At 32.5% G+C, this 250,266-nt stretch overlaps 9 protein-coding genes, 2 long non-coding RNA genes and 1 pseudogene across 14 annotated transcripts; 6 read left to right on the plus strand and 6 right to left on the minus strand.

Annotated features, from left to right (window-relative positions):
* The first annotated feature begins 4,073 nt into the window (after positions 1–4,073).
* LOC136987048 (beta-1,3-galactosyltransferase 1-like) lies at positions 4,074–16,710 on the plus strand. The gene is made up of 4 exons (XM_067284685.1): positions 4,074–4,127; positions 9,859–9,963; positions 15,409–15,452; positions 15,693–16,710. Exons 1-4 carry the CDS (start codon positions 4,074–4,076, stop codon positions 16,651–16,653), a joined length of 1,164 nt encoding a protein of 387 aa, XP_067140786.1. The 3' UTR covers positions 16,654–16,710.
* A 535-nt stretch (positions 16,711–17,245) lies between these two features.
* On the minus strand, positions 17,246–80,017 carry kra (basic leucine zipper and W2 domain-containing protein kra). Of its 3 annotated transcripts, none has more exons than XM_067284754.1 (12): positions 79,866–80,017; positions 62,733–62,803; positions 55,252–55,428; positions 53,022–53,131; positions 43,250–43,315; positions 35,670–35,805; positions 35,484–35,593; positions 30,870–30,956; positions 30,653–30,802; positions 30,321–30,540; positions 22,515–22,637; positions 17,246–17,947 (listed from the first exon to the last, which is right to left on the minus strand). In XM_067284754.1, the coding sequence occupies exons 2-12, from the start codon at positions 62,791–62,793 to the stop codon at positions 17,928–17,930; spliced, it is 1,260 nt and encodes a 419-aa protein (XP_067140855.1). In that variant the 5' UTR covers positions 62,794–62,803; positions 79,866–80,017; the 3' UTR covers positions 17,246–17,927. The 3 variants fall into 3 exon arrangements, with proteins under 3 accessions (XP_067140855.1, XP_067140857.1, XP_067140856.1); XM_067284756.1 differs by lacking the exon at positions 79,866–80,017 and adding an exon at positions 79,047–79,185; XM_067284755.1 differs by lacking the exon at positions 79,866–80,017 and adding an exon at positions 69,455–69,580.
* A 127-nt stretch (positions 80,018–80,144) lies between these two features.
* On the plus strand, positions 80,145–97,436 carry mRpL45 (mitochondrial ribosomal protein L45). The gene is made up of 8 exons (XM_067284796.1): positions 80,145–80,284; positions 83,099–83,203; positions 83,278–83,422; positions 89,313–89,377; positions 94,703–94,854; positions 96,782–96,830; positions 96,907–97,056; positions 97,135–97,436. The coding sequence occupies exons 1-8, from the start codon at positions 80,207–80,209 to the stop codon at positions 97,402–97,404; spliced, it is 1,014 nt and encodes a 337-aa protein (XP_067140897.1). The 5' UTR covers positions 80,145–80,206; the 3' UTR covers positions 97,405–97,436.
* LOC136987126 (uncharacterized) lies at positions 84,352–85,473 on the minus strand (annotated as a pseudogene).
* A 6,512-nt stretch (positions 97,437–103,948) lies between the features above and the next one.
* LOC136987020 (uncharacterized) lies at positions 103,949–104,662 on the minus strand. Its single transcript, XR_010882570.1, has 2 exons — positions 104,344–104,662; positions 103,949–104,282 (listed from the first exon to the last, which is right to left on the minus strand). It is a non-coding gene; the product is annotated as an uncharacterized lncRNA (long non-coding RNA).
* Positions 104,663–110,780: 6,118 nt separating this feature from the next.
* LOC136987031 (amine sulfotransferase-like) lies at positions 110,781–111,717 on the plus strand. The gene has a single exon (XM_067284667.1). The coding sequence runs from the start codon at positions 110,810–110,812 to the stop codon at positions 111,698–111,700; it is 891 nt and encodes a 296-aa protein (XP_067140768.1). The 5' UTR covers positions 110,781–110,809; the 3' UTR covers positions 111,701–111,717.
* A 2,679-nt stretch (positions 111,718–114,396) lies between these two features.
* LOC136987035 (uncharacterized) lies at positions 114,397–121,244 on the plus strand. Its single transcript, XR_010882573.1, has 2 exons — positions 114,397–114,433; positions 121,014–121,244. It is a non-coding gene; the product is annotated as an uncharacterized lncRNA (long non-coding RNA).
* Positions 121,245–122,374: 1,130 nt separating this feature from the next.
* On the minus strand, positions 122,375–122,890 carry LOC136987049 (E3 ubiquitin-protein ligase RNF114-like). Its single transcript, XM_067284686.1, has one exon. It carries the CDS (start codon positions 122,888–122,890, stop codon positions 122,375–122,377), a length of 516 nt encoding a protein of 171 aa, XP_067140787.1.
* A 2,089-nt stretch (positions 122,891–124,979) lies between these two features.
* Positions 124,980–167,648, minus strand: LOC136987082 (calcium-binding mitochondrial carrier protein Aralar1-like). 2 transcript variants are annotated; one of them, XM_067284741.1, is made up of 18 exons: positions 167,471–167,648; positions 167,306–167,362; positions 154,745–154,801; positions 151,029–151,171; positions 148,702–148,817; positions 148,486–148,625; positions 148,268–148,414; positions 148,000–148,138; positions 140,319–140,415; positions 134,437–134,527; positions 134,284–134,359; positions 130,322–130,530; positions 127,388–127,468; positions 127,106–127,246; positions 126,893–127,031; positions 126,660–126,818; positions 126,263–126,353; positions 124,980–126,185 (listed from the first exon to the last, which is right to left on the minus strand). In XM_067284741.1, exons 1-18 carry the CDS (start codon positions 167,492–167,494, stop codon positions 126,020–126,022), a joined length of 2,073 nt encoding a protein of 690 aa, XP_067140842.1. In that variant the 5' UTR covers positions 167,495–167,648; the 3' UTR covers positions 124,980–126,019. The 2 variants fall into 2 exon arrangements, with proteins under 2 accessions (XP_067140842.1, XP_067140843.1); XM_067284742.1 differs by lacking the exon at positions 167,306–167,362.
* Positions 167,649–170,357: 2,709 nt separating this feature from the next.
* On the plus strand, positions 170,358–171,106 carry LOC136987050 (scm-like with four MBT domains protein 2). Its single transcript, XM_067284687.1, has 2 exons — positions 170,358–170,550; positions 170,640–171,106. Exons 1-2 carry the CDS (start codon positions 170,358–170,360, stop codon positions 171,104–171,106), a joined length of 660 nt encoding a protein of 219 aa, XP_067140788.1.
* A 16-nt stretch (positions 171,107–171,122) lies between these two features.
* On the plus strand, positions 171,123–171,848 carry LOC136987051 (scm-like with four MBT domains protein 1). The gene is made up of 3 exons (XM_067284688.1): positions 171,123–171,318; positions 171,378–171,485; positions 171,598–171,848. The coding sequence occupies exons 1-3, from the start codon at positions 171,123–171,125 to the stop codon at positions 171,846–171,848; spliced, it is 555 nt and encodes a 184-aa protein (XP_067140789.1).
* Positions 171,849–182,805: 10,957 nt separating this feature from the next.
* On the minus strand, positions 182,806–237,969 carry LOC136987078 (KAT8 regulatory NSL complex subunit 1-like). Its single transcript, XM_067284735.1, is given in 10 exon segments — positions 182,806–184,080; positions 184,083–184,248; positions 189,840–189,906; positions 194,310–194,466; positions 199,313–199,429; positions 201,664–201,777; positions 202,890–202,990; positions 203,961–204,048; positions 216,432–217,159; positions 236,221–237,969. Coding segments are annotated over 10 exon segments (3,204 nt in total). The 5' UTR covers positions 237,393–237,969; the 3' UTR covers positions 182,806–183,586.
* Positions 237,970–250,266: the final 12,297 nt, after the last annotated feature.

Genomic DNA, 250,266 nt, shown 5'->3' on the forward strand with positions numbered 1-250,266 from the left:
GATCCGTGCCGTAAACGTACGAGGTATTTCTTGGAATTAAGTATTATTCTACTGCAGAAGAAATTTTTTATAGTGGGTGTGTTCCGACATTCTGCTTGGCTACATCCGAACACAATCGAAATATCTACGGGAACAGGTAACCAGTTTTATTGCTACTCTATCACTTTTCTCATCTCTTCGTGGTAAAAGATTATACAATTATACGAGAGTTTAAAGCCGCGTGTGTATACATAAAGCTTTTATAAATCCCTTATGAATCTTTAAAAATATAATTAAATAATACACACGAAGTGTTTCCAAGATAAATAATACTTAAATCATTGCGAATCAAAATTTAAGTATTTTTAGACGTTCGTTCCATTTAAGTTTATAACCTCGGCATGTCTACAAACTTAAACAGAAAGTGATTATGTTAAAACTTTCATGTGTCTCATAAATTCTGGCGGATTAAAGCTACGTCAGCGACATCACCGGGGACCGAACCCCGCACTTCTCCTCCCTTCCGAACTATCCAACGTCTTGTTCAATAAGCAGAAAGAGTTTTATCTAAGATAAACAAAACGAAGAGAAATTTATTTACCTCTTAAATTATTCAATTATAATTCGAATTCGCTACTCAACAAGTCAAACATAAAATAAAAAAAATATATATAAGGCAACTTCAGGCTTTTTCTGGTGATCCTAAGTCTTAAAGGATTGTCTGAAGCGAAAGAAAAATAAGATAAAAGATATAATAGGATAGAAGAAAATACTTTTATCTCATATTTGAAGAGAAGATTTTTATAAATGCAGTCTCTTTAGTCACAAGAATGCAGCAGCAAAGTTCCATCTTCTCCTCCTCCACTCCCACTAAAAAAAAAAAAAATAATAATAAAAAAAAGGGAAGAAAAAAGTTTCGACCAAGAGAAGAATGAAATTATTTCCTGGCGAAAATATCATTTTTAATTTAATTTTTCCAGGTCGTTTCGTCAAGATGGAAGAGTGTTCTTCTTGGATTCTATCGATTTATTAAAACGTATCCGACCCGAACATCATAAATCCGAGTGATTCCAAACGATTGGAAACTCATAAAAGACAGAAATGGATTTTGCAATTTGATAAAAGTGACTCACCCCATTCGCAAATTCTTCAGTTTTTATCCCCCGAAAAATTCCATTATTAAATAGGGATTAGTTTTGAAATTCTCCACATCATTTGATTAGGGAAATTTTCAATGGTAAAATTTTTTCCTTGTACAAAAAAAATATATATATATATATATATATATTTTTCCCGGAATTGTGTTTACTTTTGTTTTAAAACAATTCGAAAACAATGGCTGGCTTTCCTAAGAGATTTCACCCTATGGCGCATCTGGGAATGACATCGATGGCACAAATCCCTCGGGAGCGACAAAGCCTTATAAAATCCGTATATAACTTCGACCCCCCCGAATACAAGTTTTAAACAAACTTTTTTATCAAAACACAAACGACTAAACAAAGAAACAATGTCCGAACTATCAGAAACGGCAACGAATCCCAATACAAGCAAAACTAGCCCAAAACTCTTTTAAATTAACTGTATTTTTGGGGTGTAGGGATAAAAACTATACACACTTTACCATTGTTCTTTATTTTATTTTAATTTCTACAAATCTCTATCCGTTAGACGTGTTTGGCATAACGAATCGTCTTTCGTACACTAGATGGCGCCACTTAAAACTCACCCCTCTCCACCGCATAAACGGGATTTCGAAAATATCTTTGTTCTCGGTGTTATAAAAATTTCTTTTATTCTCTTCTCAATATTGAGGGCGAAGTAAAGATTAAAAAAAAAAACAAAGTTCGGAAAATTGCACTTGCCGAAATTTCTCATAAATAATAAATAGGGAATGCGCGAAAAAATCCTGGCACGAAAAATGATTCAATCATAATTTGAAAATTGGACTAATCCGAAAAAATATATATAAGAAAAATGTTGGCCTATCGTATTGTCCTTACTCTGAATACCTACAAATAAATACTTGGCGCGTTATAGATTCGTGGGGACTCGGGCAAATTTGAATTAGGTGGCCCTACGTACAGTGTTGATTTAAAACATTTTTATTAGGAAAATTTTGGGGAAATTCCCTGATATCCGACTAACCGGAGCGGATTTCCAACGAAAAATCCTCGATGTTCCCGGCTCGGACGCAAACAATGGTCCTCTTTAGCGGCAGGAAGGCGCTACTATTCAACAAGAAAGTGGAAAATCGCAAGCTCGTGGGAATAATTCACACCGAAATTGGTATATAGATCTAGATACTTGCAAAGTATCTTCGATCTTCGCTTCTATCTCGATCTGATTACAGTAGACTCTTGTAATCTATCCATTCCTTTCACTGTACTCGTATTACTGTACTGCGCGGTTCGTTGAGCAGAACAGTAGTACAGTCTACTGGACTACTATACTGCACTATATACTGTGTACAAGATATGTACACAATGTATAATGGCTAAACTGATATTTTCACGAAATCCCTGCTATTTAAAAGACGTTATTAACAAATTTTCATCGAATTTCAAGTGAAAATCAACGAAATTATAAACAATGCTATTTTCAGTTGGTTTACCACATTGATATTAATTTAAACGCTTCGATAGTATCAGTCGATAAGTTTTACGTGTGGTTTTCTTTATGGACGTTACTCTAGATCCTCCATGCCAGGAAAAAAATCTTACATTTAACCTGAATTTTAATTATCGATGGCAACAACTTCAATATCTTTAATTATATGACGTCAAATAAAGTAAAGATTTTATACACCGCATTACAATTCGCTATTCTCTTTGCATTATCATTTTTCAATATCTCTTTTCTTTTACCTTTTGATTCTTTTTATATTCTGGCCTGAAAGAAAACATTTTCTTTTCAAACCATTCGCTTTTTCAAGATGCAAAATACTCCTTTCTTTTCTAAAAGATTTTTCTTTTTACCCAGGAAAAGCGAATCCGAAAAATTCGGCATAATCTGTCAAAAACTTGTGGAATTTTCTCACATTTCTACTTCATAAATTCGGGTTTTATGCATTCCACAACTGTTCTTTTGTTCTTCTATTCAATACCCTTTCGGATCGTATTTTGTTTGAATCGCGCGCTGCATCACGCTCATCTTTCGTATTCCATATAATTTATAATCGTAAAGTTTATAACGTCTCGAATTCTTTAGTTTTAAAGAGGATCCACGAACACCGATTTATAAATGAACACCATTTATATTTATTTTATAGGACGGACACACGGACCTTATTTTAAGGTCTTCAGGGATCTCGCACAACATTCGTTACAAGGACTTCAAAAAACCCGTTACGAGATATTCCTTCCTGGTGGCATTTCTTATTAATTTTTAATATATTGAGGCCTCAAAAAGGTGTGTGGACAGACCATTTAGGGCCTGTAAGAAGCCGCGACTACGCAATATATTTATTTAAAAAAAAAAAAAAGAAATGCAGCAACTAGTTGCTTAACTTATCCGGCAACATTTAAAACTGAGTGTGTGGCGCCATCTGTTAAGATCTCCCTAATACATAAACATCCCTGCAAAATTTCAGAAAATTTCGACAAAAAGCACAGGAATTATTAAGCTACAAAGGGGGTGGACAAAATCGTGCTCCCCACACACTAACACCAATACATACAGAAAAACACCTCGATTTTTTTTGCATTTCTCGACGTTTCGAGATGTCTGGAGTCCAAACGTGTAAAAATCTTAGGGGAAGGTCATTTTTTGACCTATGGCCATACTTTCCCTCTGTTATATGTAACAGAGTGGGAAATGTAAAAAGTACAGTACGTACACAGTGAAACCTCTCTAAATGGAGCGGCTAGCCCTCTGTGAACGATCATTTTCGTATCCAGTATGTAACTTCTCTTAAGCGGACACTCTTCATTACGGACGCCAACTTTGGTTGACGTCTGAACTTCTCTTCGCGGACAGAAATGATTGTTTGGAGTCTCTGCGGTTGCAGTCGGATCGATTCTAAAAACTCAATAATGTGTCGAGTTCTGAATCGATTCGGATTTGACTGCACAATTTTATTATGTCGTAGCAAAATGTCTATGTTGTATGCCTTTATAGAAATTCGTTTAGTGTCTCTGTTCGCATCGGTGAGTGGGAAGCACGCCCACCTTTCGACCATAATTGGCAGAAGCATTGTTTTTCAAAGCGTACCGTAGAGATCGGTTCCAAGAATACGGACATGACAAAATTTGAAAATGAATGGAAATCAAACAGAAAGGTCTCTTTTTCTTTTAACTCTTTCCACCAGTGGTCACTAAGAGGGCCTCTTTTAGCCAGCCCATTATGGGTTCGGCCAGGCCACGATAGAGTGGCCCGGTGACCAGCGACGAGGCCCGACGTATCCGGACGCCACCCGAAAAATTCCTGGGGCTTTTTCTCGGAGACCGGATTCGATCCCGATGATTGGATTGTATCGATGGAATTAGGCAAACGAACACATGGGTGATCTGCCTAAGGGGAATGGCTGCCGGGAGGACTTTCTATGAGAAACTGGTCCCTATTTAGAAGTAGAATTTCCGAAAAATTCCACGCGGCCAGTCGGTTGACAAAGCGCAAACCCGCGTAGCTTAGAGATATTTTATTGTATACGAATTGTCTTCATATATAATGTATATAATCTGTTCAAATCTCAACAGACAAACAGATAATGGTAGCAGGTCCTCTCATAGGTCGAGAGCGACCTTTATGAGTCCCCAATAAATTAAAAATTTACCAAATAATGAAGGTTTTTTCTTAATGTACAAGAAAGGCAACGGAACGACTGACTCGTAACAGATGTTTTCGGGGTCCCCTAAAAGTAAGGCCCGGGCCAAACGATTCTGCCGGCTCCCACTTTTATAGGATGTGAATAACAGTAACGAGCGACCATAAAAAATATTATTCTTCTAAAAATACAGTAAAATTTGTACTCTGCAACTTAATTAAATGCTTCCACTTTGACACATTTGTTCGTTCATTAACTAACTAAATAAATTTTTAAAGAATCTCCTCGACGCAAACAGTTTTTCACGCCATTAAATATTTTAAAAACTTAATATTAACTTTTTTACGGGCGCTCGCTATTAAATAACCAAAAAATAAATAAAGAATAAACCGTATGAAACAGTTAATTAAATGTGCCTGGCTCGAAACAGAAAACGTCTGTTCGACTAATAATAATCATGCGACAGTTAAGGCAGAGACTGCAGCTTCATTAAATGGCCTAACAGCAAGATGATAAATATTTTAACTTCTTATAAAACGCCATTCATTAATTAATATAAAAATAACGACATTTCCAGTAATCTAATTAATTAAATTCTTCTATTCGAAACTAAATTAACTTTTGAATGTGAAATTTTTGTCTTTCCTCCAATAAAATGCGTAAAGACACGACAGTATACGGCACTCCAAAAACAAATTGGTTTTTAAATATAATACAACTTTTAACACTTAATATACAGGGGGCGCTTCCGAAAGATAACCCGTCTCTATACCCGAAAGGCCCGCTCGATATCGAAAAATTCTTTAAACTTCTTAGTGTTTCGGCAGAAACAATGATTAAATTTTCATAATCCGATTTTCAAAGAGGTATTTCTTTTGTGTTTGAATTCAATTGAACGTCTTTACAGTCGGCACGTTTCTCGTATTTATTGACTCGAACACTTATTCCGGTCGTTGTCTGGCATTCGCATCTAGAATACATCGCCGTGCCATTTAAACTTTCATCAAACTATATCCCGGTTGTACTTTACAAATTGTACACTACACTTCCTTTCGATCACGTATTACAACCGGCAGGAAAGGGGGTACTTTCGGATCTCAATCTTGTCCATTTAACGCGGTTTCTTCGGGTACGTCAAGAGGTCCGAGCAGTTTTCCAATGGCCCTGCCTTCAATCTTCGTTCTATTTATGCATAATTATCAAGGCCCGACTTATCCTACACACGAATTTTGAAAGACCAAACACATTCTAGCAGTCTGGAATCTCGGATTTTATAATTGGAGAATTTAAATTATACAGTAAAGCTGCGTCACAAGCCACAATTACTCTGTAACGTAAACAAGGAAAACATGGATGATTTAATAGAAACGTTAAATGGAACATGGTAGTTAATAATTAAGTAATAACGAAAGCATGTTAATTCCAGTTTGTTAATAATGATTAACCAGTATTAATGTAACCAGGCGCTGCTCTTGTTTTCCAAACATTGTCACGAACCGTTGTATATTATTAATTTCCAATATTACAATTATCAATTTACAATTCCGCAATTCATTAGAATAACACTAAAATTTCATTACAACTACCATTAAAGCTAAAACTTATCGATTCGTTTCGATTAATGTACGAGGCCGCCATCTTGAAAGTGACTCGTCGTAATAACAAACGTTAAAACAATTAAAATATAAAAATGTAGATTTTATTCATTTATTTTTTGCTCGATCGAAGGCGGTACGTTTACACATAACAGGATTAAGCTGTAAATTTTCCGGAGTCATCAGGCGTGGGGACAAAACTGTCAAAAATATCAAAAAATAAAGCAAATCTCGCGATATTCTACGAGCGCGGAGTGACATTTCTGACATCTTAGATCAATGTTTTCTTTTTTTCCCCCGAAATCCCTCTTCGCATCCCCCCCGCTTTTATCACTTGTCTACTTTTTTAAACTCATCCTCCTTCCAGGAGCTTTGGATAATAAAATAAAGCAGGAAAGGCGAATTTATAGCATATTTTTCTTTGTTTACCGACTAAGAATTCGAGCTCCGGAGGATCCGGTTTAAACCTGACTTTTCTCGTTAGGATATGAAAGAGTTGATAATTAAGACATTGTTCACCTATCGAGTTTCCTTAAAAAAAAGATTAGGCTACTCTTCTAAAGACTCCACTTACAAATTTTTCTGTTCCTTTCACCGGGATTAAAACTAAAATTGTCTGTCCGACAATGATAATATTCTGGTAACATAACGAAAAGAATTTAAAATAAAAAAAAAAAAGGTTAACAATAGAGTCGTACCCTAATCTTTCCATATGTGGTTTCGGCTTTCGTCTATCTGACACCGTTCTCGAGATTAAGGAAGGACAGACAGACGGTGGGAATTTATAGCCCTATAATTTTTCAAATTGCAGCCCAATAACAGTTATAATTACCATAGTAAAGCCAGAATTACTTAACAAGCGAAAATAAATGAAAGAAGAGCATTAAGTCTTCCGGTTAATAACTTTATTCTGTTGTCGTGGTATAAAAAAGCACTTAATATTATAGAGCAGAAGAGCTATTCCGATAAGCAAACATCAATTGAGAGAGCGGATAGAATTCAAGAGAGAAATGTTGTCGTTCGGTCGCACTAATCGATTGGTAAACGAGAAAGGATGATCAATGAAGCTTTGATGAATTGAAATCTTTACGTTAACGAGAATGCGAGATCGAAAAATAGATAAATTTACCGGCAAATTCCTTCGAGTAAAGCAAATTATCACAGACTCGGATACACTACGGTTGCATTCTATTTATTTCTTTTTTAATCAATGGACGACCGACATTTACATTAGTGTTTAACAAGGGTTTTTCTCGCCACCGTTCGTTTTAATCGAGTGAAGATAATACAATTCCGAATTTAAAAGTAGAAGAATCGAATTTCTGATACTTTCGATACGATTTAAATATATTTAGTTGCGTAATTTTTACAGTTGACTTTAACAATAAGTCTTTCTTTATTTAGAATGAAGAAACAATACTTAAAAACAAAACATTAATTGAAGGTTGAATCCATTGTTTTAATTTCACCAATACTTCAATCTCCAGTATTAATGAATTAATAAAAATGGCTTTAAAGAAAGGTCGGATGGTCGGATGGTCGAGAGTTAAAAGCACCGTCTTCCACTCTGGTGAATCCGGGTTCGAGTCCGAGTCGACGTAGAAATTCTTTATAGTCTTTTCTCCGAGTCGACATGGTCTTTTCTCCTTTTTGAATACGAGTGGAGTTCTAGACGTAGCACAAATCTTACGTAATCGTATAATATAAACGTAAACATCTAAGAACGAGCGTAAAATGGAATACTTATAAAACAAAAGTCACTTGTCTTCTAATTGGCGAAAAGACCGCGCTTGCGCAAAACAAGAGAATGGAGAGTGAAACGACCAATCGGAAGCACCGACGTTGACGGTCGCCGCGTGCAGATTAAAATTATGCCAGAAGCGCGGCGCCACTCGTCTGATGAGGTGAAGTGTTGCCAGGCTTTCGGGTGGGCTGGCCCGCACCAAAAGACGGGTCTGGCATATTTGACAGCTTTGGGGACAAGAATCTCGTCTGCAGCAATTTTATCGAGAGAAAAACATTTCGTTTTCTTTACTTTAAAATTTTTTCTAATATTCCGAAATTTGTGCCATCATACAGCGAGCATCGTCCTACCCGGTGGGGAATTAACCATTAGGAGAAGTAGGCTCGAGCTTAGGGGTCCGGAAGGGAGGGTTCGAGAAGAAAAATCAAAACTAATGGTTCAATTGATAGACTATTTAACGTAACTTCGTGTCGTTTTATTCTATTAAAACAAAAAAAAAAAAAAATGGGACAAGATCCTTTCTAAAGCTCTCTGCTACTGTCTCTACCCGAGAATTTTTATTACACGAATTAAAAACGGTTTCCCGGGAGATTTGCTCCCGGATCCCCCATTGTTTACTAATTAAGATCGCAGCAAATAAACGAGTGTGAACTGCAGGCCTTCGATACAACGACGTAAGGAACCACGCGTGACAGATAAAAACAGAAAATGCGTTCTGCCACAAACAACGGTTTATTGTAAAGACCCGCGAATAACGACAGCTATTCAATTTTACGCAAATTTATTTACAGCTTAAGATTCGCAACTACACAGAATCTTAAAGTATTGATTACCACTAACCTCGTTCGAGCTGAGGATGGAGGGAGCACTCCTTTCTCGTGCAAATTTGTACCATCGTCCGTTATCGCGTCAGATCTCAATTTGGGTATTCTTATCTTCACCGAGGCATGCCCCAGAGCACCTTAAAATGGCTCGCTCTCGAATAATCTCGGGAATTACCCTTCCGTTTGCAGTAAATACAACTAACTATTCGGGGAAAAGTGTAGTGATTAAACAAATTATAAATAAAAACAATGAAATAAAATATAATGAAAAACGTGTAAAATAAATACATCGACTGACACGTTTTGTTTTCTTGGTATACGAAGCAACACATGGGCGATCTGCCAAGAAAACGGTGCCTCCCGGGAGGACTTGTGGGAAACTGGCTTCTGTTTATGTGTTCGACACGTGAAGAAAATCCAGAAAACTCCACGTGCTGGGCCCATGGGTGAGGCGATTTTACCCACTCGTCCGGCCATTGGTGAGTTAGTCAATATGTTAGCAACACCCGAGACACGAGTTTTTGGTTTACTCTTTCCTACCCCCTTCCCGCCAGCGCTAAGAGGGTCTTTATTCCAGACCCATCTTGAATTCGGCCAGGTCCACAATGGGGGACGGGTTCTACTTATTCGGGACTGACCGCCCCTCAAAAATTCCTAAAGAATTGCTCGCCCGGATCTGTTCCGTGTTCACCAGACCAATAGGCTGGAGCCTCCACGGCTTACATTTGATGACGTGTTGATAAGTAATCACGTAACACGCGAAAAACAGATTTTTTTAATGACTTTTATTGTCACACGCCTGCTAAAGTGACTTCCTTGGCCACGTGACAGTTTTTTTTGCCGGATTTTGAGACGAACGACAGTAACCTTTTTTGTTATATAACTAGCGTCACAACCGGGAAGAAAAAAAAAAGGCTCTGGAAAAAACACGAGCGAGAAAATTGTTTCCAGAACGATAAAAATGTAGTGTTAGTTGTAGTGTACGTGATCTGTTATCAATTTCTATCATTCCGGAGACTCGGTCGACATTTTTTATTTATTTTAATCGTTTCTTTCGTTTGTATAGCTAAATTTTTGGAACATTTTTTCTTTTATTAGTTATAAATGTCTTCCACGCGTTACAATTTGATTGTTCGACTTACTAAATTAAAATAAAAATAAATAATAATAATAATCTACGTGACAAACAATTGTATTGCGAGAAATAAAATATTTAAAACCCCGTCTGTTGTATATTTGTTCGTAATCTAATGTTAGTTTTATTATCAGCCTGTAATACTAGACTTATTAACAACTAGACACGAAGCAAATACAAGAAACAGTAAATAAATGTTCATAATTTTATACTTCCTTGTAAGGTATTATATATTGACAATTCGACCTAATTATTCCTGTACGAGATCTAATTATTTTAATATTTAATGACAGCCATTGTTTTAGCTGTCATCGATTGTTATGACACTTCAAATTAAATATTTCGTACGTGTGTGTGATATTGCTACCAAAGACGTTTAATACTCGGTTGTTTAGAATGTCGCGATGTTGACGATGGGGAATCCTAATAAAACTCCCAAACAATACGAAACAATAACGACTCATTTCGTTCCTTCGATAAACACTTTCAGAATTTTCTACACGTTAATATCGGCCGAACACTAAACATTTACGTTAATCCACGTTGTGGTATGTGTTTAAAGTTTAAACAATACTTAACGCTCCAAAACAGGAGGTGCGCGTTGTAATAAGCAATTAGATTAATTTTTACTTTGTATTTTGCATATTTTGTCTTCCTCTTCGTCAAATTTCTGGCAAATTTTCGTTATTTTTTAAAATTGTTTAAATTTATAAATAAAAGACAAAACTTGGTCGATATATTTGTTTTTCTAATGAAAAAAAAAATAATAATAATGAATTAATCGAATTGTGAAGGCGCCAAAGACGTCATCGGAAAAAAATCTTATTACGGTGAATTAGGAACGAACGCCATCTGTGAACAAACGCAATAATAAATGTAGTGTAATTTTAGTCAGGAGTCAATTATCGACACTCGAAAGTTTGATGCTCCAAATTCTCTACGCTATAATTTTGTTAATCACAACATACGAGTAATACGATCGGCACCGAATGTGATCCTCCATCGTATCGCACCGATCTAATGCACTTTCGTCCATCTTTGTTTTGGATGTTTTTTGGATGCACTTTCGCATTAGATCGTTCGTTGTCCCGGTCCCTGTGAGATTTTGCAACGTCTGCTGATGGCTATCTGGTTCGGAATACTGAAGAGATTAACAATAAAAAACTGATTGAAGATGTGATGACATGGTTTCGCTTTAACCTTCCATCCTGTGAGCACTATTTTAACTCTATATCCATGGTATGCAGGGCCGGATCATCGCATATACAAATGAGACAAATGTCTAGGGCCCGGTTTTTTGAAGGGCCCTATCAAACTGTCTATTTCGAGAAGACTTGTAAATAAGATAGTTTACTTTTCTGTTGGACAACTGTATATAATAAACAAATAAACAAAAATATATTGCTTTTTATGTGGTTATTGTGAATTCTAAACTCTAAAGATAATGTGTTCTTATATTTCTTCTTGTGGGAGAGGGAGGGGCCCGGTAAGAAGAAAATGTCTTGGGTCCCAAAGTGGGTTAATCCGGCCCTGATCGTATGGCTAGGTCCACAATAAGCACTACCAGGTAGGAAGGGACCGGTCTAATGTAACAGGACGAACCTACCACGAGAAATTCCTGGGCTTCTTTTCGGGTACACAGAGCGGCAAAATGAGGCATTTACTGTTTTGGTCCTTATTCTTGAATAACTCCTAACCGAAATTACTAGAAATGTGTTCTCGTTTGATCCAGACGCTAAAATGTGACGATCAGAATCGGCTCCGTACTTTGTCCCTCTGCCATATATGAATGCAGCACGTCCGTGAAGCCATTTTTGGCTCATTCTGCTCTGTGGACACTAAAAGAGCCTTTTTTCGATATCCGTCGTGAGTTCGGCTAAGCAACCATATTGGGGCAGACGGCCGGATGGCCGAGCGGTCAAGGTGGCAGCCTACCGCTCTGGGGGACCCGGGATCGAATCCGAACGGGTCGAATAATCCCCAGGAATTTTTCGGGGAATGGTCCGTTCGGATATGTCGGGCCCCGTCCCTCTCCGCCCGGTCGCCCCATTGTGGGCCTGGCCGAACCCATAATGGGCCATCTATAAGAGGCCCTCTCAGTGCCACAGGGCGGAGTTTAAAAAAATCATATTGGGGCCATAAAAAATTCTATCCTGAGTCCCTCAGAACGGTAGGCTGACGCCTTAGGGCTGTTTCACACTATGACCGACTGGGCCGACTGGTCGTTCCAGTCGGGCAGATTTAAAAAGTTAAATATTTGTAGTCGGGTCGGAGCAGTCCGCAAGCTACGAAAGCTCGCCGACTGCTCCGACCCGACTACAAATGAGAGCTTCGAAGCTATAACCAATCAGAGTTTAGATTTATCCGAAGTTAGAAAATGGCGGAAGGTACAGTTTTCTCGGAAGCTTTAATAAACGAAGTCAGAAAATATCCGTGGCTTTATGATATTCGCGAGCCGATTATAAAGACAACATTAAAAACAATAATTCTTCTACGGAGATTTCCAAGAAACTAAACGTTGAAGGTACGTGATTGACTATAAAACATTCCAATAGATATTGTTGCCAAAGATATGGCCCGACGATAAATTGTAACATATTCAGAACTACAGTTTCTGGATAGGAATGAAATATGTTTTAAAACAATTCGAAATGCACGATCGCTTTCCATGACGGCCATGTTTTCTGTGTAAATTGAAAAACTTACCATGATTGACTAGTCTGTCCTATCTGTAACACGCGTTCCGATTGGTCCTTACGAATCGGCCACCGACATAAAATCGTACTCAGTGTGAATGCTTTTACTACTAGTCGGTCCGATTATAGGATCGGTCGAGTCGGTTATAGTGTGAAACAGCCCTAAGAGATTTACCAACTTGCCATCCCGGGTCCCCCAGGGCGGTAGGCTGCTAACCTTGACCGCTCGGCCATCCGGCCGCTTCCCCAATATGCTAGCGCCCACCAAGATCTGGACGACACTGAACATTAACCTATCACACGCCAGTACTTTGCTTTCTATTTATGAGCCTTCGACCATCATTACTTCCCGCCATCACGTGATGGGGCTTGAAACGTATACGTCACTTCCGGTCGATTCGGAGAAAGAGCCTACACGGCTAATATCTCCATATAAACAGTGAGGAAGAGAAGAAGAAGAGTACTACATCTTGCCTTTTCTTTCCCTCTAATTCGAACTTCTCTTTATACTTACAAAGACTTCAGTATTTCCCAGAATAAGAATGGAACGGATGCGCTGAATCTTGAATGTGTATCACTCCGCCGCTATAGTTAAGCCACGAAACTACGACGGTAGTAAACAATAAAACAGAATAGAATGTGATATGGCATCGGATTAAATACTCTCAAATTTCATGCAAAAATAGCGGAAATTTCAAATATATTATAACAGTTTAACCATATCTTATATGCTCTATTTAACATTAGGTTTCATTAGGTTCCATTGATGAGAAACAAGGAACTATTTTTCTTCGCATAAACATCTGTTCTATTCTTATTCTGGGAAAGACTACAGAGAACTTGCATGAACGTCATCTCTCCACTTCCTGCGCCATATTTGTGCCGTGCCATTCGTAGAAGTGTATGTATTTTGTAACTACGAACTTTCGAATTCGTATTGGTAAACAACGAAAAGGACGAAAGTTTTACTCAGACCTTTCAAACAGGGTCCTTTCTCCACATTCATCGTGCTTTCCCTGGGGATTGTTCGCCCGGATTCGATCCCCGGCTCCCACAGCGGTAGGCCTCACCGCTTCCGCCACCATTCCCGGCCTTTATATATAACAGAGAGAAAGTATGACCATCGGTCAAAAAAGACCACCAAGATTTTTACATTTTTGGACTCGGGATCTTAAAACGTCGAAAAATGCAAATATATATATATATATATATATACAAGGTATAGCAGGGGTAATTTCTATATGTATGGATGTTCGTGGGGGGTACAATTTTGTTCTCTTCGAAGCTTAATAAATCCCGTGCTTTTAGTTGAAAATGTTGAAATTTTTCGGGGAGGTATGTGTATTAGGGGGACCGATGCTATTAAATTTTGGTGGTTAAAGGACGAGGGGGTGGGAAGATAACAGGGTCGTGTGTATCTTCAGTAGGGTCGGCCCTAATGACGATTTCACTCCTTTTTAGCACTTACAAATTTTTATAAACTTATCCATTTCCTCGAAACTAAGCTTTTTGCCATTTTATGATAATTAAAAATATAGTTTTTAACAATATGATAACAGATGGCGCTAGCGAATGTTGCCGGGAAGTTTAGCAACTCGTTGCTGGAATTTTCAAAGTACGAATGCACAAGATTTTTGATCGACCTTCTTATTTACGAATCAATGGATTTTCCAGCTTTTATTTAAACTTCACCTTCTCGAAATAAAACAATTTAATAATAAAAACACCAAAATTTTTCAAGGGAAAAAACTTTTTAATTATGATTTACGAATAATTGTTACCAACTTTGTAAGTTTTATTGGATACAAAATCATTATTACGTACGAACTATTAATAGAAACACTGCTCACACCGACAAACACGTACACACAATATTCTATTCCGTCGACGTAACACCAAAGTGGACATTTCTTGTCTTCGCAATTACGAATTATTCCTGTCATTTGTCGGCAAAATTTCCTGTGGAAGTCGGAAAAAACAATTTCTCCATAAAATTTCTTAATGAAGCATTTTATTTCTTTCAACTTGGTTTCTATTTATAAATTCTTCTTCTTCTTCTACCGGAAATAATTAGTTTTTGAAATTCTGGTTTTCTCCGCTCGTTTCCTGTTTCCACGGACAGTTTAATCATTTTCCACTTTGCGCTCCTTCGAATTGTCCTTTTCTCGCCGGTCAAATCTGATCTATTCGAGTAACAATTCATATTACGGGCATTCTTTTAACACTACGTAACTCCAATACTCGAGTATTGTTCGTTTTCTCTGTTAATGCCCGAAATGTTTACGTTCCTGTATCGCTCCTTTTTAATCTTGAACGCATTTAACCCACAAAAACGTGCCAATTTTTCGTTTCGCATCAATGAATGTCTGGGTTTTAAAGTGTGAGGTCGAGATCTAACGATTTACGAACATTTTCGAGCAATTAAAATGCAAAATTGCTTCGAACGGACGAAAATTACAGATAACGGGAACACGGGCTGGGTGATCGTCACTTATATATTTAACCCGCATTATTTAGAATTTATGAATTGAATGGTTTCCTTTTTAGCCAATCGAGACGATCCACAAACCTGATTATCGAGTGAAAAGACGATTTTAAACTTAAGAGAGTTGAAAGGTCGTTCACCGAAAGGAGTAGATGACTAGATGACCCGATTTCGGTTAGAAATAAGGTCAATCAAACTCCATCTTCTATTATCGTCTCGCATTGTTCAGGTGAGTCTGCAAGCATTCTGCTTCACTCTTCGAGATTAACTCCGATGGGTGATTGGAGTGTGTACTCGGATTTTTCTGACTTAATTCAGATAATTATTATTCTATTACTAATTTCGTAGACTTTACGTATCAAGCTGTCCTACTAACCGTGAATTTTCGTGCTCCTGACAGTTATTGACACGAGAATCGTGTCGAGATTCCTAAAAATTATGCAAATTAACTCTCGCTTATATCTTTCAGCATGAATCGTACGAGGAGATTAACCTTCGTTTTAGATTCCTGCACTTGGCAAAACAGGTTGTACGCGTTGACAATCTTCGCTCTGTTCGTTTTACTCCACCTCGAGCTGAGCCAAGTTCTGAGATGTAGTCCTAAAACGAAAGTGGCCGTGGTGAATCCGCACGATTTTCCATACGTCATTAATCAACCCGGTTTGTGTTCGGATTCGAGAAGATTCCTCGTCATCTTCGTGACGTCCAGAGCCGTGGACGAGGACAAAAGACGAGCCATTAGAGAAACTTGGGGTAGCAAGGAAGAGCTGAAGAAAGTGGACACGGTTTTGGCCTTCGTCGTGGGAAACCCCGGACAAGAACGGCAGCAGAAACTACTGGAAGAGGAGAGCGAAATCCATAAAGATATTCTCCAAGAAGATTTCGTCGACGTCTACTCCAACTTGACGCTGAAGACGGTCATGGCTCTGAAATGGACCATGCTGCACTGCAAGGAAGTGGAATTTGTCATGAAAACGGACAACGACATTTTCGTCAACGTCCCTTATCTGGTGGACTTCCTTAAGAACGTGAACAAAAGCAGATGGATCGTGGGTTGCGTTAAAGATCACGCTAAACAGCCTCTTCGTATGAAACACGGAAAAATGGAGCAAATTCCGTCGTTAATCAGAGTGCATCCCATTTTCGTAGCGGGTGCGGGTTACGTCATTTCGCGAGATCTGGTAGAACCCTTATATCGGACATCTCTGCGGACGAGATACTATCCCATAGAGGACGTTTACGTCACGGGAAAATGTGCCAGGGCTATTGGAGTGTATCCGGAACACGACCAACGCTTCAGTTGCGGAGAACTCGTGACGCACAACTGCGCCATGTTTACTAGATTCACGGGACACAGAGTGACGCCCGAAAGACAACACTGGATATGGCAAGATCTGAAGCACTCGTGTAACCACGAACGTGTGTCGTGACGCCGTTTCTTCGTCAGAATTATTTTTTTAAATCTCGGTACATCATTTTTCAATTATAACTTTATTCGTGTAACTTCTTTTCATCTGTAAATAACCAAACCACTATACGGAGATGGAAAGGAAACAAAATCAAGTGAAATTCCTCCTCTTGCAGAAAGATTTAATAAAGATCAACTGAAAAAACAGCGACAACAGTAAGGTCATTTGCCTATTTCTCCTCATTATATCTTTTTGTAATTCACTAGAAATGACTTCGTTTGTAAGAATTCACACTTAATTTTCTCTCTTTCGCCATCTCCCGGTGTTCAAGATGCGGTTCAAATTAAATACTAAAAAAAAAAAAATCTCGAATGTGTGTATTATGAGTTATTTTCGAAGGACGACATACTGCTTACAAAATAATAAAACTCTGAATACAAACAACTGTTCAAAACAGTAAATTTTTATTTTGTAAATAAGTAAAAAAAAAAAACTTGCCGATAAACCTAGAAAAAACATTTTTTTTTGTTCTCTAACATTAAAGACATTCTCGTATCCAATCTCAAATAATCTTAAGGAAACCGCAGAGGGAAGAAACAACACTTAAACGCAGTCGCTTTTTTCAGTTTTCTCAAATTTAATCACTTCTTTTTGTTTTCTGTACATCATATTTAATCTATGTTTGCCATACGTATAACACAATTCGAAAAGAGATTCCCTTACATTTACGAAAAATGTTGTGTATAAAATACCGGCAGTACCAGTACAGAGTATCATAAACATGCCCACAAAATGTTATTAAAATCAGTATAAGAATGTTAGAATACGTTTCGGCCTTTTCGTAATAAATGTCAAAAAATAAAAAACTGACAATTTATTTTCACCCTTTAATGACAATGATACTATTACAGGAGACCAATAAACTATTGCATCGTTTGCTGTAATCTGTCACCTCAATTTTTTATCTGGTTAATTTGCAAATATCTCCCCTTACAATTCTGAGAATAGCCTAAAACAAGCAATTTTTTTTTATGTATCTCTCTCAGAACCACCATACAAAAATAATTTGATATCATCTGTTTTAATTTGGGTTTAAAAGGATGAAGTGGATCCACGAGTCTCAGTTGAAATTCAAATAGAAACGCTTAACAGAATGCACATGGACTGCTTGGTATGATTTTTTTTGTCTCCCTGGTCCTGAGGTGTCGACTTTTTATGGTTAAAATTGTTGGGAAGTGATCTGAAATGTCCATGGACAAAAGAGGCCAGAAAATCTCGCCTCGGATATTGTGATTTTAGTCCTCTCCTTCCGATTCTGTGGAGAAACCAGAACACCATAATTAGTCTATTATTATTATTATTAAATCACTGAAAGGATAATTTACAATTTAACAAGAGAAAACACTGGTCTTAGTACATTTACAATGCAACTACATGATAAAAAGTACACATAATTCTTACTAAACACATCACAATACGGTAATTAAAACTTATCTGTTAAACTAAACCAATTTACAATACTAAAGTTAAAAAAATCATTAAATTTTCAATTATTTTAATTATTAACTTATTGTGGTTTCCTAAGTTAACCACTCTGTTTAAAGCACGTCGGATATTGACGCTACACACAATTTTTCGATCTATAATCAATCAAATCACACTTATTATTTCATCTGTACATCTAAATCTTCTGAGAAATTTTTCGATTTTTGTCAATAAACAAAACAATTACACCCCACCACACAAAAAATTAAATAACTTAATTATATAAATTAATCATTCAAAAGTATAACAAACTTAACACTGCACAAAAGTTTCTTTAATGAAAAGTGATGCAGTTTAAAGAATAAAAAAAAAAAAAAAAAAAACACTTTTTCAGTTGTTAATAAACGTTAAGGATTTTTAGAGTGAACGTAATTACATTACGTTATTAAAGTCTGGCGATTAAAACAAAGTTTAATTCTGATATAAAAATTTAAACAAAGATGTAAAAGCAAAAAGTTCTGGCACAGTTCAATGTTTCATAACAATAATCTAATTAAAATCTGGATAAAAGATTAAATTAAATCAATTATCTTGTTTACAAGCATAACAACTATAATTAGTATTGAATTATCTAGAGAATAATGACATTTTTTCAAACAAAAAATTTGTTTTCCCCCCAGCTTGTTGACTGACATTTCTTTTCTCAAATGGAAAAAAGACTATTAAATTTCAATTATTATGTAATGTAAATCAATTTATAGAATATAATAACTGAACTGAAATCAAAATATGTCTGTATTTCTCTCGAACGTATCATCATCTATAATCCAAATATACTATAAATAAAATTTAATAAATGTAATTTCAATTTCTTTCAAATCATGCCCAATTAAATTGACTTCTTACTAAACTTGATTGTGTTTAAATATGTACTGTAGATGTATATTAAATTTTCTCCAATAAAAAAGTTATTAAAAATACTCTCAAAACATAGTTATCTGTAACTTGTAGATTCCATATTTCCGAAACTTTCTAACATCTGATTATAAAATTGAATGGAATCTGAAAGGTAACTATTCAATAGCAATTTTCAGTTAAAATAAATAGTAGTCCATTATTACAAGTACTAATATAGGGCCTCTAACAGCAGACTTTTTTATTTATTTTTCAACTGCAAATCAAAGTTCTCTCATTTGTCCGAAAGTACTAGTCAGTCTAAAATCAAACACACAAAGTTTCATTTTCATTCAAAGTCAATTAAAAATGCGCTTAAAAATCCGGAACCGTAAAACTCTTGTCCATTTTATTTATTAGCCGCACGTTTGATTTTTAATCGATCGGTGCCTCGCTAACAGTTGATGCCCAAATATTTTTATTTGGCTAAGCAAATCGATAGGAGCTTGGCGACTGTTTTCCTGTACTTGTTTTAAAACTAATAATTGGCTAAATAAACCCAAAGATCAGAGATTTTTTGTCGTATGCAATTTACAACTATAATGTAAGTTTTCACTATAAATTTCATTTCGTCTTATTTAAGTATATTTTTTAAATTGAAATTTTTTTTTTAATTACGTAAAACAACTGAAAATTCTTATATCAGTGAATTCACAAAATTGTATCCTTTAAATTTTAATGTTTCTATAATTAAATGACCAACTAGAAAAAATATTTGTAAAATTTACTTAAATTAATTTTCCAAACATTTCAGATTTCGGAATTCATATGGGATAAATATTTTTCTTATCGAATATAGTTCATAATATGTAATTACCATCAGCCGATTCTTAAGTTTCCAAATTGTGCAACAACAATTTGGAAACATTCACTTGCCATAATTACTCGGTAATTGAATTTTTAAAAATAAGTTCAGTACAAATAATGTCCAACAAAACAAAAAAGAACTTCCCCAATAACAAATCGACGACAAACACAATATTGGACAACAATAATCGAGACCAAATAAAAACATCAGAATACATTAAAGTTTCACGTGCTTTTTCAAAATTAGTCTAAGAAAAGCTAGTCCTAGACATTGCAACACAAATAAAACAAGTGCATTAAGTTAATTCACTTTTGAATAAAAAGACAATCGTTCCGGGGTTGTCGACGTGATGCTCGAAGGCCCACTTTGTCACACGATAGATAGCCAGTAAAAAATTTATAACACAAAATTTGATCAAAGTAAGCTATTCTTTTAAAAATATCAAAAAGCCCCGGCCCTTTTGGGGGCACATTAGCAGAAGTGACAATAGATAGATTACAGGCCATCCACGAATTGTGCGTACAATTTAATGGACGAGTGGGGAACCACTAAAAATACATCATCATAGCAGGAAGGAGGTTGAGACATTGTCTATGTAGACTTTTTTAGAAGTATTAGTGGTATATGGATTTGTTCTTATGAGCCTACTTGCAAGTTAGTAGAATAAACTATCAGTTAAAAAGTTCTGCAAATATCTTCTAAAGTCATTTTGTCAATGTCAAGGGGTCCACAAATTATTGTACACACAATTAAAGAGGAGAGAGTTTGCAAAAAAAAAAAAAAAAAGTACATCACTGTACACAAAAAGATGGTGGTATCAAACATGGTTCAAAAACTGTACATGTAATTAATTAACCTTTAGCAAGTTTGCTAAAAAAGATAAAAGCACTGTTAACTTCATTCTCCATCTGGTTTAAGAGATCAGAGACAGTAATTGATTAATAATAGAAAATTAGTTAGAAGGTATTGGTTTACAAAACTGTTAAAAGCATACCTTGAATTTCTAGCCCTTTAACAATTTTTTTGATGATTTGAACAAGGTTTTGAAATTGGAGAAGTACTTTAAAAAATTTTAAATACAGTAGAGACTCGTAAATCGGCACCCCGGTAATCAGAATCGCCGGTAATCGGCACGATTTTCAGTCGGACTGTGTCGTGCTGAATCGAACATTTTTGATAATAAATTTACTTCTAAAGTATAATTTTCATGTTTTTATATTCTTCAATATATTTATTTTGTTTGTACAAAATGCAGAAATAATTTTTAACGATATAGTAGCCTCGATTATTATTATAAAAATTTTCGTTAGGCTTAAAATCGACGAAAATTCAACACGAAGCGACACGCAACGGAGAAAAATTTGAATATCGGACAGGTTAATATATTTTTTTTGTACATAAACCGTAATCGGAACAAATCCCTAATCTGAACAACCCCAGTCCCCAATTGATTCCGATTTTCGGTTCAATACTGTATTAGTGTACAAAGTAAAGCTAGCAATTACCATATTCTCTGCCTTACAAGAAGCATTTTCTTCTCAAAAATCTGTCTAAAAACAAATCACCCTGGACCTAATAAGATGACCAACTTGGGCATCAGCAGCATTATTTTTATTAATAAACTGTGCATATATATTCAAATAGACTTGTCATATGTATAGTGAAGTTTGTAATTCATGCATTACTGTTATTATAGCTTTATTTGCAATTTTAAAATAATATATTCTTATACTATGAATAAGATGGCAAACAAATTTTAATATATGCATATAGCATATTTTAACTATTGTATTTGCTTGAGCTATAAAAACACTTATAAAATTGGCTTTTAATTCAAGAAATATAAAGATTACAACGAATGACATATGTAAGTTGCTTGTACTTTATTACTGTTTACAGTCAGGTTTCAGTTGCACTTTTAATCAGAAAATAATTATTTTCACACAAAATATGTAAATTTTATTTTATATTATTAATGTGAATCACAAAAAACAACTTCATTTATTAAAACAAATAGAGAAAAGTGAAGTGTGGCCCTAATTCAAGTATTTCATACATGAGAATTTGGTATGACAAGCTGCTATATCTTAGCCCTCTTCATAACACATTTATAAGTACATGAACTCAAGTGTCAAATTTTACTTAAAGAAAATAACCAGTTGATTTTGAAAATAGTCTGCATATATGATTTAACTGAATGAAAAAGGTATACTGTTAGAAAATTAAACAACATAAACAGATAGAAGAAAATAATTTATTAGCAAATGGGAGATTGAATCGCAAGATGAATAACTATAATTATTCGGGTTTATCTTATTTGGTTCTGGAAATTTAATCTATATTATAAAAGTAAGTATTATGATTAAGTTTAATCTAAATGTTAATTCCAACAAATTAGCATTTAGATTGAATAGTTTTTGCAACTTTTCCAAAACTGGCAGCAGTTTAAAATTATTAATCCACTGATCAATGCATTGATGCCAATCATAACAATAAAAAACAAAAATTCCTAGAACAATAGTTTCAAGTTTCATTTAATTATGTTCTAATTACTGAAAGAATTTTTTTAAATTTTATCCAGCCAAAATAAAATCAAATTAAATTATAATTTGTTATATACTTTAAAATGACTGACCTTCTTCAGCGTTTTGAAGCCATTCTACAAATCGCTTCATTTGATCCAAAAACACACTTTTTCCTTTAGAAGAATGTGCAGCTTTATACCACTTCAAAATCACGTCTTCACTTAATACGTCAGCTGAAAAATTGCGCAAATAGTTTAGATGATAATTAATTGACAAAATTTTAGTTTTACAACATGTATCACTATAATCGAGGAATTTGGAGGAAAAACAGCACATCCCACATTAGGAAGATTTTGAGATAAAGGACAGTGTATTTCAATTCACCAATGCTCTAATATTCAACATTTTATCAATGCAGATGTGCAACTGAACCATAAGTTTCTTAGAAGATGAATCAATCTTGGACAAATCTAAACTTGTCAATAAATCATTTTTTGTAATTATGCAGGATATGCCATTTCTCCACTAAGCCCCTCAATTATAAAAACTTATTAATAAAAGTATTTCATTTTGAATTAGAATATATATAAAAATATTTCAATATTTAATTTAAATCATAGTTTTGAAGATTATTTTTGTGACGTAAATAGGTTATTTTATTATTTTCTTTGTCGTTATATCAATACACACTTTTCCCCCATGTTTTATCACATTTTTAAAGTTGAACTTATCATCTATTATGTGTAATAAACATCGGGGAAAAACCTGTACAAAATATCTCAACAATAATTCTTAATTAAGTTGCAAGTGCTATAATTTGAAAGTGCAAAAATACTGTATAACATTCTACAATCTTTCTCTGCATTTGATTTTCTGCTTCTTTCAAAATGGCATAGAAAAAAAAAAAGCTTTTTGCCCAAGTGTGTAAAACTTTTACACATTAAATAACACATTTCAAAAAACTTTTACTGTAAACCATTTTGCAAATGAAGGAATTTTGAAGTGGACTATATATTGCATTCTCTGATGTTTCGAGCGTGGATTACCACTGCAGAAAATAAAGTGGTTTTGGTAGAAAAGTAAAAAAATTTTAACAAAAGCCATGTTTAAAGAAATGAAGAGGGCTTTTTGAAGGGAGCAACAAGGTTTCAATTTGATCTATAGTCCCGAAACTGAAAATTTCAACAGCTGGTTTCACGAGGCTTTGAAAACAAAAACACACATTAAAAGCAGCAGGCAATTCTGGACAGAATGGACATGCAAAGATCACTGGAAAATACAAAAGGTTATTGCAAAAGTTTACTTCATTTTGGATGTCAAATCTTACTTTGTTCTCTCACACTTGACAATCAATGATAATAGTGGATTTTATACCAGTGATACTCTTCTACCTCTACATCTGTCAATTTGAAGTTTTCAAAGAAAAAGATGTTTGAGGGCAAAGTTTTGGTTTGAACTACAATGGGACCAAAAGGATTGAGTCAAATCCTAATCAGAAAAAGCAAGTTTGCCCAGTAATACTTAAACAAATATATACAATGTTGCCCAATTCGCTACGTTCAAAGGAACTATTGAGTAGAGTGTATTCTGGTTAGATCAGGCAATTCCCCACTATGCCAAAACTGTACTGGATTACCTGCCACAAGAAAACTTCGCCTTTATCATAAAAGAAAGATTATCCTGCATACGTGCCAGGAATTAAGCCAAGCAGAAATTTTCAGGCAATTTTCAAGACAGCTGTTTACGAAAAGGGGCTAAATGCAAAAAAAACATCAAATTGGCTGATCGATCACATAAAGTACAACTTGAAAAATTTGAACCAAAGTCTTGTATAGAAATTTGCATTGCACTCCCAAATTGAATTGACTACATGTGACAATGGAAACTTGTAGAATTACAAAAATAAAATACAATATACAGCCTTTCAACACCTACCAAATGACTATTTAGTTCATAGAGTTTTCTTTTTCCCAAAGTAAAAACTAAATTACACAAACTTGTTCAGATTTTTTCCTAACACCCATTATTATTATTACATAATACAATAATAGTTTCATAATATTATATAATACAATATTTGTTTTCGTAAGATTCTTTATTTAATAAATATATTAATAATTCCCTCTCAAACTTCTGATAAAGAGTGTCTTAAAACACTACTGCAACATTACAAATAAATATTTCAATCAAAAGCATTACAATCTGTTTGTTATTCTTTGAACTATTTTCAATTCCGATCTTATATTAATCAACATTAGAAAACATCACTACATCATCTTCCACAACAATCAGTAGAGATGCAGGCTAGTAATGACAAAAGTCACAAAGTTCTGAAGGTATGGCAGAAGGACCTCTTAAGGTAAGTTTATCTGAATTTGTAAAAACAAATGAAACATTAAATTTATAATCAAAACCTAATGTTTAAAACCACTCATACAACACAGTTGTCTGCTTAGCTAAATTAAGATAAGAATTCTTATTCACTTACACATACTATTACACTTAATGCCCACAGTTTCTTAATATCAGTCAGTAGCATCAATTTTGATTTAAAAAAAAAAGTATTTGGACTACATTGTCTAAAAATTAATTAATTCAAAAACTTAAATTGTTAAATGTAACTATCCACAAGTTTTAGGAAGCTTGATTAATTATTCTGAAAAGAAATAAGTTCTAACATTTTCACATAAAAAAAGATTCTGATCAGTAGCAATAATTGAAAAAATAAATGAGAGCACATTTAATAATTCAAGTATTCAAATTAGATTTGTGTTATTTTACTATTAATTATCATGCCAAATATAAGCCAAGCCATCTGTAGTTATATTCAGAAAACAGAAAAACAAAAACATTGCAAAGGAAACGGCATCATAAGCAAGATAAATTCAAGATGGAAATGAAATTATAGTCAGTGACAATATATTACTAGAATAGTTCAGGGGTGGCAAACCTATGACACACAAGTCCAAAGTGGCATTTCAGAGAAATCATTTGGCATGTAATGTATCATATGATTTCGGTTTATCACCCAATCATTGCTTTTTCAATCAGTTTCTTTACATTTGTTCTAATTAAAGCATATTCATTTTATTTACTTAAACATACTTATTCAGAGTCTAGAACTTTGACACTCAAACATTTTTAAAAATAAGTACACTTACTATATGGCAATGCAGACTCAAAAAGTTTACCATCCATAGTCTAGGTCAATTCAAATGCAAAGTTTCTGTGTCTGAGATGGCAGACTTTTACAGAAGTGATGCCACATATCCTAAAAATCTTTGAAGGACTATATTTCTTCATGTGAAAACAACAGCATTAAAATACAATAGTTCTGCACATCAATCTATAATAAATAGTACATTATTCACAATACAAAATTTCTGCTACACTTGTATCAAAGATGAGACAAAGTCTTTTGAAATAGATGCAAACTGTTGTTGATTTTTACTTGGCCGATGACAAATGATGATGACTACACTAAAACACTAATTATGGAAACAAAACATTAGTTGCAGATTGTAGAATATTCTAACAGCAAGTAACATTAATACAGAATTTTATTTACTTAACATCACATCATCAAGTGTGAACAGATTCTAGCCACATTATTTTACATTATAAATAATCACAACCTTGAAAAATACAAGACAGAAAATTAAGATATATATATATATATATATATGTTACTGGCAAAACCCAATTTTACACCAAACTAGTTTAGAATTATTATTATTATATAAATATATTAATAGTTAAAATAAAATTAAAAGGCAATCAATTAGATGAACAATATTTATTCATAGTCTACTTAATAATAAAAAACAGAGTTGATGTTACCCTAGATATTGAAGGTGGTGGCTCATCTCCGATTTCAGCAATCAGAAGACAGGGAACAGTGGGGATGTACGTTCTAACCTAACCTAACCTATTCTAATAAATTACCATAATTATTAGAATAGGTTAGGTTAAGTTAGAACATGCGTCCCCACTGTTCCCTGTCTTCTGATCGCTGGAATTGGAAACGAGCCGCCATCTTCGATACCTAGGGTAAAATTAACCAAAAACAGTGTTGATTAGAAGTGACACAACACTTGTACAAAACTATAAAATATAAATAAGCTAATCAGTACTTATCAATTTGTATTCTTTATTAAGCCACAAACTTTTAAAAGTAATTAACTTTTGAAAATATTTTCAAAAATTCAAACGAAATAATAAAAATAACTTTTAAAATCAAACTAAAATTAAAAATGAACTTAAATTAACCCTTAATATACTTGAATAATAATTCTAAACTAGTTTGGCCTGACACGCTTGGCGTAAAATCGGGTTTTGCTGGTAACATATATATATATATATATACATACCAATGATTGTTTTAAAAAATGTGAAAAGTGGAAAAGCCAAATTATTGCAGAAGTTGGATGAACCACAATTTAATTTCGTTTTTTTACTACTAGAAAATTATTATTTTTAAATTAATTTCTCACATATTAATATGTTGCAACTGTTTCAGTGTGCAAAGAACACAATGTCAATCTATGAAACAAATAGTTGCACTAGTTTGTGTACAACTGCATTATCTTATATGATTGCACTGTTTCACATAATAGCCACAATCAAATTTATTAACTTAAATTATTCTATGTATGCCTGACACCTTTCTATAACATTTCATTCTCTTATCTTCAATATCTTACAGCTAGCTATAAATGTATCTTGGTTTCCCTTATCAGTAAGGGTATCCAATGATGGTTTTTTTTTCTGTGCATTTATACTCTATAAAGAAGTATAAAAGCACACTGTAAAATCTCAAATACTTATTCTACCTCAAAATATAGCCAAATTCACATTGGATAATTTTTGTTTCTTATTAAGAATTAGACAATATTTTCCAGATATAATTTTTTTAAGATACTTATTTGTTCCCATTTAAATGTTTGATACCATACCTAGTTCTCATTTTACAGCTGTTAGAAAAAGCCTTTTCATAAGTTTCTCTATGATATAGTTGAGAAACACTCGATAATATACTGTAGTAAAGTGTTTTTGTAGTTAGATTGGTTTGAAGTAACTGCAGAAAGCTTGCAGTCAACTAAAAAGGAGGCAGGATTAGCTTACTAGACAACTTTATGCAATGATGTCATTTCTGCAAAAAGAAACTTGCAGTTCAGTCTTTGATGTCAAAGTTTTTTTCTTTTCTTTTTTAGTCCAAACTTGTTTGCATTTGAAAGATGCAACAGGATCTAGTGAAAATTGCAGTATAAAATGGTCACAAGGTTTGTTTTTAATCCTCACCACTATCAAACTGTGATCTCTCTGAGCACTTTCACAATAAACACAAATACACTATATTCACACACTACCAAAAGAAAGATGACTAGCTCCTTTTATATATATATTTTTATTGTATTATGTATGTATTTCCTCCAATTGTTACTAGCCAATTATCTAAAGTCTAGCAGTTTGTGTGCTCTTTCCAGGAATGATTTGCAAAAGGCACAAACTCTAATGAATACCAGAAACTAATTCTAAAATGTTTTAGTCCTTCCTTTACAAGTCTATAAGAAAAATATCAACAATGATGAAAACATAAAATGACATGAATTTTTAACCTTACACCGAATGTTACAATATATTTAACTAAGATCACATTTGTCTAAGTACTTTAATTATTGCCTATGGTAGCATTATGACACAAGTGAATGCAAAAACAAATGATACAAGTACAAAATGATGCAAGTTAGGATATTATTGTAATTATCAAGGAATTAATTAACATTAATTTTCCTATTAACCGAAGTTGATAAGTTTAAGATTTAGTTATTTAAAAACAAATTGATACTAATTTAAATTATTTTTCATAACGGATTAAAAAAAATATATTACAAATAAAATATATAATACTGTTGGATCATGAAGGTGTGAAGGAGAACAAAAGGCAAAGATACTTTTTTTTTTTTACTTTAGTATTTCTTCTACATGCATGTAGTATGTCATATTTGTAATATATATTTTTAACTGTATTATTTCCAGATAAATTTTTAATATTTTTTCCACATTGAAGCAGATGAGAGTCTCAATAAAAGTCAACTCTGCCAAAGCCCTTGTCAGACTATTCTTGGATCCTGAAGGTGTGAAGAACAAAAGATACTTATTTTTTAACTTAGTGTTTCTTCTACATGTGTCATAATCAAAAAATATATATTAAAAATACTTGTCAAAAACTGAAGTAAGACTTATTAGTATAAACCAGTTTTGTTAAGCGTTTTTAATATGAAGTATATATTTTTTTAAATTCTCATATCCATCAGTAAACAAATAATGATTATTTTAGCATTTATAAAATGTAAGTTTATGTATTTATTAATTATCTTTACACAGTCTTACACGCTTATTTTTCTAATTTGTTTTTCCAAGTTTTGTACAATAAATAATTTTAGTTGTTAAACAGTTATTAGAGCAACATCTTTTCCACTAAATTACTTCATGTAATTTCTATTATTTTTGAGAAAACGACAATTTTTCCTTTCCTTTTTCTATTTACTTGTTTATATCTTTTACTATTTTACAAATTTAATATTGCTTTTTACCTTCTAAAAATTAAATACTTTCTCTTAGAATATAAAACATTTCAACAAATCTGCATTTTCAAATCCAGTCCTAAATATTTTAAATATTTAGCTGTTCAGTTAACAATTAAATATTTAGAATATTTAATATATTAAATCAAAGAATTAATCGACAATATCAATAATTTTCCATTATCTTCAATTAAGTTGCTTAATTAGTAACTAATTAATCAGCAGACACTTATTTTAACTAATAATGACAAATTAACTCTTAGTAAACTGATAAATGAGTTAAAATAATAGCAAAAGAAAACAAAGAAAGAAAAAAAAAAACACTATTTTGTAATTTAAACATGAAAATCATAATAAAGGAATTCAAAAATTAACAGTAATTCCTATTTTACTAAATTATTAAACAAAGATCATTCACAACAAATGATTATAAAGATGTTAATCAATAGCACGTACAAATAAAATGCCAATAATATTAACATATGCAGTCTAATGAAAATAATAATAAATATAAATCCATATGAGCAGAACTTTAACAGAGTCAAAATATGTGACAGAAGAGAATAATATATTTCAATTACAAATCATAATTTTATATTGATTATATTTATCTAAATAATCACTTGTTTGTATATTTTGACTAAATAAATCATTCATGATTTGTCTACTGTTTGACATAAAAGTTATTACTAATTTATCAAAGCCATGCATAAGTATAATAAATAAAATATTTACATACTCTACATAGACTCAATTTTCTTACTAATATAATGACGAATATTTAAGATGTAATTTTTAAATCGTAATTATTTTTTAAATAATTACATCATTATTATTCTAATGCAAGAGTGAACTAAATTTTGTTTCTATAAGGTTTATCCATTAAAAGCATATTTAGTCTTAAAACTTAATTGCCAAATCTTTTAATTAGAAGACTAAAGATGTAGTAAAATATTAATATTTTGTTGAATTAGTATTAATACATAAGTAGTTTAACCAATTCATTAATTTAAATTAACAGAAATTTCAATACTACATTTTATAATTTTATTTATTCCATTATGTTAATTAATTGCAGGAATCACTTTTAAACACTGCTGTATGATTCTTTTTTCAGATAATTGCAATTTCCTCTAATACTAAAAACAGTTTGATTTATAAATTTAAATATGCACCAATTTATGAACAAAGTTTTAATATTGAAATTTTCAACACAAAATAATACATGTATCATAACATCATTCATTATAAAAACAGATTTTAGCTTCATTCATTATTTTTAAAATAATTACAAATTTAAGTTTTCATCAAATATAAAATTACTCTTACTTTTATAGAGGAGGACAACTATTTTCTGGAATACTTTCATAAAGTTCATGTTATCATAGCAAAATTCTTGAACCTTCACAAGAAGGGCTAATTCTGCTTTGGCATTTTGTGTAAATGCAGAAAGCAGAGAAGTATATTGACGAAGATGCTTCAGTGCCTGTTCGGCAACCAATTCTTCCTTTTTATTCCATTCAACAATAGCCATCAATGAAGTCCATAACTAAGAATGAAAATGTTTGATTCAAATTTGAAATCTGATTTCAGAGAAATAAAAGTTTAATTTCTTCTAGACATAACTGAATCTAATTAAAAAAAAACAAAAAAAGTCCTACCAAGACAGCAACGTCAGGTTCGGGAAGAGAATATTTAATCATATATTCCTTCACAATAGGAATGATTTCCTTCACACTAGCTTTCTCTTTCAGTCGTGTGAAAACTTGTTGCTGCAATTCTTTTTTTACAAAGGAATTTTCTTGTGCTTTCTATATTAAAAAAAAATCTTGGTAATTAATCGTTTTCAATATAATCTTCGGTTATTCAAAACCATACCTGATATTCTAAGAGCTGGGTTAAACCATGCAATTTAAAAGTCGCAATTAAATTCTCTTGACTGCGTTTGCTTACCGGAAAGAATTCCTGTAATATAATCATCACATTATTATTCAAAAACATAAATATAACATTGATACTTATTACATTGTGTACTGTTTGATAAGATAGTAACAAGAATCCCACTCTTTTGCAAAATGAAATTTCAGGACTTTTCGAGAGTAGCAATTAAAACTGCTGGGTTATGTGAGAAAATACACAGCCATATCCCAATATCCAAATTCCCATTATAATAAATGACATTCTTTAGTACCTATCAAAGGAATTAGCTAAAAATTTCTGTGTGTGGGTCATCCATATGACTGATGGTTTGAGCAGACCTAGCATACGTTGGCAGGCTAACATAAAAATAAAATAGCCCACGGCAACTAGCAACACATTGTTATGCTAGGAGAAAACCTATCAGTAATGTAGCTCTTCACATGTCATATTTAAACTAGTGGTAATTTATACACGGCAATGATCAATAAAAATAAAAATAATAATAATAATAAACGGCTGAACAAGAACAAATATTGAATTTTATTCTTTACTTCCTGGCTGTTCATACAGCTTAGTATTTGAGTCTGTTTTCTGTTTCATCCAGTGGTCTATTTTACTGCTTGTGACATTCTTTTTTTTTTTTTACACTGTTTACATTTAAACTTAAATTGAGTAGCAGAGGTGGCTAGCAAATAGTGAGGGGCAAAAGAACATTAATGTGGAAAATGCCACCTCTTGTGCCTGATGTCAAAGAATCCAAATCAAATAACTTAAGTATTATGAATTTCTTTAAAGTGCATTTGTAAAAAATTTGAAATTTGCACTTGTAAAAATGAGAAGTGATTCCATTTCCCATCATCTATTTTTATTTGTTTTGGTGGCATGTTTGTGTTATCCTGCAGTTGTACAGTTAATAGTTTTTATCACAAAATTTCAGTGCAATCTCATGGGTTTATTCTTAACAGTTCATTATTGTAGGTTCATTTATTTATTTACATAGTACTGCTTTTATACAGTGATATTTTAATATAAATATACTATAAATATATTAAAGAAAATACAATTCATATACAATTCCTAATAGGGATATTAAACTTATTTGTTGAGTTTTTGCTTAAAAACATATCATTTTACTGACTCAAACTGCATTGCCAGGTTAAGGTCGATTTACACACAACAGTGACCGTTTGGTGCATAAAGATCGATAAATATCATACATAGACTAACAGAGTTTCATCTACGACACGTGATCTGTATTCTTTCAATCATACAAGTGTTGTACATGAAACTCTGATTGGCTATGTGTGATATTTATCGATGCTTACTGCACTGTGCCGGCACGTCACTGTTGTGTGTAAATCGACCCTTATTGAGGATTTCAGACTTGACTCTCGGCCAAATTCTTGATATGGTAGAAATGGAGAAGCTCCACTTTTAAATAACACAAAACAAAAGTAAATTGGTCAATCAAAGCAAATACATATTGTGAGTGCAGTATTATTATTATTTTGCAAATGGAAGATTCCTTTTTTAGGAAACTGAAAGCAATTATTTGACAATTGCTAACTTTTTACAATCAAACATAGAATCAATTATGCCCAGTGAAAAATTAACTAAAAATAAAAATCATATCTTGTTAAAATGGATATTGGGCAAGTTTAGACTATTTCGATGAATTCTGCAACCCATTCTTCAATGCAAATGTTTTAAGTTTTGTTGCTCTGATTGATTCTTCATAAAAACATACCATTGCTAATAAAAGCTTTGTAAACTTTTCTAGGATACAAAATTTCTGAGAGTGAAGTGACAGTAGTCAAAATACTTTGAGTCAAGCACTTACTGTACATAAATAATTTTTTTGCGTCTACTTTGTTGCAATGTTCACTCCATAACCACTTGAACAAGCATTCCATTCAACTTATTTTACTGACCATACAACTAATTCATCTGCTAGATGATATAGCAAAATAATAAATAAGCTAGAAATAGAAATAAATTTTAAAACTGTCTTCTTAATTACAGAAAAGTACAGAGAAAACAGAAAAATTTCCATTTCTAAAGCATAGTGTGTCTAGAAAATAGAATTAAAAATATTTAACTTCTCTGCTGTTATATGCAAAAATGGAAAATGGAAATGGAACATGGCAGACACAATAAGAACACATAAAACAAAGATTGCTTACAAAAAAAAATAAACACAATACTACACTAGAAATTTTTAATATATATATTGATATTTCACTTAATTTGAATTTCCGCTTTTTGCAAAAGGTCATTCTAGATTGTTGGAAAAAGAAATTAACACACAGAACAGTATTTTTCTTGGTTTTCTGTTTCTGTTTTTAAAGGAGCCTATGATAATTCACTAATTTCCTGGAGAAGTCAATGAAATGTAATCTAAATTGTCACACACTAAATATACTTCTTAATCAAGGGACAAAAATGTGTTTTTTGAAATTCCCAAATTTTTCTGGGATTCCAGGATTCATGGAAACCCTGTGGTAAACTAACAAAAAGTTACCTCTAAAGTAAAAAGCTTTTAATAAATTAAAATCATTCATTATTTTTGAAAATTAAACAAAAAAAAAAAAAAAGAAAATTGTAAATATTTAATTTAAACTTTAAAAATTTTACTTTAAATTCTCTAATTAAGAGAAATAATAAACATTCTTTCATTCCTAAACTAAATATATTGTATGCAATATTAACTTTCAATATTAATTCTTTAAATAGAGGTAATATTTGATTTTTCTGATTAATTAAATAAAAAAAATTTTTTAATTCATTGAACTATAACCGATCTAGTTAATTTAAATCTGATTAATTTAAAACTACTTTAAAATTATTCCCTTTGAAATGTCTAAAAATTCAGATAATTCAAACTCTATTATAATTGGCTATATTTTTATCATGTCTATAAGACATGCAAAAGTTTATATTCAGCTTAAAAAGTTGAAGTTAATTAAGAGAGTGAAAAAGAAAGTAAAAATGTGGTATGATCAAATAATGCATAATATGGCCACAAACACTAGAAACATGCAAAAAAATTGTTTAACTTTCAAAAATGAATATTCAAATTTTTGCATAATTTGAACTTTTCTTGAGTCCACATTAATTTTAACTTAAAGAATTTTATTAATAAACCAGGGATGCACAACCTTTTCTGAAGAAGAGCCAAATTAGGATTAAGTTTACTGACAAAGGAGCTGGACCATTTTACAACCCTCTTTGTTGACACAAGGAGTCTAATTACTTTAGCAGCAGGCAGCATTGATAATCAGGGAAAGTTTATGACTTGAGCAGTTTGAAATAATTATTAAATCCAAAACTTTCTAGTTCAATAGGCTTCCTTTTAGTGATATGACTATTGCAGCTATTAATTTTCTTGGGCCAATGTAATAATTAAAAACTTTTTTATTGTTAAGTCTATGGAGGCACTTTGTTGTAAATAATTGGTTGTTATAGCTTTTGTACATTCCTTTTTGAACTCTCATTGGTATTTTCTAGTTTGAATGACATTAGGTTGACGAATAAGCATCTTTTCAGAAAAGATTGATTCAAATTCAACCATACCAATCAGAATCTAGAATGTAAACAAATGCTAAAAAATAGTTATTTTCCTGGTTTTTCAGTGCTATTTTCACTTATTTTTATGTTATTTGACGCTATTTAGACAAATAAGCAAGTTTTCCAAGCATAAAATTGAAATTTCCCACCAAAATAGAACTTCCTGTACACCTCAGGGAAAGTCATAGAACAGTCCAGTGCTAATGACTGTGAAAAGGAAAAGTTCTATACTTAGAAACTTGGAAAGAAGGAATTTGACCCCAGCTGCAGGTTGTGCATCCCTGAATAAACTAACACATAAATTGTAAGTGTCTATTTTGTCTATAATGTCAGTGAAAAACAGCACACAGTCAACAAGAGTGGTTCCCTATTAATTAAAAACTATTGACATATTGCAGATGATATGTTTCAAGACTTACATACAGTGTCAATTACATTTTCCTCACATAAATAAAATCTACTGAATATCATCATAGAATGTGCCAATGTACTATTTATTTTAAATATTATATATATAAACTAAACACATTGGCCAGGAACAACATTAATAATTTCTTCTATTTTTGTAAATATTAATGTCGTCGTGACCAATGTGTTAGTTAATATGTTTTTATTTCACTGTGCGATCACCCTGGAATGTTTTTAAATGTTTTTTTGCATATTAAGGTAGCTGAGTAGCCTCCAAATAAAAAGTCGACTTCATTGGGGGAAAAAAAAAAACAGTTTTGTTCCTGAGGTGTGTAAAAGGACACAATAAAGACATTTATAATTTATTCTATTTGAAGTGCATTAAATCATATTTCAGAATTTTACACATATTTTCCTAGCTAATTATGAAAATGACGTTACTTCAGTATAAATCAAGAATTATAGTACGTTTTACCTTGCAGAATTCTAAAATCTTAAAAAAAAAAGTAGTACTTTATAAACAAAGAATGGTATAATTTTATTCCAATTATAACTATAAAAAGCATTTTAAATTGATTATCAATAACAAAAACTTACCAACAAACGAGTATCTAGCCCTGCTTTACGTAAAGCTCCCCATAATGAAGTGCTATCTTTATCTACAAGCCATGCTTGAAAGACATCCATAATAAATTCTAAGGCAATTCCTAAAAATATTGTATCAACTCATGTAAATATAGATCCAACAGTTACTTTCATAAGTAAATAGAAAGTTTATCTTACCATCTCTTACTAAATGATCCTGCAATGTATTTGCAAGAACAGAAGCAGGTATTTGACCACCAGCTACTAGAATTGAGGTTACCTTTGCAAGTTTTCTTCTTTCTTCTGGGGTAAATCCTTTAAGGAAGACCATTACCTTAAGGGAACAAAATATTTTCAGTTCAACATTTATTTAACCACATAAAAAATTAAATTTGTAATATAATTTTACTATCTCAAATTTCAGTATAAATAAAGTATAATGGACCTTAGATAATAATTCTAATAAATTTTTACATAATTAACAGAAACTAGAATTTTCAAATTTAAAACTTTAACTATCCTTTTTGAAAACAGCATTTATGAAAGATATTTATGACTAACAGTAAAATGTTTATTTTAAAGCCAATTATCTATAATGCTTTAATAAGACTATACATTAAAAATACAGGGTGTCTCAAAAATCTCCATATATTGACATATATCAAGCCCACCAGTGTTAAATAAACAAAACCATTGGACACTGATAATTGGTCATTGGTTTGTGCTTGGCCACCATGCAGTATTCTGGGTTTTCTTCACATGTCTAACACCTAAACATAACAGAATCCAGTTTTCACATAGGAAGTCCTGCTAGAAGTTACCCCATTGGCAGATCATCTATGTGTTCCATTGTCTTACTCCATCAATCCATTGACACAAATCTTCATGCTGTCTTTTTAATAAAGTTTTTGTGAATAAAGTTACATTTTACCTTTGTATGTATGAAAACTTTTGGGACACCCTGTAGTATATGTTAGTACTGTCAAATTTGTATCATATGCAATGAACGTAACATTCCAGTTGTAATAATTCCTAATTAAGCATACTGGTTGGATGACACACAAGATAGCATGCTTATTGCTTTATTCAATTAAAATGTTTGTTTACCATCAGCACTCTAGTGAAAGATTATTGCAGTTTTTTCAGTATTAAGTTAATAAATTATTTTGTGTTTTGTTTGTATTTATAAATTTTCATAAATTTATAGTGCAGCTAACATTGAAATTGGTTTGTGTGATAATGCAATAATACTACAATTGTAAAACTTTTACAGGTAAAGGATTTGAATAGTGTTCTATCTCTCATTCTGATGACAATCTTACTTCTATCATCATCTGTATTTTATTTAAATTTGTTTTAACTCGACTGTAAATAATACTGAAAGGATATTTAATTTCATTCTGTATTAATTATATATTATATATATATAAAATTAGTTTATATCATGAATAAAAATTTTTTAATATACAGGAGGGGGGTGCAAAAGTAGGTATACAGTTGAGAATCTGAGAAATACAAATGTTTGGTATTCACTATTATTTTTACTATCTTTTATTAGTACATATTCCTTATTTGTGATTTAATTTGTACATAAAAATAAATATTTCCCCCCTATTTTCTCCCTGGATGCTTTTTTTATAACAACTATATACTTATTTTTGCATCCCGTATATGTATACATATACATACAGAGGGATGCAAAAGTAGGGAGTATGTATGTATGTATACATACATACATACACACCCCCTACTAATTTTTAATGTATATACATTAAAAATTTTTATTCATATAATTTATAATTTTTCAAATTATATACAGGGTGCAGCACCAAAATCCAGACAAATTACATTGATTCAATACATCCCCCTCCTGCCTGAATGACCGCCTCTATTCTCTGTCTGAATTGTGTGCATGCGCGCTTTAATGTCTCACGGTTGATATTGGTGAATGCCTCATCAATAGCGGCTCTAAATGATGCAATGCTTGCATGTCTGGTCTTGTTTGTGACCCTTTCAACTACGCTCCATACGTAGAAGTCCAAAGGATTTGGACTTCTGGGCTGTTGGAAGGCCAAAATTCTTTTGACCAAAACATGTCAATGTTGTCCGACAACCAATTTTGCACCAAATGACTTGTGTGGGCGGGCGCACCATCTTGCTGGAAAACATATGGCTTTCCAGATGACACAGTTTCCATTCATGGCTTCACTACATTTGACAGAGCATGCAAATAAACTTCTTTTGTGACATTTTCCCCTTTGTTAAAGAAATACAGTGGCATGACATCACCCTCACTGGACACAACACCTAGCACATGAACATTCGCTGGAAATTTCGTTTTTGCAATAACGGGGACATCTTCTGGGTCGTGGGCAAGCTGGTGGTCACTCCTTCAATTGATTTTCGCATCAACAGTAAAAATTTTCTCGTCAGAAAAAACTCTAAGTCGTTCGGCAGCATTGTTTTTTAAGGAACACAAAAGCAGGTTACAGCGTTCAACTCACTTTGTCTTTGCAGCTTCAGAAAGCATTCTACAAGTCTCACTTTAATTGTGTAAGACTTGTAGCGGAGACTTCCTCCTCAACAATTCTATGCATAGTTTTTTTGCTCACACCAACAACCGACGACAATTTTCGGATCGACTGACCTGGATCCTCAAAAATCAGCTCCTGAGCCCATTGAATGATTTCAGGGATTCTAACAATGCGCTCTTTCGAGTGAATTTTCCTTGCCGGTGTTGGAAAACCTTCATTGGAGTTCTCCGACTGATTGTATTTTGCAGCGACATCATACACAGTCGATCTCGGGTACCCAAAGGACTGAATGATTTCTGTCACAGAGCGCTCAGCGTGAACACTTTCGATAATCGCAGCTCTTCCGTTATACTCAGCACTTGGTTTCAACATGGCGACTGTTTTGCGGCTAAAATGGTTTAGTACACATGTCAAGCTATTTGAACTCCAAACATGACATCTACCAGTGGTACAGAATGGCGGGAATTTGAAATTGAATTTTGTCCGGATTTTGGTGCCGCACCGTGTATATATTTTTTTATTATAATAATGCATGCATGTATAAATATCGGCTGTATTGAACACAATAACTCAGATTAGATTCACAAACACTACATATCGTAAGTTACCACAAAATTCCTCGTAAGTTGCCAGTTACAAAATGTCTTGTAAATACAGCAGAGCGTCGTTTATCCAAATCAATTGGGGACTGGGGTTGTTCGGATAACTGATTTTTCAGATAACCGATTATGTACGAAAAAATATATTAACCTATCCCATGTTGAAATTTTTCTTCGTTGCGTGTCACTTTGTGTTGAATTTTCGTCGATTTTAAGCCTAACGAAAATTTTTATAATAATAATCGAGGCTATTGTATCATTAAAAATTATTTCTGCATTTTGTACAAACAAAATAAATATATTTAAAAATATAAAAACAAAAAGAATTATACTTTAGAAGTTAATTTAGTATCAAAAACGTTTGATTCAGCACGACACAGTCCGACTGGAAAGCTTTCGGATAAATGACACTCTACTGTAACATATTATCTAAAACTCTCATAAGTCAATACACTGGCAATGATGATGATGTTATATGATACTCAAAAGAACCTTAATTTTTTTTATTTTCTCATCTCACATTCTTTCTGCTGTCATATACCATGGTGGTCATGTTGATTTGTCATCACAATACGTCTCAAATGGACTTTCGGCTGTTTTGTTTTTATCATCATTAAGAAAAGTATTCGTTACTATTTAACAAGATAAAATATTCTCAAAGTACAAAAAAGTTTAAAAAAAAAAATGAGGCTGTCTGCTAGATAACTTTGGAAGTACATTCGGTAGTCCAAATAAAATTTATGGTTGTCTGGTTGTTCCAGACAACCGCTAATTTTGAACCTGCATAATGTCATACATTACAATGAATGAAATATTTTCATAACATTTTCTTTTCATTTACTGAAGCTTTTACAATTTGTCCATTCTTTCAATATTTCTATTAGTATAACCAAAATATCAGTTTTAAACAATTTTCATTCCATGCTTGTATCTTATAGTTTATTTTCTACCATCTTTTTTTCTTTTTTTTTATGCCATCTACAAAGTGTTTTAATTTCAACTATATAAAGTTATGTATTATCTTAGACATTGCAAATATGTGAAAAATAAATACAAAAGAACACTTTCTAACTGACAATGTTAAAAGGGAAATAAATAGTCACTAGTGATGTGTTATCAAACATTCCATCATTCATGTGTTATCAACTTCTGCTTTGTCATAGATACTATGATGTATTTTGTGAATATGAGATATAAGATACTGTGAATTTCTGATAACTTTTACAATATAAGTGACATACTATGCTCCATTTTATGAGATGTTCATTAATCCAGCCTGAAATTCATATGTAGATGATGAGAAAGGACATTTTGTCTTAAAAACATATTTGTTGTTCTCTTAAGAAATATAGGTGTATAATAATTATTTTAAAAACAACTTTAGTTAGAATTAAATGCATAATTACTCAAAATATGAAATTATGTTTTCAAAGAATTAACTATTAAGTAACACACACGTGTGTGCAAACAAGCTGACAAAAAGGTACACAAGCACAAGTTTTACAGAAACCTCATTTCCCACAAAATTCCAGTAAGAATGGTCAGAACATTAGTATACACAATACAGAAATGCAAATGGGGTGAAAAATTCCTGAGAACAAAAATGGGATGGTAATAAAATTGCAGAAATACAAATGTTTGATTGCACTGACATTATAGTTCTTTCAATATAACTTGGCTCTGATTTAAACAGAGAAATCACTTTTTGACCAGCTGTAGTATGATATCTCATTAAAGTAGGAGGCATTTTATGATTTACTTGAATTTATTGGATGGACAATGTTAGTATATTTTATAGAGTACACTGACAACTGACGGACAGTCTGTCACAAGATGTAACTGCTCTTGCATTGTATATATTATAAGTCAACCAATACTCCAATATAAAACCCTAATATACTTGAGTGATACTACAAAAGCTGCCATTTGGAGGCACAAAAGATTTCCTTCAATATCACATGGTAGTAACAAGTTTGCACAAAGCAACATATATATCTTATAGGCACAACCCTAACTTCATTTTCAACAGTTACTGTTTGTGACAAATTGAATAGTAAAAAATATTTTTTAAATTATGGCAGAATGTTATATTATAGCAAAGTATTGACAATTTTACATTCACCATTAACCATCTCAGCTATCTGGCCTTCAGGGAAGAATAGTAATAAATGAAGTTAAAGGAAATTAACCTTTTTAACTTTAAATGAAACCATATTAATATGACTTTTCCTTATCAATTCCAAAAAAGCACTAATATTTCCATATGATGATATTTCTGAAATGGTCTTTCTACATTAGCACTCCTAGCAGCAGCTTGGAATAATTTTGTGATAAACAGATTTCAAAGCTAAAGATAACAATAGAACTAAGGTGTGTCTTTAAATATAGGTTGGCTTGCTTTGCAACTTTCAATTAAGTTGTCTACGGAGTTCTATCTCATTGTATAAACATCCAGCTTCAGTGTCTATATTAAGGATGAATGGCTTCACTCTAATTGTCTTGTTCTGTTGTAGGCTTCTGCTGGTTTCTCACTTATGATTTGTGCCTGTTGGTACAAATCACAAGCAAGAAAGTAGCAGAAGCCTAAAACATAAATGGCTTCAGTTGGGTGAGGTTAAAAGAACTGCTGCTTTGAAGAAATGTTGAAGCAAGCATCTTTTATTTGGATCAAAATTTTCACATCTGGAAATTAATGATGATAAACTATTAAACGATAAAAGCAATGTGTGCAGGTTTGCTTCAGTTGGCATGATATCAGGCTGAAACTCCAAACAAGCAGGAATTGACACCCAGTGGGCTGAAGTATTTTGCCATTTCCAGACAAAGTGTGTTCCCTGTCATCAAGTGCAGAAGAAAGTTTATAGTTTAGTGCAATTTATTCTCTGTCTACCACTGAAAGGATCTTCTCTCTCATAAATTCTGTAAGCATCCATGAACAAGCAAAAAACTCAATTTACTGTCACAATGTTGAAGGCAATGTTTCTGGTAAAGTGTAACCTTGATGCATCTTGTAATGGAAATTCATTTGAGAAACTGTATGAGGCACACTTTTACAGTGCCCACATCTTATAAGAAAAATTCACTTGTCAGTGAAATATTGAACATATATGTTTCCACAGTTCAGAGCACAGCTGCTATCATGCAGTAGTAGAATTAAGTCATAAGACAATCTGAATTTACAATTGTCACAATTCAGTTTTTATAGTATCCTCATATTCTGTTACCCTGAAAAGTATTCTGCTCTGGCATCCACTGTAAGTGTCAATTGTTAGTATATAAACTCACAAGTAACTGGATTATAGGGTCAAAGGAAATTTTAAAAATAAACCTCCATTGACTCTGTCTTAATAATGATCTCTGTTAGTGGGATGTTTGCCTACTATGTACAGTACAGTATGTGTGTCCTTACATAGCCACAACCACCATTTTCTCTTAGTCAAGTCAGAACAGCCTAGATGACAGATAATTTGGCAAAAACAACTATCCTGCTTTCATTGGACCAATGATGAAACCTTTCTCAAACTCTGTCAACTGTGTGTAATATCCACAACTGCATCAAACAGATATATATGCCTGACATTCAAAGACCTCCAAATAATAGATATCCTGTTTTCTACATTTTGTTCCATCATCTTGAGAAAGATTGTTGGGACACTTAAATATCCCAAATTTTTTTACTTTTTATATTTACGTCACTATCAGTATATTTCAAATTTTTGCATTTCATGGTTTGAACGACTTCATGTGTCTACATAAAATCAGCTAAGACAACTGTACCTCTATAATCTCACTAAATATAACCTCAAACTGTTTTACAAAAATTACTACTGACAACAGCGTTTCAAGTTATAGTTTATGCTACAACACCAAGTACATATTACAATTTTTATTGTTGTAACCACAATAAATGGCACTTATTGTGGTTACTTTACTATTATACTCTTGAAAATATAAAAGTAAAGTAACCACAATAAGTGCCATTTCTTGTGATCAACAATACAAAACAGTAAAATCCAACACATTTTAGTCATTTATTAGAATTGTATTTTCAGATATTACATTTAGATGAATTTCAGATATTTCAAAGAAGATAGTGATGATACATACTTGTAACATGAATTCAAGACAAGCAAAGTTAAATGAATATTTTAAATAATTATCTAACACATTTTACAAAATCTAAATTTAGCAGATTTCCTAGTATTAGTTAATTTCGTTCATTGAATTTTATACAATTATAAACAAAACAAAGTAATTATATGACAAGTAAAACATGGTTGTGGTTTGCATATTTATAATTTATGATCACCCTAGGTATACTGAAAATTCTGAACACAGTGAACCTCTGCAAGATTTTATAGGATACAGAGGTAGCAATTTTAAGGCACTCTGATGGCATTACATAGTATGAAACTGAATCACAACTGTAATAATTGACATTTGTATGCAGAGTTTTGTAATAATTAAACAATTGTATCTAAATGCCTAACTTATTTTGTCAATAAGCAACTGTGTGCAAAAGCATGCAAGCATGCATAAAAATGACTTAATAACAAAATTATAACAATAATACTTATTAAAAATAAAATTAGGCAAAAACAAATAAGAATCTGTAAATTCTTAAAGCAATATTTTAATAACAAACCTTTTTAAACTCATCTTCAAGTGTTTTCTCCAAATATTTATAACGACGTATCAACTTTGTAAAAACCTAAATAAAGTAGTTAAAATTATCCATCAATATTTATGAATAATAAATAATTTTAAATCATTTCTTTTTATGTTGAGCTAACTTATAACTTGCAAATATTCCATAAATAGATAACCAAAATTTATCAATTACTTCTCCGTAGTATAAAAACACATTATTATTATATAAATTACAAAATACTAAATACAGAAAGTTAAATTTATTATTAGCATCAATGTATTATTATTTAAGAGACAAAAAACAAATATATATTATGACATTGTCACAATGCTGGGCTCAATTTTTAATCACCTTTTAATTTAACAAATCATGTCCAGACCAAAAGTTCATATATAGTTAATCGAAGCCTCTGGCTCCTAAGCTTTCCGCATCTGGCCTTGATTTTCATCTATCCAACTCTGTTCTTGAGGAAAATTTGAAGTGAAATAACATGACTTCTGGTCTGGACCAAAAGTTTGCATATTAGTTATTATGTGAGTGGTGCAAGGATAGTTATCCTATAGACAGTGTTCAAATCGAGCTCCTCAATTAATCGAGTTGTAAAGCGGAAAATTTTGGTTTTGTGTCACGATCTTGGTGTCATCCTACTCAGCTAAGTGTTCTGCCCATGTCGATGTCAAATTTGGCCCGATGCGGCCAAATTTCTCCTTGATTCATGGCATTTTTCTTTCGGAAAAATCAAAGCCGGTTATCCGGAACAGGACAGCCACTTTTTTGGATCTGAATTCCATGCTCAACACAGGACTCCAACGTGAGTGACCTGTCAAAATATCTACAAAATAGGACCAGTAGTAATTGTGACTTAGTGTTTGGTATGTGTTTCTACGGCGAGTGTTAGCGGGCTCCCAATGATAGCTGTCAACGAATCCTTTGGTTGTTTGTAAGCGGGCCTCATCAACAACCTTCTGGCTAATTTTAATGTGAGTACTTACATTATTTACTGTGATATCGCAATTTATATTTCACACAAAGTACAAGCACAGACAGAGGTCAACGACCTCAACGGTAATATCAACGGCCGTTCCAACAGTTTCTCCTAACGGACGTTTTTATGGTTACCAACGGATTCTTTGCTGAACACCTGTGTTTACTACGTCTCCTCTACTTTCATTCAGACATTTACTATGATTTACTACAAATTAAACCAATTGTTATGCGAGTAGAATATGTTAATTTTAAGTCCTAGTTTAATTCTACCCTTTTCACTCTGCTTGGTCAGGTGATAACTTGGAAGAGCAGAGTTTCTGGAACAGTGGTTTTCACTATACAATACACATCTTCAGCTTTGGGAATAGGTACTCCCACATACACGGGATAGTTACTTGGACTCTAATTATTTAGTATTTGTTGTTGTTGTTATTTATTTATTTTTTTAATGGCCTCAGAGATAATCGAGGATTTCCTGGATAAGTCCACCCAGGTTATGGATGAGATAAAGAAGTATGTAATCGAATTCCCGAAATCACACCTTGGAACCAGTCGTCATATTGATTTTATAACTGAGCGATTCATCAAAGTTGTTAAACTCGCAGAGGATGCCACGAGAAACTATTACATGCAAATCACTATGGTGGAAAAATTGAGTAGCACGCAGTAAGCGATCGCAGAGAAACTGGACGTTATCGGAAATAGAGTAACGCAAAGGGCACCACCGGCTCCCCTGTATAGTACAGTAGTCAGTATGGGCAGACAAGCTAAAGAAAATAGGAAAGTTCCAAAAAACGACAGTCCGAAAGAGGTTTTGCTGGTTTACAGCAGAGACAAGGATAATAAAAACAGTGATTCAGTACGAAGGATCATGCAATCTAAAATTAAACTGTCTGAGCTGAAGATCAAGGGAGAGAGGGTCCGCCGGATTGGAAAGGGAGGTATTGCGATAGAATTGAGCGGTAGTGGCGACGCTGCTACCCTTGAGCGAAGCATCGAGGAGAACGTACCTGAGATAACGGCCCACAGACCCAAAAAGAGATGGCCACACGTGGTGCTGTTTTCGGCACATACAGACATTACAAAAGAGGAATTGCCAAATCTCTTACACTCCCAAAGCCAACTTTTACAAGACAACTTCATCGAGGAAAAATTCGAAACACAGTTTCAACTGAAATTCCAGCTGGGAAAAAAGGAAGCCATATACAAGAACTGCGTGGTGGAGGCATCTCCTGCTGTTAGAAGGATACTAATAGATCTTGGAAAAGTTAACCTAGATTGGTTGCGCTGCAGGGTCGCGGATTTCTTCCCGGTCCTGCAGTGCTTCAAGTGCTGCCAATTTAATCACGCGGCAAAAGACTGCCCACAAACTAAACACACCTGCAGCCAGTGCACAGGGGACCACCCTTTTTGTGACTGCCCTAACCGCAGGGAAGCACCAACCTGCTGTAATTGCATATTAGACAAGACCAAGAACCACAAACACAACACGAGGGATGTCAAGTGTCCAACATATCAACGGGTTAAATCAATTATTACTACAAGAACCGACTATGGGATATAATCAATTCAACAACATTCGTATACTGCAAAGCAATACTCAAAGAAGCATCTCAGCCACTTCCCTCATCTATGAAACACTAGATAATTACGACTTGGTCTTTCTACAAGAACCGTATTGCCATAATGGCATCCCCTCGTGTTTACCTACGTCCTGCCCGATCCTCAGTAGTACAGGACAGTACCCGTGGGCTATCACACTGGTACCCAATGTTAACTTAACAACATTGCACCACACTAAGTACAGTAACGAGCACATCGTGACTACAGAGATTCTGTTTAACAGTGAAAGACTTATTATTATTAATATCTACTTCCCAGACTGGATGGAGAGCAAAGGCTTCCTCGAGGACCTACAAAGAATCTTAGATACCTTTCAGGGAATCCACATCATAATGGTGGGTGATATGAACGCCCACTCCCCAACTTGGAGAGGGGAAAAACTAGACAGACACGGGAGTCTCTTTGAGGAACTTATACATCGCAAAGACTTCCTCTTACTCAATAATCCAATGTCTCCTCCCACATTTTGCTCTCTACGGGGAAATTCTTGGATAGGCGTGTCGACGTGTAGTTCTGGCCTTTACACCAAAATTGTGAATTGGAGAGTTCTCCCTGACGAAACTTTGAGCGACCACGCTCACATTGCATTTGAAATCACATGCTCAAAGAATGAGCACTCTATGGAAAGCACCCCTAGAAGCAAATTCGACCCCAACAGAGCTGACTGGAACCGGATTAAGGCATATTTGGAGGGTCATCTCAATAAAATCTACTCTGAAAATCAAGGCGATGCCAGAGTCCAAATTGAAACAAATATAGACATTATTCGCAAGGCGTGTGAAACATACATACCCAAAAAGATGGCCAGGAGAAGGAAAGTTCCCCGGTGGACTCCGGAACTTGAAGAATTGTGCAAAGAAACCAACAAATTAAGACATATCTACCAAAAGTGTAGAAATGAAAGCAAACGTAACTGGCATAAAGAAGTCTACCTAAATAGCCAACGTGCTTATAAACAGACTATCAGAGGCGAAAAACTATGTACGTGGCTTGAGTTCTGTACCATTACATCGAGGGCCCCGTGGGGTTTTGTTACAAAAATGTGTACGAACAGATTGCGTAAAGTTAAAATACTGACTGATGAAAACACCAGAAGCAACCCTGCAACTATTACCCAGATTATGACTCAACAGCTTAATAAGTTCTGTCCGGACGACGATCCCGAGGAAGATACTGAATGACAGAGGGAAATTTGTGCTAATAAAGATAAACTTGAACAGAGTGAAAATACCCCTTATTTTACTGAAGAGGAGATAGGTATAGCCTTCTCAACTCTAGGGAAATGCAAGGCACCGGGTCTAGATGAAATTAGCATAGAAATAGCGATCAAATTATGGGAAATTATACCATCTTACTTTACTGACCTTTATAACAACTGTCTGCAACACACAGTCTTTCCGAGATCCTGGAAGAGGGCTAGAGTCGTTCCCATGCCTAAACCAGGATAGTCCAACGATGTCAGACCTATTTCCCTGCTTCCAATCTTAGGGAAAGTCCTGGAGAAACTCGTTAAAAATAAATTTGAATGGCATGTGGAACATCACCAAAAGCTCAGCGACAGACAATATGGTTTTCGGCACCAGAGGTCCGTCCGCGGAGGATGCCATAGAACAATCTGTGAACAATATCAAATGCCTCCTGCAAGATAACAAATATGTCCTAGGGGGTCAGCCTTGATATCTCTTAAGGCTGTTGACAGCGCTTGGTGACCCCTAGTGACACTACAGCTGCGCAACATCAGCTGCCCACGCAACCTACATAGACTTCTGCTAGACTACTTCAGAGACAGGGAGGCTATTCTCCAATATGGCCAACAAGAAGTTAGTAAAAACATAACAAGGGGATGTCCACAGGGGTCTGTCTGTGGGCCCCTGCTCTGGAACTTAACATTTGATACTTTCTTAAGAAGCAACTTTGGGCAAAACTCTTCCACCACATATGCGGACAACGTGCTCATGCTGATTGGTGGCAGGTCGAGAGCCGAGCTGGAAACCAAGGGAAATTGCCTTTTACAACTCATCAGTACTTGGGGTGACAAGCACAAGCTGACTTTTAATTCCCAAAAAACAAAGGCCATAATTTTCAATAAACCAAGGGAGAGGAATCTATATCTAAGACCCCAACACTTAAAATGAACAGTGTTGCCATCCACATAAAAAACTCTTAAGTATTTAGGCATAACACTAGACCACAAACTTTCCTGGGACTCTCATATTGAGAACACCACAAAACGCACCAGGCTCATATTTCAAATGTTGGCGCAGGTGGCCAGGAGAGATTGGGGTCTCTCTCGAAGCCCTTTCTGCCATATACAACGGCATCTTCATCCCGATCGTCAGTTATGGTTGCGGCACATGGGGATGGGCTGTTTCGAAGGTTCATCCCAGGAGGAAACTGGTGTCCGCTCAGAGGCGGGCACTTCTTTTAATTACAAAGGCCTACCGCACAATCAGTAATAACAGCCTTCAGGTAATCGCAAGACCCAGCAATCTAGATGGGGAAAAGATATTCCAATTGGTGATGATATTATTGAATCACAGAGAATGGAAAAACCGTACCCGTACTTTAACACATTTCCTGGTGTAAATGATAACTTCACTACTAGCAACTACACACGTATTAATGCCAACATCGAAATTTATACCAATGGATCCAGCATTGATGGGAATGGGGGATGCAGCTACGTGGCATACGTTGATCGTACGGAAACGCATCACCAAAAATTCAAGCTACATCCTATTTGTACCTTGTTCCAAGCTGAACTCCTGGCCATCAACAATGCAATAGACTGGACCAATACCACCTACACCAACATGCAAATTTCAATCTTCACAGACCCTCTCTCAGCCCTCAATATAATTCACAGTTGCAAACTCCATCCCCTGGCCGTGGACATTAGGAATAAAATTAACACTTCTACAAACAATTTCCAAATCAACTGGGTCAGATCCCACCAAGGGACTGAGGGAAATGAGAGGGCAGATGCCCTTGCGAAGGAGGCAGCACTGGACCCTAACAACCAATATATCTATGACAACATCAATCAGGCCACCCTAAAACACCTACTTTGGGAAGAGGCCATTGGCAAATGGCAAACACGCTGGAATGAGATGAATCAACACATCACTTATCGTTTATTCCTGACCTTGAACAATTCCTCAAGATCAGCTGGTTTACACCTGATCACTACACGACACAGTTCCTGAGTGATCACGGCAGCTTCGCCAGTTATCTGGCCAGATTCACCGACCATGCTTCCGAGCACTGCCCCACCTGCACCATCAGAGACGGCATCACTCACTATTTATACGACTGCACCATCACCGCCAGCGAGCAAACAGAACTATGCGTCCTCTTAAATGAAATTCATACAGACTGGCCCTGCGACATGAAGGATATATGAAAAACTACTGAAATTTTTCGTACTTTCAAAAAGCTAGCCAAAAAAGCTATCATAACCATCAATCCGCTCTTTCAAAGAAGGCCTCATCGGACAACATAATGGAATTTAATGTAAGGGCCATCTCAGCCTAACTCGTGCACATGGTATTTGTTATTTGACTTGGATAGCCATTCAGTAGCACACTCCTTGTGCTACTTCTATTTCTACTTACTCTATTCATATTTTATCATTGTAACTTGGTTATCTTAATGTTTCTCTGCTAAATGCCTATGTTCTGCATCCAGTTTGTAATCGCATGTCATAAGCTATGACAGCATTCTCTCTTATGTTAATTTCTTCACTGTGCCTGCATGTCTAGCTGTATCGCGCAATTTTATGTTATGTATATATTGTTTCACCACTCTTATTGCTGCATGTAATCTACAATATCACAATTGTTTTACATTTAAATTGTACACTATCTCCCTGGTAGTGGCCTCTGGCAGAACAGGGAATGTATGAATATACGTTAAATAAATAAATAAATAAAAATTAGTTATTATATATATTATCTAAGCTTTCTATACCTGGTCTCGATTTTTATCTATCTAATTCTCAAGATTAACAAAGGACAGATGACAGTGGGAATGTACAGGTCTGCAATCTGAAAACTGTAGCCCAATTACAATCATCATCTGTTATTACACAAACCCATTTTTTTCATCTCAAATTTTTTTTTGGTATTTTGCCTTTAATATTGTACATATCTATTTCATCCTGGACTTTTAACCTTTATTTTACAAAGAAAATTTGTGGGTATAGAACCATAAGCAACTCTAAATTTTGGAATTTTCTCAATAATAGAGTATTCCTATTATATTCAACAAGTTCTATTTGGGACCATAAGCAGTTATGTAAATTTTCAAATGATTACATAAAATAGTAAATTTGCTACATTTAGTTGGTCCAATTTTCAAATCCTGCATGTTTTATGAGTATAAACTTGACACTAAAGCAATAGAAGTATGTGAAAAAATTTGCACAGCATTTGAAACAGATTGTGTTAACAAACATATAGTGCAAAGATAGTCTGCAAAATTCAAATCAGAAAATTTTTCTCTTGAAGATGCAGTTCAGGAAGAATATCCTTCTGTTGTTAATGAAGAGGATTTGAAAACAATCATTGAAGAAGATCCAAAACAAACATGCCAAATGCTTGCAGGTAAGTTCAGAGTAAATGATGAAACTATTTAATTGCATCTCAAAGCCATAAGAAAGATGTAAAAGGTCAGACAATGAGTTCACCATGAGCTGAATGAAAGTCAAATAACTTTCTGCTTGCATGTCTTTACTTACCTACCACTCATCACAGAAATGAACCATTTTTGCATTAAATAATGACTCACAATAAAAATGGATTATGTACAAAAATGTTAAACATCCTCATTACTGGTTAGGTCAAACAGAACAACACATCACAAGCTGAAATTCATCAAAAGAAAGTTCTTTTGTGTGTCTGGTGTACGTCAGCCAGCAGGTTGAAGTACCCCAGACACACAAATCTAACAAACATAGTATTATGCACTATAAATTATTTCCACACAGACAAACAATAACAGCAGAGGTTGGACAAAGTACAGGAAGCTGTTACAAAAACAACCAGCTCTGATGAGTCAAAGAGATGTCTTGTTTTTACAAGATAATGCCAGACCACACATGGCATGAACAATGGTTGTAAAAATTTCCAATCTAAGGTGGAAAAATTCTTATTCACCACTTTAGTTTCCAGATCTTTCTCCTGCTAATTACTACCTGTTTCTTTGCAAACCATTATTACAGAGAAATTTACCAATTATGACAATATTCAAAAAAAGAAATTCATAAGCTTGTGAAACATTAACAATGCATAGAATACAATGGTGATTACTTTCCTCAGTAAATATCATTTTTATCATATTTATACAATAAATATTATGTTATAAAAAACAAAAAAGCTTTAATCACCAGACATACACTAAATGGCCACTTTATTAGATACATCACTTGTTGAAAAATGAATTTTTATAGAAATGATACAAATGACAAAATTACATGACTGCACTCCAATATTACAACATTGACTAACTGCTTTAATTTGTGTAAATTTGAGTACCAGAGTGGGAAGAGGAAGAGATTCAAATTAGTTTGTATGTGCATAATTGTCAGTGCATCATGCAGCATTCCAGTGTCACAGAAACTTCAAACCTTTTGGCTTGAACATTTTCTGGAGTATACAGTAGACCCCCCTATAACATGGTAGATACATTCTGTGTTATATGAATTCCATGTTGTATGAGTCACTTAGATTTTACAAATACATGAGCAGTTCACAGCCCGGCACTTGTGCAGTTTAGGGGGTACGGCTGTTTGAAAGGTTTTCTTCCATTAAATTAATCGATTCTAGACTAACTTGACTCGAACATTTCCAAAACATGTATAATTTTTTGGGAATAATTCATATAAACTATGCTATAAACAAGAAATTGTAGGAATACGTACTGAGTGCGCACCATTTGAAAATGCCATTGCTTAAGCTTGTTTTCATTGCAGAGCGACTCATCGAACGACAGACGCATGTTTCCTGTGAAAAATTCGCTGAACTTTGCAGACATCATTAATAGAAATATAATTTTTATGGCTGTTGAATAATAAATGTTTTTTAGTAGGTCCACTGCTCGTTTAAACTCAACGGTTTGTGCAATGTCCACTATTGGTCCAGATTCAACCAATCCTGTCGAGACACAAGTCAGCCATGACAATCTGTCTCATTCTTTTACCGTGTTATATGAACCTCTTTTAGTGTGTTATGTGAACACAATCGCAATTTTTCCACCGTGTTATACGAATCTGTCTTATATGAACCCCTATTATAGGGGGGTCTACTGTACTGAGAATGGCACAATACACAAACAACTTTCAGTGAAGACAGACCTGTAGCCAACAGCAGCTCATCAATGATAGCACCAAAGGCGAATTGAGGATTGTACATGCCAATCAGTGTGTAACTGTTTGTGAAATCATGGACCAGTACAATACCAGGATATAGAGCAGCATCTGTAAATAAACTGTTCACCAGATATTGTTATGTATGAGCTATAATAGCCAACAACATTTATGAGTTCTACTCCCATCAGCAGTTGCATGTTATCATGGAATGGCTAAGAATAACTGTACAATTACTTCAGAAACTTGTGGAGTCAATATCTTGATGAATTCAAGCAGTCTTTGCAGTTGTAGGGACCCAACAAGGTGTCTATCTAATAAAGTGGCCATTCATAGCAATTGTTTATGCTGATCAGCGCACACAGTTCGAAATCACAGACTAAAACATTACTTTAAACATAGTAAAAAATACATCATTTAACAAGATATTTAGTATCTAAAGCAGGGGTCGCCAAACTTTTTTGATCATCGACCCCCTACAACTTTTTGAAACCTCACATCAACCCCAACCAAACAGTTTGTGTTACAAGCAAAAAAAAAAAAAAAAAAAAAAAGCTCTTACTATATTAATATATATTGTTTAATTTTACATTTATTGTATATATGTTACTAATAATTTTTTGTAACTGACAATCAATGAGACGGATATATCAATGATCCTTAGCAAGATCAGTAATATTTGATTCAAAATTTGTAAGTTTTAGTCTTTTCATCAACCCCAAATAATGTTTTATCAACTCCCAGAGGGTTGATATCGACCACTTTGGCGACCCCTGATCTAAAGAAACATACTTGGGCATAGCTTCTTAATGTTTCAAGATTATCCTGAGCAGAAAAAATGCACACATCTGTGTGTGATACTTTTGATGGATCTGCCTCGGCAGCAAGACTTCCACCAGGAGCTAAAGTAAAAAAAAATTTGTAAAGAATTATTTAATTCTTGAGAATTAATTAAGTAATTATTATTATTATTATTATTGTGTTGAGTTATGTGAGATATACTCAGTTAATGCCAGTGGCTGTGTACTATGCCAGACCAAAGTCAAGGCATAGTAACCAAAACAAAAATTAAAGAAATGTATCAGTGTGTGTGTCTGTATTCAAAAATTTCCTTACAATATGACATGTATTCAATATAGTGGCTTTCTGTAGTGTGATGTATGTATTTCTATTCAATTGTAATGTGCCCAGGCTTTTGTGTAGTGTGTGTGGTATGATACCTGTAGAGGAGAGAACAACAGGTACAATAAGCACCCTATCCATCATCCACAGATGCCTTATTTCCTGGGTGAGTTCTGTGTACTTGCTGACTTTTTCAGTGCATGTGTTTTGTACATTGTGAGTGTTTGGAATAGATATGTATAAAATGTATGTGATTTTATTGTTTTTATCAATGAGTGTGATGTCTGGTCTGTTGTGGTAAATTGTTTTATCTGTGATTATGGCTCTGTCGTAGTACATTTTGTGTGTGTTGTTTTCCAATACTGTCTGTGGAATGTATTTGTAGTATGATTCGTGGATGTCTACTAATTTGTGTTTCTTTGCAAGCTCTTGATGTATTATATTTGCTACTTGATTATGTCTATGTAAATAATCTGTCTGTGCCAAGAGCTTGCAACCAGAAGTGATGTGTTGTATAGTTTCTGGCATAATGTGACATTTTCCGCATGTGTCATTTGTGAGTGTTGTATCTTTGCGTATGTGTTTTCTGTAGTTTTTAGTATTTATGACCTGATCCTGTATGGCACTCATGAATCCTTCAAGTCTCCCCGAAGAGGCATCCCCAAGCTAACCAGCTGTTTGATGCAGTTTTGTCAACAAAATCCTGGGCCAGGTTGTAAAGATGCCTGCCATGGAGTGCCTTTTGAGCCCACGATTGCTTAACGGTGTCTATGCTTTTTATATGTTGTGTTGTGTCCGTATGACATGAGTGTAAGTTTAATGGTGTGTTATTTGAGTCTGCTAGAGTTACTGCTTTATGTAACTGTGATTTTTCTTGTTTTCTGTGGAAAAACTCTTGCAGTGACTGTATTTGTTTGTAGTGAAGGTTAACTATGTCAATCAGGCTACGTCCGACATCTTTATGTGGAAAGGTTAATCTTTCTGTGGCAGATTTAGGGTGATGTTGTTTATGCTTAGTAAGTGTTGTTCTTGTTTTCCTTTGGAGTTGCTCAAGATCTGTGTGAGTCCAATGTATAACTCCAAAAGAATATGTGAGTACTGGGATGACGTGTGTTTATTGCTTTAACTGTGTGTTTTGCATTTAACTGTGTTCTGAGAATAGCATTTAACCTACTTTGGTATTCTTTAATTAATCTTTGCTTTATTTGTGCCTATTCTGTTAGTTTGGCCTGTTGGAATCCTAAATACTTGTAGAACTCGCTCTCTTCCATGGATTCAATAACATCCCCATTTCCAAGTGCAAAATCTTCTTTCTTCAGGATTCCTTTTTCTATGTGAAGTGTTTTGCATTTATCTAGGCCAAATTCCATTTGTATGTCCTTGGTGTATGAATGTGTGATTTGTAGCAGTTGATGAAGTTGTTTTTGTGTGGATGCATAAAGTTTTATGTCATCCATGTACATGAGATGTGACAGTGTATAGTGTGTTGTTTTTTCATGTCTGATATTGTAACCATATTGCATGTTGTTTAACATGTTGGATAATGGGTTCAGAACTAAGCAGAACCAGAGAGGACTCGAGGAATAGCCTTGAAAAATTCCTTGCCTAATGAGTATTTGGTTTGTTTGTATGGAAGTGTTACTAACCCTGAGATGTAGTGTTGTTCTCCAGTGCTACATAGTGTTTTGAAAGAATGTAATGAGTGATGGATGCATTTTGTACATGTGTAGAATATATAGCAGCCAACTGTGTGGAACACTGTCGAATGCTTTTCTGTAGTCTATATATGCCATGTGTATGTTTCTGTGTTGTTTGTGTGCTTGCCGTAGAATGACTGAATCTATGAGAAACTTATTATTCTCATCATCATCATCATCATCAGAAATTAATATATTCATACCTAAAATGCCACCAGCGAGAAGAATGTCAAAAAGGGTTTCTCCGTATCTACGGTAATCAAGTTTCGATCCTGCTGAATCCAAAAATTTATAAACAGCTTCTAAGTCAGACCCTGCCTCATGAAGACCTTGAAGGATTGCATCACGAAACCCAGTTGGGTCGTATTTTTCCTTTTCATCTTAATAAAAAAAAAAAAAATCAAGTATTTATAAAACACATTTAAAAATTACATCTAAATTTAATTTATATTATCAATTTTTTATTTTAGTATAATTATTATTGACAAAATACAATTTATTTAAATAAATATTAACACTTATTGCATCTAACGGATGTTTAGACTTAAAGAGTTAAGTTCAAATAATCACAGTTGTTCATATAATAATAATAATAATAATAATAAATGCCCATTAACTTAAAACCTGTCCAATAAACTCATTTTCCTCAGCCTTAAATTATAGTAATTAGGCTGAGCAACAGAATCTTTTGATCTGATGATAATGTGTTAACTCCAAGAATAATAATAAGTTCAATGATATAAAAGTTTTGCTTATCTATGGGAGAGAAACAATGAAGGAAAAATAAATTCTCTTTGCATCTATTTAGCATTGGTCACATGTTACAGGAACAAACCATCTCTTTCATGTTAGTTTATCTTCAGCTTCAATTTATCAGATAGTATAATTACGTTCTATAGTATAATGTACACATTGGTGAACATAACAACAGTCAAAATGGTTGAACTGTTTGTAACTATGTCAAGGTGAGTAAAATAGCAAGCAATTAGTTTTTAAAGCCACAAGAATAAGCCTGCTGTTGAAAATCACTTCGGGTTATTGACTTTTCATGGCAAACATAATGTAGATGTAAGTACTGAATTGTTTTTAAGTTAGAAAATAGTGGAAATTTGGACACGAATGACAAGCTACATAGTATAGTCTGTTATTGCAACTCATAAGTTGAAAAGAAAATGTTGATCAGATTATTTACAACAAAGAAATAAAGGAATTGTTAAATATTGGTATAATTAATAACAGTAAAATTTTTGGCAGTTTGATCTATAAAAATATGTTTAAGTGCTATTACTAGTAGTTGACATTCAAAATAAAAAAAGCAAGTTTACAAGTATGCAATAAATACTTATCAATATAGAGAGTAATGATTTTCTGCACAGTGTTATTGCTGATAATAAGAATTCAGTTTGTCGTTATGATGGAGAAATAAAGTGTCATTTAAATATAATCTTATACAAACATCCCAAAGTGCCTGCTATTTTAGTATATGCAAAATTACTACCGGATTAAATCAGGTTACTTTACTGCTATTATTTTTAATTAAATTCAAAATAATTGGTGCTAGAGATGGGCATTAGGTGCCATTTCTTATTAAATTTAATAATTATAATTAAATTAATATTTAATAAATAATTTAGAATATTCTGGAAAAAAGAATCAGCCTGGAGTGGGACTCAAACCTGCAAATCCCTCTTACTGGCAACTGGCAATGCATCCACATGGTAAGCAGGAGTTGAGAGTTCAAGTCTCTCTCTGGGAAGATTTGTTTCTTCCAGAACATTCTAAATTATTTATTAAATATTCATTTAATTATAATTATTAAACTTAATAAGAGATGGCACCTAACGCCTACCTCTAGCACCAAATTATTTTGAATTTAATTAAAAATAACAGCAGTAAAGTAACCTGATTTAATCTGCTAGTCGTCTGGATAAATGATGATCATTTCATTTTGAGATAGAAAAATCAAGATTCAATCTTCTGTTAGAAAGTACAAGTTTATTATTTTCTAAGACCTAAGAGACATCAATGGTAAGATACACATGGTCAAAGATGGGTTAAAATCTCAGATTACAAAAATCATGATGTAAAATGTTGATGAATATGGTTATTAGTAAGTCACAAATTTATATAACAATGTGAATTTGACAGTTTCTGAATTATATGACATACTACTGTAAGCATTTGAACATTACCTGAGGAAATGTAAGGAAAATGTTGTAGCAAATGTATGTAATGTATAATCCATATGGGTATAGTTAGCAATAATGCAGGAAATCTTATCAGATAGTTACAGCGCTATATACAAACAGTCTCTTATAGAAAATTCACAACAATAAACAAACAAACGTTAAATCACTGGAGTTGATGGATGACGTCTCACAGCCAGAAATAAAACTGAAAGGTAAAAGATTAACTGACACATTATTTTTGTTATATAAAGAAGTGTTCTTGTTTTTGCTTAATGTTTTTGAGTTGTGTGTTTTATATTGATAAATAAGATTTTATTTCACTTAAGAAGTTCTCTATCTAGAACCTAAACTCACAATTTTTATTGATCTATCAATGATTTAACCAACATTGCTACAATAACTCCAATAGTTCTTTCAAAATTTTTGTCAAGCATACTTAATTCATTATTTATTTAATCAATTTAAATCAAATTATTTTTAATATCCTAATTATTGTTTAAAACAATTCATTTTCAAAAAAATTAAAGCAAACATTTTGTAAGTTAAATCATTTATAAAGCACATTCATTGGAATAGCTGATATCTTGCTAATAGCACACAGTGATCCGTAAATGGAGTAGATGTTTTACTTTCATGTGATATCAAAATATAAATACCGTATATCACTTTTGGTTCACTTCTGAAAAGTAAATTGACTTAAATGATGATTTTTACAATTTTTATGAAATAATTAGATTGGCAGCAACCTGTAAGAACTATTCTTATTCCTTCAGAATTCCAGGAAATAGGAAATGCTATAATTTCCTGCACATAGCCTGCAAATTATCTGGATTTTTAAGTCATTTTGAAAGCAGGTTATATAGAAAATTACAGTAATTTGATTGCGACTGATATGTCACAGAACCACAACAAATGCAATTAACTTATATATAAGACTAAGGGACAATCCACTCCCATAAAATGCATTTGCATCATAAAGTAAGGCAAAAGCATCTGTTGTAAATTTATAATTATTATACATAGTTACTTATAGTTGTTATTATTTATGGAAACAATGATATTAGAAAACTGTAAATAATAATAAAAAGTTTTCATAAAAAATAATCAATACTAAGACAAAAGAAGATTAATTTAAAATAATGCATAGCATATTTTAAAATAACATTAACAAACAACTAAAGCCTCCTGAAAAATAAACATTCCAAAAAATAGGCAAATAGCACATAAAATGCTTTACTTTTTTGAGATTTTGGTTTCTTCTGATAATATACTCACAAGGGATACAACTGGAGGACTTGATCCCGGGGTCCCAACCACTTTTTAGTCCCGAAATTTTCGGGATTGACATCAATTTAAAAAAGTTGCAAAATAGACTGCATGAAGTGAAATGTTCAGTGCCAGTGCTCTTAACAGAATTGCTTGCCTATCATTTCAATATAAAACTTCTTGTATTTTGAACTAAAATGATAGGCAAGCAGTTCTCACTGGGTTACCTGGTAATATACTTCATTTTTGTATTTTTGAATTTTCGCAGGCGCCAATCAATTTTCTGGCGCACTCGAGAGCACTTTTGGTTGGCTGTAAATTCTAACATGACCCTTCAAAAATTCTAATAAGTCATTTAATGGAAGAATATCATCACCCTTAAGTGAGCGCACTCCCACCAGCCTCCGGTTGGTGCATCCAATTTAAATTGAATAATGAACATAAATAATATGCTCGAGAACTCATCTACATTAAAATTTAGAGCTTGTAAGTGCTTTCTCAGCAGCTGCATGTATGTGCAACAAATTAAGAAGCAGACTTGGTGATGACACACTGGATGCATTGTTCTTTCTCAGATCATATTTTCGCAATTCAAATTAGAATGTTCCTATTAGATTAGTTTTCTTTATATTTAAGAAAAATGTGACTGATTAATATTATTTTTAAATACTTTTTGCTAAGAAACTTGCTACCTACTTACTAGGTTGTTACATAGAAGTCGTCTATTTAGTCGATGTTAAGAGAGATTTTTGTTAATTTTCAATGTTTATTTGCATAGTTTGTTAGATAAACTTACATAAATTGAAAAAAAAAACCTTTAAGAGCTCTCACTGATGCTTGAAAAAGAATAACTTTAACACGAAGACTGAGTGATTTTAAGTCTGGTTAGTCTGACTCTTAAGTCTGATTAGTTAGAGTGATTCGATTAGCTAGGTGTATACCGTAAAATACGTTGATTTTTGTCTAAATTTTGATTTTGTTGATTAAAGAGCTTTCTGTAAGATTTTCTTAATTTTTATTTTTTATTAACCCTCAATACCGAAATAATCTCGGGATTAGAAATAAGTGCCGGATTGAATTCCCTAGATACAACCCAATACATACATGCCAATTTTGACGAAACTGTCATCATTGAAAGTGCTTTCAAAACGACAAATGAGGAGACCCATTTTATTAGCAATTGTCGACACGAGAGTGCTTCGGAATATGTGATAAGTTTGCATATCACTGAAAATACTTTTAAAATGACAAACAACATTCATTTTATCTGCATTTACAGCAATAACATACTTAAAAAAAAGTTAACTTGTTATTAATTTCTAATTTTACTATTGTTTGCAGGTATCATTGTCACCTGCACTCTTAACACTTTGATATTAAAATGGAATGTGATCTAGATGTCAAAGATAAACATAATCATGCACTAAAGATTAACGCATATAAGACAATACAACACAGCATTGATAGATACCTCTACCGATGTTCACAAAGTTGAATTTTGTTTCTCTAGCAAAGACACTAGGTGCCATGAATATGATGATTTTCACTTTCTGAACTGTGGCCAGTGCAGATAATTTTCATGTAACATTTTTATAGTAGTTATCCTTATTGCCAAATTATGTAGCTTGATCACTTAATTAAATAACTTTCTCAACTTTTTCAATCGTCATCAGTTTTCTATTACATTTCTATTTTTCCATACTAAACATTGACAATTACTAATAAAATGGGCATTATGAAACATTACATAAATGATAAACAATATATGAAACATTTGAATTGCATTATTTTTTTTCCTATAAGAAATCTGATTTCATTCAAACATTTCATGTCAGTCAATGAGATCAACACAGCTTTACATATACAATTCACTTTAGAATGAGTTGTTTTAAATTTATAAAATATCTTTACTAAAAAATATACAAAGCTAAGAAAAGTTTAAAGTCAGATATAAAAATACACTTTATTATGATGATGTATGTTGAGAACTATTTTTATCGGCTAATTAATGATACATACAAAAAACACACCAAGCAACAAAATTGCAATTTCAAAATTTACAATAACAAAAGTAACACAAACAAAATTATAAATTATTTTATGCAATAATAAGAATAACTGTTTTAAAAACAATAAGTGTTTGTTGACACACAAGCATGCAATGTGATATGTGCCTGGCACATATCATATTGCATGATTTCATTTATTTTTTGTTATAAATATTAGTAATAATACTTAATATTTGTGGTGTTAGCATTTTTATTATATATACTGTATATTTGTTTATTTAATGATCAGATTTTTTCTTTTAAATATAATTTTGTATCTCTGAAAACTTAATTTTTTAAAGATAAATATGTATATTTTGTGCAAACAATACCAAAAACAATGTCGCTTCTGTTCTAGTTAAAGGAAAAACTTTAACACAGAAATTAAAATATGAATTAAAACAAACGCAGAAAGAAAATTTCAAAGCAAAATGAACAAATGAACTTTCAAATAAGAAAATGATTATTTATAAAATTCACTAAAATATTTTATTGATTTTTCACATTCTTATTAACATATATATATATTTTTTATCTTTCTGTAAATGTGCAGAATTATGATTTTAATGACCAAAAATTTCTTTTCACTAACTGTTCATAAATTTTTTCATCTTTAATACTAAAATTTATTTTCAATTTTGTCACAGAAACAACCAGTAAACTGATGCAATTATTAAATAAAAATTATTCGGTAAATTTTTTACTTCTTACAAAGAAAAAATATCAAAAGTTCATTATGAACAAACAGGTTATTCTTGAAACTCGTGCATTTTTCTTGATCTAGTTTTTAATTTAGAAAGTGAACCAGTTCTGAATTACTTAAAAGAACTAGATACAATCTGTACAATCTAAAAATAAATTTACTTGCAAAGAGAATAAAATATTTCTTCCCTATTCATTGTCACAATAACTATAGCCTATCTTAAATTTTCAGTTTTTATGCCTCAAATAACTTAAATTTTTTAATTAATAAAAAAAAATAATAATAATACTTTTATTTAAAGACAGCAAATTATATTTGCAATATTCTTTAAGCAATATAATGAGGAAATCCTTAACCTACTTTTCAAGTCATTTATTACAAAATAAGCTTAATTTTCATACTATTTTTTCGATAAAATAATTAAACATTAACAAATCACATGTTATTTTATTTTTTATGAAATATAAAATTAATTTTTCTCCTTCAATAAAGAAAACAGAGCTCTAAACTTCCATTTTTATCGCTTTTTACAAAATTTATTTATAGAGATGATATTACAAAAAATTCATTAGTTGAAATGAAAAATTTTTAAATTTAGGTTAAATAATTAAGAAATAATCATCCAATTTTGGATAAAAAAATATTTTGTTATGTAAAATAATTACATGATTCATTTACATACTGTCAATTTCAAGAATATTGTTATGTTAAGCATTTAATAAAATGAATAAAATTTTATCCAGCAATTATAAATTCCAAATTTACTTTTTTGTCAAAGTACTATGCAGGACATTTCTTTAAGTACACCATAAATTGAGCTTAATTATGGAAACCGTATGACTTCGATGTAGAATGTTAAGAACAAAAACAAGCACCCAGACTTACTTTTGAAAACTTATTTTAAAAAAGTATTTGTATGATTATAACAGTGTCTCCTTCTTAAAAACTACACTTTGAGTAATGTAATTCCAAATGAAATACAATTACCTGCATTATTATAACAATGAGCCAATCTGTTGTCTAGGAAGGACATTCACATTCTTTATCCTTCAATTTGAAGTTGTCATCTCAAAAATTGTGACCTCAAAAGCCTTACTTTTGGAGGGAAGACTTTATATATCAGATATTTTGATAAAAAATGAAAATGTCACTTAACATTTATAAAATCTTAAAATTAATGTAACATTTCATATTTTAATGTTTAAAATTCATTCACGTTAACATTTTAAAAACAGTGAGTTTCAAATAATTGAATTAATTTACATCCTTAAACTGTTTGTAATTGCTGTAATCATAATAAGGTAAAGCTTAATCTTTGTCTTGCATCAGCTTTAATTATATATAATTACTTAGGGAGAAAAATATATATATGTATGTCGTCATGAATTTCATATTCATAAAAATAATGCTTTCTACAGGATTATCTCACAAAAAATGTGCCATATTTTTCTAATAAAATAGATATAATATATATTTACCTCTTTTTCTGGTTTTTATGCGCTGTCCTGATAGCGTCGGTTTTTCGTTTTTCTGACTCATACAAAAGCAGCTGGAAAAAATTATTATTTTTAATAGAAATAGTCATTTCAACAATTTTTATACCTTTTCTAAATCTGACACTATAAAAACTCGAATTTAAATAATTCAGATAAGAAGCATGACATCATCTATTTGCAAATTAGCTTTATATAATGTATAATACAATCAACTTAATTGATATTTTTTAAATAAATAAATAAAAATATCAATTACATTGATTGTACTGTACATAAAAAATGTAATGTTTCATAAAAAATAAATTAAAAATAATGAACTAAATTTATTTTATATTAAATCATTCTCAATTCACCTCAATTTTCTTCATTAATATAAAGGTCGTACCAAAAGTAATGATTGCTAATTTTTTACATAAAACTCTGGACCTACAGAGAGAAAATGAAGATACTAAAAAAGTTCTGTAAACATTTTGTTTATTTTTCAAAAAATCTCCACCTTCATTGATGCATTTTTGCCTTTGTTTTAGAAGTTGGAAGTTATCCCTGTGATACTACTCTATTCCAACTGTACATAATCAGCAATGTATTATGTCATAGACTGGTCCACCACTTGTAAAATGCTGGACTCTCAAACAAGTCTTCAAAAACTGACAAGTGATAATCCAAGGGCACTAGATTGGGACTGTAGGGGAGATATGAAAGAATTTTTCAACCATTTGTCTCAATCCATTGGATGTTGAAACATGCAGTGTGAGTTCATGCATTATTATGCAGGAGGACTTTCCTGTCTGGTCTCTTGTTACATAGTGCTCTATGAAGTTTTTTCAAAGTCTGCTGGCATCAATCAGTTTTGATTTTTTCTCCATGCTCCAGATAATTCACCATTAGACATTTCCATGATTTTCACACCCATAGGCAGACATTTTGGTTTTTTCCCTTCAGTGAACCTGGGTGATGCCATTCCATGCTTTGTTTTCTGGTTTTGAAATCATAATGGCAAAACCAGGACTCATCTCCTGTTACAATAATCAAAATAAAATCTTCACCTTCAGTATCATACTGCTCAAGTAACCGTCTGCACACCTGTTTTCAGTGTGTTTTGTGATAGTCTGTGAGCACATGAGGAACCCAGTGTGCATCCACACCTTCCTATATTCCAACTTCAACATCTCCCAAACTACACAGTGGCCCAAATCATGTTGAGTTGCAATTTCTCATATGGTGATCTCTCGATTTTTCTTAACAAGCATGTCAAATGTTTCTTCATTCTTAGCAATTCTGGCAGCTTGTGGACAGCCACCACATAGTTGATCACCAGTTGTCAGTATTTTCATCTTTAAAGTATCATGCCTATTTTCTGATACTGAAGACAGGTATGAATTTCAGATACCAAAATATACTCCTTAACAAGAAATGCATTCATCACATGCTGATGAAATAATGCACTATAGTTAGCCATTTTTGACAAATCTCCCAGGATCTTTTGCAAAACTAGAGATATCAAACTTAGTTCAAAATTTTGTCAAGTGGGGCTCAAGAAAGTATAAAGCAATTTAAAATGTTCTTGCACATTTCTCAATAATCTGAGAACAATTGTGACTTTTGCTACAACCCTTGTATTTTCAGTAACGTGTGTTTAATAAGTGTCCATGTATTTTATGATTGCAATATAGATTTGAATGATATTTAATTGCAGTTATCTATGCATATTACACCTTATTATCTATATCATTGTAATAGAACCATAAATTGAAATACATGTTTTACTTATACTTATGCAATGACGACATATATACAGTACATTTCATGGATGTTGGCCAATCTATTTAAATACAGTACAGTGTGTGAATCACCCAACCAATTTTTGTATTACAATTTTAGAACAAAAATTCTGTTAAAACATATTAATGAAAATATTCTACAATAAACCATTTTAAATGGAACCATTAAATTTCATTAATCAAGTTTCCACTGTAATTATTTTTCATATAAATACTATTTTTTAAGATCTGCATAATCAGATGTGTTAGTAATATAAGTATATGACTAAATCTGTTTTTTACAAATTGAACTGACACCATAAAACCGTATTTTCATTATTCAATTACAATTAACAAAATTATTTATATACTAATATAAATAATATTTAATATAAATTTCCAGTTTTCTGAAAGACACAATATTTTCAAAGTAAATATCATAATGATATACATTAGAGAAATAAAAATGAGTTATGAGTAGATAATAGTAATGAAAACAAAAATCAATCACAAACAATAAATTCTAACTTAAATTTATAACAAACTTTACTAAGACCAATCTAATGCAATATATTTAAAGTAAATTTAAGTGTTCTTTCGAGCAAGTAGAAGAATGACATGTTACATATGCAATTCTTTACAGCTAAAACAATAAATAATACTTTTAAAGCAATAAGAAATATTCAATTAGAGAAAAATCGGAACAAGACAATTATCCAGTTACTGTATCAAAGTAACAGATCAATTAAAACAAAACTTACTTTTTATTCACTATTGAAGTATATAAGGCAAATGTATTTAACTGTATACCCAAAACACCGTACTTAATTATGCACTTCCTGATCAAGATGGATTTTATTATTTCAAAACAACAATTTCAGTTTTTAAGATAAAAAAAAAAAGAAAAAATGATCATTGTAGTGCAATTTCATATAGATTAGATATGCAAGAGAAATTTGATTTACTGCCAAAAGATAAAATTAAAATTCAAGAGATTCTTATCATTTCTTCTTATCTGGTATTACTTAAGAATGTTTTAAGTTTAAACATGATTTCCAACTAATAAAAAAAAATGTATGATAATTTCGATGCAAAGAATTTAATGTTAATATTTTTGAGCTCTTTACATTTATCAAATAATCATTAAAATAAGCCAGGGAAAGTTAAATTCACGTTTGTATTAGTAGTATTTAATTATGAAAACTTCTGAATACTTACACAAAACTTAATCTAATTCATAACTTTTACTGTTATTTTATATTTCCTTAAAACAAAAATACAATAATAAAATTAAAATCCTCAAACTTAGGTTATAAAGATCAGAAATTAACTACAAAAAAAGAAACTTCAAACATTAAACAGTTAATATCATAACATTAATATCTAATCTTATGACATTAGTTTCAATAAAAATCCTCAAACTTAAAATGTTAATGAAACACACCTAAAATTACAGCAATTGTTTTTAAAAATAAGTAGATAAGTATTTTTCAACCAAACTGTTTTTGAATTTTATAACAAATTAAAAACACAATATTACATCAAGCATTGTATAACATTGAAAAGCTAAAATATAATGAATTGCACAGACAAATTTTCTATTTATAATTCCAGTTGTGAGTGCCATTTTCAATTCTGCTTTCAGCTCTGCATTTTAAAGTATATTTGAGCAAGAATTGAAAAATATCATGTTGAAAAGAACACATTTGTTAAGAACAGCAAAAATAAAATATTAATAATAAAAATAAAGCGATGTTGATGATAACATTTCATAACAATGTTATAATCAATCTTTAAAAATTTATTACAAAATATTGTATTTTAGTACATCATTGATTTTTGATAACAAACATTATATAAAAACTAAAAACTACTTAGTAGATTAATCTATACTCATTAATTTTGAATAAGTATGTACAATACTTACTAAAAAAAATTAGGAGAATTATCTAGAAAACTCCAAAGGGCTCTATCAAGGGTAACTTTTTATAAGTAATTTATTGGCATAGTTGAAAATCATAAGGAGTCTGCAGTAGCCAACATTAGAGCTAATGCTTGTTACACTATCTAGAGCAGTGTCTTTCAACTGCTGGTCTGCGAAAAAATTTCGTCGGTCCGCAGAAGAACATTTGATCGCACTGATGCTGGTGCAGTTTATTGTGGATGACATTTAAATAATAATCTAGATTTACTGTATGTACTTTGTTACATACAGCAACACTAGATAATCATATATAAGCCTAATAAATAAGTGTAATTCATAGTTGCATATAATTATTGGTCCAAGTAAAATTATGGATAATTTTACTGGTCCACGATGGGAAAAAGGTTGAAAAACACCGATCTAGAGGGCTCCAAAGTAATCTAGTGGGAAACCTAATAAAGATATCTGCCATTGCCTAGACAAAAAAATGAAGATAAACATTAAAGTTTAATACCATTAAAAAGTTTGCTTACTTTTTGCCTGAGCAGCACTGGGTATCTACTTGTGTGATATAAAGCAATTTATATCTGATGTCAACGTGGAGGAAAATTCCACTAAAAGGTATTAAGATTTACATCTGATATATGAAAGTATATTTCTAGATATTTCAATTTGTTGATTTGTGCAAAATGTTCTAAAACTTTTATATTTAATGATAGTAGTTACTACTATCATTAAATATAAAAGTTAATACCATTTAATACTAAAGAGAGCATTCTGTATGTGATACTAACACAAATAAGCAGATCTAGTCTTTAATGTTGCAGTTTCTTCCACATTATAATTTCTCAAACTTTAAAATCTTATAAAAATTAGAAATATCATTTTAAATAGTCACCAATAAGGAATGAAATCACTGTTTAACAATTAGAAAATTCTCTAGGATAATCATACTTTGGAACCATATTGTAACTTCTATGTTACAAGTTATTTCTTTAGGAGGGAACATTATTACATGAATTATAAAATGCTTGAGTGGACTAAAGTTTAGTTAAAGTAGTTCATAACTTTATTATATGAAATATAAAACTGTAATGATTAATAGAAAATAATATATCTCAGGTTTCCAGGTGCCATACTGAACAGGAAAAGTTCCCAAAAAGTGTCTATAGCATTGACAAAATAAAGATGGTCTGATAAGGCAAACATTGATTCAAACTAATGTTTCCCTCCTAAAAAATAATTTGCAACTAGAAAATTATTAATTAGTAAATATAAGAATGTAGAAATTTACAAATTTAAATTATTTAGTATAAGAATTTACACCGAGCAATCTAAATTTGAAAATTTCATGTTTTAAACTTTAGCAGCAATAATTGCATTCTTAATACCAAGATTGTATGTGGTAATTAGTGTTTTATGTTGATTTCGAATATGAGTAAAGCTACCTAACATCAGCTCTGAACAAGCATGTAAAACTATTATGAATTAAATACAGTAAATAGTTTTTGTATGTAGAATTTTAAAAATAAATTTCAAATGTTAGAACTGTGTAAAAATATACAGTGCAGTCTCAGTTATATGGATAAAAAGAATTGGATATGTAAGGTTAATGAAAATAACAGAAGTTGAGTAAAAGGGAATAGAATTTTTTTTTTACAATATTACTTTATTTGAATTAAAAATAAAACTAAGCATATGTAAGTTTACAAACAAGCAATATCACAACTGAAAAAAGGAACACTGTTTTCACAATTACCTGATGATTTTAAAAATAACAAAACTGATGTTTATTTCTGTTTATTTTTTCCTTGCAGTAATATTACATCGACACTATATTAGTATCTCATGTTGCTATTATCCACTAGCATCAACAATGAATGGACATATTAAAAAAATGCTGGTATGTTTTATAATTAAAAATAAGATATCTAAGACTGTAGTAAATTGTTCTATCATGAACTTAAAAATATAAATGCATATATAAAATAACCATACTGTAATAAAAAGTTATGATTAAAAATTAATGCCTGTTTCAAATTACAAAAAAGTAATTGTAACACAAATTTTACTCAAAACTAAATACTTTTTACTACTTTAAATAAAATCACTTTTATTTTGTGATATTTATTACATTTTTATAATGTTTAGTAGTTAAGTTCTACGGATGAGTCTATTATATGCAACTAAATCACAGGAAGAAAATCCAATCTGTAACAACTGGTCAATCCACTTGCTCCACTCTACGTTCATTCTTTTATCATTTGTCATTTACATGTAACCATATTAAAAATTTTATATTAAGTAAACTGTTACTGTTTTTAATGATATAGTGTTGATAATGCTCTTTGACAGTGAGCGAATCATTTAAAAAGGCATTTTTTTCTGTCAGATTTAATAATAAATTTTTGCATTATTTAAATTGAAATTTTCACAGATTAAGACTTCAGTTAAAGCAGGTTCCTATTGTAGCATCAATAACTATTTCTTACTTTACAAAATTAAATCATCACCAAAAGTTATATGATAAAAATTAAATGTTCTTTAACCTCAAAAATTTGAGACTGTAGAGCATTAAATACTAATAAACAAATTAACAATGATAATTTTAGATCATATTGAAAAATGTAATAATTCTATGAATAGTTGCATGACTGATCTATATAAACCATATGCCATGAATCATACATTTATTTGCAGTCTATCTGAATTAGCATATGTTGAATATAAAGTGCTTTATTTGTATAAAGTCTAAAACTTTGTTAAATTAAACAACAGAATAACTTTGTGTCAGAATTCATAAAAATACAAGTTTTTAAAAACTAATGACTTATCAATACTAATTTTCTATAATTATTAATTACAGAAAACTACTAAATTTACAAACATTAATTTAAAAATGTTGGTCTTGAATTAATTGATTAAACAACAACACACAACACTGGCTATAGTCAATAATGTACCCTATGAACCGATGACCAGTGTGCGATGAAAAAACAAAAGAAAAATTCACCACTAACGTTTTCGAACTTCCCCGAGTTCTTCTTTGGGTTTAAACGGATGTCTGTCTGAGGGAATGTTAAAGCTTTTGGAACATGAACATTCGATGAATCGTTCGAATCTGACGCAAGAGAAATATTTAAACATGTCGCGCATGCGTTTACACCTGAAGAAGAACTCTGGGGAGTTCAAAAACGTTAGTAATAAATTTTTCTTTTGTTTTTTCGTCACACACTGGTCATTGGTTCATAAGGTACGTTATTAATTGATTAATTTAATCTGGTAGCTTTACTGTGCTGAGCTACAGCTCGAGACAATAAAGTTCCCAAACTAAAGATTTAATTAAGAGATATGTAATTTTATCGACAATACAAGAAAATAGTATAAAGTACAATAAAGTTTGCTTCCTTATTTATCTGATTAAAGAAAAATAAACACAGAAGGAAAATCCTTAATCAACACTTGTATTACTGATAATACAATTCCTATTTCTAAATACTCACAGCTGTCTAGAACAATCAGAGAACATATGTCAGCTTTATTAGATCTTTCAAATATACAAGTCATAGTAATTAACACAATATTTTATAAATTGCTTAAAATATCACTTTATCATTATTGAATTTATAAATAATTACTATTACTAATAATTATTTATTAATAAATAAATAAATATGCTCTTTCCTTGCTAGAATATCAGATAACTCATTAATGTGGAAACAAACACAGTTCAGCAATACAAGACAACAAAATAAGTAAAGAATAATAGTCATTATTTTAAAATTATATTTAGTTGTTCAAATTATATTAGAATTTGTATCACTGACAATACTTCGGTGATGGTTAAAAGCAAGAGTACTTGAAATTTGTTTGTTTATATTTATTTATTTTAATTTACTCTGTATTGATGAGCTATGTATATTCCCACATTAACACATTACATAATGACAAATGAGAATTGTAAAATTACTAAGTCAGTTGCAAAGTGTTGATTTTGACAAGTCTCAATAGTTATATCAACCTCCAAAAACTTGGAAAATGGAATAAAAAGTAAACAACATAAGTAACTAAACATAACTATCTATAAAATTCTCATGCAAATCACCTCATGCCTCTTTCAAAATGGATGTAATTTTCTAATTTGAAATAGGATTTACTATTTCAAATTACTACAAAACATACTACAAAATATCATAAAATATTACAACAGCTAGATTTTCTAAAACTTAGTCCAAACACATTATTAATGTGTGTTGGAAATTCATTTAACGAATAAGGGCTGTTTAAGTGAATGAAATTACATTGTAATAAAACAGGAAAACATTCAAAAAATTTTACTGGAAGAATTTAAAAAATAGCAGTTTAAAAGTTTATTCCGAAAATGTTAAAAGAAATATATGGGTATATTAAAATATAAAATTGTAATGTCTACTGAGGAGACATTGGCCTGAAATGCTGGATTATAGTGGCATACAGGATTATGTTACATTAAATATGTTTTAATTTGAAATAGTGTTTTTCTCTTCCCTCAGTGTAACAAGTCCTAGTTCTCAAGAATGTTCAAAGTCGACAAAAGTATAACATAACATTATTAATAGGGTTTATACCATTGAATATTGTGCAATAAAAGTTGAAAAATATACACTTAACATTTATTTAATTATTTTTCAGGTTAACTGAAAGTTATATTTTAATATTGAATGTATTGTGAAATGAACTTCATTGAATGTATTTTGCAACATGGAAGTGAATAAAAGGAAGACTACTTCAATGGACTCTGCCTCCATTTTTTGATTTTAACTAACATTAAAACAGTCATTCGGTGAATTCTATGAATTTTTTATATTTTAATACTAATATGATTCAATGTCTAGAATGAGTCATGTAACTGAAAACACACGCATACTTTTCAGATAAAAATATGAAAATAGTTACATACTTCCTTAATATAATGATTTGAAATTTCTGAATTCTAATATAATCATATCTTTGACCTTGTTGCATAACAATTACAAAACATTAATATAAAAATATATTTTAAATTTTATAATCGTACAAATATGTATTTTGAGCTATTACCCCTTATAAATCAAAAAAAATTAAAAACTGATAATGTAATTTAAAGTTATCTTGTTAATAACATTTTATTTTATGGTGTAATATATTATAACAGTTAACAATATCACATTTTTTTTCAATTAATGTTAAATAAAATAATAAAAAGCTTTAGTTCTGAAGGAAGTTAGCATGTTTTACGGAACTCTACACTCCTAATGAAGATAAATTCTATTTAAATTCTGAAAATTGAATTAACTGAATTCTGAAATAAAGACGAATCACTGACATCAAGAGTTCAACTATAGTAAATTTGCCTATATAGACCGAATAGTTCAGAATTCGGCAAAATCTCAATGCAGCACTCTCATATATGGTACCAGACTTGTAAAAAACAACAAATATCAAAACAAACAAATATTAAATAAATGAATCATATCTATAGATGTTAAATAGAAAAAATACTTCCGTACCTATTAATTACTAAATGTACAATTTTTGCATTGCAAACAACATAGTTATCGACAAATCACACAACTTTCAAACTCACGTTTAGACTTCACTATTACATACAGCATAATTCTTATTGTTTGAAGTACTCCAAATTAGCACCAAACTCAATTTAGTGCTAGTTTCAGAGATAAAAAATGTAGGTGCTATATCAAGGTTAGACTGCATATACACATACATATGAGAAAAATGTGATAAAATCAACTCAAAATGTAAATAGTATTGTTTATTTTTAATATGAGGAAGTAAAGAATATAAAACATTAAATTCTCATAAAAATCTTATTACAAGTGAATTTCAATTAATATATTAATATTTATGATAAATAATGAACAATGCTAAAAGAATTCAAAAGAACAAAACAAACTTAACCAAGTTTTTTAATTAATAGTTAAACCAATAAGAAAAGTTTCAGACTGAAATAATTGGTATAAATTGATAATAAAAAGTGATAATGTCACCCATTGTTAATTTAATGACATAACAAGTTACAAAAGGAAATGAATCAATGCAAATTTTGAATGCGTAATATGTATTATTGATTCAAATTCTACTTCTAGAATCTCTGAATTAGTAATAAACTAATATCAATTTTTTTTGTTAATTATCAGATTGCCAAAATTAATTATGCAAAATTATATTAAATATATTAATGAAGAAATTGTGTGCGCCAATTTCAATCAATTACTTCTGATTTGTATATTTCTTAACTTGGGGGAAAACCATTCACAAAACAAAATTTATAAAAATTCCTATCATTTCAACAATTATCAGAATGTATGGATTCTTTTTTATATAAATAATCATAAAAAAAATACTTACTATTTGAAAAACAGGATAAAACAATTACTTTTTCAGACACCTAATCAAACTGTAATTTTAACTGTTGATCAGTAATATTAGTTCTCAAATTAATTATCTATCTTCATGAAACAAAACACTCTTGCCCATTTTTCCTTTTATATACATAAGAATATAATGATTAAATATATTAATGCTCAAAAGTACAGTCTAAAAGTCAGTTTTAAAGGAACAAACAAGACACATCAAATTTCACTCACATTTAATATGTATATACACATAATCAGCAAAGTTTACGAAATATTAAGCTAGGTTTAAACTTATAAGTAACTCGTATAAAAACACTTTACTTGTACATAAAATCTCATACAAGTTATTTACTCATGCAATTTCTCATATGAGTTACTTGTAAGTGTATAGCTTTATAGTTAAACATAAGTCCTCATTTTAATAAATCATAATAATAAGAGATTGATATTCCAAACTGAGATGCCTGATTATACAGAGAATCCATAAATAATATGAGTAATGACAAAAATTTATTTTTGAACATTAATAGATTCTAAAACTGGCTATTTGAAAAACACTTTTAAGAAAATCAATATAGAATATGATATAAATGATGCAGAATTGTTTAAATTCTTTTATCTTAAAATAATCTTTTGTAGATTTTAGATTAATAGATGATGATTACAATTGCTGACAATGAAAAAATATTTTATTTTTAAACAGTCTAAATTTATCTATTTATACATATATATATATTTCTGAATGTGTGTATCTGTCCAGCTGCTATAGAAATTAAAAGGGAACTGTCTACAGAACCAAAAAAGGGGTGTAAAGAGGAAATGTTTCACAAAGAATCTAATAGTACAATTTAAAATGATTAAAATGGCACTTCTGCTTAGTTATTAATTAAAATTACTAACATATAATCAGTGAAATTGCCCCAATGCAGGTACACCTCACTGTTCAAGACTTTGGGACTGAAAATCTGGTAATTTCTTCTGCAAATTGAATTAAAACTGTGAGCTAATGTTTCTATAATTATTACACATTTCTCTAAAAGTGGAAAAATTAAACAATTATATCAGATGATTATTAATTATTTCATTCAATTCAAACCATGTTATACCACATTACGCATTTTATTCTTTTAAAACTGTTTTTGTCAAATTAGTCATCTTATAATCTTCATTTTATTGCAGTTTGTTTCATTTCATATCTTATGTAGATATTATTCACAATAAGTTTTAATTAATTGATTTGGTTGTTATTTTAATATGATCCTTGTCAAAATCAAGGGATGCTCTAGTTTAACTTGTTTCATCGTAATTTTTAACAAGAAGTTTCTTTCAATGAAATTCAAGTCAAGAATAGAAAATACAGAAATAAGAATCATAAAAAGCAATTGTTTAAATAAACAGAGTTACGTTATGATGACCATTTCAAACACATGAAGCGTCAATTATGTCTGTTCTATTTTTGTAGTGTTATAGGCGAATCGCATAGTTGCCTCATTGGATATGCACATTATACTGCAATGTGCATATCCAATAAGACAGCTGTATCATCCTTCTGGAGACCTACAACAAAAGATCAGAAGCAGTTGAGGTTTTTAGTGCACATAACTGAACATTTCTGACTTTTTAAATCACCATTGCTAATTGTGCTAAAGGGGGAATATCTCCCTTGTATATCAAAGACAGGTGGGTACCCTGTATACTGGAAAAAATGCTAATATAGATATTAAATGTTTGAAAAAGTAAATATCTATCATGCACAATCTTACTGTATTAGGATAAACGAGAATTTTTTGAATTTATTGTAACTCATTTCTAGAATGGTTATCATGTTATGTAAAATAATAAACAGTAGTATTCCATAATAAAAAAGATGCCAAGTTTTACAGTCTTTCTGAAAAACATCATAAAATTTATGTCCATTATTATATCTAGATTTTAATAGAATATAAAAATAATCATAAAATTTAAAATGTGTTTCTAACTACCATATATACTTTAGATGTAAATTTTGATTATTTCATTTTTCAAAACATTTATGCCAAATGTCCATTCTAATCATTTTTTATCTACTCTCTATATTTTAAGTTTCAAATGAATATTAACTATTGTCTGAATAAAAATACAAGAATTATAAATGAAATATATATACTTATTTAATTGAGTTTAATATAAGTATAATATAAATTATTTATTATAAGCATACCAAAACTTGGGAGCAAGATATGTCTACATTTTTAAACCACATATTTTAAAGCTCAATGGCTAAAATAGTCATTGACCTTTAAATTCCTGTCTCATGAATTTTAATTTTCTTTCAGAGATGAAAATATTCTCTTATTAAATAAACAATACTTTTACATTTTCTGTTATTAAACAATAAATTATCCCCATATCACCATTTCATCTTATGCCATAAAATATTTGATAAATTCATTAAAAGGAGCTATAATTACAGTCCATATCAAAAATTACCAAGAATCAATTACAGTAAATGCAATGTTTAATTTCAAGTCTTTAGTGTTAAATAATAATAAAAATTAATAATTTAAAATCAAAATCTGTACTTGTAATGTAAACAGGTTAAGCAATCCTAGAAAGATGTGTGTGATTATAGTGTACAGTACATGGATAGATTTTAATTAGAATTCATTAAGAATAAGAAAATGTCATTTTAAATACAGAAGCAGTTGTGAGTATATAAATATTTATTGGCTACAAAATGGATAGCACAGGTTAATACAGCATGACTTATAAATTAACTACACTAACATTCTATAACTGGCAAATTAATAAAGGGAATGCATTCTATAGTAAAAAAAAAAATACTGTTTTTCTACTTTTAATATGTAAAAATTTAATTACTACATATTATTAATAACTGATATTACAATTTATACTAAATTTATAAATTTTAAACATTTTAAAGCAGATAAATATTTAATCAAGATTACAATAAATAATTATCTATTAAGATATATACATTGGATAATTGAGTAATTACAACATATACTAACACAAAATATTTAATCAAGATTACAATAAATTTAAACGAGCCTTTAAGAGACTAAATAATAATAATCATCAAATAATTACAAATGAAAATAAATCTACTCTTATGTTGTTATAATTCACATACATTTCAAAGTTCAATTTCTTAATTAATAAACAATACTCAATTTTTATCTGAACAATTAACATTATATATAATTATTTTCATTAAAAAATTGTTTAAAACTATACATTTCATCATTAGGACATAAATCTTAAAAAGTCAAAATAAAATGTAGTTGTATAAGCATTTAAATAGAAGCTAATATAATTTGACTTTTTCAATGTGAGAATTTTTCTTTAATATGATTTTATATAAATAAAAAATTCTTAAAGTTTTTGTAAATAACACTTCAAATTCACTATGCTATTTCCATTTTTCCAAATAGTCAACAGCTGTATTTTTGATTATCATCATCATAGCTAACTAGTAGAAATTAAATTCTTTGCACTTTTTGGTCATATGAATGATTCATAACTATTCTACTAAAACAAAGGATCATAATAATACAATAAAAAATACAACTGTAAATCAAACACTTCACATTTTGAAGTTAGAATTCTTTAATACTTCCTAAGGTATATTTAACAAAAGATAATCATTATTTAGTTTATTTTATATAAAACCTAATAACAAAAAAACAAATATCATAACAATAATTAAAAGTTATTTCCTTATCACTTCAGAATCAAAATAAATTAGCACCAAATTTCCAGCTGTTTAATTTAACATAAACTAATGATTTTGTCCAAAAATTACAACAAAATGATATTTTGTTGTAATTTTTGTTGTTCTTTACATATAATGACATTCTATATTTTAAACGATGTTCCTATTGACTGTACCTGAAGGAAGACATTACGCAATGGCCAAAAACAATACATTAAATAGATTTTTCTGGAAATTTGAAGATGTTAATTTATTCTGATGGAGTAATTCAGTCTCACACCTGAAGAAGAATTCCCAGCAGTTTGAAAACATTTGTGGTGATAAGAATTCTTTGTTTTTTTCGTATCACACCGGTTATAGTTTCTTAGAGTGCAGGATACATTTCAGTTGCTAATTTATTCACTACACATAAATCTCCATTTTGTTTAAGCATAAAGACATTAAAAAAAAAACACAAAAAGACTCAATGATACACAGAGAAAATATTAATACAGTGATAATGTTAATAATACTAAAAAACAATTTCTTGTACTGTTATACAGTCAAACCTGTTTTTATGCGAGGGATAGGGACCGCATTAAAAAAAACGCATAAAAAAAATCTCACGAAACTTCACGAATGGCTGTAAAATAATAGTTTTCGCGAACACAATTAAAAAATATTTTTTTATGCGGTCAACAGGGACCGCATAAAAAAGTCTCACATAGAAAATAACTCAAAACCGTACGAAATAGAATTTATTGACAACAGATGTCAGCACTTGACTGCATCGTCTGGTCTATCGTCTGTTTTACATATTTTTGTCCAGGTGGTGTTTTGTTGACTTAAAAAGTAAATTATTTCATTTTTCGCATATTCATGCAATAATATTACTATAATAAGTGCATTTATGCTATAATAAGTTTATTTAGCTATAAATAAGTCAACGTGAGACATGACGAATCGCACGAGACTAGTCGCCAACTATACCGCACAAATTAAAAATTCGCATTAAAAAAATCGCACAAATAAAAATCGCACATAAAAAGAGCGCATAAAAACAGGTTTGACTGTATTTCCAAAAAACTAGCACCATTACAACTCGATAGTTTATTTCTTAGACCAGGGATCTCCAACCTTTTTCCGAGAAGGGCCAAGCGAGTCGTAAAAGCCAAGTCTGGGGCCAGCCACTGATATAGTCAAAACTTAACATTAATTTTTTTTTTCTAAATAATAATCAACATACTGTAAATCAATGTGAAATTTGCAACTATTTTTTCAAAAGAATGTCTGATATCAAATGTGGGATAGATTGTGGCATTCAGTATTAAAATATCCTTTAGATCAATGGTCAGAAACTGGTGGTCCACAAGAAAATTTGGGTGGTCCGTGGAGAAATTTGGACATTGTTCAACTGAAGGTTACACGAAGTATTACAAAAGAAATGCAAAATGCTTAGTTGCTTTTTTTCACTCTTTGGGGGTTTTTATTTGAATCTGAAACCAAATACGAAGCGACTGTTATCAATAAATAATGAGCAATAAACAATATTGTGAGTGCGATTGTCGTTCTTTGTGGAAAAGCGCTAAGAATCCATAAACTTATTTCAAACATGCAGCAATGAACTTTAGGCTGGCATTAATTTGTTATAATTAAACACATGAGTTTCATATTAACATAGTAAAATTAAACTTCTATGATCGTTATTATATTACAGACTTCATATCGTTTAAAAAAATTCACGATAGTGGTCTGCGGGATTCAAAATCGTGAGTTTAGTGGTCCATGAGGTCAGAAAGGTTGCCGACCACTGCTTTAGATATTCATTGGACGGTCAGGTTTGATATTTTAATTTTACGCATTTCATTTTCGAAAAGATTTGTTTGCATAGGTACTGTACAAAGAAGCAAAAATAAAAAATATTTCCCAAGCAAACTTCTTAGGACTTTTAAAATTCTCTTCTGGAAAAGACTTGTAAAATTTAACAAATTCCCTACTTTAAATAGGTTTTTATAAAAATCATTTACAGCAAGGTCTATTAATTCTAGTTCACTTTTTGAAAAATTATGCTTCCAACCAGTTCAAACATCAACAATAAAACAAGCCACGCAGCCTAGATAAATATGCTCCGGGCCATAGGTTAGAATTCACCAAGACAAACTGTAAAATTCAAAATCATCTCTACAAAATTAACAAATTAGTCATTATCTTACACTCCTATTTTTTCAATATACATGCACATTTGGTATATTCAAACAGAATATGTAATTCTAAATTAACAAAGATAACTTAATTTCACAAACAAATCTCCTCTTCTCTATTACCTTTATAAATTTATGTTACTAATCTCTGCACACAAAGCTAGAACTAATTTAAAATCTCAAACACAAAAACCGAAGGCCTTTCAAAACGGCCGAAAACGTTAGTGCTTACCAATTTGATTGCTAGAAACAGTGTGTGTAAGGTTTTTGTGTTTGAGATTTTAAATTTATGTTACCTAATTGTAACAAAACTTAAATTTACCTTTATTCTATTATTAGCAAGAGTTTAAAAGTACTTCCGTAAACTCTTCTTCTCGCGACGACTTTATCGTACAGGGATTAACAAACAAGTTAACAGTTAACACTTCACCATAGCTTAATTTACGGAATAAAATATAAAACCAACAAAGCTGTGAGCTGGTATTTCTTGCCAATTTCACAACTGGCAATTACATTATCTATTGTGCAATAGCATGGGAGTATTGGCTGCTTGGCATCATATCATAAGTTATTTATAGAAGTAAAAATTTAATATAAAATAACGTTTTAAACCTTCGAAACAATCGAAATTTTGCATTTTATCAGCCCAATTTACAAAAAAAAAAATCATCTTTTACGTATGTAACTTTTGTTACTAATTGACAATGAGTGATGACAAAGATTGTAACACTGGTGAGAAATTGTTAATTATTCGTGTTTAAAGGAGTTATTTTGGATTTTAGGAAGGGAAAATTTCACAATACACTCCATCTGTGAAGTATTTTCCCGTTTATTTGCAACACATCGATATTGATTTTCCCTTTAATTTTATAAATCCGGAAATAAATTACAACTTAATTACGAACCGAAAATTATCGATTTAATGTCATTAAGAAATAAAATCGAATTTTTTTTCTTGTTTTGCTTTTTTAACTTCTGCCTTTCGCCATCTTTTGAGTTAGGCCTAACAAAGAATGATACTTTGATCTTAAATGCGTTAATTATACACCATAATGAATTTAAATCGATTTCAAAAGCCCTTCCTTAACCTTTTCTAATTAATAAAATGTTATTTTCTGCTTTAAAAATATATAAAACTTACGCCACAAAAATCTTCCAAAAACTCTTTTTCCCAAATTCTTCCTCGAAGCAACAAACAACGTGTAAAGGTTAGACGAGGATTTACTTGTATTATTTAATAGAGGAAAATTATCATTTTAATTTATTTATATTTTCATACCGCGAAAATGTATTAATAAGTTAATAATTTTACCATACGACTTCGATTTATTTAACTTTTAAATTTCGACGTTAGGTTCGCTTAGTGAAAATCCTTGTTTTTACTGTTGTTAAGGTTATTCTGATTGGCCGATGAAATTAATGTTTCTCCGTTTCCACCTATAATGTGACGTTTGATATGTTGTTTTAGAGACCGTTTTGAAAATGTCGCGTGTGTGTTTCTTGATCGGAAATGTTTCTATTTCGCGTGTTTCACGTGCTTGTGGTAGTGTTATTGATGTGGTAAGATGAAATCGTAACTAATGGACGTATCGATGATGTATAAAAGCTTGTATTTCGTTTAATTGTTTTCTTTTATTTCAAACATTGCATGAAAGTTAAAATATTTTGAAAATAACTTGTTAAACTATAAGCATATATGTATATATTTTATTAAATATGGTTCGTATGTGAGATCGTATGTCGAATATAATTTCACATTGTCGAATTACTTACTAAGGTAGTTAGTAAATAAAGCTTTAATACGTTGGTAATGCCTTAATATGATATTTACTTAAATGAAACGTGTAAGAATATTAAAATAATTATTCTTAGCATGCCAATTCGTTAAAATTACAGGAATCAATATTTTGCATTTTTCACCGGATGCTCACCCTCCGGTGTTTAGAAACAAAACCGTTTTATTTGGGTTGTTTGAATCGTTCTTGTGTATTGTCGGCAGGAAAGACGAATAGCAAAAGGAAAAGCAAAGTTTTCTGTTGCATTCCAAATTGCAATTCCAAAGCCGTGCGGATACCCAATGTAAGTTTGCGTCTATTCCCACGTGTAAAAAGACAATTATTCGGAATTCGGAGAAACTTGTACGTGTAACCGACGGAGAATGGATTTGACTGTTAAGAATTTGCAAAAACTTTTCCGATTATCCATCTTTACGTGAACAAGTTTGTTGTCAATTTTATAAGATTTCTCCTTAAAGTTTAAAATTCCAATAATTTTGTGTGGGACAGATGTCAGAGCTGGTGTTTGAACACAAAACAAACTTTGTATAGAACGATCTCACTCGTTTGTTTCGATAATACTACATAAAATGACCTGACCGGCTAACAATAATTGTTCTCGTTTTATAAAATTTCTCAATAAATGGCTATGGACAGCATATATCTTTATGTCGGACGGTAATATATAATTACTTTTATGTTGAATAGTTACAAACGACCCGGATAAAGTAGCCATTTTGTAAAAGTGCAGTGCCCTCTATAGTTCACGAAACATAGGAATTATACTAATGTAATTTGCATGTTTCCAAACCAATTTCTATGAAACTTTGTACATATATTCAGGATAATCCTGGGGAGATACAGACTACTTTCCATATGTACATGTCCTCAGAATTGTAATGCAAAAAGGGTGAGCAGCAGGCAAAAGGCGATTAATTTTACAAACTATCTCTTCGGGAACTTTCTCGAAACCTTCCTGTCACAAAAGTCCTGTTCACAAAGTTCCTGTCACAAAGGAAGTGTGTCCTGTCCAGACACACTTCCTTTGCTTCTGACATACTTGTGTCTCTTCTAGCACACTTCCTCATATTCTGTTTCTGACTCAACCCTTTATGTCCTTTCAGATACTCATCCAGTTTTTTCAACCAAGACTTTCTCATCCTTCCTCTACTGCACTTTCCATCCACCTTTTCCATGTGTACTCTTCGATGGTACTTTCATTCTTTTAATGTGGCCAAACCGTCGTAGGACTGATTTTCCTATATTTTCTTTCATCCCCCATTCTTCTGGCACTTGTTTATTTCTCAAGTAGTCTCTCCTTGTTATGCCACACATTCTTCTTAAATATCTCATCTTACAAGCAGTAATGTGACTTCTGTGACTCTTCTGCCATATCCAAGTTCTGTACATGAGCACAAGAAACAATGCTCCCATATATGACCATTCGAGCTTCTTTGGACATCCTTTCGCAAGTCTACTCGTTGCACCTATGCTCCAGCATTCGTGACTACTTTCCATTTCCAAAAATTTAGTTTTATAAGTTTTGATAGAATTATTATTATTTCATTTGCGAGAGTAAATAATTTACGCCCTATGCAGTACTAATGTATTACCATCATCATTTTCAACTGGTCAGATTGTCAGTGAATCCCTAGAACAGGTGGGCAACTGTTTAAGTATGTGCACCAAAATTACCAAATCTATGATGCAAAATTTTCTCACACATCAACCAAAATTTTTAGAAGCATATTATTTGGTGTCTTTTAAATATTATGGAAAACTTTTATATAATCAAAAATCCACATATACACACACTATAGAAACTTGATAAATTCTTTAAGAAACATTAAAAAAATATATATAAAATAATCTTAATTACTGGCTGCCTGGCTAATAATGCAACAACTAAACAGGATAAAACTTGTAAGCCAGTATATTGCAGATATAGATGTCTGGGAAATAGGATGTTTGTTTCTTTATTGCATTTTTATTTAGTATCACTGTACTCAATAAAATTGTATTCTATTAAGTTAAAAATACAATTCAGCAAAGATGTTGGATATTTATTTTTAAGGTGAGTCTTGGGTCACATGCCAGAAAGGTGGGAAACGCTTGCCATATTTGGCATACATGCCAAGGGTTTCTCACCTCTGCCCTAGAATTTTGTTGTAAAATTGTTTTTGATCAGGTCTATTATAAGTATATATTTTTTTCAATATATACATTTTTATATGAATATATTACCTCTGCTTATATCATTTTTCCAAGTAAAGCTGGATACAATAGCATATAAAATCAGAAAAACTGAATTTAATATGATAGCACTTTCATTTAGATTGTGAAATTAATTTAATTTGATGCAGAAAGTTTAGCAAATTAATTAATACAAATATAATTAAATAATTTTTAAAAAATTACTATTTTTTTGTATTAACTATCAGTTTCATTAAGTAATTAATGAAATAATATCTAAATTATTAAACTATGTAATTTTAATGGGTTTTAAATAATAAAGGCATATTTATTACTTGTAATATTTGTAATTTTTATTATAAATATGTATATATAGTAATCTTGAATATATTGATAACAATTTTAGAATGATGCACTGTCTAATATTACAAAGAAACATTTTCATGTTAATTCCTATCCACTATATGGAAAACATTGGAATCCGAAATTCAGAAGGGAAAGAGGACTAAAGGTATGCTGAAATTCATTATTTAAATTTGTGAATTTCGTTTGATGATCTAAAAAGTTTAAAATCTATACATGAAGATGTTGAAGTTAGAATTGCCAGATTATGATGAGTTACGAAGAGAAAAGGAATTAACACCAGAAGAAATACGAGCCAAAATGAAAGAAAGAGGAATAGCTCCTCCTCGTCCATGGAATGAAAAGCCTATCTTTATAAGTTGTACAGGTAAACAAACTCCTTAGTAATTTATTAATGAAGTCTTGGTAAGTTTTGTACAAATGACCTTTGTGTATTTATTCATTTCAGTTTCAAAATTTTTTTTATTAATGTTGAATTTAAAGAGAAGAAATGTATTATAGAGAATAATAGCTTTCTTTTATCATATCTTCATCTGATTTTTTAACTCCTTTAATTTTATATGTAATGCTATCTACATTGCACTTTTGTGTATATCCTTCTAATGAACTATAGATTCAATATCAGTTTCAACTTTTTGGAGGGAAGTATTCATTTTATTCATAGTTTTTAAAATATCATTCCAAAATATGATCATCAAAGCTGTCTCCAATAAAATTAGTTGCTTTTCCAAGCTCTTTGCTTCCAGTTTAGCACAAGATCTTTGTGTAGGATTGTTAGATTTGTCTTTTAGAGCATTCTTAAAATATTTGTATCTGTAACTAATAGTTGCATTAACAATCTTAGTATTTGCTGACCAACATGTGTCTTAAAAATTTAGAAACCTCACATTCCAACAATAAAAGACTTTTTAGTATTTTCCATATTTCTGTTGAAGCAGCAAAGAAATTATACAAATTTTGAACAAACAGAAATAATTCTGTGGCTTTGAAACAATTTTCCACTGCTGATTCTTCAATTAAATTTATTGAATGTGCTGCACAAAGCACATGAATGGCAAGATTATTTTTTGACTTTATACAAACTTGAAGACCATTATAAACACCTTTGCTACTTTTAATTTTCTGAAATATTAATAAATTCATCACAAATGAGACAAGTTTGACACATTTCCAGTACTTTAATTGGGTAAACATTTTCGTAACAACAGAACTTTGACTATCCTAAGCAATATAACAAATCACTCAATAAGTCTCCAGTCTAACTAAGAAAAACAATTTTTTTTTAGAAATTCGATTTTATTCATCAACATACTCTCCTTCGAGAGTGATACATTCATTCCAATGCTCCTTTAACTTTTCGATGCCTTTTTTGTAGAACAATTTGTCTTTGCTCTCAAAATAGGCCTCAGTTTTGGCAATCACTTCTTCATTTGAGCTAAATTTCTTTCCCTGGAGCATCTTTTTGATGTCTGCAAAAAGCCAGTAGTTGCTGGGGGTCAGATCTGGAGAGTATGGTGGGTGAGGAAGCAATTCGAAGCATAATTCATTCAATTTCACCATTGTTTTCATTGACTTGTGACACGGGGCATTGTCTTGGTGGAACAGCACTTTTTCTTTTGCACGTGAGGGCGTTTTTTTTCTTGATTTCTAAACTCAATCGATCCAATAGTGCCATGTAATATTCGCTATTGATGGTTTTACCTTTCTCAAGATAGTTGATGAACAAAATACCATGCGCGTCGTCCCAAAATACGGATGCCATAACCTTGACTTTTGAGTTTTTGGTCGCTTTGGGCGACTTTCACCGGCTGCTGTCCACTCAGCTGATGATCTTTTTGATTCAGGTGTGTAGTAATGGATTCATATTTCATCCATTGTCACATACCAATGCAAGGAATCCTTTTTATCTTGCTTGAATAGCTCAAAAAACAGTGCTCTGAATCATCGACGCATTGTTGTTTTTGGTCCAGTGTGAGCAAACACGGCACCCACTTCGAAAGAAACTTACGCATGCTCAAATTTTCCTGTAAAATTGTAAACACACTACCTTCTGATATCTTTAAGGTGTCAGCTATCTCACGCAACTTCACTTTACGGTCTTTCAAAACTATTTTGTGGACTTTTTTTATGTTTTCCGGAATAACTGCTGATTTTGGGCGACCAGAGCATTCAGCATCACTGGTGTTTGTATGACTGCATTTAAATTCAGCATACTAGTCAATAATAGTTGATTTCCCTGGTGCAGAGTCTCCATAATGCTTATCAAGCCACTGTTTGGCTTCAACAGTATTTTTCCTCATCAAAAAATAATGTTTAATCAACACACAAAATTCTTTTTTATCCATTGTTTTGAAAATTACAAAACTGGGGTCACTAAAACCACTGTAACCTGTAAACTAATTGTCAGAATGTCATAAAATTTTGACACATCATTTGAAGGTTGGTACTATGCAGAAATCATATGGGTCTGTCAACAGTGTTGCCAGACCCATATAGTTAGTAGTAAATAGTTTTTGTTGTCTCCATTATAGAATAACTTTGAAAATATTTTTGTTTATTATTTAAACAATTACAAGTAATCAGGTATTTTCTTTGTAAAGGATGGAATTTTCATGTCGCATAATGCGGTCTGCATGTTTCCAATCATTAAATCTCATACTGATCTTACACTGAAACTACTGGGTATTCACCAAATATCTTACAAGATTACAAAACAATTTTCCAGTTGAATTCAAGTACGATAACCAATTTTGATTTTATTTTATACCATTCAGCAGAACATGGTAAAACATTGAAGAATTCGCAAATCTGTTTTGAGTTTTATAAGCAACTTTTGATGCATGTAAGCCTAATTTGTTAATATCAATTGGTGATTTTTGTTCACATTAATTATTATTTGCAAAATTTTAGTATAATGTAAATCACTTCAAGTTTAGAAGCTTAAACAGCACTATTCACAGCTCCGGTATGTCAAGTGTGGGGGAGTTGCATGGTGACATTAATGCAGTTAAAAGGGATTCCCATATGAACAGTGTCTTCAGTCCCCACAGCATTTTAGAAGTGAAGTTACTGACTAAAGTGGACAAAATTTATTTTCTCACTTTTTTAGCTAGTATTTTTGTACACCTATATTATTTATTTTTGTATTTTAACTCTTTGAAAAATCTGGAATATATGCTATGTCCTTACAAAACCCAATAACTTGATCAAAACTCTTAAATATTGGACTAACTGCTAGAATGCTCTACCTAAGATGTTGTACATAACGGGTGTACAACAGAAATGGCTAAAAAAGTCATAGGGGATAAATTTGATATGCTTCGGTCACAAACTTCACTTCTAAAATGCTGTGGAGACCGAAGAACACTGTTCATACAGAAATTCCTTTTCATTGCATCGATGTCGCCGTGCAACTCCCCAACACTCAACATACCAGAGCTGGGGATAGCGCTGTTTAAGCTTCTAAACTCATAAGTTGTGTAGTTTGCTATAAAACATCTTGTATCATCAACGGCACTGCTGTGTATTTATTTATTATTGTATTTTAACTGAAAAATCACTCCATTTTGCAGGATTATTATAGTAATCAATATTTTTGTTTACATTTTCATTGTCTTCTAAATCAAAATTCTTGGCACACTGACTGGCTTCTTGAATTTATTTTTTCCTAGTTTCCTTTTGTATGTTCATTTTCTTTTTCCTTTTCCTGATTTGAAATGACACTCATACTAGATTCATTTTCACTTTTTGAAAAACTTTAACAATGGAACTTTTGTTGTGAATGTGTCCTGCTTCATTGTCTTTTCTTCCTTTAACTTATGGTATTCATAACCACTTTTTTTTTTGCAAATTTCTGTTTACAATATATTTATTGTGTAACAGCAGTTATTTGCAAAATTTAAATTTATATACAAATATCAAATGATAAGAAGTCATTAGAATAATAATAAAATAAATAACTGCATATGATATCAAACATGTTTTTCCATTCTAAACTAATTTTTATACACTTTTACTCATGGATATGATAATAGTAATAGTAAATAAAATTAATTATTCATTTTGTATTTGGTATAAATAAATATAAATTAAAATAAAATCAAAAAGTTGATTCACTTACAATGTAATAAAAGTGTAAAAGATAATTTTATCAGTAAAAAAACAAATAAAACATATAAAAGACCTTATGACATGGCACCCATTAGGCATAGTGCTCTAGAAACAGGAAGTCCCTAGTGAGTCAAGCCAAAAGTTCAGCTTGACACCACATCAAAATTAATCAGCAAAACAGACAAAAAATTTTATATCTTTAGATGATAAGTCTTTTAATTATGAGTTACAAAATGCAAAAATAAAATCTGCTGGCTAGTACTTTTGATAATTGTTCTTACTTTTTGGCAATCAAACTGAAAAGAACCATTTTTTGAAGTATCATTAAAGTTAGAATAATAAAGTTCTGTTTTCTTACCTTACAAATGAATTGAATGGAAAAAGAAAACATCCCAAAATCTATATTTTCTAACATTTTCAATCTTGGATATCAAACTACTTTCATTTCATTACATACAGCTGGAATAAGCATTAACTTTGCATACATTCAGATAAATTAGTTTCAAGAATACTTTTGCTTTTTCTGCTTCGATGAAAATTACTAAATAAAACATAGCTATAAAACATATATAATTTGTCCGAAAGTTAGTGTGCAGTTAGAAATTTCTAATGACATTAAAATTATACATATGGCATTGTACACAAGACCCATAAGTCATACTTCCCACATTTCCACTTTACCGTAGATGGCAATACTGTTTGCTCACAGACATTCTGGTTTTCAGACTATGCTTTTTTACAAAATTTGTTTGCTCACAGGAGATCACATAATCGCTTGTGGAATCTGGCCCACTAAATCTCTGGACTTCACGAGCCTTGGATTTTGGAGTCTGTGGTACATTTCAGCATATGCCATAGGAAAAACTGCAATATCATATGTAAAATTTCACTTTTATTAAAACTGTACTTAAACTTTTCCACTGCACCTTAACTTTTTGGACACCTTGTATAATTTGGATGCCCAAATTGAACATTTAGCAGTTATATTAAATTTCTTTGTTGCAGAAGTCTGTTGAAGCAATAGTAGGTTAATGTGAGCCTAGGTACACAAAATGGCGGTGTTTCCGGTAACCTCGATGGCAAGTGTTTTTAGAAAAGAAATGTAGATGGCGCTGATAGTAATGATGCCTTCGTATGCAAATATCCATCAAAAAATTCCGTTCAGGAAACATGAGGAATAATGTGAATTTCGAATTTTGGTTACGATGTAGACGGATTATGCACGTTGTTAATTTTTTTAAAAGTGTCTGTGTTTTTTTACAGTTTGTACAATTTACTCGAAGTCTAAAGTTATTGAGGAGAAAAGTTTGTCAATGGTAATTAACATGTTAAACGTGTCCTTAATGTGTTTAATGCATGTTAAATGTCATAAAAGTGTATTAAAGGTGTTTTAACATTGTGTAAGGGAGGTAAAAATTTTGTAAAGGATTTATATGTGGTTCAAATGTGTGTTTAAAGTGTGTAAATGTGTTTAAATGTGTTTAAACATGGTTTAAATATGTGTTTATGGTGTGTAAATGTGTGTTAAACGTGTAAATTTGTCACAACCAAGGATATGTAATAGTGATTTCCGACCCGAAAGACAATGTGAATGACACATGGAAGCTAGGTGGCCGTGGATCGCAGGTGCCACCCTCTATGGAGACGCTGCCTATCGTAGATGAAAAGGCAAGAGATGTGAATCGTAAGAGCTGCAGTTCTTAAGAGGAGTAAAATTTATGTACAATACAGGCAAATTTTGTTTGAACCACTGATATATAGAATCTCGTAATTCACTTCGTCCATGCATCGATTGAATTTATAGGTAGTATGATGACTTTTTTATTTTTCATTTCTGTTCCAAAATTAGGAAAAGTAACCAAAAGCAGGGAAAAAAGTAAGTAGCAAATTTACATTTTAAAAAAGTTTAAATATAGGTGCGTTTAGGTTATTGTCGACGGTCGCCATTCTGTATACCTAGGCTCACATTAACCCAATAGTATATAAATGTAGGAATTGCATTGTATATTCTAACAAAATAATAACCATTGGAAGATTTATCATTATTATTATGTTGTTGTTTGTTAATGTTGATGTACTAATTAACTTTACATAATTAGTTTTAATATATATTAAATGAAGAAACTAAAGTCGACCCAATTTTATAGGCGAATTAGCTGATCCGTATATACCGCCCGAAGGTGATGGGAAAGTATCTATTGTTTCAAAAGAGGTATGTTTGGTGAATTAATTTAATGAAAATATTTCTAGTGATAAAATAAAAACACTAACCCCTTAATATAAAATAAACATCAATAACAATAGTATTAACATTTTTATCTTCTATTTATTGAAGATATTAACTTACTAGGAGTTGCTCTGGTAAAAAAATTTTAAAAAATTGCCAACCATTTCACCAATTTTTAATTTTTTTTTTTTTTTTTTTTGTTACTTCAAATTATTTATTGCCATCAGTTTTACTTATTAATTAATGAAGATGCTAGTAGCCTTATCGGTTTGAGTCTGGAAAGCTGTCACTTAGAAATAGGGATCATTTTTGAATAATTTTTTAATGAATAATTCCAAATAACAAATTTGATTACAATGCTTAAACTGTATTTCACATGTTCTGTCGTGTGAAAATTTTTATGTTTTAGTCTACTGTAAAAAGATTAAAGTAAAAATGTCACACCAAAAAATTCCCCAAAATTTTCTGTCAGTCAATTTTCTGTCCCAATCTGGAAACTTGGTTGGCATTGCATGAAAACTGCCTTCAGTTCTCAACATCCACTTGCTGTATGACATCGCTAGTTGTGTGGTGCAAAGGAACTCAACATTCTGCTGTTTTTCCCGAAGCGTGCTTTGTGATTCAGTTTTGTGTTGTATGTCAAAATATTTTACTGCAAAAATTTGCAAATTGAAGATAATATTTATTTGCAAGACAGGAGAGCTCCCTTTCAGGAACCTTGTGCAAACTTGTTAGACAAATTAAAAATGAAAACATTCCAGTTTTTGAACACAACATCAGTTTTATTTTTGAGGTATGTCAATGACATATTAATAGTGTGGAAAAGTAAACAAAACATGCACCTTTTCCACAGTACTTTCAACGACAACACCTCTGATCTCAGTCTAAACCTATAATAGGAACACTCACCAAGCATACACTTTTTAAATGTTGACATCATTATCAAGGGCCGGCATGTCTTCACGTTGGTTCATCATAAGCCAACAGACAATTGTATATTTATTCCAGCTCATTTGCACAACCTATACTCCTTTAAAATACCTGGGTTCAGAGCACTGGTTAAGAGAACTTTTATGCACTCTTCAGACCTTAACAGTAGAAAACAGGAATTAAGCTACACTACCGAAGCAGAGAATGGAAACAATCAAGGGGTCATCAGGGGCCTAATTAAAAAGTTCTTACATCAGTCTAGGAATAAAACAACAAATGCATCTAATTTTAGAACAGTGACTTATAACTCTTTATCTTATGCAACTTCAAGGAAAATGCCAGGGCCAACAATATCCATTTGGTTTTTAATCTATTCTCTTGTATTCTCATTTATTCTTAATTATTATTGTATTCTCATTTATTCTCATTTTGTTATTTAACCTATTCTCATTTATTAAATTATACAGGAAATCCTCATTAATTTGAACTCAGATAGTTCGAAATCGCTTTAGTTTGTAATTGTGTTTTTGTCTTGGCCAGAGATTTACACATTAAGGAGTGCAATTAGTTTAAATTATGGCTGCTTCGAAATTCCAAGTGAAAATTCTGTCTAAGCTGTGATATGTGTGTGTTAACTGGTTCATTTAGATTAAAGTGCCTCCATGCTCTAAGAGAACAATAGACCAAGAATAACTGTAATTGGGTCAATATGGCTTTATTTTTACAGTAATACATTTTCAGGTGCCATCTTACGATAGACTACTCTTTTTTTCTCTTATTTCATAAAATAAAGCTGGTTTCTGGGATTGCAAGATTTAGCTACAAGTTAATAAGTAGATTGTACAAGTTAGTAAGTAGTAAGTCTCCTGAATGTAGTAGCCTAGATCTATACAATCTGCTTTCAGAAAGCTAAGACATATGCTCAATCTATTTCCAGAAAGCCAAAAAAGAAAATTATAAAATCTGATTGTTATTCTTGTATTAAAGTGAGAAGGTTTGCTTTGTACAGTGAACATGCTAACATGCATAAAACATTAATTCATGGTTTAACATTTAAATAAACAGAAAACAGACAAGAAAGGTTTGTTTTCAGAAATGATTTTGATGATATAATCAAAACTGGTGGAAAGCACCACTACACAATAGTTCAATAGTTGTATTATTAGAAGTAAAGGAGAATTATGTGACATGAAGTGACAGTTCAAAGAGATGAAATAATTTTTCATCCCTTGAATTTTCTATTTGCTTAATAAATTACATCAGTTGCATGGCATTTGTCATATTTAAATCTCAGATAATTCAAAGTTGCAATTATTTTATCTTTTGAATTTCATACTAATGAGGATTTCCTGTATCTGTTAAGATGTTGGGATAAAAAACATTTTGTATAATTATTTCAACTGTCACTTCATGTTACATAAATGTAAATTAGGCAGCCATGCAATGAATTCATATACAAAGTATTTATAAATCTGATGTGTTAAATTTTCATAGTGTACTAAACTCTAATCATGTAAAAAGAATGACGAATTAGAGTATGGAAGTTTTCCACTTTCAGATAACTCACTCTTATGTATATAATACAAAGGCTATTTTTTAAATAAGGTCCTTTTTTAATAAGAAGAAAAATACTGTAAATATCATTAAAATATATATATTTTTCCATATTCTACATACTTTTATCTACTTTTCTACATAATTTCCATTTTTGTTTAAAGATTTGTCATACCGCTCAACAATTTTTTGAATTCTGACTTCAAAGAAATCTGCCGCCTGTGAAGAAGCCCAATCTATGAATGCAGTTTTCACTTCTTCATCGTCGTTGAACCGTTGACCACAAAGGAACTCCTTTAAGTATCAAAACAAGTGAAAATCACTGGGTGCAAGGTCTGGACTGTGTGGATGATCGTATTGAGTCAAAAACGATAAAGCACTGTCCAATCTTTTTGTTTTGTGATCATCAGAAAGCAATCTTGGAACCCAGGGAGAACACAATTTTTGATAATTCAGTTTCTCCGAAACAATGGTATACAAAAGTGATCTTGAAATCTGTGGAAATTCAATTGATAACGTTGAAATCGTGAATCGTCGGTCTTCTCGAATTTTGTTATCCACGTCATGAACCAAATCTTCAGAAATCAGAGGAGGTCTGCTAGGGCGTGGTTCATCGTGCACATTAACTCGCCCATCCTTGAACATTTTTACCCATTTTCGAACTTTACTGTCACTCATAGCATTATCACCGCAAACTTCACAAATCTGACGGTGAATTTCCTCTGCTGCCAAGTTTCTTGCACTCAAGAATCGAATAACGGATCGTATCTCACAGTCGGCAGGGGACTCAATTTTCTTAAACATTTTAAACTTCTATAGCTCGGCATACAGACAGACGATATGGCTGCAAATGGCGTCAAAACGCGCGCCAAGCTTGCTCGGAGCAGAAGCGCATGCTTACTGCCGTGATTGCGCATTATTCTCACTTTCATTCACAAACGGGCCTTATTTAAAAAATAGCCCTCGTACTTTGATACCCCTAAATTACTTTTTGTACACCAGTTTCATACATCAGCCAACAATCAAAACTTTGAACTATTGAACTATTGTGTAGTGGTGCTTTCCACCAGTTTTGATTATATCATCAAAATCATTTCTGAAAACAAACCTTTCTTGTCTGTTTTCTGTTTATTTAAATGTTAAACCATGAATTAATGTTTTATGCATGTTAGCATGTTCACTGTACAAAGCAAACCTTCTCACTTTAATACAAGATTAACAATGATTTTTGAATTGAATTGAATTGAATTGAGTGATTTTACCATGAATTGCTAGGAAGATAGAACTAAAATATATCAAACATGGCAAAATTAAAGTGGTTCAATCAGATCAAGTATAGAAATCACTGAAAGAAATTTTAAGAAATTATTATTAATTGTGTGATGAATCTTTATTTTTTTGTCTGTACTAAATGGTAAATAAAATCTGAAATTTTCCTAGTTTAGAATGTCCTTTAGATCAGGGATGGGCGATATTTTTCTATGTAAGGCCCTCGTTTCAAATCTTTTGAATTGACGCGGACCGCATACAGGAAAAAAGAGGGAGGAAATATTGGTAAATCACAATTCTTTATTCATATATAATTATAAATTATCATAAGTATACTTAACTTAACTTCTGGCACAGATGTAAACGTAATATATCAGAAATATTTGGTTACGTATTAGTCACTGCTAGTTTTGAATTAGATTCGATGTGTCTGTTAGCCAGTTTCTTGTTTTAATTTTTACTAAATTTATTGTGGAAAAACTATTCACATACATAAGTTGTAGAAAATAATGTTTGAATTTTTGCTGCATACTTCCTTAAGCTGGGAAATTGATATATTTATTCATATTTTATGTGACGCGGGCTGCAAGTTGCCCATCCCTGCTTTAGGTTAACAATTAAAATCTAAAATATTCTTGTGTGAGTACCTGTAGATCAAAATCATTTATATGATTATTTCTAAAATCAGAAATTGTTTAATGATTTCTAGTGTTCATGATAATCTTATAAATAGAAGGGAAATTTTATTTGTCTGTCTGTTTGTTTACGGCAGTATTGTATGTATGAGAAGCCTTTTAGACACATTTATGTTTTGATTTGCAGTATCACCAAATTTTGTTTTCTTTTTCTCTCAACTTTTTTGGGAATTTATCGTTCTGTTTATTTATATACTCTACTTTCTTATGAACCCATTCTGTCATATTTTATAGAAGAATTCAAGAAAGCCCACAAATTTCTTTTGAATGACCATAAAAAGTTCATTTTAGCAAACAAATCTGTGATGTCACTGCCTGCAGATCAATCCACCATTGAAAACATCAAAACACATTTATGTTCCACTTTATGTTCCATTACTTCCAGTTTGGAAATAGTAAATTAATAAAACAGTTTAATTATTAAGAACCTGTGATCTAAATAATGATGCGCAACCGGCTAAAATCAGCTTTGGTGTCATTACTATTTAATCAGTGTTTTCACTCAAATACCAATAATTTAGTTTATCACTTGTGGTACAAACCTAATTACATTCCTCACAATGAAATTTATACCTTTAGCATAATGTTTTTTCCTAAGTTCAAAAGTTAGTTTACTACCTGATGTACCCATCAAAACACATTTTGATCGGTACATCAGGTAGTAGATTAACTTAATATGTAACGTATAAAATTAGAAAATATTAGAAGAGCTTTTTATCGTAATCTTGCAAACTGACATATACTAAATATTATAACTTTACTTTTGAAGTTTTAGATAAATTATATAGATGTCTATTTTATACAGTTGATTAATTTTTATGTTTTAAATATACAAATTATATTTGTGTTATATTTGATGTAGGGTGCTAAACAAAAGATGGAGCAGCTCAGTAAGAAAGGAAAGTCGCTGTTGGAACTTCGGAAGTTGCACAAATTTGAATATGATTTCGACATTCCGCAGTTTGCCGACAAGGCTCAGGAAATTTATGTAGAAGCTCACAAGGCTCTGGCAGAGTAATGTTTGTTATTTCTTTATTGAATACCTGCTAAATAAATAATAGATTATCTTATGGATTTATCTGCATATTTTCAATTAAAATCAATAGAATTTTCAACTTTAAATATGTCCTATTAAATAAATTTTCTTTATGATTGAAATTTAATGAGCTAAGAAATAGCAGAAACAAGAAATCAAATTTTATAAATTGGAAACAATTTTAGGATTTGTTGTCCCTATCTTTAAATTAAAACATAAAGTACAAAAGTAAAACATCAATTTCAGAATTATTATAATTTTAAATTAAAAATTTCTGTAATTTTTTACAGAAATTAAAAATGCTTCATAAAAATGCTTTAAAAAATTAAAGGATTTTTAAATTAAAAGAACCCATCATAGATTAAAAGTTAGACACCTGAACAGTGGTCTAGCATCAGTCTCTGCATTGGGGTCCCAGGTCGAATCTGGATGAGCAAGCCCAGAAATTTTTGTGGGTAGTCCATCCTGTTCCTCCTCACCCAATTTGACCCCGTCGTGGGTCTTGTTGAACCCATGATGGGTGCAAGAAAAGGTTTTTTTGTTCTCACAAGGCAGAAAGCATCAAAAGAAAAAAAAGACAGATAAAAAATTAAACATTGATATAAACATTCAATAAATTACTATAATGAATGCGCAGATCATCCCACATAAATTGATGAAAATATAGCTCTTAAGAAAAAATTTGGAAGATATGATTTACAGAATTTATGAGGGATGATCAAAAACTAAGGTTACAAAGCCTGTAGTGGAAAGAGTACATTTTATTTCACAACCAATACAGCCAACTGATAGTACAAACATTAGGTTATTTTTCGACATAGTCTCCATATCGGTTTAGGTACTCGTCACTTCGTGTGATGAGTTCGAAAATCCTGTCCTTGCGTGTTCAGCCAAGTTGTCGCGAAGTGTTTCACTTTCTGGTCTGAAGCGGATTTCTTCGACAGACCAGTTTTCCAAACGAATATGACTTATAAATTACAAAAATGCATGAATTCTAAAAATGTATATTAGATGGTTATAAAAATCTTGAATACTTTTAATTATCAAAACTGTGTCAAAATTGGTTTCCAAAATAATATAATTTAAGCATTTCTCAATAATTACAATGAAACACTAAAAATTTTAATGTTTTTTTATGTCTAATATATTTTTATAACAGTCAATTTAAATTTTAATATTTATTATATATGTTATGGACAAAGTGATTAATACGGGCATTATGAGTAATGACCAACAAAATCGGGCATTGTAATAAATTTCAATCATTTATCAAATTGACCAATCATTATGAATACTGCTACCACCTGGTTGGGCAAAGTGATAATAATACGTTGAGGAGTGATCATCCGACATATGCTAGCCAATCAGAACTTACATCTTAGTTGCACATGCATATTGCATTTAGTACCAAATTTTAAATTTATGTGACCAGTAGTTAATCTTTCTTCTTTGACAAAAGTAACGATCATGGAGGAATCATTAAGTGATATGAATAATCTCTTCAACAACTGATTAAATGAGTTAATAGCAGAAAAAGTGAGAGTCAAAAATGAAAGTTACTTCTAAGTTACCAGAAGAATATCAGTTAATAGTACTTTGAAATAATTCACAAAAAATAAATATTTCTAAATGAAATAAGTGGAGTTTTTTTTAAATCAAATTTAAAATTAGGTACTAAACACGATACACACGTGGAACTGAGTGCCGATTGGCTAGCGTATGTCGAATGATCACTCCTCAACTTATTATTATCACTTTGCCCGAATAGGAGCTAGCAGTATTCATAATGATCGGCCAATTTGATAATTTAATCAATATTTATCACACTGCACATTCTTTTTGGTCATTATGAATAATGCCCAATTAATCACTTTGTCCATAACATATATATTTTTAACAATTTAGGAAAGATGAAGATAAACTACACGAGTTAGTCACCGAAAAGTGTTACCCGGTATGACTTATTTTAAAAAGTAGTAGTATGTTTCTGATATTGCTTATTTCTTACAGAAAAATCATTTATTTTGTAGGAAATGATGCACCATGTAGAAAACAAGACCATCCGTTGGAAGTTCGTTCAGTCACTAGAACCTCCAAGGGTTGTCCACATTCGATGCATGGATCTAATCACAAAAGAAAATATGTTTGCTCAACTGACAGTTCGATTCCATACTCAGCAAGTAAGTTATATTAGATTTATCTTCTTAGGTGTTATAAGTTTTGAAAATTTGATAGTCTTTTCCTTGTGTCATTTCTAGACTTTAGCAGTTTACGATCGTTTTGGGCGTCTGTTGTATGGTGGTGAACATTTGCTAAAAGACGTACTGGAATACGTGGTATACGAGAAGCATCTTTCGAATCAGTATGGTTTGTGGAGGATCCACGGAAAAATAATTCCCAACTGGCTGCCTCCCAAAGAGCCGGCTTTGAGAACTATTAGAAAACCAAATGAACAGAAATCAAATGTTTACAAGAAAATTATAACTCCAAATCGAACTGAAACTGTAAGTGAGACAGTCTGTAATTAAAATAAAGTATGTTTGTATTGAATAGGAAACAATTTGGACTTGACATCATAATATAATTATATATATATATATAAAATTATATATTTTGCCATCTTAATGAGCAAAGTATTAAATTAGAAAACAAAGATACCACTGATAGTACTAGTGATATTATTTGTACATGATAATTAAAATAAATTTTTAAAATTATCTTTTAAAATTAAAAAAATTTTATTATATAATGGGAATTGGCCAGCTAAATGCCACTTCAAGAGCATGCTTAAGTCCTTAGATTTAACGTGTGGCAAGGGTAGGCCAGATGTAACAGTTAAGTTTATATATAAAAACCTTGAGAATTTTTCAAGGGTGGTCTGTCCCAGATTTGTTGGGGCCACTTCCCAACACTTTGCAACTATCTCATTGTGAGCTCAGCCAAATCCACAATATGCCTAAAAAACGGTGCTCTTAGTGCCCACAGGGTAATAGTAAAAAAAAATGTTGGCAAGGAAAGAATAGTAGAATTCTACTATCCTATTTTTTTCTGATTCTTACTAATATCAAGCTCCTAAGTGTGCTCTTGAAGGTGCATATATCAATATATACAGAAGTATGTTTGTGTATGTTTATATTCTATACATACATATATTAAAATGTGAAATAAGACATTAAACATTATGAATGGGTAATTAATGTTGCATTGTGTTGTTGATGGCATCAAAAGGCTATTTACTGCTTACTTAGACATAAATATATTAGATATAACCATTCTATTCATTCTTTCATCTATATATATATAATCGAGACAAGTTGATAGTAATAATAATAATAATAACCAGTGCAGAGCCCAAACGGTTAGGAGTTGAAATTTGGTACACAGTTAGGGTACGTCACGAGAACGCACACTAAGAAGGGATTTTTCAAAATTCCTCCCCATGGGAGAGAGGGACAGGATTAAGTCTTAACAGTTCCATCAATGATGGAAGTGTTAAGAGAAAGTGACGTGCAAGACGCAGATGCAGTTTTTTTTGTTTTTGCAGGAAATCAAAATATTTTTAGACCCACCTAAAAATTCTCTAATTAGTCTGGAAACAGGGGAACCCAATTCTTGCATTCTGTGAAAAGTAATACTGACTATAACGTAATAATCTTAATCTTCGCTAAAACGGTTAGGAGTTGAAAGTTGAAATTCGGTACACACAGTACCAAATTTAAGTACCAAAGTGTTAAGTAACAATGGAGAACAAGAGGAAGCGACGTGCAAGATTTACGGGCGCTGGAGGAAAAAAAAAGAAAAAGAGTAATATGTTAGAATATATTCGATTTTCAAATTTAAACAGATTAGTTCGGTTTTTTTTCGACCTTTCTTCTTTAGAACGTTCGGTGAAAATCGAACAATATTAGAATATTCGATTTTCAAATTCGACCTTTCTTTAGAAATATTTAGTTTGTTGATGAAATTACTCTTTTTCTTTTGGACTGTAATAATCTGAAACGTAATAATCTTAATGTTTGCTTTCGTTACTTTTGCCCGAGCAACGCCGGGCCTACCTGCTAGTATTTTAATAATTTTTACAAGAATTCAATGATATTACTTACACATTTTATTTAAAATATGAATGGCTGGATGTTTCTCACCAGCCATACATGACTCTTAAGTTGGTTATATAATATCACACATTGCAAGCATTAAAATACATTATTTCAGACAATACTAACATTTACAATTGTTTTGATTGACAATTGTATACGCTTATGTGTTCATCAGTTTAGATGTAGTATTCAATATTGTTCCACTCTGTATTCATTTTATCATCACTGTATTATTTGTAATATGATAATGCTTGTTAAATACAGACATGTTCATCAGCAGTTCAGACTAAAACAAAACTATTGACTATCTTGACCACCGAAGCAATGTTTGGGTGTTCAAGATAGTAGTAGTCAACTGCATGGATACAACTTGCTTTGTGGGTTTTAGCACAAATAAGTTGTGTTCAAAGAACCAACTATGTAATTACATTTTCTGTACACCGTCTGTTTGAATGGAAACCAAAAATTTAGATTATTTTTGTTTCAACAAAATAAAGAATTATTTGGAAATTTTTTAATGATGGAACAGTGAAACATTAACAAATTATGTATTTTAATGTGTCAAAACAGCAAAATACAAATGATTCAAAAGCACAAAAAATAAATTATCTAACATCTGTAGAAAAGATTTTGAATTTTTGTAAATTGATTTTTTGATTGATTATGCCATAATCATTATGGCATTAATTGGTTTGTATCAAGAACAAGGTTATGAAGCTCAATTTTGGTTGGTTCATTAATTACTATATATTAATTTATAGACTATGAATTGTGTGAGAAAGGCCACTGATAGCGATGCTCGAAAGTTCCATCATACAGAGGTCCCAAATTTTTTAAATGTTAATTTATCGAAAAAAGAAATATATCAAACATTAGTTAAAATAAATTTCAAGTGAGTGGCAAGTTTAATTTTTTTAAAGGGCCTACCAGTGACCAAGTAATCTTTGTACCATGAATACTGGTAGTTCAGTCGTGGGTTCGCGCCTCGCTCGGACGGGCTGGCCACGTGAAGTTTTCCGGGTTTTCTCCAGGTCTGTAATGCCTCAATAGGGGCCAGTTTCCCTTAAAAGACCTCCCGGAAGGCATCCCCCTAGGCAGATTGCCCGAGTGTTGCATTGCCATAACTTAACAAACAAACAAACAATTTTTAAAATTAATATTATTTCGCTTTAGGACAGTGACTGTCCTAGGATTTATGACAGTCATTAAAAGAGCAACAGAGGTCTAGGGTAGATTTAATTAGGTGTATGATAATTTTACAATGAAATGGGGAGATTCATTAGGTGTACAAAAATCCATTGACAAAACTGGTCTCCTACTTTTAAGAGTGCCGAATTTAATCACAGGAAAAGTCTAATTATGCAGCAATCTCAATGGACAGGATCAAAAGTGAAGTAAGTCTCTCGTGATAAGTTGTTGATTGGCGGTAGGTCTTGATCAATTTTAACACCGAAAATGATCGTTCAGTAGATGTAACAGATACTGGTACAATTATATTTTCAATAATTACCAATTTGATTATTTAAATACTGAAATATACTACCAAGTTTGTGAGGGCCTAGGCATCACCTTTTTCCCCTTTATGTAAGGCTGCCTCTAAACTGAGGCTATGCCTTGACATTCGGTATGCAATGTACCAATAAAATTAGTTTTCAATAATCGATAATTTTGCAGCCAATTTAATTATCAATTTTTATCAAAACTTTTAATATCGAATTCAAAAATAGTACAAATTGTTATGCAGTCCCAATTCACATTTTTCAAATTACAATAGCATTTAAAATGAATAAAGTGGGTAACAAAAGATACAAAACAGTCATTTGGCAAGACAAATGATACTACCATCAATCCATCGCATTTGTCAAACAGTGATCCAACATAGTACACGTGCCCGTGTCATACCAGACAGATCGAGAAAGCCACGAAGTTTTCGAGGGCAGTCCATCCGGATATGTCGGGCCTGTCCTTCGCTACCCGGCCGCCACATTGTAGTCTGGCCAAATCTATAATGGGCTCGATAAACAGAAGCTCTTTTTTTAAAGCAAGTCCATTAATTCATTTAGAGGTAAGAAATTGTATTTGGTTTTATGTATCCCATGAAGGATTTTATTTTCCTAACAATGACTATGTTTAATATTGAGCAGAGCAAGAAAACCTCATAAATGTCGTTGGATTTAAACTCCTCCGAAACCACTCGACCAGTCTCCAAGAATTTGGAGACCGGTCGAGTGGTTTCGATTTACAAACACATACACAAGTAGAAAATAATTCGATTGATACAGTGGAGTGGCTGACTTGTGAGATATGCTTCCTTATTGGAAGTAACAAGACCATCCAAGAGGTTATTAATGGTTTTCTGCAAACAAGTGAAAGTATTGTGACTGTCAACATATGACATTTGATTCTGGGAAGAAGTGAAAGTCGTGCGACTAGTATTTATCAATTATTCAATAGAACAATAAAAGTGGTGATACCATAATAGAAACCGATACGTAAGTAGGGTAAAATTATGTGATAACGAGCAATTATTTATTGCGATATCATCACGGTGCCATGCTGCGATTTTTAATCATATTTTTTAAAATTTATTCAATTTAAAATATATGCTCCCCACCTCAAATTAGTGGTGGCTTGCCCCTGTATGGTACATTATACTTTTCTGTTAGTAATGGAGTCCTGCTGGTCATCTATCTAGCTCCTGAATTGAATAATCTGTTGCTTTTAACCCTTAATGAAGTTTTACTTAAAGTCTATATTAATTTATATAAAAAGAAACATTTTTGTACACTATAAGAATGATTTTGGATTGAAATACATTAGATGATAAAAATAATGAAATTATTGATGTAATTAAAATGTTTTTATTAAATAACTACCCAAGGACACTTCTGGAAAACTGGCTGAAGCATATAATTGAAAAAAATTAAACATAATACCAAAGATGTTAATATTCAAATTTTACAACTATAACATTAATTATAGAAATAGTAATTGTTTGTATACTGTACTTAGTGTTCTCGGTGGCCAAAGAAATGGAAAGAGTGATGATGGTGAAAATTTTATACTTGTTAAACATCACCCATGACAATTGTGTTGTCATTTTTAACTTTGCTCTTTAACGTATATCTTTATTATTTATATTTTATATAAATTTACAATTTGTTATTAATATAATTTATGAACACTAACTGAAGAGGGACATATAGTCTGGAATGCAATTTAACTGTTCAGTGTAATATGTTATCGTTAATGATTTTGTGATCTAACCTGTTCACCGGTGTGATAAGCCTTCGTGTATACGTATGTATAATTAATATAGACTTTAAATATCAAGCTCATTTCGGGGAAAAATTTGAATCAGGACTTCCTGCCCCTAATCTTTCCACATCTGATCTCGGCTTTTATCTATCTAACTCCGTTCTCGAGATTGAGGAAGGACGGACAGGCGGACGACAATGGGCATTTCTAGGTTATGAATTTCGCGACTTTCCTTTGAAACGTCACGAACATCGAGCATGCATACTGATGGACCGACTCGTTAGTAAATCGCTTAACTCGTGCGAATTTACGAACGCACCCGAGTTCACACGATCGGGTTTGGAAGTCACGTGATTTAATGATAACGCTTCCGACGCGCAACGTATTTGGTGATTCGCATATATTAAATTTGCAGCAATCTATTACGAAGTGTTCGGTTCGAATCCCCAGTGTATTGGTCCCAGCGGCGGCCTTAATGATTGCGAGGCTCCGGGCAGCAGGTCTTTGTGAGGCCCTTGTCCTTTGTGCAAAGTATGTGAATTGAAAATAGATATTTCTGATGATTGACGAGAAATGCAAAAGTTATAAATAAATAAATTTAGAGTGTTAAAATATTATGTTAGAAGATTTATAAAAGTTAACAGTCATAAAGACGACAGATTAGTAACTATGATAAACTAAGGTACATAAATGCCTTAAAAGATATACGCAGGGATTTAAAAATGATGTTTGCGGCTTATAACTAATAGCTAAGGATAAAATAAAAAGTTTTAAATATCAACTTTTTTTCTACTCGAGTTGTTGCGCGAGGCCCATGCAAGAGCGAGGCCCGATCGATTGCCCTTCTCGCCACCCCCTAAGGCCCCACTGATTGGCCCACCAGTGGCCAAGCGGTTTCGTTTCCCGAACACTGAGAGTTGGGTCGCGGATTGGCACCTGGCCAGGACGGTCAGGCCACGTGGAGTTTTCCGGGTATTTACCACGTCTCGAACACCTGAATAGGGGCCAGTTACCCTTAAAAAGTCGTCCCGGAAGGCATTCTCCCTAGGCAGATCGCCCAATAGAGATTTTAAATGGATCAAATGGCTCGACCAGTTAAATGCCCTTCGTGTATCGATTCGAATGACACTTAACCCAAGCAGTCGTTGCCTGGAGAATAAAACCACGCGAATTATCGAACATATTAGTGAATGCGCGTGGTCAATTTGCATACGATCAGTCGCCTGTATTTTCCGATCATCGTTTAGAATCGAATCAGTAATCCTTCGTCACGGGATTCCGGGAGATAAAGACGTCGGACTGTTACTTATAGTCCGATGAGTTCGTGTCGGATCTTCAAATTTTCACCGTCGGGTCTCGTCCTCGCCACCCGGATACCTCTATTGTAGATTTAACCGAACCTAAGATGGCCGCGATGAAAGGCCTTTAAATTCCCGTGGGGTGGAAGGAGCTTTAGAAAATGTACAGATGCTTCTGTTAAAAGAATTTGATTTTACGTTAAGTTTTTTGAAAAATATTTTTCCTACATTCGATCGAAATCTTTCAATTTTGTTAGAAATAATTCCCTTTCGACGCCATATTTGTTTGTCGCAAAACTAACGCTGAGCTGCCATTCTCTCTGGCGTAATTATTTATTTTTAACACCATCGAATGGAATATGCAAAGGCCATGGAGACAACGCCCGATTTATTGAAAAATACCGAATTCGACAACGCCATTTCTTGTCAAATTTACTTTATTATCGAGAGAAACGTGCGGAAAACTCAGTCGAAAAGTTACAACGCAAAAAATGGTAGAGATAAGTTACGACTATACTTTCACCAAGTGGCGTATAGTTCGGCTTATACTCCAGAATCCATGGATATTTTCCATTTTGTATTTTATTTCCAAAATGGCAGACGCCTTTTCCAAGTTCTTCTCGGCCTTTCTTCATCGCGATAGAGACGACCGGAAGAGTTCCTTAGGAAGATTTTTCGGGTTACGACCTTTCCCGCGAGTTGCAACTCCATTCCCAAAATTACGGCGACGTTTCCAATATGGCCGAAAATCTGCTACGAAACGGGCAAAACGTAAATGAGGTAAATTATCTTTTAGGAAACTTTTTGCACTTACCATTGTTCCCGTTTTTCTTTCGTCGCAGGCGAAAATAATAAAAAGGGAACCGAGGAAAAATGTGCGGGGAGGAAACTACGCATCTGGCTAGTTACGTCGGAGGAGGGGTGTGCAATACGTGGCGTCTGCAAGGTCGTCGGGACTCGCCCGATTTTATAGAGCGGTGTAGGTGCTTCGGTGTAATATCGATCGAGTTCGCAGAAGCAAAGGCACCCTCGATCGATGCGTTTTGTAATTCGTAATATCGAATTTTTGAAAGTCGCGTCTCCATTGGCCGATTTTTCCGTCCTCTGTTATTCGGGAGGCGGAAAAATTCGTACGATTTGAGTCGTTTGTCGATTATTTTCTAATATTCTTCCATTGTTGTATACGTAATAATAATCGATAAAACCGGTTTCGGTGTTGTTTGCATCCATTTCTAGAAATTCGTTTACGTATGCCAAATAAATATGGCGACGTGGCGGCCAACTGTTTTTTTCAATTTAATTTTTCCCTCGGTGTTTCCCGATAGTTTACGATTTTCGATCCGGGTAGACTTAGGACTAGGTTAAGGTGTGACTCTACCGCTTTGGGGATCCGGGGATGGAAAATTTTCGGGAGTGATAGGTGGCGCGTTAGGTAAATTTGAGAGGGCCCCCGTGTACGGTATTGATTTAAGACATTTCTCTTCGGGCGAAAAATTCGCCCGAAGAGAAATGTCTTAAATAGTTCATAGGATAACGCGCCACTGGGAGTGATCCGTCCGGATACGTCGGGCTCCGTTTCCCCTACGATCCCGCTTTTACGACCTGATTGGTTCTTAGAGAATTGGAGCGAGCCATCCAACTTTCCGTAAATCGAGATACTCGAATGAGCAATTTCGTAAAGTCTCGGTAGAAGATTAATTAGGCGTAAAAGCGGAAGTTGTAAAACAAGCTTTGTAGTTTAAACTAATGTTATCTACTGGTAAAAACATTGTGTTTCGAACCTGTCTGTGCCTCATCAGCAAGCATTTAAGACATTTTCTACAATGTAACAAAAATTTATTTTTAAATAATCATAATTTCCCGACAATAATACAATAAAATTCTTACAAATTCTGGGTTTAAAAACACCTTCATAATTCCGAGCATATTTTTTTTTTAAACTCTTTCCGCCCTGTGGGCACGAAGAGAACCTCTTTTAGAAGGCCTATTATGGGTTCGGCCAAGCCCACAATGGGGCGACCGGGTGGTGAGGGACGGGGCCCAACATATCCGAACGGACCACCCCCCGAAAAATTCTTGGGATTATTCGACCCGTTCGGATTCGATCCCGGGTCTCCAGAGCGGTAGGCTGCCACCTTGACCACTCGGCCAGCCGGCCGTCGATTCCGAGCATATTCAAAGTCAATATTAACCGAATAATTCCATACGAATTCCTGCTTTTTAAAAACATAAATAATCAAATAAACGTATTAATTTAATTTGGTTTAAAACTTCATTGATTGTTCTCTTTCACTTAAACTACACCCCAATCCGTTCCTATCCATCCTTTTATACGTCACCTTCTCCTTGATAATGCCTCTCCACGATTGGTGTTGTTGGTGGACCCTTCCGGTATTTGTTATTTATTCTACCCGGTTGTTTAATTATATTGATATGTTCGTATAATTGTCTTTTATAATTATTTTCTTTTTTCCTTATTTTCACAGTACAGCTACTCCTCACTTTACGAACGAGTTCCGTTCCGACGACTATGTCGTTAAGCGAATTGGTCGATAAGCGAGGAGCTTGCGCCGGGAATATAGGATCGTTGTAAAATTATACAAATTATGCAACAAACTTCAAATTTATTCATAAAAAGACTATTATAGTACGCGCAAGCCTATTATATTACACTTAGTGCGCCGCATGTCACCATTCGCCACTGACCAACACTCAAGCTGAGAAAGGGGATTCCCCGAATTGCGGGTCGAAACTCTATTGGTCGTTAAGCAGATAGGTCGTAAAGTGAGGAGTACCTGTACAAATTTTGGTGGTCTTATTAGAAGAGGAACAAATAATGTGTACAATACGCTAAAAACATTTCCACAAGCCAACTTTTGGTGTAGGATGTGCTGCACATATAGTACACAACACTATACAGTCAGCAGCAGATCAACTTCCAATTGATATTGAGTACATCATAATTAAAATTTACGGTTATTTTCATATATTTAAAATAAGGGTAGAATTATTTAAAAAATTCTGTGACGATGCAGAGGTGGAATACAAGCGCTTGCTCGGATACAGCAAGACTAGATGGTTGGCATTGATGCCTGCAATTGAAAGAATTTTAAAATTGTATTCCCCCCTTTAAAATCATATTTCTTGTCCATTAACAACTGTCCAAGGATTTTGCAAGCATTTTTCGAAGATGATACCTCAGAAGCATGGTTCCATTTTATTTATAGTCAGGCAGCACTGTTTCATAGTACCGTGACAAATATTGAAGAAGAGGATAAATATACTATTATGGATGTTGCTACAGAACTAGACAATTTAAAATTCAAATTAAAAGAAAGATTGGATATGCAGTGAAAAAGTATGATAACTTTTTTATTTTTCGTCTCCGGTCCAAAAATAGGGTACCGTTGAACTCGTCTCGGTCCCCTGAGTTCCATTATATAATCAAAGTCCTGAAATTCCATAGATAGTAATCTATAGTACACCCCGGACGCCTACTGACTACAACTTTTATTTGACTTTTTCAAATATAAATAAGAATACTTTCGGACAGAAATGGATGGAGGAGACATTCCGGAAAATGTTCCGAGTCGGGATGTACGGTAACTCACGGGATTTATCACGATATACATAGAGCTCTTAGCAATGAAGGAATACTGCTCTACGTAGTCCTCATTTTAAAGGTGATTAACGCCCGAAGGCAATGAACAAATCGACGGAAGAAAGAAGTAACCGGGAGGTACTGTACCGTCCGGTCACCTCTTTCTTCGGAAGTTATGGTCACCGCCCGGTCACGCCTTATCGCTGAAGTGGGGCACAAAACGTCGTAGGCAGCGCTCCCACTTGTTTCGAGGCATATTTTTCTATTGCAGTTGGAGTACAACAAGTTTGAAAAATCTCTTGCTATTTCTGGACTTACACAGAGCATGCCACAGTCTCATTGGAATTAGATTTTTCGAAAAATAATCGAAGAATAAATGTGGTCGTTAATTCATACCAGTCTAACTATAGACGAATGCAATATTTTTCTCTTTTTGCTCTTTCTGTTTGAGGCCACTAAGGTAGCTCTTCAGTGCCCATCGTGGATTTCACCAAATTCACAATGGCGGGCGCCAGGTGGTGGGAGACAGGGACACGCCATGTCTGGGACTGACTGCCCGTGAAAAATTCCAGGTTCCATTGCACTCGCCTTGAAACGTCCTCGTGGCGAGTACGACAGAATCTTCTAGAAAAGCAGGATTTACCATATCTCCTATTTACAAATGTTCGCTGTTCCAACAAGTTGGAAAATATGCCTCTTCGCCCCATAGAATTTACACGGGCACGACCCATCCTCTTGCATTCTGCAAGGCAGATCAATTGAAAGTTCTATCGCATTTTCTTGTCGATGCAACTCATTACCGATTGTAACCGATTTCACACCGATGTCAATGCGCTAACTTTATCGGCACCTTCTACACCTTCCATACTCTCAACTGCCACGAACGCCGTACGTGAACTACTGGATCCTGCAACACTATTTATTGCTCGTTCAATAACAGCTGCAGTAACATCTTCAAGACGTGGTAAGGTAGAGGTGCGGGGAAATGAAGGAAAGTCGTGTGTCATATCTCGAGTAGGGTGGAAATTAATGACGATTTTACTCGTTATTCGCGTTTACAACTTTTAATAAAAGCCATCTTTACCTCAAAATTAAGGTTTTTGCCATTTTATAATAGTTCAAAATAGAAACGTTTTAAAAATAATATAGCTTAACAGATGGCGCTACACGCAATTTTAAATGTTTCTGGCAGAGTTAAACGACCCATTGCTGGATTAATTTTTAAATTCCTTCATATCAGAGGTACTCTGTTAGAATTAATTAAATCATCATTTTCTAACATTTACGAAGATTATGAATTAGGATAATATTTATATTTTAAATATTAAAAAAAATAAAAAAATGTATAAACAAAATCTAACACCTTATCTTTGCCGAGAAAGTTTAATTTAAAACAAACGTTTTCGACCTATTCGATTTATTTAGCCTGATGATGGCCTATAGAATAGGTCGAAAACGTTTGTTTTAAATTAAACTTTCTCGGCAAAGATAAGGTGTTAGATTTTGTTTATATTGTGGCCGTGCGCCTTATTTTGTATATTTTTGTATATATTACTCTTAGTATTTAGTCCATTTTCTTCCTCTTCGTTAGTTCTTTTGTCCATCTTTTTCTAGAAACTTCTGTCTTCCCTAACCCTTCCCTGTTCAAATGGGGGTGACCTAATTAGAATACAAAGAAGAGGTGGTAGCCTGGGGGCTAAGTGGAGGAGGAGAGGTCACTTTTTGACTGAGACGTCGAAGGGACAGGACGTATTGTGAAGACCTCCAGGTTGTTCTAGCATCAACTGGAGGACAAAGGACGGTAAGCCTAAGCCAACGTTCGTGAGAAATCTGAAGTATATTCTGATATAGGAACTTCGAAAAACTTTATTGGGAGGATTGGAGAGACGTCCAAAATCAACAACACTGAAAATTATCAATCTAGTATTCGCAACCATCACCCCAAGATCGTCGACACTTTGGGTACCCATTCTTTTCTATCATACTTCCAACTATCCTATTGTCTATCTTTTCTTCCCTATCTTTTTTAGTCATATAAGTAGTTTTAAGTAATTAGTCTTAGTCCTTATATTTTGTAACGCGCTGAATATTCTTTTGTCGCGAGGTCGCATAACGATCCTATCCGAGCATCTGCCGGAATTATATGTGGAAAGGGTTATTATTGTAAAAACGAGGAGTGTCGGAAGTGTAAAGGAATCCTGCAAAGTAAATAAACACGGGTGACGAGAACATAATTTTGTGTTATATTCCATTGTGAATCACTCACCACGTGCATATCCTACAATATAATTTTTTGCTGAGCACGTTCTATTTAATAAAAAAATGTAATAATATATTTCTTATTCGTACAGTGTTGTGTAATTTTTGATTGACACCGTTATCGGATCACCGAGTCTCAAGGTTTTAATAGAAACGTCTGTTACTAGCCGGTATACATATACATTGCACAGAGGTAAGTACAGTTTCTATTTATCACTAAACCTCTATATTTTTGTCAGTTTTGAATTTAAGATGAAAGAAAGAATAACGACACAGCGATTACATAATAAGTGTTATTTCCTTTAATTCATTAGGGATTATTTGGTTTTTGTTTACGTTAATTATTATTAAAGGCATTTTATTTACAAATAGCTGCTATGTGGCACAAAGAGATCGATAAACTTTATCTAATCCGCTGCGACGAATAATGGAGACAATTAAACGATTCGCTCTCTCACAATATTTGTAACGAGTGTAAGTGCTCTTTCGGAAACAGTATGGCTTTCACACATTAATAAAATTTATAGTAACATAAATTTTCCGAATAAATGATAGTTACTAATAACAATTATTATTGTGTAACAATGAAGGGTGGTTTCTTTGTAATAATTAATGTAAACACTATAATACTATAGTGCGGTTGAGATTACGGGATGTTCTCAATTTAAATGACTGATTAAAATTAGACACGTGTTGGGACGACGTCATCCACGAATAAACGGGTTCCGTAAACGTGTTAAAAACTATAATACTAGTATAGTAGTTAAAATGTACAATTACGCAAAAGTTGTAAGGTCAAATTCATATGTGAACAGTTTAATTGCTTACAATTAATATGATACATTTTTTGTCAAAATAACCCTTAGAATAATTTATAAATATAATTGTAACTTTCATGCATTCTTATAGTACAACCGAAGAGGACCAAACTAATAATTTGGCCGAAATGCATGTTGTACAACGAAGTATGTTATTGAATAAAACATCTTTCTAAAAAGCAATTATTATTCACTCGGGTCTCAATAGTCAGTGGTTAAACAATAAATTGAGATCATTCCGTAATCTCAACCACATTATTATAGTATTTACATCATTATTATATTTTTTCTGTTTTCTGTCTTTATTGTATAGGCCTATTATCTATATAACAACTTAGACATTATATACATTTCAGGTGCACGCAATAACCGATTAATCTGTAATACATTTCAAACAACATTAAACTGTCCACGTAAGCTTTCACGAGTGCTTTTGATTTTTGTTATTGCCACGATGCACAACGAACACAAACTTTCTAACTTATACGACCGATTTTCCGGTATTAATTTCACACTTAGTTCAACGTTCTCGATAAACTTAAAATGTAAATTTATATTTATGATGAACGATTATTTTCCATTGCAGACATTGTTTAGCGAAAATGGAAAAGGATACGAGAAAAAAGGTAACGCTACAGAATATAAATGGATTTCTAATATCAACTCGGTTTCGAGTAGAAAACTTGCAACGAACCGTCGCCTTCAAACCCAGAGACGACGACATTTTCGTGGCAGGATATCCTAAATCGGGTACCACTTGGACGCAGTATATTGTCTGGTCCATCGTCAACAAAGGTGCTGCCTTACCCGACGTCAACCGGATGTGGCTACGGGAAGTCCCTCATTTGGAGATGACCGGTGTAGAAGGAATAGAAAACTTGAGAAGCCCTCGTCTGCTCAAAGTCAACTTACCCTTTAACCTCACACCGTACAATCCCTCTTCGAAATATATTTACGTATATCGAAATCCCTGGGACTCGTGCGTATCCGCATTTAACATGTTCAAACAGGTAGACGAAAATTTTTCGAACGGGACATTCGCGGATTACTTCGAGTGTTTCATCCGAGGTCGAGTGTCGCACGGAGATTATTTCGATCATTTGTTATCGTGGTACGCCCGTTGGAACGACCCCAATTTCCTGTTTATGACTTACGAAGAAATGAAGAGAAACACTCGGGAGGTTGTCTCGAAGATGGCGCGATTTCTAGGCCAAGAATATCACGAAATGTTGACTAACAACCGAGAAATATTCGAAGGTATTCTCGGAAGAATCCAATTCGACCAAATGAAACAAAGTTTATCTTTGGAATTGTCGTACGCCGACGGAAGAAACCTGAAGAAAATCGACTTTTTTCACTCGGGGAAGATAGGTCAGTGGGATGATTATTTTACGGAAGACCAAAAGAAGAGATTAAGAGAGAAATTTATAGACAAATTGAGCGAAACAAAAATGTTATCGCTGTGGAAAGCTTCCGACATATTTCTTGAATGAAAATATAACTTCTAATTACGCTTATTAATTAGGGTGCGTCCTACGTGGCACCACGTGGTACCACCAGTGGCGTGCCGTGACATTTGATGATAGGAAAGCTGTGTTTCTGTAAGAAGCCGACCTTCAGGGGCAATCAATTAATTGCGCGTCAGGGCCCGTTCGTATTCGTTTGTTCGATAAGCCAGTAAAAACCGTATACTTCTTTAAATGTATTTTTAATACATTATCCGACGTACTTAATAAATAAGAAAGTTCAATATAATTACCTCCGTTATTAGATTCAATAAATTTCCTATGCCCTCTAAATGCCAATTCTCGCTTTGAGAAAAAACATATAACATCTATTAATTTAGATATACCTATTAATCGTAATTATCTCGTTATAATTTTCAATATTTATTTTGTATTGTCTACCATTGTTAAATTCTATTCTATTTTGATTTCCAAATTGCTTCAATTTTACGAAAGAATCGTCATTCGTCATAAATTTTATGGTCAAAATGTCGAAATTTTTTGTTGACGTATTTATATTTAATTTAGGCATTGGTCGTTCTCTTTTAATAACGTTTTCTTTTTCATTATATGGTCTCGAGCCAAAACTTTTTTAAAATAAATTTTTGAATCACTAGCCACGATATTAGGGCTAAAATTAAAATTATCAGAAAAACTTACTTGGTAAAACAAAATGTGTGACGAATATACATACCTAGTACAAAAACTTCTTCAATTGTATGAATATACTTTTAATGAAACTTATAATTAAATATAACTTTCTGAAGAAACGTACTGTACATAAAAATAACAAAATATTTTTTACTTTTTAAATCTTAAAACAATCCACTTAGTGAAATAGCTCCCTACGAGTGGCAAATGAATGGAATCGGAGACGGTCCGGGTAGGCGTGTCCGTGCCAAATCCCGAGGGTGCCGATACCGGTCAATGTCAAATGCCTCTTTTGTCGCGTCACTAGTATATATCAAAGGACGCGACCGGGTTGTTGTAGATTTTAAACGTTTCTCACCATAGCTGTAAAAATCTAAATATGTCAAACTTAACAGATTGTCCGTCGTTCGTTTTCTAACTAATTCGTTTTAGGACCGAGTGTTCGCGGAAATTTCCAAAATTTACAACTTTTCGGTCACTCTCATTGAACTGGAAAAATTTCTGTCTTTATTACATCTAATATTACGAAGAGATCAGACCCCACTGTACTCGGCAAGAGATTGGTTGGGTTAAGCTTCTGTTTAAGTAAAATTTCGGCTCTTTCATCGGGTTTTATTTATGTTTCTAATTCCTAATCGCTTAATTATTTAACTACTTCTTAAGTAGAAATAAGTCGAAACCGGTTACTTTGTACTCGAATATCTGTAGTCTTGGGAAAGAAGTGGAAAGAAATTTTTATGACAACCGATACATAAATCGTAAATTTAAGGAAAATAAATTCTAGAGCTTTTTTTGTACCATTGTATGTCTCATTCATTAAATTTGGTTGTAAATGATGCTGCCAAAGTAACAGTTAATTTTTTATCACTGTACTAAAATTGTACACGTTTTTTCTGCATTCCCTTACAGATGGGACGTACTAAATCGTAATATCACCGGTTTAACATTGAAATCCGTAAGTAATATAAGATGGGAGAGCGGAATAAAATGTATCAAATATATTAATGGATTTTTTAAAAACTCCTGTCAACTATACAGAACTATCATAAAAACATGCCAGTAAATTCCTATCGGTTGGGTTAAGTTATAAATCTAGTCTACGGTGGGCAACCTTTTTTTATAACGTGGGCCAGAATAAATTTTACGTTTTTTTTCCGCGGGCCGTAGTAGTTAATTGACGCTTTCTTGTGACTCGTAATTTTTTTAGTCTGTAAATATGAAATAAATAAATAAAAAGTTAATTACTACATTTATTTCTCTTATCGTTTTCGAAAATTACAAAGAATTGGAAAAATAACTATTAATTAGTTATTTTTCCAATTTAATAATCTATTAAAGATCTCGCGGGCCGGATAGAAACTTTTCGCCAGCCGTAGCTGGCCCGCGGCCGGGGTTGCCCGCCGTTGATCTAGTCTGCTCGTGATTCACATAATCGGGCGAGGGTGGCCGAATATCTAGCAGGCGGCTAACAGCCCACAACCGGGATATAAAGTCGGACTCTTGCGTGTGTCGCTTCTACCAGCTAACCCGTGACGTTGGTGCTCTGTAAAGCGCATGCGCCAATGCCTGTATAATCTGGCTGATTGGAAACTGACCCGGTTTCGACACTCCTTCCGCCACCGAATCATTCGAATATACAATAGCAATGTTATCGTTTTTTTCACATGTAGTATAGAAATTTGTAAAAGATACATAATGCAGTTATAATAAAATATTAATTTTAATTAATGCAAAGTACGTTAAAATATGAAAATTTATATTTTATAAAATACAAGGGAAGGTCATTGGAAGGTGGAATCGGCGCTTCCATCGCTTCCAATGACGGCACGCCACTGGGTACCACGAGATTACGCTTCTACATGCGCGTCCATGAAGCAGCTACCAAGCAAGTTTGATCGTTGCTTCCGTTGCTCGCGCGTCCAAACAAGAAAATGGCCGACTTTGTTGACTCGTTGATATCGGAGATATTCCAAAGACAAATTTTATAGAATTCAAAACTTAAAGAGTACTATAATAGAGACCTCGTTGATAAGGAGTGGGATAATGTTGCCACAAGACTTAATATAGGCAGTAAGTAATTTTTTTTTATTATACGAATCATGTACAGTACAAACCACGTGGTCGGATTTAATGGGGTTGAGATATAGAACATTATATATATAAAATACTGAAAAAATATATTTAAAAGATAGAAATTTCATTATACATAAACTGTTACAATAAAATAATTTGTGATACTAGATCATAATTACATAGAAAGAGAACATGTAGCCAGTATCATACACAAACTAAAAATGCAATTTATTCTGTATAAATATGAAATTACACTATATAATATATATATTGTATATTTTAGTAATATATGGTATGTAATATCAGTGGCACATCCAAAATTCAAAGAACTCTGTTTAAATTACATTACATCCTGTTAACAGCTTGCTCTTGCCATGGAACAGAACCATTTGGGCTGTTAAAATATTGGCAAAACTTATCTCTTATAATCTTTGCTGAAAATGATGCTGCATTATTTACTTTTGTCAAATTTTTGCATTTACTTTTGCTTAAATCTGTCTCTATGGCATGAGATTCCCTGCAACCTTCAATATCTATTATCACATTGTGCAGCAGAGTTACAGCCTTTACAATATTTATAGCATTTTCTATGCTAGTTTCAATAGATTTATTTAAAATTCTCTATTTTCCAGCACAGATGCCAAAAGCACATTCATCTACTCTTCTTGCTCTTGATAGTCTGTAATTAAATATTGTTTTACTTTTATCCAGGGATCTTCTACTGTAGGGCTTTAATAAGTATGGAGTAAGAGGATAAGCCTCATCACCAATTAAATCATATGGGGCTTTTGTGTCAATTGGTACATGAAATTTATTAGGATCAGTATTTTACAAAGAAATACACGACAAGATGGCACTAAAATCTAATGGAGTATTCATTTTTTCTGTATGTATGAGAAATGATAAGCAAAAAATGTTTTCCCTGTCTCCTATTTTACCTTCAAAAAGTAAAATATGAAAGACTGGGAGGTGAAAAATGTGAGACCCGTTATATCACCATAAGGACTTGCCTATGCCAACATGGAGGTTAATAATGAGGTACTACAGGTTAAATGCAAGACATTTTTGTATAAAACATTGCTCCATGATATTTAGAAGTAGATAAAATTAAATATGCATGTTTTGAAGTGTCTCATATTTACCCACATTGACCCTACTTTTTAGTTTTTCTGATAATTGTTTGGCATCTTTATTATTTCATTCAAAATTCACACCTATAAGAACAAAGAAATATTTTTACTTTGATACAGCACAACGAAAGAGTTTCATGGAAATTAATGACTGATGAATAAAATATGGTGTGTCTCATTTTGAAATGCACAAAACTCAGACAAAACATATATGCAATAAAAACAACTAGCAGCTGAAAGCTGTTTCACTTCGTCCGTCATTTTGCCCAGTTGTCTAACAAAGAATAGTCGTACAATGATGCTCAGACAACGCCAACTATGTGGCGTTGGCTCACAAGTCAGAATGTTATTAGCTCCGCCCACTAAGCCACTCAGAATTCTTAGTTCTGCGTTACTGAACACGGCCCAGGATTGTGCGGGACGGGACTGTCCCGGATTTGGGTTGTTAGTCCGGCATTGAACACCGTCCCGGAAAGTGTCCATTTGGTCATGTAACATTTTCAACATGTTTGCAAGTCGTCAAGAGCACAAAGTTGCCGTTTTCTTTTACTACTAGCAGCCCGGGACGCCCCCTAGTGGGCGTTCTAGCAGCAACGGTGTCATTCCGTGGTATAAATAATAAATTCCTATTGCAATAATAATATACTGAATTTATTGTTCTTGTTCTTGTACGTGGGTTTATGTTGGAAGGTGTGACCGTTGTCGGCTTTTCTTCCGATGCGCCGCCTGGTGGCTAGGTGAAGCGGCCGGTTTTATATATGTACCACTCAAGGGCTGAGATGTGGTGGCGCGGGTCTAAGCCCGCGTGAGGCCAGTAAAGTTGGCTGAGGTGACGAGTCTGGTGCAGATCCAAAGAGAGGGCTTGGCCCAACTCCCGACGGGCCTCGTACGCTGGACACACCAGCCAAAAGTGATCGGGGGATTCCTCCTGCCCACAGTGCTGGCAGTCCGATGAGCGGCTAAGGTGACGAGAAAAAAGGAAAGATTGAAGAGGTGCCGTATTTGTACGTAGCCTCACCAAAAGCGATTCCGCACGGCGCGAGGAGGCCAGATGGTAGGGCCAAGGGGAGAACAACCGGAGGTGCTCCCTCCCCTTGTGCCGGAGAGCTGCCGACCAATTGTCGGTGAGGGCGAGCACGATCTTGTCCCTGTTGAGCCGTCGTAGGTCTCTCGGGGTCAGGGAGCGGCGCCAGGAGCCAGTAAGATCGGCGTGACTGGCTGCCCTATCGGCCGTTTCGTTAATCTGAATGCCCGAATGTCCTGGGATCCAAACGAGGTCCAGGGGGGCAGGGAATCTGCTGACCATAGATGCAATGTCTGAGATGATGGCCGTCGAAGAGAAAGAGACGTTCGCGATTGCCTGCAGAACAGAGCGGCTGTCTGAAAAAATTACAGTCGGACGATTATATTGGGAGGCGATCGTCAGCGCTCGCTGAATCCCGATAGCTTCTCCGTAAAAACGCTGCAGGCGTCGTGGAGGCGCCAAGTCTCCCGGATACCATCGTTCGGAATGACGATGCCGATCTGAGTCCTGAGAGTTGTTTTCGAAGCATCGGTACCGATGCAGTACCTGTCGTACCATAGTTTAGCGTGGAGTTCGGAGTAAAGGCTTATCAAGCCCTCGGCGTGGTCCGCACCCGCTGCGGACCACTCATTGAGGTGGATCTTGGGCCGGACCTGATCTGCACACGGGGGGTGGAAATTCTGGCGGTAAAGGCTGGCGACCGGGAGACTCTCATTATCGAAATGGGTGAAAACCCGGTCAACATAAGGAGACTGAAAACGGCGCCAATGGTGAGAGGCCAGACTGGGAGCCGCCTGGAAAAGGTGGAACAGAGGGCTAGATGGACCCCGAGATAAGTGGGTTACCGCATGCGCTATTGCTCTATGACGAAGGCGAAGCTGAAGCGGGATATACCCGGTTTCCGTGTAGAGGGAGATCAGGGGGGTCGATTTGGGGACCCCCAGCGCGGTACGAAGGGCCTCGTGTAATGGGCGCTCCATACGGCTAATGCTGGAGGGCGGAGCCCCCTCCAGGAGCAAGGCGCCAAATTCCGCCATTGGGCGAAGCACCGAGTAGACAAGGCGCAAGAGGTCGGCGGTCCGAGCTCCATTCCGGCGGGAAGCAAAGTATTTTAAGTAGGAGCAGGACCGCGTTAGTTTGGTCCGGAGGAATTGGGCATGGTTGTCCCACGTGAAAGTATGAGAGAGTTGGAGGCCCAAGACCCGGACTACCCTTTGCTGGGGGATGGGTTCCGAACTGAGGGTGAAAGATAAAGGTGAGCAATTGGTTTTGGCCGAAAAGTCGATTGACGCGCTCTTGGTAGCAGAAAAGGACATGCTCCACCCCGACGCCCAATGTTCCAAGTGGTCTAGAGCTTGTTGGGCGCGGGCGTGGGCCTTGGTAGGGCTCGAGCTAGCTGAGAGAAGAAAGATGTCATCGGCATATACTATCACCAAAACATCCGGTGGAATAGCCCTCCAGAGATCGGCCATATATAAGGTAAACAGGAGGGGGGCCAGTACACTCCCCTGAGGGATACCTTGCCGGAACGGGTGGGGATGGGAGAGGATTCCACGCCAGCAAACCTGGAATTGGCGGTCTAGCAGAAACGATCTAAGCCAAGAAAGAAACCTGCCCCCAATGCCATAAGACCGGATCTTGGCCAGGAGGCCCTGCTGGCTGACCAAGTCGTAGGCCCCCTCCAAGTCGAGAGCCAACATAAAGACCCACTTCCGTTGGGCCCGAGCCACTGCGACCTGATGGTGAAGGAGGAGCAAAGCTTCCTCGGCGCCCCGATAGGGCAGGAACCCAAAGTGGTGTGGGTGGAAGAAGGTGGAATTAGCCGCAGAAATATGGAAACGGTGCAGAACCATTCGTTCGAAAAGTTTGGCCACGTGGGAAGTTAGAGAAATTGGCCGGTAGGAGGCGCAATTAGTTGCCGGGCGGCCCGGTTTGCGAATAGGAATTATATGGGCTAACTTCCACTCCTGGGGGCATGTCCCCGCCAACCATGCTCTGTTCAAGGCTGCCAGGAGGGCTGCGAGGCCCGACGGAGGGAGTGCACGAATGGCCTGGGCCTGGATGCGGTCCGGGCCCCTGAATTTATTGTTAATTTAAATAATATCTAGGGGCGCCCCTAGTGGCCGTTGTAGGCAAACGGCGCCATCAATGGCTTATAGAACTGGCGTGTAATTACAGAATGATTCCGTAGCCGTAGTTCTGTTTTTTACCACGAGATGTCGCTACTTCGTGACGTCAAGAAGCTCGACAAGCATAATTCCACGACGTCACTGAATCACGTGACAGAACGCAATCTGTGTAAATATACCACGGTTAGAATCAATTTATTACAGGTACTCCTCACTTTACGACCGAGTTCCGTTCCGACGACTACGTCGTTAAGCGAATTTGTCGATAAGCGAGGAGCTTGCACCGGGAATATAGGATCGTTGTAAAATTATATAAATTATGCAACAAACTTCAAATTTATTCATAAAAAGACTATTGTAGTACGCGCAAGTCTATTATAGCACGTTTAGTGCGCCACTGATTCGCCACTGACGACACACCATTCGCCACTGACCGACACACAAGCTGAGAAAGGGGATTCCCCGAATTGCGGGTCGAAACTCTTGGTCGTAAGTGCGAGTGGTCGTTAAGCAGATAGGTCGTAAAGTGAGGAGTACCTGTATTCAAAACAATTTCACAACCTTCTGAGTTACAGTGTTCAGCCACTGCTGAATTTGGATATTTTCCCTTAATTGCTCGAATATGTTCGTTTAATCTTATTTTTAATTTTCGTTTTGTTTCTCCGATATGTTTTTTTTTCGGGTTACAATTACAATTAAATGAATACACTACACCTTTTTCTTCTGTTATGTCGTATTTTTCTTCGTTTCTATAACACACATTTTTTAGTTGAATTTATTTTTTCGGGTATTAAATTAATTCTACTTCTTACTACTTTTTAATTCTTTCAAATAACTTTGGAACATGCCTTAATTAATCTAACAATTTTTTTTTCTCTTTATCCATTAATTTTAATTGTTTATCATTTTCTAATTTTCCTATCCATTTCTTCAGTAGGTATTTTGGATAATGATTTAAAATAAATATTTTAATTATTTCTTCTTTTTTCTGTGTTTCCTTTCGTCTTATTTTATTCATATACATTTCATACTAACCGGGATAACAAATTTATAATGAATTTTTTAGGAATTCATATGGGTTTAACGTATTTTATATAAATAAGCCTATCGTTTTTTCTTTCAATTGTTAGATCTAGATAGTTTATGCTGTTCTGTTTTTCTTTTTATAATTCAAATTTAATATTCTCTTTTATCTTATTAACCTTTTTTATAATTGTGAGATAAGCAGGGGGGCCAGGGGTTAAAATCCGCGGCCTTACATAATTATATTTTCATTTGTTTTTCTTTTATCAAAAATTATTATACAATCGTCCACATATCTCTTGTAGAATTCAATACTTTCTATATTTCTAATTTGTTCGTCTATTTGTATCGTTGATATTTCAGCCAGTTTTGGACTTATGCACGTACAGTACAGTACGTACCCATAGGCATTCCTTCTGTTTGTGTGTAGAATTTTTTATCAAACTGAAACACAATGTTAAAATGTGTGTACAGGTGAATTAAATAAACAATATTATTTCTGATCTGTAAGACTTAATTTCTGCATCCATAAATCCAGTATAATAAGTCCTGTTAATTGATAAAGTACCAGTAGACGACATAAGTTTAAATTAAGATAAAAGACACAAAGGCATAATAATTAAGCTCTGTAGTGTTCGGAACTATATCGAGAGTCGCGACAGTGACTCCAAGCCAAGTAAAAGTTACCGACCGACTATATATACTGTACAATTACCGATTTTCGGGGATCGACCTCTCTGCCCCCAAACACCGGAAATCTGGTTCGAGAGAAAATTGTTTTCTTAGGTAATGTGCAAAATTTCAAAATTTTCTATAAATGGTTTGCCGAAATATAAGCAATCGAAAGGTGCAAAATTCGCCAAAAAAAGCTGTATTTTCTTCATCCCGCGCTGCAGACGCTTGTACAGAAAAACTAACGGATCCAGAAAGCTCAAATTTGAAACGTAAGTCTCTCTGGCTATCGGTGAACTGCTGGAAAAACTTCCGGGTCGATAGGTCAAAGTTCACGGGAGTTCCCACAGAGCTATTTCGCCTTTGTGGCTTAATTTCGTGCTTGTAGGGGTACAATCGGATGGAAACCATTTTCTTTCGAAATGTCATCGAGAATAGCAAACGCTCAAATTTGTGCCGATCAAAACGTTTTATAACGATTTTACTAAAAGCCATTAGTTAATTCATCCCGATTGAACCGTACGTCATTATTTTAGGTCTCGATGTAATAACACAATCGTTTAGAAAAAACAAGCTATATAATTTTTAATTTATCCTAGGTACCGGCCTTCCGCTCCGCTTCCTAGGATTGAATCCGGAATTTTTCGGAGGTGGTCTCTCCCGTATATCCTCGTTGTGGACGTGGCCGAATCTGTGACTGCTGCGGTGGACCCTGGGGCGAAAAACTAAAATGAAAAAAAGTCGAGCGCGGAGCGGGCTCGAGGTCGATAAGTGTTGCCAGCACATTTGTTAAAATCCGAACAAATAAAATTCCCTTTTCCACTTCTAAACGTAGGTTTGGTTGCAATAATTGCATTCTTCGGCATAGACTCGTTACTTAAAAATACGTTGGCTCCGTTCATTAAGCATTACAGTGTTTATCTTTAATCGGTCGCTCCAAAGGCATTTACGGAATTTTATTTTATTCTGGTCTGGAAATTTCTCTCTATAGCGTCATTTGCACGGCTGATTAATTACTTTTCTTCGAACGTCCGGTGAAAGGGAATTTTAAATACGGAAATTTCTTTTGCACGCGCATCTCGAGGTCCCAAAACTCTGCCGGAAGATGGAGTTGGGAAAATATACGGATTGCGGCCCGCTGTCGTGTTTCCATCCCAATCGACAAATTATTTTGTGTTCCCGCAAAATTGTTCTTTACCTATAAATTCCCTCTGTCTGTCTAGGAGTGGATGGCCCCGATTAACTATAAAACGTGCTTTCCGATTTGTACCGAAAATTCTTAATTGCAATTCAAAAATTTTCTCCCGAAAGGAGTTAAATAGATAACGGAATGACTCCATTGCCAACAGAAAAAGTATAAAGACCGGCTGGCCGAGCGGTCGAGGTGCAACCTACCGCTCTGAGGGAACGGAGATCGAATCCGGACGGGTCGATAAATCCCCAGAAGTTTTTCGAGGGGTGGGCCGTCGGGATACGTCGAGCCCCTTCCCTCACCACCCGGCCACTCTATTGTGAGCCTGCCGAATTCGTCATGGGCTTGCTATAAAAAAAAGGCCCTCTTAGTGACCACAGAGCGAAAAGAGCGGGGGGAAAAAGGAAACGTATGATGTACGGGGCCAAGCCACTACTAATTTGAGGCGGGGAGCATAAATTTTAAATTAAATAAATTAAAAATACGATTAAAAATTACAGCCCGACATTGTGACCACGTCGAGATAAATAATTGCCATTTAAATATAAAAAGTTGTTATACCAACAAATGTACAAAGTATTTTTTTCTCGTAAATGATTTTTATTATTTGAATCATTAAAATTTAAAGAAATTATTCGTAAAATTCAGAAATTTTTCATTTTGATTTGCCGAAACGAAGCGTTATATCTATTCAAAATTCTTCGTTTAAATTTTCGTCCACGTCTTTTTTAAATGTCTTCGCGACGGTCTCGATTTAGCCACATTTTTTTACTGGGCGACGTAGTCCCACAACGGACGCACTACCGACACCAACGAATCGTAGACTCCCCAGATCCAAAACAACAATAACACTCGGCGAAATAACCATGGTAGGCGACGCTCAACCATCTTGTCAAAGAGCGGATAAGCAAGCAAACAAGCATTTTTCAGTGCACATCGAATGACTTTCGTACAAACACGGGTTTTTTTGTTGGCATTTTCGGCGGCCTCTTCGCATGCTGTCCTGTGCTCGCGTAGTCTGGATAACAGAGTTGTTTCTCCACACACATGGCAGATGGCGTACTGTGTGGCCATGATTTTCTCCATTTGCTTTACTCGATCGTCTCTCTTTTTAATTCTGCGTATCGGAGACACACACACCGGACAGGCTTTGGTGATTTTTCTGGAACTCTCGATACACTCCTTGCAATACATATGGCCGCACGTCAGGATGACCGGGTCGATGTAAACATCCAAACAAATTGGACATTGGACGTCGAACATATCTAATTCCATTTTTGCCATTTTTCGATGTAGTTTTATAACAATTGGCCAGATATTATTATTGTACAATACAAATTGCTTGGATTGTCTATTCGTTCAATTATTTCGTACCCAATCATTTTGACAAGACTATGTCTCGTCTCTAAAATCGCGCTGCTGTCAACGGCTGCACGCCTTAGAGCAGGCTTGGCCAACCCAAATTGTTTCGCGGGCCACTTTGATCACGCGTAACATTACGGTGGGCCACAATTTAGGCAAACACGCTTTTAAAAAAGTAAAACCAAGAGTTCGTACTCGTACTTGTGCATTGTAACAATGATACATGCAAATTTTCATTTATTTAATTGTTTTGGCATGCACATAACGGGAAACAAAAGTTTTGATAGATATATAATATCGCTTAGCGGGCCACACAATTTAACGTGACGGGCCGCGGGTTGGCCAGGCCTGCCTTAGAGGGATGGAGTACATGTCAGGAGTTGCAATTTGGCACAGAGTACTTAGTGCCCAAATCATGCGCACACAAAATGAACCAGATTTGTAGGTAGTCAGGGCACCGAGAACCGGGTCAAAATAAAATACAGACTGTTTCTACAAACAGGGCGAGTGCATGCGTTGCTCGCACTCTCCGACTCAGTCTCGTCCCAAGAATGGCTTCGCCGTTTTACTTGTTTAATTTAGATGTTATACTTATTAATTTTACATCCTTCTTATACAAGAAATGCATTTTCGTGTCGAAGTGGTCTTATTAAGTCCCGTTTAGCCTAATAACGCTAACAAAATTTCCTACAAATCGCGGGGCAGACAAACACAAAATTATATTTTCCTATTTTTATTTATTTTTTTAAATTTTATTGAAGGTCTGCCCCAGCTGTCAGACTCGTAGAAATTCGTTCCGAATGTCTTTTTGAATCGAAAAACGAGGATGTTTATTCACAAAGGCGCAGTGGCAACATTTAATGGGTACAGTTGAGACACGAGTTTCACAGTTTCATGAGACACGAGACACGAGTTTCACCCGTGTGTGTAACTCGATCCTGGTTATGCTGATATTCGGGAACTCGCTTTTTGTTAATGCAAATACGTTGTCCTGCGCGTTATTTTTGATATAGAGGGGAAACTAAAAATCGGTCCTCGCTGGTAAGATGCTTATTTGAACGTGGGTCCCTCCAAAATACACACGCGGAATTTTTTTCCGTTTGTTTTTTTTTGGGGGTTTGGTGGGTTTCGAAATGTCCAGTAGGCCATTTTATAAACAGAAAATCTTTTTCTATTAATCCTTTTTACCTAAACAAAAATATCGGACATGTAAAATAATTGACAATTTAGAAGACTATCAATTTTTCCTTGAGAGTTTTCTTTAGCGACGATAAATTCGGCTCTTGGAAGCCACACCCACAAGACGTAAACTGTATTATTGTTTTCTACAAATCGCTTCGGAGCGCCATGCTTATCTTGGCAAAAGAAAATTCCTAAGAAAAAATCGGAAAGCAAAAATTTGACTTCTAAACTGTCATAAGTTTTTTCTTGGTGCAATTATTTTACATCTCTGGTGTTTTTGTTTGGATTAGTAACTTACATCTTTGGATTAGTACTGTATACATCTCGAGACTAAATTTTGCAATTTCAAATATCTTAAACTCGTGCCAAATTTGGCCCGGTAGGACTCGCTCTTACATTTAATGCAGGGGTTCCCGGGTTTCCCCGGATAAAACCATCAAATGCGGGTAATTGGTTGCAGGTTCGCACCGGGGTGTTTGTGTGGAGTTTTCTGGATTTTCTTCACGTTTGTATAACCTGAACAAGGGCAGGTTTCTTGTTGCCCAGGTATGACGTTGTCACCACCTCATCAAACTAACCCGACCTTTTTCGTGTATCAACCCTTGTATGTATTGATATAGGTGATATTTAAAAATTCTTGAAAATATTTTCACCTGACTGTATTGCTGAATTATTTAGATAATTATCTATGTATGACGTACAATATGTACTAATTTGCTAGTCGACTCCATTAGGAAGACTGCTTTAAATGAAATTGGCTTCATACTACAGTAAATGTGGAAGTTTGGGTTCCGTGCTTCCTCTACCAAATAAAGTGATGGGCAAGAAGTTAGATGGAGAGTTCTGTCCATAACAATTTAATTCAAAACCTGTACAAGATTTTTACAATTTTTTAACAAAAGACAGCTACAGGCACTATTGGTATAGCAGAATCAGATTTAGAGTGAAAAATTATTTTTGTTACATTATTTTGGTAAAGATCCTGTAGAACTAATTAAAAACAGTAATAATTTAAACTTAACAATATCACTCTGTTTAACAGAATTAAACATTTCTGATTACATAAATTAGTGTCTATTACTTGTTAGGATATTTAGATTACTAAATATCCTAACATACAGACAAATGATTTGAAAAATAAAATTTGTGCAACTAATACTTCAACATCCACATATAAATATGTCTCCTAATATTCAAAAGCTTGACTAGATGCAATTTGACCTAAGTCGGCCAATAATCCACTTTGACGATTTGATTAACGAAACAAAATTTTCCACTTCCGACCGTAAACAATTACGGCAAAACTACAACTATTGTCATCCAAAAGTAAACTTAACGCTCGGTGCCACGAAACAAATTCGTCTATTACTAAATATATTCTAATTCTAACGGCACCAAATATAGCAAACACTTGCTCAATCGTATAATAAAGTCTCTTTTGAAATTAAAAAATTAATATACCTAAAATTGTTTAAACAAACGACTACTTTTGTTGGGGTTGAAATGATTGTCACCGTATGGCTTCCACAAAAGAAGAATTCGTGCGCTAGTTACGAGAATGAACGGGTAATTTGAACGTAATTTGTTGGGAGACTACGAAGTTTATATACAGAGAAGCTTCTTAATTGTGTAGCTGCCAAAATTTTTTTCCTTCTGCAGATAAGTCTGCAAGTTTATGAGGATGTGGCATTTACATGAGGCAATGAACCCAAATGGATACTTCAATACTGTGTTAAGTCTCTTGTGTCATAAATGTTCTTCATTTAGGCATTCTAATATATTTCTTCCTATGTTATGATTATTTTGATACTAACATGATATTGGGAGAATGAACGAGTGATGATTTTTCTAAACCAGCAATGCCTTTTACTAGACTTTTGCGGGTCGACTAAATTTTGGCAGGAAGAGACCGAACTTTGATTCCATTCCGTTGAAGGTAGCCAGAGCCAGACGGTAGCCTCCGATGTGATCCGGATTGTGAGAACGTATTTCGCCGGTCTGAACCGGAACTTTGCCTTGCGATCCAGTAGGTCTCCTGTTGCAAATATTTATTATAGTTTATAACTGTATGAAGTAGTAAAAATACATTTTGGTAAGAGAAAAATATTTTACCTGCCACCAAAATCGATAAAGAACAATCTCTGCAAAATTTCGTACGTCAACAGAGTAAAACCAAACTGGGGTGCAGAACGTAACACACGTGCTGAAAAATTTCAAATGTTAAACGTACTTTGTTAAGTATGACAAAATCTGGCTGTGGCATACTTTACCATAAAATCTGCAAGTTCATTTTTAAGCATAAATGGCAAATTTACTATTTTGCTAATTCTGTTAATGAAATTAATTATAACTACAATTCTAGCAAGTAAATGAATAAGCTTTCAAAATAAACGCATTAACATTATCAGAAACTAAATCTACTTTTGTAATAGAATATTAATTGTTAAAATTAATCTACTAAGCATTTTATAAAAGTATTCACATAAAACTGAGCAAGCTCAACTTATACCCAATCCGCCTTTCCAAAAAGCACTACCACCTTCTTCTTTCCATATCTTACGGACTGCATCAAATACACCATTATAAGTCGTCTGACCTTTTCTAGCTTGAACTTGCAGTCTAGTTTTGATTACGTCGGCTGGAGTTACCAAATAGGCAGCAGGAACACCTAGAAAATAAGGTTTACGGTCAGGGATGTTACTGATCGAATATTACTTGCACACGACTGACATAAAATATTACCCGCAACGCATGCCGACAGCAACAGAGAGCCGGCACCGTTGTGTCCGTTCTCGTCGGCAAAAGTCAATTTCGAATGAGCGTAAACAGGGAAGTAGATGGCAGAAAAAGGAATGTCACGAAGAAAACAGGCTCTGGCACCCTAATTAAGTGACCAAAATTCATGATTTACAAATTAATTTAAATTATTAAAATTTAATGACTAACCTCTCTTACCTTATATAAACCTATTAGTCCAAGATCTTTAATGACTGAAATTGCACTGACTTTATGAGTTACTGCTATTTCCCCTGCAACTTGCAACCTAATTTTCACTATTTCTAAAGGATTTGTGAACATTACTTGAGATGCACCAGCCTAGAAAAAAGATATAAATTTTATCTGCAAGCATTGAGTAAGTTTACAAATTATTATTACTAGAAATTTTTGACCATATTAGAGTTTTCTTCATTAGGATGATATCAGCAGAACTGAATTTAATAGAAATGAAGTACTTACGCAGCCTCCAGCTAAAATTTCATGTAGGAGCGTTATTTCACCTTTTTCATTTGTCATTTTGTCACGAACAAAATCATTCATCTACAAACAACAAAGATGTGATATTTATTAGGCAAAAGAAATGAAAAATATAGCATTTTTGTAGTAAAATATTAATTTAATAGTTAAATTTGTTTTGAAAGTTAAACATTCAGCTTAAAAATCTGCACAAGAACAAACACTTAGAAGCATTAACTGTAATTTTTTTATGTTCTTTGCCTTGACAGTCTATTAACATTGTTAAAATCCACACAAAGAATTCAAAAATAAATTCATAACATTTTCAAGTAACAAATTTTAATGACAAGATTTAATGTTTGTTGAGCTAAATGTAGTATCTTTATATATAACAAGAATCCTTAAACTTAAGAATATCATTGATATTCTCATTCATTCTTTTCTCTTACTTCAATTGTTTTAGATGTGTTCATTAAATGATGTCTGGAGTTATCATTGCAATGGCTGCTTGAAATCCTATTGCTTAGGTGTTGGAGATCTCTAAACATTTCAATAATTAAATTCAATAATTAAAACCAATGGGATCGGTATATTCAATAATGACTAAAAATAAAAAAATTATTCTCAGTTAAAAACAAGTAAAAAATACTCGATCTACTTCGAAGACCATACAAGTCAAAAAAGGCAAACAAATGACAAGAAACAAATTAAACTTTCATCATTACTAATGCTTTTATTCTATAAATGATATATTCCAAATGCATTTTGCCTCTCTAGTAGGCCTCATCAGTGAATACATCAAGTTAGCAATTGCTGTTCTTGTTTTATATCCAGCAACTTTTCCCAGCATGCATCAACATCCATCCCAGTATTTAGATTAAGTACATTTGCATATGCGGCGATGCAAAAACGTTCAACAATTCTTCTTTCAATACAATTTTCTATTTTATACAATATTTTAGTATTTTCTCTATTTATGTTACAATCAAATTCACTACAATGCAAGTACCATGCCGCTTCCATCCTTCCCAATCTGATGGCCGCCTCACATTCCTTTATTCTCAACTCCAGCCTTCTTCCAGTTTCTCCAAGTACAAGATTTCGACAAGTACATGACATTCTGTATACAACACCTACATATCTAATGGTCTTCAAATCTTCCCACAAAAAATGCATATTAGTGCAAGATCCAGGTGAATGGTTTGTCCCTTCCAATTAGAATTGGAAGCCCGGACTCCGAGAAGACCGGGGTGGTGATACTGAGTAGTGTCATTAAGTGACATCACAGTGTACTTGTTTCGCTTAACAAACGATCAGCAAAAAATGCAATACTGAACATTGCAGTATTCTTGTTATAAACAAAAGTTTTGTTGGCTACTATTGTTTACTGAAAGGTTGGTGCGAGCTACCTTTTGAGTCTAGACGACTATCGAATATATACTTAATCTTGCCTATGTTTCAATAAAAATTTATTACTTTCATTTTTAAAACTATATTGTAAATATAATGTCTATATAATTAACAAATATAAATATATATTATAGTTATATCTAAATATATAAAATTACTTGTCCTGACTGACTGACTGATTCATCGTTGCCGAGAGCAAACCGCTGAACCTAGAGGTGAAATTTGGTACACAGTTAGGGTATGTCATGAAAGCGCACACTAAGAAGGGATTTTCCGAAATTCCCCCGCAGGGGAGAGGGAGAGCATTAAGGCTTAAACATGAAGAATGATTTCTACTGTACTATTTTAGATGCAATTTTTTGTTTTCAACTACATTTAGTCTTCATTGAGTACATAGGTGTATTAAATTGATAACATTTCAGACATTGTTATATATTCCTATTTTTTAACCAAATGTTTGAACAGTTTTAAATTCAAATTTGTTATTGCATATTGGTTCAATTATAGAACAATTGTAAATGTTCCAGAAAACTGATCAAATTGAAAACAGTTTGTTTGGTTCTCAGAAATTCTCCATCATTCTCAGTGGTAGGTGTTATATAACAATTACTATGGTTGTTGAAATACTGAATATAAATGGTGTTTTCTTGCAAAATCCACACAGGTGAAGTTGCGGGTAACAGCTAGTATGTATGTATGTATGTATATATATATATATAATTGAAATTGTAAAACTTCAATTTTTATTCTCCATGTTAAGAAAATTTATAAAAGTAATAGATAACCTCAAGTGAAGTTTCATCTGTGACTCCATGTGGTGCTAATATCATGTGATGAAAACAGGAAGGGAAGATCCTCATTTCTGATTGGTTGATTTTCATTATTGGTGACGCATGTACAATGTTGCAATTTGTCTGTTCATCTTAAGGTGAACGACTGCATACAAACCTAACAAGAATGGTAAAGGTGTAGTTGAGTATCGCTCTAGGCTGAATGTTCATTAAAGATGATCATTGATGTTAAGTAGCTGAAATCTTTTCACACCAACTATCATTGTGACTGTTCACAGTATTGCCTCCCAAATCTCCAACACCTTACCATTGCAATAGCTGCTGCTACCCTATCCAGACATGGCACAAGATCAAATACCATTTCAATGTCTACTGAGCAACAAATGAAGTGCACAAAATCCTACCAAATTAAAAAATTTCCTGAAATTTTTCTTAACATTTTAACAGTTGAATACTATTAAATGCAAGTTTTTGAAATCTGGGTGTTCTTCTTTTGATGACCTTATATATTTAATTCATATTTGTTTCAGCAAGCAATAATAATAATGTTGTCGACTGAAAATATTAATTACAAATCTTTTTTAAATATTAATTTTTTGCAAGATTTTCAATATACTAAATATGTTATATAACCATATTTTTGATTTACGATACTAAAAATCAATATGGAAAATTTTTTCAAAAACTGACATTGTTATTTATGATATCTAAATTATCAATATAAAATAATACATACAGTTAATTTAATGGCCTTTTCTGGACACACACCTACAAGCTGTGGCATTAAACCCCTGTAGAGGCCAAAAATACCTTCATGTCTTATAACCTTTTTAGCACAGTCTATACTGTTTTTATACATTAGCTCCCCAATGTACGAACCGGTCCGCTGATTCTGCATTCTTGTTTTCACGAGATCGATTGGGTAAACTACAGTAGCACCAGCAGCTAATGGGGAAAAATACAGATATTTAAGATTTATTGAGAGTTGTTATAAATTAAGAATAATTTATAGTATATTAAATTATAAAAGTAATTTCTTATTGTTTTTCTTCAGAAACCTATATTTTAACATTCATGTATAAAGAAGCAGAATTGATTTTTCTAAACAAAATTTTAATAACAGCTGTTGGGTGTGAATTCCTTATAATTCCTGCAATTCTTGTCCAATCCAGATGAAATTTTGTTTACATTTGTTTTATGTTCTGACAGAAAGTATAGGCTACTTATTTTGCAGAAATATTAGCTATAGAATAAATGTTTTATTGATTTTGGATCGGTGATCACACTTACGTTGCAGTGATGTCAGTGACCTCACTTAGTTCATACTTGACAAGGAAATTTTCCTGAAGTTGCAATTTTAAATATTTTGGCAAATGGCATATTTTAAACTTACTTCATTAAATTTAAAATTTACACTGTAAAAATGATAGCTGCATCATGTCACTTCTATAACAATTTTTAAAAAATCTTTCCATAATGACCATAACATTCGATTATCTAATCAGAAGTAACAATCTAACAAGCACATTGTTCAAAAAGTGCTATCGTTCATCTAACTAATGTACTGTACATACAATTTATCTTTGTTTTAGCCATTTCTTAATTCTGCATTGATTTGTCAAGGGCCACAGAAACAGCATCATAACATCAATCATCGAAATAATATTAAGGTGTCTATTACTAAGGGAACACAGTAAGGAAATATTTTAAAAGACAATAGTGTGTTTACTCAGAATGTAGTGTATAAAGAAATTTTATAAAGAAAGATTTTAATATAAAGGCCTAAATCTGTTTGTATGTGTAAGTGAATTCTCTATAACTCCTCCTATTTTGTCCACTCCAGATAAAATTTCATTTTGTTCCTCTTTATGTTACAACAGATATTTTTACAAATTAAGTAGTTATACTATTAGCAACTCTTCTTGAATTTCTTGAAATATCTACTCCTCTCAATTCTTCAATCTCTACTTTCTCATAACAATTATTTTGTCATGCTTGACGGGGGAATTTCTAGTATTACAATAATGGTACAAGTTAATGGAACCTTTAGCACCTTGTAGAATTATTTCCTCTTGTCTGAATGTGTGTGATACAGGCAGGCACTTTTTGCTATCCTATGACAAATTTGCCCACAAATGTTACAATTGCTGTTGTAGATACCTCACACTTGTAAATGATCAAAACTGCAGTTCCACTAGGTCCCACAAATGTTCAATGGGCAACAAATACAGAAACTGGACAGGTTAAGGAAATGTGGAACATGACTGAGACATTTTTAGAAAACACTAGCTGTGTGCAGATAAGAATCCCTATTGTGAAAGACAACACAAGAACAGAACAGTTTCTGTTTATACCATAGTGCCATTGATGTCCTCTGTACCATTAGTAATGGTGACCAACTATCATGTGAGATGGCTTCCCATGCTACCATACACCCTTTCAACTGCAATTTGAAGCTGGTGCAATATAATGTTGAATTTGTGCCACACCACAACTGCTTGAGCACTTTTTCTCCAGAATAAAGCATGTAACTGTAATAACATGCACCACTAGGCAGCACGTTTTACAATGCGCACAAAATATGAAAAATCAAGTATATATTTACATTAAATGTCTGGTATGATACTTGGAGTAAGCAAGTTCTTGATCCTGTACTCATCATCAACAATAACAATGGACAATAACAATCACTATCTTAGCATCCTACACATGATGGTAGATGAATGACTTGATTTGTCATTGGTTATGTCATATCAGCAGGATGGCATGCCAGTGCATCAGTGAATCAGAGTGGTTTCACAACCTATGGATAAGACAACACAGTACTGTTCTATAGCCAGACCTGAGCCTGCTGGATTTTTCCTGTAGAGTCACTTAAAAGCATTTGTTTATGGACACATACCCCAGCAGTGCCACAAGGTATGCTACTTGTCACCCAAAACACCACTCACAACCATCTACATTGGTAATATAAATTTAAACAAATAGAAACACTATAGCAAAATAAATCTTTTAATTACACATTGTTGGTTCTTTTCCTTTTGCTGAGATTTTTTGTATGTTACGCTAAGTCTCATTAAAATGATTCCCTTAATTATCCTTTTGCTTAGAGGAGAAAAGGCAAATTTGTGTATTGCCTTGGAATTGCCATGTGGTTTATATGCCCCTTTTTTCAGTGAAATAATTAATTTTACTAGAAACATCACGGTGGAACTAATACATCATATGCTTATATTCATAAAATGTTAAAAAGATCTCTTTTGTATCTGGATAAATGTTAAAATGAACACTTTGTATAACAAAATAATTAAGAAAAATATCTGACCCCACAACTCTTCCCAGTTCTGAGTCAGAAACAAATTTGTTGCTAGAGGAGTTAGTGGTAAAATGGACAAACAATAAATCTTTTTTTTTTATTACATACTTTATATTAGCAGTTAACATTTCTGTTAGGAGCTTATCTTTGCATTATAGAATGATTCCCTACTTCATAACCTTTCTTTAATTATTGTTGATATTATTTACAGAAATTTATATTCAAATGCATTCACTGCTAGCTGATTCTAAACTTTTATTGTCAATCATATAAAACTTCTAATATGACTGGTTAAATCTAGTGTTTTTGAATACTATAATCACAGATGGAAAAAATATTGTATTTCAGTGTCTGATTGAAAATGATGATGGTGATGATAATGAAAAGTTCTGTGAAAAAGGTAAGTTTTTTCAGTGTTGAGAGGAATGACTGACGATTCACCTGGTAGTGATGAAATTCCATTCTGAATTGATATAATCAAAATATATTTTAAATTATTTAGAAGTGGGAGGAGGAGTTGGTGGCTTGTTCTACAGACTCCACAAGCCTGAAAAATATCTCATTTTCATGTCTCTATAACTCCTCCTATATAATAAAGATACATATCTTTATTATACAATGTTTAATATGCCACTAAAAATAGATTGAGTGTGTTTCAAGAAAATAACAAATCTCAACAGATTAATGTTGAAAATATATTTAATTAAACTTCTAGATCAGCAATTCTCAACCTTCTTAGCTTCACGACCCCCTCCCCACCCAAAGAAATAATAACAGTAAGTCTTACTATTACTAATTGAACTTTGACTAATTTTCATTTAGTGAACTGTTTAGGGAAAATGTTGCCACTGCTAAGTTACCAGTTAAGATTCATGACCAGCTCAATTGAAATGTCCGCCGACAAAACTCTACAACTGCAATTTATATCTGAAGATTTAAATATGTTTTGGCTTGCTCATCGACATGAATATAGAAAGCTCACAGAAGCATTGAAAATATTAATCCCTTTTGCCACGTCTTAGCTCTGTGAAAAGGGTTTTTCGTCTATGGTTGCGCTAAAAACTAAATACGGGAATCGTTTTTTATCACTCGAAAACAATTTGCTTTTGTGTTTTTCTAACGTAGATCCACATACGGAGAAAATTTTAAATGAAAAACAAATGCAACCATCACATTAATTTCTTTTCTTTACATGTGTACTTATTGTAAGTAAAATGTCTATAATAAATGATTTCTTCTCATAAAATGATTTCATTATTGTTTCGCGACCCCCAGGTTGAGAAACGCTGTTCTAGATTAATTTACTAACTACAATTTCAACATAATTTCAATGTATTATTAAGCTGTTTATTATAAACTAAAAATTTTTCTTAGAAACCTACCTCCAGCAAAAGAGCCTAAAATGAATCTGTAAAGACTTTCAAAAATTTGTATTACTACACCTCTATCAGCAGGACTCTAGAAAATAGTAATTAAAATTTATTTCTTGCAGTTAACAAAATTTAAATAATAAAAATAAAATAAAAACTACTAACTTCCACAGCCTTCATCTCTGCAAGAGGCCTGGAGAGAAATTTTGTTGGACGATATGGAGCAATAACTTCTAGGTCTTCATAAGTGACGCGACTGAAAAATGTTACAGTCAACAAACTATCATCAACTAATGTAATATAATTTATTAGGAAATATTGAATTTTGTCTATTTACAATCCTAAAAAACATTTTAAATTGAAAATAATTACAAAAATTTGATTTAAAAATTTCAATTTTATAACTAATTAACTTCTATTTGCATTTATTATTTAAGTTTTAATATCTAGGAAAATTATTATTAATATCTGCTGGTAAAAATATCTAACTTTTGAATATATTTTTAATTTTATCGTCGTTTAAAAATAAAAGATAATGGAGAAAGTATTCTTGTAATCAATCTAAATTATTACTAACACTGGTCAGACTATACTAAATGTTTGTAAAAGATTTCAAAAATTGTTGTAATAACTTTATACAAAGTTGATAAAAACATCCAAACTTAAGTTAAATTAATGATATCTATTGCTGTGCTTATTTAGACAACATTAAATGTGCTAAATGTGCATATATTTATTTAATTTTTAACAGCAGGATCAAAAATTGTAATTAAATATTTAGCTGAAAACCATTTTTAAAAATTTTAGCAATCAAAAAACAATATTTAAATATTTTATTTCAGGCATTGTTATTTTATCAAAAATTTGAGATTTAAATACCTTACTTGTGGCAGTAAATGAACTTGCATTCCATGCACACTTATTGTAAATGATAAGAAAAACAATTATTTGCCTTTATCTTAAAGTATACGAAAAAATTATATTTTTCTTCCAGGTCTGACTTATGGATATTGTATAACTAAAAAACTTTTCTAAAACATTGTGTTAACAATGAATAAAAAAGATTACAGTTAAAAAGGTAAAAAGAAATCAATTTGCAGAGAAAAACTTTTTATTTACTTTAACAAACCCAAATGCATTTCGCCTCTTATGAAAGGCCTCTTCGGTAGGTTTGACTGTACATAGTTCATATTCCGACCTCATAGGCCTTTCATAAGAGGCGAAATGCATTTGGGTTTGTTAAAGTAAATAAAAAGTTTTTCTCTGCAAATTGATTTCTTTTTACCTTTTTAACTGTAATCTTTTTTATTCATTGTTAACACAATGTTTTAGAAAAGTTTTTTAGTTATACAATATCCATAAGTCAGACCTGGAAGAAAAATATAATTTTTTCGTATACTTTAAGATAAAGAAGAATAGAAAGTCTGACTCCATCATTTTTTTTTATAATTATTTTGAGAATTATTTGCAATTTGTCAAGAACTTTTTATTAAACAAAATACTCCACTGAGCTATGCTCTACAACAAAAATTGACAAACACACACACACACACACACTGTAACAGACATCTTGATGTATTCTTGAAAACAACATTTCACTCAAAACATACAGGCAATAAATTTATATATGCCCTGCAAGTGCAGGGCATATATAATTTTGCTTGGCTGGACATAGACATGCAAATTTTTGGCTTCTTTGTGTGCTTTGCATAATTGTTAATTTGTAAACAAAGGTCAGTATAAATCAGCGCTGTTTCTGCATTGTTCAGAACTTGAAAAAATGACAAGAAAAAGGTTAGAATTGCCAGTACAGTACATAAGCAGATCCTCCAGAAATGGAGTGGCTATGTGGCAAATTTTTCAAGAACTGAGTATGTCTACTGTCAGAACATTCACACACACACTGCAAGGAAATTAGTTCTATCATGACTGGATGGAGTAATGATAGACAGCCAATGACTACCGAGTACTACCAGGAAAGATTATGAAAAATTTAATCTTGTCATGAAAAACTGGCCATTCATGGAGGCAGCAAAATTGTGGCAGAAATGCATAGACCATCCTATATCTCAGTGATTCTCAAAGTGGGGGTTGCTGAAAAATTGATTCCAGATCACTTTTTTTTCAAATATTTCATAAATTTACTATGGATTCATGTTTAGAAATAATAGAAAAAAATATATATATAAAATAATTTTTACTTAAACAAATTGCACATATAAACAATAAAAATAATATAAATATTTAAATACGAGCCTAAATATAATATTCATAAATTTGTGCACTATTGGGGAATCCCCCGAGTTCCACTCTCCGCCTAAACTATCGTAGAACAACATTGTCATTTGGAATGGTGTTCACTAACAGCGTTGCATCTGTAGGCAAGTCGAGTTAGAAATACAATAGAGCGTCGATTATCCGAAAACCGATCAACCAAAAGCGTTTCAGTCAGCAAATTCAAATTTCTGCTAGTGCTGTGGCGCTGCTATATTTGGCTATGTCTTGGGATACTCTGATATTATTTTAGTTGATATGCGATTTTAGCTGGCAGCACTGGTGCTACCACGAGAGGGTACTTAAGGATGCGCCAGTATTTGAACAAGAATTTTTTCCCATCGAGAGTGGTAAGTTTTGCTTGTTTTTCTGAGGACTGTGCTGTGCTGAATCGGAACGTTTTGAGACTAGATTAAATTCCAAAATATAATTTTTTTTTTGTTTTTATATTTTTCAATATATTTATTTTGTTTGTGAAAAATAAAGAAATAATTAAAAAAAAATTTCGTTAGTCTTAACATTGACAAAAATTCAACGCAAAGTGACACACAACAGAGAAATTTAACATGGGATAGATTAATTAAACAAAAGAAATTAACTCTTCCTGAATTTAAATTAACCCCCTACCTCTGGGATGTTTTTCTACACATACTCATTCTTTGGGGGTCCTTTGAAATTTCAAAGTGCAAAAGGGGGGTCGCGGACCAAAAAGTTTGAGAAACACTGCTATATCTCATCAAACTGCTACCAACAGACTTTATGGCATGAGTTCATAAAAGAGTAAGCAGAAGCTCTTGTTAATATCAGTTTGGTGTAGGAATCAGTTTGCATTGGACAGGGACCACCTGTCCAGGAAACTGAATGGCAGAAGGTTGTTTGATCTGACAAGTCTTGTTTGTTTGTTTAGTTAAGTTATGGCAATGCAAACACTTGGACAATCTGCCTAGGGGGAATGCCTTCTGGGAGGTCTTTTTAAGGATAACTGGTGCCTATTCAGATGTTGGAGTTTTACAGGTATTCCCCACATCTCTATGTGGCCAGCTCGTCCTGGCAAGGCACAAACCCATGACCAAACTCCCAGTGTTCAGGGAACGGAACCACTTGGCCACTGATGGGCCTCTGACAAGTCACCCGTTCCAGTCCTATAAGGAAATATCAGACAGAGTGTCATTGGACAGCCCAATGAAGAACTCAACCAAAATTGTGCAAAGCAAGAAGTCAAGTTTCCAGCCACAGTGTTAAGAGTGGGGGATGTTTTGGATATTCTGGCATTGATGATTTTGTTCCATATGATGGAACTGTTTATGCACAATGATATAAGGAAATTTTACATCAGAATTTTCTTTATTTGGACTCCTACATCTTCAAGGAGATACAATCTTCCAACAAAATCTTACCAAACCACATACTCCACTGGTTGGATTCACTAAAATTGGATCCAAGTCCTGAAGTGAGTCCCAAATTCTCCTGATCTGAACCAAATTAGAGCTGTGATGTGTCCTCAAATGGGTGCAAAAATACAAGCTCTGAACTAAAGATAAGCATAAGATGGTACTTCAAGAAATATGGGCCAACATTCCACAAGATCATTGCTGTGTCTACTTCACATTGAAGCCTAAACAAGTTGCCGACAAGTATGCCAGAAAAAAAAATAAAGTGATCATTACAGACAAGGTGTAGGATGCATGTTATTCCTGCCATGTTTTGAACAGAATGTGTTTTCAGGCATACATCAAGATGCCTGTTACAGTATTTTTATGTTGTAGAGCACAGCTTAGATATAGTACATTGCAATTTGCACAAAAACTTTTTACTAAACACATGATTCTGCTTTTTCTTACCATTTATGACAGGTGTGCATGGGGTACACATACATTTACTGACACTGACATATTATTATATTGTACATTGTAATTTAATATAGTTTACATTGTATTATAACAAATCAAAATGGCAACATATTAAAATAATTTAATATAAAAGCTAAAATAACTAATTGATATACCTGTAAACAGTTAAGTTTATCTGTGATTAAAAGTTAAGAGTTGATATCAATTTAGGTATAATGTAAAGTACATGTTAATCAATCAGAAAATAATAAAATTTAGATAGCTGACAACTAAAAGTATTTACGATCAATAAAACAATTTTTAAAATTATACTGTCTTCATATTTATATTCAAACTAATTTAGTATTTTTATCAAATATATTTTATTTTGATTTTTTTTTTATTAATTGTTATCAAAATTTATTATTAATGAAAATTTATGTAACAAGCTGGAAAAGGATCTTGTATAACTCTCCCAGCAATATAACAAGTGGTTAAGAGACCAGGAAGGAAGTTCAATAATTTTCAACTATACTACAATAAAAAGTTTAAATACAGCAGAGCATCGATTATCCGAAACATCAGTTAATCGAAAGCATTCCAGTCGGCAAATTTAAATTTCTGCTAGTGTTGTGGCTACTCCATTATTATTTTTGTTGGTGTGCATGTTTTAGCTGGCAGCATTGGCGCTACCATGAGAGGATACTTAAGGACATGCCAGGATTTAAACGAATTTCAACATGGGATAGGTTAATATATTTTTTCGTACATAATCGGTTATCCGAAAAATCGATTATTCAAACAAACCCAGTCCTGAATTGTTTTGGATAATTGATGCTCTACTGTAATAATAAAAGCTTAAAACGAGTAATTTGTTTGAATTATGATAAAAGTGTTTCTAGTTTGCAAAAAAAGAATATTCAAGTTTAACAAATTGTGTGGGGCATCATCTCTTATAAAAATTATTATTTTTTAAATATTGTAGGAAGACAAAAGCATTATTTTTTGGGGGGTAGAAGTGAGTTGCTAGACAAATTGTAAATGGTAATAATGAGTAAAACTTTCATTGTCTGACCTGTTTGAGATACAAGTCAAAGATCTCTTCTATCATCTTGCCATCCCCTTGACCTTTGACCAAAATTCAATAGCATCAATAACCTAAATATATAGGAACAACCCTGCCAAATTTCCAAATTTTTGGTTCATCCCATCCTGAGATATAATACAAAATAGATGTCCACACAGAATTTTGTAAGGGTTGTTTTTCTTTTGCAATTTTTGGCTTGTGAAGTGCCAAAACATTGAGAAATGCAAAATTTAACCTATCACCATACTTTTCTTACAGAATATTCTATAACAGCCAGGAAAGTAAAATTATCCTAACATGACTATAACTAAATTTTATTGAATGATAAGGTTTGGTTTTATTCATTTATGGCAACTTGAGACATTGGCAATCTACTTGTGGGAGGTCTTTTATGGGAAACAGGACCCTACTTAGATGTTACTAATGTGAAGAAAACTTGGAAAACTCCATGTAGCCAGCCCACTGGCAGAGCATGGACCCATAACCACTAGTGGCTGGATGATAAGACTATCAAGTTATGCCCAATGTATATGAAATAATAAAAAAACTCATTGACATCTGATTCTTGTTTCCGATTAAAAGTAAAAACAAAAAATAAATTCTATTTTATGTACTTTCATTACACTTTACTGTAAAATGCATTTTAGTGGATATTTTTTATGTATAACATTATATTTATCATAAATGCTCATATATACATTGTATAAATTTATTTAATATTTTGACACTAAGATTATAAAAACTCAATCAAATAATGGGTAGTAACAATACAGTTAATTTCAATACTTCTCTAATGAAAAATGACTAGTTTTATAATAAAATATTAAAATAAAAATATTGAATTGTAAATTACTTGCCCAGTATCAGCATGCAAAAATCCTGCAAGTTGAAAAAGAATATCTACTTCAAGAGGAGTAATTTGAGACATTTGTTGAGCGGCATATAAAAATTCCTCTGTAAAATAATTAATTAGAAATTAATTCTCATATTCTATGTTATCATATATAAAAACAAAATTAAAATATTAAAATGTTTTTCTTTAATATATATTTATTTACTTTTTAACAAGAACTTTGTATTTTTATAATTCCATTTTGTTCTTTTCATTCTTGTTGTTCACAGCTACTGCACATAAGCATTGCTACTTATGACTATTAAAATGGTTCAGACTATAAGCTTATACTTCAGTTTTCTTTTTTCACAAAGCTGAAGCATAAAATTGAACATGATGAAAAATGCAAAATTAGACTTCTTACAGACATATTTGTGTTTGAATTTGTAGTGTCTGAATTTCATCTTTCTCTGAACATTTCATCTAAATAATGACATGCAACTGGATGAAATTAGTAGTGTCCCTTTATCTGAATACAGGTATACCTCGTCTTACGTCAGTAATTGGTTCCAGGAGAGGTGATGTAAGTCATAGTTTCGACTTACGTCGTAACTAAACGCCAATAATGAGCACTTAAAGACCGCTAAATAAGACGACAACGCAGAAACACAGATGTTTTCATGTTTCGTTCTCTAGGATTTATGATGATTATATTAACATTTACTGTAAATGTACATATTTTGATATGATTTTATGTGCTTTCAATGCTTTTCTAGTGATATTATGACTTCAATGTTTGTGGCAGACGGATTTAAAGTCGAATAAACTGACTTAAACTTGATTTTTATTTTTCCATATACTTTTTTGACAAACAACGTATAATCGGGAGCGATGTAACTCGAGGTATACCTGTATTGGTAATTTACTTTATCATTTCAGACCAAAAAACCTAATGATACATGAATATTTTGAAAGTAAAAAAATCTCATTATTTCCCATCTACTTTAAATGTTTCTTTGAAATATAATTATTGCCTCTTGAAATATATCACTTTGAATTGTTTTGTTACAGATTGCCATATTAAATTATTTGTCACTTGATAGAACTTTTAACCTTTGCAAATGTTTCTGTAAAATACAATGGAACAATTCTATACAAAAATATGTGAAAAAAATAAAATTAATTTTACCAGAACAGATTGGAAGAAAAACAACAACAAAATTTGTTGACACTATAACACAGGCAATTTTTCAAAATACTAGTTTATTATACACATGTCCAAAACTTAAGAATGGACACAATCACTCCATAAGAGAAGTGGCCAAATCTTCCCCAAGAACACTTGAATCACTTGGCAACAAGCCTGCTATGACATTGTGAGTGCTGCATCACAATTCAAGGTAGATATATTCCATACTGAAAAGGCTCTGCCTGGAAATTGGTGAGAATCATCCATCCATTCTCCACCTATGTCTAACTACTGTGTGTATCTTTTTCACCAAAGACTTACTTTTATTGCTATGATTTGTAAAATTCTACAAGTTCTGTGTTAACCCTGTGTTAGGGCAAGAACTGTATTAAGTGACATCTATCTGTCTGCATTTGTCTACAGTTTTCTCTATTCATGTACAAACATTGTACATCCTTAAGTTTTGACATGTGTAAAATAAAAAATCTTTATTGCAGAAAGAGATACAACATTTTCAAACTAATAAATAAAACAAGCTGTCGAATTCCTTTAAAAGCATTAACAAAATCTTTTTTCTTCAAACCATTCCTATTTTTCCATCAATTATTTTAAAAATGATGCATAGAAATTTAATTTTTATATTTTATCTTATATATTGTTATATTAAAATGTAACAGATTGAAACAAGCTTATTTATTATGCCCTATTAAACATTACAATCTTGAGTTCGATATAGTAAAAAACAAAATTGTTCCTAAGAATATACTTACATATAAAATAACCCAATGTAATAAATAAGTATATTTCTTTTGTTTTATATATGTTTTGGTATACTTGTATCAATTCATGATGAAGTGTAACACTGATGTGCAATATTCCAAGCAAATAAGAGTTCTATAAAAGCCATATTCATATGGCTTTTATAGAACTCTAAAGAGGTTTAAATTTGAAATGACCAATTAATGTACCATTTACCCTGTAAAATTATCTTCAAGTTTTGTTTCTATTCACCCCAAATTATGGTATTCATGGAGAAATTTATTATGAACTGCTAAATGAAAATTAAATCATAAAGGCATCTATTTATAGTCAACAATGTGTGTTTTAGGACGGTTACTCTGAAAAAAGCCAACTGTAGCATAATACTGCACCACAATAATGCCTGTTCACAAATACTACAACAGTCACAATCCAAACAATTAACAGCTTTGAAAAAGCAATAAAAACTCACTGTCTTTTGGCATTATACTATTTAATTCTCATAAAACAGATATGCAAGTACTTTCAAACAAAATCTGAATATATATACATGATGTATCTATTCAAATTTACTTTATATTTAGAATACATCTTCATTGCCTAAAGATGATATTAATGCAATGTTGAAAGTATTTGTATATCTATTTTGTGTAAATTAAAATAGTGTGACACCAAAAGTCAGTGGTTTTTTTTTTCATTTCTTTTATACTTTTAGAATTGAATGTGATTATCATTTTAGTAATAACTTTGGCTAGAAAATTTTGCAACACCTTCCTTACTCACCAGATCTGGCCCCAGTAATTATCATCTTTTTTTCTTTTCTCCAGTGCTTTTAGAGTGCAAAACATGCAAATGCAGAAGTTATAAATAACATCAGGGCTTTTATAAAACTCAAAACCAGAAAGCTAAGAATGGAATTGGTAGACAGTAATGAATACATTTTACATTAAATTAAATTTAGTTTTGCCCTCCATAACCTTTTAAAAAGTACAACATTACTTATCAAATGACCCTATCTGTCTATATTTGGTTTATGGCATCTGACGTTGCCTTCCAACCTCCAGGAACTCTCTCCGTCTCTCTTTATCCATACACCATTCCTCTTTAATCCTGTTTTCACTACATGCTAACTTTACTTCATTGTATCAAGTTTGTCTGGGTTTTAATCTCTTTTCCTTTTTTTGTGGAATGTATTCCATTGACATTTTCGGGAGTCTCATACCACTCATTCTTTACACATGTCCAAACCAAATACAGTAGGGCGTCGATAAGTGGAACGGCCAGAAAGTGGAACGATTTTCAGTCGGACTGTGTCGTGCTGAATCGAATGTTTTTGATACTAAATTTACTTCTAAAGTATAATTTTCATGTTTTTTATATTCTTTAATATATTTATTTTGTTTGTACAAAATGCAGAAATAATTTTTAACGATATGATAGCCTCGATGATTATTATAAAAATTTTCGTTAGGCTTAAAATCGACGAAAATTCAACACGAAGCGACACGCAACGGAGAAAAATTCAACAGGAAGCGATACGCAACGGAGAAAAATTTGAACATCGGACAGGTTAATGTATTTTTTCGTACAAAGTCGGAAACTGGAACAAATCATTAACTGGAAGGACCCCAGTCCCCAATTGGTTCCACTTTTCGACGCTCTACTGTAAGTTGTTTCCTCTTTATCTCTTCCAAAATAGTCTCCTTCAATCCCATTAGGTCTTTGATTCTTTCACTACTTATTCTTTCTCTTTTTGAGATTCTGCACGATCTTCTCAATGCATTCATTTCCACCATTGTTACTTTTCTCTTCTCTTTCCCAGTCATTCTCCATACCTCTGCCCTGTATAACAGAATGTTTCTAACAATAGCATTATATATTCCTTTTTTCTTGTTCTACTTGTTTCTTCACTCCACTATATTCCATTTAATCTTTTGACTGCTTTCTTACTTGTGCTAATCTTGTATTAATTTCTAATGTACCTCTTCCAGCTTGATGAATTTGTATTCCAAGATAACTGTAACGTTCACATCCCTCAATCTTTTCTCCTTCAGTTCCATGTCTGTTTTAGCCCCTCCTATGCATAAATATTTTGTTTTACTCATGTTTATATATAAACCTCCTTTAAAATATTCCTCTGTTTTATTTTTCTTGTCATGTATTCTAGATCATTCTTATCTTCTGCCATTACCACCTGATCATCTGCAAATTGCAATGTAAACATTGGTTTACCATTAATATCTATTTCCATATTACAACATTTCTTTTTCCATATTTTCAATACGCCTTCTATCAATACATATATTTTAAATAAAGTTGGTGAGATACAACATCCCTGTCTTAGTCCTTTTGATACCATAAATCCTTCTGATATTTTTTCCAATTTTTATTTTTGTTGTGGATTCTCTATATAATTCTTTAACTGATTTATTACGTGTGTTATTAATATTTATCTCTTTTAATGTCTCCCATATCAAATGACCCAATGTTTCAAAATGGAAAAAAACTAAAGCATATTTTGACAATTACTACATGATTTCGATCTTAAATTTATAAATATGAAGAAAGGAAGTTTCTCTATTAATTTAAAATCAAATTAGGACCCCACCATATGCAGACTCACCACACACAGTTTCAGTTATGCTATCAGTAATCCAGAAGAAAGAAAACAAAAGAAAAATACATAAAATAAAGATTTTTAACTGTGCACTAAATCTATTATTTTTCCAAGATGCATGAGGTCTCTTACTATCTCAGTCATGTTCATTCTCATTCTAACAAAGTGTTATTGTAACTCATTTCATTGTTTTACACTAAACAAAGATGAACATTAGTCTTTATCTGGAGTTCTCTTTGTAGCATATTATGTCCATGTGATATCAGTGCTTCTCTTTATTTCATTTACACTAATTACTTTGCAAGCATAGCTCAAAAATTCAAGGGTGAAGCTGGTAACTCTGATAAGCAAAAGAAAATCAAAAGTTTGCTTCAGAGGTTACAAGAATATTGTGTGCCATAATAGTTAAGAAAAAATATACATGAAAGCATTTCAGTAACACAGATAAGTGTGTATTCAAATTTTTGAAGTTATTTTTATGATTACATCATACTATTATTTTTAATATAGTGTTTTATTTGCTTTATTTATATAAAAAAATTCACATAAAATAACAAATTTTATGTGAATTCTTTTGCTTACACAAGAAGTCTTGGAATGTATTAGTTACATATGGTGGAGTCCTACTGTATTTAGTCCAATTATATCATACTAGCAGGTAGGCCCGGCATTGCTCGGGCAAAACTAACGATAGTGAAGATTAAGATTATTACATTATAGTCACAAAAGAAAAAGAGTAATTTCATCAATAAACTAAATATTTCTAAAGAAAGGTCGAATTTGAAAATCGAATGTTCTAATATTGTTCGATTTTCACGACATGTTCTGATTAGGCCATATCGTTCGATTTTCGTCCAATGTTCTAAAGAAGAATGATCAAGAAAAACTGAACTAATCTGTTTAAATTTGAAAATCGAATATATTCTAACATATTACTCTTTTTCTTTTTCTTTTTTTTTCTAGCGCCCGTAAATCTTGCATGTCGCTTTCTCTTGTTCTCCATTGTTACTTAACACTTCCATTGTTGACACTTCCATTGTTACTTAACACTTTGGTACTTAAATTTGGTATCCTAACTGTGTATCAAATTTCAACTTTCAACTCCTAACCGTTTTAGCAAATATTAAGATTATTACATTATAGTCAACCTTACCCATTTTCAGAGAATGCAAGAATTGGGTCCTCCCTGTTTCTAGACTAATTACAGAATTTTTAGATAGGTCTAAAAATATGTTTGATTTCCTGCAAAAATGAAAAAACTGCATCTGCGACTTGCACGTCACTTTCTCTTAACACTTCCATTGTTACGTAACAGTTCCGTTGTTGACGGAAGTGTTAAGATTTAATCCTGTCCGTCTCCCCCCCCGTAGGGAGGAATTTCGAAAAATTCCTTCTTAGTGTACAATGTACGTTCTTGTGACGTATCCTAACTGTGTACCAAATTTCAACTTTCAACTCCTAACCGTTTGGACTCTGCGCTGATTATTATTATTATTATTAACTCGTCTCGATTATATATATATATATATATATATATAGATATAATCAAAAATGGCAATCAGAATTTTAATAATTTAATACTGCCAAAAGTTAAGCATGGAGAAGAAAATGTTTATGTCCGGAAAGGAATCAGCATTTGAGAGGTTGCAATTCACTGCAGAGGTAGGTGGAAGTATGCAAATATGTTACATTATCATCAATCACAGTTACGTGTTGCAAAATATGCAAAATAGGCAGTCGTATAAGAAGCCTGCCTTCTGAAGTGTGAGAGGAGTTGCATGTAAGTGCTGAGAAGAAGTGTGGAGAACTGTTGTACAATTACTGTGCATGACTGATGTGTTTCTATGGCTTCCAGAAGACGAATGCCAGACAATGAGTGCTGGCAGTCTGTGAAACGCCTTGAAGCAGAACAATCAGATGTTGCTCTTTTCTTTGGCATTCATCATTCCGTCATTTCACGGTTATGGAAACAATTCCAAACAAGCCAAACAGTTGTCCGAAGACCTGTGGCCGGTCACCCAAGGGTTACGACCCCCGCAGAAGATCGCTGTATTGCTGTTGTAGCCAAGCGGAATCGAAGAGCAACCTCTACACATGTGATATCAATGGTTGCAGCAGCCGTTGGTAAAATGATATCTGCTACTATTGTGCGCCGAAGGCTACACATGAACGGACTGTACACCTGGGTACCACGAGTTTGTGTTCCACTATCCGTCTAATCCAGAGGTGCACGATTAAAGTGGTGTCAGCAACATGTGAATTGGACTGTGTCTGATTGGGGCAACATTATGTTTACGGATGAGTCGCGATTTTCCCTGGAGCCAGATGACAAGCGTGTAAGAGTATGGAGAGAAAAAGGCGCACACAATTAGCCCCAGAACATCATCGAGCATCACGCATTCCAAAGCGGAAGCATTATCGTGTGGGCAGGCATTTCGTTGGGATATCGCATCGACCTGCACATCTATCGAGGGGGTTCTGTGACGGCTGTCCGGTATCAGGATGAAGTCCTCAAACCCATTGTGAAATTGTACGCTGTAGCAGTTGGTCCTGCTTTCGTTTTAATAGATGATAACACACAACCCCATAGAACTGCCCTCATCAACAACTACCTCGAGAGTGAGGGAATCGCTTGTATGGACTGGCCAGCACACTCGCCAAACCTGAATCCCATTGAGAATCTTTGGGATGCCCTCGGCCGTGCTGTGTGTGCATGTTTCCCACCCCCTGCCACTCTCACAGAGTTGCAAACTGCTCTACAGGAGGAATGGCAGTTATTTGACTCTGGAGTGGTTGATCACCTCATGGAAAGCATGGTTACACGCTGTAAACTTTGTGTAAGGATGAGGGGTGACCATTTACCCTATTAATGTCTGTTTTATTCATTTGTTTTGGATTTAAACATAGTCTTGTTAATGATTCCAATATGATTTCATCTTATACTTTATAAAAATTCAATATTGTTTTCATCTTTCTATGTAATTCTTTGTGTTGTTTCATGCATAAACATATTTGCTACTGTCCTGCCATATTTTGCGTCAATCACAGCTGTATTTATCGATTTTTTCACAGTTTACCACTTTGTGCTTAACTTTTGGCAGTAAGTGTACTGTTTTAATAATTAAAAATTATAAATATTACCTTTTGTAACTTCAATATTCGTGTTTCCTTTTGTGAAACTAAGATATATTTTTTTAACCAGTTCCATATTATTTAGTAAATAATTAAATGCCATGAAATATGGGAAGGTAACCATGTGACCAGCAGAACCCCCGGCAACCTATTATAAATTTATATCTTAAAATCAAAAATTATGATGTATTTTTTATCATATTTTATCATAATTTCATTATAATTTTAAAGTTTTAAATAACTTTAAGTAAAAAGTTTAATGTATTTTGATAATTACAGCCACAAGATTCCGTTTCACTTCTTCACTTAAAAGATGACTTTTAACAGATATCATGATATCGTTAAAATCTAAGGCAGATATGCAACCCCGCTTTTTTCTGTCATACTTTCTAAATGCTTGGATGGCATGCTCTTCGTGAAAATCCTAATAAAATAATATAATCAATAAAATGTTACATAAATATAGATTTTATTTTATAATTTTTGGAGACTTACATGAAGCAATTGAGAAAATTCCACGTAACTGACTACCCTACTCCTCTCTTCGCCAAAATGCAAGTGCATAAACTCACTGTTAAAATTAAAGGGAATTTTCTCGTGAAGAGTCGTATGTTTGATGATTTCCTCAAATTCATCTAAGAATAAAAATTAATTAATATTCAAGTTTTATTGCGAAACTTATTTCAATATTCTCTGTAATTAATAAATTACCATGGGTAATAGTTCCGGATCCATTTGTGTCGAATAACTGAAAGGCAGTCTTATATAACGAATCAGGTTTGCAAAGAACGGCTTCGAAGGCTTGAAATTCGGCAAAACTGACAAGACTAAATAATTTTGAAACCAATAAAACATTAATTAAATACAACTTTTAGAAAGAGTTAGTTAATTTGGTTTACCTAAACACTATAAAAAGAAAGCATTAAAAAAATTATAAATTGAGGAAATTATTTATAAATATATATTTTTAAATTCTTCATAAATACATTAGATAGGGTATTAAAAAATAACAGCAGCATTAATATACTTCTTCATATTTGATTAAAAAAAAGTCAATTCTAACCTTCAATTTTAAATATAGTGCACTCTTACTAATCTGAACTAATTACAGTATAAGAATGCTCAGATTAGTGAATCTATATACATAAAAAAACAGAAAATCAAAAAGAACTACAAACAAATAATATATGTACAGTTACGGATATCTTTCATTTTTTAAATTTTTGAAGTTTTAAAAGTTTTAATGCCAAAATTTATGCCATAGTAATTCAGAGATGAATGAATTCAATCAATTACAAATTGATTAGATAACTATATTGAGAATTCTTAGAATTAAATTCATAAATACAGACCAGAAATTTTAGAAACAAGCTCTATGCAAATTTGATTTGGAATTTCAAATCTGTTTGATTATTAAACACATTTAGAATTTTCTTTGAAATAAAAAGTAAAGTATACAAAAGTGTTAGAGACGAGGAGAGAACCGATTATTTCCTTTTGTTAAAATGTTACCACAAATTGAGAAAACCCTTTCACTATCACTTGATGTAGGTTCAATAATTTTGAGCCCTAAGTAAAGTTTCTCTACATTTACACTATGTTTGCTTACCAACACCAACATTTTAATTTCTTCTGCTTTGAAATTTATGTTTACTATTGTTTGAATATTACTTGAAATCTTTGTACTTTCAACGCATTTTCCCCCCAAAGCTTCAAATTCAAAAACTGCCAAAAATTTCTGAAGGTTCAAAGCTTTGAAGGCTTTGATTGATATCCCTACGCACATTATAATATGAAGTGTATATTGTTTATGAACTAGGAGCATATATCTAAGAACTTTTTATACTGTATTTAGTACAGTAGAGCGTCGAAAAGTGGAACCAATTGGGGACTGGGGTCCTTCCAGTTAATGATTTGTTCCAGTTTCCGACTTTGTACGAAAAAATACATTAACCTGTCCGATGTTCAAATTTTTCTCCGTTGCGTATCGCTTCCTGTTGAATTTTTCTCCGTTGCGTGTCGCTTCGTGTTGAATTTTCGTCGATTTTAAGCCTAACGAAAATTTTTATAATAATCATCGAGGCTATCGTATCGTTAAAAATTATTTCTGCATTTTGTACAAACAAAATAAATATATTAAAGAATATAAAAAACATGAAAATTATACTTTAGAAGTAAATTTAGTATCAAAAACGTTCGATTCAGCACGACACAGTCCGACTGAAAATCGTTCCACTTTCCGGCCATTCCACTTACCGACGTTCCACTTATCGACGCTCTACTGTACATGTCTTTACATTAAAATGCATAGTATATATTAATTTTACAAATTCAGCATGTTTAAAAAATAAACTATGATTTATCTTTGTGTTTGGTTGGAAATTTAGCAGAAAAACAAAATTAGTTTGGATCAGAAGTATATTAAAAATTTTTTGTTTCAATTAAGTTGTTTTATTCAAGAATTTTTCGTAAGATTGTGATTGTCAGAAGACTTTTCACTTATGAATTACAGTTGGCCAGATGTTTCAAAACAAATTCTCACCCAATGTACATGGTGAACTTCAAAAAGATGTTTTCTGTTTAATATTCAATTTTTTTTTTAAATTAAAAAAAAAACACCCTGAATTTACTACAATTTTTTAATTAAAAATATTTAAATATATTTTAAATTTTTACATGCAGAAAAATAGTTTAATATAACATCTTTAAAGCATTATCATCTGTATTTATCTTGCCCATATCAATGTATGATATTGATAAACAATAAATTAAGTTCTAAAACATTAATTATAAAGTAGATTAAAAATGTAATTTTATGTGCAGAATTAATTATAAAACTTTGATTTTTTTTCATTAAAATAATTATATACAATATTTGCTAATAAAATTATACATTTTTAAATGCTTTATTATTTTCTTTAGTAATCTGAAATTACTTTAAGAGCATTATAGTATTTAATTCACAAATTAAAAAGTTCATATTCTAAGTTTTTTATATCAAAATAATTTTAAAGATATGATTATTTTTATGAACTTACCCATCTTTAGATGTGTCTAGAATGTTACCCAGTAATCGTACGGTGTGTGGATTGTAATCGTCGTGACGATATAAACCTAAAAATCCTCTAACAAAATCTTCTGGTGTCATAAATTTATCGCTATCTTTTTCCACACTTGCATACTAAAGAATAAAAATTTATCAATATAATTTTACTAACATGTTTAACAGTTTTCAATTGAAACTGTTACTAATGATTAACGAAGCCTTCAAATTACCTTGGATGTAAATGTTCTACTGATTACATAACTACTTGAAGAATGCGCATTCATGAAGATAAGATGTGAAAGCTAAATTCCCTTAAACTTACTATTAAGAATATATTTTCTATAGTATAAACTTGGAATAGATATAGTAGTAGTTCACTGAGCAAAGCATCTCAGCTCAGTTTGCAAATAAAAAATTTATTTTCAAAGTGCTTAATTTCATAAACAGGAAACGATATAATGTTTTTTAAACCTTGTTTTATAAGCTTTGAACATGAGGAATAATAATAATGATACAGTAAAATAATAAAAGAATTTTATTACATGTAAAAAAAATAACTAAAATTGAACAGGTTCGAACCTACACTGTGCAGCTACAGTGCCTATTGTTTTATCCAGTTGCTATTGCCATTGCAAGCACTTGTAAAACTTCCAAAGACTTATAAAGCTAAACAGTCAATTTTCAGGGCCCATTTTTCGGAAACACTTGAGAAGTGGGTCATTATTTGGACATGGAACTGTTTGTGTTTAGGGTTATGTGCTCACTAAGTTTTGTTTGAATAGGAGACCCAAACATCTGGTCGTCTCCTTGTAAATGCTGTTAAAGACATTACTGCAAAAACCGATAAGTAAACAACACTGAATAAATTACTATTAACTGTAGATTGTACAAGGGACTCCTACCTGAAAGAACTGATGGACACTTCTGGTGGGACCTCAAAACTAATGCTTGTAACTCTTGACTGGGACATATCAGCTACAATTGTTCCTTACATCCTTCTAATATAACAAAATCAAAAAAATCAAGAGGGGTGTGCTATGTATATTTTCAAAATAGCAGCACACCTCTCTCATGGGTGTGCACATACTCATTCCTGTCACTTGGAAAGCAAATCATTGCTAATCAAAAGCAACTTTTGTTAAACAGCAAATGTCTGCTAGAAGTTTGTGAACTACAAAATATTACTGAGGTTCAAATACTGAACTGCATTTTCATCTTGCTTTCAGGTTTAGAAAATGTTATTTTTAGATGATGTGCTTTTCGATTGATCCAAACAATGTAAAATTATAATTAACATGTTCACTGTATTCTGTTAATAAAGCATCATGTTTAATAAAATCATCATTATCAATTACCTACTATTTAATGATGTTAGAATGCAGCATTCAAAATGTGCAGAACTAGCCTGTGATCCAAAATGTGCAGAACTTGCCAGTAGGCCTGCCAAACCACAGGCCTACTGGCAAGTCCCAGTGGCATAGTTTGATTATCCATGGTAAGATTTTGACTCGCAGAAAAGACCTTCATTCATCCAAATTATAATTATATCTTCAAGTTATGCATTTTGTAATTGGTTTTAACACATCTTTTTAAAAGACAAGGCCAATATAGTCAGAATTCTCACTAATTGTTATCTTGTCCACTTATCCTGCTTAACATTATCAGTCTAATCAAGTTTCAAAGTGATGACAATAAGCATATTCTACTATTCTACTATATTTGTTTTTGTACATACAGTCAAATGTCCATATGATGAACTTCTATATTATAAATTTCTCTTTTCAAAGTATTTTTCTGGAGAATGTTCAACATGTATCTTTTTTTTTTTTTTTAAATTTAAAAATATCTATTTAACAAAGTTTTGCCAGCTGCATAAATATCATTTCAATAACATTTCATAACAAATAAAATATTACATATGTATGTTACATGAAAAACTGAATAAAGCATACTTTTTTTGAATTTTCATGTAACATGCATGCATGCATAATATTTTATTTTGTTACAAATATATTCATGAATATTTTTGTGTAACATTGTTACAGTTTATCATGTTTTCTTTTCCCTACCAGTGAATTTTCCATTTAACAAATTTTCTACATAAACGAATTCACATATTTCCTAGAGGCAATTCATTATACAGAAGTTCAATCATGCATTTTTCAGATTTTACTGTTTACATGTAGAAAAAATTTATTGTTTGTTACATTCATACTAACACCAAAACATTTTTTTATTCACATAAGCTGGGAGAGACAAAAGCAAATATTGGGAAAGTTCTAAAGGTGACATAACTTTGCACGCACACAATCTAAAATCATAATACAATATATTGTAATAATTAATGTCAACAATATTAATTTCTGTAACAATCTAAAACAACAGTATGGAGTCAGATTTTTTATGAAATTATGTGCTATAGTAGACAATGTATTTGAAATAAATAAGATGTCTCGAGATGATTTTGCAAAACATTTCTATATGATCTATTTAAGCAACATTGAAAAACAAATTTCCATTGTGAAAATTAAATATACTATTGCACTAAATTCTCAAAACATGTCCTATTATTCAATAATGTTAACATGGTTAATTTAAAGGCAGCACCACACATTTAGTATTTGCCGAATGTTGCACAAACATTTGGCTAATACTGAGTAGTATGGATGATTTACTTGTGACTACTCAGTATGAAATATTCATATTTGCAGTTTTCCACTCCTTGTTGGTACAGTATGTCAAATCAACAGGGACAAATAGGCAATTATTTGGCAATTGTGTGGAGCCAGCTTACAAATATAATCAATTCAGAGATCAGTTGAAATACATACAAAAGATCAAATCGAGATTATTTGAAGTAATACACAAAATGGTCCAAAAATCAGTTAACCAAGCTATATTTTTTTACAACTACAGTAGAGCATTGATTATCTGAATATCGATCAACCAAAACATCGGTTAACCGAAAGCATTCCAGTCGGCAAATTTAAATTTCAGCTAGTGCTGTGGTGCTGCGATATTTGGCTATGTCTTGGGCTACTCCATTATTATTTTTGTTGGTGTGCATGTTTTAGCTGGCAGCACTGGCGCGACCATGATAGGGTACTTAAGGATGTGTTAGGATTTGAGCGAATTTCAACATGGGATAAGTGAATATATTTTTTCGTACATAATTGATTATTCGAACAACCCAGTCCTGAATTGTTCCGGATAATCGATGCTCTACTGTATTCTAACAGGACATAACAGCTGATTCGATCACTTCCAATGAAATCAATCATAAGTAACATGCAGCTGTTTTAACTGTTCTTTAAATAATCTCAAAATTATATCTTCGTTAACTGAATTTTGGAACCATCCCATATATTTACAAAAATTCTTTATTATTCCTTTCATTGTGGAAGTAATTTAATTTTTAAAAATTGTTGCACATTAAATTTCTCTTCTTAAGTACTTTTATGTGAAACTATTACTGCTGATTACAGCAATTATACAAAATCTTCCAAAGCCATCTTATTTAAAACAATATAATTATCATGTATCATTAGACATAATTATAATGTATATTATAATGTATATATATACTGATATAATGAATTATAATGTATATATATATATGTAATGTATACACACAGTATAATGTATAATGTATACATGTATATATATATATATATATGTCTATATGTCTGATTGTTTCACTTAACAAACCTTTAAAAATATCTCTCTCAGTCTTTCAGTGTCGGCTCTTCTCACAAACTGACTACCCTGCAAATAGAAAGTTATTTTAATAAATATTTTAGTGTCAATTCTATACATTATGTAAGAGAATTCTCTTACAAAAACATACAGATAATCAATCTTTTTTAAAGTAACAGTTTATTGGAAATATTACAATCTGAGATTTGTCTTGAGCAGCAAATTAGATTTAAAATAAAAAAAAGTCACAACCAGATTGTATTTGAGAACTTGATTTTTAATTGTTAGTTTCTTATAATAGAAATAAAATATCAAGTAAAAAACTAATAGTCAAATTCACAATAAAATTAATACCTTAAAAACTTAACAAAAATTGAATTTATAAATAAATTTTATAAGTGTTAAAAACATATTTACAAAATGTACATTTGCCCATATTTCATCATTTTAAACTAACATCAAGCTTCCAAGTTCTAGACTATATAAATTTTTGATTTGTATTTTCTGGTGAGTTTGAGACTCTTGACGTGAAATATTTTGTAATGATACAAACAAAAACAAGAGCTAAATAAAGTTTAAATGTATATTATTTTAAAAAAGAAAAACTCTGTCTCAAAAATGGATGAAAAGAAAAACAATTCTATCATCATAAAAATATACAAATGATGAGAGATGTCGTTCATACAGTGTGTCTAAAGAGTTGCTATGCAGTAGAAAAGGTTTAAGTAAAAGTTTATGTACAATACTGCAGTTTCTCCTATAGCAAATGCCAGAAAATTCTCTGCCATGTCCCCCAGAAGTTCTAAAATCTGGAAGAGCAAAGTCCAGAGACCTATGGGATCAAATTCCACAGGAGATTGGCAAAGAAGTCTTCCGAAAACCGGAACGACTGTGAGCGAGCAGTAACGGCATCTACCGCAGAGTGGAAACGCAAGACATACAACTTACGAGTCTCGTATGCTATGCTGTACGACTTTAATGTCGTTACAAATTTCTCACTGCACAGTAACTTTTTGGACACGTATCATTCCACAAGAATTTGATGAAAACAAAAATGGCAATCAGAAGAGGATTTATAAAGCTAAACAAAAAAATTCATTTTAATTAATAAGCTGATGGAATGCTAAAGAATTTTTAATTCATTTTACAGATTACTGTTACTCATTCATTCATTATTGAGGGATTTACTTTGTTTTATTTAATGCTATTGTAAAACTAAAATAGTTTACTTTAAACCTAATATATATAAATAGTTAAATTTCTACATTTTGTTACTAGATTTATCATTGGTAGATTATCAAGTGTTCATAGTGAGTGACAATGTTGTTCAACCCTATTGCCACTAACCATACATTGAAATAGCTATAAACATATGACAAATTTGTCTTTCTAGCTTTTACATTCAATCATGTACTTGATTATATCAAATAAAAATATAGATACAATTTTCAAAATATTATTAAGTTTTATCTTTTGTACCTCTTAGTAAATCATAGATTGATTATTTCATGTTTAATAATCAAACAGACAATTGTGATCATCAGTTTACAACTCTCTACTTCTGAATGAAGCAATTTTAAGAAAATTTCTGTGCATTATGCATATGTTCATAACTTCTTAATTGTAAATACATATTCATAAAGTAGTGGGTTTTACATCTTAAATGCTGCTTCTCTTCGGACTTGTTTAAGAAATTTTAATTTTGTATTGATCATATAATGCATAGCCAAGTATAATATTTTCTTGACAATTCAGTCCATATTTTGTAAATATTTAAAATTTTAGATAATTTATAAGGTTTATAATAGTTACATTTATCAGATGATATTAAAATTAACAAGTTTATAATACAAATGAAATGTCAATTTGAAGTTAAAGGTTAAAAATTCATTTTGTAATCTTAAGAAATTCTGTTCTACAGGCCTAAATTGTTAGAAGAGAGAAACCTGATTTAAAACTCTTTTAGAATATTTTTTTTTTTTTAAATCAAAATACGTACACATCTTTTTTCTTTACAGAAAGCCATTCTTTAATGTTATTGTTCTCATTCGTAGATGTTTATTAGAGATAAAGCGGTAACATTCGTGAATAAATTTCAATTTCTCAATCCAAAACACTCAGATATTCAATTTGTTGTTAAATTAAAGAAGCGAAAGCTTTCGTAATATGTTTGTAATGATAAATAATGAAACTTCCGTACCCTGAAATAATGAGGAAATGAAAGATAAATATAGAAGCTTGGTAAAATCTATAATAAGAACTTTCTAATAGTAGTTAAAAATGGAATGAAAACAATTACAGATATTAAAAACAAGTATAGTTCCGTACTAAACAAATATTATGTATTGATTACAAACGTCTGCATAGATTTTTATTGTCTTTTTGGAAATGTTTTATTTGAAATTAAAGCATAACTCCACTATAATGTAATTTACTTAACAGACAACACCTAATAACACTCCAGCAATTAAAATTAATGAACTCAAAAGTGTTTTGTCAGTCAGTCACAGAACACAAAAAACAAAACATTCTATTATGTTTTACATGTTCTGCAATTGAAGATCCATTAAGTCAAATCAAAAACGTTTTCAAGTTCGTAAATTTAATTGCTGGAATATTATAAAGTGTTGTTTGTTAAGTTATTTTCAAGTTTTGGTTGGTTTCCTATATTATAATTTAAAAAAAGAAAATACTGCTTTTAATGGAGTAATAACTACAAATATTTAGAAATCATTCAAATGCTTTGAAATGTGCTGCTGCCAAGAAAGAGCAAACTTAAAATAGTGATATCATCATCACTATTATGTTAGGAAGAATAATCTAGAAATTAAACAAAATTGAAAGATTACATAAATGAATTAATTAAATGTGTAATGCAAAATTACAGGTTAATGTTTTAAGTGTAACCTTTAAATTAGTTTTCTATGATTTTACAAAATCATAAAATCATTTGATGACAAGTAGCCAGTAAGGTTGTACATTTCATTTATTTATGTAATCTTTCAGTTTCTAAGTTATTCTTTCTTATTTAATAGGGACAATGTCATCACTATAGCAAGAATTTTTCTCAAGTTTACACTTCCATTAGTACCAAAACTCATCACTAGTGTACTTTTGGTACTGCATGCAACAAACACATTAACTCATGCTTTAGAGACCTTAGCAATGTAAGGGATGTAAAGATAAATAGTTATCCCTGTCTCGTTTCAAACATATCAGTTATTTTTTAATAGAAAATTTTCTCCCCTTCTCTCTTATATTGTCAATGGTTTTTGGGTTGATTATATCCACATCATTGTTATATTTATCATAATTTCAAAATAAATTAAATTAGATTCTAATTATGTTTATTATAGATACTTACTATTTCATAAATTACATATTAAGACTGGAAAACTTATACAAATAATTAATAATAATAATAATAAATAGAATGAAGGTTGTGATATTCTTAGACATTTTAAACATGCATTAAAATGTGATGGTCGAGTAAACAATTTTATTAGTTAACTTATATTTTACCATTCAGAAACATGCTAATATAGCAAAAAATATAATAATTTATACAAAATTTCATAAAGAAATCCTCTAATTTTTGGTTGAAGGCATGTAAAATCATTACTGACAATAAATTGCCATTACAAAAATTATCATTAAGAGAAAGAATCACTTGATTTTAAGAGAATATACAATTTGTAGTGATTTTCACGTTAATAGTTCCCCCTAATCTGTTCATCTGTGCAGGGCCGGATTATCGAATAGGCAAAGTAGTACAAATGTCTAGGGCCATAATTCGGAGGGCCCGGCTTCAGTGCATAAGATTTCTCTGTTTCAAAACGAGTTAAAAATTATTTAAGAAATTAGATAGGACAGAAAAGGCTGTATTTAACAATTCCTACTAAGCTCCGCTCGACTAGCCATTATCTTGAAAAAAAAAGTCAGCAGCCACCCGTGTGTCAGAAGTAATGTGCGCCACCAGATCTCTCGCACCATCTAGAAATATTCCTAGGGCCGCCTCTCGTGGTAGTACTGATGTATGGTTATGATTTATTTTCTAAATCTAAACTTATACGTCGCGATATCGCATATTCCATGTAGCGTTCAAGTTGCTCGAGTGCGAAGATATTACAATTCAATAGTGTTTTATAAAAGAGTTAAAAAGGGTGACACTACGGTGTGACTTGGGGTGACACCACGATATCCGCACCGGGTGTCACCTATGCTAGCTACGCTAATGTCACATTATATAAGATTTGTTTAGAAGCAACTTATTTAAATGGGGCCCCAACTTAAATTTTGTCTAGGGCCCGCTAGAGGCTTAATCCGGCACTGCATCTGTGTACAATAATTTTAAAAATATTGCACAAGCCTTTGCAAGTACATGATGTACTGTACTTTTAGATGATGAATAAATTTATAATAATTTACAGTTAGTTCTTTTATTGATTCTCATATTTATAAGCTATTATTATATCTGACTTTGTAGGGGTCAGTTAAAAGCTATTGGTAGATGAATTGTATACAATTTACCTTCAGACTGTTACTTTGTAAAATTTCATTCTATTTTATCATGTTGGCTGTTTGAAATGATATATTCTTGAAAATAAAGTTTGCAAATTTTATAAAATAAACAATCCAAAGACAAAGCTTAGAAGGTACAAAAACATTTATTATTAGTTTTTAACAAATCTCTATAAAGTCATATATACGGGACACTCCAAAATGAATACTACCATTTTAAATTAATGTCACTATGTTAATTATTATCTGAGAAGTATGCAACATACACCAACTGATAGAGTAACTGTCAGAGTTTTGCCTACCATCCTCATTCAAACATCTCAAAATAGTATTAACACACTTCACGCCAACATAAAATAAAGAGTAATTAGCACATTTGTGTTGCGGTGTTATTAACAGTTACTTGAATGTTTCACATTTAAATGCAAGTACTTTCAACAACTTACTGTTGTCATCTTCAAGCGAAATCGAATATTGTGGTTTTCGAATAAATTAGCTTTTTTAACGGACTATTTAAATTACGTAAAACACGTGCGTGGAATTCGATTAAACATATTAAAATGTAAAAGCAGGCTGATAAAACACGCTACTCTAATATAAAATAAAGATAGAGGTGCCGTATTTGTGGTGTACCTAACAGAGACAATTTATAATCTAGATTGTGTAAATAAAGTTACCCATAATTGCAGAATTTCTAATGTTGGTGCATTGCACGGTGTTAAGGTGGCAATGTAAATTTTTTTCAAACATCTCATTGTCTATTGTCTATTACCTACCGAAATGCCATAAATGAAAACAGCAACTTCACAACAGAGAAGGCATTTTGCATTCTGAAGTTCATGAAGTTGAAACAACTCATCATTGTGCTACACCAGAGTTTCTTAAACCTTTTTTATTCACGACCCCATTTATGATTGTGATTTTTTTCACGACCCTCCCCAAAATATAAAATAAAGATATATAAATATTTTGCAATATACATATGAAATACAATGAAAATATACATATATATTGAAGATATATACAAATTTGCAAAAACAATAATGGTGTACTACCACAGTTCATTCTTGTGTTACAATGGAACAGAGACAACTGAATACACTGAAAAGCAACAACACTACACTAGTTCACACTACAATCAGTGTTGCTGAATCGTTGTCTCGCTGCACCAGAAGTGACACAAAGTGCAACTCACGAAACCTACGACACAAAGCATGCCATTTTCAAACTCTCACAAATTATTTTCAATATTTTGCATTAAAATCTTGTAACCCCAAGATTTCGCTAAGCGACCCCCAAATGGAGTCGCGATCCATAGTTTAAGAAGCCCTGTGCTACACAAGTAATCTGCAGAAGCCGTAGAATTGTTACCACCATGGTAGGAGTGACAACAGATATGCCATAGCGAGCTTAAGAAGAAATCGAGTATTGGTTGAATGCATGCCATGTGACACGACATACATGCATTGAGAAATTATAATAGGTAAATGTAAAAATTTGGACTGTACATTACAATGTCCTCAGATAATAATTAACATAATTACACTACTTTAAAATAGTAGCATTCTTTTTGGAAGACTGTAGAGGTATTTGCTTATAAGTTAAATATAAAATGTGGAGTCAATATGTACATCAGCCTTTAGACTCCCTTCTAATATTAAAAATCAGATTTTCCCTCATTAATGTCTTAGACAAGTATCTCAATAAAATGTTTGAGAATAATTCTCATCTTCAGATTCAAATTGTACAAATAAAAATTACCTAATAAAAAAATCAAAAGGGCTAAGAAGTCAATTAAAAAGAAACATTCAAATAAAACCAATGCTTCTTACACAAAATCTCCATAAAGATCATGTCTAAAACTTCTTTAACTGATTGTTAAATAAACATGAAAGATGAATTAAAAATCAAACTGTTTATATTTTGTATATAAGTATAATAATTATTTAATTTTATTGATATATTACATAATATATAAAATTAAACATGCAAATTTAAAATCCACACAACATGGTTAAAAATTAGAGGAACTGTAATTGTAAGAGAAATTATTGATACTGAGAAACAATCATAACATCAATTGTGTGTGTTAATTATAATTTGATACATTTCTGAACCTTAAAGTACAGTACATAAAACAAGAAGTTCATTTTAAAAATAAAAGAACAGAACTAATAAATTAGCAATTATTGATATAATTGAATGTATTTAAAAATGCAGTTATCATAATCATAATTAAAAACAATTCAGACAATGGATTTGAACATTTTATAATTGTTAAAATGTCTTATAGTCTTGCATCTTGCTATTATATCATACTTCTTAAGTTGATTAGCATCATTTGAAAATAAAATGTTATTGATACTTGTATAAACTTTTAATAATTGTGAATTATTCAATATCCTCTTAACATATTTACTTCATGTAACTCTCAGATTCTCAACAAGTAAAACAGTAAGTTAACAAGCTCTATATTTCATTTTCAAAATAAACAAATCATTCAAATCTTAGAGACAATTTAAATCTCTCCCCCTAATGCTGAACAGTTCACAAACATGCATTCAAAAATGGGCTTCTTTTTTTTTTGTTTTATTAATAATAAAAAATGAATACGTAGTTATGCTTCAATAGTAACTGTTTTTATTTTCATGTAAAATTATTGACCGATAAGAAAATTTCAAAAATTTCCTGCATCTATAATAGAAGAAATGATAAGTGCAAAAAACAAAGACTACTTTGTTTCCTGTACTCATCTTTAAGAGATTTAATCAGTAACTTCTAAAAACTTCAATCACAGTATTGCCTGATTATAAGAATCAGAAATAGTTTGTTATAATCAATGTTCATTTTATCTTCTGAGAAATAAAACAATTTTATTTTGAAAAACTGAAGTTTAATGTCACTTATGATCAAATAATGTAACATAAGACAAAAAGATTAAACTATAACATAAGAAGTACTGTATAGTAAATGTGCATAGTCATGTAAACAGTGTTATTTTTCTTTGTTGATTTTTGCTAGTTACATAACATTTGATAACATACCTTTCCACTTTGGCAAAACTACTTAAAATATTTTGTGAAGCATCACATTTTTGCAAAATCTCCTAAACAGTAATAACATTTTGCAATCCTTGGAAACATCATCATCATAAGCTGTATTGTTATTACACTCAAACCTGTTTTTGTGCGATTTGTTTTGTGCGGTATATGAATTTCAATCAAATTGGTATACCGCACCAAAAAAAAATCGCACAAAAACAGGTTTGAGTGTATTATCCACACTAATTTCATTACTTTTTGAAGATACTAAAGCTATGTTAGACAAAAGTTCTCTACAGTCATTAATCTGGACATATTCTCCAAAATTCCATTCAGAAAATGCATTTAATAATTGCACAAGAAGCACATCATTTGTAACTTCACATTTCTTCATAATTCTGTTGACTGTGATCTGAATGAAACTCTCTTCCATTCATAAAAAGCTGGCATATTGAAAACAATTTACTATTGATTTGCATTCATACTTTTTGCCATGCCATATGGAACTTTAATGCATCAGAAAGGTTTAGAGAAAACACTTCTTTGCCACTCTATAGAAGTTAACATTTAGAAAAGAAAAATTTGTCAATAATTGCTCTCTAAGCTGTGTTAACCCCTTGATCTAAAAACTAATTTCGAAGTCTTAATGGATGGCACAAACATCAGTTTAATGCAATGTAAACTCTCGATGTTGAAATTTGCACAGCAGTTACCGATCAATAATAAAAATTTTCATTTCTTTCTTTGCAGTTCTGTCCCATTCATGCAATTTGCCACAGAAAATGTCAGAGGTAATCAGTCTTTTGTTGCATTTTTAGTTTACCAATAGCTGTCTACTCTTAAAACAGTCTGAATTTTTTGATTTACCAAATTTACCAATTACTAACAATTCTGCTCCCATAAAATTTGCTGCTAGTAAAATAGTAATTTGGTCTTTAGATAATTCTGTAATGAAGTTCTTGTGTAACATATTTTGTCTGTATTAATTAAAGTTTAAATATTACAAATTAATTTTTATACCTTTTAAAATTAAAATATGAGCAGTTTAAGTTAGTTACTGTATATTGCTTCTATTCATTAAAATGTTTTCAAAATCTATTATTTTAATATTAGTAAAAGTTCTAAAATTTTACAATAAATAACTTCCCACCATTGTAAATATTGTTTAAAAGTCATTTAGAATGTAGAATTATTCCAAATGTAATCAGAATTTTATATTCTATTTCTGATGCCATAACAAAGATTTTGAAAATAATTAAATGAATATAGAAAGTAATGTGTAACTTCTGTTTAAAATTATTATTCAATATTTGTTTGTTTATAAAAAATTTTTGTTATATTTTCATGTAATATGCTTAGAACATGAATGCTTAGATAAATACTGTATTGGTAAAATTGTAGTTCCAAATGAGAGGTTTGGATCCCCAAATTTTAGACCCTGCTAGACAACCAAAACAGTCAAAGGAATCATCTCTCTAATTGTCACCCTTTGTGATATATTTGCCTCCAATTTTTTGGGCCTGTCATGTTTAATAAAATTAAGCCTGTCAAGCCTGTCATGTTTAATAAAAACATGACAGGCTTAATGGAGTTGCAGCAGAATTCTAATTATGCCCCAAAAATAGTCAGTGCAATGGAATTTCTCATATTTTATGAACTTTCCCTATCCCTAGAAAAGTGGAAAACAATTGATTTTAGCATTGTTTTGAGTAATAGTTCCAAATTTTTTCACTTTTAAATTTTAGTCCAGTTTTGAATGTCTTCAAAATTCCAGATAGGTCAATTTTGAAGAAAATATATCTCACAAAGGGTCACATGTAGACCATCATTTTCACTATTTTACTCCTATGGGCATGGTCTACAGCTCTGATAAAGTCCTAACTGCTTCATTCATTATTGTATTTGTACACAAATACCAAAATATAATTTTTTATAAATCATAATGCATTTTCCACTTATAATTGGTATGAAAGTTTAATTAAAGTCACATAAAAATTTTCCTTTCATTTATTGATAATATACAATGTCTCTTTAGACCAATCCAATCCAAATTTTATCCAAACAAATTTCAAAATATGATTATTTTGTGTAAAAACTGAATAAAGAATACAATTAAATTCAACCAAGATTCAATTAATGTGAATGAATGTCTCTTTAAAGAGACATTCATTCACATTACATATATATAGCTACCACATCTGACATTGAGAAGATTCAATTAGTTTTGTCAGTCTGGTGAGGAAACCAAAAATTATTATTATGTATGAGATAAATGAATGGTATTTGTTGTAAGGTTTTATTAAATATTGATATAATAACTCATTTTAATTCTACACATTTAAATATTTATCACATTTATACCTCAGCTTCTCGATTTTAAAAAGCAAACACTCCTCAACTGTAAACTTCAGGCTAAAATGTTTGCTGGAACATAAAAATATCAATACAGTGAAACCTCACTTAATGAGCATAATTCATTCCAGAGTCTTACTCGTAATGCGAAACACTCGTTAAGTGAAACAATTTTTCCCATAGAAATTAATGTAAAATACGATAATGTGTTCCACGCTGAAAAAATGCTCAAATGTTTTATGTATAACTTTTATTTTTTAAAAAATGTACAATATACACTGTTAAGAAGCATGAATCATCATCATCTTTTCTTCTAGCGTGGAATTAACCAACCTGTAATGCAAATTTGATTTGCAGAAACAAAAAAAAAAAAAAAAATCACAGCTAATATGTTTGATAAACACTACAAACGATATGCCAAATTCTTGGGTTATGTAAAGGCTATAATTAAATGTTAGAAATTAATTAATTTGACTAGAGGTAGGCAGTTGTGTTTCCATCTCGTATTAAATTTAATAATTATAAAAGTTAATTTTTAATTCAGACATTTCTAAAATTTAATTTGGAATCGGCCATTCAATTTAATGACCCAAGAATTTGGCATATCGTTTGGTGTGTTTATTATATAACGGGCTGTGGTCGTTGATGTTTATAAGTAATATGTGTGAACACAAATTTGGAAAAATATGTGATCACAAGCGACACTAAGATGCTAGCGGAACGAATGCTAAACACAGACCGATGGAGCATGCCGCATGCGCACAATTTGAGACTTCCTCTCTCCTCATCACTTGTTATGCAAAATATCGCTCGTTAAGCGAGGCAAATTTATACAATTTGTTTTGCTCGTTATGCAAAATACTCATTGTGCAAGGTGCTCGTCAAGCGAGGTTCCACTGTAAAACCTTACAGTCCAAATACTTTATTTATGGTTATTGTTGTTTAAATACAAATTTAAATAAAGTATTTGATGCTTTACTTGGAATTATTGTTATTTATGTGACAATTTTGGATGAGATTTTTTGCACTGCTTGCAAGAAAAGACTTTTGTTATTTACAAAGAATTCAGCATCAATCTTCAGCAATAACTGGACTCCTAAACACAGGCATTATTGGTCCAAATGTGCTTGAGCAAATATATTCTTGTCTAAAGTTCAATCTTGTACATACCATGTCTTCTCAATTCTAATGCACCCTTTTCTGGACTTTTCTGGTCTCAAAATTGGGATAAATATTAGAATCAGGCACAAAGTTGACTTGATGCAACCTCGTTCACGTCGTTTACTTGTTACTCTGCTTGGTGATTTGCACGTATTACAATGTGGGTGAACACCCTTCCCACTACTTCAGTTTTAATTTTGGTTGTGATTTTAGAATGGTTTGGGTCTTTTGAACTACAGCAAGGCCAAGAGAATGATGTCCAGTAGACAAATCTCTTATAAAGCTGTATTTAAGCAGAGTCGTTCATCTGATGGAAGAACACAAGTACAGATATTACAGTGTGATACCATATACTGGTAAATTTCATGCATATATGTATACCAACATAAAAACTCACTGTTAAAATGTTGATTGTACAATGATTTTGACTGATTTTGTATTGTCTGCAGATGCATTTGAATACATTCAAAAACGTGGACATCACAAAGCACCATAAACACAATAATAAAATTATTTTCAAAAAATGGGTTTGTTATTGTTTAAATGCATTAACTTTCTGCAGCTGCATTTTCAATGCAGGGTACATTGCAAGCTTTTTTGGGAGGTTTTGATGTCTCGAAATCAAGTGTGTACTAGAATCTAAAAAAAAAAAAAAAATTGTTCCTTGCATTAGGATTTTAAATATGAAACAAGCAATGGCTTATTTGTTAAGAAAGGTACTCGGAAAAACAACAATAAACATTCCCGACACTTCTTCGACCTCAGCCTAAGATCAATTCAAAAGTTCTTGGTTCTAGTCCTTAAAGGAACACACTCCTAAGGCTGAGACTATGCAGACGCGAGCGAGCGAGAATACGTGGCGAGAAGAGGCGAGACGCGATAAATATCAAAACCTGTCAGATATGTGCGAGAACCAGAAATTCGCTCTCGCCAGCGTTATTTCTCGCTTCTCGCTTGTGCATGGTTTTCCTTTGCGAAAACTAAATCGCTCGCAACCTCTCTCTCGCTCTAAATTCGAGTCTGCATAATCGCGCCTTAAGCGTTTGAATGGCACTCAGTCCGATCTGGCACAATGCTAAGGAATGTGGAAAACATTTACAGTTATTTTTCTAACTTTATAACAAATAAATAGTTATTTATTTTGATTCAAAGTCTACGTTTCACCCTATTTATACTTCAACCAAATCAATTTGATTATAAAAAGCAGAATTTGGCAATATGCAAAATCCAAAAAGCAAAGAAATCCAATTCAAAACGAAACATTATGCCATAGAGATGCCGTCAATCAACTAAGTAAAACTTTGAATTTCTTAAAAATTCATGCAATAACACATATATGTTTCCCAATGCGCTCGATGTTGCAAGATGGTGTTTGACTGAATAAAAAAAAAAGCTGTAATAAGCAATCGTGGAATAAAATGAGTTTGATTAAGTAAAAAACACAGGCAAATGAATATCATTGTAATTAATGAAATGGAAATAATTGAACAAGCATTACCTCCAACTGGCAAGATGCTTTGGTCAAGATGAGGTCGAGGAGCCAATGCATGCCAGCCTGGGATAGAAATAAAAATGGAAGGGAGGGAGTGATATGCAGGAATAATAAAGTAATTAAGGGTAAAATAAAACATCATGCATAAAAAATAAATACAACCGCTTCTACCTTCTCGTCAATGTGTTCTGCCATCTTGCTTAAGTCGTCTGCCAAGGGCACGCGATCACGTGGGGCAGATAGGGTTACGTCACATGACCGAGTAACCTATTGTTTTATTGGTTAAGTTATTATCTACATCAGAGGGCGCGCGACGAACTCCCATTGATATACCGGTTAAAAGTTGCCATTTTTGTTTACGCGGTGAAGTAAATAAAACGATATTAGAGTTGCCAGATATCAGCGTCCTTAAACCGATAATTAAAATTTAATTGACGATTTAATGACGAATCGATTAAATTAAATTTAATATAGTAATTATTATTAATATATGCTTGTGCTAATGATATAATTTATTAATAATAGATTAAAATAAATTTTTATTTACAAATAATTAAATTCCGATATTTTTTGGGGGGATACTATAGATTACCCCCCTAAGGAATTTCGGGACTTTGAGTATATATCTGAACTGAGGGGACCGAGACGAGTTCAACGATACCCTACTTTTGGACCGGAGACGATAAATAAAAAAGTTATAATACTTTTTTTGGCGATCGCGCGATGATAGGGAGTCGCGTCGCTCTCCCTATCATCCCTATCAGGAGTGGTATCGGCACCCTCGGGATTTGGCAACCTGCGTGCATGCACGCGCCGCACACCTACCAGGACGTCTCTGATTCCATTCATTAACCACTCGTAGGGAGCTGTTTCACTAAGTGGATTGTTTTAAGATTGAAAAAGTAAAGAATATTTTGTTATTTTTATGTACGTTTCTTCACAAAGTTAAATTTAATTATAAGTTTCTTTAAAAGTATATTCATACAATTGAAGAATTTTTTGTACTAGGTATGTATATTCGTCACACATTTTGTTTTACCAAGTAAGTTTTTTTTAATAATTTTAATTTTAGCCCTTATATCGTGGCTGGTGATTCAAAAATTTATTTTAAAAAAGTTTTGGCTCGAGACCGTATGATGAAAAGAAAACATTATTAAAAGATAAAGACCAATGCCTAAATTAAATATAAATACGTCGACAAAAAATTTCGACATTTTGACGATAAAATTTATGACGAATGACGATTCTTTCGTAAAATTGAAGCAATTTCGGAAATCAAAGCGGAATAGAATTTAACATTGGTAGACAATATAAAATAAATATTGAAAATTATAACGAGATAATTACGATTAATGGATATATCCAAATTAATAGATGTTATATGTTTTTTTTTCAAAGCAAAAATTGGCATTTAGAGAGCATACGGAATTTATTGAATCTAATAAGAAAGTTCGATATAATTACCTCTGTTATTTATTAAGTACGTCAGATAATCTATTAAAAATACATTTAAAGAAGTATACGGTTTTTACTGGCTTATCGAACAAATGAATACGAACGGCAGTGACGTAGGTGGATGTCAGCCGCCCGGAGCGGAGGAAAATTTCGTCTCCTTAAATAAAATACGGGGAATCCCTATAAGTCAGTACAGACGGTGTTGTCAGTCGCTACAATGAGCAAGATGTCATTATTATACATTCATTTAAAGAAAGGGGACTCTCCATTTTCGTCACAGAATAAGTAATGAAAAATTCCGTGCTCATTTCAATCGGACCGAATCGTAGGTTCGACAAAAATATCAAATGAAATGGTTCAAATTTTTACAAGATATTATTATTATTATTGTGAAAAAATGCCGCCCCCTAAAAGTGCCGCCCGAGGCGGGCCGCCCCTGCCGACCCCACTACGCTACGCCACTGACCTGACATAACAGTGCTGAAACAGGAGAGGATGATGATGTCGTTCAATTGCAATTAGATATTTTAAACGTTGGTGGTGTACCTTTTGATAATTCTACAAAAAACAAACGAAACTTAAGGCATTGGATATTTAAATCAGTTTTCTTTCGTTTTAAGTCGTCTAACAATGTGAAATGTAAAAAATAAATACATAGATATTCGCCACGATATCAAAATTGCATGTCGTCTTAACATTCAAATTAATAGCAATAATATTAATGAAGACATATGGCATTGACAGCCTTTAATAAAATTTCTTTAAAAACACAAATAGCGTTTATTAAAATATCAATAACAAAAATAAACAGATTGTAATAATGTTAAACAATACGCCAAGAAATAATGAAAAACGTTTTCATTGTTAGAATGCATTCTTTTCGCTGCCAGTTTTCTTTCGCCAAGATGTTCCGAATGCTAATGTTTTCGTTATTATCTCAAGAAATTACTGCACGACCAATGCCACGATTAAGTTCTACTGTGACCTGGCTCGAATCTAAATTAACAGAATTGAGGGATGAAAAGATGAAAGAATTAGACTTCATTTTGACACAACAATCCGTCGGTATAGAGCCAGCTACGAACAATCCAGAAACCGTATCTATCGACGAACAAATAAAAAGGCGATATTTAACATTAACAATGTCGCTATCGATTTTATTTTTTATAACAACGATCACCTTTTGTGGCATGTTGATTCAACGACATTGCTATAATGAATCCAATCAGAAAATGCGTCGAACTGTCGGACAGAGACAAGACAAAGAGGAAAAAAGAAAACCGGATAAGACACTGTCACACGAACCCGAGCAACAACCTCTATTAGAACCAGACGAAGTCGAGGAAAACGCTGGACCTTCGTCCATTTCTTCGACAATTGATACGGAATATTCATTCGACAAATTCCTGAGATTGGTCGAACGTTTACACGACGATGAAATAAAACAACTCGAAATGACTTTTAAAAGTCCTGAACAGATCTGAAGTGTTTTATTGTGTTTACAAGTTTATTTATTGGTCGAAGCGATTTGGAAAAAAATATTAATAATAATAAAAACTATAAGAAAATCCATCTATAATTATTAACATTTGATATTAACGAAATGAATTCTGAATTTAATAATGAAACAGATATAATGCAATTCAATTTTCAAGACGATGAATTGAGAAATCATAGTGATTCGAACAATAGTGATAATGTGTTGGAAGCATTATCCCTCTCATCGTCGCCTCAAGAAGACAACAATGCTGATGATCAAATAGATGAAACTAGATTATCCACTCAAGTTTCTACAAGTACTGACAGTACAATTGATAATGATTTTACAAAAAAGTCTGGCGATGAAGAAGAAAAAGAACTAACATTAAGAAAAAAAAATTAACAGACAGTACTGCTGAAGAAGATGAGGCTTCAGATGGAAATGAAGTAGAACTCTGTTGGGATGACTATTTGGATATTTCATCTAGTATTGCCGCACCAGCTATAACCTTTGTGCATGTAGAACATAGTCTCGATAACATACTCAAAGTAGGAATGAAATTAGAAATACCAAATTCCGAACCACCCGAATCTTACTGGTTAGCTACCATCATAATGACCTGTGGTCCATTGTTGACTTTAAGATACTTAGGCTTTGGAGAAGATCGCAGTAAAGATTTCTGGTATGATGTAAATAACAATGAAGTTCATCCTCCTGGCTGGTGTGTGAAAAACAATATGGAACTATCACCACCCGAATATGTAAAAGAAAAATGTCCTGATTGGAAAAGTTTAATTGAATCTGAAGCAATTCAAAATGAAAATGTTCCTAAAAATTTATTAGAATTGTTACAAAATGGTATCACCTGTTGAACAAATCAAACAAGGCATGAAAGTGGAAATTCAAGAAGAGTTAGATCCAAATAACGTGTGGATAGCAACAATAATTGAGAATGTTGGTAGAAGATTATTAATGAGGTATGATGGTGTTACATCTCATGATTTCTGGCTGTTCTATTTATCTCATCGCCTTCATTTGGTTGGTTGGGGACATGATCACGGGTGTCAGTATCAACCACCTAAAGGTAAAGTTAACATATATACCGTGACGCAGAATGAACAGATATTTTACGAATATCTGTAGAAGAATCTGAAAAAGTAAAATTTTCTTCTCAAGTGCTTGCTCCTCAAGAAGTTATAGAAACTCATTCATTTAAAGTTGGAATGAAATTAGAAGCTGTAAGTCCTGCCAGTAAATTACAGCTCTGTCCTGCAACAGTTACAAAAGTACTCAACAATTACTATTTTCTGGTTGAAATCGATGACTATCGAAAAGATACAGATAAAAAAACAATCCCCTGCAGTTATATGCTGTCATGCGAATTCCTTAGTTATATTTCCTGTAAATTGGGGGAAAGAACATAGTGTTAAAATACATTTCCCGAAAGGATTAGTAGATAATCCAGGCAACAAAGAATTTGATTGGCAACAATATCTTAATTTTTGTAAAGCAGAAGTTGCACCTTGTGAACTGTTCAAAGAAAAATTTATCAACTTAGGATTGGAACCAGGAATGAAATTAGAAGCAGTAAATCCATACTATACAGCAGTATAATATATATATATATACATATATATTTTTAAACTACTAGATACTAAAAACACAGAGTGCTATTTTTCTCTCACATCTGTGCCATGATAACTTTTTGAATTGAAACTGTATATATATATAAATATGCAAAGTGAAATGCAAAATTAATTTGCAGATGATGTCTTAAAATAGTTTCTGATCCTAAAATTATAGTATTATCAGATTGTGAACTTTGATAGTTAATAAAAATATAATTATTAGTAATTGTGTTTATTAATTACTTATTGTCACGAAGGTAGATGAAGATAATGTAAGGAAACGAGCGTGTTTTTATGGTATACGATTTCAGTGAATCAACTGATTTGGTTGATTCTTCTAAATCGTATAAGTTTCGTCTCCGGAAACAAAATCCTGCGAGTACCCTTGGCCGCAGTGACTTTAGTTTCTCAATATGGATTTAACAAAACATATCTATTTAATCGATTTTGATTCGTGGTACTACTACGACGGGATTTTAAAGGAAGAGTGAAAATGATCTCTCATTGAAGCATACGATTATTGGAAATGCGATAAATATTTTCGACAATTTGTAAATATTTTCTTTTTCTTTAGTTTCTTGATTGAGACGTGGGCCCGCTTGGCCCTCTTCTGGAACTCGATGTAAAAACAATTGTGAAAAATATTTCGCATGTTTAAGAAAATATTTATTAAAACAAATAAATTTTTTTAGGAATAAATTACGAAAAAATAAATCTTAGCATTTTATTAACAGTTTTTAAATTAAAATGTACCAAAAATATTTTGATAAAATACGGTACGATCTTGGTACAAACAGTTGAAATAAAATTTAATTACTTTATGTTGGTTTAGATGCGCAGACATTTCTCTTAGAAAATTGATTAATAGTGCGATCATACTTTAATCACCAGGAATTCTTAGCTGAGAAATGAACATTAAAATGTTTATATTACTTAATATTACACTATAACAATGGAGGCAACTTGGTATATATATCAGGCAACATTTTATTTTTATGAAAAGTACGTTTTACCGTAAAGATGAAAATATATTTGGATCCCTACTTTAAAACATACTTATTTGACAAATTTTAATGGATATATCGCTAAAAACTTTCACGAGGAGAGACAGATGAAAATAATAAAGAACGTTCAAGGTTAGTTCAAGGAATCGAAGTTACGATGAATTGATCATAATCATTTGTTAATGGGTTAATTATTTTATTCTGTTGAAATAATCTTTAGTAGATCACTAACTGAAAAATTTTACAAAATATATTAATACTTTAAATACCAATCGTAAATAAAAATTTATTTGTTTTTATTATTGTTAATCACAAGAAAAAATCCCTAGTCATATGTTTGATCGTATTGTCGTTTTCGGTTTTGATGAATCTGATTTCTAGTGAAGCCTGCTAATATAATAGATAATGAAGCAAATAAATCCTATATAATAGTGAGCTGGGTTGTGCGCATTTTAAAGGTATACAGCGAGAAATTCGCACTTAACGTTGTAGACTGTTAACCTTTTCAAACAAATATTGTTTCTTTTTAAGGTTATTGTTTCTTATCCATATTACTACTATACTAATCTTTCGGAGGTCTGAGTTATTAATAATGTAAAAAATGTATGTTATCTTTAGTGTCCATGTACAGTTTAGTCTCTACAGGGGGCCACAATGAGATTTCGCACCACCTGAAAACCCCTGAAAACCTTGCTAGGGTCTTCCCCGGCCATGGAAACTATCCTGTATTTGACAATACAGCGCTTCCATTGGAAATATGCATATACGAATTTATATTCGAATGTACAATAGGAACCTTATCATTTTTTCACATGTAGTATAGACAGTGGTGATATTCGAAATATTTAACAAGGGGTTCGCTAGCAGAAAATTTTTCCCTGACAATCACTGACAAATGAAATGGAAGTTTTGAATAGAAATAAATACAATACCTTTTCTTGCAACCGTATATCTAATAATCAGTGGCGTACTTGGAACGTAACGAGCCATGGGTGAAGGGCAGGTAACGATAATATTTTAGGGCTGTCGACCTTTTTTTTTTTTTTTTTTTTAGGCAGGAGTAATCTTTACCGCGAAATGGCGCTTCTGGAAATACACACGCGTGCCATCATCTCTGGAGATACATTATACTTTTTCTTTCGCTGTCCATAGCCCGACACGTGTTCGACAGCCATCTTGTATTCTCTCGCGCGCGTGGCATTCTGGGATCTCTCTTATGACTGGATCAAGAACTCTCTTGAATCGATCGCGATTAAACCTCGATTGAAACGGTCGAGAGAGATCGCGCCAAGACATACTCCCTGACCTTGCTCACAATCTAGATTGAAATGCTCGGTACGAACGGGGTATAAGGCTCTAGTTTAGTAGTATTACAGAGTATAATACGCATATTTTAATATATTTTTTTAAAAAAACAAACCCACTGAGAAATGTTCTGTGTTTACAGGTCGGATGAAATTTTAACAACGGGTTGGCAACGTTTGGAAAACTGAAAATTTTAACAACGGTTCGGCCGAACCTGTGCGAACCCGCCGAATATCACCACTGAGTATAGATATTTGTAATAAGATACATAATGCGGTTATAATAAAATATTAATTTTAATTAATTCAAAGTACGTTAGAATATGAAAATAATCGCACAATATGTACTCATATTTTAGAAAAAAAAAAAAAAAAGGAAGCGGTACTTCCACAGCTTCCGTGGCCGGCTCGCCACTACTAGACAAAGAACCAGATTTCTTTTATTAGACGTTTTTATATCCCAAACGAGGAAGTCGGGGGCGAATCCTGATCAAAACTTTTGGGCATGCTGAAAGTTATAATAAGAATGATAGGCCTATTTCTAGCACTAAACAATAGGCAGAAACGTTATTTGGTGTGAATAAAACGTGCACATGAGATATATGAAATATATTATAATGAAAAAGTATTAAAAATTTACGATAATACTCGTAATTCAAATTTTGTGGCCCTTTGACACAAGGGGCCCAGGGCTTAACCCTATTAATCTCTATGTAAATCCGCCTCTGTACACAATACGTGTATGCTAACTGAGTACCACAAGCTTTTGATACAATCTGGTCGTGTTAAATGCTTCGAATGACGTCATACGCGCGCACTTGTTTGCTGCGGCAAACCACACGAGAAAGCGTCGAGTTCCCGGAAGCATCGCACTGACTTAAAACGGCTAGCCTCTAGCTGCCAATGTAAAAGTTAACACAAATGATAAAAGAGTTTACATGTTAGAATAAATTATTATTGGAATATTTGTTCTCATATAAAAAGTATACTGACAGTCAAACTTTTTTCTTAAGCATGCGACGCATGCTAAGCAAGCCGAGAGAATTCACCCCTGCACGAAGTAATAGTGTTGCCAATGCATACAAACCCTGAAGCGAAAATTTGCCAATACATAAAGATAGGGAATGGATACAGAATAAAAACTGGTGCACGAGAGACAACATGAGATCAAACTCGTTTGTTTTTTTAACGTGCCTGCACTTCACCAGCAATTTACTGTGCCCAGATATGGCGCCAAATTTTAATTTCAATATTCTTACTACAGTAATGAGTTAATAAAAGATTGGTTTGGAGCCCAGGCAATTGCACTTTTTACCCATAGGATAACCTGACGCTGAATGAAAATTATGCAAATCTTAGGGACCGTCCATAAATTACGTAAGGGCGATTTTGGCCATTCTTGACCCCCGCCCACCCGTGTGTAAGAAACCGTAATATTTTCTTTGATCCCCTCTCCCCTTCCCTATCTTACGTAATATTTAGGCATAATTTTATAGAAAGATTTTAACGGAAATAAATTTTTTAATGAAACCCTAAAAACTTTAGCTCCAAAATATATAATTATTAATTACTTAATTAATATGTACTATTATTTATAAAAGACTACGTTAACAAATTTAAAAATATAAAAATTTAATGAATCCGAATGAACAATTTATTTTAAGAACTTTATTTTTTAATTACAGTAGAGACTCGTAAATCGGCACCCCGGTAATCAGAATCGCCGGTAATCGGCACGATTTTCAGTCGGACTGTGTCGTGCTGAATCGAACGTTTTTGATACTAAATTTACTTCTAAAGTATAATTTTCATGTTTTTATATTCTTCAATATATTTATTTTGTTTGTACAAAATGCAGAAATAATTTTTAACGATACGATAGCCTCGATTATTATTATAAAAATTTTCGTTAGGCTAAAATCGACGAAAATTCAACACGAAGCGACACGCGACGGAGAAAAATTTAACAGGAAGCGACACGCAACGGAGAAAAATTTGAACATCGGACAGGTTAATATATTTTTTCGTAGATAAACCGTAATCGGAACAAATCCCTAATCTGAACAACCCCAGTCCCCAATTGATGCCGATTTTCGGTTCACTACTGTATTAACAATCATTTTATTATTATCATTAATCAACATCATAATATTCATTTTTATATTAATTTTAATTTTCACAAAAGACGCAAAAAACTTCGACAGATCGACCAGCTAGTGCACGTGTAAACAGAAACTTCATACAAAATAAAACAAGAAGAAATAGAAACCACATTCTCTTGCCATATTGGTTACATCTTGGCTAAGACCAAGAAAATAAACTATATGCTGTAAAATGTGCTAGGTGCACCGGGGAACTAAATCATAAAGCTTATAAAACTCTATATAATGGGGCAATACAACCAATGCTACTTTACGCGGCCTCTAGCTGGGATCATTTACATGTAACTAGTGAAAATTCAGTAGCAAGTAAATTACTCTCTCTTCAAAGACAGTTTGCCATCAGAATTTCAAAGTGCTGCAGAACTGTTTCTACTAATGCCTCTCTGATTCTAGCAGAGCTCCTTTCCTTTGCCACTATGTATTCGTAAAAAAGGTTCTGAACTACTATATCAGAACTACAAACATCAAAGCTCAACAACAGTCTCTACTCCTATCTACGGCTGTTTAAATGCTACCATATTGCAATTACCCTATCTCTGATCGTCACCCTGTAAACAAGGTTATCCCCAAGGTACATTCCTCCATAGATAACCATGCAGACATTAATATCTACACAGATGGGTCCAAAAGCCCCCTTCGTGTCCGCTCAAGTATCTGTAGCTTCCTCCAAACTGATATATTTTGCCCAAAATATGTTAGAAGATACCCTCACATCAAGCTGAAGAAGATTCTGTCTACCAAGCTGTTCAGTGGGTCACTTCACTACCAAACAAAACTCTGTCTATCAACATTTACAGTGATTCTTAGTCCGTCCTAAAATTTCTAATAAATACCAATTTCAATAGCAATAAAATCACATATATCCAGCAACATATTAAAAATCTTGTAAATAAGATAACTTTAATGTTTGTTCGTGGCCATACTGGCATCCTAGGAAATGAAAAAGCCGACTTTGAGGCGAAGTCGGCTGCAAAGGACATTGACTTGGACTACACTCGCAACCCTCTCTCATGCAGCAGCCTTAAAAATTATATTTATGACAACGCTATGCAAAAGTGGAATTAACAATAGTTGAGCAGTAAAACTGGTAGAATAAGATTATTTTCCTAGCGTTGAATGCAGGTTCTCGTCACCACTTAGAGATTTAACGTTTGCTACTGCTCAACTACTTACTGAGCATGTATAACCGGACAGAAACTGCCTCTTGCTTTTGCTCTACAGAAAACCTAGACACCGTCGACCATATGATCTATTATTGTCCAACTTACGATCAAGATAGACTTATTCTGAAATTAGAAATCTTTACGCTTGGTTTCAGGTGGCCATGTCCACTCGATAAGCTTGTTCGGTAGCCACTGTTTGATACTTTTTACAATTATCTTAAAAAAATATGGAAGATAAGATTATTTATAATTTCTAATTTCTAGTTTTACATTTTAGTTTTCACTAAAAATCTAATACTAATTTTATGTTTACCTTGAATCATGTATTTTGGTTTATGTATTCTTAGTGTTATATACCCATAGGAGTGGTGCACTTATTCAAATAAAAAAAAAACGGTGAGAAACCCCTACACGGCCTTTCTCCCATGATAAAAAATGTGTAGAGAGTGAGTCTGCTAGCGTTATTATTCTATCACGTCACATCTGATGGCGTTAGTACAACGAGCGTTCTTAATAGAAACCGCCATATTGAAAATTCCACCACTCAACGCGATCAAAAAATAAAAACAATATATTACGTAAGGTGAGATCTATTACCCCCTACTCCTGAGTAAGAAATCGTAAGAAATCCTTGACCCCCACCCATCCCAAAATACCTTACGTAATTTATGGACGGCCCCTTACTCAAATATCGTTCAAATAAATCGACTTATATTAAGATGTGTTTGCACTTAATTTCAACCATCTTTGTATCAAAATGTTTTCCGTGGTACAAAGAACCGAATCCTTGAAATTGTCATAGATATATCTTGAAGATAGTGTACGAAATCAGTCCAAATACACTCAGGGCGGATCTAGGTTTTCGAGGCTTAGGGCTTATTCAAGTCCAATGCAGCCCCATTTTTTGTTAGATTAAGAATTTTTAAATTTGGGTTTAAAATTGCAACTTGGTGACCTGACCAATTACGTTACATCAATTACAATAAAACAAATAATACTATCAATTATCATCATTATTATTATATTAACTATTTTTTACTATACGATAAGTACTCATTGTTAATGAAAAAGTATTAAAAATTTATGATAATAATTCAATTTTTGTGTGCCCTTGACACTTGGAGTCCAGGGCTTAAGCCTTATTAGTCCCTATGTAGATCCGCCCTTGAATACACTGGAGGTTCGAGTCATCTATGAAAGCTAAACTTTCTCTATTTCCCAAACTTTCGACTTACAATGAGGAAGTTTGGGATTGAACTAAGCATATTGATCATATTATAACTGAAATCATATTTGAAGCTATTTATATTTAAGTAAAATTTGTGTACTTCGTATTTCACTCTGGGCATATAAAACAAATGACCTTGGAAAGTATAGGCCTACCCAGGAAACTTTCTGAACAGAAAATAAGACATTCGACAAATGGGAAGTGGCCTACAAACAGACGAAAAGATATTTAAAAAGAATTGAATATAATAGAAAAAGTTTATAAGATAATCCCAGGAGAAAAATCGACAGAAAAGAATGAAAGTCTTTGCTTAACCTGACACAGTGGCGTAGCGTAGGTGTCAGCCGCCCGGGCGGAGGAAAATTTCGCCGCCCCCTTAAATAAAATACGGGGAATACAAGTCAGTACAGACGGTGTTGTCAGTCGCTACAATGAGCAAGATGTCATTATTATACATTCATTTAAAGAAAGGGGATTCTCCATTTTCGTCACAGAATAAGTAATGAAAAATTCCGTGCTCATTTCAATCGGTCCGAATCGTAGGTGCGACAAAAATATGAAATGAAATGGTTCAAATTTTTACAAGATATTATTATTATTTATTGTGAAAAAATGCCGCCCCTGCCGCCCCCACTACGCTACGCCACTGACGAATGGCCCTGACGCGCAATTAATTGATTGCCCCTGTAAGTCGGCTTCTTACAGAAACAGCTTCCCTATCATCAAATGTCACGGCACGCCACTATTCTTTTGCCTTTAAAAGCTCATATTTTAAAATTATAGATTCCTCCATCACCGTACTATCGATAGTGCGGTCGCCGCCATCTTTCTTTCTTATTAGGTAAAAACCTCGTACAACATGAAATGTATTAAAAACTGTTACCAGTTGATGATTCTCATGCTGAGATCATCATGTAGGATGAATAATCTCTGGTAAAATATTTACTTAAGTATTTTACCCATAAAAAAATCTACTATATAAAGCTGAAAAACTGGATTCTATCACTGTATGCCAATAATTGCTAGGGGCACCTACGGTGCCCCTAGCAATTATTTAAATTAACAATATAAATGGTTTTATATTTTTACAGTATATTATTATTTTTTGTTTGTAATTTTGTATGCCCGATGCCCGATGGATTTATGATTCACAAAGGCCATCGGCCTTTTGTGAATCATAAATCCGATTTAAAGAGTATTTAACAGCATGTTTTTTTTTAATTTTTGGAACCTAACCCCCTTTTCGCACTAGTTCTTGTTTCTCATAAACACGGCAATTTTTTGGAACATAACTCCCGTGTTATACGGGGATTACCTGTATTCCGATATTGGACGTATTTTAAAGTAGACGTTTACCATTCTCATTCTTCTCCTCTCAGCTTCATATGGAGGTTATAGCCTTAATACGACTTTCCTCCGAAGAGCAGTTATTGATCACTTCGCGACCGAAGAGCCAGCCGTTTATCTCACGGCCTAAACGTACGCGCGGGAAACCGTGCCTTCCGGGAGGACTTTTATGGGGAACTGGCTTCCTATTCAGTCGTTATTGGCTAGGAGAGAAAACTCCTAGCAGTCAGCTTGTCCGAGTCGCGGCGCGAACCCACGACCGAACTTCCCAGTGTTTAGGGTCCGGTCACCACCGCTGTGAGCGGCAACGGAGACCACTCGAAGCAGACGTATACCGAGGTACCACTGTACTGTACTTATAAATCTCTACGTCATCGGCACGATACTTCACAAGAAATCACGTTGTCTGTAGAACGCGTATATACTAAGTCACGTGGAGACACGAGAACCGGACGAGACCACCCCAATCAATTGAACATCTCGAAGAACTAGAGGAAAACGTTACCGTAATTGAAAGAACTCAAATTTTGGCTCTAACTTCACACCGACTACTGTTGATATTTAATTAACACAAGTCACATGTATCTATACTGTTAAATGTTTTTTAAAAATATCTCAATATTTCTATCTATACACTATTTTCCTATATACCGGTACACAATTATACAGTAAAACCTGTCCAAAACGGAATTCTTCGGAATGGGGCGATTTTCCGTTTGAAAAAACCTGCCCAACCGGAAATATTATTTAGTACCTCGGGATTCCTGTTTATATATAAACATATACAGTAAAAGCTGTATATAATTATTTATAGGCAAATAGTGTACGTACATACGCACGCACGCAGGCACAAATTACCAATTTTCCACTCTTCCGAATTCAGTCTGTTCGTTATATTTTCCTATTGTTACGATCTCTTACAAGAAAAGTCGAATGTACGAGTAGTTTCTCCGAAACTAAATTTGGATAATTTATCAATTCGAGCAAAATCTCGAATTGTCAACGAGCTGTCGTCTAATAAATGGTGACGTATCTTCAAAATGCATACCTAAACAATAACGATTAAAGGAACGATATTTCGTAAATAAAGTGTTGACATCGCGTGATACAAATACCGCAACTGATAGTGCTCACAGGAAGGAGTTGGAGAAAAAGATGTCTGCCGCTGCGGCATTAGTAAGGATTACAGAGCAGAGCGGACCCTTTTGCCTTTTTTTTTGACAAAGGAAATACGTAGAATGTTTGTATCTTAATAAAAAGCAAGCTTAAACAATTTTTTTTGTTTGCAAAAACATTAGTTTATAGAAGATCGGAATAACTACGGCCCGGATTTACCAATCCAGGGGCCTTGGGCACAAATTCTGTGGGGACCCCCTTTAAGAGTAGGCAAATTTGATGATTTAGAAAATTTACACAAAATACTGTACTTTCAACTAGGAAGCTGTAAATTTCATTTAAAAATAAGGTTATTGTAAACATAATTAGTTTTACACAATAAAATATATGTATTGTAATTTAATTGAAAAATACCTACGTAAAAATTTTTCCCCCGAAATTTTCCGATGTTTCATAGGTGTTTTCAAGGTTTTCTTTGCCTGTGGCCCTCATGATTAGGCCACACTAGGCTGTCGCAGTAATAGGAAAAAAAAATTATGTTTAAACATAATTTTGTGGGGCCCTGGCCCAGGTAATCCTCGGTTCTTAATAGTTATATACACGTGCTTTGATCCAGTTTACAGCTGGCGCATCTAACACAAGTTGGTAGGGTAAATTTACACAAAATACCCGTTAATTGTTTTACCGGCGTAAGAATGTCTGACGTGAACTTTTGTTTTTAGTATCACAGTTTACGAAGTTTTCGTTCGGGACACAGTTCATCAGCGAATACAGTAGAGTCCCGGAAACTTTAGTGAACGACACGTCACGTAATCTAATTTTTACCCCTAACTTAATAGTAGGGTCAAACAATTTATCGCTATTAACTGGCGACACTAGATACATTCTTTAACACGTGAAATCGATGCCGTAACACTTTTCCGAAGTGCCATCACACGACGCGACGCAAATGTAGGTCCGAAAGTAGCCAATACGTTCTTTAATTAAAATCTAACTACAAATATATACTATATGTACTGTACAGTACCTACAGTGACTATATGAATTTGCACGCATAATACTTTGTTAGTCGTTCTGATAGCGATAAGCATATATTTTGCCGAAGAAAAATAATCACACATGAAACGTACCGACTATGCAACTTTTATTATACAAGGAAAACCCCTCCTCGGTCCTTTAATAGTCTGTTTTTCAAATGTATTAGTGACCATTGGATGAATGAGCTTCTGGCCATTTCTCAGGCTGCAAAAGCGACGTTTCACTGTACAGGGGTATTCATAAATTCAATTTCTAAACTAATTTCGTTTCGAAGTTAAAAACACTGCAATTTTCAAACAATAACCGCGATTCGTTAATACGCAGTTTGTGTTTAATATCGACGGAGAATCTCTCAAACTCCATATTAAAATCGCATCAAGTTTATAGCTTCGCACATTTCAGTACGTAGTCGAATACGCAGAACGAGCAAGTCCGTTGCCTATTTTAAGTTTTCCGAATTAAGAAAATGGCATTTTATGTTGTTAACGACGGACGAATCGGCCTTACTTCCGTTTCCGTAAAAATTTCTCGAATTTAAATGAAAGGAGACAAACACAGATTTAAGCACTTCTACAAAAAAAGACTCTGTACACAGTATTTTTTATTTATATGTATATTTATGACAGTTATAAATGATGAGATTTACAGAATGAATTTGCATCGCCTTTTTATCACTTCGAAAGTCGTCCGAGAGGAAGGGACGCGACGCCACGCGTACGCGCACGCCAAGGAAAACGCGAGAATTTGTCGCTAAGGCAAGTCGCCACCACCGTTCTCGCTTCGAGATCACGCTACGAGGTGACATTCAAGACCGGAATTTCGGCTTTTTTCGGAAATTTTCCAGAATATGCCTTCTCGTATGACTGCGTAGGAAAAAAAAAACACAACTTTAAAAAATTAAACTAGATCGACCGGTACTGGAATGATGTCTCCAAATACTACGTACGACAAAGCCTTCGAACGTAACAAAATCCGATTGCGACGAAACCAAACGAAAATTTAAAGCTAAAAACGGACTCGACGGGTGCATCGGCTGCGGTTCGTCTCGCTCGATGCAGAAAGCCGTACGAAAAACAAAGAAAAAAAACAATCTGCTCTCTATGTATATTGTGTAGTATATGTACATAATTATATATATATAAGTACAGAACGTAATGCCCCGAAGGACACCCTGTACTACATATAAGCGTGTATCGGTTCCGACAGTTTAGGCAAACGACATTGCTCAGACGCACACTACGCTCGAAGTGTACGCGTCGTTACGCAACGATCGAATGCAGGCCGGCTGTGGTGTTAAATGCGATGTGGCCGGCCGCCACACGTTAAAAGAAAAAAAAAAATAGAACAAACGCCCGAATCGTCTTATCTCTTGGCTAGTTTTAACACCAGAGACTGGTGCGACCCCCTTTCCGAAATCACCGTCCATTCGGGATCGCTGGGGTCCTCTTCGGGTAGGGATTCGCTGTCCGTAGACGAGAGGGGCGAAGCGGGTTGGCTGACGGGTGTCCGCGCGAAACTTTCCGAGGGCGCCACCACGTGGTCGATCAGGTGGGGGGAATTGTCCAGCATCTTGTTGTAAAGGTCGTCTGGCAGGGGAAAGACGTAGGGCTCGTAGGGCGCGGCCGCTTCGTACATCTCGTCCGCCTCCCACTGCATCTCCTCTGACCTCTCCCTCTTGGAAAGCGACATCGTTCTCTTCCTCTCCGTCCGAAAGCACGGTGTCCCGACGCTCGACTGACTGTCCTCGAAGAACAGCGGAATCGAAGTCGAGGGCAGCACGTTTATGGGAGAGGATGCGTTAATGGCAAGTCCGGAATTCGAATCCTGACCCAAAATGTCCAACTGGTGGGCGAGAGGGGGTCGGGAGTGTTGGCCCCGCTGCTGTCCGCCCGGTCCCCGCGGGATCGAGAGCGACTGCGTCCCAGGCCTTTGTTCTTTGTGTAAGACGTGGCGAATTTCTTCTTTTCCTCCATCTCGCAGATTTGGTGACGTTCGGCGTACGACGCGTCCGACGTGTCTTCCATCTGAAATGAAACGGGTCAATTTTCAATTTGAAAAATACCAAATAAGTACGCAACCGATTTAAGGGGCGAAGACGAAGCGCACCCGTTTATTGCAAGAACTGCGCGCCCCGACCCGCGGATAACCTTTCTTAAAGCTTGAGTGTTAATTTTGAATTCGTGGCACTAAATAAAAATCGAATATAATTTTTACAGTTCTTTATTAGTGTTATCCTTTTATTATTGAGGGTCTCTTGTACAAATACTGCGAGAATCGTGTCAAATTTGACAGACTTTTTTTGCAAATCCACGTTTTGAGACCGCCTGAATCCAAAAAAGTCAAACAGCAAAAAATTCCGTGTGTGTTCGCGTCTATTTCGCTTAATATCTCGGGATGGAGTAAAGATTAAGGAACAAGATTTGGCACGGTGGCTTGTATATATAAAGGGCGTTGATGCTATTAAATTTCGGAGGTGAAAAGTCGAGAGGGTGGAGAAGACAGGATAATAGTGAATCTCGAGGGTAAGACTCAATGAAGATTTTATTCGCTAACATTTACGCTTTTATAAAATTTACCCCACCTTCAAAATTACGCTTTTTGCCATTTTATAGTAATTAAAAAATACAAAAAGTTTTTATAACAAAATCTCGTAACAGATTACGGCTTTTTTTAAATAACTCATAACGGCCGGGAAAATTACACAACCCTCGTTGCTAACTTTTTATTTGGTTAATAAAATTCCGATGTGTTGGCCGACTTGGTGATTCGATAGGCGCGGAAAGTGATCGGACATTACATCTCGAGTTCATTCGAGCATGTGGGCGGAAATTATCGAGGTCGTGAATTTTACGTGATTTCTGCTGTGCTTAAATTACTGTTACAATATACAAAAGAATACCAACACCTACAAAAGCATAAATGTATTTTTAAATTTTCTTTTGGGTGAGGAGTTTATTACTTTTTCTTCTCTCTGATGGTACAGAATTGATTGACAATTGGCAAATTTTTGGATAAGGAAAATCTTGGATCTAATTCCTAGACAGGTAGGAGATGGTGCTATTGTTGTGTTAGGTAGTCCAAAGTGTAGCAAGCCTTTAGTGTTCTCTATACCTGTTTGAAGTTGTCTTAAAGTCCTGTTTTAAGATTCCAGATGGTAATTTTTTTTATTAATTAAAATTGAAGAGAAAGGCCATCAAAAAGTCGCCTTTTATATTCCTTTTAGACTTCTTGGTTGCAAAAATTTTTTTAAAACATTCCTTTAAAATATGAAAAATATCTTATTAAAAAATAAGTCACTTTTTAAAAGTGACATTTTATTGCTTTTCCAACCTTATTATTAATACATTGGAACCATACTATTAATATTTGCTTGAACTTTTACACACAGATAAGTGCTGGTAATACATAAATTTCAAGCACAGGAGTATTCCAAAACATAAAAGTGAATAAAAGATGACTGTTCGATACAGTTTTCAATTTTAATTAGTAGTTTTAAATTTTTTTAACAGCGTAGACATGATGGAATGTCCATATTTATTTGGACGTGAAAATAATAAAGATTCAAAGAGGAAGAGAAACAGTTTAATATCATTGTTTAAGAAATTAAAGATCCTGCTGAAACTTGCAATAATGCAATAGAAATCCCATCAACATCAATCTCTTTCCCAACTGCAAAACAGAAAATCTACAGTGCAAAGCTGGTGCGTAAAGTGCAAGTACGCAGATTTAATTTAGTGGCCGTGAGTCATTGGAGTCAAATTGTGAGAAGGACGGCAACATTAAATTGCACGAAAACCCTAATGGCACGATATTGTACTGCAAACAGATTTGCTCTGGACGTGGTAGACTAGTTAATAAACCAAGGAATGTTTGGTATGTGAATTGCCTTGGGAAACAGTACAAAGATGGTGATATGACATACTTTTCAAAACTAATTGAGTCATTTCTACAGGATTAAAAGGAATGGAACTAAACACAAAAGAATGACTGATTTTTGAGAAACACGGTGTACTGTTACATTCCAGATAAAAACAATTTTTTTTAGTGGATTTTGTTACTAGAGAAATGTACAAAATGTATTAATGACCACAAGATTCTAAAATTCATATTACAGCTGTGTTTACTAGTTCCTCAGTTTGAAAATGATTCTTGTTATAATGAGTTTTCCAACAAGTTATAGTTTCTAATGGTATGATTTCACTGGGTCTTGCCTTCAGGAACCATAATAAATCTTAAACTTCAACTCAAAAGATAAATTTTTAACATGCCAAGAATACCCGAATGAATTTGAAGTTTTTTTAATTAAAGATTATCAGAGTAAATTCCAGTACTCAGTTTCTGATAAAAACAAGTTCTCTCTTACACCAAACCTATGACAAATATCTCTTAATCATAGCCACTTCTCGTGTAACTATAAACACAAATACATTGAAAAGTGAACTACAGAAGTTGAAGCAAAATTGTTAGTTACAAGATTTGAAAAATATGAAACTGCCATTTTGACTGTCATACAGAACTGACTTTTTCAAAGAATAAATTATGTTTCCAAATCACTGCAGAAATCTGAAGCTACATTGTTGAAAGCTATTGGATTACTGCTCCTGCTCGAAAGTTTCATTTTGGAAATTAGAAATTCTCTTGCACTGGGAAGGAACTACTTGACGTAATAAAAATTATTTTGGAAACATTATATGCCATCTACAACAGATTAAAGGCAGAATTTGATAATAAAACTAAACCAACTAAACAAATTGTTGATATTTTTGGAATTTTCTGTCAATATGTAGATGAACATAAAAAGCATGCATGTTTAAACAGTTTGATGTAGTTTAATGGTGATATTCTTGTCCAACTCTTCAAAGACAGAGTTCATCAGTTCCTTCATTCTGTTAGATTCCAAAGTCATTACTCCATCTGCTTTACACAAATATGTAACCGATGGATTACAGGTAACATTTATTAAAAATGAGGATTTAAGTATTTACATGTGTTTACACCATCAGGTTAAAATAGTATTGTCTAGATAGTATTAATAGCTAAAAAACATTTCCAACATTTTTCAAATTTTTAGTTGAATCAAACTTGTTAATTTAATGAATTTTATATTTAATTTATTATAGCATCCTCATATTTCCTTACATGACTATGAACACAAATCCTTTAAAAATACATATACAATAGAGAATCGTTAATCGGAACGCCGGTAATCGGAATGGCCGGTAATCTGAACGATTTTCAGTCGGACTGTGTCGTGCTTAATCGAATGTTTTTGATACTAGATTTACTTCTAAAGTATAATTTTCATGTTTTTATGTTCTTCAATATATTTATTTTGTTTGTACAAAATAAAGAAATAATTTTTAACGATACAATAGCCTCAATTATTTTTATAAAAATTTTTGTTAGGCTTAAAATCGACAAAAATTCAACGCGAAGCGACACGCAACGGAGAAAAATTTGAACATCGGACAGGTTAATGTATTTTTTCGTATATAATGGGTAATCGGAACAAATGACTAATCGGAACAACCCCAGTCCCCAATTGATTACGATTTTCGACTCTCTACTGTATATGTTAGGCCCAAAGACCAAAATCGCTCATTGAGGGGGAAAAAAACTACCACAATGCATTGTGGCTAATTCAAAATGGCCACAAAGCAAAATTAGCACTGTGGCATTTGTAAAAACAGCCACAACATATTGTGGCTAACATCATTAAAGTCACGACACAAATTTCGCTTTGTGGTCGTTTTGAGTTAGCCACAACGCGTCGTGATTGTTTTTTTTTTCACTCAATGAGCAATTTCAGTCTAACATATACATGAGACAAAATCTATAAAAAGGTACCTTAAGTCAGAAAACTCAAATTTTTCATTTTTTGAGTGCATCTTATTCTATGGACTAAGAAAAGAAATTTATAAAAAAATTTATAGCCAAGTATTGCCAAACATTAGTAGAAACATTTGGCACTGAAACCTAAAAACCAACAATTTTAACTGCATTTGGACCACACTTTATGCCATAAAGCAATATATATTTTTCCAACTTAAGGTACCTCATCACAGATTATATCATAAATACAAGTGTATATTTTTCATTTGTCCCTATAATTTTTTCATCACAAATACAAGTGTATATATATAAAAATTGATTATTAAAAAATTGGGCAAATATCTTGTACAAAGTCTATTCAAAAAACTCCCAAACTTTTTGAATAGCGCACCTCAATTTGGTTATTTTTTAATCTGCTTGGAGGCGTTGTGTCTGCAGAAACCTTCTGAGTAACCTCCTTCAATCTGTTCGTTCATATCTTGTTTTGGTGATTAGTTACAGCTGTTTATGTGAAGGGTTGTTTATGGGGTTTGGCAAAAAATCAGCAGAAATGAGCTCTTTGAAGGAGCAGCATTGTTCTGTGAAATTCTGTGTGAAACTTGGGAAATCCTTCATGGAAAACTTCACAATGGGTGGGTGAAACATCCCCCTGCCCCAAAACAGTTTGACAAGTTCACTCAATTCACTCAAATGTTAAGGTAATGTTTACTGTTTTTTTGATGCAAAGGGGGTTGTGCATCACGAATATCTACCTACAGGCCAGACAATCAACATGGAGTACTACCTGGAGGGTTATAAAACACCTAAGAGACAGAATCAGGTGAAAACGGCCCAAACTTTGGAGGAGCGGCGAGTGGTTTTTTCCACCAACACAACATACCAGCTCATTTGTCCCTCAGAACTCGTGAGATTTGGCCAAAAAACAAGACCGCTGTGCTTCCCCACCTCCCTACTCATCTGACCAGGCCCCGTGCAATTTTTTCCTGTTCCCAAACTAAAACACCTGCTCAAAGGATAAAGATTTGCCACCATTCCAGAGATAGAGAAAATTCGACGGAGGAGCTTATAAGCATTCCGGAAGAAGCATTCCAGGACTGTTTCAAAAAGTGGAAACACTGTTGGGATAAGTGTATACGTTGGGGAGGAGACTACTTTGAAGGAGACCATGACCAATAAATTGTAAGTGAAGTATTTTTTTTGAAATAAATAAAGTTCGGAAACTTTTTGAACAGACCTTGTATTAATATTAATACAAGATGGTAGCCTAACTGCCTGTCCTTAGCTAAACTTTAACTAAACTAAGTAATGTGGCCTGAGTTATAGCCTGGAAAAAATATCCATTATTACATATATATTTAAATATTCTAAAGTATTTCCCCTTATTAACTTATATCAACTTTTTCTTAAATTATCCTATTTTATATTTAAGCAGTCCCCAACTTTTGGACATATAATAATGTAGTTATTTGACATAAAAGTTTGTTCACAGAGAGCTAAAATGGAAAATAATAAAATCTATTAAAAGAGAAAAACTGAGTTTTTTACAGCAATCTGTCAAAACAAAAAATATCTTAAATAATGTTAAAACTGTAAATTAAATAGAAAGGACACAAATTTTCAGAAATGATTTTCATGATAATGAAGCCACCTTTTTGCACAATAACTTAAATTTTTTGTTAGCAGAAACTGAGAAGCAATTTAGTGGTATCAAAGTTGTCCAAAAGTCAAGGACTGCAATACTAAATAATCAGATTTTAGATGAAAGCTTAGTGAAAACAATTACCTCTTCAGATTTTATCTTTCCTCCATTTTCTTCCATATCTGCAACTGTTTCATCAATCAAACGCCACCTTAATTAATAATATATTCGTTTAATGTTTTATATGCAGTGAAATTATTATTGAAAATAAATATTTTTAATTATACAATTAATTTTTGATTAAAGTAATTAGAAATATGTGAAATCAATATTTCACTGGCATCTTTCGTTCTTAGTACTGTAGAAAATTTAAAGACCATTGATGACAAATGATTGAATATTGTAGATTAATAAAAGTATACAAAATTCAGACTCAAGTTTAAACTCAATCAACCAAAAATTATTTAGAGTGATTTTTTTAAACCTTTTTCCAAGGTTAGAAAATCTTTCAAGATTAGAAAAATTAATGGACCTTTAACTCTTCAAAAATCACAGTTAAAATCAAAAGAAAAGAATAAAATAGTTGGTTTGTGAAGTTGGGTTTTTTTTAATACATTGATTTATATTTGTTTTAATGCTAAAAGATGCTATTTAATTTGACTGAGTTCAATGGATTGTTCAAAACATGTAAAAAAAGGGGGAGAGCAAGCCTCAATCTAACTTATCTGTAATAAATTGATATGATTCAAAACCAAATGAATCTACTCAGATTTGCCACAACACTATACTAATGCCTTATTACAAAGCCATCATCAGCATCACTAACTGGATGACACAAAATAAACATCAAATATTAGAAGCATAAGTAAATCAATGTAAATTTTTGTTAACTAAATAAATTCCAATGTTTCTATTTAATGCTGCAATTTTTATAACTAAAATGGTATTTGCTATAATATTCTCTATCAAGAACTAGCAAATTTTATTAAAAGTTATACTTAAATTTTTCATAAATTTTGAAAATACATGAAATTCAGTTAAACCTATTTAATTAAATAGCATGTTTAAAATGTATTTTTAAAGATTAAACCTTAAAACTGTTAATTTCAATACAGAGATTTGTTTCATAAATTTGAAGTTATTTCACAGCATGCAACTGTTTTTAAAAATAGTTAATAAAATATAAACTTTTTGTAAATTACCATTTTATAAAAACACAACAATTTTAATTAGTTAAATAAAAAACTATACACATTTTCATTAAACTGTTTTTAGTTCTTTGTCATAATTTATTTGAAACGAATCATAAAGTGAAATAAGCTGTTCAGTTTATATTATGATTTCTAAATCATCATCATTCAATCACTGACTTTTCATTGAAAAACAAAAATATTGACTACATTTCATATTTATAAATCCAATTAAAAAAAAAAAAAAATACACACAAAAATTAAAATACCAAATTCATAAAAAATAAGATATCTACAGTCTGTGGAAAGAATTGACTTGAGAGCAACGTCATGCAAGATGTTGCTTCAGTTAAACCAATTTGCAATTCCCTGATGACATCAGCACCTTTCACTTAGTATGTCAGGCAATATGTTAATTTTACTCTCTCACTAGATGGCAGAATGACTTTTTATTAATTGTGTTAATTTTTTTATAGCGTTCATTAACTGTAAAGAATCATGCATTTATAACTATCATTATAGCAAACTTCCTCATATTCCAATGCCAGAACATAAAGCTTCCATAACACTGTTTATAATAATGGTGACATGTTTAAAAAAATGAAGAAGAAACCGGAAGTAACTTGCCACAACTAAGCAATCAATGGCTGATGCTTATTAGTTAATACTCAAATAGATTCTTTCCGTAAACAGACTGCAATGTGTATTGATAGTATGTATGTTCTGAGAAATCATCATTATAGTAGGGGGAAAAAACAATAATGCAAAATAAACTATTATGAAACACCCAAGTGGAAAACAACTTTCTTAAATATTCAACATGTAAGTAAATACAGTAGAATCTTGTTTTAACATATTGCAGAACAATGAATCCATTGTTCTGCAATATGTTAAAACAGTCTCGGTGGTCTTGGAATAATAGATTTTCCCCATGTCCTGCCAAATCAATGTAATTTTATCTCCTTTTAGTGAATTCTTAATGCAGAATACAGTGGGTAATCAGTTAACGAACAAATTGGATAATGAACACTTTCGCGAAAGATTTTTATGTTTGAATAACAAACACAAGAAGAAGTGACGTAAAATAATGAATATCGATTCAAATTGTTGCCTGAAGACAAGAGAAAACCAAAGTTTTCAGAGTGCAGGAGACGTTGACATTGATGCTCAACCCAGTACAGTAGAACCTTGGTATACGACCTTAATCCATTCCTGATGTTTGGACTTATACCGAATAGAATGTATACCAAACCAACCTTTCCCATAAGAAGTAATGTAAAAATGATTAATCTGTTCTCATGTAAAAAAAAACCCTCTTCATATGATATATTAATGGGTTGTAAAATAATTTAAACACTGTTTGAGCACATTAATAAAAAAATAAATTTTATTATAGATTTTTAAAATTATTACAGTATATTGTATTATATTATTTAAATCATAAAATCAAATCAAACCAAACCCTCCTTAATAGTAAAAATCTGTTTAGAAATTGATTAAACCTCTTTCGCAACGTTAGCAGATTTAATAATGTCTTTATTTCTCACGATTGTCGATATCGTCGTTCTCGGAATACGATATGCAACAGTTAAATCTCGAACACGCATGCCACCTTCATATTTCTCAACAATCTCTTTTTGCAGTTCCATTGTGATTCTAGTCATTTTTTTAGTTTTCTGTTGCTTTTCATTTGCCTTTTTGCAATCCATGATTAATAAAAATAATAAAAGTTTTACTTACAAATTAAAATCAGAAGAAATTTAACAAAGTTATAAACCGTGGCACCGCGAACGTCTAGTCTGGTCTAGTACACCAATAGTGCTACTTGTTAATAGATGGCACATATAATTGGATTAAGTCATATACCAAGCAAAATTTGTTTCGTCGAAACAGGATGTATTCTGAATTGAACGTATTCTAAAGCAGACATATACCGAGGTTCCACTGTATATACTGATCAGATAGTATTCTTCCGAACTTTGAAACCTCTTCCTCGTAATACCAGCCTTTTATTTTTCTGACAGAAGCAATTCTTTTATAGTATTCACGAGACTGTCAGGTGGGTGCTTGTTAAGTTTTGCGTCTGTTTTCATTTTCGAAAGGTGAGAGTATAATAGCAAAGGTAGAGAGTGGGCAGAAGATGTCTGATGATGCTGGGCAGAATGGCTTGAATAGGTCTACAGTAGGCCACAGCTTAATCTTTATCTAAGAAAGATACTGTATAATCAAGAAGACTCAAACAGCTAAAGGAGTAACAAAAATCACATCTGAGAAATAAAGAACATTGAAGAGCTCATAATGGAACCTGAAACTGATCTGACGACAGAAGAACACCAAGAAACTTGGTAAGCTATTTTTCTTCTGAAAAAGAGGATTAATGCCGATATAGGCTATTAAAGATCTTTTGAATAAGTGGGAGGATGTCAGAACAACAGTCAACAGTCTTAGAATGGCATCCAAACAAAGGTGAGGTTAATAGGCTAGGCACTCTACAATTACAATGCTATTAATTACTTTTGAAAAATCCTGAAGAGATTGACTGAGATCCTGTCTAATGTCAAAGCAATTGACATTAGACAGATTCTTTAACTCCCACAAATGGAAAAAACACAACTAATAAAAATGCAAGACAGTGTATATATGTATATTTTATTATTACATATAAATAAACGTAGTAAGAAAGTATATATTTTTTATTTTTTGGGGTCTCCAGAACGAATTAATCAAATTCCCATTAAAACCTATGGTAAATCGATAATCAGTTAACGAACAAAGTCTTGGAACAGATTGTGTTCGTTAACTGATCACCCATTGTAATAAATTTTTTTCTAGCCCCATATACTGTATCCATCAGATTTTTTCAACATTAATTAATACTTGGGTGTTTCAGTGTAACAGATTCATTAGTAGAAGAAGTAATTTCCAGACTTGCACATGTCTGCAGTAAAGGTGTGTGGCAACTTGGGACTATCACACCTTGGAATCACACTATTGTGCTCATTCAACATCATCATTTCATACTTATGATAGTGTATACAATTTCCATTACATATATGGCATAATGTATGATCTTGTAACACACACATTTCTATAGAATAAAAGAAGATCTCAAGAAACTGAATAATTTCAAGTACAGGCATTTCTTATATGTAGTGGGTTAAAAAGTAAATAAAGTTTTTGAATAATGGATATTTTCCTGAGTGTGTGGAAAATCCATTGTGGTATAATGGATTCACAGAAAAACAAATTATTTTCGAGAGCCTAAATGATCTGTTAAAATGAGATTCTATTATATATTTATTGTACTGTACCCCTTATTTAGGTTCCAACTGAAATTTAAAAAGAAACAATTGAATGTTTCCTTTATTAAATGAAGTGCATATTTTTCAAAGTATCATTTATAGGAAAAATAATAATTTCTTACTTTGGAGTAATTATTTCTTTATACTGTAGCTTTTCTACTCTAGTTGATGATGCAATACTGTACGGAATAACAATATTGTCTATGTCAAATGCACTTTCACCTCGTCGTCTTCGTAACATGTCTTGTAATATTGATGGTCTTCCATTAGAATAAATACCTTTAAGTACAAATCATAGATATCAGAAAACAAATTTTATTTTTATTATTAATAATAATAATAATAATAATAATAATTATGTTGGGTTAAGTGAGATATACTCGACTAACACCGGTGGCTGTGTACTATGCCGGACCAAAGTCAAGGCATAGTAACCAAAACAGAAATTAAAGAAGTGTATCAGTGTGTGTGTCTGTATTCAGGAATTTTCTCACAATATGACATGTATTCAATATAGTGGCCTTCTGTAGTGTGATGTATGTTTTCTATTCAATTGTAATGTGCCCAGGCTTTTGTGTAGTATGTGTGGTATGACACCTGTAGAGGAGAGAACAACAGGTACAATAAGCACCCTATCCATCCTCCACAGATGCCTTATTTCCTGGGCGAGTTCTGTGTACTTGCTAATTTTTTCAGTGCATGCGTTTTGTATATTGTGAGTGTTTGGAATGGATATGTCTATAATGTATGTGATTTTATTGTGTTTGTCAATGAGTGTGATGTCTGGTCTGTTGTGGTAAATTGTTTTATCTGTGATTATGGCTCTGTCGTAGTACATTTTGTGCGTGTTGTTTTCCAATACTGTCTGTGGAATGTATTTGTAGTATGGTTCGTGGATGTCTACTAATTTGTGTTTCTTTGCAAGCTCTTGGTGTATTATATTTGCTATTTGATTATGTCTGTGTAAATAATCTGTCTGTGCCAAGAGCTTGCAACCAGAGGTGATGTGTTGTATAGTTTCTGGCATGATGTGACATTTTCTGCATGTGTCATTTGTGAGTGTTGCATCTTTGAGTATGTGTTTTCTGTAGTTTTTAGTATTTATGACCTGATCCTGTATGACAATCATGAATCCTTCCGTCTCCCCAAAGAGGCATCCCCGAGCTAACCAGCTGTTTGACGCAGTTTGTCAACAAAATCCTGGGCCAGATCATAAGGATGCCTGCCATGGAGTGCCTTTCGAGCCCACGATTGCTTAATGATGTCTGTGCTTTTTATATGTTGTGTTGTGTCCATATGATGTGAATGTAAGTTTAATGGTGTGTTATTCGAATCTGCTAGAGTTACTGCTTTATGTAACTGTGATTTTTCTTGTTTTCTGTGGAAAAACTCTCGCAGTGACTGTATTTGTTTGTAGTGAAGGTTAACTATGTCAATCAGGCCACGTCCGCCATCTTTACGTGGAAGGGTTAATCTTTCTGTGGCGGATTTATGATGATGTTGTTTATGCTTAGTAAGTGTTGTTCTTGTTTTCCTTTGGAGTTGCTCAAGATCTGTGTGAGTCCAATGTATAACTCCAAAAGAATATGTGAATTATTAATTATTATTATTATTATTATTATGAAACCACATTAAAAAATTTAATAATCAATTGTAAAAGTGAACATTTTAAACCAATATTTATTTTGCCTGTGTTAATCATCTTCAGGTTCAGAAATAAAATTCTAAAATATAAATATAGTATAACCTCCGAATAGTATAACCTCCAAATAGTGGAAACCGTCAAGACTGAGAACTTTGTCCACTATTCGGAGGTACATGCCAGAAGCCATATTGTATTCTAACCTGGTCATTATGAAGTGAAGTATATGATGGATTATGAAAACATTTAATTTTCATTATGAATGTGAAAATATCAAAAAATAGACATACAATATACAAGAGAGCTTCAAAAAGTTTGTGGAAAAAGGATAGTATGAAAAAATGATTTCAGTTATAATGTTTATTTTTCAACATATGCTCCATTAAGGTCAATACAATTCTGCAAATGTTGATACCAGTCTTTAAGTCCGTCTGAGTAGAACTGAGAGTCTTGTGATCCGAACCATGTCAGAGCAGCTCTTTTTACATCGATAATGTCAACGAAAAACCAAAAACGGTGCGTTATCTCATATAAATAAAATTGTCACAAACGTTTTCAAACATAAAAGTTCATCATCAGGTGAAAAACGAACAAATTGCAAAAAACGTTTGATGGAACAGTTTTCAAAAGAGCTGTGCGAAAGATTCTAAACGAAACTTGGGCGAATGTCGTCATCGTTGCGCATGGGTGGAAGTATAAACTTTTCTGTAATGTCATCCATCGTATATGAGCATTTGCCATGCGACGGATATCGATAACTCCTCTTTGCTGTTAATACATTTCTTATCTCGGACGGATTTGTGTATATAAATAGCCTCCATCCATCTCAAATGGTGTGAAGGGGTGTGGTGTGGATGATCTTGGCCTGGTCAAACATTGGCTGGATATCTGGTTCTGTGGCGTAACATGCCAAAGCTGTAGTAAATCTCTGGTGGCAGATGTCCGCTTTATGTTCTTTAATTCTCGCTCCTAAAGATCGCTTTGTGGAGCCGATGTACCATAAATCTTCCTTGCATCTATAATCTTTCAGTGGGATGGCATACACTCCAGATAGCTTGTTTTGGTTGGGGCATTCTTCGCATTACGTAGCAGCTGATATATATTATGGCATCTTTTATAGGTGATGCTGATTTGCCTCTTCCTGGCAATCTCCAAATAAAGCTTTCTTAAATACGGATTACAGGTGAGTGGAATAGTGTCTTTATGATCCGTTGTTACTTACTCCTGCGAATTGGTTTGCGTTGACAGTTGGGGATGACGCAATCTTTTGGATAATTTACTTATAAGGTTATAGTAACTATGGCGTTGAGCAATATTAAATAAAGTGTTCATCTTGTTTTTAAGAGCATGCCTTGTTGAGGAGTGGGTGTACGCCCGTTTTACTAAGGTGTTGAATGCTGCTAGTTTGTACTGTACAGGGTCACAAGAGCCTATGGGTATGTACAATTGGTCTGCAAGTGGTTTCCTGTATACCTCCGTGATGATCGACATTCCTTTAACTATGATATCATCATCAAGGAAATGAGCATGAGTCATTCGCCTGTTTGAAGGCCAGAGTAACGCCATAGCTGTTGTTATTGAATGAGTCAATGAATGCTGCAATGTCCGGCTTAGTCTTCCACAAGATGAGTATGTCATCCACATATCTCTTATAGAGCAGTATATTGTGAAGGTGGGTAGGAAGGATTTTATCTTCTAGTTGCCATACTACCAGTTTGCACAAATCTCCTGCTACCGGGCTTGTTGACTTCGAAAACGTTTGTGACAATTTTATTTATATGAGATAACGCACCATTTTTGGTTTTTCGTGGACATTACCATTTATTTATCATTGTATGCAGTTGACGTCTTTTTACATCTTCAACTGACGGAAAATTGGTATCTTTTAACCCTTTCCATGCTGGCGATCTACAGCAAATAATTGAGTAGAATTCGTCATGTGGCGCATTTTTTGCAGTTTTTGGATAATTTTTAAATCGCGATATTTCGCTTTAAAATCGCGCTATGTTTAATCTGTTTTTTGCGTTTGATTGAGAACATATTACAGTTTACGATTGTTTAATTTTTAGTTTAATAAAAATTTAAAATAATATTAAAATTTGAAGCTTACTAACAAAAGAAAAAAATAATTAATTTACAGAAAATCGCTAAACTTTGTACATTTGTTAGTTAGATACATCTGTTTTCTTTTAAATAAAAGAAACCGCAGCTCTCTAGCTAGAGCGGGGGAGAAGTTATTGCCATTATTTACACTATGTCTCTAATTACTTGGCAGGGAGGGAGAAGGACCTATTAGTTTTACCCGTATTACTTGGACCTTCGAATATGATTGTATTCTTTTTCATCTGTGATTTATTTAGTAGATTATACCAAGCAAAGCAGAAGTCGTTCCAATTAATGTTTTGATGCATTACCCATGCCCATATGGGTAAGAAAGTATAAGTGTGACTGTAATTATCTAGTATGCGTTTCCAGATAAGTTTAGTATCAATAGGTCGTAAACAGTAAAGTTTACAGTTATTGATAACTGTATCTAAGTTGCTTTTGATGATCATAAAATCGAGAACATGTTTGAAATATATTTAGTGCTAAAACCACAGGTGCAGTCACCTGTGGTTTTAGCACTAAATATGTACAGGTGAATATATACGTTTTCTTTTCTTTATTAATAATAAAGAAAGTGAAACCTAATCACTAATGACACCTGACAGGCATTTTAGTTAGTTTATATTTATTTAATTTTTCATTCATTTTATAAATTTTAGATTTTATATTAACTTGTTTATATGATTATTTGTATATACTTATTTCTTTCAGTTTATAAAATTATAAATTCAAAAAATGTTACTGATATGTTGAAACATTCCAGTTTAGAATGTTCATTGAACCATTCTATTTAGAATAGTGTAAAACCTAAAAAAGGACCCTAAAAGAGGCCTAGAACATTTGTTGTTGTTTAACAAAGATCATCATTGGAAAGGTATAAGGATGTACTGTGTTTATTACTATTTCTAAAAGTATTAAAGTTCCATTATAGTCAAAAATTACCAGGAAATATGTAAGATGGTAATAGCTGGTGGATATTGTGCATTTGGAATCTCTAATGAAGGTTGGTTCAAAGTTCATAACTTCAATATTTAATTAAATTAACATTAATATATTCTTAAAAATAATCTGGGAGCTTAGATCAGTATGTTTGGTTTTTCAAGCTTTATTATAATAATTTTAACTACAATAAAGTAACTATCATCATACCAAGTCAGTTAAAAAAAAACTTTGTTCCTTAAAAATAATTTATATCTAGAATAATTAGTAAAGGAAATAAAAATATTCAACATGATTCTTTGAAAGCATTAATACAATTAATTGAAAACACATTTTGAAGATTTCAATTACTTTTAAGTATTTCAAGTAATCATCAATACTCATTCTTTCATTAAAATGCTAAGCAATTCCAATGACAAAAAATTTAATATAATTTACCTCCAGATGCTTCAATATTTGTATAACTTGAACCAGGAATAGGCGAACTGGGTTTTGAACTTCCACTTGATGCAACAGACAGGCTCCGTCTTCTGTATTTTCTTTTTCGCTGAGGTACTGAAAAAAAAAACAATAGATGTAATTAGCAAGCAAGATAATTTACAAATCAATATTTATAAATTCATTTAACTGCTATAATATGCATGTGTTCTTCTGCAAATTATATAAATCCTTTTCTCGAAGGAAAAAATAAAAACAAAAAAATTGTTAATCCAGAATTACATCACAAATTTGGAAAACAAAAGAACTTATTTTTCAAATCCTGATGTGAACAGCCACATTTCTTGTGGCAGTTCACATCAGGCTGTTCCAACATGTAAAGAGCTTGCTCATCCTGTACTAAAAAATCTCCTGACCCTATTTGCTGTAGCCATCCAGCAACAGCAGCTTTAACTTCATTAGTAATAAAATGGCAATTACATTTTCCTATATTTGAAGAAGCACACATGCAAGTCAGAAGAGGCCAGAACCAAGCTGAAAGGGAGGAAGATAAAGAATGTCCCATTGAAATGTCTACAACAAATTCACATTTCTTTATGTCATATGCAGTCATATGATATTGCCACAGAGGAAAATAATACTTGGTTAAGGTGTCCAAAATGTTCTCTCCTAAAAACCACTTTAAAGCTTCAGTAGGTGAAATCTTTTTTGCAAAAAAAACTGCTTAGATTTCTTCACAAGGTCACTTTTCTAGCCTTGTCATCATTTGGAAATGGTATGTTAACTGTCTTGCACTTGTGCATCATTCCAACCATTTATTTTGCCAATATGATAGCAATATTATCTACCTATCTTTAAATTATAGTCAACAGTGCATTAGTTTTTAAACCATATGATTAAAAACCAATGCACTGGAGTTTATAGTTATTTTTTATCACCCCATATATGTACTTAAATATTAAGAATGTACAAAGTTTTCAAACAAAACTGAAACTTTGATAAAACTGAAGTAAAATTTAGAAGTGAAGATTAACAAACACACTTTTGCAACAAAAGAAATACAACCACTTGCCAGCATTATTAAAATTTACTATTAACCTACAATCATAAGCAATAGAGGCAATTTTACACACCTATTAGTTTTTCATGGGCATTTTTCACAAAATTGGCTTACTTACCTGTGCTTCCATGGTATCCTCATGCTACATGCTATCCATCTAACTAAAAATTTTCCCTGTTTATCAGACCTCAAAAACAGCTGTGGAAAATTGCCACTTTACATACACAATTTTTCTTCGTTGTCAATTGCAGGTATAATGCAGCAATTTTATTCTCAACATATTTTTGGTGACTGATGCCACTAAAAATGAAGGTCATACACAGTTGCCACAAGAGGAAATCATGATCTCATGGATGTTTCTCAGCTATGAATGGCATAACAACATGGCAGTCTGCAACTCACAACCATGAATGCTTGTCTCTAAGATAGCTTAGAGAGCTATGACCTTCAACAATTTAAATGTTTTTATGGCTTTTATTTTATGCTTAAATAATAGAAAAATCACTTTCTGTCATTCTGAGAAACATCACAACCTTCTTTTCATTTATTTCCAATTGAATTCATTTCACATTAGCTCATGCTATTGCAGAGTTTGCAGGCTCCTATAGAAGCCATTGAAAAGATATTGCTCTGTAAACAAAACAATGTGCGATATTGAAATTTGGCACATGCAGAGAAGATATATTTAGGTTATTTCAAAATTGTCAAATTTGAGGAACAGCAATTACATGCAGCATAATTACACATAAAAAATTGCCACCTTATGCATGCAATCTTGAAAAAACCTGCATGTGATAGTGGGTTAACACACAGATGAAAGAATTTCATTGATAAATATGGATAATTAATACAACAGAAAAGAAAATGAAAATTATACACAGTCCATGAAAATTAAAATTGCAAATGTTTGAAAACTTCACAAAAGTTTATTTCATGTTTGTTACAGCTTCTGATACACTATAGTACACATGATCACATACTAATTATTTGGTTATATCAAGCATTAAGATAACAGTACACATTCCTAATGCTTTTCAGTTAACAGAAAGTTCTCTTCTTACTATATTTTCTTAAATTTTTTTATAATTATTATTAATAATAATATTGATATTAAAAACACAAATTTCTTAATACATTGTCCTATGTTTTTAGTACATTTACTATTCAGATAACCATCACATTCATTCTGTCATGCACTACATACACTGATAATGGCAAAATTAGTTAATTTAATCATATCTTCATATGGTAATAATAAAAGCCAAAATGGAAAAAACAAAAATATTCTTACATAATAAATCAAAATCATGTTGTTTTCTTCTTCCAATTTTCCCTCTTCTCTTCTTAGACGCCACCAGTTTTTTACACGTTCCATGTTTACGTCCGCAGAAATTTTTTCGAAATTCTTCATAAAAATATTATGATAGAATGTGATTTGAAATTAATTTAATACTCTTATTAATACTATAAGTACATTATAAAATAAAATTATAACGTAACTTCAGTTATTAAACAGTAGTAATTATTGGATTTTAATACGGTAGTCTTGTATTTATCACAAAATATTATGAACAATTGCCCATCATGACATGAGAACTTTTGGTATTACTATTTATAAATTAAAAGATTTTGATTAAACTGAAGTCTTAACTTTGATAAAATTCTGTAACGACTAAAAAATGTTGTTCTTATTTATATATTGACAATTCAGCAAAATGTACAAAGAAAGCTTAGCATTCATGCTAAAACTCTTCACATGCCTGCCAAATTTTAATGAATTATCACATTACATAAATAATCCTGTTGAAAATAGTATTTTCACCCATTTGCTTATAACATTTCTCATCGAAAAAGAAAGATTGTTCAGATATTCTCACAAAAAATTCTATTCTAAATACTTTTATTTTAAAAATTAAATATCAATTTTTTATTTTAAAAAATTCAAGTTTAAAAGACAAGACAGTTAATTACCCTATTTAGTAAAACTGATTTTATAATCCATTTATTAGTTACATTACATAAATCACTGCATCAACTTTATTTGATATTAACATTAAATATTTATTAACAACTCATCTTAAATACTAGAAAAAGGAAGTTTATGTAGTAAAATTTTAAGTTTCTATGTTAATTAATATTCTATCAGCTGAGCTAGCCTAACCCAATAGGTGCCAATGAATTTAGAATATTTGTACTGACAAACAACTGAATGCATAGCATTTTCTACACATTTCTTGGGAAACACCCAAAACAACAATAATACTAATTTAGAATTTTGCAAAATTAAACTTTTGCCAAAGTAAATTCTCAAAGATACATCTTTGACAGTTCAGTAGTTTATATTAGTAATACACTTTCTCCTATATTTTAATTATTAGGACTTATACATTATTAAAATTCCAAATATTTGTTAAGCAAATATTTCATCTTTACCTTATTCACTAAAATTTGTTTAAAATATTCTAAACAAAGTTAATGTTAAATTTAAAATTATATGCAAGAAAAATTGATAATTACTTGCTGAAGACAAAAGTGTTTGTGCTGCATTTCTTGCTAATTTGAAAGAGTGCTTTTTTGCTTGGTAATTGAGTGACTTAGGAAGTGAATAATGTGATTTCCTGTAACAGAAGAGGAAATAATTAGAAAATTTTATATAGTATATACTATTCTATACTTAATAGAATGTTTCATCAGTTATTTCCAACTCCACGTTACATACAAAGAAATAAATGCAATCCCATTAAACAGGTTGGTTTATTTAAGGTATAAAACATTTTGAGCAGACTCATTGTCAGATACAATCTTTAAACTCAAACTTCAATTGTTCAATTTAGAAGTTCAATTTGGTGGAACCATGATGATGATCATCTCTTTACCACAAGCTTGATGTTTTAAATTTGCACAGTATCTGTAAAGGGTTAACATATGGCATTAGTTTTTGTATCAGTTCATTATTTTGGAAAATGAATGATTCCACAAAAAGTTTCCTAATAATTTTTTAAAGCATTTTTCTTCTTTTTCAATGAACTTCAAATGTCCACAGATTCATGCATATATTGTGTGGGGACTGCATAAAACTTCAAATGCTCAACTTCTGATTAAAACATTTTTTTTTCAAAAGACGTATTTGATAAAAGATTTTGACTTACATAGAATCAAATACGCGATAAAAAAGAGGGTTTCCATTTAAGAAAATGAAGTTGATCACACTTTCACTGATTGTTGTGCCATCTGTGACGAAACCAATAACCTCATCTTGTTAGACTTCAAGAGAGCCACATTTTTGGTTCAATAATTTTTTGTAGGATGTATGTTTTTCAAGTTATATTTCAGTTGGTTGATTAAAATGGACCAACCTGTATATTACCAGTGTTCTAAAGCAGTTACTAATAACTTAAGGAAACTGCATTTAAAATTGTTTAGTTTTAAAATGAAGTTGGAAGATGAATCTAGAACTCTGAATATTGGTTTTTAATATATGATTTCTCAATTCTGTATTAATGTAAGTGATCTTATACTTCATTCATGAATCTATATTAAAATTTAATGACAAATAAACTACAGCAGAAATTAATTACCACTACTTACTTTTTTACGTATAAACCATATTGGTTGGCTGATTTTCGAATTTCCATATTTGACATCAATTTTTCCAAGATGAGATTTAATGAAATATCTAATAATACAAAAAGGAAAACATATATAAATTTTAATAAATATAAAGCATGATATGATAAACATGTATTACAATATAATAACATACAGTATAGAATTATTTCTAATACAATATGCTTATACTTGTATATAAAGTCAGAAAACCATTGCATGTACACCTCTAGTGTTTCTGGTTTATCCAATTAAAGATGAACTTTTTCAAGGTCATTCTGACAAGTAATTAATCAATCTCATTGAGGGTTAACACACTTGACAACATAATTAACATTCTAAAAACATCATTATAACACATTTTGGCAGCTAAAATAATTATATATATTTAAAATAATAGCCGTAGCTTGACTATGCAATATTTAATCTTATTTACATACAACAGACTGTTACTAATAGAATCGGAAGTAAAAATGGCACTACTGCTTTGCTGTATTTACTTTACTTTTTAACTTCTACAATAAATAAATTCATTTTACAAGAATGTTACTTGAATTAATATAATGTTTAATTATTACATAACCTTTAGATTTAAAGACAGTAGTAAACTAGATTTTTATGTAACTTTTTAAACAGTAACTGGACAAACAAATAATTGTACAACCTATTGGATGGCCTGACCATTATGATCAAGTCTTTTGAAAGTTCATTTTTTGTCTAATTACATATAGTAGCACAATTTTTACTACATTCAATCTATATATAAAAAAAGTTAATTTTAAGTATAAGTAAGTAATGTTTCAAATAAAGATTTAACATTTCATAATTCTTTTTAACCTGTAAATTATCCATAAATAGCCTATAGCAGGGATGGCAAACCTATGGCAAGTCAACAGAAATCATATGCCACATAACCTATTACGCAATTTCAATTTATCACTTGTCTTTTTCAATTACCCTTTCAGTTTATCACGTGATCATTCTTTTTTCAATCAGCTTCTTTATATTTTTTCTAATTAAAGATTATTCATTTCATTTCTTTGAATATCATTATTTGAAGTCTAAAATTTCAGCGCACAAACGTTTTAAAGACAAGTATGCTTATTATATGGCACACAGACTCAAAAAGGTTTGCCATCCCTGGCCTATAGCAAAATTAATTAATTTTTTTAAATCTCAGAGTAGTCTCTCTCGGACATACTAAGTTATCCGAAACTTCCTAAAATCGAGGAAAGCTGCTAGTTTTAATTATTTTTATGAACTTCACAATATTTTATGCATTTCTGAATTTGAGTTTAGTTTGCTTTATTTTAATCTGTCTCTTCTATCAATTAACTTTTTATCTATCTGTATTACTAAAGTAAGTGAAAGTAAGTGATGTAGTACTTTAAATTCCAAATTGATAATTATACAGACATATCAATGATTATAAAGCAATCGTCAAAAACATTTGACAGCATTCTTAAACTATTTTCAACTTATGAATATTTAGAAGTATGTTGACTGGAAAAGATTGCCAACTATTGGTTTAACTCATTTAAAATGAAAAGCTTTCCAAATATTTTCATTACTTTCTACTTCATTTAATATCAATTCTGCTGATAAGATTAAGCTACTTCAAATTAAATATTCTTGTATTTCATTTTACCTTAATCATATTCCACAGCTTTTAAAAATTTGATGTATTTTATTGAATCATAAAATTTTAATTATTTTTAAAATCTCTTTAAACTCTAGCTTTTAAGGAAGTTCAATATTAGTTTTTAATGTTGAAAATGCTATCAATGACACAGCACAGCAGCTATAAACAAAAATGAAAAGAAATATGATAGGAATAAAATTTATTTTTAAGGCAATTATTTCTGTAAGAATTGTACAAAGAATAAAAAATTTAACAGGAAGTTTTTATCTTTGCCTCAAAGAAAAAATTTTACGATCATGTCGTTCCAGACTTAATTTTCCAATCAATCAGCATATCTTCCACTAGTTCAAATCCGCATATTGAAGTAGCTAGGTAAATGCAGATATGAGTTTTTCTGATAACTTTCTTAATTATTTGTTATCATCTGTCATTTTATCTTTCAAATCATGGGCTGTAAGAAGGAACTATGTAATAAGAAATGCTTACTGGACCTAAGTAACAAAATTAAATATATTCACACCTTTGACGTGTCCAGCATAACGTTTAATTCTATAAAAACGTTTTAGATCCCTTCAAGAGATCTTCAGTTAATGTTTACAAAGAAATGAACAAAAAATTCGAATTTAAAAAAAGAACGAATATTTCAAAACTGGTCATGCATCTAACGGTAAAAAGACGTAAATCCGTTCTTAATAACAGAAAATTTAAACGTCCAAAATAATCCTAGCACACGTATATAAATTACCCAAAGGTAAAAAACAATATTAGACAGGAATAAAGTAAAGTGGCTTCTGCGGAGTCGTAAAATTACATCATATCCGTTTTATAGAAAGACTTCCAGGCCGTGGATAAACTGTCGGAGTCTCTATGATTAATGCACTGTTTGTTGAGTTTGTCGAGAACTATGTAATGATATGAAAAAGAAATTATTACAATGTTACAAAAGGAAAAAAAACTCACAGCAAAAAGTTGCTAAATTGTTCAGTTTAATTAACTCAGAGCACAATATCTGATCTTTGGGAAAAATACAATACCATGGGAGATGTTATTAATCATCCACACACTGGTTGTCATAGAAAGACAACTAAGAGAAATCATTAGTTTCAAACAAGCTAATCTCTTGAACTTAACAGGTGGGCCATCTTAACAGGTCCTCCCGCAGTAAGAGAAATCATAAAAATCAGCAAAATATTTGCTTAAAAAATAGTAAAAATACTGAAAAACATAAATGATGATGGAAGAAGACAAGCATTCAAATTTCTGAAAGAACAGTATCGTGTCGACTACAGTCTGACAGTTCTGATGTTAAAAATAAGTGAGATTCTACAATTTTTAATTATAATACTAAATTGTAAATAATTTAATTATTATTAGAAAAAAGTTTTAATTGACTAAAAATAAGTGCTTTCAATTTATTCTACACAATAATTTAATAAACAAGACCTTCTAAAAAGGAATGCTACCATTTTAAATTACTGTAATTATGTTAATTATTATCCAAAAAATATGCATTGTACTGTACATCAATTGATAGAGTAATTGTCAGAGTTCCATCTACTACTTGCATTTAAACATATTTTTTTTGGTCTACTGCTTCTAGAAGTGGTGTGAACGAAATTGGCAACTCTGCAACAAATAAGGCATTCTGTGTTTTGCACTCCACAAATTTGGAATCAGTCATCATTGTGCAATAATAATGGTTGCCTTACATGGTGGATCACTTCGAAATTGTCTGCAAAACTCATGTCACACAATGATAACATATTCCAAGTTTGCAGACAGCATAGCACAAAAACACATTCTGTTGTAGATGTTTTGTGTTCTGTACCCCTAGAGAAGATATTTGAATGCAGATAGTACATAAAATTCAAACATTTACTCTGTTGATTGATGTGCATCAAATACTTCTCACATAAAAAAAAAAAAAATCTTACTCCTAGAACCTATATTAGGTTTGACAAAAAAAGGGGGGTTCACCACAAATGTTTTCGAACTGCTGTGAGTTCTTCCTCAGGTGTAAAACAAAGTTTCTGATGGGATGGAGCGATTGGTTAACAAAATGAGAAAAAAATATTCAAAAGTGTAACATGAGCTGTGCATGCATAATCGTAGGGCTACCAGATCTTAACAATTAAAGTTCAGAGTCCATCAATGCCTGCCAGGCTACAGACAAAACTAACTCATCTTTAAAACTGATGCACGTGTCGTTAAGGATCAATTTGTGTTGTTGTTGATTACTTCTCAGATAATAAATAATATAATTACAGTAATTTAGAATATTAGCATTCTTCTGGAAGACCCTTTATTTTGATCCTTTGCACTCGACAGATTATCAAAAATCACCTACAGAACCCATCTCCATGCTATCAATAAGTTTTAAAAATTCTAGTACAAACTATAAACTAAGTTTTATATCTTAAAAATTAGAGAGACATGCCAATGATTTGGTAAAGACAAAATTGAAATCAATTGTGTCAATCTACAATGATAATTTTATTATGCAGCTGAAGTAAAATTCATTCTCTTTTATATAACAAAATTTCTTGTTTAATTTTTTTATCTTGAAAAGATTGTACTGAGTTTACAATTTGATTTAAATATAGTAAATATTAAACAATCAAACAATAAACAATTATTTTTCCAATAATTTTTCATATTCATAGATTTAAAAATAAGTGCATTATGCAAACACAAGATTATGCAGTAAAGAAATATATAAGACAACTTTTTAACCCAGGAAAATCTTCTCAAAAGTTGGGGGTAGTCTTATAGGACAGGTGCTGCAGTCGGCCAGGACGCCTGGGGTATGGATAGAGATAGAGCGGTGCTGTGCCCAGAAAAACACTCATCTTTCATCTGTCCAGCCCACCCTTGTATGTATCTTATTACCGTACCTCTTTCTCTGCCTCTCAGATCTCGCTCCTGAGGACTGCAGTGAAGCTGCACAGGCATGCATGTGCGAGATCTGAAAGGCAGAGAAGGAAGTATGGTAATAGGATACAAGGGTGGGCCGGACGGGTTTTGATGGGGTTTTGACTGTTGGCCATAAAAATGTCCAACAGTCAAAACCCCATCATGGCTCCATCAGCAAGAAGAAAAAAATATGAAGCTCAGTTTCAAACAAAGTTGTAAACTTTGCCATGGAACATAATAACTGCACTGCTGCAAGACAATATGGAGTAACAGAAAAGATATTCAGGACTGGAAAGCAAATGAAAAAGCATTAAAGAGTATGCCAAGGGGTAAGAGTGCATTAAGAAGAGGCACCCCATATTGGCCAGAACTCAAAAAACTTGTAGCAGACATGGTGAATGAGCATTGCCAAAACAGTTATGTAGTGACACAAAATAAAATACATTTGTTTGCAGTTCAGTGGGCCAAAACTAACGCAGATCAAAGCAACAGATTTAAGGCCACTGTATCCTGGTGTACTAGATTCATGGCAAGGCATAATATGGTACTGAGGCAAAACATGAAAATTGCCCAAAAATTACCTGCAGATCTTGATAGCAAAGTAAATACAGTAGAGCGTCGATAACTGGAACCAATTGGGGACTGGGGTCGTTCCAAGTAGTGATTTTTTCCAATTTCCGATTATGTACGAAAAAATATATTAACCTGTCCGATGTTCAAATTTTTCTTTGTTGCGTATCGCTTCCTGTTGAATTTTTCTCCGTTGCGTGTCGCTTCGTGTTGAATTTTCGTCGATTTTAAGCTTAACGAAAATTTTTATAATAATCATTGAGGCTATCATATCGTTAAAAATTATTTCTTTATTTTGTACAAACAAAATAAATATATTGAAGAATATAAAAAACATGAAAATTATACTTTAGAAGTAAATTTAGTATCAAAAACGTTCGATTCAGCACGACACAGTCCGACTGAAAATCGTTCCAGTTTCCGGCCATTTCAATTACCGACGTTCCACTTTTCGGCGCTCTACTGTAGTTTCCATTGATACATAATACAACAACACACTAAACATGGCTATGCATTAAGTAGTATTGGATATATGAATGAAACTCCAGTGAATTTTGATATGGTTGGAAATAAAACTGTCCATCAAAAAGGTGAAAAAACAATTTTAATTAAAACAACAGGACATGAGAAGTCCAGTTTTACAGTGGGACTAAGATGCACAGCTGATGGTGCCAAACTGAGACCAATGATTATCTTTAAATGAAAAACAATGCCGAAACTCTCAAGTTTCCTGTTGGTTGTTTTGTACATGTGAATGATAAAGGATGGATGGATGAAGAAGGGGTAAAGCTATGGCTTGATAATGTATGGAACAAGTGACCAGGTGGACTTATTCGAAAATGTAGTCTACTGGTGTGGGATATGTTAAGGGTTCATTTATCTCCCAGCACCAAGCAAAGGCTTTGCAAGACTAAACACAGATGCAGCAGTTATTCCTGCAGAATTGATATCATTGGTACAGCCACTGGATGTGTGCCTAAACAAGCCATTTAAAGATTGCATTCGAGAACAGTGGAATGAATGGATGGTTAGCGGCTAAAAGTCATTCACAAAAACATGCATGCTCTACAGTTGGATGTTTTGTGCCAGTTTGTCATAAAAGCCTGGAATGATATTGATGCAGAAACAGTAATCAAGTATTTCAAGAAGTGTGGCATATCAAATTCATTAGATGGTGTGGAGAACGACTGTTTGTGGCAAGATGAAGAGGAAGCCGAATCTGAGACCACACCATCTGATATGGAATTCGATCCATACGATGACTACCTTACAAATGTATCACAAGACATCATTGATGTACTGTACTTATGATATCAGATGATAAACAGGAGGATTTTGAAAGCTTTTAAAAGGAAACTGTCATGCCAGCAAAACCTGTAAAAATACTGTAGCTTGCAGTTATGATTCAGTTACATTGCTAACTCACCAAGGACCTTCAAGGTACTTGCTCTCTCTCTATTGTTTGTTATCTTCCTCCTATCATCATCAGTTCCAGTTTGGTTGACAGCTTATAAAACAAACAGCATGGCAGCTCCCATGGGTTTATTGTATTATCCTTCCTTTCAGCTTTAGAGTGAATTAGGAAAAGTTTAATCCACTTGCACTGTTTTATGTTTACATGTTTGATGACAAACAGCCTTATGTTTATAAGTGACAGTTTACCTGCTAAGTACCTGCATGTCAGAAGCATTTGAATTAAAATTACCATATTGAAATCAAATCCGATTTTTTAAAATTTTTATTTGGTGTGCATTGGAAGAGGAGTAGTCTTATACGGCGAGATGATTATCTTAAACTCTATATTTTAACTGTAAAAGTCAGGGGTCGTCTTATATGCCAGAAAGTACAGTAAATTTTGTAAAGTTTTAGGCTTATACAGCTAAAAATTTCAATGTCAACCAGGTGGGGAGTTAAAGGGGAATTGTATGTCATATCTTGAATAGGGTTGGACTTAATGACTATTTTACTCATTACTGGCACTTACAATTTTTTATATAACCTGTCCCTATCTCAAAATTAAGCTTTTTGCCATTTTATAATAATTAAAAATATAAAAAATTTTTTAAAATAAAATAACATATAATGCCACACACATAGTTTTAAAGGTTGCCCAGAAAGTTAAGCAAATCATTACTTGACTTTTTACATTGTTGTGTACGGCATTCTGTAACTTTGGTATTTCCACATTTATGGTTGAAAACAGACTATAAAATAATTTTACTAAATAATCAAAAGTGTACAACCAAGAATAAAAACCTTACATGTATTTAAAAAACTAATTGTAGAGCCTCATTGATTCACTAATGCCCAGCATTAGATGATAATGGCAAAAGTAATATGCTCTGACCACTTTTAACCAAGGATTACAGGTATCCTTTGATTAATGTGTTTAATTAATCCTTTGATGCTACCGAGTATATCAAAATTGCATTAATTAAATGCAGTATCTATGTTAAGCAAAAACATCTGGTAAAGCCGTGTTAATTAAAACTTCTGCTGCATATGAAAAGGAATTGTTACAATTAATTTTACTCGTTAATCAAATCCCACATTAAGCAAGGGATATCTGTATTGTAAATGTTTATCGAACTAGAGGCCAAATCTCCCAATACTTGATTATTCAAATTTAGTGGAAACGAGCCTTTTGGATGAATGAAATTTCAGATAACCTAGAAACTTCTTTGTTTTTGTGTATTATAGGCACATAAAGAGCATTGTGCATTTAAACTTTAAAATTTTATGAACTATAAATACTGTAATGCAATTATTGTATTTGAGTAAATTAATTTACTCAAAATCTAATGTAATGTTAGGTATATGCTACAATCATACTATATAGTAATTTCCAGTTACAGTGTGGTTTTCTGTTTTAGATACACACAGCATATGCATACATGAAAGACATTGACTGTACACAAGGTGTTTAGCCAGCAGAAAAGAAAGTAATGGAAAGGGGGAAGAAGGAAGAAGAGAAGATAGACAGCAGAGAAAGGTAAGTTCCTTCTGAACGGCGTACGTATGGTTACTGTACCCTCTATGTTCAATGTTGGCGTGCAGTTTTTAGGCTGCAAGGCCGTGCTCCCTGAAGAGTCTAAAAGAAAACCCGAGTGTAGTAAACACCAATAATTGAGTGCTGCCACAAATAGCTAAGTGTAGAAGTTAGTGCCAAGTGGCTGTTAGTAAGAAGACTTATATCTACTTAATATTAATACTTTTAGATACCATGCAACTAAGGATTGCAATTGCTGGATCCCTCATCCAGCAATCCAGCGCATTCTTCAGCCTGCTGGATCTGCAAATACTCAATTAACTTTCTAAATAATGCCGCAAAAGTCTATGTTGTCGCATTGCCGCTTTGCTACGTGTGCTACTGCTCGGCGGCAAAAGTGACGTTGCCGTTCAGTGCGACATGTGCTACACCCCCTCTCTACACCGCACCTCCCACCCTTTTGCCTCTGCTGATCTAATTGCCAGTTGACTTTGCGCTCTCGCTAAATAAAGTGTCTTTGCGCTAAATAAAATAAGTAACTTCTCTCCTAGTCCTGGTGCATAATTCTAATTTACGGTCAGTTGTGACGTCAATGAATCATGTGACGGAACAATTTATGATTATTTGATGACCCTGAAACCAACTAACGTAGCGGCAGAAAGGGCCTTCTCCGCAGCAGGATATATATATGCAGTTCATTAAGAAGTAGGTTGGAAGACAACACCATCAATACCATTTGTTTCTTGAGATCCTACTTCCAGAAAAGTCAAAAAAAATAACAGAAGTGACTGATTTAATTTTATTTAATCCCTGAAAATACTTTATTCAAGACAAGACTAATATTTTAAAACTTCTACTCTAATTCTATTAAGTAAGAGTTTTTAGCTTTTATTCTATAAGTGGTTAGTGGGCTAGGCCAGGCAATTTTATTGTGAAAATTAGTGAGAAACTGAGACTACATAGTTAGTTAAATAGTTAATTAAATGAATGATTATCAGTATCTTAGATATATGATGATATGAATGTAAGTGATTCTTGATTGTGATAACAATAACTAACTACTAATTACTTACTCACTACTTTACTAACACAAATAATTAAATTAGTTACTTATAACTAGAGACTTACATGTAGAGCCTATATAAGAAAACTTGTAAGACTGATAGCCACTTAGCCACCGATTATCTGTCCTTACATTATTATAATATATTAATATAAATTAATTAGTAGAATTACCTTTGCTATTATTTAACTTAAAGATTACATTAAATGTTTAGTTAGATTATAATTATAAAGTTAATTATTAATTATTTCTATCCCAAGTGTTAAACCGAACCAAAGTTAAGTTTACTACCTAAATGTGTAAGAAGTTTTACTGATTTATAGTGACCAGTCTAAATAATAAAAAGTTTCTTAAATATTTTTAAAAAAATATATATTTTTTTTAAAAAAACAAATTGCTGGATAGATAGATAGTTAACTCTTTATTGCACCAAAAATACATCTGTGCTGGATCCAGCTGGAATGATGTTGGTCCAGCAAAAATCCAGCTGGATTGAAAACACTGCTGGATTGCAATCCCTACATGCAACACTTTCTTTTTTAAACTGTTTCGGATAATTGAGTTTCTACTGTATTTATAATTATAGACTTCTTTCTATTTGACAACATTTTCTCTAAATTAAAAATATTTTAATGTATTTTCCCCATTTTATGATTTCAATAATTAAAGTATCTATTTTAAGCATAATAATAATAATGATTCATGATCGCCATACAGGATCAGGTCATAAATACTAAAAACTACAGAAAACACATACTCAAAGATGCAACACTCACAAATGAGACATGCAGAAAATGTCACATCATGCCAGAAACTATACAACACATCACCTCTGATTGCAAGCTCTTGGCACAGACAGATTATTTACACAGACATAATCAAGTAGCAAATATAATACACCAAGAGCTTGCAAAGAAACACAAATTAGTAGACATCCACGAACCATACTACAAATACATTCCACAGACAGTATTGGAAAACAACATGCACAAAATGTACTACAACAGACCAGACATCACACTCATTGACAAACACAACAAAATCACATACATTATAGACATATCCATTCCAAACACTCACAATATACAAAACGCATGCACTGAAAAAATTAGCAAGTACACAGAACTCGCCCAGGAAATAAGGCATCTGTGGAGGATGGATAGGGTGCTTATTGTACCTGTTGTTCTCTCCTCTACAGGTGTCATACCACACATACTACACAAAAGCCTGGGCACATTACAATTGAATAGAAACACATACATCACACTACAGAAGGCCACTATATTGAATACATGTCATATTGTGAGAAAATTCCTGAATACAGACACACACACTGATACACTTCTTTAATTTCTGTTTTGGTTACTATGCCTTGACTTTGGTCCGGCATAGTACACAGCCACCGGTGTTAACCGAGTATATCTCACTTAACCCAACATAATGTTTCAGTTTTGAAATACAGTCAAACCTGTTTTTTATGCGGGGGATAGGGACCGCATTAAAAAAAACGCATAAAAAAAAAAAAAAAAATCACACGAAACTTCACGAGTGGCTATGAAAAATAGTTTTCGCAACACAATTAAAAAATATTTTTTTTATGCGGTCAACAGGGACTGCATAGAAAAAGTCTCACATAGAAAATAACTCAAAACCGTACGAAATAGAATTTATTGACAACAGATGTCAGCACTTGACTGCATCGTTTTGTCTATCGTCTGTTTTACATATTTTTGTCCAGGTGATGTTTTGTTGACTTAAAAAATAAATTATTTCATTTTTCGCATATTCATGCAATAATATTACTATAATAAGTTCATTTATGCTATAAGTTTATTTAGCTATAATAAGTCAACGTGAGACATGACGAATCGCATGAGACTAGTCGCCAACTATACCGCACAAATAAAAAATTCGCATTAAAAAAAAAATCGCACATAAAAACAGCGCATAAAAACACAGGTTTGACTGTATAATCAAACATGAACCAACAATTATAACTAATTTAAACAAAGACAAAAAGGTATGTATGAGAGAAAATTTGTCTTTATTTTTGTAATAATATAGCAAAAAGAATTTTACAAATGATGTTTAAATTTTGTTTGTGTTTTACTTATAATGGTAGATGTCACTTCCTCCTCCATTCAATGCAAAAGATGAATTTAATTAGCAATATATACGAAGGCTATTTTTTAAATAAGGTCCGTTTTTTAATAAGAAAAATAATACTGTAAATACCGTTAAAATATATTTTTTTCCATATTCTACACACTTTTATCTACTTTTCTACATAATTTCCATTTTGTTTAAACATTTGTCATACCGCTCAACAATTTTTTGAATTCCGACTTCAAAGAAATCTGCCGCCTGTTAAGAAGCCCAATCCACGACTGCAGTTTTCACTTCTTCTTCGTCGTTGAAATGTTGACCACCAAGGAACTCCTTTAAGTATCGAAACAAGTGAAAATCACTGGGTGCAAGGTCTGGACTGTGTGGATGATCGTATCGAGTCAAAACGATAAAGCACTGTTCAATCTTTTTGTTTTGTGATCGCCAGAAAGCAGTCTTGGAACGCACCGAGAAAACAATTTTTGATAATTCAGTTTCTCCGAAACAATGGTATACAAAACTGATCTTGAAATTTGTGGAAATTCAATTGATAACGTTGAAATCGTGAATCGCCAGTCCTCTCGAATTTTGTTATCCATATCACGAATGAAATCTTCAGAAATCAGACAAGGTCGACCAGGGCGTGGCTCATCGTGCACATTAACTCGCCCATCCTTGAACATTCTTACCCATTTTCGAACTTTACTGTCACTCGTAGCATTATCACCGTAAACTTCACAAATCTGATGGTGAATTTCCGCTGCTGCCAAGTTTCTTGCATTCAAGAATCGAATAACAGATCGTATTTCACAGTCGGCGGGAGACTCAATTTTCTTAAACATTTTAAACTTCTACAGCTCAGCATACAGACAGACGATATGGCTGCAAATGGCATCAAAACGCGCGCCAAGCTTGCTCGGAGCAGAAGCGTATGCATACTGCCGTGATTGCGCATTATTCTCACTTTCATTCACAAACAGACCTTATTTAAAAATAGCCCTCGTATAATAAAATGCTAATAATTGCACACTAAAAACAAGCTCACTAGATTTATCTCTAACAGAAGCAGCCTGAAAAAAAAGTTTTGAGGTTTCACTATAATATGTATATTTTGAAAAAAGTAGTTTATCCATTTCATTACAAAAAGAAAATTTAAAATAATTCACTCACCGTGATTAAAAGACAAGACAGGATGAAACGATGGATCTAATATAGCTATCCTCTCAAAAACTGGCTTATCTTCATCCACTGCTTGTAGGTTATTGTATCTTCCACCACACATAGCACATGATGATATTTCACACTGACAGTTACAATTACATTTCACTGTAGAAAGACCTGACACCTTCTTATTAATCAAATGAAGACCAGCAGTTCTATATAATTTTCTTTTCTTGAAACTTTTAACAGGACGTGTTCTACACGAATTATGTACAGAATCGTATATGTGGGATAAGGAATTATTCACATTTTGTGTTCCCCTCTGTTCTGAACCCTGACCAGAGTTTGAATTTGCACTAAGTACACCACAAACTGAATGATATCCATTAGTTCCTGAATCAAAAAATCCATTTACAGATTTTAAATGTTTATTAACCAATGGCAAATTGTTTCCTATATTCTTACTAGATGATCCCGCTAGATAAGTCAAATCACCTTTTTTCTTGATAGATTGGATATTTACATCAGAAGAAAGATTGGTTGAATTAAAATTTTCACTAGCTAAAGAAACATTATCTTCTAGAAGCACACAGTGTTTAGAAGCTCTCAGTTGACAGTATATTTCATTCTGTTGACGAATACGATACTCCAAATCAGAAACCTGGGCTTGTAACCAGATCCATCTTCTCGCCACAGCAGTACGATTCACTGCCCACTTCCACTCTGCTCTTTTGTGACTAGAAAAAAAAAGTAAAGTAAATTTATTATTCTTATTCAAATATTTAAAAGAAATTTAACAGTGATAAATTTTATTAAGGTCTTTATCTATAAAATTATAAATTTTAACAATCAAATAGAATGTTAAAAACACTAAAATGTCTTTACAGTTTTGTCCTTTAATCACACCTCAGGAATTAATAGTCTTATGCTAGAGTCAACCTTTTTTTCTTTATGCTCTCGTCCACCTCAATACACAAAATATGTTAAAGAACTTCCATCTGACAATGGCACAAATTATATAAACTTATATATACTGTATATTCCGGTGTATAAGACAACTTTTTAACCCAGGAATATCTTCTCAAAAGTTGTGGGTTGTCTTATACGCCAGGTATCGTCTTATAGGGTGGGTGCTGCAGTCAGCCGGGACACCAGGGGTTTGGATAAAGATAGAGCAGTGCTGTGCCCAGAAAAACACGCATCTTTCACTCATCCGGCCCGCCCTTGTATGTATCCTATTACCGTACCTCTTTCTCTGCCTCTCAGATCTCGCTCCTGAGGACTGCAGTGAAGTGGCACAGGCACACATGTGCAAGATCTGAGAGGCAGAGAAGGAGGTACGGTAATAGGATACAAAAGCAGGCCGGTATGTTGCGACATCTCACTTCAAAATAGGGCTAGAATTGATCTTTTTCTTAAAATAAAAAAAATTATTGGGAGAAAAGAATTGATAGCAAGAAAGATGCTCGCGATGGTCGCGATTGACAATAGCGATCATCATGAGTGTTTTTCCACTGAATTTTTCCTGTTTGATGACAAACAGCCTTATGCAAGACAACCTTATGCCAAACAGCAAGAATTAACTGATAAATCCACAAACGAAGTGTGGAAAAAGTTATGGCTGATGCTATCCAAGAATTCTCAATGAGAAGAGCCTAATCGATACAGCAGGACTACGTGTAGACGAGCAGGATATTGAGGAGTTACTGCAGATTTCTGGTGAGAGCTTTACCAACGACAACCTTCAAGAACTGGCAGAATGAGGAATTCATATGTAACTGGAAAATAGTGATTCTGAAAACAAAGAATCCAAAGAATTTCTCTACAGAATTCCTTCGTAAAAGTTTGGTAATGATAACCGAAATCATTGAACAAATTGTAGCAAATGATCCAGATTTTGAAAGGAGTGCAAAAGCAAGATGAGGCATTTTGGATGTGATCTCTTGCTACCAACATTTGCTTAAGGAAAGAAAAAAAAAGTAACAAATGATCATCACTAAACGAGTTCATCACAAAAAAATTCAAGAATTTCAGAAAAGCCAGGGCCTTCATCACAAGAAATGAACATTTCTTGTGATGAAGGCCCTGGCTTTACATTTCTTTGTGCATATGTTTGTGTGTTATTTAAGTTATATTATTATGCAAATTAATATAAAAATAACTTAAAATTAAAATAAAATTTGTTTATTTATGGTCGCATGTTCCCCCTTTTCCTATTTACTCTATGTTATAATGACCTCGTTTAACACTTTTGTTTAGTGCTTTGTCGTCTAGGAATGCATCCCCTCACGTTAGGCAGGATCTTACTGTATAAATAAGTATTTTATATTTTATGTACTGTATATAGTTATATAAATTTTATATGTAGCATTCAAAATTATAGCAATTATTGCTAATTCTGTATCTGTGAAATTCGCTATATTGAATATCACCGATGATAAAATATAAATCGAACTCACTTGTGCCTATTGACCGGTGTGAAATAAATAACTTCAATTCAACGAACGTTTTCTGGACGCCTTCCGTGTCCTTCTTCAGGTTAACTGCTGGATTCTATTATTTTTAAAAAACTGCGTTCCGATCTTTTAAGAACAAATTCAAATGAAGATAGTTCGAAAGCGCGATGACCATCGCGCATGCGCTATATCTGTCGTGCTCCTTGTCGTACTGTATCATATTCTTTTTAATCTTTTTATTCTTTTTTATCTTTGGGTCACATGATTTCATGTGTTATCGGACCCAAATAAATCTTTATGCATCCTCTTGTAATAAAGTTTGCCAAGCAAGCGAAAGAGTTATCTCGTCGCGTGAATTAATCGCATGTTTGTTTTAGTTTGCGCTTTAAGCAAACTAAAACAACATGCATTAATTCACGCGACGAGATAACTCTTTCGCTTGCTTGGCAAACTTTATTACAAGAGGATGCATAAAGATTTATTTGGGTCCGATAACACATGAAATCATGTGACCCAAAGATAAAAAAGAATAAAAAGATTAAAAAGAATATGATACAGTACGACAAGGAGCACGACAGATATAGCGCATGCGCGATGGTCATCGCGCTTTCGAACTATCTTCATTTGAATTTGTTCTTAAAAGATCGGAACGCAGTTTTTTAAAAAATAATAGAATCCAGCAGTTAACCTGAAGAAGGACACGGAAGGCGTCCAGAAAACGTTCGTTGAATTGAAGTTATTTATTTCACACCGGTCAATAGGCACAAGTGAGTTCGATTTATTTTATACACCCCGTGTGTATCACCGATGATGTGACACTGATCAAACTGCACAGATATCTGCTTCACTGACATACAACTGACACATTACTGATGTGTGAACAGATCTTAAGAAACCAATATACAGTAGACTCCCATATAACACGGGAGATACGTTCCGCGTTGTAGGAAATCGCGTTATACAGGAGAGATCAATTTATGCAAATTCAAGAGTTTGTAAATTGTAACGGTTATCAATAAATCTGTACTGTACAACCAATATTAACAAAATGGCATCATTGGAACTTATTTGTTGATACTTCCGATAGTGAATAAATGTTAAATAGTGACGTGCATAATTTTAAGTTGAATAAAATTATTTTCCTCTTATATCTTTAAATGAGTATGTATTATTATTTTTTTATAAACCGCTACTTCTTTAAACTATCAGCTTCACTATTCATACATAAACAACAGGTAAGTGTATACATTTGCTTTTCTGAACTAAAAATCAGAAACTACGTGAAAACGTTAAATTTATCTTATGCGTTATACAGGAATGTTTATTGCACTGTATGAGTACTAGTCGCAATTTTTTCGCCATGTTGTACGAATTCGCGTTTTACGGGAGCGCGTTATACGGTAGTCTACTGTATTATTATTAAACTTTCAAGAAATATATCATTAGGAGTATTATCTGTATTATAAACCAAGTTAAGCTAAATTCTGAAGAAAAAACAATCTTATATTGACTTTTTTCCTGTTACACTAACATAGAATGCTTTAAAAGAGGCAAATAAACTACTTATAACAGAAAAATAAAATACCATATTTACTTGTATAGTCTGCATTTTTCCCTTAAAAATTGTGACAAAGTCAGAATGTAGGGTTTATTCAAAATGAATATGATGATGCAATGCACAGTCTGGTATGCTTCCAGTTACTAAGTATTTTGCTTACTTTGCCAGTAATAAATTTCACTTATCAACTGAATGAGTTTGCTTAATATAATGACCATCTATAGTTGATTGTTAAAGGTAACAAGCATTAAATGTTTTGGTGTGACTAATTTCACAAAAATGATAACAAATAAAGTTAAATGTACAACTGAGACTGACATTAAATAATCTTTTTAACAATATTACCTCATAGTTTGAGCTGTTGATCTATTAGCTATTTTTCACCTTTGCTTTGAATTAAACAATGCAAAAAAGTCTTACTTTATAATGAATCAACTTACTAATTTAATGAACATACATTGCTACAAATTACAGATAAGTTATCTTTATGAGATATAGAAAACAATTTTTTTCCTCCGTCTGTATTTTTATCTTTTAATACCACATGGACTTGTAAATTGAGTGCCTCCATATTGAATGCCACAAAACAGCAAGAGTGAAGTTGCTTTTGTTTTATAACCACAAATTAGTAAAATTTGTAATAAATTTGTCAAATTTTTTTAAAACCAATATCTTAATAACTGGGGTGCAAACATTACTCAAGAGTACACAGACTTTTCAAGTAAATACTGTATGTCTTTAAAAATCTCAAAACAAAAGTAACAGTTCAAGAAGCTAAAAATTTATTTTGATTAAATATTTTGAGATATTTCTTATCTCATCATTAGATTGAACATCCAACAACAAACAGATCTGGACATATCCTTATTCAAATTTGTTATGTTCTAATAAAATAATCTTTATATAACATCAAATACTATTACTACTCCACCTAATACTAAATTATAACTGATTCTTATTCCAGAAAGTTTTGTTTTTCTAACTATTAAAAGTGTTTACTTCAAATCTAAAATATTTACTACTGACTGCTAAGACTACTTAGCATAGTAATTGTGAACCTTATACTGATTTTGATGTAATTATCATTTCAAAAAACTAAAAGCTAAAATAACCCAAAAAATAATTGTAAAGATCAAACTCCTACGAATATTTGTATGATTAAACAGGACTTACTAAACCAAATGAAGTGCCAAATTCTCGAACTATTACCGGTAACGGGCTAAGTTAACGATTAGGGCGCGACTATGCAGATGCAAATTTAGAGTGAGCGAAAGGTTGCGAGCGATTTAGTTTTTGCAAAAGAAAACCATGCACAGTGAGAAGCGAGAAAAAATGCTGGCGAGAGCAAATTTCTGGTTCTCGCACATATCTGACAGGTTTTGATATTTATTGCATCTTGCCTCTTCTCGCCACATATTCTCACTCGCTCGGAAAATTCGCTCGCTCACGTCTACATAGTCGCACCCTTAGAAACTAATTAATTTGTATAGAAATAGGTAAGGTTATACTGCAATCTTGTGTTAATTTTAATAATTATAATAAATTAATTTTTAATTTAAAATTTTCAGAAAGAAAAGAATGTGCCAAAAGTGGGACTCGAACCTAAAACTCGTCGCTTACTGTGCATATACTTAGCCAGTTAAGCTACCTAGACCTCAGTCTGATTTTTGCTTCCAGAATTCTTCATTTGGTTTAACTAATACATTGGGTTTAGATGAGAGGACAGTAATTATATATGTTAATGGTGGATTTTTCTAAAAAAGTAAAATGTTGCACAACTTAATGTATAAATACACCATTCAGAAAGGTCTTTGCACTACTGCATTGGCTTGTTTCACTGTCGATAATGATGTCCAGGTTGACTTTGACAATGCCCAAATACTACAATAGTGCGAGGATCCGGCTAACATCAAATATCTCGAACAACTGGAGATATTTAAAGCATTTAAGAGGGAAACAGCAATTAATTTTAATGGCAGACACATTAGCAGCAACCTAGAGAGCTAGCTACCTTTGACAAATGATAGAGCCTCTCATCAAGTTTGTTTTTTTTATATATTTTGTGTGAACTTGATATTTTAGGACTGGAATCCAGCTGGAAGATGAATTTTTAAAATGTGTCATTGAGCATGCGCATATCTTCATGACATGCAACATTTTAAATTTTTGGAATTTTATGTTCTTTTGCTAACATTCCATTTACATCGAAACCTGATGATGACCGTTTAAGACAGAAGCAAACATTTGTTTAGATGACAATTATTGCTGGTTTAATGGTAATTGCTGATTTTTTTACTTAATGCATGTTGAAAACTCAGTTTATCAGTTCATTCATATATAAAAATTGCTTGTAACATAAGCTTTAAACTAATAACTTTAGGAATTAAATATCCTTGTGATTGAAATTTTTAAAATTATTGTTAACTCCAACTTATTAAAATGTCAAATTTAGAAAAAATGTTATAAATATCAAAAAAAACAATAAAAGATAACTTGAATGGGTGACTTTTGAAAAGCCCTGTTACTCTACCAATCAGATTAACCTGACATAGATAATGCTAAAAAAAATTTTTTTTAAGTATTTATAGAAATTGTTTCAGCATCACATCACAGAAATAATACATAACTTCAATTAAATTCTAAGCCTGAATCAATTACAAGTACTTCATGGAATTTGTCATTAGGATGCAAACATATCAATGGTAATGTGCATTGGACATTGTAATGATAAAACAAACAACAAAAATTAATGTTTGTTTTTGGTCAATTTTTTTTAAACTAAGAATATTCTTTTTATTCCTTATTCTAAATCTTTCATAATTCACTTCCAAGGCATTAAGTAATCTTATACAAGCTTGTGAATCTGAAGGCTATTTGAACATGCCTTCATATTTGTTTGAAGGAAATATTTGACAAGTGTAAACATTTTTTAAATGTTTTAGTATTAGCTAAATACATTACGCTTTAAAAAGAAAATGTAATACAAAATATAACAAAAGAACACGTTTGAAATTTTAAAAAGCATATTTCAATGAGCTGTTACACCATTACAAACATTTTGCAACATGAACTACATAATAAATACAAATCAAAGGTCATTACTAAGTCAAAAGCTGCTTATGCAATCATCTCCATTTCTAAAAAAAATCCTGTTCACTGAAAAGCTAATTAAGATGGCAAAATGCTGCAGAACCTGTGGAGATCAATATTCACAAACAGGATTTTATAAAATGGAAATTAAATAATACTAGTTTATTGATTTTTTATTGCATATTTTGTTATCTATGTATATGCATATAATATATGTATAATTATAATACGTGTTAGAAATATATAAATTTATAAACCTTATCCCAATGTTCAAAGGCCATCTTCAAATTTCCATATTTAAAACAAACTTTTTGAGATCATTTTAACTATTAAATTTTATATGAAGTAAAAACATTTTTAACGAAACACGTTAACAAGTACCGTACAGCACACCAAGCATTTATCTAACATACATGTAAATTTTTAGTCATGAAAATGAACCAGAAATAGATCTTGAATGACTTTAATAGCAATAATCTAATGCAAGCATTATAAAATATATTCTCTTCTTATTTAGAAAAAAAAAGGTTACAATTTCATATTTTTCTTAAAAATAATCCATGATAATACATTTACAATTATTACATAATGTTTTATGTGCCTGAAAAAATTAAAATCTGTGTTTTTAACTTTTATTAAATGTCATTTTAACCAATGTTCTGTATGAAAATATAGTGGGACATTATCATCTCTATCAAGAACAAGTTTTTTTTTATTTCTAACTTGAAAACAATTTTATAACTAAATTACTTGAACAGATTAAATTCTTAGTGAAGAATAATTTTAGCTTATTAGTCATTATAATTGAAATGAATATGCATTTATAATTTACATTTTGTTTTGTTCAAATGGCATTTCCTAAAGATTGTAATCCATTTAGTCACTTTAAAAGCAATAAAAAAAAAAAATCTAATCTAATTTTAAGGTTTCTTTTTTTGTAATTAAGTATAATTACTTTTTAATGAACATCAATAAATGACACATTGCAAACTGAATGCAAATTAAACAGTAACAATATTTACTCCATCCAGTAGTAAAATTTCAAATGAATAACTGTTAAGTCCAAATTATATTGACCTATAAGATGGTTACTATTTAATAACTATTAACTAAAAATTTTGCCTGGAGGTAAGCATTAGGTGCAATCTCTTCATAAATTTATTAATTATAAACAACCGAATAAAAAGGATGAAAAATTCGCCCAGTGTTTAAGTTTACGTCACTACATTGTGTCTTCGAAAGAAAAGAAGAGAGAATTATAAACAAATTTAACGTTAATTTTTAATTTAGAAAGTTCAGGAAGAAAAGAATTGGCCCTGAGTGAGACTAACCTGTAACTCCCACATACCATGCAAATGCATTGATAATTACACTATTCAGTCCTCCATCAGATTTCGCCTTCCTGTAAGGCCTTGTCAAACCTTTATTAAATAGTAGCTATATTATAGTCTGATAAAATGTAGCAGATCATTTGGCCTTAATTAAAAATCAGATTAACAGATATTTATATTTAAATGTTTTCAAGTCACCTAACAACTCGTCTTCAATTTCGAATATATGAAATAGACCTTGTGTGGATGTTCCAACCGATTTAAAAAATAAGCATTACCTCACAATAAACCAAATTTATTGTGCTTTCTTCAAATGCAAGTAATGCTGCATTCACAGCTAAGGAAGACAATTCCATCAATTGGGCTGGTGCTAAAATAATCTAGCAAGTCAAGGACAAAAATTAGAGATTATGGATATATATAAAGCCAGCAATAAGGGGAGAGCATCAATAAAAGACAGGATCTATTTTCAGAAAATGGAAATTCATATTAAAACACTAATGGAATTTTTGGTTTATTGCTAGGTAACAGGTAATGCTTCTTTTTAAATCAGATGGAATGCCCATACACGAGGTCTGTTCCATGTGTGAAACTGAAGACAAGTGATTAAGTGACTCAAAAATGTTTGTTCATTTGAAATTTTACTGCTAGATGTCTTAAAGGTGGTTATTATTGTTTAGTGAGTATCAACAGCACTTTCATTATAGTGCAAAATTATTAAATGCCATCTGTTGTGCAATCCAAGTCATCTCTCACTCGCTCTGTGAAAATATATATTGCCTTACACTCATCATTTCAGTGTTTTTTTTTTCTTTGCTTTATGAAAATTTGCACCTTTAATCAATCCAGCAACAAATGTTTTTAATTTATTAAAACATTTGTTGCTGGATGATTAAAGGTGCAAATTTTCATATTAATTCTAATTTCCAGTAGTTTAAAGTTGGTTTCTTTGCTTTATTTTTGGTGTTACAGTTAATAGGTAAGGGGTTATTTATATAACCAAAGCATCCAAAAAGTGTGTGCTTAACTTATTGCAAAGCTCGAAAGCAGTACAAGTGTGGTGGTACTACTGGTCATGTTTAAGATGCCAAAGTTGGCGTGTACCATTCTTAAGAGCAAGGAAGCAATAAATATTACAAATGTGGCTAAAGGTATGACAATATTGACTTCCAGGAAACCACATGTTATTGAGACGGAAAAACTCTTCCTTGTGTGGATAATGAAAAAAAATTGGCTGGTGTTATCACCAAGAGGATTGTTTGTGAGAAAGCCAAGCAAGCTGCATTAGTGACTTTAAGAAAAAGGACATCACTCCTCACTAAGATGTAGTAAATGCAATTTTAATTTCATTATACAATATTTATATATTTTATTTGTTTTCATGTTTTTAATTTATTTAGAAATAACACAATTAAATTCCCTATCTTAAATTATGTGCATTTGCTGTTTATTAAAATGGGTATTGTTTAGGATCTGGAAACAGGTTAATTCACTTTCCGTTATTCTTACCAGAAAAAACTAATTTGGACTTCAAACAATTCAGAGTTCAAAACAGCCTCCTGGAATGGCTTAAATTTGAAATATGAAGCACATCATATTTTGATCAAATATATACTTAAATATTTTAATGGCTTTTTACAACTACATTATACCTCTCAGTGTTCCCCTAATTTCTATATGGAACTCAATTGACTACATACTCCTTCCTCTGCAGATTAAACATTTCAAGTCTAACCTCCCTTTTTTATAGTGGATTTCAAAAAGCAACAGCATTAGTGAAATATGTTTTGAATTTAGATTTTAGAAGATATAAATTTCACTGTAAAAACATTTATACAATAATACTATGCACATAGAAAAAATTATTACTTTATGCTCTTCTCATTTCATTGTTATGTGCAAATTTTACTTTTGTACATTTTATTCTTTTTTAAAGTATAATCTTTTTGTTTTTCACATGTTCTTACCAGCATTATATTACAATATCTTAGTAATCAGTTTATTGTTTTGATTTGTTTATCTTGCTTATTTTTACTGGAAACTGTTTTACACAGAGAAGAACAATCTAAAATATATTCTTAGACCAGGGTTGGCCAACAGTTTTTGCCCGCGGGCCTGGATTGGAAGAAAAAATTTTTTCACGGGCCGAACGAAATATTAAAATTAAATCATGTTAAATACAAATATGCTAACCCGGGCGGCAGGTCAAATTTGTTCAAACAGAAGTCCCTGACACATGCACAATGTCATTTTACAATGTGAAGAAACGTACAAAAAAAAACAAAAAAGGTCGACAGGCAGGCGGTGCTGTGCATCACACGTAAGCATAAACAGAATGGCATGGTGGAATGGCTGATGAGATTAAGTAAGTGTGGGGTCTTTCATTCTTCAAATAGTGTAAATTTATAACAGAATAGTGTAAAACAAAAGTTGCAAATCTCTACAATGGAATTTTTTTTTAAAAATGAAGAAGTATCACGAATCCATTCGATCAATTATTGGAAGTTAAGTAGCTATATATTGAAAAAATTGGTTTAATGTTACCTATGGTTCCAAGATGGTGGCTCGCCTCTGATTCCAGCAAATAGAAGAAGAGAAACAGTGGAGACACATTCTAACCTAACCTAACCTAACCTATTCTAATAAATTACTATAATTATTACCAACAAAATTATTAGAATAGGTTAGAACGTGCGTCCCCACTGTTTCCTTGCTGGAATCGGACGAGCCCACCATATTGGAACCATAGGTAACATTAACCGAAAAATTAATCGCAGACCGGATAAACCCATTATGCAGGCCGTATGTTGGCCACCCGTCTTAGACATTTCAAAGCTCCAGAATTATAAAAGTAGAAAAAAAGTTTAAAATGTACATCACATCGTATCTACAGAATAAATGGTGAATGGCTCGATGAGATAAGCTTTCTATACAAACAAATTCATGTTGCTAATGTGTATTTTATTACAGTAGTCCTGATTAACCAAAATTGATTTGACAGATGTTCCACATTATCCGTGATAAACAGAATAAATACGTAAAAGTGTACTTCATTAAAAACAAGAGACCATAGTAGGGTTTCTCATTTTCCAGTCTTTTGCTTGTCCCAGGATTCCAGGATAAAAGTGAACTGTTTTCCAGGATCCCAGGAAATCCCGAGACAAAATTAATTATTTTTAAGATATACAAAATCAAATGATATTATTATTTTTTGTTTTTTAAAGTAATTTAATATGTTCTGTAACCTCCAAAATCATATGGATAATGCTGTGTAAGATATATATTAAAAATTACCTTTGAATTACATAGAAATTTTCACAAATAGAAAAAATTTATTAAAGTTTGCTGGAAACTGCATACAACAACACAAACAAAAATGCCTTTGAATTGAGTTGAAAATTAAAAAAAATGAATTTAGATCAAACTTCTAACTTAAAAGGTAATTTTTGTTAAATGTACTGTACATTTTTATAAGATTTTGGCAAAGATGCAAAAAGCAAAGATGGTCAATACTCCGATCACTCAATCTAATTCTAATTTTAGTAATGAAAAGTCTTGCTACCAAGAATGCCTTTTCCAATTCAATTGATGTGATTGGAATCGTGTTTAATGTATTTAAGAGAAGACAAATATTGTGTTCACCTGTATACTGAAAGATTTTTAGTTCGTTTGAGACTGTAGTTCTTCCTTTGTTCTCTAGTATTCTTGATTTGTCTACCTCGACTGCTTTAATAGAAACATCATAGCCCAATAGTTTGACAGTTTGTATTTAATAATCAGGTTATGAAGAAAAACTTCATACTTGCAGACTTTGTACTTGTTTGTATCCTTGCCCAATTTGCACAACTTGGCGTTACGCAGTTATTGAAGCTACTGGGCATGGTTAAAAATTAAGACAGTGTAAGCACAATTATTCCAGATATTACTGGTAAAGAATTTTGAGAGTCCTGCCACAAATAAGCTATGTATTGATTATTAACCATTTGCGACGTGCCATAATGAGCAAAAATTAAAAAAACTAATCAGTAGGTTTAAAATTAATAAATACAAATGTATTCTGACAGTTTATGAGTTAATTATACTTTCTATTTGCAAAATTTCCTCAACCTTAACATAAAATAAGAAAAACATAAATTTTTAAGAAATTTGCGGGATTTCCTGGGTTAAAAAAACAACTGGGATCCCATTTGAGAAACCCTAGACCAGGCCTGGCCAACCCGCAGCCCGTCACATTAAACTGTGTGGCCCACTAAGCGATATTATGTATCTATTACAACTTTTGTTTCCCGTTATGTGCATACCAAAACAAATAAATGAAAATTTGCATGTGTCATTGTTATAATGCGCAAGTGCGAGTACGAACTCTTGGTATAACAATAAAATCTTATTCATTTTGTATTTGTTTTACTTTTTTAAAAGCATGTTTGCCTAAATTGTGGCCCACTGTAATGTTACAGGTGATCAAAGTGGCCCGCGAAACAATTTGGATTGGCCATGCCTGCCCTAGGCCATAGTATTCATCAGTTCATTTAAAAAATTATGAGGTACTGTAAGTTCTAAAATGTATTCTGGTGACCTTCCTCAATTAATAAAATAAATTTAAAAAACTTCACTTTAATAAATATAACTGTAAATAAGGGTTTTATTATATACTTTAAAAGTCATTATGTTCAGTAAGTAAGTCTAAAGTAAAAATAATGTATCTTGTACACATTAATGCATCCAAATCCAGTTTACTGAATTTACCAAACATTCCATATTATCTAAATCTGGTTATCTAAACTGTTCTTGTAAAATTTTGAATGAAGCAGAAAAATAACCATCTCATTATTAATAATGAGACAATCAACCAAATATATTTTATAAAATAATTTGTTATACAGACAGGAATTGCTTGAGAAATTTTTCACATAAAATTCTACAATTACGCAAAAGACTAAATTCCTATACATAATTACATTTAATGTCTAACTATATTTCATAATTTTTTGTAACAACAAATTAACAAGATTACAAAAATGAGACAGACTATAAACTGGAACAGCAAAAATCAAACATTTCTTGATAATTAAACAAGAAAAAATTCCAGCAATGAGTTGCTGAACTTTCCCAGCAACATTTGGTGGCACCATCTGTTACAATCTTTTATTAAAAAGAACTTTTTATATTTTTAATTATAAAATGTCAAAAAGCTTAATTTTGAGAGTAGGGACAAGTTTTATAAAAATTTGTAAATGATAATAGAGTAAAATTGCCATTAAGTCAAACCCTACCAGAGACATGACATGCGACCCACCCTCTATCTCCCCACCCTGTCGACCTTTAACCACCAAAATTTAATAGCATCAATCCCTCTAATACACAAACTTCCCTGCAAAATTTCAGAAAATTTTGACAAACACAGAAGTTATTAAGCTTCAAAGAGGGTAAACATAATCATGCTACACCCCACAAACAAACATCCATACATACAGAAAAACCCCCCAAATTTTTTTTCCATTTCTCAACATTTCAAGGTCTTAAGTCCAAATATAAAAATCTTGAGAAGTCATTTTTTAACCAATTGCCATACTTCCCCCTGTGTTGTGTGTAACAGTCAGGAAAGTAAAAAGTAAACTGAACACATTTTGCAAGTTTTCAGATTTGCTTCTCCAAATATCTTTACAACTTGATGTGATTTTAAGTGATACTCAATTATGCAAAATTCATACCAATATAAAATACAGTACTTGAAAGGAAATTTATATAATACTTATCAAATCTACCCATAAAATAAAATAGATCCATAAAAAAAAAATAGTAAATTTCAAATTATTTAGTTTCATAGTATATTACAGGAAATCTAAAACCACTCTAAATAAGCACAATCTATACATATAATCGAGACGAGTTAATAATAATAATAATAATAATAATAATAATAATAATAATAATAATAAGTGCAGAGCCCAAACGGTAAGGAGTTGAAAGTTGAAATTTGGTACACAGTTAGGGTACGTCACGAGGACGCACACTAAAAAGGGATTTTTCTAAATTCCTCGCCACGGGGAGAGGGACAGGATTAAGTCTTAACACTTCCATCAACAATGGAAGTGTTAAGTAACAATGGAAGTGTCGACAATGGAAGTGTTACATAACAATGAAATTGTTAAGAGAAAGCAACATGCAAGACGCAGATGCAGTTTTTTTCATTTTTGCAGGAAATTGAACATATTTTTAGACCCATCTAACAATTCTCTAATTAGTCTAGAAACAGGGGGACCCAATTCTTGCATTCTGTGAAAACGGGTAAGGTTAACTATAATGTAATAATCTTAATCTTTGCTACCGTTACTTTTGCCCCGAGCAACGCCGGGCCTACCTGCTAGTATTTCAATAAATGCTTTAATGTAAATTATATGATAATTTAGTAACACCATAATGTGAATTTTTTCCTAAGCTGAAATCACTGAACCCAATTTAATTTAACTTTTTATTATTTTTGTTTTTGAGCTTAAGACATTTAGGTACATTTTAATTACTAAACTGGCATATGAAAATATTAGCAGAATATTTTAATGATATCTACTTTGATATTTTACTGAAATTTCACATCTGTTATTGACTACTAACACAACATGCAATGATAATTAAACATTTCCAAATGAGTGATGTAACCAACTTCCTAAATACATGTCGACAAATATCTGCTTGTATTTATGCATAAAAAAACTTTTTTCTTTCTAAATTCAAATTTTTATTTGAATTAGTTTTTAGCAATTAATTTTTTCAAAAACATTTTGATTAAAACATAAATGATACATCCCATGTTTACATCAACTATCATTATGTCAATAATTCAGAAGAATCTTGACAGATGTACTTCATTACTACTTTCTTAGTAATATGTAGTAGTAATCAGCTCAAATTAGAAATTTTTGCCTCAAATGTATATGCATTTGTATTTCTATATTAGTTCTTATAAATTTCTCAATTCATTCCTGCACAAATAAATTATGACCAAAGTATTATAATTTCATAATATGATTAAAACTAAATTATTGAAATTTCTGTAATGATTTGACTATATTTTAGTGTATACATGATATTAAAATACAAATTTAAATTTTATATTTTATAGTCAACTTAAATATATTTGGATTCTTAGAAATAAAAAACAGTTTTCATGACTAATTTTTATAAACTTTATAAGTAATATTTCTGAAATGAAAGCTTATTCAGCTAATTTATAGTAATCAATTTTGTTTTCAATTTTTACTACATAGAATTTATTATTTTCAAACCAGAAGTGATTAAATTAATTATTTTTCAAAAGTATTAAAAATATATCAATTTATCTTCCAGTTTCTCATGAGTAAAAATAAGATACAAAAAAAAAAATAATAATAATAAATTTTCTACTTTTAATAGTTTGACTAAGCATAGAAATAAAAACAAAACTTATTATAGAACTGATCAAGAAAAATTGAAATAAAAATTTGACTTCATAAAAATTGAAATTTTCATAAGAAAAAATAAATAAAAAAAATGAAAATTAACAAACTTATTGAAATCAGAAAAGAAACATTCTTTTTGGATAGTATAAAACCTTATTTTTCTGCAAAGAATTAGAAATTACAGTCACTTCTGACATTAATATGTGAAAGAGTGAATGAGCAATAAATTGCATTATAAAAAATATATTGGTCAACTTTTGAAACATTAACAATTACTAAGAATAATTTTATAATCAGAACAACAATAGAAACTATTTTATTATGATAAATAAGGCAGAAAACCAGAGAAAGAACCAGAAGGTTCTACAAAGCTTCAAATTTTGTCAAATACCTACTCTAGGCTGACAATATATGTGACAATCTGGTGATCATTAGGGGAAAGACATATAGATACATTAGAATTAAACAGTGAGAAGTATCTGATGTAGTTGAATATTCTTTTACAGTAATTCTGCACACATTTCAGGTTCATATTCTTTTTCGTGTTCAATGAACTGATTGCTGTTGTACAAGAAGATATTCTGCAGTATATATTGTTTGCAGGTGGTATGATATTGATTGATAGTTCAAGAGAGAAGTGAACACTAAACTAGAGCAGTAAAATGAGATTTTGTATGCAGTAAGACTAAAAATCAATAGAACAAACTGATATATATTATAGTATTTAACTTTAATGATCAATGAAATAAAAATATTATGGTAAAGTTTTAAAACCAAAACCAATATATGGAAAATTTCAATATCTAGAGTTAGTGTTACATAATAGAGACTGATAAACATTAACATTAATTGGATATAAAATGAATCAAGACAAATATAATGTATGACAACTATTAATATGATTAAGTAAACAATTATACAAATCAATGGTGAGATCAACAATGCTACAGTATACGGTACAAATGTTAAACAACAGAATATTAACAGAGCATGACACTAAAAGTATAAGAAATTAAAATATCTGTTTTGTTTTTCATAGAAAAAGTGCAAAATCAAGAAGATATAAATATGTGAGGTATACAAAAATCCTCATAATAATAATATATAGTTAAATTAAAAATGTGCTAAGAAAACAATAATCAGTTTTAACAAAAGAGTAAATCTATAAACTTAAAACTATTATTAATTTGCCATTCTTTCATTTTTCTGTATTTAATTTTGTTATACTGAAAATTAACAGTCAAAATAAACTATTAAGTAAATATTTGGCTTTTTCTTAATAATTATACATAATTAAGTTAACATTTGTGTCAATATAATTATATTTTATAATATATAAATACTTTTTCTTCATAACATTAAATATTGTAGTCTCAATTATATATTTAAATAAAAATATTCAAATAAAATATCTTTTAATTAAAATGAATATTTTAATTAAAAGATATTTTATTTGAATATTTTTGTGATAACACAATGAAAATAACTTTCTGTTTAATATTTTCACAAAATGCTATTTAGTGGAGATTAATAATCTTCAATTGAATTTTTATCAAACTTCAGAATAAGAAAGTATTTGGAAGCATTAATGCCTTACACAGTTTTAAGATAGAGACAACATATTTTAAATTAAATCTAAATGTCAAGAGCAGAGAGTACGAAAGATAATGCAATGTTTAAATAAATATATGGAATAAAAAACGACTCTAAAGTCATCATTATTAGTAAAATTTATAGAATGGAGAAGATAAAAGACTGAAAGGATCTTGAAAAAAGAATATAGTAAGACAAAACAGAACAAAATGACAATAGAAAGTATCCTAAATGGTTGGAATGGAAAGGATTCAGAAAGTTGACCCAAATAAATGGAAGGGGAAAAAATGATGATTTACATATTTTGATGACATATTAAGCTCTTCCTGAGATGTAGATAAGTGATTAGTTTCTGAAAATAAACATTGTCATCTTCAATTAAAATTGTATCAATACTTTAAATTTGCTGATGCAGCTATTCCACATATTTAGAAGTTCCTAAAAATATTTAAATTCAAAATTAGTATTAATCTCAGAGAAAATGTTAAGAATAGATATTAAATGTGAAGGATAATTCAATTCTCACTATTTGTATATTATTTTAAATGGTTCATTCTTTATTAACATATGTTTCTATGTTTAAAATAAAAAAAACTTATTACTCAGCTTTTCATCAACAATGTACTCAGTCTTTATGTATTCAATTACATGCACGGAAAACTAGAACTTCTTAAACTAAGTTTCACAAAACCTTTCACCCTTTTTTATAGCAGTTTTATCTAGCAATTTTTTTTGTCTTATGGATTAAAACTGCTAGAAAAAAAGTATGAAAGGTTTTGTGAAACTTTATGTATTCAATGCATATCTACATTTCAAGCTAAATTTAATATTCTGTCTGTAGCCAAAACTTAAAATATTTTATAATTATGTTTAAATTCATGTGAAATTTATGCTTCTAATTTGTGAATTTTATCCTAAATTATTGTACTCTATTCATATCTTTGTATTCTACCATCTTTCCTTCCAATCAATACAAACACAAATATTAAAAGCTCATAATTCAAATACCGATGTCATACATTTATTATCAATAAGTCAGGAAACACATTTATAATCAAAAAATTCAAACTGAAATTTAAAGAAACTAATTGCAAGTTCTTCAAACTTTTGAATCCTCTTTCAATTAAAAAGAGGATCAAACTATCTTGTGATAAATTTTATGGAAACAAAAAAACTGGACTACATTATATGAACAAGCAGACATACTAAATAATTACTTAAAGAATAAAATATTTATTCTATAATATTTAGCAAAAAACATTGGTATACTTCAACAGCCTAAAAAAATCCAATAAAAATTCTTAATTGCATAATGCAGGTTTATTGAACTTTAATTTAAAAATAGATCACAGAAGGCAAATCTAGAGGCATTAATTACATTAATATATTCAGTAAAAATCAAAATTATCATTTAATTGTTTTAGTCGTTTTACTAAATTATAAAATTATTTAAAGAAAAAAAGATTTATGGTGCCAATCTACCAATTAAAGAATTAAGATTCATTTAGAACTGAATATTCAAATATGAACAGTTTAAAATGCATTGTATACAGATCAAGGATCATAAGGTATTTTTAATTGCCATTTAGCTACAGTATGGTAGCATGTAAAGTATCTGAAAACCAACATTACACAAAAGACAAAAATTTCATGAATAGTTTGTTTAGATATTACTAATGCTGTTGAAATTTCTACAAACTTCCGGTTTTGGAATAAGTGATGACGAAAAATAATTTCAAACAAAAAATGAAAAAATATAAAATCCCATTTACAGAAATATTTTAGAATTATTCCGAAAATTTTAAATCTTCAATTATAAATCTTTAATAGTCATAAATTACAAACAAAAAGATCTCAAAAATTTCTTTGTTCTGTACACACAATACATCAATAAAAAGTGTTTTCAGGAGGTAAAAATTGCTCATCTCCAATATTACTTTCAATAATCACGCAAAGATTCTAAAATGTCAAATCAAATTTTGCATATTTATTCATTATAATAAATGCTACTATTATTTTATTTCATTTGTCCCAATAAAGAACTTTCACCTTGACTCTTCGTGTCAATTTTTATAGCTACCTTGAAATGCTATCCTATAGATAAAACCAAAAATTACAGTAATTTGTATCAAATTCTAAATATAAAAAAAAATTTAGAAATGTATTTAGAACATATTTTTGTTTGGTAAAAAGCCAAATCAATTCTAAAACTAACCTTTTTGAATAATAAATAACCTCGCAACTTTCTATTGATCCAGTTTCAAAAATTATTGTAGTTAAGACTAGTACTATTTACAACACTAAAAATTATTGAAAATAATCATGCGAACTCACATGCTCGGCGGAGTATTTTTCTTGGCGACACTTTCGTCGTCCTCGTCTTCGCTGCAACTTTCACCGCCCGAACTGCTTTCCGTCACGTCGGAATCCATACAAAATTCGAGATGTTTCAAATTCGATATTAAAGTCCCTGCCGTTCTATTCATTTCTGCGGATACTTCGGAATTAAATTTTAAAATCACTTTTTCGTTATTCACACGATTCTCGACGTCTAGCAGTATTCCTTTGTGTAGCGATAGTAACTTTGTGGTTTCACGAGATTCTAACTTTCTCACTAATTTCACTAAAGCGGCAGTAGAAAGGTTTCTCACATCTTCGTTCTGTAAAAACTCTGTTTTAAAAATATTAGAATCCTTAATTCCTCTACTAGATAGATGATAAGCCTTCTTCTGACACGAAATTCCCAAGCTCTTTTGCTGATGATCCACAAAATCCCGCAGCTGTCTGGTCACATGAAACTCCACGCTTTCCGCTTCCAATCTGCGTAACCTTCTGATCAGATTTTCCGCCCTTCTCTTCAGAGCGGCGGTCCGACTTTCAATCTTCTTAAGTTCCGCCACCGGAGTATTTAGTCCGGTCATCGGAACGGAGCCGGGTCTGCTCTCTGGTGGGGTGGGAGGTCGCCGGTCCACATCGTTCGAAACAGTTCCAAAGACGGTAAGATCGGAGGGGTCTTCTAATTCTCTCGGAGACATCACCAGCAACTCCCGTTCGACGGTACCGAAAGCAGACTGACGTTCTAAACCGGGACGCACTTTAAAATCGCTATCTAAAGACGTATTTGCACTGAGAAGACCCATACTGTCCCGTACAGGAGAAATATCTCTATTCATCATAAGATTACAAAAAATAGGTGCGCAATCACCTACTCCATTCGGATGGCTTCGGTCTTTTGATCTCCACCCATCCGAAGTGTCTATTTTAGATGGATGCAGGCTAAAGAGTATCCAGAAACAAAAAATATAACGATCGGCGGACTCAACTGGTAAGGCTGCAAAGCCAATTAAATCGAGGAGGCACACGTTGACGAGGCAGTAAATGACACAATGCGTGCTGTTAAATGAATCAATCTGTAGCGAGTACTTAACCAAGATATTAACCGCCTTTACAAGGGCGGGTGCCATAACTACTAAGCAACATATCCTAATAGTACCTCGCAACAGCATCCATTTCACAAAGTGAAATCCGCAGCCGAAAATCTCTATTACTATTTGAATCCAAGACAACGCCTCGAAATGGCGCGTTTCAACAATGAATGACCACGTGACCAGGTTTGATTTAGTCGTCTGTCGTATTCACTTCCGCTCCGACCAAATCCTTATTACAATTTGCCAAATTATTCAGATTTATACTTGTTTAGCGTAGATTTTAATGAAAAATTGTTGTTTAAATGCATTTTACTATTAAACCTGCAACACCACGTGACTGTTCGTTTGTCGTTTTGCAGCAACTTGGCGTTCGTCGTCGACGGATCATTTCTTTATCCGTTGCGAAATATATGCGATCTACAAGTATCCGATACTAAAACCAACGATTAATCGTACTTTAATAAGATATTTTGCTATATATTTACCGTTTATACGCCGTGAGAAACTCGACTTCGTTATTCTCCACCATCATGGCGGATCTACGTCTCCCCAAAACAAAAATGTTACGTTTAGTCTCATTTGCATATAAACGATGTCGTCATAATATACCCCTCTAAGCACAATTACGCCATTGGTCGATACAAATAAAGACCGTTTCGTGTCTCCAATAAATTTTATAATATTTTACTTTTATAAATGGACCACTTTGGGACGATTTTAAGTTAATTATAAGACAATTCGAATATGTCCGAAAATAAAAATTATTATCATAATCTTCGAAATAATACGCGCCACGCCACTTCACGTCGGTGACGTGAATTACAATGCGAACGAGAATGGAGATATAATTATAATTAATTACATCTTATTCGTTGCATAATTTAATACGTAAGTTATTATTACAGTTATAATCTACGACGTTAGCCGAGGGAGGAAAATAAGCTGCGTAATAAGGGCTACGGAGACTGCGCAGTATCATTTCGAACTTCGATCTCGTCGTGGTCGAACGTAGGAAGTGACTCTCACTTTTCAAGTGGTTAGTTTCTGCTGATAAGCGACACGAAAATTCAATTAACTCGAATATTCATCAACAAAGAATTCCCGTAATTTAATTTAACGACGCATCAGAATCGCGGGATAATCCAATTTTTAACTTTTTTTTCACCGATGTCGATTAATCGTACACGTGGTTATTTTATCGACACGTTTGATGGCTTTCGATACGGGGAAAAAAGAGTTTATATATATTTTTAGTAAATTTAAACGGGTAGAATGTTAAATATAACATTTTTATGCTTGTGAATTCTTAAATAACAATTTATTCGAGTTAAAATTTATTTTATAAAGATTATTCATTGGAAAATTGTGTTTTTTTACTTTCATTTCCACTTTTCTCGACAGTTAAATTAAATAAATTTCTTATAAAAAAAAATGCTTTTAACGTTTTAATTCTATTAAGCTGCATCTAATTGGTTTTGGCCATAAAAATAACATAAATATCTTTAACTTTACGTGAATTTATATGATAAATATTTAAAAAAATAAAACACTTTAATCAAATTTAAGGTATTTTTAAAAAAAATTGTAGACATATTTAATTAAATTAAAAATGTAATTTTATCTAGAAAGAATTTTTGGGCTAAATTTGATAGCCATCTGCATCATTCATGTGCAAAGTTTTCAATTTTAAAAGTAATCTCCCTAGAGCATTAAAATAAGAAAATAAAGGAGAAAAAATTTAAGTTTGTTTTGAATTACAAAATTTTTTGTAAATAAATTTAATGTAAGAAATAATTTATTCTTTTTAATTTAGTATTTTTACTGCTTTAATCAGTTGTTTTTTTTAAATTTGATCTTTGACCTTTCTTCAATGATTATTTTCATAGTTTGTGATTTCTCTAACATTTTTAATGATTTTTTTTTCATATATTTACCTTTATTTTCCGTTAATATAAGTTTTATATTTTGTATGCATCTGAATATAAGAAAAGTGCACGTCAGAGTGATAAGAATTGCAAAAATGGACAAAGGAACTACAAAGTTGAGCAAAATGAATTCAAACAAAAGTTTAAACCGAAAGAGAAAGCCGTAGAAGTTTGATTACTGGACCGTGTTTTGTAATCATTTTTAACTTGATTTTACTTTTCAGGAGGAGTTATTCAAGAATGAAAACAGGAAAGGCGCATTAAATAAACAAGAAAAAAAAACAGCTGCTTCAAAGCTACAAGTTTTATTCATTTTTTTTTATAGTTAAAATTATTCGAAAAAATTGGGAAGGAAATGGAAAATATCAATTATTATAAATTAAAAAAATATGTTAAAATTCTGTAATAATTTTTTTTTTTAATTTGTCATGTGTACATCATATTTATTTAGAGTTTAGAATGGCCTAAAACGTGGAAAATTTAAAAATGGTAACACGAACTGCCGGTTGTTACGTTTATACCGGTTTTATTCGGGATAAAATTGCGTTTTTATACGTTAAAATCTTTTATGAATATGAATAGTTGTTATTATTTCTGGTACAAGGATATTTATCTGACGTGTACGAGTCCAAATCAATAATGAATAAACCAATTGCGATTAAGGTAACCATAGAAACAAAGCGTAGGATGTACCAATAAGCTATCTAGTTCATGCAATCCCACCAAATATCAAGCACTAATGCAAATAGATTTTAATCGATTCATCGAACGTTTATAATATTCGCATTACATTTTATTCCGCTTATTCTAAACTCGTATTCTATACAAGGATATTTTTTTCTCCATGGAAGATTAAATTTACTTTCTGGAGAAAGTGGATATCTTTTTTAAAATGGCTCTAAATAAATCCGGTTTTCAAAGCAGCTCTACAGAAAATAAAGGTTTATTATTATTATTATTTTATTTATTTATTTTTTTAAGTAGTGCCATAGAAAAAAGATCTCTTTCGAAGCAACTTTATAAAAATTCGATGCTTCTTCTGAAGAATTTTGTAGAGAATAAATTTTTCTCGAGTCAGAAAATAATTTTTTTTTAAACTAGCCTATAGAAAATAAACTTTTTTTTGAATATTCATTTAAAAAATAAGTCTTTTTTAAAGTTATTGTCGAACATAACCCTTTTTGAAAAGCCTTAAAGAAAAATGAGTTTTTTTTTTCTTTTTGCATAGCCTATAAATAATGGGCCATTTTGGAAAGAATAGAAAAGTTTGTATTTGTATAGAAAAATGGGACTCTGCAGGATCTGTTAGAGGATGAATCCTTTTGGAACTAATCCTTTAGAAATGAGTACTTTTAAACCACGCAAAATATGATTTACTCTTCACATAAAAGTTTCGACTTTAAGAAAAAAAATCCAACGAGTTTGATAAATTTCACGGTGAAAAAAATACTGGCACTAGCTCAAAGTTAAAAAAAAATTGTGTGGCGCCATCTGTTACAAGATGTTACTAAAAAAATAACTTTTATATTATTAATTATTATAAAAAAAGCGAAAAGCTTGACTTTGAATGTAAGGACGAGTTTCTTTAAAAAATTGTAAATGACAATAACGAGTAAAATTTTTATTAAGTCCGACCCCGTTGCAGATATGGCACGCGATCCCCTCTATCTTCCCACCCCCTTGACCTTTAACCACCAAAATTTAATAACATCGATGACCCTTATATACAAGTTATTGGTTCCAAATTTCGTTTCTCAATCTTTACCCCATCCTGAGATATTAAACGAAATAAATTCCAAACACACACGAATTTTTTTTTTACTTTTTTGGGTTTAAGGGGTCTCAAAACGTCGAGATTTGCAAAAAAAAAAAAAAAAAAAAAAAATCCGGAGGATCAAATTTCACACGATTACAATACTTTCCCGTATTGTATATATAACAGTTGGGAAAGTAAAATTAGGTTTATTTTCTGAATTTTAAAATGATATATATACCGAAAGTTCTGTTTTAAATCCGTGTGATTTACTTAAAACCCAATTTTTCTAAATACATTTTATGTTCAATTTCTAAAAATCGTAGCTCAAAATTAATCGAAATTATTTATTGTGATATCGTCACAATGCCGGGCTGCAATTTTTAATCATATTTTTCATTTATTTAATTTAAAATATATGCTTTCCACTTCAAATTAGTGGATTTCCCTTGTACATACTTTTCCTGTGAGCAAAAGAGTCGTGCCGGTCATCTATCTAACAACTTTCAGGAGAAATTTTGAATTGAAATAACATGCCTTCCTATTTGCATCGGGTATTCGTATGTAGTTAATCGGGGCCATCTGCCCCTAAGGTTTCCATATCTGGTGTCGCCTTTCATTTACCTAACTCCATTATAGAGATTAAGGAAAGATGGACAGACGGATGGACGACAGTGGGAATTTATAGGTCTACAGTTTTTTTTTTTCAAATTGCAGCCCAGTTTGTATAAACAAGACATTTATACCTATATAAGAGTTATACCAATCTAGTACAATTTTATATTAAATGCAAATAATTTTTATGTTTAATTTTGTGTAATCAGATGATATTTTTGAGTTATAAGTAAAAATTTATTACATTGAATAAATTTTATTAAATTATTGTATATAGCAGTGAAGTAAGTAAGATTTTTCTCTAGCTGGTGATCTGTGAGGCTGGTGTAAAAATTACAACGAAGAAATGAAGCATACACGAAGAGAAAACAAAATTAAAGAATTAAGCGTATTAAAAAATTATTTTAAATTTTTTTTAATGAATTTTTTTTTAATTTAAATTTTATTCCTTACGCCTCTGGGAATTAAGCTTCCGACACCTACATAACACTCCCATAACTACGCCACAGCTTAATACAATTAATTACTAACAATACACAATTTTAAACTTTCAGCTAGTGTGGTAGTGTTTTTTTAAATTTAAATATTTTTTTTAAATGGAAATTTTTATCATAATTCAATAAAATTACTCCTCCTAATCTTTTGTTATTATATTACTTAAATTTTATAAGATGTAAATTTTTCAAGGCTCCTTAACTTTCTGTTTGAGTGCCGGGAAAATCGAGCACAAGTCAGATTTTTTTGTAAATTTCGATCACATTTACAATCACGAATAACGTGATTGAAAGCAATTTACTATTTTCCATTGATCTGTTTACTTAAAAGATCTATTTATCTTTGTCCAGAATACGTATAAAAAATTAAATTTTGGTGTCGAGGTAATGTACTGTACTGTACAGTACAGTACTTATGAATTGAGAATTAAGAGAATTTTTTCTTGATTTTTCGTTGTAAATATAAATTTTTGTATCGTATTACAATTCGTTTGATTCACTGAAGTTTGAATTACATCATGGAATTTAAGGACGGACTTTAAATCCTTACTTCGAGAATTTAAATATTATGATCTTGCGTTTAGTAATTGATTATTAATTTCGTTGCTAATTAGCATATGGGCCGCGAATCTAAATTCTCTTCAAGTCACTAAATTACTCTAAATTCCCATTAAATTGGACTAATATAGCCAAAAAATTGAATCTTGCAAACTTTATTATGAAGTAATAAAAAGAATTTTTAATGTTGCTCTTTAACGCGCAACACTCAGCATATTTTTAGATTTGTTGGAAGACAAATTCCGTTGTATTGGGATAATTTTACCTATTACAGGTAGTACGGGTTTATTCCCTTGTGGGTGTTTAACCCGCAATGGAGTAAACCACCACCGGCGAAAGAATTTTTGTTTTTATTCTTTCGATCCTCTGGGTTATATGAGGATCTTTTTCAAGCCTATCGTGGGCTTGGCCAGGCTCGCAATGGGCTTGAAAATTGGCCTGACAGCAGGCTTCACCAACTCGCTGATGAAAGACGAGCCAAATATATCCGGAACGCGAATTTTTTTATATACAGTCAGAATAAGGAAAAGCCCCATCAGTTCGTAAAGTGATTGGTCAAAAGAAATATGATGTCACTAAAACGTTTAAATTTTCTAAATATGCGTTTTATACTAAATTCTTATATAAATATGTTTCCTACGTTTTAATTGACAAACATTTTACGAAATTTAAAATTTAAGATTGGGTTGGTTTACCAAGAAAGAATGCCTCCAGGGAGGACTTTCGAAGAGAAACTGGTTTCTATTTAGGGGTCACAAACGTGAAGAAGACCCAAAAAACTCCACTTGGCCGTCGAATTCCAATGTCAGGACCCGTCCCTCAATACCCGGCCGTTTTCATTGTAGACTTGACAAACCCATAAAGCGTATGGAAATAAGTTGGTTTTGTTTGACGCTTTACAGTATATCAATACGGCAAAGCGATGGACGATGTACCAAGAGGATTTTTTTTTATCTCTTCACCCTATGAACACTAAGTCGGCCTTTTTAGCAATCCCATTATGGGTTAAGCTAGGCCCACAATAGACGGCCGAGTGGTAAGAGTCGGGACCCGGCATATCCTGAGGAGCCACCCCCGAAACATTCCTGGAATTTTCCGATCCTAGATCTCCATAGCAGTATGCTGCCACCTTTAATTCTTCAGCCGTATGTCAAAAGAAGATGCCTCTATCGGAAATTCATCCCTAGTTATGTATTATATAAATTAATAAAAGTGATAATAATATACAAGAAAATTTTTAAAAAATGAGAAAATAACGTCGAATTCACTTCTGCTTTACATCAGGTGATTTTGATTTTAAAACCGCAATTTTTCTATTGAGCAAACTTAATCGAACTCTATTATTAGGGACGTTCAAGTCGCGCAACGGAGAACCATTATTAAACGATCAGGGGCTGCAAAAGGGAAGATAAACCGACATTATAGCCTGGGCTCAGACTCGAAACTGTATAATAAAATTTTAATGTCTAGAAAAATCAATTTATGTAATTTCAAGTGATGAAGTGAGAAAGAAAAAAAAAATGTAATAAACCAAAGAATATGACGTCAGGAGAAGGGGTAGAGTAGTCTGGAAGTCTATAATTCCGGGACCCGTGACGTTCTTTATGGCTATGAAGACTATTGCTGAATAGCGATGATGACGTCACTGCCAGAGAGCACAGAGTCTATCGATTGGCTGTTCTAGCACTGAAGGGAAGCTTTTCGTAATGAAGTCACGTTGCCCTTATCAGTGGTAAAACGAAATCTGGTAGTAATATGGCAAATAAGGGTTACATTTTGTAGAGTATATCACGAAACGGCCAAAAATCATTAAAAATCATAAAATAGATTTTAAAAAGTATAAAATTTCAAATTCAAATATATAGCCTACGAAAATCTACAGTCAAGATCTTCACAAATGAATAAATTCAAAATTATATGAACTCGGAAACGTTTCAGCATATCATTACATACATTTCATATTAATGTAATTCTCCATAATTTTCTGTTAATATGTTCTGATGATAGATGACAATAAATGACACTTTTTTAATGACAATAGATGACATTTTTAATGTATTCATCACTTTGGAACGTTTACGGTTGAACTGTAACTAAAGACATTGACAGCCAGAAAAAGTATTCATATTTAATGTATCGTGAATGCTCAAAGTTTTAATTCTGTAGTCACTACACGTCAGCAATACTTAATAAGTTTTATTGGCTTAACATTAAAGTAATTTACAAAACTATTTTCTTATTAGAAATATCAATCTTCTTTAAAATTCACAAAATTTAAAACAATGGGATCGGTAGTATTCTTAGAATTTACAAAAAATTCATGAAAATATTCACCCATCATTGGCTGGGTGAATACGACAACCGAAGCAGTTTGCCTCAAGTTTGCGCCTGACCAACGGGCTGGCCGGGATACGAAGTTTTTTAGATTTTCTTCGTATTAGTAACACTTAGATTGGGGTTAGTTTCTCATACTAAGTCCACCTGGGAGGCAATCTCCTTGGTTGATTGCTCATGTATTGCATCGATCTAACTCAATAATTTAATATGTAATATTATATATATAATTTTTATTACATAATTTGGCTCTATTAATACGAAAAATAATAATATTGCTCTTATGTTTTGTTTAAACATCATAGTCTAAATTATTTGTGAAAGAAACTATAAACAGCATACGATAAACATAAAGACGCCATTATTGGTCATCTGCTATAAAATACATAGAAAAACTCTAAAGTTAAATAAATAAACAGATGTTCGAGCCACAACATGTTAACAAAGACAAATCATTGCAGCACGAGTTCATGCAGTCATACAAGAGCATTCAAATATACATGATTAATAACAGCATCGTTACTATGAGTGCGTTCCTGGTATAGAGGCTTTAATACAGTTGAATAAGCAAGCCAATGATATGGCCTGCTTTATTTAAAACGAGCCCATCAGTGGCCGAATGGATAAAACCACTGAACACCGGTAGTTGGTCGCCTGGCCAACGGGCTGGCCAAGTGGAGTTTTCCAGGTTTTCTTCACGTTAGTAACACCTAAATAGGGACCAGTTTCCCATAAAAGACCTCCCGGGAGGTTCCCCCTCGGCAGATCGCCCATGTGTTGCGTTGCCGTATACGAATGAAACATTTAAACGAACTATGTCATTACGTCTGTATATCCTGCAGTATTAAAGCCACTTTGCCAGGAAACACGTTCTATATACCTGCATTAATTTATAATTTTTCTTTTTATTTTCTTTTAATGACATTTCTATTCAATTTTCAATGAAATTTAACGACTGCTATTTGCTGTATTATTTAAAACAATAACCATGAAATAGACAATTCAAAATCTATAGTGTGACCAACGAGCTAGAATATACCACATAGAGTACCACATCTAAATCTAGATTTGAGACTTAGACAATTAGATAAGTGATAAAAATCTAGATTGTTTTCATCTCGAATTTAGCTATTATCTAGAATTTATTTAATTTTTATAAAAAAGGTAAGATCAGAGTTTAAAGTGGTAACTGTAGTACTTAACCCAAAATATAACAATATTTTTATAATCTAAGTCCCAGCCAGGTCTTGAAGGGCTTTACTCTCGGCCATATGATTGATTATTTCAATCAGGTCAATCTCATCCGTACCATACTCAGTAGGTTGTTGATTTTTTCGGACAGTGTTTTTTTTCTTTTGCAGGATATAAGTAAGTATTTTTATGTTTTTTATATTATAGTTATAGTTTGTTTGTAAAAATTTTTATTTCAATTTGTGAAAATATTTACAATGAAAAACTACGTTTTGACCTTTGTAGTGTTAAGAACCATATTGTTGAAGTTAAAATCCTAAGAGGTAATAAAGAGCTAATACAGTATTTTACGGACTATAAGACGCACTTTTTTCTTCGAAAAATTGCCTCCAAAATTCAGGTGCGTCTTATAGTCCGTAGCGTCTTATAGTCCGTAAAATACGGTAATTGTGAGAAATGGAAGAAGCGTTGCATCTTCCCATCAAAAATGGACAAAAAAAAAAAAAAAAAAAAAAAAAAAAACATGCCAGTAAGTGAAGACTAGCGAGGTTGCAGCCGAAGTTTTCATCTCTAAAACGTGAACGTCGAACGTCGACGTTCACGTTTTAGAGATGAAAACTTCGGCCGCAACCTCGCTATTGTAGACAACACGACACTGAAGCCGTGAACCTGAAGAGAGATTGGAAAATTACCAACGCGAAATGCATTGTTAAATAGGCGAAATAAAGTGAACTGTTTTAATCTTGGTCTTTGTTAATTGCGGATAATTAAGAAGGACGTGATAAATATCACTATTGGAAGAAGAAACATTTACTTATTACTTTTTATATTTTTAATTATTATCGAATGGCAAAAAGCTTAATTTTGAAAGTAGTGATGAGTTTTAGAAAAAAAGTAATAATATACTAAAAATAGTAAAAATGTTAATAACGAATAACATCTACATTAAATCCTACGTTTCTGAAGATATGACACATGACAACCCTTTATCTCTCCACCCGTTTAATATTAAAAGGTTTGATGATGTTATTAAATTAATAAGGAGCATCAATGCTCCTTATACACAAGCTGTCATGCCATATTTCGTTTCTCTAAGACGTCAACAAACATATACACTGAATATTTTTCTTGTTTTTTTTTACTTTTTTGGGTTCAGAAGATCTCAAAAAACAAAACAAAAAAAATCCGTAGAGATATACAAAAAGTTCTGAATATCAAATTTCATACGGTATATATAACAACCGGGAAAGTAAAATTAAGAATGTTTAGAAATGCATTTAACTTATCGCTATAGAATATTTTGTCTTATTTAGGAAACGGTTAAAGAAAGAAATGTCTTGTTATTTACTTTCAAAATTTCAAAAAAACTAGGTGGAGTGATTTTGTTTGTTTTGTTAAGTTATAGTAACGCAACGCTTCGGCGATCTGCCTACGGTGGATGCTTCTCGGGAGGTCTTTTTAAGGGTAAGGGTTTTCTCCACCTCTGTAACGCCCTATTCAGGCGTTACAGAGGTGGAGAAAACCCAGGAAAACTCCACGTGGTAGCCCATCCTGGCGAGGAGCGAACCCACGACCACACTCCCAGTGTTTAGGGAACTGAACAGCTTGGCCACTTGATGCCACTTGATGCCAGTGATGGAACTGACACAGCTTGGCCAGTTGATGCGAGTCAAAATGACCCCGGTCATTTTGACTCGCATCAACTTAGTTAAGGTTTAAAATTCTTCCTTTACTTTGCACACTTTTACACAACGAGTTAGAATATTCTAGCTCGTTGCCTTTACACAACATAAATGCCACGCCCCTTTGACTAAAAGTAAAATGGCGGACGTGTATTCAATTTTCCTCAAATACGGCATCGCTTCAGCCACACTATGTAGTATATTCTGGTTCATTGGAGATAACTTTCAACTGTAATTAAGTGAAACATTATTTCCTTAAATTAATACTTCTGATCGGTAGACATTTATTACAAAAATTAAGTATTAAAATGCTTGGGGTATTTTGCAACAGTCCTTTATAAGAACAATTTAGAGCACAGTCTCAAAGTGACGTGTCCATTTTGGCTATCTTTTTTTTCTAACTCTTTCCGCCCTGTGGACATTAAGAGAGCCTCTTTTTAGGAAGCCCATTATGGGTTCGGCCAGGCCCACAATAGGGCTGCCGGGTGGTGAAGGATGGGGCCCGACTTATCCGAACGGATCAACCCGAAAGATTCTTTGAGATTTCTCAACCCATCCAGATTCGATCGAGGGTACACCACAGCGATAGACTGCCATTTTGACCGGTAGGCCATCCTGCCGTCCGATTTTGTTTAGGTAAAAAGGATTAATAGAAAAAGGTTTACTGTTTATAAAATGGCCTACTGGATATTTCGAGACCCACCAAACCCCCCAAAAAAAACAAACGGAAAAAAATTCCGCGTGTGTATTTTGGAGGGACCCACGTTCAAATAAGCATCTTACCAGCGAGGACCGATTTTTAGTCTCACCTCTATGTCAAAAATAACGCGCAGGAGAACGTATTTGCATTAACAAAAAGCGAGTTCCCGAATATCAGCATAACCAGGATCGAGTTACACACACGTGTGAAACTCGTGTCTCAACTGTACCCATTAAATGTTGCCACTGCGCCTTTGTGAATAAACATCCTCGTTTTTCGATTCAAAAAGACATTCGGAATGAATTTCTACGAGTCTAACAGCTGGGGCAGACCTTCAATAAAATTTTAAAAAAAGAAATAAAAATAGGAAAATATAATTTTGTGTTTGTCTGCCCCGCGATTTGTAGGAAATTTTGTTAGCGTTATTAGGCTAAACGGGACTTAATAAGACCACTTCGACACGAAAATGCATTTCTTGTATAAAGAAGGATGTAAAATTAATAAGTACAACGTCTAAATTAAACAAGTAAAACGGCGATGCCATTCTTGGGACGAGACTATGTGTCGGAGAGTGCGAGCGACGCATGCGCTCGCCCTGTTTGTAGAAACAGTCTTAACATTTTGTATTTTATTTTGACCCGGTTCTCGGTGCCCTGACTACCTACAAATCTGGTTTATTTTGTGTGCGCATGATTTGGGCACTAAGTACTCTGTGCCAAATTGCAACTCCTGACACGTACTCGGATGGAGTACGTGTCAGGCAGGCCTGGCCAACCCGCGGCCCGTCACGTTAAATTGTGTGGCCCGCTAAGCGATATTATATATCTATTAAAACTTTTGTTTCCCGTTATGTGCATACCAAAACAATTAAATAAATGAAAAATGTGCATGTATCATTGTTACAATGCACAAGTACGAGTACGAACTCTTGGTATAACAATAAAATCTTATTCATTTTGTATTTGTTTTACTTTTTAAAAGCGTGTTTGCCTAAATTGTGGCCCACCGTAATGTTACGCGTGATCAAAGTGGCCCGCGAAACAATTTGGGTTGGCCAAGCCTGCTCTAAGGTGTGCAGCCGTTGACAGCAGCGCGATTTTAGAGACGAGACATAGTCTTGTCAAAATGATTGGGTACGAAATAATTGAACGAATAGACAATCCAAGCAATTTGTATTGTACAATAATAATATCTGGCCAATTGTTATAAAACTACATCGAAAAATGGCAAAAATGGAATTAGATATGTTCGACGTCCAATGTCCAATTTGTTTGGATGTTTACATCGACCCGGTCATCCTGACGTGCGGCCATATGTATTGCAAGGAGTGTATCGAGAGTTCCAGAAAAATCACCAAAGCCTGTCCGGTGTGTGTGTCTCCGATACGCAGAATTAAAAAGAGAGACGATCGAGTAAAGCAAATGGAGAAAATCATGGCCACACAGTACGCCATCTGCCATGTGTGTGGAGAAACAACTCTGTTATCCAGACTACGCGAGCACAGGACAGCATGCGAAGAGGCCGCCGAAAATGCCAACAAAAAAACCCGTGTTTGTACGAAAGTCATTCGATGTGCACTGAAAAATGCTTGTATCCGAACGGGTCGAATAATCCCCAGGAATTTTTCGGGGGTGGTCCGTTCGGATATGTCGGGCCCCGTCCCTCACCACCCGGTCGCCCCATTGTGGGCCTGGCCGAAC

Source organism: Centruroides vittatus, unplaced genomic scaffold, assembly GCF_030686945.1.
Source record: "Centruroides vittatus isolate TY-2023 unplaced genomic scaffold, ASM3068694v2 scaffold_1444, whole genome shotgun sequence".
NCBI lineage: Eukaryota > Metazoa > Arthropoda > Arachnida > Scorpiones > Buthidae > Centruroides > Centruroides vittatus.

What these genes read in the sequence shown, in the direction of transcription:
- LOC136987050 (XM_067284687.1), top strand. Translation starts at nt 170,358, where the DNA reads ATGAATTCTGAATTTAATAATGAAACAGATATAATGCAATTCAATTTT. An exon ending in ATCCACTCAAGTTTCTACAA is followed by an intron (nt 170,551 to 170,639) that starts GTACTGACAGTA and finishes AAAAATTAACAG; the next exon opens with ACAGTACTGCTGAAGAAGAT.
- kra (XM_067284754.1), bottom strand. Translation starts at nt 62,793, where the DNA reads ATGAGTCAGAAAAACGAAAAACCGACGCTATCAGGACAGCGCATAAAA. An exon ending in CATTAAGAAGCTATGCCCAA is followed by an intron (nt 43,316 to 53,021) that starts GTATGTTTCTTT and finishes TACTTTATTTAG; the next exon opens with GTTTTTACAAAGTTGATACG. An exon ending in GGATCATTTAGTAAGAGATG is followed by an intron (nt 35,594 to 35,669) that starts GTAAGATAAACT and finishes CAATATTTTTAG; the next exon opens with GAATTGCCTTAGAATTTATT.
- LOC136987031 (XM_067284667.1), top strand. Translation starts at nt 110,810, where the DNA reads ATGGAAAAGGATACGAGAAAAAAGGTAACGCTACAGAATATAAATGGA.
- LOC136987051 (XM_067284688.1), top strand. Translation starts at nt 171,123, where the DNA reads ATGAAAGTGGAAATTCAAGAAGAGTTAGATCCAAATAACGTGTGGATA. An exon ending in TCAGTATCAACCACCTAAAG is followed by an intron (nt 171,319 to 171,377) that starts GTAAAGTTAACA and finishes GAATATCTGTAG; the next exon opens with AAGAATCTGAAAAAGTAAAA. An exon ending in AGAAGCTGTAAGTCCTGCCA is followed by an intron (nt 171,486 to 171,597) that starts GTAAATTACAGC and finishes AATCCCCTGCAG; the next exon opens with TTATATGCTGTCATGCGAAT.
- LOC136987082 (XM_067284741.1), bottom strand. Translation starts at nt 167,494, where the DNA reads ATGGCAGAACACATTGACGAGAAG. An exon ending in CAGAACACATTGACGAGAAG is followed by an intron (nt 167,363 to 167,470) that starts GTAGAAGCGGTT and finishes TTTCTATCCCAG; the next exon opens with GCTGGCATGCATTGGCTCCT. An exon ending in GACTAATAGGTTTATATAAG is followed by an intron (nt 127,032 to 127,105) that starts GTAAGAGAGGTT and finishes TCACTTAATTAG; the next exon opens with GGTGCCAGAGCCTGTTTTCT.
- LOC136987049 (XM_067284686.1), bottom strand. Translation starts at nt 122,890, where the DNA reads ATGGCAAAAATGGAATTAGATATGTTCGACGTCCAATGTCCAATTTGT.
- LOC136987048 (XM_067284685.1), top strand. Translation starts at nt 4,074, where the DNA reads ATGTCTATGTTGTATGCCTTTATAGAAATTCGTTTAGTGTCTCTGTTC. An exon ending in TAGTGTCTCTGTTCGCATCG is followed by an intron (nt 4,128 to 9,858) that starts GTGAGTGGGAAG and finishes AATTGTTTCCAG; the next exon opens with AACGATAAAAATGTAGTGTT. An exon ending in TATCGTCTCGCATTGTTCAG is followed by an intron (nt 15,453 to 15,692) that starts GTGAGTCTGCAA and finishes TATATCTTTCAG; the next exon opens with CATGAATCGTACGAGGAGAT.
- mRpL45 (XM_067284796.1), top strand. Translation starts at nt 80,207, where the DNA reads ATGTCGCGTGTGTGTTTCTTGATCGGAAATGTTTCTATTTCGCGTGTT. An exon ending in TATCTATTGTTTCAAAAGAG is followed by an intron (nt 89,378 to 94,702) that starts GTATGTTTGGTG and finishes TATTTGATGTAG; the next exon opens with GGTGCTAAACAAAAGATGGA. An exon ending in GCTCACAAGGCTCTGGCAGA is followed by an intron (nt 94,855 to 96,781) that starts GTAATGTTTGTT and finishes TTAACAATTTAG; the next exon opens with GAAAGATGAAGATAAACTAC.